This window comes from Doryrhamphus excisus, chromosome 15, assembly GCF_030265055.1.
Source record: "Doryrhamphus excisus isolate RoL2022-K1 chromosome 15, RoL_Dexc_1.0, whole genome shotgun sequence".
NCBI lineage: Eukaryota > Metazoa > Chordata > Actinopteri > Syngnathiformes > Syngnathidae > Doryrhamphus > Doryrhamphus excisus.
In genome coordinates, this window is record NC_080480.1 from 15,220,751 (window position 1) to 15,498,631 (window position 277,881).

The window sequence follows — 277,881 nt, forward strand, 5'->3', positions numbered from 1 at the left end:
ATTATATATTGATTATCTTACATACACAATAGGAAAAATATTAGCTGTCAATCATAATATAATACAAACGCAATGAAAATGGAAACTGTATGTGTGGGTATTTTATATAGAGCTATTGCATTAGAGAATGTATGTGCACGTAATATGAAAATAAGAAATGTAACATCATTGGTTGCAATAAAATATGAATAATGATATGACGCCAGTGTTGCATTTTATTCCATGTAAGACACACTATGTACAATATTACATTACACTGTCATACAGTCGTGTTTATAAGAAGTCCCAGTATCCTTTGCTGCACATCAAACAGGCAAAGGAGTGACGGTGACATACGACGGGGGCGCCAACGCAGCATAGTGACCTTTGACCCCCGGCTGGGCCCTCCTTCCCATGGTCAGGATGCCAGCCGAGCGGTCCGTGGACTCGTGGAGGAGCTGCTGCAGGCGACTTTGGAAGGTTGGCTCGTCCTGCGTGCGCTTGCCCAGAGTCAGGATGCCGGCTGAGGCGTCGCCTGACACAACCGTGGCGGTCCCGCCGGAGCGGCACAGAAACAGGTGGAGGCGACACGGGCGAGAGGGCTGCCTGCAGCACTCGCTGGACACGGTGTGGGCATCGCAGAGCGACGCCTGGGAGTGCAGCAAAAGCAGAAGAAGAACAAGGACCTTCTGTGGGGGGGGGGAAACAAAGGTAAGTACTAACTGAACTATACTTCATTGTTACTTTATGTCATGATGTGCTATATATAGCACTATATCAGTTACTATGGTAACCATTATGTCATTGTATGCTCATATCACCTCGTACATTATAAAACAAAAAAAAACAAAAAAAACCTTAAACTGTATTATAGAAAGCAGGAAGTGAACAAATGTAACAGTTACTGATTGTAAAAGTACCAAATGGAGGGGTAGGATTTAATAAGCTTTGCTTCTTCCTACTCCTTTTGGACATGTGGAACTGTGAACTGATTATGTGATGCATTCAATTGTAATCTGAAAACCAACCGCCAGGGTGGAAAAAAAAAACACTGGCATTTATTGGCAGCTTCATCTACCTCTGCATGCGCATTAAAATGTCCACAGTGGGTGTGGAAGTCATGCATGTTACACGCAGTAATACGCAGTATTAATGCTGTATCTAGTATTATTCTGTTGCTGCTGTCTTGTTGTAATATACTTATTTTTTTTAATAATAACCATATGGTCAAAAAGACCTGTGTTTTTTCATGCACTCCAAATCATTATTTAAGTTAAACAAGTATATAAGAAGTTTCACAAAAACAACCACTTCCACACGGAATGGGAGGACAACTTCATTATGTCATATCGGACATGCCGTGGCAGACACGGCATATTGTTGTATCTCATTAGTGGAACAGTACTAATGTATGCATGTATATCATTTATTAGCAACAGACACTTTGACAAGATATGATGTTGTGTAACTATACAATTTGTAAGTACAATACAGTATACTGCATACATTCTTAATGTGTAAAGAATGTGTTTTCATTCATTCATTCATTTTCTACTGCTTTTCCTCACGAGGGTCGCGGGGGTGCTGGAGCCTATCCCAGCTGTCTTCGGGCGTAAGGCGGGGTACACCCAGCCAATCACAGGGCACATATAGACAAACAACCACTCACACTCACATTCATACCTGGATGTGAGTACCATGGACCATGGACAATTTGGAGTCGCCAATTAACCTAGCATGTTTTTGGAATGTGGGAGGAAACCGGAGTACCCGGAGAAAACCCACGCATGCACGGGGAGAACATGCTAACTCCACACAGAGATGCCCAAGGGTGGGATTTAACCCTGGTCTCCTAGCTGTGAGGTCTGCGCGCTAACCCCTAGACCACCGTGCCGCCAGAATGTGTTTTATATATACATATACATGTTAGTATCTGTATAGATCAGGGGTTGGCAAACGTTTTGACTCGCGGGCCGCATTGATATGACAAAATTTACGGGGGGGGGGGGGGGGGGGGCAGACTATATATTTTACACGTAACAGTCCACCTGGTATTATTGTATCTGTGAAATTGTCATGCAATCTGCTATTATTATTTATTATTTTATATTTCTATTTAAATATTTTAAAAATAATAAAATATTATAATAATTACAATAAAATAAAAATAATAATTATTATATTATTATTATGTAAAATATGCAAATATAACAATAATATTATATATAATTAATATAATAATTAGCATTAATATAATAATTATAATAATCATAATAGTTCTAATAATAATTATAATAATCTAATAATCTAATAATAATAATAATAATAATAATAATAATAATAATAATTATTATTATTATTATTATTATTATTATTATTATTATTATTATTATTATTATTATTATTATTATTATTATTATTATGTGCTTGTGTCCCTTTTTTCAGGAGCACTTTGTAAACAACAGACCATGTCAAAAAACCATCAATAAAACCATCAAAAGGTTGGCTCAGGCCATGATGCCAGGTTGTATGTTGAGTTTAAATGAAATACTTTGGAAAGATTGGGCGGGCCGTATTCAAACACTTGGCGGGCCGGATGTGGCCCCCGGGCCGTAGTTTACCCACCCCTGGTATAGATGCATAAATAGATGCATAAATGCACATACTGTACAGAATAAATACACACACACACTTATACTGTATACGTGTGTATATACATACTGCGTACAAAAATACATTAAAAAAAACATTAGCATAAAAATGAAAACGCCATCTTACCTTGTTAGATGAGTGCAATTTGGGGGTGAACCACCTCATCTTCTGCGGTCTGCAAGAGGCACGCATCTGCGCTTTCATCCTCCGCAGGGAAACGAACGGGGGGCCTTTTATATCCCGTCTCAGCACATGCAATCGGGACGTCATTCGGGGCCCGTTCTAAGCGTGACACAGGAACTGTGTTCTTTTTTTTTTGCTCATCTCCCTGCCATTCATTTGCGGTCATCTCCACGACGAAAGCTTTTGTTCGCATCCAGGTATGTCTTTGTGGTGGCACGCCGGCGGCTTATTAAGACATAGCGTTGATGGGGGGTGTGGGGGGGTGGTTGTGATGGAGACGCGTTCATTAGCTAATGGTGACACAAATAATAAGCCGTGCCCTTTATCAGCTTGTAAAAGACGTTTGTTGAATAGCAAAGCTAATTAGGCTCTCTTGTTCATCATTGGGATAAATCCTAAATAGCTAGTGGAAACATTATGCAGCTTATTTATTTTGGAACAACTAAGGTGTTGCATTTGTAACGATAATTTTCGGACTCTCAATAAACATAAAAATATTAGGAACAACTCTCGCCATGATCCTATAGCCATTTGGGCAAGTGTATCTAACATTGTGGGCCATTACTGCAATAATACACAATAATTGTAATATATTTTGGAAAACAATTTTTTCTTCTGGGTTGCACGGTGGTCGAGTGGTTAGCGCGCAGACCTCACAGCTAGGAGACCTGAGTTCAATCCCATTCTTAGCCATCTCTGTGTGGAGTTTGCATGTTTTCTCCGGGTACTCCGGGTTTCCTCCCACGTTCCAAAAACATGCTAGGTTAATTAGCAACTCCAAATTGTCCATAGGTATGAATGTGAGTGTGAATGGTTGTTTGTCTATACGTGCTCTGTGATTGGCTGGCCACCAGTCCAGGGTGTACCCTGCCTCTCCGTCCGAAGACAGCTGGGATAGGCTCCAGCTCCCCCCGCAACCCTTGTGAGGATAAGCGGTAAAAAAATTAATGAATAAATGTTTATGTTGTGGTATAGACGCACGATGGACGAGTGATTAGCATGTTGGCCACACAGACTTGGGTTCGATTCTCTGAATTCGCATGTCCTCCTAGTGCATGCGTGGGTTTTCTCCGAGTACTCCGGTTTCCTCCCACATTCCAAAAACATGCTAGGTTAATTAGCGACTCCAAATTGTCCATAGGTGTGAATGTGAGTGTGAATGGTTGTTTGTCTATATGTGCCCTGTGATTGGCTGGCCACCAGTCCAGAGTGTACCCCGCCTCTCCAGCTCCCCCCGTGACCCTTGTGAGGATAAGCTTTAGAAAATGAATGACTGAAAGTCTAAAGGTGACTATAGGGGTGTTATTTCATGTCTAGAGGTCTCTAATAGTGTTAAAAGCCATATTTAGGAGGTTGTAAACACATTTTCGACGCTCTAACTAGTAAAATATTCCATTTATAAATAAGGAATCCTACATCGAATTGCACGGCGGACGAGTGGTTAGCGCGCAGGCCTCACAGCTAGGAGACCTGAGTTCAATTTCCCTTCATGCGTGGGTTTTCAACTTTTTGACAACTCCAAATTGTCCATAGGTATGAATGTGAGTGTGAATGGTTGTTTGTCTATATGTGCACTGTGATTGGCTGGCCACCAGTCCAGGGTGTACCCCGCCTCTCGACAGCTGGGATAGGCTCCAGCGGTTTGAAAATGAATGAAATGAATGAGTTTTATTTTTTCCCTATGTACTGTGTTAATGACTGCTAAAGAGACAGAGCAGTATTAGATGTCACACTTCTATTTCAAGTGGGTGGGGGGCTTATTTATTCAAGTGGACCGGGCGCGCTCAGAGTTTAATTACGGCGCGGCGTCTACTTGAGCGGAGGCCTCTAATTGAAGCATTTGCGGCATCATTGCCTGAAGAAGAAACAACATATCAACAAACATAAACGATGCATCGATCATAAGAATAATAAGACGACAAAAACAATGACACCACTTTTAATGGGTCGCTATGACAGAATCCACACTCATTTTGCAGTGACACGCCTCTTTCAAATTATTATCATTATTATTATTATTATTACCTTTGTGGACGCTGGCGTTGTGGCGCTAACCCGTAAATCCCTCCCGGTGTCCAAAACAATCACACATGTGGAATTAATAATTCAAAAATACTTTGAATATCCATACAACTAACAATAATTAGAATCATTCATGTGTACACCCGTACTTATGGTAATATATATATATCTATATATCTATATATCTATATATCTATATATATATATATCATCCCTTCTTACATTTGAAATGAGTTTACATCTAGATTCACGATACTCTGTGGTGACCCTTGACATTTAAAGGGTAGATTTCCAGTTGTGGATGATAGGGGAACATCGCCACCTGGTGGAGAACTCATGAAAAATGAGTTTATATCATTTTTCATGGTTGGGAAAAAAAATGTTAATGCAACAAAATAGGGAAATTGGGCTTAGTTCCTGGAGTGAGAGGCTGAAACCTCTCTGGGGGCGGGTGTGCCACTCCCGGAAACAATTATGTTTAAAAATGTTGTGAAGAAGAATGAGAAAAGAGAAAAAGCCCAAAAATGTGTAGAAATAAAAAAAAAAAAATGAAGGCGTGTCCGAAGGCATATCGTGATCCCAACAAAAAGCAGTCATGAGGTGCAGCCTGTACCCACAGAGGATAAAAAGTGGAGGTGCTTGGAAAAAAAAAAAAAAAGTGTCGCTCCAAGATGGAGAGACAAGGGAGAACTTTGGAGAGAGCTGAAGAAGACAACGAGGAACATGAAACTAAAGCGACGTCCACACAGGCACCGGTATTTGATTAAAAAAAAAAATGACGCGAGGCAGTGCATTTGGTAGCCATGGCAACAGGTGGCGCTGTGACGCCCAACCGTTGGGTTGCATTCGAGGAAAACACACACAAAAAAAAATAATCACACATTCTCCAATTAAAGTCTCTATTCATTTAAATGTGTGTTAGAAAAATTAAAATTAAAATAAATTTAATTAAAATAAAAAAAACTATATTAGGAAAGCAGGAAGTGAACAAATGTAACAGTTACTGATTATAAAAGTACCAAATTGAGGGGTAGGATTTAATAAGCTTTGCTTCTTCCTACTCCTTTTTGGACATGTGGAACTGGGAACTGATTATGTGATGCATTCAATTGTAATCTGAAAACCAACCGCCTTGGTCAAAAAAAAAAAAACACTGGCATTTACTGGCAGCTTTATCTACCTCTGCATGCGCATTAAAATGTCCGCAGTGGGTGTGGAAGTCATGCATGTTACAACGCAGTATTACGCAGTATTAATGCTAGTATCTAGTATTATTCTGTTGCTGCTGTCTTGTTGTAATATACTTATTTTTTTAATAATAACCATATGGTCAAGAAGACCTGTGTTTTTTCATGCACTCCAAATCATTATTTAAGTTAAACAACACATGTAAGAAGTGTCACAAAAACAACCACTTCCACACGGAATGGGAGGAGAACTTTACTATGTCATATCGGACATGCCATGGCTGACACGGCATATTGTTGTATCTCATCGGTGTAACAGTACTGATGTCTAGTGACCACAATACTACATATGTACTACTAATACTAGATTCCTAGAATTTCGCATTCATCAAATTTTAGATTCGCTATACGTTTTGATGCTGCACGGCAGGGGAGTGGTTAGCGCGTAGACCTCACAGCTAGAAGACCCGGGTTCAATCCCACCCTTGGCTATCTCTGTGTGGAGTTTGCATGTTCTCCCCGTGCATGCGTGTTTTTTTTTTCCGGGTATTCCGATTTCCTCCCACATTCCAAAAACATGCTAGGTTAATTAGCGACTCCAAATTGTCCATAGGTATGAATGTGAGTGTGAATGGTTGTTTGTCTATATGTGTCCTGTGAATGGCTGGCCACCAGTCCACGGTGTACCCCGCCGCTCGCCCCAAGAAGACAGCTGGGATAGGCTCCAGCACCCCCCCATGACCCTCGTGAGGATAAGCTTTAGAAAATGAATGAATGAAAGTCTAAAGGTGACTATAGGGGTGTTATTTCATGTCTAGAGGGCTCTAATAGTGTTAAAAGCCATATTTAGGAGGTAGTAAACACATTTTCGACGCTCTAACTAGTAAAATATCCGCACGGCGGTCGAGTGGTTAGCGAGCAGGCCTCACCCTCCAGGGTGTACCCCGCCTCTTGCCCCAAGAAGACAGCTGGGATAGGCTCCAGCACCCCCCCCGTGACCCTCGTGAGGATAAGTGGTAGAAAATGAATGAATGAATATACGTTTTTACCAAATGTTAGCTAATTACAAAAATTACAATTACAAAATTAAAAATCAATAATAATAAATAAAAAAAAAAAAATCAATTAATTACAAAAGTTTTTGTCATTTATTGATTATTTTTTCAATTTTTTTCTATTTTTTTTATACAGTATGTTATGTTTACAACTTGCCTTTAGTGATAATTAATGATGCCAAAATATGACATGGCCTGCACAGCCTTTTCATGTTTTATGGTAATAAAAAAATATATAAAAGAGAAACAAACGAGACTCGTCATTCCCTGTGGAAAAAAAAACACGCGTCTGAAAACACGCGTGTCTGTGTGGACATGGACTAAAATGCAAATGCATGACGACGGACAATCTGATCTCATCGTCTTTGTCAGCTCTCTCTCCCACGCTAACCTTTCAAACCTGCGTCTCGCTTCTCACGCGACGACCCTTCCTCGCCGTCGCCATCATCATCATCATCATCATCATCTCCTCAGCCTTTTCTTTACCGTCCTCGCTCGCCGCTTCCTCCATACTTTCTCCCTCGTCCGTTCCCTTGGCGTCTCTGTGGATACAGGCTGCGGGTCAGCAGGTTCCCGCGGCATCACTGCTGAACGCTTCCTTCTCCAAGATGGAGTCCATAGGTCTGGCCGCTCTATGGAACTGGGGTAGATCCGGTGGAGGATTATACGCTGGGGGTTTTGGAACACTTTGAAGCAGAGGGAGGGGTGTGAGCGGGGAATGAGGAGGTCCGATCTGGGATTGAGTCTGAGACTGGGGCATCAGTGAAGGGGTCTTGGCCTGAGGGTGATGCTGTTGTGTCTGGAGAGGGTGGAGCTGGTGGTGGTGATGGTGGTGGAGATGAAGAGGCTGCGGCTGAGGGGAGGAGGCTCCGTTCTTACTGAGGCCACAGGATTGAGCCGCGCAGTGGATCTGACGCAGGGTGTCTAGGGCCTCGCTCTTTGCGTGCTTCAACAGGTCCGCTTGGCCCTGCGATCAGACGGGAGAAAAAAAATCACACATTCTAAAATTAAAGTCTCTATTCAGTTAAATGTGTTTTATTGTGTTAAAAAAATTAATTAAAATAAATTTAATTAAAAAAAAAAATTAATAAAAAAAAAATGAACTAAACTATATTAGGAAAGCAGGAAGTGAACAAATGTAACAGTTATTGATTGTAAAAGTACCAGATGGAGGGGTAGGATTTTATAAGCTTTGCTTCTTCCTACTCCTTTTTGGAACATGTGGAACTGGGAACTGATTATGTGATGCATTCAATTGTAATCTGAAAACCAACCGCCAGGCTCGAAAAAAAAAACAGTGGCATTTATTGGCAGGTAAAACCTAAACTATATTAGGAAAGCAGGAAGTGAACAAATGTAACAGTTATTCATTGTAAAAGTACCAGATGGAGGGGTAGGATTTAATAAGTTTTGCTTCTTCCTACTCCTTTTGGACATGTGGAACTGTGAACTGATTATGTGATGCATTCAATTGTAATCTGACAATCTGGCATTTACTGGCAGCTTTATCTACCTCTGCATGCGCATTAAAATGTCCACAGTGGGTGTGGAAGTCATGCATGTTACAACGCAGTATTACGCAGTATTAATGCTAGTATCTAGTATTATTCTGTTGCTGCTGTCTTGTTGTAATATACTTATTATTTTTTTAAATAATAACCATATGGTCAACAAGACCTGTGTTTTTTCATGCACTCCAAATCATTAATTAAGTTAAACAAGTATGTAAGAAGTTTCACAAAAACAACCACTTCCACACGGAATGGGAGGAGAACTTCATTATGTCATATCGGACATGCCGTGGCTGACACGGCATATTGTTGTATGTCATCGGTGTAACAGTACTGATGTCTAGTGACCACAATACTACATAGTACCACTAATACTACAAAACAGCGGTCATTCGTTCATAATTTTTTTTTCGAAAACCCAGACGGCGTTGGAACCGCAATGTAGCGAGGGGACGATTGTATAGTATTTGAAGTCTAAGTAGATAGTAGATCTAAATAGTGATCATGGCGACAACAAGACAAGAATTCCTAGAATTCCGCGGAAATTAAATTTTAAATTCTGTTGCTGCTGTCTTGTTGTAATATACTTAGTGTATAAGTATTGTATACTTATTGTTTAAAATTCTCAGATTTTGATTTTTTTTAATTCTCAGCTACCGCTGGGATAGGCTCCAGCACCCCCTGCAACACATGTGAGGATAAGCGTTAAAAAATATGAATGAATAAATAATAATTCTCAGCTTTAAATAATGAAATGTATGAAAATGTAATTACAGTCAAAATACGCCAGAGGGCAGTATTACCCCATTAAATGAAATGACTTTGGCCCTTTTCCAGTTCATCCTCCATGTAGTGATAATGTTTCAATATTTCTGCTGACTGTTTACATAAAGTTATGCAGGCCTTCGCAGGTCAGCATTGACCCAGAGATACCCCCGAGTGGATCTTCGCTCCTGTCACATCAAGCCTTCCAAACTGCGAGTGTTTTACTTCACCGCCATGCTTCATCAGAGTGAACCGCGACAGGCCAGACGTGTTGAAGCTAACACGTCAAATATGTCATTGTGACCCCAAGCACGATGAGTAGAAAAAGGTTGCAGGTGGCCTTTCACATGAGTCTCTCCGACACGCGAGCATGAATAAGTCATGTTTTTGAAAAATGAAAAAAAAAAAAAAAAAAAAAACACAAATTATGTAAGTCGTGACTCACCGGGCATAAAATAAGACATGCAGGCTCGGCCTGAGCTGCCAGAGAGCCATCGAGACCCGCTTATTTGGGTGCCTGTGGTCATTCATGGTGTGGGGGGGGCAAAATCCTACCACTTTATCCTCATTAAATCCCTAATCCCCCTCCCCACTCCTTGTTTGCACAAATAAGACCTTCTCAGTAATGGAAGCTGGTCATTTGTCTTAAAGATGCTGCTGAAGAACCATTAATGGGCATTGTTCTTAAAAATAGACACAATTATTCTTAATTGCTTCGCTCTACTCCTTTTAGACTTGCTGCCGCACAGCTCGACAATTGATGTGGTAGCGCTACGTTTAAAAACAGGATAGTTTGTTTTGGACAAGGCCGCACTGGCAGTTTTTGGGTGAAAAAAATATATTTTCTAATAATAATTACAGACAAGCTGATGCTTTTCCGGGGATCAAATAAAGCAGAGTGGGAATGTTTTGGAATGCTTGTTACAGTAGGTTCCTACGTAGAATGATTGGTATAAACAAATACAGTCGTCCCTCACTATATTCATTCATTCATCCGAGCTGTCTGTGGGCGAGAGGTGAGGTACACCCTGGACTGGTGGCCAGCCAATCACAGGGCACATATAGACAAACAACCATTCACACTCACATTCATACCTATGGACAATTTGGAGTCGCTAATTAACCTAGCATGTTTTTGGAATGTGGGAAGAAACCGCAGTACCCGGGAAAAAAAGACCCACGCATGCATGGGGAGAACATGCAAACTCCACACAGAGATGGCCGAGGGTGGAATTGAACTCGGGTCTCTTAGCTGTGAAGCCTGTGTGCCAACCACTCGTACACCATACAGCCCCTAAAAGATTTTATTTCCTTTTATTTACAAATTTGGGTAATAAGAGTTTAAAAGTCAATATAGGGGTGTTATTTCATGTCTAGAGGGCTCTAATAATGATTAAATATTCATTCATTTTCTACCACTTATCCTCATGAGGGTCGCAGGGGGTGCTGGAGCCTATCCCAGCTGTCTTCGGGCGGCGAGAGGCGGGGTACACCCTGGACTGGTAGCCAGCCAATCACAAAGCACATATAGACAAACAACCATTCACACTCACATTCATACCTATGGACAATTTGGAGTCGCTAATTAACCTAGCATGTTTTTGGAATGTGGGAGAAAACCGGAATACCCGGAAAAAAAACCCATGCATGCACGGGGAGAACATGCTGTAAAACATTTGAAGCATTAATGAAATGCTTCTTTAATAGTGCAGCATTTCTTTACTTTATCCTATGGGGAATTATAACACTATTTATTTTTCAATATCAATTCAATGTAAAAATAAACTCCAAAGATACTGTGTATATTTTATTGAAAAAAAAGAAGCATCCATCTCTGTGGCATCCGGCCAAGGAGCTCCTCCACTCAAGACTAAATGATTTCAGGGTGATGTGCTGGAGATAAAAATATCCTGGCTGCTCTGTCGTCTTCACTTAGCCGAGCGCCCCCTCTGTGCAGCCGAGTGCCTGAACAGCATGTGGTGCTTTATCTCTTCATATATCAAGGGGCGGCATTCATAAAAGCAGTGGGGGCAACCTCTTGGTCACAGCCCCCGGGGGTGAGGAGACGGGGGGGGGCAAGGACACCACGCAAGAAGCATGGATAAGACGGCAGCGTCTACATACGTAACTAATACAACAGTTTATAAGCTTGTCATGGTGAGTTCAAAGACCAGGATTGTTTTGTTCGAGTCTCACCTTGAGAACCGTGATGTTCCACGCGTAGCTCTCCATGGCCTTCTGAAGCTTACGACCTTTCAGACCTTCTTTTGCGCCGATGCGATGGAGGTCCTCGTGGAAGTCCAGACCTGGATGTAAATACAGAGTAGGTAAAAAAAAAAACTCCTTAAAAACTCCAGTACTCACCTAAAATAAAGGGAGAGTGCTTTTGTCATATAAAGGATCTTTGAATAGTGTTTTAACAGTGGAGACAAAAAAAAAAAAAAAGAGTGCTTCTTTCGCAGAGGATCTTTGGCCAATGCTTTTGTCGTCGGTCCTTGAAAACAACAGAGCTCTCTTACTGTATAGATGATCTTTGATTCACATTTTTGCTATAGGTACTTTGTACCATGCATATAATTAGATATCATATAGAGCAGGAGGGGTCCTCAGGAGGGGAGGCCATGTGGGAGTGGGTAGAAAACTTTATTTAAATTTTTATTTTAAAAAAAAATTAAAATTTATTTTAAAATTATTATTGATTTATTTTTATTTAAAAAAATATTTTAAAATGTATTTTTAAATTATTATTGATTTATTTTTTATTTAAAAAAATATTTTAAAATGTATTTTTAAAATTATTATTGATTTATTTTTTATTTAAAAAATATTTTAAAATGTATTTAAAAATTATTATTGATTTATTTTTTATTTTAAAAAAATATTTTAAAATGTATTTTAAAATTATTATTGATTTATTTTTTATTTAAATTTAATTTATTTAAATTTAAAAAAAATTGTAAATAACGGCATCAAATTATATTCAGATAAAAAATTCCTGCAGTTTTTGCATGTTTATGTTGTTGTGTTTTGGTGAGCAGCGACCCTTCTCACTCGTCCTTGAACGCATCACAGTTATGTGTGTGTGCCAACTTTCTCCCACGCTGCAGAGATTTACTTATTCAGTATTTTTTACGTTATTTCACCTCATATTTGTACTCAAATGCTTATATTGTGTAGTAATACATAAAGGTAACGTTTGATGATGTTACCAAGTGCTAATGTGCATATTTGTTCTCAAGTTAATTCATATTGGGAAAAAAACTGCAACCGCAATAATTAACATATTGCGGTTTTATTTCTGTTCTTGTATTAGATTTCATTAGATTGTGTGGTTGGCACATGGAAGACGGCGTCCAATTCCATGCCGGAATATGATGACAGAGATTTTCCTGGCCAACAATGACCTTACAAAAGGCAGACAGAAACCGGGACATCTTTATCCCTCGGATTTCCGTGTTAATGGAATCGCTATCAAGTGGCTTCCAATCAGAGCGAGAAGGACGGAGCAGTGCGGAGGGGGTCTTGCCGCAGGGAAGAGTCGAAAAGGGTGGGGGGGGGGGTGTAAACTAATAAGTTAGGAAGGCAGCAGCTATTAGACTTAAAGCTCACACAATGAACACGGATTGGATTAATCTCCGAAGCACCCAATCCGACTTGATATAAATGTATCTTCACCCTCAAGGGGACGAATATTTTTGAAGCACACCGGAGACGAGATTCTGGCAAAATTTACACAATTCAATTTCCAGTAAGTGTACGATACAAATCAATGCGGATGACACACCGAGCCACAAATCAACCGCAACTGTGACCTTGGGGGGCAAGTCTCTGCAGGCGTGTTTAAAGTGGGAGATGCATGGCCGTTATCACAACCGAGTGTGTAATTGGTCCTTTAAAGCCATAAACATCATCTCATGTTGTGCAGCATCTGAGGTTTATGTCACAAAGATGCTTTTTTTCCCCTTCATTAAATCGGGCCTTTGAGCTAAGCTCGGCTGTGGGAGGGAGGTAAGACAGGCTTAAGCTTGCCGGGAGATAACAGCCTCAATAGCGAGCGTAACGGCGATATGTTGCTAAATTGTTGTGGATTTGTAGTAAAATGTACTACCTATGCTAAGAATATTAGTTTTCATAACAAAGGTTGGTTTAGCATGTATGTTTGCATGAAAGGTTTCATTTGTAATACAAATGTTGGCTGCACGGTGGTCGAGTGGTTAGCGCACAGACCTCACGGAGTTCTATCCCACCCTCGGCCATCTCTGTGTGGAATTTTGCATGTTCATGTGTGGATTTTCTCCCACATTCCAAAAAAAGTTAATTAGCGACTCCAAATTGTCCATAGGTATGAATGTGAGTGTGAATGGTTGTTTGTCTATATGTGCCCTGTGATTGGCTGGACTAGCGATCAGTCCAGGGTGTACCCCGCCTCTCGCCTGATTGTAGACAGCTGGGATAGGCTCCAGCACCCCCTGCCACCCTCGTGAGGATAAGCGATAGAAAATTAATGAATTAATGAATTAATGAATATTACTAGAGCCCTCTAGACATGAAATAACACCCCTATAGTCACCTTTACACCTTGCAATGTAACTTAATAGACACCTACTGACCCCTGTACACCCTGGACTGGTGGCCAGCCAATCACAGGGCACATATAGACAAACAACCATTCACACTCACATTCATACCTATGGACAATTTGGAGTCGCTAATTAACCTAGCATGTTTTAGGAATGTGGGAGGAAACCGGAGTACCCGGAGAAAACCCACGCATGCACGGGGAGAACATGCAAACTCCACACAGAGATGGCCGAGGGTGGAATTGAACTCGGGTCTCCGAACTGTGAGGCCTGCGTGCTAACCACTCGTCCGCCATGCAGCCTGAGAAGAAGCACATAAAAGCAAAAAAAAAAAAAATCATTAAAAATACCACTTCCACATGGAATGAGAGGAGATTTTTTTTATACCCTGGACTGGTGGCCAGCCAATCACAGGACACATATAGACAAACAACCATTCACACTCACATTCATACCTATGGACAATTTGGAGTCGCTAATTAAACTAGCATGTTTTTGGAATGTGGGAGGAAACCGGAGTACCCGGAGAAAACCCACGCATGCACGGGGAGAACATGCAAACTAAAAAAATATAGGGGTGTTATTTCATGTCTAGAGGGCTCTAATAATGCTTAAATATTCATTCATTTTCTACCAAGATTTTCACACAGAGATGGCCGGGGGTGGAATTGAACCCGGGTTTCCTAGCTGTGAGGTCTGCACGCTAACCACTCAAGCACCGTGCAGCCCCTAAAAGGTTTTATTTTCTTTTATTTACAAATTTGGGTAATACGAGTTTAAAAGTCAATATAGGGGTGTTATTTCATGTCTAGAGGGCTCTAATAATGCTTAAATATTCATTCATTTTCTACCGAGATTTTCACACAGAGATGGCCGAGGGTGGAATTGAACCCTGGTCTCTTAGCTGTGAGGTGTGCGCGCTAACCACCTGAAAGAAGTTTAGGATGGCGAATAACGCTTGGTAAAACTGCCCTTTGTGACATCACAGAGGGGTGTACTTCCTTATATGGTCGTGTCTGCAAGCCAGATAAGCACCCTTCCCTCCCCCCAAGCTCTGCTTCCGTGTGCATCCACAAGCACGGACATGCACACAAACCGGAGGTAGCATCTGGAGGAGCCCCCAGTGTGCACCCCAGCTGTCCATGTCCCATCCTGTTAAATGTGTGAGTGATGGCGAGGCTTCAATCGTGCCTTTGAGCTTGGGGGGGGGACAGAAAGGGGGGGGGTAGTTGGGTAAATCATCCAACACCTCTCCATTCTCATCAACACGTCCTCACTGGCCAAATTAAACGTAGCGGCAGAGACTGCGAGTGACCACGACACGCACACATGACAAGACAAAGCGTCCTCATGTAAGCACGGCTATGAAAGGATCATTCATCTTCATGCTAATTATTATTTTTAATAATGCATGTCCAACAGAATGAATACGCTCCTTGTTTAACCCTTGATTGTTATCTACTGCAGTGAAAGAAGGCTGTGTTAAAGCATGTCATGCTGGGGGAACACGGACTTATTCCATTTTACCCCCCCCCCCCCCCCTCCCGGCTACCGCCCATCGTTTGGGTGGCTTTGGGCGGATGCGGCAACGGGCACCTCATCGACTGCATTCGCTCAGCATATAATTAATTCTCCTTATTCAGACACTAATATGACATTGTAGCTTTGTGTAAATAGATTCAGGCATGTATTTTTATTGAGGAGGGAGGGGGGGCAGGTGCGCTTAGGCGGCTGTGAGTAGGCGCTAAGTAAAGTGCATTTATGTGTGACATGCAGCTGAGGCCCCCCGAGGGTCCGACACTCCGCCTTCTCTGTGCAACCAGATTACCTAACAATGTGTACGTTGTGTGAGAACACGGGAGAGGGATTTGAACACATTTTTGGACAATCAATTATACGTTAATTAATCAACTATGTAGATTTTATTGGTGCTATTATTAATGGTAATTTTTCCACGATGGGGTGTAGAATTAATGACATGATAACTTGGGTCAGCCTGGGGAACCTCACTCCAATTCATTCCTTCTATTAATGTTGTTTACAAAACATTTCTGTGTTCGTATTAAATGTCGTAGGAACCACTTCCTGTGTATCCCCTTTTATTTATTATATTGTGATATGAATTTTATGGTAAAAATGCCACATAAATTATGTTTTTCCATAATACCTTCTTTATTCCTGGAAGTTATTACCATTTTTTTGTACATGCCAACATGTAGAAAGGAGGCTCAGAGCTAATAGTTAGCTAAAGTGAAATGTTAACACTTTGTGATATTTATTTTTACTGGTAAAAATGCCACATAAATTATGTTTTTCCATAATACCTTCTTTATTCCTGGAACAAAGTTATTACCATTTTTTGTACATGCCAACGTATAGCAAGGAGGCTCAGAGCTAATATTTGAAGTGACAGCTAAAATGAAATGTTAACACTCAACACAGTCAAGAAACATTCATTAAAAAGCTAGAAAGTCAAAAGAGATGTGGAATTACCGACGTGCTAACTTAGCCAGCCTGGGGAACCTCACTCCATTTCATTTCTTTGGATTCATGTTGTTAACAAAACGTTTCTGTGCCAAACGCCACTGTGTTCATTAAGGATTAGTATTAAATGTCGTAGGAACCACTTCCTGTGTATCCCCTTTTATTTATTATATTGTATTGATATATTACCATTTTGTAGCAAGGAGGCTCAGAGCTAATGGTTGAAGTGACAGCTAAAGTGAAATGTTAACACTTCAGCTTGTCAACGCAGTCAAGAAACATTCATTAAAAAGCTAGAAAGTCAAAAGAGATGTGGAATTACTGACATGCTAACTTAGCCAGCCTGGGGAACCTCACTCCATTTCATTTTTTTCAATTCATGTTGTTTACAAAACTTTTCTGTGCCAAAGCATTAAGGATTAGCATTCGATTTCGTAGGAACCACTTCCTGTGTATCCCCTTTTATTTATTATATTGTATTTATATATTACCATTTTTTTGTACATGCCAGTCGTGTAGCAGGGAGGCTCAGAGCTAATGGTTGAAGTGACAGCTAAGGTGAAATGTTAACACTTCAGCTTGTCAACACAGTCAAGAAACATTCATTAAAAAGCTAGAAAGTCAAAAGACGTGTGGAATTACCGACATGCTAACTTAGCCAGCCTGGGGAACCTCACTCCATTCCATTTCTTTGGATTCATGTTGTTAACAAAACGTTTCTGTGCCAAATGCCACTGTGTTCATTAAGGATTAGTATTAAATTTCCTAGGAACCACTTCCTGTGTATCCCCTTTTATTTATTATATTGTATTGATATATTACCATTTTGTAGCAAGGAGGCTCAGAGCTAATGGTTGAAGTGACAGCTAAAGTGAAATGTTAACACTTCAGCTTGTCAACGCAGTCAAGAAACATTCATTAAAAAGCTAGAAAGTCATGTGGAATTACCGACATGCTAACTTAGCCAGCCTGGGGAACCTCACTCCATTTAATTTTTTTCGATTCATGTTGTTTCCAAAACTTTTCTGTGCCAAAGGATTAAGGATTAGCATTCGATTTCGTAGGAACCACTTGCTGTTTTACTTCCTCCACAGCCCGTTTAGGCAGTAACCTATCTTGGCCCTAATTACTAGCGTCCTCTGCTAGCCACTGCATTAAAAAGTAGCGCTTAAGCAACATAAACCAGATTGTAAGGACGTCCTCAAGACAAAGGCTGAGTGCCTTGTTAATGATAAAAAGGCCATCTTTGCCAAGAAGAGAAGCAGTTTGCCCACTTTGCCGCCATGCTCTAAAGCTGTGCTTAAACTACTCCACTCTGTGCCTCCTTTTGAAGACGGTAGCGGCGCCACACCGCGGGACCTTCCGCCCCTGGGGGGAACAGCTCTGTGATTGAAGCCCCAGTGTTCAGCCCACCTGGAAGCGTAATTGCACAGCTCCGACGTCTTGGCTAGTCGGGGGTGGGATTGAAGCATTTTGTGTGTGACACCGGGAGAGTGCAGCTCCACAGGAGGCTTAAATTGGTTTATCGGACGGAGGATTTTGGGTCGGAATTAGATGGAGAGACAGCTTTTTTTTTGTACATTCAGTAAGTGACGTAATTGTATCACTGCTGTCAATCAGCAACGCAGGAAAAATAACAAATGAATGAATTCAATTAAATTTGGGTAATCTTTCCATAGTAATTTTTCCAGGGTGGAAATTTCCTACAAAGGGTTATTATTAGAAGTATCAGCAGTCATAGTCAGTATTAGTAGTAGTAGTAGTACCCTTGGTATATCATTATTGGATATTATTATCATTCCTTTGGTCATTGTTTATTTGTCAGATTCTGCAAAAGCTGCAAAAAAGATTTTGGTGATGGTTGAAATAATGGTAAGCCTCGATTTTCCCGGGTGGAAATTTCCTACAAATGGGTTATTATTAGAAGTATCAGCAATCATAGTCAGTATTAGTAGTAGTAGTAGTACCCTCTGTATATCATTATTGGATATTATTATCATTCCTTTGGTCATTGTTTACTTGTCAGATTCTGCAAAAGCTGCAAAAAAGATTTTGGTGATGGTTGAAATAATGGTAAGCCTCGATTTTCCCGGGTGGAAATTTCCTACAAATGGGTTATTATTAGAAGTACCAGCAGTCATAGTTAGTATTTGTAGTAGTACCCCCGATTTTTCATTATTGGATATTATTATCATTCCCTTTGTCATTGTTTAGTGGTCAGATTCTGCAAAAGCTGCAAAAAAGATTTTGGTGATGGTTGAAATAATGGTAAGCCTCGATTTTCTCGGGTGGAAATTTCCTACAAAGGGTTATTATTAGAAGTATCAGCAGTCATAGTTAGTATTTTTTCATTATTGGTTATTATTATCATTCCCTTTGTCATTGTTTATTTGTCAGATTCTGCAAAAGCTGCAAAAAAGATTTTGGTGATGGTTGAAATAATGGTAAGTCTCGATTTTCCCGGGTGGAAATTTCCTACAAAGGGTTATTAGTAGAAGTATCAACAGTGATAGTTAGTATTTTTCATTATTTCATTATTTCATTATTTCATATTTTCATTCCCTTTGTCATTGTTTATTTGTCAGATTCTGCAAAAATGATTTTGGTGATGGTTGAAATAATGGTAAGTCTCGATTTTCTCGGGTGGAAATTTCCTACAAAGGGTTATTTTTAGAAGTATCAGCAGTGATAGTTAGTATTTTTTCATTATTGGTTATTATTATCATTCCCTTTGCCATTGTTTATTTGTCAGATTCTGCAAAAGCTGCAAAAAAGATTTTGGTGATGGTTGAAATAATGGTAAGTCTCGATTTTCCCGGGTGGAAATTTCCTAAAAGAGTTATTATTAGAAGTATGAGCAGTCATAGTTAGTCTTTTTTCATTATTGTTTATTATTATCATTCCCTTTGTCATTGTTTACTTGTCAGATTCTGCAAAAGCTGCAAAAAGGATTTTGGTGATGGTTGAAATAATGGTAATCCTCGAAGAACATATGCTCCCGCTCCAACTAAGAAGGTGCTGATCCACTTAACCATTGTTTGCTTTGGTGTAGCTTTGCACTCTTACTGAGTGCCCTTGCAGTTATAATGCTATAATCACATTTCCCAAGCTATATAAGATATAAGATATGATGGACTAATGGTTCATATCGACCCTGCTTCTTGTGTCTTTTTCGAGTTCTCCATTCGTCCTCCATATGTCGTACTCATGTCAGCTGTCAGGATGAGCTCAAAAAAAAAAATTAAAAACACTCTCCTGATGCTCATCTTTGCCATCCCCCCTCCCCCCCTCCTTCAAGCCCACATCTCTCCATCAGCACTATTCATTTCTCAGCTCTCCACATAGGTCCATGCTCTCTCTTTTCTCTCTGTGCCGCAGCCCTTTGTGATGTGTGTGTGATGTGTGTGTGTGTAATGTGTGTGTGCATTGTCTTCACATGCCCACTGACACGACCGACACTCAATGCTGACTCACACAACGTGCTGTTGACAACCGCGCCGTTGTCAAGGGGGTGGGAGTAGACATAGGTTGTATGGACAAAAGTACCGAGACATAACACCTACAGGAAGTGATAGCGGAGGAACATATGTATAAAGGAGCTTGCTTTGTGCGTTGGGATCAGAGACAGATTTCCAACATGTCTGAATTCCAAGATTCAGGAGCTTCTTGATTGCCTTCTAATTAGTGCTGGAATTCATAATAACATTCATTCATTCATTTTCTACCGCTTTTCCTCACGAGGGTGGCGGGGGTGCTGGAGCCTATCCCAGCTGTCTTCGGGCGAGAGGCGGGGTACACCCTGGACTGGTCGCCAGCCAATCACAGGGCACATATAGACAAACCACTCGACACCGTGCAGCCCCTAAAAGGTTTTATTTTCTTTTATTTACAAATTTGGGTAATACGAGTTTAAAAGTCAATATAGGGGTGTTATTTCATGTCTAGAGGGCTCTAATAATGCTTAAATATTCATTCATTTTCTACCGCTTATGCACACGAGGGTCGCCGGGGTGCTGGAGCCTATCCCAGCTGTCTTCGGGCGAGAGGCGGGGTACACACCTGGATTTGTCGCCAGCCAATCACAGGGCACATATAGACAAACAACCATTCACACTCACATTCATACCTATGGACAATTTGGAGTTGCTAATTAACCTAGCATGTTTTTTGGAATGTGGGAGGAAACCGGAGTACCCGGAGAAAAACTCCATGCAAACATGCAAACTCCACACAGAGATGGCCGAGGGTGGGAATTGAACCCTGGTCTCCTAGCTGTGAGGTCTGCACGCTAACCACTCGCCCACCGTGCCGCCTTCATAATAACATTTTCCAGTATAAATATTACTGTGACAAAAATAAACCAAAACCGAGGTACTACATACTAAACCATGATTATGGTGTACCATGACAACGCTAAATAAACCAACTAAAATATGTGTCCCAATACTTTTATACACATAATACACACTGGTCATTATCTTTCTCTTTCTTTTAACATGAACACACCAAAAATGGACTCTTTTATTGCGTCCTATTATGTCATTGTCATTTTATATTTCCGTCTTTAACCAATTGAAAGCACTCGAGCGCTGAGTGTACTTGTCCCTGGGACTTGAACACAGCATCTCGTCATTGTGCTGCTGTCTGCTTCACGGCTTCAAATATCATTAGAAAAGAAGAAGCCGGAAGCTGCTTGAATAATCCGAAGACATCTTGTGTAGTGTTTTTCATCCGTGCGGTTAAATAAATAAATAAAAAGTACATACATGTACTTCTCCTTTTAAGGCAATGTCACGTACCTGCACGCTGTGCTTGCACCAGCTTGGAGTAGACCACATCAGCGGACTCGATCAGTGTTCTGCTGGTTTGGATCATCTAGATAACACAGAGGATGGAACATTAAATGTTGACTCTTTAAAAGGGGACAACCTACCAAAACAATAGCTTTTACTTAGCGTGTACTTCAATAATTCATTCATTCATTCATTTTCTACCGCTTATCTTCACGAGGGTCGTCATGGGGGGTGCTGGAGCCTATCCCAGCTGTCTTCGGACAAGAGGCGGGACTTACACCCTGGACTGGTGGCCAGCCAATCACAGGGCACATATAGACAAACAACCATTCACACTCACATTCATACCTATGGACAATTTGGAGTCGCTAATTAACCTAGCATGTTTTTGGAATGTGGGAGGAAACCGGAGTACCCGGAGAAAACCCACGCATGCACGGACATTGTACTCAGGTCTCCTAGCTGTGAGGCCTGCGTGCTAACCACTCATTCGCCGTGCAGTGCGATGTAGGATTCCTTATTTATGAATGGAATATTTTACTAGTTAGAGCGTCGAAAATGTGTTTACAACCTCCGAAATATGGCTTTTAACACTATTAGAGACCTCTAGACATGAAATAACACCCCTATAGTGACCTTTAGACTTTCATTCTAATTCAATTTCGAACGCTTATCTTCACGAGTGTCACAGGGGGAGCTGGAGCCTATCCCAGCTGTCTTCGGGTTAGCCTAGCATGTTTTTGGAATGTGGGAGGAAACCGGAGTACCCGGAGAAAACCCACGCATGCACACGGGGAGAACGTGCAAACTCCACACCGAGATCACCGAGGGTGGGATTGAACTCGGGTCTCCGAACTGTGAGGCCGCGTGCTAACCACTTGTTCGCCATGCAGCCTGAGAAGAAGCTCATAAAAGCAAAAAAGAAAAAAATCATTAAAAATACCACTTCCACATGGAATGAGAGGAGAATTTTTTTTTTTTTTTTTACACCCTGGACTGGTGGCCATCCAGTCTCCTAGCTGTGAGGTCTCCGCGCTAACCACTAGACCACCGTGCAGCCTTTCTTAAAACTACAGAAACTACATCGTTATCAGGTACAAGTGTCCTCACTAGGAAACATTTGGACCATTCTCCTGACTGTGTGGCCAACATGCTAACCACTACTCCACCATGCAGACCCCAGGTAAAACCTCATATGTATAATACATAGTGTTCAATAAACATAACATACAGTATGTATTTTTCGATGGTGGCAGGAAGTTAAAGTGCCCTTAGAAAACCCGTCCAAGTACATCCAGGACTGTGACGCACCAGCGCTGCTAGTTGTACTCTCAGGGATCCTTCCCTGACATGCCCTCACAAAACAACTGTGTGGACTGGAGCGTGAGAGATGCTCTGACAGCGCCAAGCCGGAATAAAAAAAAATGAAAAAGTGAGAGCCGGGCACTGCGTCGATGTCAGCGGACCCCCACCGTGGGCGTTAGCGGCAGGAGTGCAATCGACCTGAGCCAGCATGCGGACGCAACAACAACCTGGCGAAAGCTCACTCGCAATTGAGGTGTGGTGCAGTACTTGGCTGCAACCACCAGAGGCGCTGTTAAGACATATTTGGTAATAAAAAATACAGATATTAATATATAACTATCATTAATAATTGAAATACTTAAAAAAAATATTTTACAGTATTTTTCAAGCATTAGAGCTTTCAATATCCAAGAATTACAATGAATGCCCTTTAAGAAGTTATTTTTATTATCACTGTTGTTGTTATTATTAGTCCCTCAAGGGACCATTTTGATATTTTAATTTTTACATTTTAATTAGATTAAAAGTTTTGCATGGCATTTCTGTTTTATAGGTGACAAAGCGTATTATCAGTAGCGGTATTAGTGTCCACATTTAAACTTTTCATGAATTGCACTTTTTTCCACTTTTGCTGTTATTTTTATTGCTTAATAGTATTTTTTTTCAAATTTAACTAAGTAAAAAAATTAAGTAAAATTTATTCATATAGATCCTTTCACAGACAGGAGGTCACAAAGTGCTTCACATGCTCAAAAAAATTAAAATTAAAATTAAAATTAAAATTAAAATTAAAATTAAAATTAAAATTAAAATTAAAATTAAAATTAAAATTAAAATTAAAATTAAAATTAAAATTAAAATTAAAATTAAAATTAAAATTAAAATTAAATACATAGAAATTGCAATTAAATAAATTAAAATTGAAATTAAATAACTTAAACTTAAACTTAAACTCAAACTTAAAATTAAAATAAATACACATTAAAATTAAAATGACACTGATTAAAATTAAAATTAAAATTAAAATTAAAATTAAAATTAAAATTAAAATTAAAATTAAAATTAAAATTAAAATTAAAATTAAAATTAAAATTAAAATTAAAATTAAAATTAAATGCAATAATTAGAAATTATTACTAATTAATTAATACTAGTATTTCTTATGAGTAATTTATTTTGAATAATAAATGCAGACAAACACATACATTAAAAAGAAGCTTTCACATTGAACACATTTGTATTAATGGTCAGCATGGCGCAGAGACCAACCAGGTCCAGCAGGAGGCGCTGCACCAAGACAGCTGTACTGCACACCAGTATACTGCCTGCAAATAAAGCTTAAATATAGCTCACCATGTCGTAGGCATTGAGAACCTTGCGAAGGAGCTCCGGCACAAGCCCTTGAGCCTCCATGGTGGGGTAGGTTTCACTCAGGTCCACCGTCACTTGCAGAGAGCGCTCGCTGTTCATCAGCCATGTTGACACGGTCAGGATGCACTGCTTCATGTTGGCTGCAGGCGTCAGACCGCAGAGCTCCTTGAAGGACACCATAGCATTCTGGAGTGGGGGGCAGAAGAAACAATGTATACTGAATGTCCTTGTGGTTAGGACGCAAATTGTCTTTATTAGAAGGGCAAAGCAATGGGCGGTGTCAAGAACGGCTCTCCGTGCATGATCATGACCTTGACGGAGACCGTTTAATGACAGGACACAAACAGGACGAGAGGAGCGGCGCTTGTTTGTCTAATGGCGACAGCAAAATGATCAGTTTGCCTTCAAGTCACGGCGCCTGCTCGCCGGCTTGGAGCCTTTCGCTGCGTCGTCATTCCCTCTTTAGACTTCCATGTTCTCACGTTATCTCCTATTATAGTTATTATTATTTTCATTATTCTCCATCGCATTTGCTTTACCCACTCAAATATTCAAATCCTATCTGTTTGTTCGCCTTGACAGCTTGCGAAATGTCAGGTTTTTTTTAATAGGATTGTTATTATAATGGCGTCTTAGGAAGGATCATTTGTATTCATCTTTCAGCGGGCCTGCGTGAAGGCTTTGCATCGGCCTTCTTGCATAATTGATAATGGATGGACCACACTAATGCAAAAATGTTCATCCCGTTCATACATTTGGACAAAAGTATTGGGACAACAGGACCTAAAGGATCAAATAATTAACTACATGTTTGGTCTTTATCGTTGGTTTCTGTGCTAACGAAGAACGTACACCTTTAATTATTTGGTTGGTATAAACTTTATTTACATTGTTCTATTAACAATGTAAGAACTCAAGACGTTCCGCTAATTTTTTGGCTTCATTTCGACATTTTACAGTCTGTGTGCATGCCAATCGGCCATCTTGGTTTAAATGACAAACAACAACATTCATACCTACGGACAATTTGGAGTCGCTAATTAACCTAGCATGTTTTTGGAATGTGGGAGGAAACCGGAATACCCGGAGAAAACCCACGCATGCACGGGGAGAACATGCAAACTCCACACAGAGATGGCCGAGGGTGAAATTGAACCCTGGTCTCCTAGCTATAAGGCCTGTGCACCAACCACTCAACCGCCGTACAGCCCTACTATTAATTATATATATATATAAATGGGGAAAAAAATCATTAATTATTTTTAAATATAATAATAATAATAATAATAATTATTATTATTAATTATAATAATAATAATAATAATAATAATAATAATAATTATTATTATTATATTATAATAATAATAATATTAATAATAATATTATTATTATTATTATATAATTACTTATTATTTATTTATTTATTTATTTATTATTTATAATTATTATTATAATTATTATTATAATAAAATACAAATGGGGAAAAATAATAAATAATAAATAATAAATAATAAATAATAAATAATAAATAATAAATAATAAATAATAAATAATAAATAATAAATATTGAAAATGCTGTATTATAAATAATCGCTGAACAAAATCAACATGTTTTCTTAACTGAAAAATATTTTTGTAAAAAAAAATTGTAAAAACTTTTTTGCGAAACTTGGAGCAAAAGTCAATGAATTACAGCCCAGAATCAAATAATCTTGACTGCGGTGTTATTTAATAACCACTCCACGCTCACAGCACTGTGGGAAGCGGCTGTCTCTCTCAGGGCTCGACCTACAGAAGAACCCGAACCCACCCCGGACCCATGGCGTCACCTTTGTGGATGCCCGGGGACAAACAACGGCATCGCTATGCTGAATGTAGAGTAAGGACGAAACAGGAAGTAGCTCTGTTGTGCGGTTATGTTTGTGCTATGTTTGTTTACGTCCCAAATTGGTCGTACGGCTCGCTTTATTTGCGTTCATTGTGCTCTGTGTATTTGTTGGGAGTTGCGCAATAAAAAAAAGCCACGGTAGTGTTGCGAAACCCAACAAGAGGCTTGTGTTTTTAATTACAACCAGCCCCCCCCCAACGCCCCCCCCCCTGCTCCCTACATTCCCCAATGGAAGCTTTGTGTCGCCACATACAACACTACTTCTTTTGTTTCTTGCATGAAGAGGAGTTGGTTGTCAGATGGGGGAACGCCGTTAGTTTTAAATCCTATAAGTTGCCATCTTTACACAGACTGGTACTTTCCTGGTACTGTTGGTTGAAATGGGAGTAATAGTCACATACTGAATAGTATTCATTGTATTATTAGTTTGGTATGTTACAGTAGGGTACTTTTTCCATGGAAAAAAAGGTTGAAAAAGACACGTCGTCTTACATTTGGGGTTTAGAAATATACATGAAAATCAACAGGTGCGAGCCAGAGCTTTTCTTCCTTTCACTCACACACAGCAATGACCTACAGAGGTGTCGCCACAACACAGTTAGAGTGAAGTGTCTCAGAAGTTTGGTATGTTAGCACTGATGCTAATTTTAAGATAATGGTGATTAATAAGTGAATATTGTTTTTATTGCAATCTACCTGTTCACCGATATTGAAATTCATTCATTTTCTACCCTTTATCCTCACAATGGTGGCCAGCCAATCACAGGGCACATATAGACAAACAACCATTCACGCTCACATTCATGCCTATGGACAATTTGGAGTCGCTAATTAACCTAGCATGTTTTGGAATGTGGGAGCAAACCGGAGTACCCGCAGAAAACCCACGCATGCACGGGGAGAACATGCAAACTCCACACAGAGATGGCAGAGGGTGGAATTGAACTCGTGTCTCCTAGCTATACGGCCTGTGCGCCAACCACTCATCCGCCGTGCAGCCCTACTATTAATTATATATAATTAATTGGAAAAAAAACATGAATTATTTTTAAATATAATACATAATAATAAAAAATAAAAACAAATAATATTAATAATATATAATTATAATATAATTAATAATATTAATAATATAATAATTAATAAGTTATTATAAATAATCGCTGAACAAAATCAACATGTTTTATTAACTGAAAAATATTTTTGTAAAAAAACAGAGTTTCTGGAGTTTCTAACGCTAACCACTCGACCGCCGTGCAGCCCGAAATTGAAGTGAAAAAATAAATTAAGATAATATAATATAATTAATATATTGAAAACGCTGTATTATAAATAATCGCTGAACAAAAGCAACATGTTTTATTAACTGAAAAATATTTTTGTAAAAAAAAAAAATTGTAAAACAGAGTTTCTAACGCTAACCACTCGACCGCCATGCAGCCTGATATTGAAATGAAAAAATAAATTAAGATTAATGCAATTTTTTTTCTTGCCGAATGGTCCTGTCCTTTACTTACTGTGTACCTTTTTATTATAGTATAGTATAGTATAGTATAGTATAGTACTTATGTTAGTTATTGTATTTTCTTAGCAAAGCCCATATGCTATGAGAGACAATATTCATGCTCACTTTCGGATTTGATCTTTGCTCCACTAATTTCACAGCAGCAACCACTCCAGAGTCACGGCGGTTTGCCATCTGGGTTGTTGGCACTCGGCCTTGTGGTCCAGTTTGGATCCAAGTACCAGGGTCTGCATGACCGGCCACTATAAAGCCTTCGCCAAGGTGTTTTTTTTTTTTTTTTTTTACATTTTCTAAAGGTGTTTCTTTTATTTACGGCCTTCAAGGTCTTTCCTCTCTTTCATTTATTTCTACTTTTATCTCCTTATTTCAAAAAGCCACATTTCCATTTCAATGGAAAAATGGAACGTTTGGTTTTGCAGCCGAGTTGTTTGATTGGGTGAAACAATCAAGCGTTGGCCGTTACTAGAAACGACAAAGATGCAATTCAAATGACACATTTTACCGCGATACAAAAGACCAAAGTTCGATTCCAACCTGCACCGACTTGTTTTTAATCAGACAAACCAAAAACATGGCGTCCCTCATCTTTAATTTGCTCTCACCTGATGGTCGTTTTTTTAAAGTAGTTCTCTAAATGCCTAGCAACGCAGACCTTTCCCCTCGGTGCTAATTGTCCCTCATTAATGATTACACTATTCATACACCCGACTAATTGCATACCATTGTCGCTTTATTGCAGCTCTCTTATACAACATTAATGGAGCACAATTAGCCGCCAGGCTCTATGCACACAACCGTTGAAGCCGAGTGAGTCCGGTCAGATCACTTCACTGGAGTCGGGACATTGCGGCGTGCTTACTTAGCGAGAAAGAGAAACATTGTCTGGCTTAATGTATCAATTAAAAATAATGGATGTATTTTTTTTCCAATTAGGACATCTTTGCTTCACAATAATGACGCTTGTGTGTCGCTTCCGAAATCATTTATTATTATGAGAGCCACATTCTAAAAATTGATGAATTGATGACAAAGAAGCAAAAGTGGCGAGTAAAGAGGGAACGTTGCGTCACCGACAAATTACTGAAGGTCGGCATTGTTGTATTTTCCTAGAGAGAAAACATGTTTGTTTATTTTTTTTCACTCTTTGAGAATCGCAATTACTGCAGTTTTTTTGTTAATCAAAATAATCAAAGTTACACTTACTGAACCGAAAATGAAGCATAACGTCCATTGTGACCCTTCGCCATCATTGATATTTATTTAACTGTGGCTGCACGGTGGACGAGTGGTTAGCGCGCAGACCTCACAGCTAAGGAGACCAGGGTTCAATTCCACCCTCGACCATCTCTGTGTGAAAATCTCGGTAGAAAAATGAATGAATATTTAAGCATGATTAGAGCCCTCTCGACATGAAATAACACCCCTATATTGACTTTTAAACTCGTATTACCCAAATTTGTAAATAAAACATTTTAGGGGCTGCACGGTGAATAAGTGGTTAGCGGGCAGGCCTCACAGCGAGGACACCAGGGTTCAATTCCACCCTCGGCCATCTCTGTGTGAAAATCTTAGTAGAAAATGAATGAATATTTAAGCATTATTAGAGCCCTCTAGACATGAAATAACACCCCTATATTGACTTTTAAACTCGTATTTCCCGTATTAAAGAAAATAAAACCTTTTAGGGGCTGCACGGTGTACGAGTGGTTAGCGTGCAAACCTCACAGCTAGGAGACCAGGGTTCAATTCCACCCTCGGCCATCTCTGTGTGAAAATCTCGGTAGAAAATGAATGAATATTTAAGCATGATTAGAGCCCTCTCGACATGAAATAACACCCCTATATTGACTTTTAAACTCGTATTACCCGTATTAAAAAAATAAAACCTTTTAGGGGCTGCACGGTGTTCGAGTGGTTAGCGCGCAGACCTCACAGCTAGGAGACCTGAGTTCAATTCCACCCTCGGCCATCTCTGTGTGGAGTTTGCATGTTCTCCCCGTGCATGCGTGGGTTTTTTTCCCCAGGTTCTCCGTTTTCCTCCCACATTCCAAAAACATGCTAGGTTAATTAGCGACTCCAAATTGTCCATAGGTATGAATGTGAGTGTGAATGGTTGTTTGTCTATATGTGCCCTGTGATTGGCTGGCCACCAGTCCAGGGTGTAAGTCCCGCCTCTCGCCCGAAGACAGCTGGGATAGGCTCCAGCTCCCCCCGTGACCATCGTGAGGATAAACGCTTGAAAATAAATGAATGAATAAGTCTAAATGTGACTATAGGGGTGTTATTTCATGTCTAGAGGGCTCTAATAGTATTAAAACCATATTTAGGAGGTCGTAAACACATTTTCGAGGCTCTAACTAGTAAAATATTACATTTATAAATAAGGAATCCTACGCCGGACGAGTGCACAGACCCCACAGCTAGGAGACCAGGGTTCGATTCCACCCTCGGCCATCTCTGTATGGGGTTTGCATGTTCTCTCCGTGAATGCGTGGGTTTTCTCCGGGTACTCCGGTTTCCTCCCACATTCCAAAAACATGCTAGGCTAATTAGCGACTCCAAATTGTCCATAGGTATGAATGTGAGTGTGAATGGTTGTTTGTCTATATGTGCCCTGTGATTGGCTGGCCACCAGTCCAGGGTGTAAGTCCCGCCTCTCGCCCGAAGACAGCTGGGATAGGCTCCAGCACCCCCCGTGACCATCGTGAAGATAAGCAGTTGAAAATAAATGAATTAATAAGTCTAAATGTGACTATAGGGGTGTTATTTCATGTCTAGAGGGCTCTAATAGTATTAAAACCATATTTAGGAGGTCGTAAACACATTTTCGAGGCTCTAACTAGTAAAATATTACATTTATAAATAAGGAATCCTACGCCGGACGAGTGCACAGACCCCACATCTAGGAGACCAGGGTTCGATTCCACCCTCGGCCATCTCTGTATGGAGTTTGCATGTTCTCCCCGTGCATGCGTGGGTTTTCTCCGGGTTCTCCCGTTTCCTCCCACATTCCAAAAACATTCCAAAAAGTAAAAGAATACTGTAATCCTTACCTGTACATTTTCTCTGAGGTCCGTGGCTTCTCTAAGCGGCTGAGTAGAAGCTCTGAAAAGTTCATCGACCACTTTGATCCCGGTGGTCTTGGTGTTGGTGTACTCCCGTGCTTTCCTCCCCTTCATGACGGATATCCCTCTCTTGTGGGCTTTCCCTCCACCTCGCCTGTTGGTGATGGCCACGTGGACAAACAGCGTGGTATTGGGTAGGAACTCGCCCGTCAGAGACTGTAATGGGACATGCCTGTAGCCGGGTTGCAGGCACTCAAACGGGATTGTGTACTGACCGATGAACTCATCCCCGATGTAGTCGTCATCCAGAACGACAAAACGCAAAACCGCCAATTCGGGTAAGTTAATCTGGAATTCAAAGCTCTCGTCAAATATTGGGTTGTCGCCGTTTTGGGACATGGTCTTGGTTCTTTGCTCGGCACAATCCGCAGGGATGCCGTGGATCTCCACGTATATGTACGGCTCCACTACGTCGCCTTTAGCCGCAGAGCCGCGGGGTTTGGGTAGGTTCTGCCCGCTTATCACCTTAATATGAAGAAGCTGAGCGGACACCCCTGGTAAGGAATCTCGAGCATTCGCGCTGAAGTACGACACCTCCTCTCTCATGATTTCTGGCCGCAAAACGTACCCGCAGTTCCCGTTTTGACGGAACCAACCCAAATTGAGATCCATCATGAGTCCGGGTGTTTGGTAGTTCATTGCCACAATCTGGCAACCGCACTTCCAGAAATCTTGAGGGTTCATATTACTGGCGTCGATCCTCATCGGGGTTGGGTAGACTCTGGAGAGAAATCGCTTATTGTAGCAGACAAACTCTTCCGGGAACTCGTTAGCAAACCTGTTAGCATCCACTTCGTTAAAGGAACAAATTTCCCAGTATTTTTGTTCCCTTTTTGAGGTCTCGAAATCTCGGAATTGGACCGACTTGCAAAGAGATACAAGGTCAGAGAGCTCCTTGCAGAGTCGGAGTCTTTTATAACTTAAGCCGTTAACATGGTCCCTGTCATCGACTCCCAGTCTTCTGGACATCTCTAAACCTTCTTCTTCTTCTGTTACGTCACCTTCGAGGTCAGTGCAGCTCAATTCCAGCCTTTTACCCTTAACGAGAATTTTACCCTTGAGTTTCTCAGGAGAGGGTAAATAATTTTCGTTCTTATTAGGGGAATCAATAAAAAGCTTATCTCCTAGGATCTTCTTCATGTGTTGAGCCATGACCTTCTGCTGAGGAACGGAGCAATGAGCCACCAAGCAAAGAATAAGCGGATACTCGGAGCTCTCAAACGCGTATTGATTGATGATATCGAGAACTTTAGAGAACACAAGTTGCGACGCCACCGAACTACCCACATAGACCACCGGTTCGTTATCGGGACCATCCCACACGATGACCTCGATGCTGCGACATCCCATTCTGAGAACACGGATATAACTGCTGATATCCGACGATCCCCAGAAGTGGTCTTCTAAAAGCGAGGCGTTATGCGAGGAGTTGATGTAGTAGTGCGATAAAGGTTGGGTCATATCCTGGCACACTCGTTTGTGCTGGGGGTCGAAGATGTGGCACTCGGAGGAGAGGAGGTAGTGCGTGAAGCCGTCGATGGAGAGGTAGATTTTATCCCTTCCCGCCGACGACGGTTCGTATTTTAGAACGATATCCCTGCACATGTTCTCCGTTACGCCTTCTACACCTTGTTCCACCTCCACAAAGAGCATCAGGTCTTTACAATCCAGGTACTCCTTGTTACTGGAGAACTGCATCATTAAGAAGAAAATTTCCGGACGTGTGCACAACTCGCAGTAAGCTTCCACGAAAGTATCCATGTTGATTGCTTCTCCGTATTCGTCTTTTTCTTTCTGGAGTTCCTTGAACTTCAGTTCGATCCTCGATTCTTTCATTCCAGGATTCAGACCTTTAATAATCTGAGTGGCTCTGAAAAGATCGATGTGTCCTTCTTTTTCCATGTCCGCTAGCTCAAACACGGAGCTAATCCAAGATGTTCGTAGACTGGGTTGGCTGGACTCCACGACGTCTACGGTGTGTCGGCCATAAGAGACTAAATATCTCAGACCCATCACCCAAGTGCTGACGACGTCAGGTGTACTGGCAACCAAATCCAGCGACTCGTAGTTGTCCCCGTAGATAATCGAGAAAGCGCATTCATCCGGGAATTGATCCGAGAGGCCATTACTGCGAAGAACCGGCGTTTTTTTCCCTAATCGGACTTCCTTAATGCTTTTTATCTCAAGTTTGGCTTTCTCGGAGTCCTTTTTGGAAGGTTCCCAGCGGAGCCAGTGCATGTCCGGATCCAGCAGGAAGTATCGGTTGTACATGCGAGAGTTGGAGCGCACTTTTTTCATCTCGCAGCCCTCCATCATGAAAGCCATGCAGGCCGCCGTGCTGTTGATCTTGCGGTCGCTCGGCATCGAACTGAAGGAGACCGTCTTTTTCCTCGCCTGTCTCTGCTTGGATCCGTCCTGCAAATAAACAAACAAACATGTCGTGTTATTTTTCAATACAGTGAAAGTACAAATACTGTAAACTGATATTAAATATTAAAAATATATAATTTAAAATAAGAAAAAAAACACACATCTGCAAACATTGAAAAATCAGCAGTAATTTTACAGGAAAAACGTAATTTTAATTATATATATATACACATAAATTTATAATTAATATGAAAAACATACTTTTTTAAAAGTCGTAATATAAGAAACAAACAAAACAAAATAAAGCTGTCTTTTTGGCAAAAAAAAAATTGTGCTGTCCCAAAGCATATTAAAAATATATAATTTAAAATAAGAAAAAAACACATCTGTAAACATTGAAAAATCAGCGGTAATTTTACAGGAAAAACACAATTTTAATTATATTTTTACATATATATATATATATATATATTAATTTATAATTAATATAAAAAACAGACTTTTTAAAAAGTCATAATATAAGAAACAAACAAAACAAAATAAAGTTGTATTTTTTTGCAAAAATTTTTTGTACTGGCCCACAGCATATTAAAAATATATAATTTAAAATAAGAAAAAAAACACACATCTGCAAACATTGAAAAATCAGCAGTAATTTTACAGAAAAACATAATTTTAATTATATTTATCTATATTATATATATATATATATATTATATAATAATTTATATTTAATATAAAAAACAGACTTTTTTAAAAGTCATAATATAAGAAACAAATAAAACAAAATAAAGTTGTATTTTTTTGCAAAATGTTTTTGTACTGGCCCAAAGCATATTAAAAAAATATAATTTAAAATAAGGAAAAAAACACATCTGCAAACATTGAAAAATCAGCAGTAATTTTACAGAAAAAAACACAATTTTAATTATATTTATTTATATAAATATAAATTTATAATTAATATAAAAAATGACTTTTTTAAAAGTCATAATATAAGAAACAAACAAAACAAAATAAAGTTGTCTTTTTGCAATTTTTTTTGTACTGGCCCACAGCATATTAAAAATATATAATTTAAAATAAGAAAAAAAAAACACACATCTGCAAACATTGAAAAATCAGCAGTAATTTTACGGGAAAAATATAATTTTAATTATATTATCTATATTATATATATATTATATATTAATTTATAATTAATATAAAAAACAGACATTTTTAAAAGTCGTAATATAAGAAACAAACAAAACAAAATAAAGTTGTCTTTTTTTGCAAAATTAGGTTGAGGAAAAAGTTAGAATATGGGAATAAATTCAAAATATTATGTGAATAGAATCATAATATTATTAGAAGGATGTTTACAAACATTTAAGCAAAAAGTGGAAATATTTGGAAAATATTGAAAACATAAATAAAACAACTAATATGGAAAAAAGAGCACCTCTAGCATTAAGTGTGTGTTAAAAAAGTAAAATACAAAACATACAGATATAAAAATAATATACATTATTGTATGTAGGTATGTCCAATGTGCTAAACACCAAAACCAAAATATGAGTTAAGAAAACCAGGACTGAAGGAAATAGATTGATGTGAACCCTTATCAATTTAAAACCAATACGCTACAAATGGGGCTCGTAAGACTAACGAGTACGATGTCCAATTACCATACGTGCCAACACAACCTCTTCCTGACATGTGATACCTGTACTGAACTGATGGATCACCCCCATAGAGCCATGTTCTACCATTGGCACAATGAAGCACCTCTGAAGTATCCATCTTCCACCTGACAGTCCAGGGGAGATGAGGTCCGGTATATCACCCTGATTAATGAGCAACGATTGGTGCAATGCAAAAAATAAAAAAATAAAAATGACATCATCATGGCTCTTTAATGTCGTCCTTGTCGTACGTCCTCTATCTTCCTGTTCCTGAATATTCAGAGATGAAGGGAGACGGATGATAGGGAGACGGATGTGTCCTGGTTGGGACATCCCAGGCGACAATTTAGCAGCATGTACTATGTCCATTGAGCTGGTGCAAATTTTTGATGAACTGCGGCGTGTCGCTTAGATTTATAGTTCAATTTTGTTGATCATGGCAGAATTATTGTATCATGATCACTTCCTGTCATTTTTATTTATCTATCAGATTGGATGAAAACAACCTGGAACTATTAACGCTACTGTAAGCCAAGTGGAAAATTGTAATATTTTTATATATTATATTTTTTTTTAGGAAAAGTGGTTAGCGTGCAGGCCACACAACTAGGAGACCCGGGTTCGATTCCACCCTCTGCTATCTCTGTGTGGAGTTTCTCCCCGTGCATGCATGGGTTTTCTCCGGGTACTCCGGTTTCCTCCCACATTCCAAAAACATGCTAGGTTAATTAGCGACTCCAAATTGTCCATAGGTATGAATGTGAGTGTGAATGGTTGTTTGTCTATATGTGCCCTGTGATTGGCTGGGAACCAGTCCAAGGTCGCCAATGGATGGATGGATGGATGGATGGATGGATGTTAAAAATGTTAACATGTTTATGTTTCATGCTTTACTGATAATGTAAATCAAGCACTGAGATTTCTCACTCTGTTTGGCGGTCCTTGAACGCACCGTAGTTGCTGTAAGACGCAAAACTGAGGTGCACAAATTCTAATAATTCCCTATAAAAATACTAATAATACTAATACTACTACTACTACTACTACTACTACTACTAATAATAATAATAATAATAATATATAATATATTTATAATAATATAACCATATTATTATTATTATTATTATTATTAGTAGTAGTAGTAGTAGTAGTAGTATATAATGTATAATAATAATATATAATAATATGGTTATATTATAATAAATATTATATTATATATTATTATTAGTAGTAATAGTAGTAGTATTAGTATTATTAGTAGTATTATTAGTATTATTATAGGGTATTAGAATTTGTGCACCTCAGTTTTGCGTTTTACAGCAACTATGGTGCGTTCAAGGACCACCAAACAGAGTGAGAAAATAATATGGTTATATTATTATAAATATTATATTATTATTATTACTATTATATAATAATAATAATAATACTCTCTGTGTGGAGTTTCTCCCCGTGCATGCGTGGGTTTTCTCGGTAGAAAATGAATGAATGAAAGTCTAAAGGTGACTATAGGGGTGTTATTTCATGTCTAGAGGGCTCTAATAGTGTTAAAAACCATATTTAGGAGGTCGTAAACACATTTTCGACGCTCTAAAAAGTAAAATTTTCCATTTATAAATAAGGAATCCTATGCCGGACGAGTGCACAGACCCCACAGCTAGGAGACCAGGGTTCGATTCCACCCTCGGCCACATTCCAAAAACATGCTAGGTTAATTAGCGACTCCAAATTGCCCATAGGTATGAATGTGAGTGTGAATGGTTGTTTGTCTATATGTGCCCTGTGATTGGCTGGCGACCAGCCCACTACAATGACCCACTTCCTTCACATCCCACCAAACCTCAGCGCAGCCCACCTCTTCTTGATGCCAGTATTGGCCCGTTGCCATTTGATACGCGTTGCCCGACATCTCCAGCAAGTAATCAGCCAGCTCCCAAATCTATTGTGTGCATCAACAACGAGGCGTCATCAAGGGAGCGTGGGTAATGTGGAGTAAAGACAGAGCAAGGCAGAGCGGGGACTCTCTTGATGACGTGCTTACCAACATCATGCGTGTGTGTGTGTGCACGCTATGTTTACCCACATGTGCGCAAGGATCATAAGATCAGTGTCCGCATACATGCACAACACGGACAGATGCCACAAACAAGTTTTACAGTGTTGTGATGGCCAACACATATCCGTCAAAGATCAACAAACATCTTTATTTGGTCTGGATCAAGATAAGCAGCTTTCGAAAAATAAACATTTTTCCAAATATGCTTAATTATATGCTGCACGGTGAACAAGTGGTTAGCGCACAGACCTCACAGCAAGGAGACCAGGGTTCAATTCCACCCTCGGGGTATCTCTGTGTGGAGTTTGCATGTTCTCCCCGTGCATGTGTGGGTTTCCTCCCACATTCCAAACACATGCTAGGCTAATTAGCGACTCCAAATTGTCCATAGGTATGAATGTGAGTGTGAATGGTTGTTTGTCTATATGTGCCCTGTGATTGGCTACCCCGCCTTTCGCCTGAAGACAGCTGGGATAGGCTCCAGCACCCCCCCCCCCACGGCCCTTGTGAGGATAAGCGGTAGAAAATGAATGAATTAATTAACATTACTAGAGCCCTCTAGACATGAAATAACACCCCTATAGTCACCTTTACACATTGCAATGTAACTTAATGAACACCTACTGACCCCTAGTGACCTGTGTGGAGTACTACATAGCACAACGTGTCTTCCATAGGTATGAATGTGAGTGTGAATGGTTGTTTGTCTATATGTGCCCTGTGATTGGCTGTCCACCAGTCCAGGGTGCAAGTCCCGCGTCTCGTCTGAAGACGGCTGGGATAGGCTCCAGCACGCCCCCCCACCCAGCCACGACCCTCGTGAGAATAAGCGGCAGAAAATGAATGAATGAATTAATATTACTAGAGCCCTCTAGACATGAAATAACACCCCTATAGTCATGTTTACACCTTGCAATGTAACTTAATGGACACCTAGTGACCTGTGTGGAATACTACATAGCACAACGTGTCTTCCATAGGTATGAATGTGAGTGTGAATGGTTGTTTGTCTATATGTGCCCTGTGATTGGCTGGCCACCGGTCCAGGGTGTAAGTCCCGCCTCTCGCCTGAAGATGGCTAGGATAGGCTCACAAGGGTTGTGAGGATAAGCGGTAGAAAATTAATGAATGAATGCTTAATTACTGTTGTGGTTTAATATGCTAATGCAGCACCTTGATAAAAACAAAGAAAAACATTTTTTTGTGTGTGTGTTGAAAAGCAGGCAATATGTTTTTAGTTACCTACAGTGAGCAAGTAAACAGTCTGGGATAAGCAGAAAAGTTTTGGGGGGAGTAGAGGCACCCCCCCCCCCCCCAGCCATGCTAGTCATGCTAGTTTCCTCTGTACGGGATCAACAGTGTACTATAACAATATAGTATCAAACAACAATAATGAGTGTGCTATAATTATTTTCGCCTGCATGTCTGTAAATTACGACCAACATAAATGCATTGTTTCATGCTAACATTACCATCAATGTGTTTTGATGCGATGTTAATATCGCCTGTCGTTTACAGTCACACAATCAAACACTTGTTTATCGAACCCACGGTCCCGGAGTCGGCGATGACTACAAAGAGTTCAAACTCTAATCGACTCTACTCCAAAAAAAAAACCATGAAGACAAAGACGTCTCTTTGAAAAGAGGAGTAAAGAGAAGGTGGCATGGATCTATGCTAACGTGGTTCATTTGCAATGGAGGGGGTGGGAGAAGAAAGGATGGGGAGAAATTGAGAAAGAGAGCAGCTTTAATGAGTTTAATAACGTGATTTGTTTAGATGTTTTAGACGTGCTGTGGAACCTCAACGTCAATAACGCTAATTTAATCACGCTGAGGAAAGAAATCCTGGTGTGGGGTGGGGGGGGGGGGGGTGGATGGCGAGAGAACACAAAGCTAATTCTACTGGATGCTAACTAAGCATCTTTATGCTGTATGGTGTAACCTTTTTATTTATTTTGGTTATTTTTGTTTAATATGGCGTTACATAGGCTGCACGGTGGGCGAGTGGTTAGCACGCAGACCTCACAGCTAGGAGACCAGAGTTCAATCCCACCGTCGGCTATCTCTGTGTGGAGTTTGCATGTTCTCCAGTTTCCTCCCAAATTCCAAAAACATGCTAGGTTAATTAGCGACTCCAAATTGTCCATAGGTATGAATGTGAGTGTGAATGGTTGTTTGTCTATATGTGCCCTGTGATTGGCTGGCCACCAGTCCAGGGTGTACCCCGCCTTACGCCCGAAGACAGCTGGGATAGGCTCCAGCACCCCCCGCGACCCTCGTGTGGATAAGCGGTAGAAAATGAATGAATATTTAAGCATGATTAGAGCCCTCTAGACATGAAATAACACCCCTATATTGACTTTTAAACTCGTATTGCCCAAATTTGTAAATAAAAGAAAATAAAACCTTTTAGGGGCTGCACGGTGTTCGAGTGGTTAGCGCGCAGACCTCACAGCTAGGAAACCAGGGTTCAATTCCACCCTCGGGCCATCTCTGTGTGGAGTTTGCATGTTCTCGGCGTGCATGCGTGGGTTTTCTCCGGGTACTCCGGTTTCCTCCCACATTCCAAAAAAAAACATGCTAGGTTAATTAGCGACTCCAAATTGTCCATAGGTATGAATGTGAGTGTGAATGGTTGTTTGTCTATATGTGCCCTGTGATTGGCTGGCCACCAGTCCAGGGTGTACCCCGCCTCTCGCCCGAAGACAGATGGGATAGACTCCAGCACCCCCCCCCCCCCCCCGCGACCCTCGTGAGGAAAAAGCGGTAAAAAATGAATGAATGAATGAATGAGTTTTCCTCTTTTTCCTTAGTTCCTGGTTCATGCCCTTATTTTGTATTCACTTCCTGTGTTGTTCTGTTCTGTTTTCTGTTGCTTTCCATTATCTCCCGCACCTGTTCCTCATTATCTGTCATGCCTATTTAGTTCAGGTGCATGCTCCTTTAGTTGTTGGGTCATTGTCGTTTTGATGTTGGACATGCTAGTGAGTGGTGCTGCTGTTTAGCATCTGCAATATAAATACATAAGTATTATAAATACATTTTTATTTTGCAATTGGGTCCATGCTAACTCGCAAACTAGAGAGCTAGCGACCTCAACGGTAGCCTTCAAGATATTTCCTTTAAACTTAAAAAAGCCAAAAAACTTACCACTTCCACACGGATAGGGAGGATAACTATTAACAGTTATTTAACCTTTAACATGAACATTAATCAAACGTAATAATTTTTTTTGGGTCACATTTATACTTTTTTTATTTACAACATATTGCGCAACTGCAGGGTCTTGAGACACATGCTAACTCGCAAAACTAGAGAGCTAGCGACCTAAACGGTAGCCTTCAAGATATTTCCTTTAAACTTAAATCGCCAAAAAACTTACCACTTCCACACGGATAGGGAGGATAACGATTAACAGTTATTTAACCTTTAACATGAACATGAATCAAACGTAATAATTTTTTCTGGGTCACATTTATACTTTTTTTTATTTACAACATATTGCGCAACTGCAGGGTCTTGAGACACATGCTAACTCGCAAAACAAGACAGCTAGCGACCTAAACGGTAGCCTTCAAGTTATATTCCTTTAAACTTAAATAGCCAAAAAACTTACCACTTCCACACGGATAGGGAGGATAACGATTAACAGTTATTTAACCTTTAACATGAACATTAATCAAACGTAATAATTTCTTTCTGGGTACATGATAACCATACAGCATCCATATCAAACTAAAATTAAACTTTCATATCAAGGCGGGGGCCTCAAATTAGTGTCCTGCGTGCCACATTTGGCCTGCGGGCCGCGTGTTCGAGACCCCTGCTGTAGAGAGATGAGTACGAGTATGACACTGTATGCAAAAAAAAAAAAAAAAGTCTGCCTTGTCACCATTTGTCAGCCTAATCTGCCGCGTGGGCGGACATTTTAAAATCTCCCAGCGACGCATTTGTGCAGTTCTTCCCAACATCTTAGTGCGCAAGCTAATGTGTGAACAGACTCTAGAGGTCTAGGCTGGACTGTAAAAAAAAAAAAAAAAAGTGTGACTACAGTGTGTGGACATGCCTCAACACCCACCCACTCCGTGCATAAAATGGATTTACACTTCCATCCCGGAGGTCATTCCACGCTAGGTCCCTGTGCCTCGAATGCATGAAGTTGCTGAAGCGGGCATGGCTATTAACTGGAAAAAAAAAAAACCTCCATACACAACGAGCAATCTCACTAATTACCAGTCCTGCGAGAGCTTTGGAGGTCAATGCAATTGAGTCGCTAAACGTCGTAGTCCGAGCTTAGCTACTTAGCAAAAGTCACGACATCCACTCGGAAGCGTTCACCTTCACTATTGCCGGTAACGATACTTTATTTAATCAAATAATGGGGGCATAAATCACACGGCGCTGATATTTGCGAGTGCATTTGAATGTAGCGCATGATCGGACAAGATCAGGTTCTGTCGCACGTCACTTCTTGTCCCTTGTCGGCGCTCCCGTATTTTTCCATGACCTTGCATCACCGGTGGGGCCAATTATTTCCTGCAGCACCTACACAAGGTGAGGGAGTGCACTTTCGCGGATTCGTTAAAGGTCAAAAAGGAGATGGACCCTCTTTTTCAAGGTCAAACGCTGTCCATTTCAGAATGCCCTGAAGGTTGACTTGCTGTCTTATCGTCCTTCTGTCTGTCTCTTTGTTGCAAGGAAGAACGTGTTTGTCCCTGAGTTGCCTCCCAATCCCTACCAACCCCCCCCCCCCCCCCCCGTGATGATTATTGTCTCGAAGCAGAGGATGTTGGAAGGTCGCTTATTTGCCTCCTCTCCGTACTTAATTAATGTCTCTCCTTGTCCCAAAACAGACAGTCTCCAGACCAGAAGTTTCCAAAGCTACGTGAGGAACAGTGAAGGAGATTGAAGCCTGTTTGTTTGCAATGAATTGTATGGAGTGAGGCGGCACGGTGGACGAGTGGTTAGCACGCAGACGTCACAACTAGGAGACCAGGGTTCAATTCCACCCTCGGCCATCTCTGTGTGGAGTTTGCATGTTCTCCTCCGTGCATGCGTGGGTTTTCTCCGGGTACTCCGGTTTCCTCCCACATTCCAAAAAAACATGCTAGGTTAATTAGCGACTCCAAATTGTCCATAGGTATGAATGTGAGTGTGAATGGTTGTTTGTCTATATGTGCCCTGTGATTGGCTGGCCACCAGTCCAAGGTCGCCGATGGATGGATGTTAAAATGTTAACATGTTTATGTCTTATGCTTTACTGATAATGTTTTTTCATCAAGCACTGAGATTTCTCACTTTGTTTGGTGGTCCTTGAACGCACCATAGTTGCTGTAAGACGCAAAACTGAGGTGCACAAATTATAATTCCCAATAATAATAATAATAATAATAACAATAATAATAATAATAATCATCATCATCAATAATATATAATATATATTATTATCTTATAATAATAATATAATATAATAATAATAATAACAATATATTATTAATCAATGATATAGAATATTATTATCTTATTATAATAATAATATTTATTATCATTATCATTATTATTATAATCATTAATATTATTATTATGATTATTACATAATTAATTCTCGTACTTTTCTCAATAACACTCAACAGGTTATTACTTAGGCCTATAAATATATATTTTTTAAATCGTGCAATAAATATTTTACAATAAAAATAATTAAAAAAATAATATTTGCAAAAATTAATAATATTTTTAATGACCTCTCATGGCCTTTACTTGCAGTACCACCATAGCCCACCAGGGGGCCGAGGCAAACACTTTGGGAATCACTGCCCTATAGTGTATAACTAATCTAATAATTACAAAAGTCACTTTTATTGAAAATGTTGATCCAAAATCAGCATAGAATGCCAATGGAGAGTGAGCCGAGTGTCAAAAATCAACATTTTTACGGGTGTATCAATTACTCGGGGATTTTCGCCAGAAACATAACCTCCTGTTCTGTACTTCGGAGAAGGAGCGATCCCTGGAATTTTTATCCCACTTCCCACAAGACACTGTATTTAAAAAAAAAAATCAATTTCATAATAAATAATGCATGACTCTTCAGGCATCTATAGACCTTTTTGCATTCCGTGAAAAAGCCATTTTGTCTTATTTTGATCAATTTTTCCGCAGCAATTCTCATATCCAAAGGCTAGCGTAATTTCTCGTTAAGCGTTAAAGTAAATAAGCTAGCATATATGATGAAGCCGGGTGGCTAAGTACCAACCCACTCACTACTGGAGGCTCACTTCCGCTCAATGTTTAATACTCCCTAGTGGCCTAACGGTGTTTTCTCCACTCAGTGCATTCATTATCAGAGTGTTTTCCTAATTCCCTCGTGTTTTTCCTCGGCACAGACACGGAATATTTGCCAGAGATGTTTGGGGCGCACGTTGTTTGCCCAAAGATGGCACATGAAAAGGAAAAGATAAGAGTTGACACATGGAGTCTTGTCCTCATATTTTTTTTTTTACCCCTTAATTTGCATATTCTTCATATTCTTTCACGCTATTGTTTGGTCTCCCACTCCATCTTTTAGGCATCAATCAAATCTTTTGAGATTTGGAGTTGCTCCCCCTCCCCAATCCTGGTGCTCATCATTTCTAAGCAGACAAGATTGATGCTTTTGTTCAACGAGGGTCAGATTTGGTTTGGTTGTGTTGCGTGTTTCTGCAACCTGAAGGGAAAGATGCACCGCTTCACTCCGGGATCCGCTAACAAGGCCTTGAACGCGGATTCTTGACATACTTGGTAGAGAGACACAATTAATTCACTTTTCCCACCTCAATGGGCTTCCATGGAGAACAGGTGAAAGGTTGGTTGGGAAATATGTAACGTGTACAGACCTACAACAGAATGGAGTGAGGTTCCCCCACACTTGAAGATGAATTTAGCTCCTCCTCTGCTGTGTTGAAATACTCATAATGTTTTTAGCTTGGCTGGAATTTGGTAATGGGAATGGTTTAATTTCATTTGAACATGCATCAGATTACAATTGAATGCATCACATAATCAGTTCACAGTTCCACGTGTTGAAAAGGAGTAGGAAGAAGCAAAGCTTACTAAATCCTACCACTCCATCTGGTTCTGATACAATCGGTAACTGTTAAATTTGTTTACTTCCTGCTTTCCTAATGAATTAAATTTAAAAATAAATTTAAAAAAATAAATAAAATAAATAGTAAAATAAAAAAATAATTAAATTAAAAATTAAAAATTAAAAATTAAAAATTAAAAATTAAAAATTAAAAATTAAAAATTAAAAATTAAAAATTAAAAATTAAAAATTAAAAATTAAAAATTAAAAATTAAAAATTAAAAATTAAAAATTAAAAATTTAAAAAGTTTTTAATTTTGGGCTGCATGGTGGACAAGTGGTTAGCGCACAGACCTCACAGCTAGGAGACCAGGGTTCAATTCTCAATTCTCCGGGTACTCCGGTTTCCTCCCACATTCCAAAAACATGCTAGGTTAATTGGTTAATTGGAGTGTGAATGGTTGTTTGTCTATATGTGCCCTGTGATTGGCTGGCCACCAGTCCAGGGTGTACCCCGCCTCTCGCCCGAAGACAGCTGGGATAGGCTCCAGTACCCCCCGCAACCTTTGTGAGGAAAAGCGGTAGAAAAATAATTTTAAATTTTAAATTTTAAATTTTAAATTTTAAATTTTAAATTTTAAATTTTAAATTTTAAATTTTAAATTTTAAATTTTAAATTTTAAATTTTAAATTTTAAATTTTAAATTTTAAATTTTAAATTTTTAAGCATTATTTTAGCTGTTTGTGATTTTAGAAATAAGGAATTAGTATTTTCTCTGTAGGCGGCATTATGAATTATCCTTACTGGCCTTTTTTGCAGTACATTTACAGTGAAGACTGAAGATTGCTTTTATAGTTATTATTACCCCATATTTTCCACACAATAAGTAAGATATGATAGAACCAGAGAGCTAATTTGAAGTGGTTTAGCCTAAGGCTCCATCGCCCCATAAAACAATCCACTGTGAATTCTTGTACTGACCACATACTGCGTTGCCGGGACATGTTTTGTCGCTACCGTTCACAGGAATTTGATGCTTGACGAACAACAAATGTCACCCTTCCTCCACCCGAGACGCAGACCTCAAATAAATGACAAGCTGCCATTAGATTACAGAAACGGAGTTAACTCCCAGATGTTATCCACGCGCTTCAAATGAAGTTAAATGATTCAGCGGCGTTTACACAAGCCCGAGCATGCGACAAATAGACGCCATCAATAGTTCAATCTATGCGGAGAGAGCTCAGTTGTTGCGTCGCTCAATGCGGCTTCGTGAGTATAACCTTGACTACAGTCTGCACTGCAGCGAGGAGAGAAGCATCCGCCGCCGCCTCCACGCACCTCCTCCGCCTGTACGGGATACTTCCTGGTACACATCCCTGTACTCCTACATGGTTCTTTGATAGCCATGCTTGTCCCTTGTGTCCATATAGGACTCAATATAGTACACAAGAGGTTTTGTACTAGAGGTTTTGTACCCAAAAAACACAACACAACGGGGTCCAGAGTGGAAAGATTGGAAAACAGCGTTCCCATGAAAGAAAACTGGCGCCGTCGTCCAGTACGTGAAGACTTGGCAGTTGAAAGCGAGCTATCTCCCAGTGGCTTCTGTCGTGTCCTTGGGCCAGACACGTCACCCACCTTGCCTTCCAGTGCCGCCCACACTGGAATATAAATGTCAATGAATGTTTGGTGGTTGTCGGGAGAAGTCGTTGCTGTGAATTGGCAGTCACATTTCCATTTCCGTCACTCAGATGTAAGATTACCGCTGGTGTGATTGTGGAGTGAATAAATAAATGGCGGGTCTCTGGGGCACTTTGGGTCTCTGGGGAAAAGGTGCTTAATGAATGTAATCCATTTTTCATTCTAATTCTAAGGGGGTATGCAGGAGCCTATCCCAGCTGACTTTGGGCGAGAGGCAGGGTGCACGTAGACCAGGGGTCTCAAACTCAATTTATCTGGGGGCCACTGGAGCTAGGGTCTGGGTGAGGCTGGGCCGCATCAGGTAAAAAAAAATATATAATAAAAAAAAAAAATATATATATATATATAGTATATTAAAAACAGAAAAAATAAAAATAAAAATATTAATTATATTAATAAATATATATAATATAATAGTCTTCAATGCTTCTGCTATACCCTCCACTTTTTCAATAAAACAGAAAAAATAAAAACAAATATAATGAAAATATTAATAATATTAAATATCAGTAAATATGAATTATTTTAAATATTAATAAATATTAGTTCTATTAAATATTAACAAATATTAGTTCTATTAAATATTAATAAATATATATAATATAATAGTCTTTTCAATGCTTCTGCTATACCCTCCACTTTTTCAATAAAACAGAAAAAATAAAAATACAAATATAATAAAAATATTAATAAATATTAATTATATTAAATATTAATAAATATTAACTATATTAAATATTAAATATTAATAAATATATATAATATAATAGTCTTCAATGCTTCTGCTATACCCTCCACTTTTTCAGTGCTTTGGTTCTTTGGAAAAGCTCTGATAAAACATTGAATTATTATAAATTATGATAAATTAATTTTTATTTATTATTGAATTATTAAATAAATGTTTAATGTTAATTTTTTATTTTTCGACACAAAATAAGATGGAAAAATAAATAAGCAAATCAAAAAAACAAATGAAACAAATTAACAAATTAAACTTTCATATCAAGGCGGGGGCCTCAAACTAGCGTCAAATGTTAAATTTAAAAAAAAATGTAAAAATTAAATTAAAAGTTTTAAATTTGAAATTTTTTTATTTTAATCTTAATTTTTTGTCATGTACCGAAGTACGAGGTGATATGACCATAATTTGTAATATAATAATAACATATAATAATTTTAAATTAATTCATTTTTTATCGCTTCTCCTCACGAGGGTCGCGGGGGTGCTGGAGCCTATCCCAGCTGTCTTCGGGCGAGAGGCGCGGTACACCCTGGACCGGTCGTAAATTAAAAATTTTAAAAAACAAACAAACATAAAAAATACCTTAAAACTATATTAGGAAAACAGGAAGTGAACAAATGTAACAGTTACTGATTGTAAAAGTACCAGATGGAGGGGTAGGATTTAATAAGCTTTGCTTCTTCCTACTCTTTTCGGACATGTGGAACTGTGAACTGATTATGTGATGCATTCAATTGTAATCTGATGCATGTTGAAATGAAATTAAACATGCCAGTTCTCCACTCCACTATTTCAGGATTTAATAAGCTTTGCTTCTTCCTACTCTTTTCGGACATGTGGAACTGTGAACTGATTATGTGATGCATTCAATTGTAATCTGATTCATGTTGAAATGAAATTAAAACCATTACCAATTAACCAAGGATAACAGGATCCTTGGATAACAAACAAACCGCAGGACTGTAAACCACTGCTCACCACCGAGATGATGGGTCGATTCCATGGTTGAGCTCTGATTTATGTCTTTTTTTTTATGTGTGACAAGCACACCTCCATCTTCTCTGTAAAGCCCACGGATAATACGATGGCACGGCTCCGTGTGGAGTGTATTCACTCTCCAAACGCCTACCACCATGAGTGTATTTTTAAACATCCAAAGAGGAGCCGCCATTCAAAGGCTGCAGAGAGGGGAAGGAGGCTAGAACTGGCAGGTGTTCAGTGGAGGCCGCTCACCTGTGGAGGTGCTCAGGACTGGAGTGTGGGTAGAGAAGCAGACCTGATCACGTTTTAGCTATTGTTTGCTCCGAGGTCCACCAATCCAACCAATGCACACATTCGGTGTATTTGATCAATGATGCTTTTTTTTTTTTTCCACGCCTCCGTCCGTGAAGCCCACTCAAGTCTATAAATACCCCGTGAGCCCGATCCTTGGACGAGAGCCTTCTGTCTCGTGAAGAGGCTGGCAAAACCTTCTAGTTCCAGTGGGACCAAGACCATCGACATTGATGAGTTCTGCTATACGTATGTACTTTAGGCCTTGTGGATTATAGTAATCATTATGTTATGATCTAATTGTAATGATAATAATAATAATAATACTCATCATTGTTGATGCAGTGCAATTTAAAAAAGTATAAATAAGCATGAATATATTCAAAAAAGTGGCCGCACGGTGGATGAGTGGTTAGCATGCAGGCCACACAGCTAGGAGACCGGAGTTCGATTCCACCCTCGGCCATGTCTGTATAGAGTTTGCATGTACTCCGGTTTCCTCCCACTTTCCAAAAACATGCTAGGTTAATTAGCGACTCCAAATTGTCCATAGGTATGAATGTGAGTGTGAATGGTTGTTTGTCTATATGTGCCCTGTGATTGGCTGGCCACCAGTCCAGGGTGTACCCCGCCTCTCCGCCCGAAGACAGCTGGGATAGGCTCCAGCACCCCCCGCGACCCTCGTGTGGATAAGCGGTAGAAAATGAATGAATATTTAAGCATTATTAGAGCCCTCTAGACATGAAATAACACCCCTATATTGACTTTTAAACTCGTATTACCCAAATTTGTAAATAAAAGAAAATAAAACCTTTTAGGGGCTGCACGGTGTTCGAGTGGTTAGCGCGCAGACCTCACAGCTAGGAAACCAGGGTTCAATTCCACCCTCGGGCCATCTCTGTGTGGAGTTTGCATGTTCTCGCCGTGCATGCGTGGGTTTTCTCCGGGTACTCCGGTTTCCTCCCACATTCCAAAAAAAAACATGCTAGGTTAATTAGCGACTCCAAATTGTCCATAGGTATGAATGTGAGTGTGAATGGTTGTTTGTCTATATGTGCCCTGTGATTGGCTGGCCACCAGTCCAGGGTGTACCCCGCTTCTCGCCAGAAGACAGCTGGGATAGGCTCCAGCACCCCCCGCAAACCTTGTGAGGAAAAAGCGGTAGAAAATGAATGAATGAATGTATATTATATTAGGGAATGACCGTAAATGTCACTATAGGGGTGTTACTTTATGTCAAGAGGGCTTTAATCATGTTAAAAAATTACATATTTATCTTTCCTTTGCTCTTATTACAAAAATATTTAATTAATAAATAAGGGATCTGGAACCAATTAACAATAACTGCATAAAAAATATGCAGAATCTAATATATCCACTGAGATCTGATAAGTAATTTTTTTGTAGCTTTGGAAAAAAATCATACTTTGCCCTTTCTTTTAAAAATAATGAAGCCAGAGGGTTCGATCACCTCGAAGTTAATTCATAATTTAATTGAAATAATGACAACCTGAGGCGATGATTGAATAGCAACACAAGGCTAGCAAATATAATATAGATAGAAATTCATAGTACAAAGAAATATGGCTGCTCTGACTTAAATAGTGGAGTGGAGAACTGGGTTGAATTACTGCTGAGGTGAGTTATTTCTTTTTTTTTTTTACCCCCCCCCCCCCCCCCCCCCCCCCCCCCCACACACACACACACTCCCAGGGGTGGACAGAAATGTAGGACATGAGAGGGAGTGCTTGTGGGTATTTGTGTAAATAAAAGGGGCCAAAGGACACAAGTGTAAAGTGCCTGAACGCGGTTCAAGGTGACTCGGACGCACGATGACGCATCTGCAGAGGGAGGTCGAACATAACGGCGTCACAAATAAAAGAAGAAGAACAGGAAGAACAATGCTATCCTATTTTTAGGCCTGGCCTCCGTTCTCTGCTCGGAAAAGAGTGGGGAGTCCCTCAGAGAGACGTGAAGAGCAGGAAAAATGAGATGTGGGGAAAGACACACTGACATCCATGCCATGACCCAGATAGTACATAAAAAAACCCGCCAAGGCCTAGGAAGGACCTTGTCGTACTGCTAAAGTAAACGTTGAAGGATTCTTCATAGGAGGCATGAAACCTGACGTAAAATGAATTCTTATGTAATACTGGGAGTCAAACATTTGCACTGAAGGCAATGGTAGACATCAGGGGTCTCAAACATGCGGCCCGTGGGCCAAATGTGGCCCGCAGGATACTAGTTTGAGGCCCCCGCCTTGATATGAAAGTTTAATGTCAAGTTTGATATGTATGCTGTATGGTTATCATGTACCCAGAAAAAAAAATATTACGTTTGATTAATGTTCATGTTAAAGGTTAAATAACTGTTAATAGTTATCCTCCCTATCCGTGTGGAAGTGGTAAGTTTTTTGGCTTTTTTTTTTTTTAGTTTAAAGGAAATAACTTGAAGGCTACCATTTTAGGTCGCTAGCTCTCTAGTTTAGCGAGTTAGCATGTGTCTCAAGACCCTGCAGTTGCGCAATATGTTGTAAATAAAAAAAGTATAAATGTGACTATAGTCGTGTTTTGTCATGTCTACAGGGCTCTAATAATGCTTTGTTCATTTTAATCTGAAAAAAATAATTTGTCTACCCACCAACTATATGTGGTTTCTTAAGTTTTTATTATTTGCTTTATTTTATTATTATTATTATTATTATATTTATTTATTACTGATTTTCTTTATTCTTGATTTGTTTATTTATTTTTCATGTTATTTTGTGCAGAAAAATAAAAATTAAGATATTTGAGAACAGTGGAATGTTTTATCAGAGCTTTTATTGTGGAAAATCGGAACCGTTTGAGCAAATAACCCGAATGGAATTGGAATATTTGGGTCCATGTATACAGATTACAATTGAATGCATCACATAATCAGTTCACAGTTCCACATGTCCAAAAAGGAGTAGGAAGAAGCAAAGCTTATTAAATGCTACCCCTCCATCTGGTACTTTTACAATCAGTAATTGCTACATTTGTTCACTTCCTGCTTTCCTAATATAGTTAACTTTGACAATCAGTAACTGTTACATTTGTTCACCTCCTGCTTTCCTAATATAGTTTACTTTGACAATCAGTAACTGTTACGTTTGATCACTTCCTGCTTTCCTAATATAGTTTACTTTTACAATCAGTAACTGTTACATTTGTTCACTTCCTGCTTTCCTAATATAGTTAACTTTGACAATCAGTAACTGTTACGTTTGTTCACTTCCTGCTTTCCTAATATATTTTACTTTTACAATCAGTAACTGTTTAATTTGTTCACTTCCTGCTTTCCATAATACAGTTTAAGGTTTTTTTTTCGTTTTTTTTTTTTGAATAATGTACCTCGTACTGAAGTACAAGGTGATATGACCATACATTTTTCTCACATTTTTAAAACCTCGATTCTTAATAACAGTGTCGGCTTTACAATCTACTTTTTAAGCGACTTGAAAATTGTATTGAATTTCTTCGGAAAAATCTTCGGAAGTCTTAAAATGGATTATTATCCGCATCCCTATTCAAAGCTCTTCTCGTTACAAAATAGTCGACGTCCTTGACAAGAGGATGCGGCAAAGTGCTTACTAATTGCCCAATTAAACTGCTCAAAAGTCACTGAGGGGGTGGGGGGAGGGGGGTACTTACACGCTGTTGTAGAAACCTCTTGAGGTTGATCAAGGGACATGGTTGTTATCCAATTTCTTCTTATCAAAGATTTGTCCGGAACATTTTGGCTCCGTTATCTGGGAATCGGATATCAACAAAAATTTATAGTCCTCAATTTATTTATCGGGTATTCCGACTATGGAAAAAATCTTACATAAAATCTTACATAAAACTACCTTCTTGACCATAGCAATGAGTCTCTCGGCGACCATGTTTGGGAAGAGATCCATACCCACTGTGGGCTTTGAGGACAAGCTAAGAATAACAATTTCCATAATTCTATTGTCCTGGCGACTTTGGAATTTACAAGGGGAAAATAAAAGCGGCATAATCTTAAAGGAGACCACACTGCAACGTGAAGAGAGTTAGCCTAGCGGGGCTAATTAGGGAGCCTTTCCTGTAAATATTCGTGTCACCTAGTGCGTGATCCGAGTTCCTGTGGTCAAGGCTGAACCGGACCATCTGGCGGATTGGGCTGACCTGCCTTGAGGGCCAATGCAACTGTGATGGGATTGTATTCATTTCAGCTCAGACCAACATATTCTGTTCATTTTCCCGGGAATATTCTAGTTTTTTTTTTTTTACTAATAATAATACCAAACAAAAGATTATAAAGCGCTGACTGTTTGGATTTGAAGTATTATAATATGCAATGAAAGATTATTATGATTAGTATTAAGCTCGAGTCCAGGAACCCATTAAGATCTCCTTGATAACAAACAAGGAAACACACTCTGGGAATATTCCATACCTTTCCTTAAGGCGTTCCTGCACTTTAGATTTCAGTGCTTTACAGATAGGCGGCACGGTGGTCGAGTGGTTAGCACGCAGACCTCACAGCTAGGAAACCACAGTTCAATTTACATGTTCTCCCCGTGCATGCGTGGGTTTTCTCCGGGTACTCCGGTTTCCTCCCACATTCCAAAAAACATGCTAGGTTAATTAGCGACTTCAAATTGTCCATAGGTATGAATGTGAGTGTGAATGGTTGTTTGTCTATATGTGCCCTGTGATTGGCTGGCGACCAGTACAGGGTGTACCCCGCCTCTCGCCCAAAAGACAGCTGGGATAGGCTCCAGCACCCCCGCAACCCTTGTGAGGAAAATGAATGAATGAAGTACAATGTGTATTTTTGTTCCCTCCCCTGTTGGGAAAACTGGGTCATTTGTGTGTTCGGTGGCCGATTATGTACTATAGCCTTTTGTTGTTGCCACCACTTTTAAAGTATCTTGCAAACAGTCCCAATATAAGATATTTGATAAGTTTGAATTGAGAAAAAATGCTTATCATTGAGGGGCTAATGGTGGAAAAACCAGTTGAGAACCAGTATTCAAAATGTTCTCTTTAATGTTTGCAGCATTTCTGGAAACTCTGCTTTTCAACTGTATTAAAGAGCAGCATTTCTTTTGCAATGTCATGAAGTACAATGTGTATTTTTGTTCCCTCCCCTGTTGGGAAAACTGGGTCAGGTGGTTGTATGTTTGGTAGCCGAGTTTGTTGTATAGCCTTTTGTTGTTACCACCACTTTTGAGGTGTGTTCCAAACAGTCCCAATATAAGATATTTGAGAAGTTTGAATTGAGAAAAATGCTTATCATTGAGGGGTAATGGTGGAAAAACCAGTTGAGAACCAGTATTCAAAATGTTCTCTTTAATGTTTGCAGCATTTCTGGAAACTCTGCTTTTCAACTGTGTTAAAGAGCAGCATTTCTTTTACAATGTCATGAAGTACAATGTGTATTTTTGTTCCCTCCCCTGTTGGAAAAACTGGGTCAGGTGGTTGTATGCTAGGTGGCCGAGTTTATAGTATAGCCTTTTGTTGTTGCCACCACTTTCAAAGTGTGTTGCAAAGAGTTCCAATATAAGATATTTGCGAAGTTTGAATTGAGAAAAATGCTTATCATTGAGGGGATAATGGTGGAAAAACCAGTTGAGAACCAGTATTAAAAATTTTCTCTTTAATGTTTGCAGCATTTCTGGAAACTCTGCTTTTCAGCTGTATTAAAGAGCAGCATTTATTTTGCAATGTCATGAAGTACAATGTGTATTTTTGTTCCCTGGGTCATTTGGTTGTATGTTAGGTGGCCGAGTTTGTTGTATAGCCTTTTGTTGTTGCCACCACTTTCGAAGTGTCTTGTAAACAGTCCCTATATAAGATATTTGAGAAGTTTGAATTGAGAAAAAATGCTTATCATTGAGGGGTAATGGTGGAAAAACCAGTTAAGAACCACTAATTTAGACCATACTTTCATGGTCTTCTGCAACGTATATTCCACAAATCATTTCAAGTTAGCGACAGCTCGTCTCAGCAATCTCACACAATTCCCAAGAGGGACTGCATTTGGCCTTCTTCCGAAGCTACTCCATCACCGGGCCATGTAAGTGGGAACCATGTTTGTTTAGGAGCGTCTCCAGAAGATTTATTATAGTGAGACATTTGGCTGGCTGATTCACTACAGTCATTAATGACAAATCCTAGACCCGATCCACTATGTAGGCTTAATGTGCAGCTTAATGTGCCGGAAGGGATACTGCATCAAAGCACTGATAAAACTTTTATAGTACTTTTACTTTTATGGTACTAATATCTGCTTTTAAAAAAAAATGCAATCATGATTGTCAGCATTGACTTCCCAAGTAACAAGTGGATGATCCGGATTCTTGACGCAGCTTGTTCACTGTCGGACTCAGATCATCGCGGGCGAGGAATCGATGTCTGAGATAAAGTAGCAACCACAACAAACCGGACCTCCTTCTAAAGGCGCTGATGTAGAGGACGGCTGCAAGTTACACAAATCATCGTGGCGGCGGCATCATGCCAGGGTTGTTAGGTTCAGTGTAAACAAGTCGGAAAATAAATAAAGAAATACAAATCAATGTTTCTGCGCTATTGCACAACCTCACTGTGGGAACACTGTGCCAGGAAGAAGCGGGGGGAAAAAAATCCATTCATGTATAAAAGTGACAGACGCCAAGGCCGGCTAGCTTATTCGGTAATGTGTCACAGCATCATGGTAGACGTTTTAGAAAAATAAACAAGCAAAGCCCGACAATAATGACCTAACTTTATATCCATCCATTTTTCTGTATGCAACCCTTGATGGAAAAAGTTTGGGCACCTATGGGTGTCAGGCAAAATGATTTGACACATTTGTAGGTTAAATAAAAGGCAAATAAAGTAAAGACACAAAAAAGTGTTTTAATTTAATTTAATTTAATTTAATTTAATTTAATTTAATTTAATTTAATTTAATTTAATTTAATTTAATTTAATTTAATTTAATTTAATTTCATTTCATTTCATTTTATTTCATTTTATTTCATTTTATTGTAAATTATTATTTAATTCATTCATTCATTTTCTACCGCTTTTCCTCACGAGGGTCACGGGGGTGCTGGAGCCTATCCCAGCTGTCTTTGGGTGAGAGGCGTACACCCTGGACTGGTCGCCAGCCAATCACAGGGCACAAATGTAAATTAATTTTAATTTCATTTAATTTTATTTAATTTCATTTAATTTTATTTACTTTTATTTACTTTTATTTACTTTTATTTACTTTTATTTAATTTTATTTAATTTTCATTCATTCATTTTCTACCGCTTTTCCTCACGAGGGTCGTGGGGGGTGCTGGAGCCTATCCCAGCTGTCTTTGGGTGAGAGGCGTACACCCTGGACTGGTCGCCAGCCAATCACAGGGCACAAATGTAAATTAATTTTAATTTTATTTAATTTTATTTAATTTTATTTAATTTTATTTAATTTTATTTAATTTTATTTAATTTTATTTAATTTTCATTCATTCATTTTCTACCGCTTTTCCTCACGAGGGTCGTGGGGGGTGCTGGAGCCTATCCCAGCTGTCTTTGGGTGAGAGGCGTACACCCTGGACTGGTCGCCAGCCAATCACAGGGCACAAATGTAAATTAATTTTAATTTTAATTTTAATTTTAATTTTAATTTTAATTTTAATTTTAATTTTAATTTTAATTTTAATTTTAATTTTAATTTTAATTTTAATTTTAATTTTAATTTTAATTTTAATTTTAATTAATTTTAATTTTAATTTTATTTTTATTTTTATTTTTATTTAATTTTATTTAATTTTATTTAATTTGAATTCATTCATTTTCTACGAGAAGTCAGTTTCCTGACTTTAAGTTTATATGCGACCACGCCTTGACGACACATTGCTAATAATCACACCGTGACCCTCGCCATGACCTAAAGTTGACACACAGCACCCACATAATGCAAATGCCTAGCCTAACTAATCTGATTAAAAGGAGATAAAAACACCAACCACCAGAAGCAGCAACATAATCCTTTAAGATAGTCATCAGTGTGCAAACACTGCAAACAAAGCACGACAGCACTTTGCACATGCAAGCAAAACTAATCACAAAACTCCCTTCAATTGATTTTAGTCTCCCAAGCAAACAGCTCCATCTTCATTTTTTTCTTTTTTTTTTTTTTTAAACCTAAATGCTACGATCAAACATGTCAATCAAAATGCACACCCAGATTACAAGCGGCTGTCATTTCCAGACAGGAAGCAAATTTTAATTCATCAGCGCTGACCTTTCTTCAAGTTTATTCATAAAGCTGGACGCCACTGATAACAGGACGAGATTATAAACATAAGACGCATGCAAATACACACACAAATATATATGTGTGTGTGTGTGTGTAAGTGTGTGTGTGTGTGTGTGTGTGTGTGTGTGTGTGTGTGTGTGTGTGTGAGACGGCAAAAGGCTCATTAAATGATAGCAGCAGAAACGGGGAGGGATTGCGAGGAGGTTCTGACAGGGTTTAAAAGGAGGTACGGCGGTCCTGCAACTATTAAGGCTTCATTATGTGAGAATGTTGTCACTACGGCGGCCATTCTGACGGCATCTTGATCTTGTATAGCGTTTTGGCTTGGGGGGGGGGGTCAGCACATGTCCTCTGCCAAAAAACTGGGGGCAGTGCGAAAGAGAAAATCGCACCATTGTTGACGCAGGTTACGTTTTTTTGTAGGTGGACCTAAAGCTCCCTTACTTTAATGTAAGGGTTGTTTCTACCAGCCTTCAAAATAAAAGCTCAGTATGCCAGCTGTGTAAACAAGAGTGTCATAAACAATATCTACATATGCAGTTGGAATTGCACCTTGCTTTATCACAAGCATAGTTAGACCAGTTGACGATTTTGTAGCAAATTTGAGTGTGTATTATATATAGAATATTATTATATTATTATATTATTAATATTATTATATATATTATATATTATTATATAAATATATGGGTTAAGGTTTGTAGATTTTCATACAAGAATCTGCTGAATTTAAATGTTATATTGTTTTATGTCATCATACATACATCCATATTTTTTTCAAGTTTTTCATTATACTTTTTTTCTAGTACATTTGGAACTATTGACTGTAGCAGGTCTTAGTATATAAGGACTAAACCTATGCAGCACTTTTTTAGATATTAAAAAAAATAATAATTAAAAATACCACTTCCACATGGAATGAGAGGAGAAATGTTTTTTTCGTTTTTTTTTTTTTTTTACACCCTGGACTGGTGGCCAGCCAATCACAGGGCACATATAGACAAACAACCATTCACACTCACATTTATACCGATGGACAATTTGGAGTCGCTAATTAACCTAGCATGTTTTTGCAATGTGGGAGGAAACCGGAATCCCCGGAGAAAACCCTGTCATGCACGGGGAGAACATGCAAACTCCACACAGAAATGCCCGAGGGTGGAATCGAACTCGGGTCTCCTAGCTGTGTGTCCTGTGCGCTAACCACTCTGGAGTCATGGAATGTTTTGCTAGTCGCCAATTAACCTAGCATGTTTTTGGAATGTGGGAGGAAACCGGAATCCCCGGAGAAAACCCTCTCATGTACGAGGAGAACATGCAAACTCCACACAGAGATGGCCGAGGGTGGAATTGAACCCCGGGTCTCCTAGCTGTGTGGCCTGCGTGCTAACCACTCGTGAGTCATGGCATGTTTTGCTAGTTTTGCTAGTCGCCAATTAACCTAGCATGTTTTTGGAATGTGGGAGAAAACCCTCTCATGCACGGGGAGAACATGCAAACTCCACACAGAGATGGCCAAGGGTGGAATTGAACCCCGGGTCTCCTAGCTGTGAGGTCTGCGTGCTAACCACTTGTCCACCGTGCAGCCCAATAGATTTACGGATCATGAATAATTTTCATCAAAGTTACGTTTTTGTATTAAAAGATAAAAATAGCTCCTTGGGTGTTATAAAAATAAACATGTCACATATTTGAACAAAACATGGATGAGTCTTCCTCACTTTGTGTCTTTGTTCTCTACGTACGCCGGGATATTTTTGTCTGCGTGTGCGTCTACTGTCTACTCTCACAATCTGAGATGTGTCACGTTGTGGAGCGAAAAAAAGAGGATGCGCAACCGCATCTCTCGGTTTTCAAAAAAAAAAAAGCAGAAGCCGAACAACGGGACGCGTTTGTTGAATATCCGTGCTGGCTAGTGCGAAGGATCTGATCGCTTTGTAGCGTCGAGGATGCAGCACGAGGATGAGACAATGTGGCAGCTGTACGGCGACCCCACAGCGTAAACGGTGACCCCCACACAGCGGCAAATGAGCTGAAAAACATGAGAACGAGGGGGGGGGGGGGGGGGGTCAGCACGGGTTTGCTGCGTGTGGGGGAGGGTGAACCTTTGCCTCATGCTGACTCGACTTTTTCAAAAACGGGAAGGGAAGTAGTATACTAACTTAGGAATTAGCTTATATTTGTGGTGAGGGTATCGATCTTTTGAAGACATCGATCGTGACTTTAAATAAACACCTGTACTTCTGTGGAAATGCTCCATCTTTTGCAACGTCCATCCCCCCCCCCCCCCCCCCCCCCCCACCACCACCACGTAACACCAAGTAATGGAGGACCAAAACTGCCAAAATAATAAATAAATAAATAAATAAAAGTGGAAATAAAAACAAAAATGAAAAAAAATCAAAAAATTAAATACAAAAAAATTAATATAAATGGAAATAAAAACAAAAAAAATATATATATATATATAAATATATAAAAGCAAAAATAAATACAAAAATAAAAAACAAGATTCAAAAATTTAAAATTAATACAAAAATAAATGTAGAAATAAATACAAAAATAAAAAAGACACACTTAGGACCGCCCCCTCATTTGAATAGTTTTTCCTTCTGCATTTCAAGCTGACATTGTCTGCTGCAAGAAATAAATACATATGAGAGCAGAGTGATTTTATTTATTTATTGATATGTAATTCTATTTATATATTTATTTTTGTATTTATTTCTACATTTATTTTTGTATTTATTTTTAATTTTTGAATCTTGTTTTTTTATTTTTGTATTTATTTTTGCTTTTATATTTTATATATTTATTTATTTATTTATTATTTTGGCAGTTTTGGTCCTCCATACCAAGTAACATGGGATGAGTCATTTGCAGTCACACAAGCGTCCTTGAAAGCACCTCTGCAGACACACACACACACACACACACATGGACACAAACTGCATGACTTCATGTATGAAGATCTGCTCACTCGGCACTTTAGCTCACGTGCACGCTCATCATCTCCAACACATTATTTCCCCGGAGTCTAATTTGTTTTTTTCTTAATTTCCCTCGACCATCCCGTGGTTATTAATTGCTTCACGTGCCAAAATGGAGCCCATCGTGGAAGCTCTATAATATACCTGATGTGACAATGTAGAAGTATATCATTCCTTTTACTTTTATTCTCTCTTGTCATCCAATAAGGTTCATGCCTGCGGGTGATTTATTCAATTACACTTCAATCCGGAGAATTAATTAAAGCTTGTGGATATGCATATTGGATATTATACACCCACCAGACACTTTATTAAGCACACACGTTTAATGGGATCCAATACAAATCCAAACAACCGTTGGATGTTGTTAAATTGAAATATGTAATTGCTGCAGACAATGTTCAAGGGAAGCTAGGAGACCCGGGTTCAATCTCTGTGTGGAGTTAGCATGGTCTGGTTTCCTCCGGTTTCCTCCCACATGTCTATATGTGCCCTGTGATTGGCTGGCAACCAGTCCAGGGTGTAAAAAAAAAATGAAAAAAAAATTCTCCTCTCATTCCATGTGGAAGTGGTATTTTTAATTTTTTTTTTTTTGCTTATATGTGCTTCTTCTCAGGCTGCATGGCGGACGAGTGGTTAGTACGCAGGCCTCACAGTTCGGAGACCCGAGTTCAATTCCACCCTTGGCCATCTCTGTGTGGAGTTAGCATGTTCTCCCCGTGCATGCATGGGTTTTCTCCTGGGACTCGGTTTCCTCCCACATGTCTATATGTGCCCTGTGATTGGCTGGCGACCAGTCCAGGGTGTAAAAAAATTAAAAAATTCTCCTCTCATTCCATGTGGAAGTGGTATTTTTTTTTTTACTTTTATGTGCTTCTTCTCAGGCTGCACGGTGGATGAGTGGTTAGCATACAGGCCTCACAGTTCGGAGACCCGAGTTCAATTCCACCCTCGGCCATCTCTGTGTGGAGTTTGCATGTTCTCCCCGTGCATGCGTGGGTTTTCTACTGGGACTCCGGTTTCCTCCCACATGTCTATATGTGCCCTGTGATTGGCTGGCGACCAGTCCAGGGTGTAAAAAAAAAAAACAGAAAAAAAAATTCTCCTCTCATTCCATGTGGAAGTGGTATTTTTAATGTTTTTTTTTTGCTTTTATGTGCTTCTTCTCAGGCTGCATGGTGGACGAGTGGTTAGCATGCAGGCCTCACAGTTCGGAGACCCGAGTTCAATTCCGAGTTCGACCCTCGTGAGGATAAGTGGTAGAAAATGAATGAATGAATGAATGAACGATTCATCTATTGCCTTATCTATTATGACTCTCTTTCTGAATGTTCTGAATTCCTGTTTAACACATGCTAACATTTGACGCCGTGTTGTCCTTTCTCTATTTTACTTCCAAGATACAATAAATTCTACACTGACATCGCAGCGTGTTATTTAACCACGTCCATTGTTGACATTGCGCTTCAAACATGATGATCTTGTTGAACCCTGGATTAAGACGATGTGCTAATAATGAGTATTCAGATTGTATTCAGAGGCACCTCATGCCGCGTGCCACTAAGCCCCCCCCTCGGGCTCTGCAGATGCGACTGTGTGTGTTTAAGTGTGTGGGAAACAGGTGTGCCGTTCGCCTGCATTCGCTTACATGGCTGCAGGCTGCAATGGGGATGCTTGTGTATGTTTGTTGATGTTGTGTACCCAATGGAACTAAGACTCCAATACCAGACAGACCCTCTGGAGGTGCGGCCTCAGCGACACCCGCCGCTTACACTACAGCCCCCGATGTTGGCATCGAGGCAACCCGCAGAGGGCGACACTTCAGAGCCCGCCCACTATATTCGAAAAGAAGAGAGCTAACATCAAGTGGAAAGTATAAAAAAAACTAGCAAAACATGCCATGACTCCCGAGTGGTTAGCGTGCATGCCACACAGCTAGAAGACCCGAGTTCGATTCCACCCACGGGCATTTCTGTGTGGAGTTTGCATGTTCTCCCCGTGCATGGGAGGGTTTTCTCCGGGTACTCCGGTTTCATCCCACATTCCAAAAACATGCTAGGTTAATTGGAGACTAGCAAAACATGCCATGACTCCAGAGTGGTTAGCGCGCAGGCCACACAGCTAGAAGACCCGAGTTCAATTCCACCCATGGGCATTTCTGTGTGGAGTTTGCATGTTCTCCCCGTGCATGACAGGGTTTTCTTCAGAGATTCCGGTTTCCTCCCACATTCCAAAAACATGCTAGGTTAAATGGCGACTAACAAAACTAGCAAAACATACCATGACTCCCGAGTCATTAGCGCGCAGGCCACACAGCTAGAAGACCCGAGTTCGATTCCACCTATGGGCATTTCTGTGTGGAGTTTGCATGTTCTCCCCGTGCATGCGTGGGTTTTCTCCGGGTACTCCGGTTTCCTCCCACATTCCAAAAAGATGCTAGGTTAATTGGCGACTAGCAAAACATTCCATGACTCCAGAGTGGTTAGCGCGCAGGCCACACAGCTAGAAGACCCGAGTTCAATTCCACCCTCGGCCATCTCTGTGTGGAGTTTGCATGTTCTCCCCGTGCATGGGAGGGTTTTCTCCGGGTACTCCGGTTTCATCCCACATTCCAAAAACATGCTAGGTTAATTGGCGACTAGCAAAACTAGCAAAACATGCCATGACTCCCGAGTTGACTATCGGCCTCTCGCCCGAAGACAGCTGGGATAGGCTCCAGCGGTAGAAAATGAATCAATGAATGATCAATATATTTTTATTTAAGTGTCTTTTTGACATGCATTATTTCCAGGCTTATGGGGGGCCAACTGTTGAGTTTGACACCCGTGCTATACATTTCCAACCCTAATGACTACGACGGCCAAACTCAATGGATTTAAAATTAAAGGCATCCATTCTGGTGCCAGCGATTCCACGGCGGTGCTTCTGCCGCCGAGGCAAAGCCTGATAAGTTTAATTGAGATTGCTAGGGTTTATTTTTAGTTGTTTATTTAGTGTTGCTTGACAGCCAACACCACTGGCCTCCATTCTTCCTCCTCACCCAACAGACGTTCGACTACATCGCCGTCTGACCTCGTCCACTAAAATTGAATTCTTGAAAAAATCTGACGTTTTCCCTCCCTTTTCGTCTGCTTGCTATTAAAAACCAAACAACTGATGGTACTAAAAATCACAGTCATCGTGTGTGCCGAGAGTAAGAGGCCACTTACACTGATTGACCTTCCCGGCCGCTGCTAATTGGAATCACACATCATGCCATGACAGTAACGAGGTGAACACCTGCTGGAGCTTGATTTGGCTTCATTTAAGAGGGGACAGGCAGAGGGAAAAATAGAGCAACCGAAAACAACAACAGAAGACAATAACACTGAATTTGTTTAACTTTGAATTGGTTTGATATATTCATTTCAGAGGGGACAGATGGAGAAAAAAGCAGTAAAAAAAGACAGCTGTCACCTGATTGGCTTCATTTAAGAGGGGGACAACACCGAACGGAAGTAAGAGAAGACCGCAACAACATGCCTCGTTGATCTTGGTTTAAGAGGGGACAGGCAGAGGGAAAATAGAGCAACCGAAAACAACAACAGAAGACAATAACACTGAATTCGTTTAACTTTGAATTGGTTTGATATATTCATTTCAGAGGGGACAGATGGAGAAAAAAGCAGTAAAAAAAAGACAGCCGTCACCTGCTTGGCTTCATTTAAGAGGGAGACAACACCTAACGGAAGTAACAGAAGACTGCAACAACATGCCTGATTGATCTTGGTTTAAGAGGGGACAGGCAGAGGGAAAAATAGAGCAACCCAAAACAACAACAGAAGACAATAACACTGAATTCGTTTAACTTTGAATTAATTTGATATATTCATTTCAGAGGGGACAGATGGAGAAAAAAAGCAATAAAAAAGACAGCCATCACCTGCTTGGTTTAATTTAAGAGGGAGACAACACCGAACGGAAGTAACAGAAGACCGCAACAACATGCCTGATTGATCTTGGTTTAAGAGGGGACAGAGGAAGCCAAAAATGTCATCCCAGCAATACTACACTGCACGTGTAAAAACCCTTCATTAGGCTTTTAACGTGTTCAGAATGATCCATATTTTATTTCGGTTCTGTACAGAACGTTACATTCCATCCCGAGTCAATACCACATGACCAAAGCACCTTCAATGTATTTCCACTCAAGGCCGCCATCAATAAGGGATGTAGCAGTCGACCCCGTATTGCGAGCTAATGACCGCACATACATGACAGCCATAACATACACGACAATCGTACAAGGCCCCCGGCAGGCAAACACACATTGGCGCCAGGGATCGCAACTCTTGTCGGCCCGAAAAATCAATACCACGTAGCGATGGGGGGGGGAGTGGACTGGAAGATGCTTTTGACTGATAGCTGGCTTGCCACTTCCTACATCACTTATGCAGTGTTGACTCGGGGAAATTGGATCCTCTCTCCTCTGCTCTCCTCGCTGGCTGGGAAGTGAGTTGGGATACATGATGGATGCTCAGAGAAGAGGGAGAACGAGGACAAACCCCAGCATATGTGAGCACTTTGGTGTGTGCTTGTCGTCGCAATTCACCTCAATAAAATTTCAATCGCTCTTAAAAAGGGAGCGGGTGTAGTTCTCCGTTCGTCCATTAATATTTGTTTCAACTCTTAGCTATATCGGCTTGTGGAATGACTGATTGGCTACCACGTCAACCTTCTTGATTGGTTGCATTTTTGCAGAAAATATCAACCATCGCCATCAATGAATATGACCATTATATTTTTTAACAGGATGCTAGAAGGCCTTTGCTGGCTGCAGCCATGTCCTGCACGCCATTTTGTTTAGTTCACTTAATCTTACTCTGATCTTATTCTTCCCTGAAGAAAGGTCAGCGCTGATGAACTACTCTTCCACTTTCCTGTGTATTGACTATCTTCTGTCTTCTGATTGGCTTAAATGGTCTTATTAAGTCATAGCATTCATTCATTTTCTACCGCTTATCCTCACGAGGGTCGTGGGAGGGGGGTGCTGGAGCCTATCCCAGCTGTCTTCGGGCCGAGAAGCGGGGTACACCCTGGACTGGTGGCCAGCCAATCACAGGGCACATATAGACAAACAACCATTCACACTCACATTCATACCTATGGACAATTTGGAATCGCCACTTAACCTAGCATGTTTTTGGAATGTGGGAGGAATGTGGGAGACAGTCGTCTCATACAATATCACGGTCAATTACATTACATTACCTTAACACTCCAGGAAGTCAGCCATGGCATGTTCAACATGAGAGAGCAAAAAAAAAAAAAAAGTTATCCTCCTATCCTGTGTGGAAGTGGTAAGTTTGGGATTTTTTTTGTAAGACTATATAATCAAATTTCTGCTGAGTGTAAACATAACTGCAATGTGATATATGAAAAAAAGTTATCCTCCTATCCTGTGTGGAAGTGGTACATTTGTTTTTTTTTGTAAGGCTGTATAATCAAATTTCTGCTGAGGGTAAACATAACTGCAATGTGATATATGAAAAAAAAGTTATCCTCCTATCCTGTGTGGAAGTGGTAAATTTTTTTTGTAAGACTGTGTAATCAAATTTCTGCTGAGTGTAAACATAACTGCAATGTGATATATGAAAAAACATTATCCTCCTATCCTGTGTGGAAGTGGTACATTTGTTTTTTTTGTAAGACTGTATAATCAAATTTCTGCTGAGGGTAAACATAACTGCAATGTAGTATAAGAATAAAAAAAGCTATCCTCCTATCCTGTGTGGAAGTGGTAAATTTGGGGTTGTTGTTTTTTTTGTAAGACTGTATAATAAAATTTCTGCTGAGTGTAAACATAACTGCAATGTGATATATGAAAAAAGTTATCCTCTTATCCTGTGTGGAAGTGGTATTTTTATTTTTTTTGTAAGACTGTATAATCAAATTTCTGCTGAGGGTAAACATAACTGCAATGTAGTATATGAAGATAAAAAAGCTATCCTCCTATCCTGTGTGGAAGTGGTAAATTTGGGGTTGTTTTTTTTAAGACTGTATAATCAAATTTCTGCTGAGTGTAAACATAACTGCAATGTGATATATGAAAAAAGTTATCCTCCTATCCTGTGTGGAAGTGGTAAAAAAATTTGTAAGACTGTATAATCAAATTTCTGCTGAGGGTAAACATAACTGCAATGTAGTATAAGAATAAAAAAAAGCTATCCTCCTATCCTGTGTGGAAGTGGTATTTTTATTTTTTTTGTAAGACTGTATAATCACATTTCTGCTGAGTGTAAACATAACTGCAATGTGGTATATGACCCCAAAAATCCCGATTTAGCTAAAGTCAACGGTTCGATGGCTGTGTGAAAAGTCCATTTTCTGCTGATTTTTCCTGGCAGCTAAATCAACGATGCTGTCTTTGCTGTACCGAGTCTTTGTAAAACAGCATAAAAACTTTAGCTTGAGGCAGCTAAATAAATAACCAATAAAAAACATAGGCTTATGGGTGGGAGGGAGGGGGGGGGGGGGCAAGTACTGTAGATCCCTTTGTTAGCTTCTTTTAATGACAGATGGAGAGCTTCTTGTCGAAAGACCATGACCTACAGAATACCGCTGCACACACACTCATACACAGATGGTATACTTTAAGATAAACAAAAAACTGATTTGCAGTCACAAGCTGAAGGCTGGTGGAGCACCAGCCTGGAACACATCACCCCCCCCCCCCCACTCCCCACCCCCGTCTTCCCTCCACTCCCTAATCCTCCGAAGCTCAAACAACATATCTAATATATTCTCAAGGCTGACTGAAGCCTTTCTGCACACCCATCTAGACACATGTATGGATGAACACACACACACACATTTTAGAAAACACGCAGTTCATCGCTATGCTGAGCACACAATGAAAGCATGCCAAAGGATGAAGGAAAAGTGTCAATGATGAATTCTGATCAGGCATCAGAAAAGACACAGCGGAGCATCGGCGGAATGTTTGAGTGACATGCCCACACACGTTACCTGCCGCACAAAGGTACCCTGAGGCGACACACACACACACACACAAAATGAGTGATGGATAAACTTTTTTACAACCGAGGTCGCAACATCTGTGCAATGTTTGGGATGGGCTGCATTCACTTATGCTGGGAGTTCTGCTGCTAAAAGGGGAGTCGGTGTGGGGGGGGGAGCTCATGCATGGAGGAGACGTTCTGCAGAAACCTCATGCAACCGTAGTATGAGGTCACTTCAGTTCCGGCTAGCGGCTACCAGCTTGCAAATGCATCAACTTTATGGGCTTCAACCACAACTAAATATAATTTAGGAATATCGTGACATTCATTCATTTTCTACTGCTTTTTCCTCATGAGGGTCGCGGGGGGTGCTGGAGCCTATCCTAGCTGAATACCCAGAGAAAACCCACGCATGCACGGAGAGAACATGCAAACTCCACACAGAGATGGCCGAGGGTGGAATTGAACCCGGGTTTCCTAGCTGTGAGGTCTGCGTGCTAACCACTTGAACACTGTGCAGCCCCTAAAAGGTTTTATTTTCTTTTATTTACAAATTTGGGTAATACGAGTTTAAAAGTCAATATAGGGGTGTTATTTCATGTCTAGAGGGCTCTAATAATGCTTAAATATTCATTCATTTTCTACCGCTTATCCACACGAGGGTCGCGGGGGTGCTGGAGCCTATCCCAGCTGTCTTCGGGCGAGAGGCGGGGTACACCCCGGACCGGTGGCCAGCCCATCACAGGGCACATATAGACAAACAACCATTCACACTCACATTCATACCTATGGATAATTTGGAGTCGCTAATTAACCTAGCATGTTTTTGGAATGTGGGAGGAAACCGGAGTACCCGGAGAAAACCCACGCATGCACGGGGAGAAAATGCAAACTCCACACAGAGATGGCCGAGGGTGGAATTGAACCCTGGTCTCCTAGCTGTGAGGTCTGCGCGCTAACCACTCGACCACCGTGCCGCCAATATTGTGACATAAAAAAAGAAAAAAAAAAAAAAAAGAAAGCACTGACTCAGTTACATGCCTTATAATGACATTTAAAGAAAATGTCCTGCAAAATGTCAGAGTATCTAAATCAGGGGTCTCAAACTCAATTTACCTGGGGGCCACCGGAACTAGGTTTCTGGGTGAAGCCGGGCCGCATCAGGTTTTCAAACACCAAAATATCTGATAAAACATACCACTGTTCTCAAATATTCATTCATTCATTCATTTTCTACCGCTTTTTCCTCATAATTTACTGTATTCCAAATAAATGCAGGATGGTTGTTAATAAATATTAATTTATAAATAGTTTTTATTTTATTATTATTTTATTTTTTTAAATCGATTTTTTTATTTTTATTTATTTATTTTAATTTTTATTTTAGAATTTATAAATACAATAAGAAATATTTTTAATGCACTACAATAATCTACAAAATCTCGTAGGGTTTGAATTATGTGTTCTATAGTCATAACAATAATAATAATAATAATACATTTTATTTAAAAGCGCCTTTCAGGACACCCAAGGTCGCTGTACAGAAGATAAGAACACCAATATAAAATACAAGATAAAAGACAACAAACAATAAATAAAAGCATACAAGAAATCGGGATAGGGGGGACCATGTGAAACTGTTAAAGGGAATAGGCAAGTTTGAACAGATGGGTTTTGAGTTGAGATTTGAAAATGGGAAGGGTGGCAGAGTTACGGAGGTCAGGTGGCAATGAGTTCCAGAGTTGGGGAGCAGAGCGGCTGAAAGCTCTGCTCCCCATAGTGCTAAGGCGTGCAGAGGGAACAGTGAGATGGATGGAGGAGGAAGATCTGAGGGAACGGGATGGCTTAAGAGTGTGGATGAGGTCAGAGAGGTAAGGGGGGGCAAGGTTATGGATGGACTTGAAGGTGTACAGGAGGATTTTGTAGGTGATTCTTTGTGTCACGGGGAGCCAGTGGAGTTGCTGCAGGATGGGGGTGATGTGGTGGAATGAGGGGGTCCTGGTGATGATCCGGGCAGCAGAGTTCTGAACCAGTTGAAGTTTATGGAGGGATTTGTGAGGGAGGCCGAAGAGGAGAGCGTTACAATAGTCAATGCGGGAAGTGACAAGGCTATGGACGAGGATGGCGGTGGTGTGGGGGGTGAGGGAGGGGCGTAGACGATTAATGGAGCGCAGATGAAAGTAAGCAGACCTGGTGACGTTATTGATGTGAGATTGAAAAGATAGAGTGCTGTCGAGGATGACACCCAGACTCTTGACCTGAGGGGAGGGGGAGACTAAGGAGCTGTCAATGGAGAGAGAAAAGGAGTCAACTTTAGATAGGGTGGATTTGGTGCCAATGAGTAGGAATTCAGTTTTATTGCTATTAAGTTTCAGAAAGTTGGAGGTGAACCATGATTTTATTTCAGAGAGACAGGAGGTGAGGGAGGGGGGTGGGAGTGTAGAGTTGGGTTTGGAAGAGAGGTAGAGCTGGGTGTCATCCGCGAAGCAGTGAAAATGAATGTTAAATTTACGGAAGATATGGCCAAGAACAAATATAATTGATAATACTACTTAATTCATTCATTCATTTTCTACCGCTTTTCCTCACGAGGGTCGCGGGGGTGCTGGAGCCTATCCCAGCTGTCTTCGGGCAAGAGGATACTACTTAATATAATATTTTATTTTGTAAAGATAAAATAGTAATCGAAAATAATAATCATCCATCCATTTTCTATTACCGCTTATCCTCACTAGGGTTGCGGGAATATGCTGGAGCCTATCCCAGCTGTCTTCTGCTTGAGAGGCGGTGTACACCCTGGACTGGTCGCCAGCCAATCACAGGGCACATATAGACAAACAACCATTCACACTTGTTCTCAAATATCTTAATTTTTATTTTTCTATACACAAAATAAGATAAAAAATAAATAAATTAACAAATTAAGAATAAAGACAATAAATCAATCAATCAGTAATAAATAAGTAAAATAATAATAAAACAGCAAATAAGAAAAATTAGCAAATAGAGAAATAATTTTTTTCTGATTCAAATGTACAGTATTAACAGTTATTTAACCTTTAACATGAACATTAATGAAACTAATAATTTTAACTAATAATTTTACCCAATTAGCAAGTTAGCATCATACTCGGTTCCATCTGGGAGCGGCGTCGTAACTTTAACAACATGTTTGATGAGATGCTTTATCTTGACGTGTATTTTCCGTTTTATTCCAAATCATTTCCTGCAATTTATTTGTACCCAGCGTCATAAGCCTTTAGCTTCATTGCTAATCCAAAAGCAAAACAAGGCGGGGTAACAGTATGGCAAAATCATGTTAATTGTATCCGGTGTACACACAGCTTTAATCTGTCATTTCAACATTAAACTTTGGTATCAAGGTGGGGGGCCTCAAATTAGCATCTCGAGGGCTGCATTTGGCCCGCGGGCCGCAAGTTTGAGACCCCTTTATTATTTAAATAAATGAGGTCAATCACTCGTGATATTTTTCACGAGCGTTGGATTGCTACGCATCAAAAGCGCTATCCGTCGTCGTCTTCGTCCATCTGCACCACACGGGGCAAAAAAAAAAAAAGACAAACGGCGCCATCTGTGAATTGCTGGCAAGGTTTATACACACATGTGACGCCTTGTACAATAAACAGACAGTAGCCGTGCAAGTAGTATAACTGCTAGTTTTTACACAACGCTCCAAAAGTTAAGAGCAGCACAGTCCAGTACCAGAGACTACTCGGAGTTCTACGTGTGGGAAAAAAAAAAACGATGCGGATTCAACGTCGGATAAAAAAGGAGCGCCGTTGCCTGCAAACGCTCATCCAATAGGAAGACTCTTTTAAAATGATCTCAGCTATTTAAGGGCACTCCAGGCATGAGGTTCTTTTCTTCACTCTCAAGCTTTTATATAATTTAGGACGACCCCTTGGGCAAACTAAAACAAAAACAATTAAATCAAATGAATGTTGTCGTTTCTTATTTTATTGATGGAGTCGCTGCTTTAGCCGTGGGTTCAAATAGAAGACAAAACTTGTCATATTTCTGTGCTCTTTCTGCAGTAATTACGTATAAAAGAATCAAACTCAGGTCTTCTAGCTGTGTGGCCTGCGCGCTAACCACTCGGGAGTCATGGCATGTTTTGCTAGTTGCCAATTAACCTAGCATGTTTTTGGAATGTGGGAGGAAACCGTAATCGCCGGAGAAAACCCTCTCATGCACGGGGAGAACATGCAAACTCCGCACAGAGATGCCCGAGGGTGGAATCGAACTCGGGTCTCCTAGCTGTGTGGCCTGCATGCTAACCACTCGGGAGTCATGACATGTTTTGCTAGTTTTGCTAGTCGCCTAGCATGTTTTTGGAATGTGGGAGGAAACCAGAGTCCCCGGAGAAAACCCTCTCATGCACGGGGAGAACATGCAAACTCCACACAGAGATGCCCGAGAGTGGAATCGAACTCGGGTCTCCTAGTTGTGTGGCCTGCCCGCTAACAACTCAGGAATCATGGCATGTTTTGCTAGTCGCCAATTAACCTAGCATGTTTTTGGAATGTGGGAGGAAACCGGAATCCCCGGAGAAAACCCTCTCATGCACGGGGAGAACATGAAAACTCCACACAGAGATGCCCGAGGGTGGAATCAAACTTGGGTCTCCTAGCTGTGTGGCCTGTGCGCTAACCACTCAGGAGTATTGGCATGTTTTGCTAGTCACCAATTAACCTAGCATGTTTTTGGAATGTGGGAGGAAACCGGAATCCCCGGAGAAAACCCTCTCATGCACGGGGAGAACATGCAAACTTCACACAGAGATGCCCGAGGGTGGAATCAAACTTGGGTCTCCTAGCTGTGTGGCCTGTGCGCTAACCACTCAGCAGTATTGGCATGTTTTGCTCGTCACCAATTAACCTAGCATGTTTTTGGAATGTGGGAGGAAACCGGAATCCCCGGAGAAAACCCTCCCATGCACGGGTAGAACATGCAAACTCCACACAGAGATGCCCGAGGGTGGAATCGAACTCGGGTCTCCTAGCTGTGTGGCCTGCATGCTAACCACTCGGGAGTCATGACATGTTTTGCGAGTTGCCTAGCATGTTTTTGGAATGTGGGAGGAAACCGGAGTCCCCGAAGAAAACCCTTTCATGCACAGGGAGAACATGCAAACACCAAACAAAGATGCCTGAGGGTGGAATCGAACTCGGGTCTCCTAGCTGTGAGGCCCGTGTGCTAACCACTTGCTCACCGTGCAGACCTACCACACACTAAATGTACTACTTCTAATGTTTTGACCTGCCTGGCTTCGTGCGTGACTTCCTTCCATGCCTTTTTGTCCTCCTACGGAAAAGGCTGCTGACATTCGCCACCGTCACTTCCTGCAGGCCTCCGTGACGTGACTGAAAGTGCAAGTGACCACACACATACACTGGCCGTCCATGTTCATCCATCACACTTTTAACCCCGCTTCTAATCGCTACTTCATGGGCTCTCTGTTCTCATCTCCATCACTGGTAAAGCTGCATTAGTCGGGACTGGAGCACGTGAGGACATGGAGACAATTGGGAAGACAGCCTTTTGTATTGTTTTATATATTATTCATTCATTCATTCATTTTCTACCGCTTTTCCTCACGAGGGTCGCGGGGGTGCTGGAGCCTATCCCAGCTGTCTTCAGGCGAGAGGCGGGGTACACACTGGACTGGTGGCCAGCCAATCACAGGGCACATATAGACAAACAACCATTCACACTCACATTCATACCTATGGACAATTTGGAGTCGCTAATTAGCCTAGCATGTTTTTGGAATGTGGGAAAACCCTCTCATACACGGGGAGAACATGCAAACTCCACACAGAGATGCTCGAGGGTGGAATCGAACTCGGGTCCTCTAGCTGTGAGACCCGCACGCTAACCACTCGGGAGTCATTGCATGTTTTGCTAGTTTTGCTAGTCACCAATTAACCTAGCATTTTTTGGAATGTGGGAGGAAACCGGAGTACCCGGAGAAAACCCACGCTCATGCAAACTCCACACAGACATGCTCGAGAGTGGAATCGAACTCGGGTCTCCTAGCTGTGCGGCCTGCGCGCTAACCACTCGGGAATCATGGCATGTTTTGCTAGTTTTGCTAGTCGCCAATTAAACTAGCATGTTTTTGGAATGTGGGAGGAAACCGGAATCCCCGGAGAAAACCCACGCATGCACGGGGAGAACATGCAAACTCCACACAGAAATGCCTGAGGGTGGAATCGAACTTGATGTGTGGCCTGTGCGCTAACCACTCATGAGTATTGGCATGTTTTGCTAGTCACCAATTAACCTAGCATGTTTTTGGAATGTGGGAGGAAACCGTTATCGCCGGAGAAAAACCTCCCATGCACGGGTAGAACATGCAAACTCCACACAGAAATGCCCGAGGGTGGAATCGAACTCGGGTCTCCTAGCTGTGTGGCCTGCATGCTAACCACTCGGGAGTCATGACATGTTTTGCTAGTTTTGCTCGTCGCCTAGCATGTTTTTGGAATGTGGGAGGAAACCGGAGAAAACCCTCTCATGCACAGGGAGAACATGCAAACACCAAACAAAGATGCCTGAAGGTGGAATCGAACTCGGGTCTCCTAGCTGTGAGGCCCGTATGCTAACCACTCGTCCACCGTGCAGACCTACCACAGACTAAATGAAGTATATTTTTATGAATTAGGGGACAAAAAAAATTAGATGTGTACACTTTGCAATCTAACATTAACAAAGACACGTGCAATGTTTTTAATTTGATCTTGCTGCAGCGGTTTGATGGTGGCAAGTTGTTTCATCGCCACTCATGCATCGTTGACTTTAACGTACAGTTCCATCCCCCCTGCAGTCTCTCTGCGCATTAAAAAACAAGAAGAAGAAAAGTGCCTGCTGAAAATAAGCACCGTATGTTCTGAAGGCAGTAAAAAAAAAACACAAGTCGGCACGAAGCCAGGTGGAGCGGCAGATTGTCATTTTCATCCATCATAGCCTTGTTGATCCTGTCCCTACAAACATCTGAGGAGATAAATCTGCACAGGAACGGGAATCATCCCTCATAAAAAATATTCCGGGACACTGACGGCAGATCCCAATCAAAGTTGTGTCCACCGTTATGGTTGTCGCACAACACGCATCACTCAAACCCGAGTTTGAATCCTATTGTGCGGGCCACAACTTGACACCTAAGTAATTAGCGTTGGTTATCCTCTCCGGGAATAAAAAGGAGGAGGATTACGGAGGCGGGGTTTGTAAATCCCATGACGTGAGCTAAGTTTAGCCACAAGGACACTAGCGTGTTGAGTCCTGACAATTAGCCACCAGAGGAAGGTCGAGTTAAGATGAGATGTCTTATCAAAGCACAGCCATTGAGTCTGATAAATAAACAGGATGTACTTCCATGTTCTTTCAAGGTTGACTCCGGAATCCTCTTCCGTGGTGGACGTTCGAGACCTTGCACTACTCCGCCTTCTGTTTGAGGATGCCCCACAGATGCTCGTTAGGGTCGAGGTCCGTCACCTTTAACCTCAGCTTCTTTAGCAAGAAAGCGGAGGTGTGTTCGATTGTTTATTATGCCAGACTATCGCAATATGTTACCCCGCCTGAAGACAGCTGGGATAGGCTCCAGCACCCCCGGCGACCCTCGTGTGGATAAGCGGTAGAAAATGAATGAATATTTAAGCATTATTAGAGCCCTCTAGACATGAAATAACACCCCTATATTGACTTTTAAACTCGTATTACCCAAATTTGTAAATAAAAGAAAATAAAACCTTTTAGGGGCTGCACGGTGTTTGAGTGGTTAGCGCGTAGACCTCACAGCTAGGAGACCAGGGTTCAATTCCACGCTCGGCCATCTCTGTGTGGAGTTTGCATGTTCTCCCCGTGCATGCGTGGGTACTCCGGTTTCCTCCCACATTCCAAAAAAAACATGCTAGGTTAATTAGCGACTCCAAATTGTCCATAGGTATGAATGTGAGTGTGAATGGTTGTTTGTCTATATGTGCCCTGTGATTGGCTGGCCACCAGTCCAGGGTGTACCCCGCCTCTCGCCTGAAGACAGCTGGGATAGGCCCCAGCACCCCCGGCGACCCTCGTGTGGATAAGCGGTAGAAAATGAATGAATATTTAAGCATTATTAGAGCCCTCTAGACATGAAATAACACCCCTATATTGACTTTTAAACTCGTATTACCCACATTTGTATATAAAAGAAAATAAAACATATTAGGGGCTGCACGGTGTTTGAGTGGTTAGCGCGCAGACCTCACAGCTAGGAGACCAGTGTTCAATTCCACCCTTGGCCATCTCTGTGTGGACTCTCTCGCCCGAAGACAGCTGGGATAGGCTCCAGCACCCCCTGAGACTCACGTGAGGAAAAAGCGGTCACCTCGTACTTTGGTACGTGACAAAAATAAAATTAAAAAATTTTAAAAAAATTAAAAAAACTTCAACTATTTTAGGAAAGCAGGAAGTGAACAAATGTAACAGTTACTGATTGTAAAAGTACCAGATGGAGGGGTAGGATTTAATTTTCTTCCTACTCCTTTTGGACATGTGGAACTGTGAACTGATTATGTGATGCATTCAATTGTAATTGGAAAAATGTAAAAAATTGTAAAAATTGACCCAATTTGGGCATTTTCACTTCGAGAGGTACTCACTTTTATTGTCGACGGTTCAAACATTAATGTGTTGAGTTATTTTGAGAAGGAGTGCAGTCTTCCGTAGTCCCCCCCCCCACCCGAAATAGAGGGTCTGACAAGAAAATCGTGCGTCCTTACGTATTTCTAAAAACAATCCATCAAGAATCCATATGTCCTTTTGACCCAATTCACTCCATCAGTGCCTTACTCAGCACCATAAGACCACTCTGCACATTTTCTTCTCCTAGCCATTAAATGAGGTCACGAGATGAGCAAGGATGGGAGATACAACCTCGGATGAGAAAGACGATAACCGTGAGATCTTTATTGATCGTATATTCCTAATGGACACAGACTCCGAATTGCATCACTCCTTCCATCTCACTTTGGATTACAGCTTTCAGCTGCGGGATCTCTGGCTTTAACCATAAGCCACAACGAAGGAAGGACGGAAGGAAGGAAGGAAGTGAGGAAGAAAATAAGGACATAAGCTGATGTTTTTTTGGAATGTTGTCATCACAAAATTAGTAGTTTGTTCACGCGCTAGACAGGCTAGCTGTCAGGCGCCTGCCTGCAGCCAGGCTGGAGTCGCTCTTGCAGCTGTCCACTGTTTGCATTACATAACCAAGGCTGCATCACAACCCACGCCGCAGACTCTCCACCGAGAAAGACAAAGTTGGACGGATGCTGGAGAAGAACAACCTTCAACTGTGTGCAATTTTTTTTTTTGTCGTATTTTGACAAAAGCCACCTGGACACTACAAAAGCCCAATTTCACAGTACTTCAATACAATTATAAGCGCTATTTGAAAACAATGACTATTGTTGCTGGTGCAGTGGCGGAGAACTGCATGAGAAATTTGGCACCAGATTAGAGAGAGAAGGATGCTTTGTTTACACTGCAGTGAAATCAAATCTGTTGGGAAGTTGTTGCTCTTTATTTGCAGTGTTATCACATAAAAAGTTGACAAAAAAAAAAAAAGTGGCAAAAACGGCGCCGACATAGTGTTTACCACATCCCCAGGAGGGCCGTCAATGAAGTAATGCCAAATTTGCATAATTTAGATTAATTTGCATATAACTGCAATGGACGCTGTCGGAGTGAAAAATAACGTTGCGGGAGACAAAAAAAGGCAAAACAAATACATTTAGAACGACTTCTGTCACTCAAGAGGATCTAGCTTACCCGCTAAACATACCAACAAAGTCAATATGTTGACAACACTGATCCCTCTTGCTGCATCTTCTTATTCTCTGCAGACCAGGTATGTGTGAGAGGTGTTATATGGGAAGGAAGTTGACAAAAAAAAAGTGGCAAAGACGGCGCCGACACAGTGTTTACCACATCCCCAGGAGGGCCGTCAATTAAGTAATGCCAAATTTGCATAATTTAGATTAATTTGCATATAACTGCAACAGATGCTGAGAAATAACGTTGTGGGAGACAAAAAGTGAGTACAAAAAAGGCAAAACAAATACATTTAGAACGACTTCTGTCACTCAAGAGTATCTAGCTTACCCGCTAAACATACCAACAAAGTCGCTATGTCGACAACACTGATCCCTCTTGCTGCATCTTCTTATTCTCTGCAGACCAGGTATGTATGAGAGGTGTTAAATGGGAAGGAAGTTGACAAAAAAAAAAGTGGCAAAGACGGCGCCGACACAGTGTTTACCACATCCCCAGGAGGGCCGTCAATGAAGTAATTTGCATAATTTAGATTAATTTGCATATAACTGCAATGGACGCTGAGAAATAACATTGCCGGAGACAAAAAAGTGAGTACAAAAAAAGCAAAACAAATACATTTAGAACAACTTCTGTCACTCAAGAGTATCTAGCTTACCCACTAAACATACCAACAAAGTCGCTATGTCGACAACACTGATCCCTCTTGCTGCATCTTCTTATTCTCTGCAGACCAGGTGCGTATGAGAGGTGTTAAACGGGACCGAAGTTGACCAAAAAAAAAAGTGGCAAAGACGACGCCGACACAGTGTTTACCACATCCCCAGGAGGGCCGTCAATGAAGTAATGCCAAATTTGCATAATTTAGATTAATTTGCATATAACTGCAATGGACGCTGTCGGAGTGAAAAATAACGTTGCGGGAGACAAAAAGTGAGTACAAAAAAGGCAAAACAAATACATTTAGAACAACTTCTGTCACTCTAGAGTATCTAGCTTACCCGCTAAACATACCAACAAAGTCAATATGTTGACAACACTGATCCCTCTTGCTGCATCTTCTTATTCTCTGCAGACCAAGTGCGTATGAGGTGTGTTAAACGGGACCTATTATGCTAATTATCAGCCCTTTTGTATTGAGTTGTTGACTCACGATTTTCTGCACAAAGTTTTCTAGATCTTCCAGAATCTGCACCTATTCAAGCTTTCCTTGGATTTCCAAAATGGTGTCATTCATTCATTCATTCATTCATTTTCTACCGCTTTTTTTTTTTTTTGGAGCCTATCCCAGCTGTCTTTGGCGCGAGAGGCGGGGTACACCCTGGACTGGTGGCCAGCCAATCAAAGGGCACATATAGACAAACAACCATTCACACTCACATTCATACCTATGGACAATTTGGAGCCAAAATGGTGTGTTTTAATTTACTGCACCCACGGCCCGCCTCCAGGGACGCCCACTGCGCTAGGATTGGTCCCAGTTTTACAGCTTATACCCGGGCATAACCATATAAGGAAAAACAGGCTCACTGTGACATCACAGTCAGTCTGTGTTAGAAAAAACTCTCTGAAACCTGACATCTGGCCACAATTAATAATTTATTTGATTTTAATCATCATAAAAAGATACAAATTAAGGATTGAAATAAATCATCTTGTAGATCCTTTAGCTCTGCATCAGAGCTTTGGATTTAATTGCGACCATATCACACTTTCAACATGAAGGTGAACTGATCCAGAGCGTGCTTTTAAAAGGAAGATCAAATGTTTTCACGGCAAATAGAAGACAGATGAAGCCTCGGGAATGGAAGCGTTTGAAGCGCAGCTACATTTGGATTCCGGTGAGTTAGCTGACGACATTGAAAGAGTGGCAGGAAAAGCAGTAGCAGAACATTGTTCATGCTGAGGTCTTTTGCCCAAACATGTTTGTTTGGAAGCAGAGAGCGTCGTCGCCACAGGAAGCCAATTATGGGGAAAAAATCAGAGTGTCAGGTGCTGCTCACGCTTGACATTCGGTAAAAAAATATTTAAAAACACTTGAGTGGGGTTCGCTAGTGTTCAGTGTGACATCATAACTGGCATTTTGGTGCGTTGGTGCAGTCAGTATTCACACTTGACCACTTGACCAAAACTACAGACCAAATATGACAAGTGAACGCCCCCTAAAAGCACATTATTGCATTTTTTGAGGTTGAGTTTCCACATTTGTGTACTTTTTGTGTGTTTTGGGAACCAAATATTACTCTTTTGAATTGCGATATCACAAGATTAAAACGTGACAGATTAATGTTAAACGTTAAAAAGCCATAGCATTTCAGTATGTGGAATCAAACTATGGGATGGATCGAGTAAGGACCTCAAACAATGCACAACAATGAGCCAATTCAAGAAACAATACAAGCAGTTGATGTTTGCTAAATTCAAGGATGAAGCAGTTATGAAGTGCTATATATATATATATATATATATATACATATATATCACTATATTGACGGTTACCATGGTACCCATTATGTCATTGTATGGTCATATCACCTTGTACTTCGGTATGTGACAAAAATAAATAAATAAAAATACAAAATACCCACCCTCGGCCATCTCTGTGCATCATTCCAAAAACATGCTAGGTTAATTGTCCATAAGTAAGAATATGAGTGTGAATGGTTGTTTGTCTATATGTGCCTGAAGACAGCTAGGATAGGCTCCAGCACCCCCCCCCCATCCCATCCTTGTGAGGATAAGCGGTAGAAAATGAATTAAATACAAAATAATTTTAAAAATATACTTAAATTATATTAGGAAAGCAGGAAGTGAACAAATGTAACAGTTACTGATTGTAAAAGTACCAGATGGAGGGGTAGGATTGAATAAATTTTGCTTCTTCCTACTCTTTTCGGACATGTGGAACTGTGAACTGATGATGTGATGCATTCAATTGTAATCTGATGTATGTTGAAATTAAATTAAACCGTTACTATTCAACATTTGCTTCATAGAAGAACGGCATGAACGGAGTGAGCCCTTTTGTCTGTGATACAGTCAAATGGTGTAGTATTTCCGATATACACTAAATAGTCTGATTTGAACATTTTAATGCTTGTTGGGATGGGGTCAGGCCTCCGAACAACGACAAATAATAAAGCTAGTAGTGTCCCATGACTTTTGCAAAGTACTGTTAGTATCTACTGATGAAGAAGCGCATAAAGCTTCATGATGCTGAACTTTCAAATGAGACTATTCAGTGTAAAATAAAATACTACTGTGCATTAAAAAAAAAACATTCTCCCTTAATGAGGTAAATCATTAAAGGCTTTACTTTAAGCTTCTGTCATTAATGATGCAATGGCCGCCATCAAGTTTGGTTCATGTCTACACATTTATTCACTCATTATCTCCAACTTGTAAGCAGAAGTGGAGTGAAGATCCACAGGGCGAGCCGTGGATGGCTGTGAATACACACACATTAATAAGCTCCTTGCTAGGTGTCACCTTGAGACCACCACCAACCTTCATGATGCCGCAAGGTGTGTTCGCTCCTCCCTGGCTCCTCTCCGAGGACGGATCCCGGCTGCCAGCGCCCACAGTCGGGCTGCCGTGTTCCCGGTAGCGCCCGTTGCTGTAAACTCCCTCGTAGCCCCGGGCAGCGCCGGCGGACACCTCCAGGTATGGACGCGTGCCGGCCGGAGGCAGAGCCGCCGTGTCCCCGCCGAGCCCCGCGGCCATAGCGGCGACGGCGGCGGTGGGCCGGTTCAAGTCCAAAAAATGTCCCGACGGATCCGAAGAAGCGTGGAGCCCCGCCATGGTTCGCAGCTCCGCGGTGTCACAGCATGTTGTTTTTCATCCGGAGAGGCTGTTCGGACTTGTTGGTTCCCCGGAACACGGAGCCGGTGTCCCCCCCTCCTGTCCTTCTCGCCTGCAAGCCCTCTATAGTCGGAAGAAGAGGTCCGGAGGTTCCGCACCGTCCTGTCCTCCCCACTTTGGTCTCCGCGTCCTGTTGTCCGTGCTGGTCTGGTTCCGAAGAGCTGGACGGGACTACTGATCCACTTCTGCTGGTTGGACTGTCTTCTCGTCTTCGGCGTGCATCCGCGGGACAAATTCAAGACTGGCGAGCCCGAGCGCGACGAGGACACTGTGGGGAGCGTGCGCGGTTCACGCTAGACTGCGTGCGCGCGCACTGTACCCATTTTACACGAGGGGGGCAAGCGTAAAGCGAACCAGCTACTGGATTTAAAGTAAAGGGGCGATACATAAAATATCGATACCGATTACTAATTAGTAGTAGTTTTCTTTTCTTTACTTTAAATTTCAAGTAAGAAGAATCGGTATCGCTAATTTGACTCGGTATCGAAACAACTCGCTCAAAAGCCCAGTCTGCCCCCCCCCTCAATTTTTCAGTTAAAGTGTTTATTTTGCTCGATTTTAGCTACCAACAGACTGTAAGTGCCAGTAATGGCGCCCCCTATAGGTTGCGGTCAATCTTGAGAAGACATGTTAGCATAAATGGTGATTGACTTACTTCCTTGTTGGTAAGTCCCGCCCACCATGATTTTCAACCAATGTATGTTCAGTATATGTAATGGCGCCCCCTATGGGTTTGCGGTCAATCTTGAGAAGACATGTTAGCTTAAATGGTGATTGACTTACTTCCTTGTTGGTAAGTCCCGCCCACCATGATTTTCAACCAATGTATGTTCAGTATATGTGTGGTTAATCTTGAGAAGACATGTTAGCATAAATGGTGATTGACTTACTTCCTTGTTGGTAAGTCCCGCCCACCATGATTTTCAACCAATGTATGTTCAGTATATGTAATGGCGCCCCCAATGGGTTGCGGTCAATCTTGAGAAGACATGTTAGCATAAATGCTGATTGACTTACTTCCTTGTTGGTAAGTCCCGCCCACCATGATTTTCAACCAATGTATGTTCAGTATATGTAATGACGCCCCCTATGGGTTGCTGTCAATCTTGAGAAGACATGTTAGCATAAATGGTGATTGACTTACTTCCTTGTTGGTAAGTCCCGCCCACCATGATTTTCAACCAATGTATGTTCAGTATATGTAATGACGCCCCCTATGGGTTGCTGTCAATCTTGAGAAGACATGTTAGCATAAATGCTGATTGACTTACTTCCTTGTTGGTAAGTCCCGCCCACCATGATTTTCAACCAATGTATGTTCAGTATATGTAATGACGCCCCCTATGGGTTGCTGTCAATCTTGAGAAGACATGTTAGCATAAATGCTGATTGACTTACTTCCTTGTTGGTAAGTCCCGCCCACCATGATTTTCAACCAATGTATGTTCAGTATATGTAATGGCGCCCCCTATGGGTTGTGGTCATGCTTCAGAAGACATGTTAGCATAAATGCTGATTGACTTACTTCCTTGTTGGTAAGTCCCGCCCACCATGATTTTCAACCAATGTATGTTCAGTATATGGTACTACAGGCAAAAAAGTAGAGGTGCATGTTTTGACTATTTAACGCCAGCACAAAGCAAGGTCAATAAAGCAAATGCTGCATTCAAGGCGGCTGGGTAAAAAATGGTTAAACTGTATTATCAACGGTAACCTTGGTTACTGCATTTGTTGTGTGATGTCATCGATAATCCCTGCATGATGGTGGTCATTCTGATAGCAAATATCAAGTAAACGCCCGTATGACTTATTCTTAAGAGTAATTACGTGTCAGAGGTCGCCGCTATCTGCCTGGAGGAGGGGTAGGGCGAGTGGGTGTGTTTGGAGGTGGGGTTAAAGGTCACTTTTAAAACGTTTCCCCAAGAGGCGAGACCTTCCTTGGCGATGCTAAGTGGCTCCATGTGTGAGAGAACAACACACCGTCCGCCCGCTCTCATGTTGCAGCGCTGGAGCCAACTAAAAGGAAAAGACACCAGAGGACGATGTGATGCAATGAGACAGAAAGACACAGGAGAGGTTCCTCGCCTGCCTTCCTTCCTTCCTTCCTTCCTTAAATCCTTCCTTCCTGGTCCGCCTTGCTCATCTATTATGTATTATCAGAAATTATTTAGCAAAAGTGCTGCTTTTAAAGCCTGACTCACTTTAATGTGGCAAAATATCCCTTGGATATAATAAGAATAGCATCTGGAAATGGTCCTAAACAAAATGGCCGACTCCCTTTACATTAGCGTTATCGCTATCGGCCTGAAAATATGTAAATATTCACCAGGGTAGACATGCTAGCAAAGTTTAGCGACTTCTCACGTATGTTAACCCCCCCTAAGAGAAATTTAGTTCGGGCTTTGTAGCCAAAAGTTAATATTTGTGTATATTTAACTGCCGAATTAATAATAACAGTAAAGATTTATGACTAGCCTAAGTTAGCGCTAACTTTGGTGAGTGTTCGAGAATGTTAAAGCCTGCAAAATGTAATTTATTTGGCAGAATACTCATGATATTAAAGAATTATAACTCACCGGGGGCGCTACGGACCCATGCTCTGGAGGGGGGGGCCACCAGGATGGGGGCAGGGGGTGGTGCAGGTCAGGATATGGGTGTCAGATGGGCGCCCTCTACAGGCCAGAAATGGATAACAAAGTTTTAATAGGTCAAAGTTCCCAAAGGACCCTAATAATAATAACAATAACAATAACAATAACAATAACAATAACAATAATAATAATAATAATAATAATAATAATAGTTAATGTTAATGTTTTCCGTGTCAAGATAGTTCATCTTGTCTGCCATCATAGCTTGGGGGCTCTCATGGCCCCTCCCCTTCCTGTTCCTGATGCTGGAGCCAGCCAGCATGGATGCTATTGATGACAGGCGCTTATTGATCACTTCCTCTAATCCCAGCTGGCAGCCAAGGCAGAGTGGTTAGAATTGGGGGGGGAGTGGGGGGAGGCAAAATAAAACATGCTAGTTGAAATGTTAAAACACCTAGATGGAGACAAGTAGGGGTCAAAGGGCGCAGAAACGGCATTGATGTCGTCTTAACACCGCCTACCTTAACAAATGTAATGGAGAAATCCAAAGATCCTCTACATAACAGGAGCGCTCTGCTGTTTTTAACCGCTTAGTACAAACTAACACAAGAAAACGCCAGTCGAAGATCCTTTATATGACAGGAGCACTGTTTTTAAAGACCTGCTGGAAAAAAAAAACACAACAAAAGCACTCTGCAGTTTTAAGAACCTGCCAAAGATCCTCACACTGCTGCTTTCGAAGACATACTTCAAAAATCAAAGATCCTCTATTTGATGTTTTGAAGCGCTTACTGCAGAGATGCTCTATCTGATGTTAGCCAAAGATCCTTTGTATGATGAGCACATTCTGAATTTATTTATTTATTTTTTTAAGAATTTATTTTTAAGGACGCACTTCAACAACGTTTGTCGGAGATCCTTTATCTGACAGGAGCACTCTGTTGTTTTCAAGCTTCAGGAACGTAAGTCAAAGATCCTCTATGTGTTTTGGAAGGCTCACCTGTTTTTAATCACCTACTGGGAAAAAAAATGCAAGTCAAAGATCCTATATATGACAGAAGCACTATTTTTTAAAGAAATACTTCAAAAATCTTAGTCAAAGATCCTCTATATGTCAGAGGCAGGAGTGCTGTGCTGATTTTAAGTACCTCCTGTCGTATTATGACAACACCAGCAACACAGAAAATGCGACGATAACCATAGTAAAGTAGGGGTAGCTCAGCAATGAAAGTGACATCATATAAACAACAGTGCTTCACTTCTTTTTACACTTCAAACATTTGGCCTGTAAAGCTAACAAAGGCTACAGTTTGACCCAGGAACAGATAAATAAATCCATTTATGGGAGAAATGCTTTGGAAACATGTCTCTGGCAGAGTGCAGGTGTACCTAATGTTGTGGCCAGTGTGTGTGTGCAGGAAGAGGAGCAAGTCCTCTGCAGTTTGGGGGTGTGTCTTCCTGAGGTATGCCACCCGCACTTCCTGTCTTTGCTCACGTGATCACCAAAGAAGCAAAAAAAAAAAGCAAGCAGGAAGTGAATGAATGTTTCATGACGCTTGTGTGTCGTTATACAACAAATTAGGCATTCTGTTTGTTGTCAAAGGAGGGAAAAAATGCTGATTTGGCAGATTTTTTAATGATTTTTTAACGTACGATACATTTAAAGAATGTACGAATCAATGCAGTTTAATGGAGGATTTGAGTTGTGCTATCGTGTTGTGTTGTGTTGTGTTGTGTTGTTTTGTTCTGTTGGATTACTCACAAACACACACAGCGAAACATTCAAGTTAACATGGCCTAAATGAAGAAAAGACACCAAAAAAGGACGTTTTTACATGGTAAGTAAAAGTTTTGACATGTTCGCTGCCCCTGAATGAATGTGAATCAATTTCTTGAGTTTCAACCCCAAAACAATCACTTCAATCATTTGCTGTTATACTGACACCAAGTGGTAAAAAACGGTAACGCATGCCAAGGCGTAAATACAACCCGGATCTCATTAGCTTTTATTTATATTATTTATATTATTTTTAAAAAATGACGATAGATACATAAATCAATAAATGAAGGAATTGATTTTATTATATAAATTAAAATTAAATTATATAAATTGATTTTATTATATAAATTAAAAAGGGAAACTACTAACTGTAGAATGGAATGATACATTACAGCACAGCATGACACGATGCATTTACGCCCCCTAGTGACTGTGGGCGGTATAGCATGTAATCTTCTGGTTATGCTATGATTTGAAAACAATCTGTAACATTTAAGCAATAATAATAATAATGATGATTAAATATAACCTACAGTAACAAAATTATAATTGTTTCATAAAAACAAATAAAAATGTCATTCAATTGTTTTAATCAGAGCTGGTCTCTGATAAGCATTGTTTAAATAATTAAAAACTGAACTCGATAGTGATAATAATAAAATAATTCAAGGCAGCAGTCAGTTGAGATAATTAATTTTTAACATCATTTAATAAAACATTTCAATCATTTTTTTTTATCTCCCTTTAATTGTTCGCCCACGCTGAGCTGTTCCTCTTTTGTCCACCAGAGGGCAAAAAAGTGCAGGTTTCTTTCCATTGACGGTTCAGCTCAGCTCAATTAAGTCAATATTTATATTTAATATAAAATATTTTTCTGCTCTAATTAGGTGCTTCTCCTTTATAGAAATATGAAATCCAATATTCAATAGTCGAAGCCATGTTGTGTCTTCTGTTTTGTGGGAGAATGCTGGTTAATAGTAATAATAACAATACAGTGTATTGAAACAAAATAAAAGGTTTAATAAGCTCAGTGTGTCATTGCAAGGTTGCACACAAGCCTTTCATTTCCGCATAACGTCCGCTACGAATGTCCACGAATGGCGTGACAAAGTCGAACGCCGCAATGCGTCCTCTCCACGGAGGCTCCAGTTGACATTTATAAAACTTTTATTTTTCTTCATTTTTCAATGCCAGTCATCTTCTTGCCTGCCAGAAGCATAATCAGACATGGAACAAGACACAAAAGACAACAACGACGACAAAGCTCAGATTGAACGTGGGGGTGTGGGGGGGTTGGGAAAAAGACATAAAGGGTGTCATTGAAATGTATTTTAATAAAACCGAATAGAGTCGAGTCGTTTTGATGGTAAGTAGGTATGCTAGCGTTAAAATGGGAAAAAAACCCAATAATCCAGCTTTCTACCACATCCCGTTTAGGCAGCACTGTTAGCGGTGGTAGCAGTGGGCAAAAATGTATCAATAAAACGAATAATTATTAACGCTAACAGCTTTTTGTCTGATTCTTGTTAATGGCAGCCCATTTAGGCAGGAAACGGCTAAGGTTAAATATAAACTACGCGCACTTTTGATTTCTGGAGGCAGCCCATTTAGGCAGAATAGTTTAGAGAGAATAATTATTGCATCTCTGGCTGGTTGCTGCCACTTTCAATTTCTACCCCCCCCCCCCCCCCATTTAGGCAGCAAAAAGATCACAGCCAGCTGTGAACACTTTTTTATGTGGGCAGCCCATTTCGGAATCAGAATGAACTAAGCTAATGGCTAATTTTGTTTTGGAATTTACCAAGTTTACTTTGTTGACAGCAGCCCGTCTAAGCAGCATAATTAAGTTAAGCCACCATGAACTGCACCATACATTTTTATGGCTGCCCAATGAGGAAGTAAACTACTTGGGTTAAAAATATGACTTTTCCGCCTGTCTCCAGAACTAGTCCCAGATCCGTTTAGGCGGGGAAAGTCATTTGGTGAAAATGACCTGCACCTCTGGCTATTTTTTTTTTACAGCACTTCATTTCGGAGTTGTAGAAAACAAAGTGCCACAACCTGGTTGATAACGCTTTTCATTCGGACAGCAGCCCGTCTAAGCAGCATAATTAAATTAAGCCACCATGAACTGCACCAGCTGCAAAGACCATATTTTTATGGCTGCCCAATGAGGAAGTAAACTACTTGGGTTAAAAACATGACTTTTCCGCCTGTCTCCAGAAGTAGTCGCAGGCCCGTTTAGGCGGGAAAAATCATTTGGTGAAAATGACCTGCACCTCTGGCTAATTTTTTACAGCACTTTATTTAGGAGTTGTAGAAAACAAAGTGCCCCAACCTAGTTGATAACGTTTTTCATTCGGACAGCAGCCCGTCTAAGCAGCATAATTAAATTAAGCCGCCATGAACTACACCAGCTGCAAAGGCCATACATTTTTATGGGTGCCCAATGAGGAAGTAAACTACTTGGGTTAAAAACATGACTTTTCCGCCTGTCTCCAAAAGTAGTCGCAGGCCCGTTTAGGCGGGAAAAGTCATTTGGTGAAAATGACCTCCACCTCTGGCTAATTTTTTTACAGTACTTCATTTCGGAGTTGTAGAAAACAAAGTGCCCCAACCTGGTTGATAACGCTTTCCATTCGGACCAGCAGCCCATCTAGGTGGCAAACTAGCTGGACCAAAATTAATGTTGCTTACAACTTTAGGTTCCCAAATTTCCATTTCCACAACTGAGCATTTATTCTTATTTGACCTGAAGAAAACACGCCTTATGCTAACTCAATACTGCAACCCGTTTAGGCAGCGATAAATAAAATTGGGACTGTCTGAATTCCACACCAACTCACTTAGGCAATAAACTGAATGGGTCTGAATGATGTGTGCCAACAGTCGGATGCTTATATTTTTGATTGACTCTTTGATTGACAGCCCGTTTAGTCGGAAAAAAAATATTTGGTCAAAATTGAAGGCCTGCGGAAAACAAACACATTCTACCTGTTTGGGCAGCAAACGCCAAAAGGAATCATACCCAACTGGCTCAAGTCAAAAGTGTTTACATTCAACGGTATCAAACTGAAGGAAATAAACGCATATTTTCTGCATACAACCTAAATATTCGAGGTTTTATTTCCTGAGGTGCGAGAGAAAAAGACGCGTTCCTGTTCATGCTATACAAAATGGCGTCTCCATGAGGTCTAAATGTGTCATAGCGGCGGATATTCCGACACAAAACGGCAGGCCTTGAACGTCAAGCAAAAGCAGCCTAAAACTAAAAAAAAAATGGCCGTAGTACCGAGTGCAGTAGTAAGAAGTGTAATAAGGCAAAGGTAAAAAGGGAGAGGAGGACCTGAGAGGATGAGCAGGCAGCGTCGTGTAGAAGCTTCTAGCATCGGTTCCAGGAGAAGAAGAACATCATCCCAGCCGGGCCAGTAACGGCTACTTCCAAGTCCTTTGTCCGAGAAGTCAATGCATGCACCGTGAAAAACACCATTTTTCTTTTTTTTCTAAAAACAATACTGTAATACTGTATGGGTTTTTGCATTGTACAAATACTTATGGACACGCACACATAAAACCAACAAAAGAGGAATTTGTCACGCATGCTCTCACACCGAAAACAACAAAACCGTTATTATTATTATTAACATTTCACATTTTAGCTATTCGGGTATGGATTCGGGGGGGGGGAAAGAGAAAAATGATAATGGATATTGAAAGCATGAAAGCAGGGTTCATTTGGTGGGTCAGGACTGCTGGCCCCCCCAGTGGCTCTCCACGGGCCGCCGCAGTAGCTCCTCCACGTGCCGCGCCACGTCCATGGTGTCGTCCAGGTCGAAGTCGCCGTCAGCATCCAGCATGGAGTCGCTCCTGCATGGAGGACACGCGCCCGTTAAGGCGGTAAACTAGCTAGGGCCGAAATGTACTGTTAGCTCTGTTTATACCTTAGCTCGCTAGCTAGAACTACTGTAGTTAGAACTGAAGTGTATTGCACTTTTAGCTAGCGGCTATTAATTTTTTTTACCGCAGCCCGTTAAGGCGGCAAACTAGCTAGGGCTGAAATGTGCTAGCTGTTAGCTCAGTTTCTACCCTAGCTCGTTAGCTAGAATTACTGTAGTTAGAACTGAAGTGTATTGCACTTTTAGCTAGCTGCTATTAATTTTTTTTTTACCGCAGCCCGTTAAGGCGGCAAACTAGCTAGGGCCGAAATGTACTGTTAGCTCTGTTTATACCTTAGCTCGCTAGCTAGAACTACTGTAGTTAGAACTGAAGTGTATTGCACTTTTAGCTAGCGGCTATTAATTTTTTTTACCGCAGCCCGTTAAGGCGGTAAACTAGCTAGGGCCGAAATGTACTGTTAGCTCTGTTTATACCTTAGCTCGCTAGCTAGAACTACTGTAGTTGTTGCACTTTTGAAGTGTATTGCACTTTTAGCTAGCGGCTATTAATTTTTTTACCGCAGCCTGTTAAGGCGGCAAACTAGCTAGGGCCGAAATGTACTAGCTGTTAGCTCGGTTTCTACCCTAGCTCGTTAGCTAGAATTACTGTAGTTACAACTGAAGTGTATTGCACTTTTTTTGCTAGCGGCTATTAATTTTTTTTACCGCAGCCCGTTAAGGCGGCAAAGTAGCTAAGGCCGAAATGTACTAGCTGTTAGCTCGGTTTCTACCCTAGCTCGCTAGCTAGGATTACTGTAGTTAAAACTGAAGTGTATTGCACTTTTAGCTAGCTGCTATTAATTTTTTTTTACCGCAGCCCGTTAAGGCGGCAAACTAGCTAGGGCCGAAATGTACTAGCTGTTAGCTCAGTTTCTACCCTAGCTCGCTAGCTAGAACTACTGTAGTTAGAACTGAAGTGTATTGCACTTTTAGCTAGCTGCTATTAATTTTTTTTTACCGCAGCCCGTTAAGGCGGTAAACTAGCTTGGGGCCGAAATGTACTAGCTGTTAGCTCGGTTTCTACCCTAGCTCGCTAGCTAGAACTACTGTAGTTAGAACTGAAGTGTATTGCACTTTTAGCTAGTTGCTATATGTATCCAGGGCTTGTTGGTCTAGGGGTATGATTCTCGCTTCGGGTGTGAGAGGTCCTGGGTTCAAATCGCGGATGAGCCCAAGCTTTACATTCTATACAAATTTCTGAGGGACGAATAAAGGCATATCTTATTCATTTTTTACCGCAGCCTGTTAAGGCGTCAAGACTTACATCGGAGGGTACATGCCGTAGGTGTGCGGGTGGCTGATAGCGGCGGGGGAGGCGCCGGGGTCCATGTAGGTTGGATTCCCGCTTGTTGGATCTGGATTGGATGTTGTAAACCTGTACACACACACACATAAAATAAAATAAAATAAAAGCCGGCTGCACGGCGGAAGAGTGGTTAGCGTGCAGACCTCAAGCTAGGAGACCAGGGTTCAATTCCACCCTCTGTGTGGAGTTTGCATGTTCTCCCCGTGCATGCGTGGGTTTTTTCCCGGGTACTCCGGTTTTCCTCCCACATTCCAAAAACATGCTAGGTTAATTAGCGACTCCAAATTGTCCATAGGTATGAATGTGAGTGTGAATGGTTGTTTGTCTATATGTGCCCTGTGATTGGCTGGCCACCAGTCCAGGGTGTGAAGACAGCTGGGATAGGCTCCAGCATCCCCTGCGACCCTCGCGAGGATAAGCAGTAGAAAATGAATGAATGAATGAGTTCTCCTCCTATTTTTTGTGGAAGTGGTAACTTTTTGGCTTCTTATTTTGTCTTTCCCCACCCTCGGCCATCTCTGTGTGGAGTTTGCATGTTCTCCCCGTGCATGCGTGGGTTTTCTCCGGGTACTCCGATTTCTTCCCACATTCCAAAAACATGCTAGGTTAATTGGCGACTCCAAATTGTCCATAGGTATGAATGTGAGTGTGAATGGTTGTTTGTCTATATGTGCCCTGTGATTGACCCTCGTGAGGGTAAGCGGTAGAAAATGAATAAATGAAAGTCTAAAGGTGACTATAGGGGTGTTATTTCATGTCTAGAGGGCTCTAATAATGTTAAAAGCCATGTTTGTCTATATGTACCTCTCGCCCGAGGACAGCTGGGATAGACTCCAGCACCCCCTCCCGCGACCCTCGTGATGAAAAGCGGTAGAAAATGAATGAATGAATAAAATCCCATGAGTCTCTTTGATCCGCAGCGGTGGTCTAAGCTAACACTCCGCAGCGTGATTTCCTCGTCTTGCCGCATCATTACGTCCGAGCGATCGCAGACGGGCGCCCGGGGGCCGACCTAACGAGGCTAACTCAGATGATGAGCGGAGGACACGATCGCTCAGGAGCCCCTCAGCGTGCTTAATTGGCCTCCTCCAACGGCTAACGGCTAACTAATTACTGATCTGTAATTCAGGATCCAATATGTGATAACGTTAACTGTAGAAGGTGAGAACTGTGCGGAAAGGGGGGCGGGTGGTTGGGGGGGGGGGGGTGATGTGGGCGGCACACTTACTCAGGAACCACTTGTTTGATTTGCGGCTTCACGTATCCGTCCACCGCTTTGGCTGCGAAGAGAAAAACAGAATCAGCTACGCTAACAAGAGTCGGGTACGGTGGCGCCGCTTCGACGTACACAGCGGGGGGGTGTAATATTTCGAGAAGACGTCATCCTTGGGACGGTCCGGGTAGAGGAACAACAAATGGTTGAGATCGCTGATGCGGTCGGCGAGACTGCGGATCGTGAAGTCTTTGGTTGTGTAGGGCATGAGGTTCCACACCATTCTCTCACCTTCGGGGAAGAACATCATACATTTTGACGTGGTGCATTTGAACGCAACATTTTTTTTTTTTTTACGGTCATACCTGCTTTGTTGGGATTTTCCGCCACCCACGCGATTGTGACGCCTCCGATTTCCGAGTCGCTAAAACGCAGGAGAAAGGTGCCGTTGGGCTTGGACATCAGCATGTCCTGAGCCTGCTGCTTGTTCACAAAGCCTAGTATGGCTCTGCGGGTGGGAGGGGGTGGGGTGGGGGGGGTGATAAATATAGACATGTCTTTAAACGCACCATGCATCATCAGGTTGCCATGGAGGTCCTCACCCGTCGTTCCAGTGCAGCTTCAGGTGCTTTTTTGTTAGTTCCATTACGCCGTCAAACCACTGCCAAAATGTGAAGTTCCTGCCGGGTAAGCTTTCCTGCAACATGAACAGCGAATTTAAAAAAAAATTATAAATAAAAAAAAAATATTTATACATATGTGTGTGTGTGATTTAAACACAAAAAAACTGCTGTTGTTGTAATCCAATGATGCGTAATTGCCCGTGCGGCGAACGCGGCGCGCCATTTCCCGCCGCCCCGGCGAGAAAATGAGCCTCCATCTTTTGAGGCTGTGGACAAACAGAGCCATTAAGATGAGCACCGTTCCGACCGATGAGCTCATCTCGACAGAATAGCGCCGAGGGGGATGCTGCAGACGACACTTCAATGTTCCATTCATTCATTCATTTTCTACCGCTTTTTCCTCACGAGGGTCGCGGGGGGTTGCTGGAGCCTATCCCAGCTGTCTTTGGGCAGAGAGGCGGGGTACACCCTGGACTGGTGGCCAGCCAATCACAGGGCACATATAGACAAACAACCATTCACACTCACATTCATACCTATGGACAATTTGGAGTCGCCAATTAACCTAGCATGTTTTTGGAATGTGGGAAGAAACCGGAGTACCCGGGGAAAAAACCCACGCATGCACAGGGAGAACATGCAAACTCCACACAGAGATGGCAAAGGGTGGGGAAAGATAAAATAAGAAGCCAAAAAGTTACCACTTCCACAAAAAATAGGAGGAGAACTCATTCATTCATTCATTTTCTACTGCTTATCCTCGCGAGGGTTGCAGGGGATGCTGGAGCCTATCCCAGCTGTCTTCACACCCTGGACTGGTGGCCAGCCAATCACAGGGCACATATAGACAAACAACCATTCACACTCACATTCATACCTATGGACAATTTGGAGTCGCTAATTAACCTAGCATGTTTTTTGAATGTGGGAGGAAACCGGAGTACCCGGAGAAAACCCACGCATGCACGGGGAGAACATGCAAACTCCACACAGAGATGGCCGAGGGTGGAATTGAACTTGGGTCTCTGAACTGTGAGGCCTGCGTGCTAACCACACATCCGCCATGCAGCCTGAGAAGAAGCACATAAAAGCAAAAAAAAAAAAAAATCATTAAAAATACCACTTCCACATGGAATGAGAGGAGAATTTTTTTTTTTTTTTTTACACCCTTGACTGGTGACCAGCCAATCACAGGGCACATATAGACAAACAACCATTCACACTCACATTCATACCTATGGACAATTTGGAGTCGCTAATTAACCTAGCATGGTTTTTTGGAATGTGGGAGGAAACCGGAGTACCCGGAGAAAACCCACGCATGCACGGGGAGAACATGCAAACTCCACACAGAGATGGCCGTGGGTGGAATCGAACCCTGGTCCTCCTAGCTGTGAGGTCTGCACGCTAACCACTCGACCGCCGTGCCGCCCACCACTTCAATGTTGTATGCCATTTTTTTCAATGTGCGGTAATTCACGTTTTTTTTTGTTTTGTTTTTTTCCTTCAGAAACGACGGACACGGATTCTTCTTTGTGGGAACTGACTCTGTTAAACTGCGACCAGGTCATCGTCATGTTTCGGTCTTCTTCCACACAGGTGCTGGAGCTGCTGAAGGCCTTCTGAGCGAGGAAAACCAGGTTCTCGTCGGAGAGGCCGCGGTTGCTCTGCACCTCCGCTTTGTACTTCATGTTAATAGCCTCGCACAGCTGAGGCCACAGCACCTTGTCCGGCACCAGGAATGGAACGCGGCCCTGCGAGAGGGGGAAAAAAAGAGACGGGACGATTAATGATCTTCTACCAAATAACAAATATCGCCTCCCGGGGTGACGAACACAGCTCATTAGCATTAAAGCTACAGACGTCCTGCGGTGCAAAAAAAAAACGGACAGTGTCCTGAGCTAAGGAGAATCTAATAAAAAGAAGCCGGGGGCTGAATTTATCGACCCTGCGTATGAAATGTTGCCGCCATGCTGTGCTAAGTCAGGCGTGTCAGCAGCGCTTCTGGGTAACGCTCACCCCCTGCTGGGTGTCATGGCGGCTGAACCACTCATAAGCTATATCTTTAGACCCGTGTCTAAAGTTGTTTTTAAGTATCTACAGCAAAAAGCACTAATCAAAGATCCTCTATTCTGTACGACAGAAACGCTGTGCTGTTTTTGAGAACCCATTGCAAAAACGCTAATCAAAGATAATTTATATGACAGGAACATTGTTGTTTTTAAGTACCTACTGTAAAAACATGAGTCAAAGATCCTCTATATGGTATGAGAGGAATTGCGCTGCTGTTTTTAAGGACCAACGGCAACATCATTATACTGTATGGTGTTTTTTTTTGCTCTGTTTTTGAGAGCCTACAGCAAAAATGCCAGTCAAAGATCATCTATGACAGGAACATTGCTATTTTTAATCCTTTTAATCCAGGAATCTTCTGTTGTTTTTGAGAACCTACTACAAAAATCCTACAGTCAAAGATCATCTATATGAAAGAACCAGTGCTGTTTTTAAGGCTCTACTACACAAAGATCATTTGTACTGTATAACAGGAATGTTGTGTTGTTTTTGATAACATAATGTAAAAACCCCAGTCAAAGATCCTCTATATGGTATGAGAGGAATTACTCTGCTGTTTTTACTGTATGGTGTTTTTTTACTGTACTGTCTCTATACTGTATGACAGAGTTGCTCTGTTTTTGAGAGCCGACAGCAAAAACGACAGTCAAAGATCATCTATGACAGGAACGTTGCTATTTTTAAATCCTGTATTCGGTCTGACAGGAATCTTCGGTTGTTTTTGAGAACCTACTGCCAAACATCATCGATATAGGGACCTAAATGCAAGTCAAAGATCATATATACGGGGACCTACTACAAAAATCCTGCAGTCAAAGATCATCTATATAAAAGAACCAGTGCTGTTTTTAAGGCTATACTCCACAAACACTAGTCAAAGATCATTAGGACTGTATAACAGGAATGTAAAACCATGTAAAATCAAAGATCCTCTATATAAGCGCTTCAGATGGTTTTAATGGTGGCGTGTGACTTAGTGACACGTGCGGTCGACTTACCGGCTCGGCAAAGGCGTTGTCCCACAACACGGTGGCCGTGGCGTTATTGTCTTGGCTACCGTGCACGATCACCACGACCGGCAGCGACAACGTCTGTTCAGACCAACATGATGAAGATGGTTACTAATGGAGGACATATCCATCACCGTGGTGCTCCTTGCCCGCCTGTGTCTACCTTCACTTGGAAGACCAGCTCATTGCCTCCGACGCTGAACTGCGACTCGAAGAGAATTGTGAACTTCTCCTCGGTGACCGATTCCGCTCCTCTTCTGTCCGACCGTTTGATTCCCTTCAAGGACTAGAAGTACCAAGGACAAGAAACGGTGCCTTGAGTCGACGTCGTCACACACAGGAAACCAAAGAGGGCGCCACTTACCATGTTCCTGAAGTGGGCGCTAAGCGTACCCGCCGTCTGGTGGTACTCCATCACGCAGTTGTTGTTGAGGATTTCTCCGCTTCTGTCGCTGGAGGGTAAAAAAGGATCGGCGTTAGATTCTGGTCTACGGCAGTAGGAACCCGATCCCAACGTACTTCCTGGTGTTCTCGTTCTTCAGCAGCGCCTTGGCCTGCTGCTCGCTGATGATGGTGGCCTTGACCTGCGGCGGGTTCATGTGCACGTTCAGCTTGCCGCCCACCAGGAGGCGCACGGTGGCGGCGAACTTGGTCTGGGTTTTTAGCACCTGTGGGGGCTGCTTCTCAATGATGAAGGTGCTGCCGGGGTTGAGAAGAAAGATGTTAACAGGGTTGTCCAAAGTGCGGCCCATGGGCCATTTGCGGCTTTTGACTTGTTTGTGATTGGCCCGCGACATATTCATTAATTAATTCATTTTCTACCGCTTATCCTCACAAGTCGCGGGGGGTGCTGGAGCCTATCCCAGCTGTCTTCGGGGCGAGAGGCGGGGTACACCCTGGACTGGTGGCCAGCCAATCACAGGGCACATATAGACAAACAACCATTCACACTCACATTCATACCTATGGACAATTTGGAGTCGCTAATTAACATGCAAACTCCACACATTGGGATTGAACTCGGGTCTCCTAGCTGCGAGGTATGCACGCTAACCACTCGACCACCGTGCAGCCCGCTTGCAACATGTAGTAAAAAAAAATTAAACGCAGCAAAAATGGTACAAATACAACAAAAGCTAACATGTTGACATTAATAATTACTAGCACAAAGCTTTTTGCATTAAATACAGGATATGCAAATATATATATATATATAATTTTTTTGCCTTTTTATAAAATAAAAAATACAAATAAAAATATCAAAGTGGTCCCCTGCATCCTTTGATTTTTCTGTATGCGGCGCTTGATGAAAAAAGTTTGGACACCCTGGTAAAAAAAAAAATATTAGCTTTATTATATCTTATCATATTAATTAATTAATCGTATTAATTTGCTATATTATTGTGGTTAATTGTTTCTACACCGTCCGTCATAAGTACATTTCCCTGAAGTAGTATTCCTTATTTATAATTCTAATATTTTAATAAAAAACCTGTTTAGAGGGCGGCACGGTGGGCTAGTGGTTAGCGCGCAGACCTCACAGCTAGGAGACCAGGGTTCAATTCCACCCTCGACCATCTCTGTGTGGAGTTTACATGTTCTCCCCGTGCATGTGTGGGTTTTCTCCGGGTACTCCGGTTTCCTCCCACATTCCAAAAACATGCTAGGTTAATTAGCGACTCCAAATTGTCCATAGGTATGAATGTGAGTGTGAATGGTTGTTTGTCTATATGTGCCCTGTGATTGGCTGGCCACCAGTCCAGGGTGTACAAAGACAGCTGGGATAGGCTCCAGCACCCCTGTGACCCTCGTGAGGAAAAAGCAGTAGAAAATGAATGAATGAATGAACATTATTAGAGCTCTCTGGACATGAAATAACACCCCTATATGTAGTCTTTACATGCGCATTACACAACATAGTGAACATAATAAAGCTGTACCTGGTGACCAAGGCTGAGATGATATCTGTAATGGTGCTGTTGAGTTCATTGAGTAGTTCTTCAATAGGACCGGGGATGGGGAGTTGTTGTCGTAGATGCTCCGCCCTCCGAATCTGCTGCCTGTTTTGCCAGATTGTTTCCGCCAGCTTCTCGCACCTAAATCCCAGAAAAGGAAGAGGACAATTGTGCTTTTAGGGTTTTTCTTATTAGGATCCTATAAAGTCCGGACTTAAACACAACGGCAGTCCATTACGAGCTTGACCTCAGTGATTCTGGCACCGAACTCACCAGGACTGCAGGATGTCCAGGCCCCCCTCTGGGGGGCCACCGTTGCCCGCCAGCTGTTGCCGCCTCTTCCACTGGATCAGCTCGTCGTCCAGGATGATGGTCTGCTGCTTCCTCAGCATCTGCAGTGTTTTCTGGTGCTTCTCTGCCAAGTCCTGGGACAAAGAATCAAGATTTTGCTCATTCGCACCCAAATCCCGCTGAGATGAAATCACCAAAGAAGAAGAAGAAGAAGAGGCCAATACCAGTCTGTACTTCTGTAGTGTGTTGGCCTCCCTGGTCAGCCATGCTTCCACTGTGGCTCTCTTGCTCAGGAGGGTGGGCTCTCGTAACTGTCGGTCAGCAGGGGGCAGTGTGGCCAGGCTGGACAGCTGGGCTGAACGTAAACATTCGTAATGGTAATGGTTGAATTTCATTTGAACATGCATCAGATTACAATTGAATGCATCACATAATCAGTTCACAGTTCCACATGTCCAAAAAGGAGTAGGAAGAAGCAAAGCTTATTAAATCCTACCCCTCCATCTGGTACTTTTACAATCAGTAACTGTTACATTTGTTCACTTCCTGCTTTCCATAATACAGTTTACTTTTACAATCAGTAACTGTTACATTTGTTCACTTCCTGCTTTCCTAATATATTTTACTTTTACAATCAGTAACTGTTACATTTGTTCACTTCCTGCTTTCCATAATACAGTTTACTTTTACAATCAGTAACTGTTACATTTGTTCACTTCCTGCTTTCCTAATATATTTTACTTTTACAATCAGTAATTGTTACATTTGTTCACTTCCTGCTTTCCTAATATAGTTTACTTTTACAATCAGTAACTGTTACATTTGTTCACTTCCTGCTTTCCATAATACAGTTTACTTTTACAAATCAGTAACTGTTACATTTGGTCACTTCCTGCTTTCCTAATATAGTTTATTATTTATTTATTATTTATTATTTATTATTTATTATTTATTATTTATTATTTATTATTTATTATTTATTATTTATTATTTATTATTTATTATTTATTATTTATTATTTATTATTTATTATTTATTATTTATTCATTTTCTACCGCTTTTTTGGAGCCTATCCCAGCTGTCTTCGGCCGAAAGGCAGGGTACACCCTGGACTGGTGGCCAGCCAATCACTGGGCACAACTCGGGTCTCCTGGCTGTGAGGCCTGCACGCTAACCACTCATACACCGTGCAGTGCAATGTAGGATTCCATATTTATAAATGGAATATTTTACTAGTTTAGAGCGTCAAAAAATGTGTTTACGACCTCCTGAATATGGCTTTTGACACTATTAGAGCCCTCCGGACATGAAATAACACCCCTATAGTCACCTTTAGACTTTCATTCATTCATTTTCTACCGCTTACCCTCACGAAGGGTCAAGTGACAAACAACCCTTCACACTCACATTCATACCTATGGACAATTTGGAGTCGCTAATTAACCTAGCATGTTTTTTTGGAATGTGGGAGGAAACCGGAGTACTCGGAGAAAACCCACGCATGCATGGGGAGAACATGCAAACTCTGCACGGAGATGGCCGAGGGTGGAATTGAACCCTGGTGTTCCTAGCTGTGAGGTCTACGTGCTAACCACTCAACCACCGTGTCGACCGAGGTCATTGATCGAGAACATGTAGAACATGTTCTACATGTACTACTCGTAAAACGACACCAAATAACTGTGATATGTTCCATTTCCTGTTCTATGGTTATCATCACATCTTTCCTCTTTGGTACCCTTTTGTGTTGGCGTCATATAAATACCGCTTGGATGCTGATGTCTTGCAGGATGAGGATTTTTGGCTAAAGTTTCAGTGATTGCCTCACCCTGGATGCGGAGGCTCTCCTGGTACTGGATGATGAAATACTCCTGGTTGTGCTGGAGCTTGCGCAGGTCGTTCTCCGTGTCCTGGGTCAGCAGACGGAGCTCCTCGAAGGCTTGGTTGATCTGCTGGTACTTCTGAGACATGCTGTCCATCAGGCCGCCGACCGGGGAGCTCGACTGCAAACAAAGAGGTTTTGAGAGGACGTCGAGGTGGGTGAAGAACTTAGCATACTCGTGCGGCGAGAAAGGCCAAAAGGTAGAATGAATCAGTATGTCGTCCGCTAATAAAAGAGCTGCATTGTGACGGGAAATCAATTTCACTGCAGGAGTTACCGAGATTGAGATGTTTCACGCGGTGCTGGCTCCTCGGTTTTAGAACTCAAGGCATGCAGATAATTATTCCACATCTGATTTCCCGTCCTTACAGTTGGATCATTATGGAATACTTGACATGAAATAACACCCTCATTTACGGGTCCAATTACATGACAAAAGGGACAATTTTAATTTAACATGGAATCGCTTTAAAGTAGTCAGCGTACAGCTTGTATAGCAAGATTATAGCGTCTCCAATCAAGCATGGTGTCATGTGTGTTGACTCATTTTCAGTGGACACAAGCCGGACATTAGAGTTTTTTCTCTTTCCGAATGACCTTTCCGAGAACAATGGTATACATGGAAAAGGAATATTCCAATGTGCAGTAAAAACGTAAACATCAACATCATGTGATACCGACTTCCCTGAGTTTTTTTTTCACTTGTTGGAATAATTCCATATTGCGAGTTTTCCGTTCATTCAGCCTTGAAATTTAGTTTGGATCAAAAACAAACTTTACGCACAGTGGTCAAGTGGTTAGCGCACAGACCTCACAGCTAGGAGACCCGAGTTCAATCCCACCCTTTGCATGTTCTCCCCGTGCATGCGTGGGTTTTCTCCGGGTACTCCGGTTTCCTCCCACATTCCAAAAACATGCTAGGTTAATTAGCGACTCCAAATTGTCCATAGGTATGAATGTGAGTGTGAATGGTTGTTTGTCTATATGTGCCCTGTGATTGGCTGGCAACCAGTCCAGGGGGTATCCCAGCCTCTCACCCGAAGACAGCTGGGATAGGTTCCAGCATCCTCTCGTGAGGATAAGCGGTAGAAAATGAATGAATGAATGAGTTCTCCTCCTATTTTTTGTGGAAGTGGTAACTTTTTGGCTTCTTATTTTGTCTTTCCCCACCCTCGGCCGTCTCTGTGTGGAGTTTGCATGTTCTCCCCGTGCATGTGTGGGTTTTCTCCGGGTACTCCGGTTTCCTCCGACATTCCAAAAACATGCTAGTTGCTAATTAGCGACTCCAATTGTCCATAGGTATGAATGTGAGTGTGAATGGTTGTTTGTCTATATGTGCCCTGTGATTGGCTGGCCACCAGTCCAGGGTGTATCCCAGCCTCTCGAGATAGGCTCCAGCACCCCTTGTGAGGATAAGCGGTAGAAAATGAATAAATGAATGAGTTCTCCTCCTATTTTTTGTGGAAGTGGTAACTTTTTGGCTTCTTATTTTGTCTGGTCACCAGTCCAGGGTGTGAAGACAGCTGGGATAGGCTCCAGCATCCCCTGCGACCCTTGTGAGGATAAGCGGTAGAAAATGAATGAATGAATGAGTTCTCCTCCTATTTTTTGTGGAAGTGGTAACTTTTTGGCTTCTTATTTCGTCTTTCCCCACCCTTGGCCATCTCTGTGTGGAGTTTGCATGTTCTCCCCGTGCATGCGTGGGTTTTCTTCGGGTACTCCGGTTTCCTCCCACATTCCAAAAACATGCTAGTTGCTAATTAGCGACTCCAAATTGTCCATAGGTATGAATGCGAGTGTGAATGGTTGTTTTTCTATATGTGCCCTGTGAATGGCTGGCCAATGAATGAATGAATGAATGAATGAAGATACCTCAATCGGATTGGGGAATATTATAATAAGCGTATACAAAGGTTCAATTCCTTCCGTTTGAGCAAATAAACCGAATGCAATTGGAATATTCATGTCCATGTATACATGGCTACCGACTACTCTGAAGTCCTTTGACAAGATCAAATCCAAACTTTTAAGATCCAGTTTATACGTAAGTGTGTCGTCGTCGTGGTGAAGGTGGAAAAAAGGTGTGCGTGCCGTGTTGACAGGACACACACATGCATCCTCCTCACATTGGTGGCCTCCCTGACGAGCCGCTGCTCCGTGTAGAGGATGTGTTTGATGCAGCGCACCAGCTCCAGAGGACACCGGTCATACGTGCTCTGAAAGACAAGGAGCACATGTGCCGTGTTAAGGCCTGTTAGCCTCCCGACGAGGCGAGCGACCGAGCGCCCGCCCGCCTGCCTGCCGCGCCCCCGGATTCGCCAATTTAGCCGCTCAATCAAGGCGCTACCCGAGTCTGATGCTGCGGACGGGGACACATGAAAGTCCATTAGAGGATGGGGGGCTAATATAATATACGGGGGCACTTCATTTATGGGCGTATTAGCATACTTTGATTTCCTTTAATACTGAACAGGATAAGGACAAGTGAGTGAGATCTTCCTGGTTGCGTCATGCTTCCCGAAAGCAGAAGAAGAGCGTTTCGGGACGGGAACAGAAGCGCCCCTTCGCCCAGTTTGGCCGCCTGGTTTCCAGGAGTAGAGCAGAAGACAAACAGAAGAATGGCTTTCAGTGCAGAGATCATAAATAGCAACGCTGGACTGGCCGGCGACCAAGGCCCTCAACTTGGACTGGTCTTCTTGTTTTTCCTTTTGCGGTGGATACAAACTGTTCTGAAACATTCGGTGCTCCTGTGTTCTATTTCTAAGAACCTCAACAAGCAACGGAGGGTGACAACCGGGGCATCCGGGGGGCGGAAACCGGCAAAGATTTACTCCATAAAATGTGTCTGTTTGATATGGAATTTCACAAATCTGGACAATACAGGACTCGGGACTCAGGACTCACCTTGAGCTGGCTGGCATAGTGTCCCAGTTTAATTTTCAGCAGGAAGCCGTCCTCGCCCACTTGGTGCTCCGCCTTGTTCTGCAGCTCCTGGATCAGACTGTCCAGCAAGCGTTTGGCCTTGAACTCCTCCTGTGGGTTCTCCAAGTCGATATTGTCCCTAGTGGGGGTGGACGTTCGCGATTAACTGGTTCCACATGTGATCAATCAAATATTTTCATAGTTAGATCACAGACAAACGTGTTTATCTAAATCTTCTAAATACATTTGTAACAATATTAGAGCCTCTTAGACATGAAATAACACCCCTATGGTCACTTTTGCATTTGTAATACCCTGTAAAATAGACATTCATTCATTCATTTTCTACCGCTTTTTCCTCACGAGGGTTGCGTGGGGGTGCTGGAGCCTATCCCAGCTGTCTTTGGGCGAGAGGTGGGGTACACCCTCATAGTTAAGAGCACAGAAAAACATGTTTATGACCTTTTAAATACATTTGTAACATTATTAGAGCCTCTTAGACATGAAATAACACCCCTATAGTCACATTTGCATTTGTAATACCCTATAAAATAGACATTCATTCATTCATTTTCTACCGCTTTTTCCTCACAAGGGTCGCGGGGGTGGGGTGGGATGCTGGAGCCTATCCCAGCTGTCTTTGGGCGAGAGGCGGGGTACACCCTGGACTGGTGGCCAGTCATAGTTAACGTGTTTATGACCTTCTAAATAGATTTGTGACATTATTAGAGCCTCTTAGACATGAAATAACACCCCTATAGTCACGTTTGTATTTGTAATACCCTGTAAAATAGACATTCATCCATTCATTTTCTACCGCTTTTTCCTCACGAGGGTCACGGGGGTGCTGGAGCCTATCCCAGCTGTCTTTGGGCGAGAGGCGGGGTACACCCTGAACTGGTGGCCAGTCATAGTTAACGTGTTTATGACCTTTTAAATACATTTGTGACATTATTAGAGCCTCTTAGATATGAAATAACACCCCTATAGTCACTTTTGTATTTGTAATACCCTATAAAATAGGGCGAGAGGTGGGTTACACCCTGGACTGGTGGCCAGCCAATCACAGGGCACATATAGACAAACAACCATTCACACTCACATTCATACCTATGGACAATTTGGAGTCGCTAATTAACCTAGCATGTTTTTTTTGGAATGTGGGAGGAAACCGGAGTACCCGGAGAACATGCAAACTCCACACAGAGATAGCCGAGGGTGGAATTGAACCCTGGTCTCTTAGCTAACCACTGGACCGCCGTGCCGTTTGAGATAATTGAAACCTGTGTCAAGGCTGTGTGTACTCATTACTGACACCTAGTGGCCAGTGTATAATAATAATACTGTATATACTGTGAATGCCTTATATTTGCATGTTAGTTCACTTGTCCATTTTTATGCTTGGAAATACTAAATTTAATTTTGCCGTATTGAACCACAGTATGATTTATTAATTTATATTTATTTTGACCCCCCCTCCTCACCCCTCCATACTATTCCATGCTTCTAGCTTTGTGGGAACAGTTAGCAAAGATGTTGGTCGGAGTTCTGACCTCAAACCCATCCGACACCATCGGGATGAACCAAATATTCCCACAATTTCCTTCATACGTTTGGATTCTTTCCTTACCAAAGCTGGCCCTCGATCCACTGGGAGAGATAATGTCTCACTTCGATGGGGAAATGCTGCCCGTACAGAGATTGCATCTGGTGGAGAGCATCTCCCTGGAGCTGCTGGGCCTGGATCCACACTGCCATGTTCAACACCCTGCCAAGAGAGAACAGAAGGGGGGGGGGGGGGGGGGGGGGGTCAGTCCGGGAGCCTGGATCATTGTGTCGGTTTAAAAAAAAAAACGATAAAAAATATACTCCAAGAATGTGAAACTAATGTGAGGCATCAGGAAGTGAAGATAATCCAATCAAGTGGATGTTTTTCCAAAGTTCCAGTCTTTTAGGGACTTGAACTCCGTCTTTGTTTTCATTGTGCAGATTGCGTGTTTCATACGCACGGCCGCCATACACGAGGAAGTACAATTCATAAGTTGAGGACATTCACTTTGTTGGTTTGACGCAAAAGTCGAGATCATATCAGCACATCAAATCATAAACTATTATGTAAAAATAATATGTTTCATTCATTGAACATAATGCGTGTTATTACGTCATATACAGCCACAAATGACACAATTCATAACATTCATAAAATTCATACAATTCATAAAAATGTAAATATGTGATGTTCCTCTTCCTGTCTGACACAAATAAAACCACAAAATATTATATATATATATATATATATATATATATATATATATATATATATATATATATATATATATATATACTCATATTATGAACTCTACATGACCTGAACTTTGCATAGGTTTCCTTATGCTCTATTTTTCACAATCACTCATTGTTTTGGTTTCAAACAGCTACCAAGCTAACTAGCATTTATGTGCATTCACTTCCATACACAACAAGTTGTTTCATCTGGTGGGTCGCTGCCCCACTTGGCCACAATGCACGCTAGACACCCACTGTAAAATTATAATACCGTATTTTCTGGACTTTATAAACGCTCCGGAATATAAGTCGCACAAAAGTCGCCAAAAATGCATAATTAAGAAGAAAAAAACATACATAAGTCGGAGGGTGTAAAAAAAAAAAAGTCTCCTCTCATTCCATGTGGAAGTGGTATTTTTAATGATTTTTTTTTTTGCTTTTATGTGCTTCTTCTCAGGCTGCATGGCGGACAAGTGGTTAGCACACAGGCCTCACAGTTTCGGAGACCCGAGTTCAATTTCACCCTCGGCCATCTCTGTGTGGAGTTTGCATGTTCTCCCTGTGCATGAGTGGGTTTTCTCCAGGTACTCCGGTTTCCTCCCACATTCCCAAAACATAATTAGCGACTCCAAATTGAATGAATGTGAGTTGTATGAATGTGAGTGTGAATGGTTGTTTGTCTATATGTGCCCTGTCATTGGCTGGCCACCAGTCCAGCAGTCCAGGGTGTAAAAAAAAAAAAAAAAAAAAAAAAATTCTCCTCTCATTCCATGTGGAAGTGGTATTTTTAATGATTTTTTTTTTTTTTTGCTTTATGTGCTTCTTCTCAGGCTGCATGGCGGACAAGTGGTTAGCACGCAGGCCTCACAGTTCGGAGACCTGAGTTCAATTCCACCCTTGGCCATCTCTGTGTGGAGTTTGCATGTTCTCCCCGTGCATGCGTGGGTTTTCTCCGGGGATTCCGGTTTCCTCCCACATTCCAAAAAAACATGCTAGGTTAATTAGCGACTCCAAATTGTCCATAGGTATGAATGTGAGTGTGAATGGTTGTTTGTCTATATGTGCCCTGTGATTGGCTGGCCACCAGTCCGGGGGATATCCCAGCCGCTCACCCGAAGACAGCTGGGATAGGTTCCAGCATCCCCTTGTGAGGATAAGCGGTAGAAAATGAATGAATGAATGAGTTCTCCTCCTATTTTTTGTGGAAGTGGTAACTTTTTGGCTTCTTATTTTGTCTTTTCCCACCCTCGGCCATCTCTGTGTGGAGTTTGCATGTTCTCCCCGTGCATGCGTGGGTTTTCTCCGGGTACTCCGGTTTCCTCCCACATTCCAAAAAAACATGCTAGGTTAATTAGCGACTCCAAATTGTCCATAGGTATGAATGTGAGTGTGAATGGTTGTTTGTCTATATGTGCCCTGTGATTGGCTGGCCACCAGTCCAGGGTGGCCCGAAGTCAGTTGGGATGGGAAAAACATGGCCGCCATGACAACCAACTGTCCGTATGTGGAATTTGTCTCGTGATTATAAGCCAAACCTGTCATCGTTCCTTTAAAAACAAATTTAAAAACTAAATTGAAAAGGTACCAATTGGAGAAAAAACTGCTAATGTTTCCACTTTCTCTCCAAACCGCAGCATTTTTTTTTTTGAAGTGGTTTGCATACTGTGGGGTGGCCGAGGGGAAGCGTTGCGTCGGGTCAATAATACAAAGTAGCTTTACCGTTAACACTCGCCCCCTTCTCAATAACTGGCACAGTCACCATCGGTGGAAGGTGAGAAATGAGTGAGTGGGGATGTTTGTGGTGTGTAGTTTGTGGTGACTGTGGTCACACACACACACACACACACACACCATCACAGTTACCATCACCATCTTGTCCAGCTTCCACCCAGGGGTAAAAAACGTGTACCCTCGACTGAAAATAACGATTTTCAAGAGCGTCTCATGACTTAGCCAGATGACACGAGGCGCCTGCGGCGTGGGACGTTCATTCAAAGAAAACCAAACCGTGGAAATATTTCCACTTACTGGATCTTGGCCGTGTCTGCGTGTGCATGTTTGCAGTAGGTCCTTAAAAACAACAGAGCGTCCCTGTCATATAAAGGATCTTTGACTCATGTCGGTGCAGCAGGTGCTCAACAACGGAAGAGCACTCCTGTCATACAAAGGATCTTTGACAGATATTTTTGCAGTAGGTTTTTAACAACAGCAGAGCACTCCTGTCATAGAAATGATCTTTGACAGGCATTTTTGCAGTAGGTTTTTAACAACAGCAGAGCACTCTTGTCATAGAAAGGATCTTTGACAGGCATTTTTGCAGTAAGTTTTTAACAACAGCACAGCACTCTTGTCATAGAAAGGATCTTTGACAGGCATTTTTGCAAAAATGCCTGTTTTTAACAACAGCAGAGCACTCTTGTCATACAAAGGATCTTTGACAGGTATTTTTGCAGTAGGTTTTTAACAACAGAAGAGCACTCTTGTCATAGAAAGGATCTTTGACAGGCATTTTTGTAGTAGGTTTTTAACAACAGCACAGCACTCCTGTCATACAAATGATCTTTGACAGGCATTTTTGCAGTAGGTTTTTAACAACAGCCGAGCACTCTTGTCATACAAAGGATCTTTGACGGGCATTTTTGCAGTAGGTTTTTAACAACAGCAGAGCACTCTTGTCACAGAAAGGATCTTTGACGGGCATTTTTGCAGTAGGTTTTTAACAACAGCAGAGCACTCCTGTCATACAAAGGATCTTTGACAGGAATTTTTGTAGTAGGTTTTTAACAACAGAAGAGCGCTCCTGTCATACAAAGGATCTTTGACAGGAATTTTTGCAGTAGGTTTTTAACAACAGCAGAGCACTCCTGTCATAGAAATGATCTTTGACAGGCATTTTTGCAGTAGGTTTTTAACAACAGCAGAGCACTCTTGTCATAGAAAGGATCTTTGACAGGCATTTTTGCAGTAAGTTTTTAACAACAGCACAGCACTCTTGTCATAGAAAGGATCTTTGTTTTTAACAACAGCAGAGCACTCTTGTCATATAAAAGATCTTTGACAGGCATTTTTGCAGTATGTTTTTAACTACAGAAGAGCTCTCCTGTCATACAAAGGATCTTTGACGGGCATTTTTGCAGTAGGTTTTTAACAACAGCAGAGCACTCTTGTCATAGAAAGGATCTTTGACAGGCATTTTTGCAGTAGGTTTTTAACAACAGCAGAGCACTCCTGTCATAGAAAGGATCTTTGGCAGGTATTTTTGCAGTAGGTTTTTAACAACAGCAGAGCACTCTTGTCATAGAAAGGATCTTTGACAGGCATTTTTGCAGTAAGTTTTTAACAACAGCACAGCACTCTTGTCATAGAAAGGATCTTTGACAGGCATTTTTGCAAAAATGCCTGTTTTTAACAACAGCAGAGCACTCCTGTCATACAAAGGATCTTTGACAGGCATTTTTGCAGTAGGTTTTTAACAACAGCACAGCACTCCTGTCATACAAATGATCTTTGACAAGCATTTTTGCAGTAGGTTTTTAACAACAGCAGAGCACTCCTGTCCTACAAAGGATCTTTGACAAGCATTTTTGCAGTAGGTTTTTAACAACAGCATAGCACTCCTGTCATAGAAAGGATCTTTGGCAGGTATTTTTGCAGTAGGTTTTTAACAACAGCAGAGCACTCCTGTCATAGAAAGGATCTTTGACAGGTATTTTTGCAGTAGGTTTTAACAACAGCAGAGCACTCTTGTCATAGAAAGGATCTTTGACAGGCATTTTTGCAGTAGGTTTTTAACTACAGCAGAGCACTCCTGTCATACAAAGGATCTTTGACAGGTATTTTTGCAGTAGGTTTTTAACAACAGCAGAGCACTCCTGTCATAGAAAGGATCTTTGACAGGTATTTTTGCAGTAGTTTTTTAACAACAGCAGAGCACTCCTGTCATCCAAAGGATCTTTGACTAGTGTTTTTGCAATAAGTTCTAAAAAAACAGCATAGCACTCCTGTCATATAGAAGATCTTTGAGAGGCATTTTTGCTGTGCTCAAAGCCAGCAGAACACTCCTGTCAAATAGAGGATCTTTGACTAGTGTTTCTGTAGTAGTTGTGCTCAAAGAGAGCAGAACACTCCTGTCATATAGAGGATCTTTGACTCGTGTTTGTGTAGTAGTTGTACTCAAACACCGCAGAACACTCCTGTCATATAGATGATCTTTGACTAGTGTTTGTGTAGTAGTCGTGCTCAAATAGAGCAGAACACTTCTGTCATATAGAGGATCTTTGACTAGTGTTTTTGTAGTAGTTGTGCTCAAAGACAGCAGAACACTCCTGTCATATAGAGGATCTTTGACTAGTGTTTGTGTACTAGTTGTGCTCAAAGACAGCAGAACACTCCTGTCATATAGAGGATCTTTGACTAGTGTTTGTGTAGTAGTCGTGCTCAAGGAGAGCAGAACACTCCTGTCATATAGAGGATCTTTGACTAGTGTTTGTGTAGTAGTCGTGCTCAAATAGAGCAGAACACTTCTGTCATATAGAGGATCTTTGACTAGTGTTTGTGTAGTAGTTGTGCTCAAATAGAGCAGAACACCCCTGTTATATAGATGATCTTTGACTAGTGTTTGTGTAGTAGTTATGCTCAAACACCGCAGAACACTCCTGTCATATAGAGGATCTTTGACTAGTGTTTGTGTGAGAGGGTCTTTTCTTATTGGATGGTCTAAAACTGGTCTAAAGATGGTTTCATGCAGATGCAGTTTCTACCGTGCACCGATTCAACAAAACAACATAGTTTTCGCGGAAGCCGAGTAAGTCTCCTCAAATGGTTATTAAAAATCTCGAGACCAATGTGGACAATAGAACACTTAAAAACTTCTTTTTACTCAAAACACACTCAAGACCAGAAAGACCAGCCTCCGATGAAACGATGGAAACCTTGCTTCCATTTCTGTTCTTTCTGCAGCAAGGCACCATTGTTGTATTTCAGGCTTTATGTAGCCTCAGGACAATGTCTCACCACTCAGCCTTCTCCCAGGCCATACTAATACGCCGTGTATTTCCTGCAAACACCATTAAATGCCTCGTTCACTTACATCAGGGACGTCCAAACCTTTTCACCGATGGCTTTATAGTGAAAAGTGAACGCATGCAAAGCCACTTTGATATAGTTTGTAAACCAAATAAGACCCTCAAAGTAAGACCCTTAAACAATGCACAACAATGAGCCAATTCAAGAAACAATACAATACAATGATGTTTGCTAAATACAAGGTCTTGAACCAGTCATGATGTGCTATATATATCACTATATTGACACTTACTATGGTACACATTATGTCATTGTATGGTCATATCACCTCGTACTTCGGTACGTGACAAAAAAAAAAACAAACAAAAAAAACTTAAACTATATTAGGAAAGCAGGAAGTGAACAAATGTAACAGTAACTGATTGTAAAAGTACCAGGTGGAGGGGTAGGATTGAATAAGCTTTGCTTCTTCCTACTCCTTTCGGACATGTGGAACCGTGAACTGATTATGTGATGCATTCAATGATGCATGTTCAAATGAAATACAACCATTACCATTACCATTAACATTACTAAAATCAAATAATAATCAAATTTACAGCTCCGGCGTCTGTAGCTGACTGACAAGTTGCTAATTTTAATTTAAGATGTGTAGCGAAGCCTGTTTTTTTTGTTTGTTTGTTTGTTTTTTTTTGCTTAGCTTTTAACACAACAATCCCCTGCACGGGTTTATGCATGTAGCTCATTTGGCTAGCTAGCGGCGGGTCAAAGACGTTTTTCCCTTCATGACGTCATGAAAAGCCGCAACTTCAAAAGCCGGCGCCTCTTCACTCAAAAGTGGAGCAAACAAGAAAGGGAGGAGATAAACCTTCACACGTACGGTGCTCATAAACAAACTTTTTCCATATGCTAACACATCAAAAGGACGCAGAGTGGCTTCTTTGATGTATTTTAACTTTTGAAAAAATATCAAACCAAATTAGATAGAGGATCTTTGAACTATAATTTCCCTATTTTGTTGAGTTGGGACTTGCATGTATAAATAAAGGACAGGAATAATGAATTAATGTATAAAATTATGACAAAAACATCCCAAAAAAGAAAATTCTTCAGCTTCAAGATCGTCTCAGATAAATGAATCGTGCAAATTACAGAGCAAAAAAAAAAAAAAAAACAGCATTCAAAGCAGTAGGCATCCTTTTAAAAACATGCACACCGTGCATTGTATTTTTAACATGACAACACGAGCCCCGAGTGCGCCTCGTCTCCCATTATCCTGCGACATTTACAGCGCAGAAGCGGCATGTCACAGATGCGTTTAAAGCCCAGCAGGAAGGCGTTTTAATTCCGCCGAGGGACTCGGGCGACGTGAACGTGGTGCGGTACGATGGTGGGGGTGACAAAAACAAAACAAAAAAAAAAAAAATCAACTCATGCACCCACTCCTTCCTCTCAGGGAAAACTGCCATTCATTAACGTAAGCACTTCCTGTGAGGAAACTTGAGGTGCCACCCACCATTCCGAGCGCTCTCTTTTGAGCCGACACGCAACAAAAAAAACCTGATCTTCATTGTAGCTTTTTTAAGGAGAGATTTTTGTTACCGTAGTTACCAAGGCATGGCACAACAATAAATAAATAATAATCGGCCCATTATTGATCGTTATCGTTACTCCCGATGGCTAGTCCGCCCATGGACACCCCTGCTTTAAGGCAACCTTCCCCACTATGAAGGAACGCAATGCAGAATGGTCTGTCCTGGCTGCTCAGCGCAATATGGCGACAATAAGTCAGCAATAGTAATTCATGTAGAGACAGAGGACTGAACACACACACAATACGCTTGTCTAAGATGGCGGCAGGGCTGCACGGTAGTCGAGTGGTTAGCGTGCAGACCTCACAGCTAGGAGACCAGGGTTCAATTCCACCCTCGGCCATCTCTGTGTGGAGTTTGCATGTTCTCCCCGTGCATGCGTGGGTTTTCTCCGGGTACTCTGGTTTCCTCCCACATTCCAAAAACATGCTAGGTTAATTAGCGACTCCAAATTGTCCATAGGTATGAATGTGAGTGTGAATGGTTGTTTGTCTATATGTGCCCTGTGATTGGCTGGTCACCAGTCAAGGGTGTAAAAAAAAAAAAAAAAAAAATCTCCTCTCATTCCATGTGGAAGTGGTATTTTTAATGATTTTTTTTTTTTGCTTTTATGTGCTTCTTCTCAGGCTGCATGGCGGACGAGTGGTTAGCACGCAGGCCTCACAGTTCAGAGACCCGAGTTCAATTCCACCCTCGGCCATCTCTGTGTGGAGTTTGCATGTTCTCCCCGTGCATGCGTGGGTTTTCTCCGGGTACTCCGGTTTCCTCCCACATTCCAAAAACATGCTAGGTTAATTAGCGACTCCAAATTGTCCATAGGTATGAATGTGAGTGTGAATGGTTGTTTGTCTATATGTGCCCTGTGATTGGCTGGCCACCAGTCTAGGGTGTACCCCGCCTCTCGCCCGAAGACAGCTGGGATAGGCTCCAGCACCCCCTCGCCACCCTCATGAGGATAAGCGGTAAAAAATGAATGAATATTTAAACATTATTAGAGCCCTCTAGACATGAAATAACACCCCTATATTGACTTTTAAACTCGTATTACCCAAATTTGTAAATAAAAGGAAATAAAACCTTTTAGGGGCTGCACGGTGTTCGAGTGGTTAGCACACGGGCTTCACAAATAGGAGACCTGAGTTCAATTCCACCCTCGGCCATCTCTGTGTAGAGTTCCAAAAACATGCTAGGTTAATTAGCGACTCCAAATTGTCCATAGGTATCAAAGTGAGTGTGAATGGTTGTTTGTCTATATGTGCCCTGTGATTGGCTGGCCACCAGTCCAGGGTGTACCCCAGCCTCTCGCCTGAAGACAGCTAGGATAGGCTCCGGCACCCCCCCACCACGACCCCTGTGAGGGTAAGCGGTAGAAAATGAATGAATGAAAGTCTAAAGGTGACTATAGGGGTGTTACTTCATGTCTAGAGGGCTCTAATAGTGTTAGTCATAAAAACAAATTTTTGACACTTTAACTAGTAAAATATTCCTACATCCTACATCGCACTATATGTGACCTGTGATTGGATGGCCACCAGTCCAGGGTATAAGTCCCGCCTCTCGCTTGAAGACAGCACCCCCACGACCCTCGTGAGGATAAACGGTAGAAAATGAATGAATGAATAAATCACGGCGGCACCCTGAAAGGAGCACCATTACGCCGATGCTAGCTAGCGGTCGCTAACTGGGGTCCTGAGGGCATCGGTGGGCTATTTTTTTCTTCTTTACACAATTCCGCTCTATTATTGGCGTAAGTACTGTATGTATCCTTGTGTGTCTGTCTCTATAGCAACACAACACAATATTCCACGTTGACCGCTTAGTTTAAGACATGTAGCAAAGCCTGTTTTTTTTTAGTGAGTGTGCTCTCCATCATCACATGACCCCCCCCCCCTTGTGAGCGTCTTTAAATGCAGGCTTTTACACGTGTCGTTGACCGGTCCATGTGGGTGGACACTTGCACACACACACACATGATTTACAGTGATGGGTGATTTCCTCATGCGGGCAGCGTGATGGGATGTGGGCCGCGGCGTTAGCAACGTGTCCCGCGGGCCGGGAATGGGCGCCACAAAGAAACCTCTTGTTGAACCTTATGTCTATCCGTCTCTTCCTTCCGAGCTGTCAAGAACATTGGCGGGTCATGTGGTTCCGTGCGGCAACAAGCATCCTCTGTGCTCCTGTGATGCTTTAATTGGGTCAACTGAGCTTCGACTGTTGTTGTTGTTTTGATCCTCACGTTGGAAGTCACGGTATTGGTTAATAACCCCCTCGGTCCCAGCGCAACTTTGACCTCGGTTGGTGCATCTGTCGTTGGCCCCGTTTAAGTTGGATTTAACGAGGTATTTGCTATATTTTATGTATTTATGTTCTAAATTGTCACACAAGCCTGAATAGGAATTTCACACCTCTTATCGGCTCATTAAAAACCAATTATATACTTTGAAGCAAAGAGCCCTTCTTTAATGTAAATTCAAGATGTACTACAATAAGTACTACACTGAATACGGTAATACCTCGTTTATCGCGGTTAACTGGATCGCATTCCTTATTTACAAATTGAATACTTTTGTAACAGTTTCAAAGAAAAACTGTTTATGACCGTCCTTATATTCATTAGAGCCCTCTTGACATAAACTAACACCCCTATAGTCACCTTTACACCCGCATTACCAAATATACTCAAGAAAATAAGTGATTTTAGACATAAATAAGACTTGTGTGTTGCTACAAATGTGTTCTGATTCCAGGAGAGCAGGAAGCGGGGCGGACAGGAAGTGACGTCGGGGGTTCAAAGTTGAGTTTTAACTTGTCGTGGGACAGTAGCCTGTGTTTTTATTAGGGATTATTGTTATTATTATTGAATAATAATGCACTGTATTCAACCATGAAATTCATTAGAGCCCTCTTGACATAAACTAACACCCCTATAGTCACCTTTACACCCGTATTACCAAATATACTCGAGAAAATAAGTGATTTTAGACATAAATAAGACTTGTGCTCACGTGTGTGTTGCTACAAATGTGTTCGGATTCCAGGAGAACAGGAAGCGGGGTGGACAGGAAGTGATGTCGGGGGTTCGAAGTTGAGTTTTAACTTGTCGTGGGACAGTAGCCTGTGTTTTTATTATTGTTATTTGGACTGTATTCAACCATGAAATTCATTAGAGCCCTCTTGACATAAACTAACACCCCTATAGTCACCTTTACACCCGTATTGCCAAATATTCTCAAGAAAATAAGTCATTTTAGACATAAATAAGACTTGTGCTCACGTGTGTGTTGCTACAAATGTGTTCTGATTCCAGGAGAGCAGGAAGCGGGGTGGACAGGAAGTGACGTCAGGGGTTCGAAGTTGAGTTTTAACTTGTCATGGGACAGTAGCCTGTGTTTTTATTATTGTTATTATTATTGAATAACAATGGACTGTATTCAACCATGAAATTCATTAGAGCCCTCTTGACATAAACTAACACCCCTATAGTCACCTTTACATCAGTCTACTCTTTCTTCCTCAAAATGTGTCAAAATATAGTTATTGCAACATAAAGCAGTACCAGTGGAAGAAACCCTGGTATCAGAGGATCAATATTTGGTATCGATCCGCCCACGTCTGGTATTAAACCTCTCTTATCCATCAGTGCCGCTGCCCGACTACTTCGGTGGTTGACTGATGAAGCAGCAGTTTAGTATGAGGCGGGATCAATCAGGGAGCCATAATGTATGGCAGGTGGCAGCTGCATTCGGAGGCGTGGACTACGGCTACGGAAAATAATGGCTCGTGTCATTGACCCCCCCCCCCCCCCCACCCTCCCCCAATGCTGCTTGAGCAAATGAAGGCACGGCTCAGCTGGGGAAAAAAAGCAAACACTAGCAAGAGAGTGAACCCTTGGACAACTACAGTATCGGGGGGGGGGGGGGGGGGTTACTCCCATCCGAATTCACAGGCGGGGGGGCAGACTATATAGTATTTTACACGTCCATTTTTACACGTATATTTTTACACACATTTTACACCTAAAAGTGTCAACAACAATCTGCTACATGTGCACTTTGACATCATTTATTTGATGTAAAGTGGGTTATAAATTACATTTATTATTATTATTATTATTACTACTATAGACTACTACTATAGAATGATAGAACGTGAAATTGAGTATACTTTAGAGCAGGGGTGGGCAGACTTTTTGACTTGCGGGCCGCGTGGATTTAACAAAATTAGACAAAAAAAACAAAAAATAAACTATATAGTATTTTACATGAAACAATCCATTTTTACACGTATATTTTTACACACATTTTACACGTAAAAGTGTCATGCAATCTGCTACATGTGCACTTTGAGATCATTTATTTGACGTAAAGTGGGCTACAAATTAAATGTATTGAATTTATTATTATTATATTTTTTATTATTATTATTATATTATTATTATTATGTTATATTATTATTATTGTTACTATAGACTACTACTATAGAACGATAGAACGTGAACTTGAGTATACTTTAGAGCAGGGGTGGGCAGACTTTTTGACTCGCGGGCCGCATGGATTTAACAAAATTAGACAAAAAAAAAGATGATATAGTATTATAGTCCATTTTTACACGTATATTTTTACACACATTTTACACATAAAAAATATTTTTATTTATTTATTTATTTATTTTTTTTAATTTTAATTTTAATTTTAATTTAAATTTAAATTTAAATTTAAATTTAAATTTTAATTTTAATTTTAATTTTAATTTTAATTTTAATTTTAATTTTAATTTTAATTTTAATTTTAATTTGCTTGTGTCCCATCCAAAGGTTGGCTCAAGCCATGATGCCAACTTGTATGCTGAGTTGAAATGAAATACTTTGTAAAGAACAGGCGGGCCGTATTCAAACACTTGGCGAGCCGGATGTGGCCCCCGGCCCGTAGTTTGCCCACCCCTGCTTTAGAGCAACCAATATACAGCTTTGTATGGCATTATACATTTACTACATGACTTAAAATGGCCATTATTGTTAAAATAGCTTATGTAAATTGTGTTCCAAATCGTCCATGGGCGTGAATGTGTCTATACGTCAGCCGTGATAGGCTCCAGCTTACCCGTGACCCTAATAAGGACACGCGCTACAGCAAAATGGATGAATTGTAAGGGGTGAACCCACCTTAGTAGTGAGTGAGATACCATAAGAGTGCAAAAAGCATCCCGTGTAGAACAGTCATTACGTTGCCCGCTTTCCCGTTTTTGTTGGCGGTGTGTAAATGGGACTCGGGAGTCATTTGGAAAATTGAGCATCGTGTACGGAAAAAAAAGGGCTGTTAATTCCTAATGGTTGGCCTAAAATTGTTGTAATGTGACTTCTGTTAAAAGCGGGAAACTGTTTTGGTTCTGCTTCAAATGCTTTTGCGTGTAATGGTAATGGTAATGGTAGTATTTCATTTGAACATGCATCATTGAATGCATCACATAATCAGTTCACAATTCCGCATGTCCAAAAGGAGTAGGAAGAAGCAAAGCTTATTAAATCCTACTCCTCCCATCTGGTACTTTTATAATCAGTAACTGTTACATTTGTTCACTTCCTACATTCCTAATATATTTTTTAAAAATCTTTAAAAATTTAATTTTAATTTTTAAAATATTTTTATTTTTTTAATTTTATTTTTTAGTTTTTTTTTAATTTAATTTTTAATTTTTTTTTTTTGTCATGTACCAAATCACTGACCAGTTTACCAAATGCACTGGTAAATTTTATAACATATTTAAAACATATTTTATATAGAAACCTGTGTCATTTTATATACAGGAAGTAAACAAACTATTATTAATTGCAGATTAATTATTGCTGATTAATTGCTGCATTGTGCAGGTGTAAACATGTGGTACATGATGTAGTGTACATGCAGTATTTGCTCGAGGTGAGTGCGGTATTCGTCGTTAGGGATAGAGCAAACAGAGCTGACCTCATTGTGCTCAACTGACCTGCTGCCCTTTCGTTACCCCCGCCCCCACCGCCAAAGCCCTCAGTTTGGCCAGCCAATGACCTGCTTTGTCCCCGCCCCCCTTTGCTCTCGCTCACATTTTTCCAACCATCTGGGCAGATGCCTCTGAGCAAGTCGGGCTATTTGAGGTGAGGCTGCAGACCTTAAAGTGAAAAATACTTGCAGAAAATAGACTGAATGCAGACATTGTATTTATACTGCAGAACAAAAATACACATAAAAAAAAAAAAAAACACACGCCATCTGTCGGCCCTTTGCTTTGAGAATGAGTGCAGCGTGAAGGTCACGTTATCTCAACCTACCCGGCACACAAATGGCGCAAGCGTGTGAACAAATGTTAATGTACGTGTACAGTATGTGTGCGCCCGTGCAGGCATGCCCCGGTCAAAGCGGAGGCTGACGTTATGTAACTTGACGCCGGTGTTAAAAGCGGCTGCAAGCTCAAGTGCGCCGGGGCGGCAGGAATGGAGAGGAGACGTGTCGGGACGGAGACGGGGGACGGCGAGAAAGAGACGTCACGGGAGTCCCCCTCTTTGTAAAAAAAAATAAAAATAAAAACAAAACACAACTTGAGGTGACCTTTGAGGTCATCTTGTAAAAATACTAACCTAATGGTGTCTTTTCAGCTGCCTGGTAGAGGCGGACCGGGTCCTAATTCATTCATTCATTTTCTACCGCTTATCCTCACAAGGGGTGCTGGAGCCTATCCCAGCTGTCTTCAGAGCCAATCACAGAATACGCAAACTCCACACAGAGATGGCCGAGGGTGGGGAAAGACAAAATAAGAAGCCAAAAAGTTACCACTTCCACAAAAAATAGGAGGAGAACTCATTCATTCATTCATTTTCTACCGCTTATCCTCACGAGGGGATGCTGGAACCTATCCCAGCTGTCTTCGGGTGAGCGGCTGGGATACCCCCTGACTGGTGGCCAGCCAATCACAGGGCACATATAGACAAACAACCATTCACACTCACATTCATACCTATGGACAATTTGGAGTCGCTAATTAACCTAGCATGTTTTTGGAATGTGGGAAGAAACCGGATGCACGCATGCACAGGGAGAACATGCAAACTCCACACAGAGATAGCCGAGGGTGGAATTGAACTCGTGTTTCCTATTTGTGAGGCCTGTGTGCTAAGCACAGACGTACACTGTGCAGCCCCTAAAATGTTTTATTTGCTTTTATTTACAAATTTTGGTAATTTTTGTAGTTTAAAAGTCAATATAGGGGTGTTATTTCATGTCTAGAGGGCTCTAATAATGCTTAGTCACACTCACATTCATACCTATGGACAATTTGGAGTCGCTAATTAACCTAGCATGTTTTTGGAATGTGGGAGGAAACCGGAGTACCCGGAGAAAACCCACAAGGTGTTCTTCACAAGGAGAACATGCAAACTCCACACAACTCGGGTCTCCTATTTGTGAGGCCTGTGTGCTAAGCACAGACGTACACCGTGCAGCCCCTAAAAGGTTTTATTTGCTTTTATTTACAAATTTTGGTATTTTTTGTAGTTTAAAAGTCAATATAGGGGTGCTATTTCATGTTTAAAGGGCTCTAATAAGGCTTAAATATTCATTCATTTTCTACCGCTACTCCACACAGAGATGGCCGAGGGTGGGATTGAACTCAGGTCTCCTAGCTGTGAGACTCTCGTACACTTGTCCACCGTGCAGTATACATCATTATTATAATAATAATAATAATCAATCATAATTGGCGACTCCAAATTGTCCATAGGTATGAATGTGAGTGTGAATGGTTGTTTGTCTATATGTGCCCTGTGATTGGCTGGCCACCAGTCCAGGGTGTACCCCACCTCTCGCCCGAAGACCGCTGGGATAGGCTCCAGCACCCCCGCGACCCTCGTGTGGATAAGCGGTAGAAAATGAATTAATATGTAAGCATTATTAGAGCCCTCTAGACATGAAATAACACCCCTATATTGACTTTTAAACTCGTATTAGCCAAATTTGTAAACAAAAGAAAATAAAACCTTTTAGGGGCTGCACAGTGTTCGAGTGGTTAGCACGCAGACCTCACAGCCAGGACACCAGGGTTCAATTCCACCCTCGGCCATCTCTGTGTGGAGTTTGCATGTTCTCCCCGTGCATGCGTGGGTTTTCTCCGGGTGCTCCGGTTTCCTCCCACATTCCAAAAACATGCTAGGTTAATTAGCGACTCCAAATTGTCCACGTCATCGTTCATCTCGCAAGTTCTTAATAACAGGTGCCACCTTCCACCATCAAAATGACTCACAATAAAAGTGTAAGTAATCCACAAAGTCAGAAAAATTCCAGAAATATTACAGAATAAAAGTGATAGGACAAGCAAAGTGTGAATACTCAGTGTGTGAGTGTAAGCCAGCGGGGGCCAGAGGAGGGAGGGTGCACCACGTCCAAGTCCAGCATGGTATGAATAGCCTAGTGTGAGTCTCTAAATTTAAAAATTTGGCTGTAAATACTTTTTTTTTTTACCCTTTTCCCGCATTTAATAAACTATCAGCTTCAATCCGTATGGTGCATTCAGTGGTCGTGGTACAAACAGAAAATGCCACTCCTCAATTACAAGTCAACAAAAGGCTTAACCTAAATATGGCAGACAAATACTGTAAGTTCAACGTAGGTCACGCGGACGCACCGATGGCAACACTGCAGGATTATTATTACCACAAACACAAGAGCCGTGACTGCGATTTGTAAATTCCAATAAAAATAAGCAAATAAACATCCTTTTAAATTAGCTTTGGGGCTAATAGTTAATAATAAATCTCAGAGGTCCCACTACAGTTTATTATATGAAGTGTTAGCATAGTCTAGGCTTGATACAGTGTGTGCCTCAAAGAAGTGCTATTGTGTACTTTACACACTTTTTACATATACAATGTAATTGCGCTTTTCCAACCTAGCATGTTTTTGGAATGTGGGAGTAAACCGGAGTACCCGGAAAAAAAACCCACGCAACCCCTAAAAGGTTTTATTTCATTTTATTTACAAATTTGGCTAATACGAGTTTAAAAGTCAATATAGGGGTGTTATTTCATGTCTAGAGGGCTCTAATAATGCTTAAATATTCATTCATTTTCTACCGCTTATCCTCACGAGGGTCGCGGGGGGTGCTGGAGCCTATCCCAGCTGTCTTTGGGCCAGAGGCGGGACTTACACCCTGGACTGGTGGCCAGCCAGCCAATCACAGGGCACATATAGACAAACAACCATTCACACTCACAATCATACCTATGGACAATTTGGAGTCGCTAATTAACCTAGCATGTTTTTTGGAATGTGGGAGGAAACCGGAACATGCAAACTCCACACAGTGATAGCCAAGGGTGGAATTGAACCCTGGTCTCCTATTTGTTAGGCCTGTGTGCTAAGCACTCGTATACCGTGCAGCCCCTAAAACGTTTTTCATTTGCTTTTATTTACAAATTTTGGTCATTTTGGTAGTTTAAAAGTCAATATAGGGGTGTTATTTCATGTCTAGAGGGCTCTAATGAATGAAATAATGAATAGGTGCAGATTCTGGAAGATCTAAAAAGTTTTCTGTGCGGGTTATTGTGCCGGCTAGAGGGTGGAATTGAACCCTGGTCTCCTAGCTGTGAGGTCTGCGCGCTAACCACTCGACGTCACAAGACGTCAACTTCCAAAGCGAATACTTGAGCGCCCCTTCTATTGGGGCTAACGCAGATAATGTGGTAATATTTAAAGCATCTAATGAGTGTCTAAAATGTTGTGATAAAACTGTAAAATCCGAGGCATCATCATGTGATTGGTTAAACAGAAAAATCAGTCTGACCCGATAGAGAGAAACCAATTTGCATAATTGTCCAATTATCTCTTGGGAACATTTGTTATTTTTGGTGTGATAATTAAATACAGACACAATTACCAACGGAGCGGTGCCGCAGTGGAGTTATTGTTTTGAAGCAACGTTAGGATTTTCCCAGCTTGGGAAATTGGGGCACCCAGTAGCGACGGCGTTCACTCGAATGTAACCAATCCCAAAGCCAGTAACGCACCGAACCGTGATTACCCTCGGCAGGCCCAAACCATGTTGAGTTGTGTGTTTTCAAAACAGAGCGAGTTTGATCCCAGCCACCCGGACCACCCTGCCAGGTCAGGACCTCCCCGCCTTGTTGTCTTCCCAAACAGCGTGTTAAATGTCATCTGACAAGTGAACAAACAGCATTTGAGGGCCCCCTTCGTGTCAAAGCGGGAACCCGAGGGGTCCGAGCAGGATGACAGACAAGAGTGGGACTGGAAACATATTGCAGTGGTGTGGCGGTGGGGAGCAAAACATGTAAGCCCCCTTACCCCACCCCTCCCGGCCCCTCGAGGGTGGTTGACATGACAGGAAATGAAACAAATGAAACAAGGTATTAAAGTATTTTGTAGGTGGATTTGTTATGACGGTTTATGAAAACAAATCAACATCACGCCGCACCCACATTAGCCAAAATCGCTAAATCGCTAAATATTCCAAAAAAGAACGATACCACGGTCTGTTACGTCATAACAAACGTGGAACAGGTACACCAGGAAAAACATCATCAGCTATTAGTGACCATCACCCCTACCTTTATTTTGGTATCTACCATGTCTATATAATAGCCCAAGGACACAATATTATGTGTGCCTTTAAAAAAATCATGAAAAATGTCCGGTACTGGGATTGAATGCGTTAACCGCAACGTCACACAACACAACGCCCCAGTTAGCGCCATCTGAAATTGACAGCGCCATTCGCCATAGCGCCATTAGCGTACGATATACCGACCGTTTTGTTGTGCTCTTCGTGTATTCTTTTTATCAAAAAAAACATCCTTGTTAGCATCGCTAACCAGAAGTTAGCTACTCATTCGTTCATTTTCTACCGCTTACACCCTGGACTGGTGGCCAGCCAATCACAGGGCACATATAGACAAACAACCATTCACACTCCAATTCACCAATTAACCTAGCATGTTTTCGGAATGGGCTGCACGGTGTACGAGTGGTTAGCGCGCAAACCTCACAGCTAGGAGACCAGGGTTCCATTCCACCCTCTGGCCCGCACAATAACCCGCACAGAAAACTTTTTAGATCTTCCAGAATCTGCACCTATTCATTATTTCATTCATTAGAGCCCTCTAGACATGAAATAACACCCCTATATTGACTTTTAAACTACCAAAATGACCAAAATCTATAAATAAAAGCAAATAAAACCTTTTAGGGGCTGCACGGTGTACGAGTGCTTAGCACACAGGCCTCACAAATAGGAGACCAGGGTTCAATTCCACCCTCTGGCCCACACAATAACCCGCACAGAAAACTTTTTAGATCTTTCAGAATCTGCACCTATTCATTATTTCATTCATTAGAGCCCTCTAGACATGAAATAACACCCCTATATTGACTTTTAAACTACCAAAATTACCCAAATTTATAAATAAAAGCAAATAAAACCTTTTAGGGGCTGCACAGTGTACGAGTGCTTAGCACACAGGCCTCACAAATAGGAGACCAGGGTTCAATTCCACCCTCTGGCCCGCACATTAACCCGCACAGAAAACTTTTTAGATCTTTCAGAATCTGCACCTATTCATTATTTCATTCATTAGAGCCCTCTAGACATGAAATAACACCCCTATATTGACTTTTAAACTACCAAAATTACCCAAATTTATAAATAAAAGCAAATAAAACCTTTTAGGGGCTGTACGGTGTACGAGTGCTTAGCACACAGGCCTCACAAATAGGAGACCAGGGTTCAATTCCACCCTCTGGCCCGCACAATAACCCGCACAGAAAACCTTTAGATCTTCCAGAATCTGCACCTATTCATTATTTCATTCATTAGAGCCCTCTAGACATGAAATAACACCCCTATATTGACTTTTAAACTACCAAAATGACCAAAATTTGTAAATAAAAGCAAATAAAACATTTTAGGGGCTGTACGGTGTACGAGTGCTTAGCACACAGGCCTCACAAATAGGAGACCAGGGTTCAATTCCACCCTCGGCCATCTCTGTGCGGAGTTTGCATGTTCTCCCCGTGCATGCGTGGGTTTTTTTTTTCCGGGTACTCCGGTTTCCTCCCACATTCCAAAAAACATGCTAGGTTAATTAGCGACTCCAAATTGTCCATAGGTATGAATGTGAGTGTGAATGGTTGTTTGTCTATATGTGCCCTGTGATTGGCTGGCCACCAGTCCAGGGTGTACCCAGTGGCCAGTGGAAGGAGGGGGGTTGATGCGAAGCAGTCAGAGACACAGAGGAAGCTTATGAAATAATTTTTCACATGACTTCAAAATGCTACTACGGACTATAGTACGCCATGTTCTGTATTATTATAACAATACGCTAATTTATAGCGCCATGTTATTGGTACAGCTGTTAGAAACTGAATATCTAAGTGACCCAGACCAGTCACTAACTTGAAGCTACTCGCCTGCACATACGTGATAAGAGTTTGGGGGTGTATGTGCAGGATGGGGGGGGGGGGGGGTGAGTTTACTACGGAGCCAATCACTTGGCATGTACGCAAAAAATCTAATTAGTTGGCTTTAACTCAGTTAAAAAAAAAAATCTAATTCAAAACGGTACCTAATTCTTTTAAATCATGTGCGTTAAACCCCCCCCCCCCCCCCCCCCATGTCATCACTGTTCAGTCACGCCGCCTCAATTTTGGTGACCTTTACACTATAATAATTAGTACTATTTAAAAATAATATTGTGGGAATAAAATCAAAATATTTTTTTTAAATATTTAGACAATTAAAAGGGCTGCACGGCGGTCACGTGGTTAGCGCACAAGCCACACAGCTAGGAAACCTGAGTTCGATTCCACCCTAGGCCATCGTGGGTTTTTATAAAAAATATTTTTCAGTTAATAACACATGTTGATTTTCTTCAGCGATTATTTATAATACAGCATTTTCAATATATTAATTATATTATAATTATATATTATTATTATTATTATTATTATGACAGATTTTTATAACCAAACACATTTATAAACAATAAAAAAATTTATGCTAGCAATATTGTGTTCTAAATAATTGTCCCTTGTCATGTATGTATATCCAAGTGTATGTATTAATGAGCATTAATGTCAAATTGTAATTGTTTTGCTTGAGAGGATGGGTAAAGTCTGATATAAAAAAAAATAAAAAATAAAAAATAAAAACAATAAAAAATAAAAATAAATAAAATTATATATTATTATTATATATTATTATTATATTATTATAATGTATAAAATTTTAAAATTATTCATGTTTTTTTCCATGTTTATATGTATATAATTAATAGTAGGGCTACACGGCGGACGAGTGGTCGGTGCACGGGCCTCATAAAATCTAATTCAAAGCTGTACCTAATTCTTTTGAATCATGTGCGTTAACCAACCACCCCCCGCCCCCCCCACCCCCCTCCCCCAGGGCTCATGTCATCACCGTTCAGTCACGCTGGCTCAATTTTGTTGACCTTTACACTATAGCTCTGAAGGCAGCAATGCCATGTGGTTGTGTGTACTGTTACAACATGGAGGAGTCTGACAGGATTAAATATATTATGTAAATAATAACTATGGGCTCGGTAGGTTTTGGGTAAAGTTTGAGAACAAAATGCAAAAAAAAAAAAAAAAAATGGGTGTCCTGATACAACTCAACCATACCAAAGAACGCTAATCAGAAACAGTGCAGTAGTCTATTTACTTCCTTAAGCATAGCTTTAACCACAATGTAGTGGAGTACCGTTTAAAATCCACTTAACTATTTTTAACTCATCTCTCAAAACACCATTAAAAAGTCATTTTTGCGTAATCATCGGTGACCTTCAATACACAAGCAACGTTTGTAAACAAGTGACCACGGGTTGCTGTGGAGCGAGCGTTGCCCTTTGATCCTGTGAGCTTGTCACGTGTCAAAGGTCAGATGGCTGCAATTTTCTAACCAGCGACCAGTGCTCGGTACACCCCCCCCCACACACACACACACGCTGGCTTAACACCCACCCCTGATACTCGGCATGCCAAAGCTTTCGCTAAAGGTCAACTCTACCTTTAACCCCAAAAGACTGAACCTGCAGATCGGACCCTGAGGTGACCACTTAAGGTGGTTTCATTGTTGGTTCAAAAACTGGGAACTAAAAAAAGTGGTGACTAGACTTGCACCGTTTCGTGCATCGGGTCAGGTTATGTTTCTGCTTATGCACGGATCAGCTGTCTGATAGATGATATTCAAAAATCTGCTCTCCGTTATTCGGCGATTGCTAAATGGTGGCGCATGAAGATGATATGAAGCAGTTATCAAGTTGCTGGGAAGACCTTGCAAAGCGTCTTCCTGAGAACCTAGGAAGCGTACGATTATCCGACATGAAGAAACAGAAACATCGGAGGAAGTGGCGTTCTTCTATGGTTTGATGTGATGAAGCTGGATGTTTTTTTTCCCCTTAATGGCGACATGTCATCCCTCAATATGATAAGTCCCAAATGACCGACACCATGTTTGTTTAAGTGAGATCAGACCATCTTAGCAAAGAAGCATAAAAAGCATAAAAAGCATAAAAAGCATAAAAAGCATAAAAAGCATAAAAAAATAAAAAATAAAAACAGTCCCATATTTGTATCTTCACCTGGAATCTGCAACTCCAACCACTTCTGCTTGATAAAATAAAAAATAAAAAATAAAAAATAAAAAATAAAAAATAAAAAATAAAAAATAAAAAATAAAAAATAAAAAATAAAAAATAAAAAATAAAAAATAAAAAATAAAAAATAAAAAATAAAAAATAAAAAATAAAAAATAAAAAATAAAAAATAAAAAATGCAAATTAAAAAGAAAGCAGGAAGTGAACAAATGTAACAGTTACTGATTGTAAAAGTACCAGATGGAGGGGTAGGATTTAATAAGCTTTGCTTCTTCCTACTCCTTTCGGACATGTGGAACTGTGAACTGATTATGTGATGCGTTCAATTGTAATCTGATGCATGTTCAAATGAATTGAATTTGCACATATACACCAAATTAAGGAAAAACTCTATTCTTAGATTCATTAGTATGTTATCATAATTCCTTATATTGGTCCAGAATTATCATGCACCACTTGTATTCATCTTTAAGTCCATATTTTATCGATATATGCTATAATTAGGCTTTGGTCCAGGTGAGGAATCAGACTTCAAATGTGGGTCTGAAGCTGGGAAGCTCTAGTGTGTTAAAATCTTTTTTTTTTCCCTCTTCAAATCTTCCATGAGACGAACCTGAAAAGAGCAACATGGAAGCCAGAGACGTACTTGACAGTATTAAAAAAAAACAGCTTTGCCACAAACAAGGACAACAAAAGCAATGAGTGTAGCGAGATGCGATGCACTGCTGCACAGTAGCGAGGGAGCGATTACCGTGGTGGCAGAGGGATAATCTGGATAAGCCCAACGCGGACACCGCGGTCCCCATCCCGCCCCACTGACCCTCCACTGCGTCACGCTGTTGAGATGACTTCCTGAATGGTCGCCGTGGATGTCTGCTCACACACGTGTGTCTGATTCCGTTTTAGAAAATCAATTTGGAGGAATAATAATATTGTGGGAATAAAGTCAAAAATAAAAGGGCTGCACAGTGGGCGAGTGGTTAGCGCACAGGCCACACAGCTAGGAGACCCGAGTTCGATTCCACCCTCGGCCATCTCTGTGTGGAGTTTGCATGTTGCAATAGAGTAGGATTTCTGCATGTTACAAAAATATTTTTCAGTTAATAACACATCTTGATTTTTTTCACAGATTATGTATAATACAGCATTTTCAATATATTAATTATATTATATTCTAATTATATATTATTATTATTATTATTATTATATATTATAATTATATTATTATAATGTATTAAATTTTAAAATAATTCATGATTTTCCCCCCCATTTATATATATATATATAATTAATAGTAGGGCTGCACGGCGGTTGAGTGGTTGGCGCACAGGCCTCATAGCTAGGAGACACAAGTTCAATTCCACCCTTGCACGGGGAGAATATGTTTTGTCTTAAATGGCTTATTGTCTCTTATTATGTCCACTATATTGTTTAATACAAGAGTAAATGTGAACTTTAGGGTTGCTATTTCATGTCTAGAGGTCTCTAATGTTAGAAACTGCCTTTAGAAGGTTGGGATTACACTATATAGTATGTAAATGAGGCTGCACGGCGAGCGAGTGGTTAGCACGCAGGCCTCCAGGTGCATGCGTGGGTTTTCTCCGGGTATTCCAGTTTCCTCCGGTTTGTCTATATTCCAGAAACTCCAGAAAGTTTTTTACAAAAATTTTACAAAAAATATTTTACAAAAAATATTCAGTTAATAAAACATGTTGATTTTGTTCAGCGATTATTTATAATACAGCACTTTCAATATATTAATTATATTACATTATTATTATTAATTATTGTTATTAATTATTATTATTATTATTATTATTATTATTATTATTATTATTATTATTATTATTATATTATAATGTCTTATATTTAAAAATAATTCATGTTTTTTTTCCCCATTATTTTTTTCAAACACTTTTTTTTTAACCGTTGGTCTTTCCAGGTGTGTGTGAGTGCCAGGAAAAAAAGCTCCGGCGGAGAAGTCGTTTGGCGCGACCTGTTTGTTGGCATGCATACATCACTAGACGCTGCATATAAGACAAACTTCGTTTTTTTTCGGAATAATTCTGCAACCCAGGCTGCACGGTGATCGAGTGGTTAGCGTACAGGCCTCACAGCTAGGAGACCCGGGTTCGATTCCACCCTCGGCCATCTCTGTGTGGGTTTTCTCCGGGTACTCCGGTTTCCTCCCACATTCCAAAAACATGCTAGGTTAATTAGCGACTCCAAATTGTCCATAGGTATGAATGTGAGTGTGAATGGTTGTTTGTCTATATGTGCCCTGTGATTTGGCTGGCCACCAGTCCAGCCCGAAGACAGCTGGGATAGGCTCCAGCACCCACCCCCCCACCCCCCGACCCTCGTGAGAATAAGCGGTAGAAAATGAATGAACCAAGTAGCTTGAAGAATGTCAAACATCTTCCATGAAGAATAATGGCCGACGCTCCACAACATGAGTCAGTGTGATGCAGCACGACGTGTGCACACAATAAGCATTGGAGACAAGCCTACCCCTTCTCTCTCTCTCTCTCTCTCTCTCTCTCTCTCTCGCTCTCAGCTTTTATTTACGATGTCATGTGATGGAGTCAACTGGCCCGCATGCCTGGGAGGGGCGGTAGCGGGCAGCCAGAGGAGCAACAGATGGGATCTAACCGTCTGTGATTCATCTTCAAAGTCGTATCGTAAGCAGAGCCGGAGACGTCATGCGTGGACGGGGCTACGGGGATCAATATCCAATAACGAATCACGACTTTTGCATGATATATTTACTCTCGTGCCTGTGCAAGAAGCCGACCCACCGACCCACTGCACCAACGCGTAGTAGAAGCGCATTGCTGTTTTTAAGCATCGACTACAAAACAAGAGACAAGACTCGTCAGTAATTTTGGGTCGCAGCTTTTCATTGAGGGGTTGACGGTAGGACCCGCAGTTGAGCTGTTGAGAACCACTTCCCTAAATGACAGGAAGTCTCTGCTGTTTTTAAGAACCTACAAAAAAAAAACAAAAAAAAAACAAAAAAAAAACGCCATTCGAAGATTTACATCCTGAAATCCTGACCTTACCAGACCCAACTTTGGGTGTTTGGGATGCAGTCAGTAGCTCTGTGTTGGCTTTAGGACTGGAATGAGTCAAGTGGTAAGTATGTTGGCGACACAGTCAGGAGATTGTGTTCGATTCCCACATTGCAAAAATATGCTAGGTTAATTTCATTCATTCATTCATTTTCTACCGCTTTTCCTCACGAGGGTCGCCGGGGTGCTGGAGCCTATCCCAGCTGTCTTCGGGCAGAGAGGTGGGGTACACCCTGGACTGGTGGCCAGCCAATCACAGGGCACGTATAGACAAACAACCATTCACACTCACATTCATACCTATGGACAATTTGGAGTCGCTAATTAACCTAGCATGTTTTTTTGGAATGTGGGAGGAAACCGGAGTACCCGGAGAAAACCCATGCATGCACAGGGAAAAAATGTAAAACTCCACACAGAGATGGCCGAAGGTGGAATTGAACCCTGGTCTCCTAGCTGTGAGGTCTGCGCGGTAACCACTCAAACAACGTGCAGCCCCTAAAAGGTTTTATTTTCTTTTATTTACAAATTTGGGTAATAGGAGTTTAAAAGTCAATATAGGGGTGTTATTTCATGTCTAGAGGGCTCTAATAATGCTTAAATATTCATTTTTCTACTGCTTATCCACACGAGGGTGCTGGAGCCTATCCCAGCTGTCTTCGGGCAGAGAGGCGGGGTACACCCTGGACTGGTGGCCAGCCAATCACAGGGCACATATAGACAAACAACCATTCACACTCACATTCATACCTATGGACAATTTGGAGTCGCTAATTAACCTAGCATGTTTTTTTGGAATGTGGGAGGAAACCGGAGCACCCGGAGAAAACCCATGCATGCACGGGAATTCCGGTGGAATTGAACCCTGGTCTCCTAGCTGTGAGGTCTGCGCGCTAACCACTAGCCCGCCGTGCCTGCTAGGTTAATTGACGACTCCAAATTGTCCATAGGTATGAATGTGAGTGTGAATGGTTGTTTGTCTATATGTGCCCTCAATGTGTCCCCCATTTTTTTTAATCATACATTCCTCCAAATAATCTTAGCCAGATGTCATCTTGACCTAAATCTGTTGAACAAACACATTAGCGATAAAACAAACAACTGTACTAACATGTTTACGTTTGAACTAACACGAATTTGCGGCTTCTGTCCATCTACTTTTATTCCCCCCCCTTGCTTTATAATGGATGTGTCTGTGTGAGTGGGTTATCCACCACGTTCCCAGTAAGCCCGTAATAGGCTTTAACGTTGCAGTGACAACAGCAGCAGCAGCTATAGCGCATCCTGCTCACCTTGGACGCAGCCAATGAGCCACATTTTTTTTTGTTTTTTTTTTTCCCAACCAAAAGCGGTTAACTAGCTGCTACAATGAACAACACATTCAAGATGTCACATGGTATCATTTCCTTTTAGGCCACTAATACCAGCAATCCGTGACGAATGAGTAGTGACTCTTGTGATCCAGAATCCTATCACACCATCCCGAGCCAATGCTGATATGAAGCCAATCGGATCATATAGGTCTGCATCTAAAATCTCCAATCTTTAGAGTTTCCTCTAAATTTGCTGTAGATGTGCTACCGTGAGGAAAATGGTAACAGTTTAATTTCATTTGAACATGCATCAGATTACAATTGAATGCATCACATAATCAGTTCACAGTTCCACATGTCCAAAAGGAGTAGGAAGAAGCAAAATTTATTAAATCCTACTTTTACAATCACTAACTGTTAGATTTGTTCACTTCCTGCTTTCCTTTTTATTTATTTATTTTTTTAAATAATGTACATTTAACATACTTTGGTACGAGGTGATATGACCATACAATGACATAATGCGTACCATTAAATTCTACCCCTCTGGTACTTTTACAATCACTGTTACATTTGTTCACTTCCTGCTTTCCTAAGATAGTTTAATTTTTTTATTTTTTTTTCGTAATTTTTAATTTTTAATTTTTAATTTTTAATTTTTAATTTTTAATTTTTAATTTTTAATTTTTAATTTTTAATTTTTAATTTTTAATTTTTAATTTTATTTTATCAAGCAGAAGTGGTTGGAGTTGCAGATTCCAGTCGAAGATACAAATATGGGACTGTTCTGTCAGCTGGACTATTCGCCAAACTGTTGCTGAAGTCCGATGCCTTTCCGACGTTACAATTTATCAGTGTCCTAAATGTGTTTATTTTGCGTAAGTAGTTGGTCGTGTGTGTAGCATTATAGCTAGAAACAGGAAGCAGGAACTATCAGTTTTTGCTGAAAAATAGAGTAGGATTAGGATTTCATGAACTCTGCTTCTTCCTTTCTTCCTTCTACCTTTTATTTTATTTTTGTCACGTACCGAAGTATGAGGTGAGAAAGCTACTTTACCAAAAGAGGCAAGCATCAAGCAGAAGTGGTTGGAGTTTCAGATTCCAGGTGAAGAGACAAGTGAATTGGACTATTCGCCAAACTGTTGCTGAAGTCCGATGCCATTCCGATGTTACAATTTATCAGTGTCCTAAATGTGTTTATTTTGTGTAAGTACTTGGTTGTCTGTATAGTATTATCGAGTACCTGCATGCATGCAAACCACCGATGTCAACAGTTGCTAACGGCCTTTTCCCACCACAATCGGTAGACCCGTAAAAAAAACTACCGATGTTGTGTCAAAATTGTCTGGACTCAATAAACGCCCTAAATGGCTAAATAAAGTAAAACACAAATATTAGGCATTCACAAGACACATTCAAAAACTGAATAATTAATATGTAGTCTTCTAAACTGGTCAACAGGCATCAGTCATGTTACTGACTTGGTCGCTGGAACAACAGACTTTTATTGCAGGTTTGTATGATCCTAAACCCCGCCTCCATCCACCGAGACAAAGAGACTGTACGACTCACTCCGTTCATGCCATTGTTCGACGGAACAAACGTGTCAAAGGTGCTGAAACCAATGCACAGAGTGAACCCCCTTCCCGTCCTGTTTGTTATAATGAGGCCGGCAAAATGATTAAGTTAATTTTCATTTATTTTGTGATTAATTAATTCATTTATTATCATTCCAGGCCTAATGTTTTCCTTTTTATTTTTAAATTTTCATATCAAATTTGAAGCTGGCAGCAATGGCGGCCATGAGACAGGAGAGGACACGGGACGCAAGCATGCCCGGGGATGCCAACAATCAGCGTCCTTATTCGACAGATGGATCGGTGCCCTGAGAGCTGGTGGTCACGTGACCGCTGGATTAGCGTTAGCGCAACTGAAAGCAGGGAGGAGGTTGGAAGTTGAAGGGTGGTGGGGAGGAGTGTGTGTGTGTGTGTGTGGGGGGGGGGGGGGGGGGGGTCATGTCACCACATGCTTCCTGATCACTTCCCTCACACGCATATTTGTCGTTTCCCTTTTTCGCCTCAACCATAAAACACCACAATTTGATCACACGCACGAATAAAAAAAAAATAATTGTCAACCGCCTTCCAGTTATCGAAGCCTCGATGGGTCTTACACCTTTGAGTCATCGCTCTGTTACATCAACAACAACACACACAAAAAAAAAAAAACCCCAAAGAGCTGACTTCCAGCTAACTGGTGATGTCAATGCTGAGAACAGGCCCTCCCCGACTACCCGGTAGTTAAAAAACACAAGACATAGGTCACTGTGAGGGCACTGCTACTGTTAGCCGGTAGCTTAGCATGGTATGCTTGGAAGGCTTGACTTTTAGCCACCTTAGCTAGCAGCAAATGCAGCATAAGTTGCCAGTAACTTCGCTAAGCGTCCACATTGATGAGAAAACATATGCAAGACTTTTAGCCACCTTAGCTAGTAGCAAATCCTGTATAAGTTGCCAGTAACTTCGCTAAAAGCGTCCACATTGACGAGAAAACATACGCAAGATTTGTAGCCACCTTAGCTAGTAGCAAATGCGGTATAAGTTGCCAGTAACTTCGCTAAGCGTCCATAGCAAATGCGGCATAAGTTGCCAGTAACTTCGCTAAGTGTCCAAACTGATGAGAAAACATATGCAAGACTTTTAGCCACCTTAGCTAGCAGCAAATGCGGCATAAGTTGCCAGTAACTTCGCTAAGTGTCCAAACTGATGAGAAAACATATGCAAGACTTTTAGCCACCTTAGCTAGTAGCAAATACGGTATAAGTTGCCAGTAACTTCGCTAAGCGTCCACACTGATGAGAAAACATATGCAAGACTTTTAGCCACCTTAGCTAGTAGCAAATGCGGTATAAGTTGCCAGTAACTTCGCTAAGCGTCCATAGCAAATGCGGCATAAGTTGCCAGTAACTTCGCTAAGTGTCCAAACTGATGAGAAAACATATGCAAGACTTTTAGCCACCTTAGCTAGCAGCAAATGCGGCATAAGTTGCCAGTAACTTCGCTAAGTGTCCAAACTGATGAGAAAACATATGCAAGACTTTTAGCCACCTTAGCTAGTAGCAAATGCGGCATAAGTTACCAGTAACTTCGCTAAGCGTCCACACTGATGAGAAAACATATGCAAGACTTTTAGCCACCTTAGCTAGTAGCAAATCCTGTATAAGTTGCCAGTAACTTCGCTAAGTGTCCACATTGATGAGAAAAAATATGCAAGACTTTTAGCCACCTTAGCTAGCAGCAAATCCTGCATAAGTTGCCAGTAACTTCGCTAAGCGTCTACATTGACGAGAAAACATACGCAAGACTTTTAGCCACCTTAGCTAGTAGCAAATGCGGCATAAGTTGCCAGTAACTTCGCTAAGCGTCCACATTGATGAGAAAAAATATGCAAGACTTTTAGCCACCTTAGCTAGCAGCAAATGCGGCATAAGTTGCCAGTAACTTCGCTAAGCATCCACACTGATGAGAAAAAATATGCAAGACTTTTAGCCACCTTAGCTAGCAGCAAATCCTGCATAAGTTGCCAGTAACTTCGCTAAGCGTCTACATTGACGAGAAAACATACGCAAGGCCTGTTTGGACGGCGTCACAAGACATATGTAGGTCCATGGTCTATAAACTACCACTTTCCCATGCACTCCACATCATTATTGGACTTAAACAAGAATATTTTCATGTAAAATAATTTGAACCACAAAGCCAGCAAGCTCAGCCAGGGAGCCGAAGCCCTTCCTGCCCTCCAACGCTCATTTCTCCATGTCGTTACTTAACTGTCGGCCATTTTATTGTTAATTATTCTCCTCTCTTTTCCAGCTCAAACAAATGGGAAGCAAATTATGAAACACGCTAACCTTTCGCCACAAAACGTATCGACTGACTGACTGACTGACAGACGGACGGTCCCATGCACTGGCCACTACATTAGGTACACCTGCACAGCAGTGAAAGGTAGCTGCTAGATTAGCAACACAGTCATGGTACATGCTAGAAAACAGGAAGCAGAAACTATCAGTAATTGCTGAAAAATAGAGTAGATTAGTATTTCATGAACTCTGCTTCTTCCTACTCCTTTTCAGACGTGTTGAACGTGATGTACTGCAATATAAATTATTTTATGTTTGAAATAAGCTAAATTTGCAAACATTAGCAACAATTATTGGCTGTAAACATTAGCAATAAATACAACTACAAACATAAACATTATATTACTAGTATGAACAAGTATTAAACCTTATCCGCAAACGCTAGAAACAAACATAACTACAAACATAACCATCATATTATTAATATTAGCTGTAAAACGTTAGCAACGTTAGCAACAAACATTAGCTGTAAACACAAGTGTGTTGACAGTAAAGGGCAGCAAACACATGCATGGAAGCGGAGGGGGGTGGTGTCTTCGACAGCCTGTTGATCCAGCTGAGCCTCCGAGGACAGCGGACACACCGACGCCGTGTCCCCCCCGGTTCGTTTCAACTTAAGTTTATAAATAACAATATAGGATAATTTCACCCAGTGACGGTTGACGTGTCATTGAACAACAACAACAACAACAACAACAACAGAAAAAAGCAAAACAAACGCACCATACGCGTGCCCGCGCATGAGCAGAAGCGACTCGTTACCTCCGTGGAGCGACTGCCGAGGCTGTCCTGGGCTCTGTGCGGCCCCAAGGTGCGTGGAGTTGGGCGAGCAGCGGCGCGGAGCTCTCGGTGGGTCCGTCAGTGTAGTTTGTTCACACTTTTCCTATGACTGCTCTCTCTCCGTGCTGGGGCGCGCTCGTTTACTCCCCCAGCCCCTCCCCTTCTCGCTCGCTTGTCTCGCTCTCTCTCGCTATCACCACCCACTTCCGGCCGTCACCGTAAGTAAAGCGAAAAACGTAATTTTTATACACTACAAAAACAATATAAAGTATAATTTAGCCCCTCAAATCACCTTTAAAACTGTTATAAGTGTAATAATGTACATAATCTGAATTTTGGACCAAATCTGGCCCATGTATGACATCACATCGACATGCAAGTTAGTTCAAAACTAATATTTACAGACTTTTATTTTTACAGCATATTATTAAATATGCGTGCTCTTGTGCAGGATCTTTGACTAGCAGTATAGCCTTCAAAACAGCACAGCACTCCTCTTATATATATGATCTTTCGCTAGTAGTATATCCGTAAAAAAAAAAAGCAAGTGCACCTTTGAATAGCGTATTTTACAGTAGGCACTTAAAGGCAACATAGGGTTCCTTTATAGAGGCAATTTTAAGCAATTGTGTGCATGAATACACAATAATATGTGCATAAGCAACCATGTAGATTAACTATGTATACAAGTACAAAGATTTAAAAAGTTGTTGAATAACAATTTAAAATGTAATCCCACCTTTAAACAAACATAATCTACGGATTGTCAATTAAGATGCAAGCCACTCAAGTTGAACAACAGCGACACCCTACGGTCTGAAAGTGAACTTCACTATTCGGTTTAGGTGAAAAGTTAATATTTATGTGATTATTTATTTATTTTTCTGTGTATTTTTTTAATGATATTGTTTCAGAAGTCTATTTCAATTAAATGTCATGCACCTTATGAAGACATTATGAATATAATTTGCAATACAGATCAGACAATGAAACACAAAATGAACACGTCTCTTCTGCTATTATTCAGAATGGATAGTCAAGCGTTTAATATTATAATAATAACACTGCAAGAAGAATCAAATGAAGAAGTAGAACAATGAGTGGGAATCCCAGCAGCAGCCGTAAAACATCATAACTGAAAGCACTTTAGCATTGCACGCTGCGACGTAAAAAGGGGCTTTTTTATTTGAAGTATACTGCTGAGAAATGAAGATGACGCAAAGGAATGACTCTGTGAAGAAGAAATGAAAATGAAATAGGAAGTTATGTGTCATGAAGAGTTATGCTAATGAAAAGCGTGTCCCATTTGAATGACTAAACTTGTTAAAGCGTTAAAAAGTATGCGTAAATAATGAAGGCGGACTAAATGTGAAGAAATAATAACTGGTGTATAATATTACCCTCATGGAAACAATACTGTATGCTTTTTAGTGTGCATAACATATACAAATTACAAATAATACATTTCGGGGTGAATTTGTTTTTATTGCCTAAAAATAATGAATAGTTACAGCATTTTTCTTTTGTACAGAAAACAATTTTCAAACATGGCAGTGCCTCTTCTACTCCCAAATAAATTCAATGTAAAAAAAAAAATCATTTTTTCAATGATTTTTCGAGTGAATTCAGGCCATACACATACTATGAATAGACAGGTTGTCACAGTAATTAGAACGCTACAGGTTCATTTTTGTACTAAAACAAGCACAAAACAGTGATATGAATAAAATATTTACATGTGTTTTATAGCGCTTCACTATACAAGTGTATTATTCTATTTGGCAAGGATTAAAAATGTGTAACACAAAAAAAAAGCAGTTCATAGCTTATAGGACAACAACCGAAGAAAAACACACACACACACACACATTCTGTCATAAAAAGCTGATGATTTTCCCAGGAAAAATAACAAGTACTGAATTTTATGTAGAAAGTGGCGACGATAACCACAGAGCTCCTGGTATTCATTAAAAAGTGGACATACATATGAGAATAATTAGACCTTGTGAAGGTGAAAGTCACATGTCAGAGTGTCAATCATCTTTCAAGTTCATCTCGAAGGACGTCCTCACATTGGAGACGCCACGTCCATGTCCAGAGTGAGGGATTCTGTCAACGTGATGACATCACACAGACAGGTGGAGACTGAATTCCAGCTCGTTTCAAAGCTACTACAGCAGGGGTCTCAAACATGCAACCTGCGGGCCAAATGTGGCCCGCAGGACACTACTTTGAGGCCCCCCGCCTTGATATGAAAGTTTAATGTCAAGTTTGATATGGATGCTGTATGGTATCATGTATCAAGAAAAAAATTATTACGTTTGATTAATGTTCATGTTAAAGGTTAAATAACTGTTAATAGTTATCCTCCCTATCCGTGTGGAAGTGGTAAGTTTTTGGATATTTAAGTTTAAAGGAAATAACTTGAAGGCTACCGTTTAGGTCGCTAGCTCTCTAGTTTGCAAGTTAGCATGTGTCTCAAAGACCCTGCAGTTGCGCAATATGTTGTAAATAGAAAGAGTATAAATGTGACTATAGTCGTGTTTTGTCATGTCTACAGGGCTCTAATAATGCTTTGTTAATTTTAATAGGAAAAAAAATAATTTGTCTACCCGTCAACTATATGTGGTTTCTTAAGTTTTTATTATTTGCCCTTTTATTATTATTATTATATTTATTTATTTATTACTGATTGTAAAAAAAACTGATCTTATTTTGTGTAGAAAAATAAAAAGTAAGATATTTGAGAACAGTGGAATGTTTTATCAGAGCTTTTCTTGTAGAAAATTGGAACCAAAGCTAAGTTTTTTAAATTTTTTTGTTTTTAATAAATGCGTAAAATTGAGTTTGAGACCCCTGTACTACAGTATTGTCTTTTTTAAAAAAAATACACTGGATTTTGAACCGTGTCTGTTGCTGAGCAACTCACCCAGATGTCCCGGATTAGCCTCGGCTTCGTTGGGCATCAGCGAGTCCAGAGTGCGCGGAGAGAGCGAGAGCGAGTAAAGGTCGCTGGTGTTCCCAGAGTTTGTTCTGCGGGGGAAAAAAAACAAAAAACAAACAATGACATCACCGGCTTCAATACGAGTTTTGACTGTGGACATGACAAAACATGCTGACACACACACATACATGGTTTGATGTTGTTAGGTGTTACGCTATGTTATTTCATAGCCAGCCAGCCTGCGGTTTTGTCACATGTACACACACACACACACACAGACATTGTGTATATCCTAAGCGCCGCTGATCAGTACATTTGTGGGACCTGAATGCAGCACAAGTACAAAAATATTAACATTTACACCAAATACTGCAAGGATAATTCATAATGCCTTATTTCTAAAATCACAAATACTTCAACTTGCTGATATAGTTCATCTTCAAACAGCTAAAATAATGCATAAGGCTAAAAATAACCAATTACCTAAAAATATCATCAAATACTTCTCTACAAGAGAGAAATATGATCTCAGGGAAGAAGTACATTTGAAACACTTATATGCTAGGACTATGTTAAAAAGCCATAGCATTTCAGTATGTGGAATCAAACTATGGAATGGATTGAGTAAGGAAATCAAACAATGCACAACGATGAGCCAATTCAAGAAACAATACAAGCAGTTGATGTTTGCTAAATACAAGGATGAAGAGTCTTGAACCAGTCATGATGTGCTATATATATCACTATATTGACAGTTACTATGGACAAAAAAATAAAATAAAATAAAATAAAATAAAATAAAATAAAATAAAATAAAATAAAATAAAATAAAATAAAATAAAATAAAATAAAATAAAATAAAATTAAATTAAATTAAATTAAATTAAAACAATTATATTAGGAAAGCAGGAAGTGAACAAATGTAACAGTTACTGATTGTCAAAGTACCAGATGGAGGGGTTAGGATTTAATAAGCTTTGCTTCTTCCTACTCCTTTTTGGACATGTGGAACTGTGAACTGATTATGTGATGCATTCAATTGTAATCTGAAATAAAAACCATTACCATTACAAATAGCAGTTTAGTCATTGTGCTGATTGGTGAACTGCTCCGACACACACTCCAACACAAGAAACACTAACACACAAATGACACACACACACACACACATACAAAGATCCCGTACATGCCCCCGCCCTCCCCTCCAAGCGCCTACCCTGGGAATCCGTTCCCAAGCAGCTCACTGTCCGGAAAGTCCATGAACACGGAGGGACACCTACGGAGACAGGTCAGGGATCTTTCTGAGCAAACCTCACAAAGCAGGACCAAAGCCGCGGACACGAGAGTACATGTGTTAGTTACTCTCTTCGATCCTTTTTGACCCTTTCAGGCCACCGTACACTGGAATCATCACTGGACAATCATACGGCGTTCATACGGCCCTCCATATATGTACTGTACATACACAGGTGATGTACATGTGCGTCCATTCACATACACACATAAGGTTAACATCTGTCTGTCCATTCACATACACCCACAATGTAAACAATCCATTAAGACACACACATGACTCGGGTATCTACTACCTGTCCTTTTTTCCCATAAACATATGTAACTCCATCTACACCCACACATATGATAAACATCCGGTCCATCCAGTCACATACATGTCAGTCCTTCCATTCCCCATTCTCATCTATTCATGACTGGTGGCCAGCCAATCACAGGGCACATATAGACAAACAACCATTCACACTCACATTCATACCTATGGACAATTTGGAGTCGCTAATTAGCCTAGCATGTTTTTTTGGAATGTGGGAGGAAACCGGAGTACCCGGAAAAAAAAACCACGCATGCACGGGGAGAACATGCAAACTCCACACAGAGACAGGCGTGGGTGGAATTGAACCCTGGTCTCCTAGCTGTGAGGTCTGCGCGCTAACTACTCGAACACCGTGCAAAAGGTGCTAAAAGGTTTTATTTTCTTTTATTTACAAATTTGGGTAATATGAGTTTAAAAGTCAATATAGGGGTGTTATTTCATGTCTAGAGGGCTCTAATAATGCTTAAATATTCATTCATTTTCTACCGCTTATCCACACGAGGATCGTGCTGGAGCCTATCCCAGCTGTCTTCGGGCGAGAGGCCGGGTACACGCTGGACTGGTGGCCAGCCAATCACAGGGCACATATAGACAAACAACCATTCACACTCACATTCATACCTAAGGACAATTTGGAGTCGCTAATTAGCCTAGCATGTTTTTGGAATGTGGGAGGAAACTGGAGTACCCGGAAAAAAAAACCCACACATGCACGGGGAGAACATGTAAAACTCCACACAGAGATGGGCGAGTGTGGAATTGAACCCTGGTCTCCTAGCTGTCTCCTACCGCTTATCCACACGAGGGTCGCGGGGGGTGCTGGAGCCTATCCCAGCTGTCTTCAGGCGAGAGGCGGGGTACACCCTGGACTGGTGGGCCAGCCAATCACAGGGCACATATAGACAAACAACCATTCACACTCACATTCATACCTATGGACAATTTGGAGTCGCCAATTAAAACCCACGTATGCACGGGGAGAACATGTAAAACTCCACACAGAGATGGCCGAGGGTGGAATTGAACCCTGGTCTCCTAGCTGTGACGTCTGCTAGCTAACCACTCGACCACGGCGGCGCCCCATTCTCATCTAATTAAAAAATAATAAAATCCCAAGCACTTCAGAATCATTTGCAGTAGCATCATCGACTCATAACGAGAAAGTTTTCTTCCCATTTTGGCCTCTTTCCTACGAACATCTGGCAACATTTGTGATATAAATACAACAAAAGGGAAGCAGAGATGCATAGAAAGGATGTTGTGTCTTTGCAGAATGTATGCAAATGCAGAAGAAGGTAAAAAAAGAGGAAAAATAAGTCATACTCACGGGGTAACGCAGATGAACTTTGTCTTCAAGTACGGTTGAATCGCTGTTGAAGACAAGACAGTGTTGTAGTACTTCACACGGAAATACACAATACTCGCATAGGAAGCCACTTACTGCTTGTGGAGTCTCCCGGCATCTCTGGTTCAGGAGCCGCCTCGGGTCTGCAGTACTTCCCGAAAGCTTCCTCCTTGGGGATTTCAGGGTAGAGATACACCAGGGGTGAAACCAGGATGTTGGTGGCGTCCATGATTTTGTAGCCCATGATGATGTCGGCGAATGACATGCTGTTGAGCTGCTGTTTGGTGTACGGCTCCACAGACTGGATTTGAGTTTTCCCTGAGTGGCGCAGAATAGGCGTTTGGAAACAATCTGGAAAAACGACATCGACTATGTCTACAGTTCGGAAGCTCACCGCTGATGTCTTTTTCCACCCACGTAAACGTGATGCCGCCCTCCTTGCTGCTCTCGCTGAAACGCAGAAGAAAGGTGCCTGGCGGTTTCGGGCTGAGAATGGCTCTCTCTCGCTCTTTGCTGATGAAGCCCATAATATACCTGATGGCCAAAAATATACATTTAAAAACATCTAGAGTGTTACACGTTCAATCCCCAATGGCTTACCCCTCGTTCCACAGCGCCAGGATATATTTCTTGACCAGATCAATAATGTTGTCCAGCCACACCCAGAATGAAAAGCCTTTGCCAGCCATGTTTTCCTGCAAAAACATAAAAAAAGTCATATTAGCCACACCCACTGGAGCAACAATATGGCGGATAAAGAAGTCGAGGTACCTTGCAGAACTTGGCCCAGGTGAACTGACAGCCGGAATAGTTGACAGACGGCCCTGAAATTCACATACAAATCATGTAAAAATCGGGCGTCTCCATTCACACATAAGGCAAACATCCGCTTCTCCATTTGTGTATACAATTTGTATCAGTCCATTCACATAATGTAAATATTCATTCATTCATTTTCTACCGAGTTTAAAAGTCAATATAGGGGTGTTATTTCATGTCTAGAGGGCTCTAATAATGAATATTCATTCATTTTCTACCGCTTATCCACACAAGGGTCGCAGGGGGTGCTGGAGCCTATCCCAGCTGTCTTTGGGCGAGAGGCAGGGTACACCCTGGACTGGTGGGCCAGCCAATCACAGGGCACATATAGACAAACAACCATTCACACTCACATTCATACCTATGGACAATTTGGAGTCGCTAATTAACCTAGCATGTTTTTTGGAATGTGAGAGGAAAACCGGAGTACCCGGAAAAAAAACCCACGCATGCACGAGGAGAACATGCAAACTCCACACAAAGATTACTGAGAATGGAATCGAACTTGGGTGAGGCCTGTGTGCTAACTACTCTTGCTAATGATGCGACCGTTACCGACATAAAACTAAAAAAACAACTCTTAAATGGCTTGTTTTATTTTATTATGTCTTCTCGAAAGGTGACTATAGGGGTGTTATTTGATGTTTATAAGTCTCTAATAATGTTTAAAAAAAATTGATTTAGAAGGTCATAAACGCATGCACGGGGAGAACATGCAAACTTCCACACAGAGATGGTCGTGGGTGGAATTGAACCCTCGTCTCCTAGCTGTGAGACATCTGCGCGCTAATGCATTTTTGGCCTTTTTTACATATAAAAAATGTGAGGAACATAAACAGAAGACAAAAAACTCACCTAGCAGTTTCTCAGCCAGTGTGGTAAGCTGTTCGATGGTCAGCCCCCTCTTGGTGGTGGACGAGAACTGCCAACTGAGCACTTCTGCCACCTGGTCCCACGTCCCCACGGGGGGCTTGGTGAAAAAGTTCACATTCTGAAAAAAAAAAAAAAAAAAAAAGGACAGCACAGCAGCATTTAGTTTTGCGTGTAAACAGCGTGTCAGTGAGAACTTCTCCACAGGAGGCACCGGTCTGACCTTAGGCTGATCGGTGAGCATGTTGTACCACAGGATGGAGGCCCAGGCGTTGGGCATCTGACAGATGTTGGAAATGACCACCACGGGCAGTGAATGCGTCTGAACACAAGAGGGGGGTTTGTGATGACTTCATATTGCACTTAAATTTCACATTTGTACAAACATTAATACTAATTCATATATTACATTTTCTGTGCCAAATACAGTATACATACATTATTTTTTTAAACTATTGATCACAATAAAATAATGGTTTAATGCAATGAGGGAGCAATATGAGCTATGTGTTGTGAAATAATTAAATTTTAAGTACGTTAAGGTAGCCATACTAGAGAATATACAAGCTATTTCCCCACTAAAAATTTTGTTTTGGGGCAAAAATGTAAACTAAAAACTACCAACCTGGTAAGATATCAGCTGTCACCTCTAATAATAACAAATAAATAAATACCCAAATGTGTCTGGGTAGAAGATGTGGACAGGAAGTGATGCTTCCCTTATTCATAGATGGAATATTTTCAGAATGACAGCATGGAAAAACCTGTTTTTAACATTATTAGAGCCCTCTCGACATGAAATAGCACCCCTATAGTCAGGTCTATTACTAAAAAATAAGGTGCAGACAGGAAGTGATGCTTCCCTTATTCATAGATGGAATATTTTCATAATGACAGCATGGAAAAAAAACAGTTTTTAACATTATTAGAGCCCTCTCGACATGATATAGCACCCCTATAGTCGGGGTCTAATAATAAAAAATAAGGTGCAGACAGGAAGTGATGCTTCCCTTATTCATAGATGGAATATTTTCATAATGACAGCATAGAAAAAAATGTTTTTAACATTATTAGAGCCCTCTCGACATGAAATGGCACCCCTATAGTCAGGTCTAATAATAAAAAATAAGGTGCAGACAGGAAGTGATGCTTCCCTTATTCATAGATGGAATATTTTCATAATGACAGCATGGAAAAAAATGTTTTTAACATTATTAGAGCCCTCTCAACATGAAATAGCACCCCTATAGTCAGGTCTAACAATAAAAAATAAGATGCGGACAGGAAGAGACGCTTCCCTTATTCATAGATGGAATATTTTCATAATGACAGCATGGAAAAAAAACAGTTTTTAACATTATTAGAGCCCTCTCGACATGAAATAGCACCCCTATAGTCGGGGTCTAATAATAAAAAATAAGGTGCAGACAGGAAGTGATGCTTCCCTTATTCATAGATGGAATATTTCCATAATGACAGCATGGAAAAACCTGTTTTTGACATTATTAAAGCTCTCTCGACATGAAATAGCACCCCTATGGTCACCTTTAATAATAAAAAAAATACCCAAATTAATACATAAATAAGACTTGTGCTTGCGTGTGCTTCTGTAAATGTGTCCTGGTGTTAGTGGCGCAGAGTGGAGGGGCCGACAGGAAGTGACGTTGGGGGATTCAGAGTTGAGTTTTAGCTTGACGTGGCTACAACAGCGGCCCCATGTTAGGGATTTATTGTACCAGTGAACGTGCAATAAAAGCCTGTTGCTGCAGCGATCAAGTCTGGTGCTTGTGTGTCATTGACACAAGAAATATACGTCAAAGAAATGTCCATCGCAGTGCAGAAGATGTTGTGCAAGTTAAGCTTGTTACAAGTTACTTCCAGTGTAGTTTTTAAGGAGGACTTCCTGAGGAACCCTTGAGGAACCTACCTCCAGGTCAATCTTCAAGCCCTGATGATAAACTTCTGTTTCAAAAGTGATGAGATGGAGCTCCTCGGTGACAATAAGAGATGCCTACAGAGAAAAAAAATTCCTAAGTATCAAGGCTGCAGGGTGTTGGCGAACGGGAGGCCTTCGATGCTTACGTCACTGTTGGTGCGTCCGCCGTTCCCGCACCGCTGCTCTCTCAGGGTCTGCATTGAACAGGAAGTGGGGGTTCCGTCGTGAGGAAGCGTTTGTCACAGAAAGCGAAGGAGTTTTGCTACAACTCACCAAGTGTTTAAACTCCGCCGACAGGCTGCCGTTGTTGGACTCCTCCATGTTCATGACTTTGGTGTTGGTGCCCAGGATGTTGAACTTTCGTGACCTAAACAGAAGCGAAAGTGAGACTTTTGATTTTGTGCGTTTAGAAGTAAAAAAAAAAAAGTTAAAAACAAGTTACAAAACCTTACCCTCTGATTGCTGCCACATCTCCAGACTCCCTGAAAGATAAAATTTATAGTAAAATGCAGTATTTTTTCATATAATACTAACTGAGATTGTACTATAATAAAACATGTAAATAAAAATGTAATAAAAAATGTACTATAATAAAAAAAGCCTTACTTGTCAATGCAAACTTTGATTTTCAGCTGGTAATTTAGTTCAGGGAATTTCACAAGTAGCCTGAAAGAAAATAAACAAGGATGTTCATTGTGTACTACACCATTATGCAAATGATATCAACTGCATGGCCCGCCCCTTTTAATAGGCTACACTCTTCTAGTGAAGATATTCATGTCATGTACTTGTACCATCCAAAAAACTCAACAAACTACAATATATTCAGCTTCGTGAGGATAAGCGGTAGAAAATGAATGAATATTTAAGCATTATTAGAGCCCTCTAGACATGAAATAACACCCCTATATTAACTCTTATTACCCAAATTTGTAAATAAAAGGAAATAAAACCTTTTAGGGGCTGTGTGGTGTTCGAGTGGTTAGCACGCAGACCTCACAGCTAGGAGACCAGGGTTCAATTCCACCCTCGGCCATCTCTGTGTGGAGTTTGCATGTTCTCCCCGTGCATGCGTGGGTTTTCTCCGGGTACTCCGGTTTCCTCCCACATTCCAAAAACATGCTAGTTGCTAATTAGCGACTCCAAATTGTCAATATAGGTATGAATGTGAGTGTGAATGGTTGTTTGTCTATATGTGCCCTGTGATTGGCTGGCCACCAGTCCAGGGTGTACACCGCCTCTCGCATGAAGACAGCTGGGATAGGCTCCAGCACCCCCCGCGACCCTCGTGTGGATAAGCGGTAGAAAATGAATGAATATTTAAGCATTATTAGAGCCCTCTAGACATGAAATAACACCCCTATATTGACTTTTAAACTCGTATTACCCAAATTTGTAAATAAAAGAAAATAAAACCTTTTAGCACCTTTTGCACAGTGTTCGAGTGGTTAGAACGCAGACCTCACAGCTAGGAGACCAGGGTTCAATTCCACCCTCGGCCATCTCTGTGTGGAGTTTGCATGTTCTCCCCGTGCATGTGTGGGTTTTCTCCGGGTACTCCGGTTTCCTCCCACATTCCAAAAACATGCTACTTGCTAATTAGCGACTCCAAATTGTCAATACAGGTATGAATGTGAGTGTGAATGGTTGTTTGTCTATATGTGCCCTGTGATTGGCTGGCCACCAGTCCAGGGTGTACCCCGCCCTCTCGCCTGAAGACAGCTGGGATAGGCTCAAGCACCCGCCCGCGACCCTCGTGTGGATAAGCGGTAGAAAATGAATGAATATTTAAGCATTATTAGAGCCCTCTAGACATGAAATAACACCCCTATATTGACTTTTAAACTCGTATTACCCAAATTTGTAAATAAAAGAAAATAAAATTTGTGTAATAGGAACAGAAAAGGGTCTTCCCTGAACTGTTCCCACAAACGTAGAAGCACAGAACGTCTTGCCAAGATGAAGAAAATAACAAGCGCATCCCCTAAGACCATGGAGCTCATTCCTTACCGGACTTTATTTGTGAACTGCACGCCTGTTTTGATAACCAGCGGTCTGTCCGGGTGCATGGGCATACACGGTTGTCTTTCCACCACAAATGCACTGTGGAGAACCACATGGACACAGTTAGGGCAGAATAATAATAATAATAAAAATAATAATAATAATAATAATGCAAGTAGATGCATTAATGATGAAATACCTCTTCATGAGGTTACGAAACAAGTCCACTATCTTCTCCTCCAAGGCAGGCCGGTGCTGGACAATGGGGTCCCCTTTGTAGGACACTTTCTGCTGGAGTTCCTCCAGCTTCTTGATCTGTTGACGGATCTGGAGTTGGGACTCGGCCAAGGACGTGATCCTGGTCAGGGAAACGATCAACAATACTTTGGTTTGATACCACCAAGTGATGCATTTTTGGTGCAAGCTTACCATGTCTCCAGGCGGTCTAGACAGATATTAGGCGGACCCCCGATGCAGGCAATTTGCTGCCGTCGCTTCCAGTCGGCCAGTTCTTCATCTGTCAGGTTCTTCTGTACGTAATCCATGGCGGTCAGTAAGCCTCCCATTTCTGTCACAATTTGCTACAAACACAAATATCCAATTAGCATATGTGGTATTTATTTATTTATTTTTAATTATTTTACACCAACCCTCCTGAGCTGGTCCAACGTGCTCAGCATCTGCTCCAGCTGAGCCATACGTTGCCTGGTGGCGGCCGCTTGGCTGTTGCCGTTCAGGTCTTGGGATAACTCTGAAAACACACACTTTAAGTGTGACTTTTATTCCGAATTAAAAGGAATAAATCGTTCCGACCTCCTTGGCTTTTCAGTGTCTTGTAGTTGAAATCAAAGTCGTCCTGCAGGTTCTCCAGCATCTTCATCTTCTGTTCCATGTCCTGTAGAGCGGTGGAAGGAACGTTATAGAGCAGGGGTTTCAAACTCAATTTACTTGGGGGCCACTGGAGCTCGGGTCTGGGTGAGACTCAGGTTTTCCAAAAAAAACAAAAAAACGCATTTATTAAAAATTAAAAAAATTAAAAAAAACTTTGCTTTGGTTCCAATTTTCTACAAGAAAAATTCTGATAAAACATTCCACTGTTCTCAAATATCTTACTTTTTATTTTTCTACACAAAATAAGATGAAAAAAAAAAATAAACAAATCAAGAATAAAGAAAATCAATCAATCAGTAATAAATAAATAAATATAATAAAAATAATAAAACGTCAAATAATAAAAACTTAAGAAACCACATATAGTTGGTGGGTAGACAAATTATTTTTTTTCAGATTAAAATTAACAAAGCATTATTAGAGCCCTGTAGACATGACAAAACACGACTATAGTCACATTTATACTCTTTTTATTTACAACATATTGCGCAACTGCAGGGTCTTGAGACACATGCTAACTCGCAAACTAGAGAGCTAGCCACCTTAAACGGTAGCCTTCAAGTTATTTCCTTTAAACTTAAATAGCCAAAAACTTACCACTTCCACACGGATAGGGAGGATAACTATTAACAGTTATTTAACCTTTAACATGAACATTAATCAAACGTAATAATTTTTTTCTGGGTACATGATACCATACAGCATGCATATCAAACTTGCGCGGGGCCTGCACTAACATTAAACTTTCATATCAAGGCGGGGGCCTCAAACTAGTGGCCTGCGTGCCACATTTGGCCCGCGGGCCGCATGTTTGAGACCCCTGTTATAGAGGGAAAAATCATCGAAAACATCATTACAGTGCACAAGAAGCTGAAATAAATGATATCTGGGTATGTTGTGTTAGCACAAAACAAACCTGCACTCGTTTCCTGATGTCTTGAAGGTTGTGCTCCAGAATCTGCTGCTTCTCTGTCACCACGGTACCTGTAGGGTGGGCGGCCTGTCCGTCCTGACATGATATTACACTACATCATAATATAATCCCGATCATTTCAAAACTATAATAACAGCATCGCTGTTGTTAAATCTGACCTGCGCGGCTGCGGTGGCGGTCTGCAGCAGGCGTTGCTCCTCCCACAAGCAGCGGGCGACGATGCGGGCGATCTCCATAGGCTTTTCCAAGTACTTGCTCTGCAGGTGCTGCTTGATGCGGCGCAGGTTGTGCTGGTATAGGACATTGTTCTCCTGCAGGAAGCGGCTGTACTGCTGGTCTATCTCACCCAGGAGGTTGTGGAACACCAGGGTGGCGTGCGACTCCTTGTTGGCAGCGTAAGCCCTTTCAGAATAAAAGAATAAAATGCACATATATGTCAAATTCTGCAATTTAACTAATGCTGATAATATTATTTGTGAACTATTATCCTGCCTTGCACCATGCCTACACTGTGCCAACCGGGTGCAGCCAGCGCACTTTGCAAATTACATGAGCGGCGCAGTGTGGCGCGGCGCAGTGTGGCGCGGCGCAGTGTGGCGCGGCGCAGTGTGGCGCGGCGCAGTGTGGCGCGGCGCAGTGTGGCGCGGCGCAGTCTGGCGCGGCGCAGTCTGGCGCGGCGCAGTCTGGCGCGGCGCAGTCTGGCGCAGTCTGGCGCAGTCTGGCGCGGCGCAGTCTGGCGCGGCGCAGTCTGGCGCGGCGCAGTCTGGCGCGGCGCAGTCTGGGGCGGCGCAGTCTGGCGCGGCGCAGTCTGGCGCGGCGCAGTCTGGCGCGGCGCAGCCTGGCGCAGCGCAAATTCTGCAATTTAACTAATGCTGATAATATTTTTTATGAACTATTATCATCCAGTAAAATATGTTATCATACCAAGCCTAGTCAAGACAAATGGATAGATAAGGAAGAGAAAAAGGAAGTTGGCACCGACTCTTCTATTGTTTTCCCTTTTACGATTAACATCATTAAGAACGTTCTTGCTTATCAGCAAGTCACGGTGATGCACATGCAGGAAGTGGGTCATAACAACGTAGATCGATGTTTGTAAAAGGAAACTGCGCGTGCATCAAAACGCGTGTCTCTCTCACCAGTCCTGGCTTTCGATCCAGGGTGCGAGGAACTGCCGCAGTTCCATAGGGAAGCTGTCACTGTATAGGTGGTAGAGCTGCTCCAGATACCTGGTCTCTAGCTGCTGCAACTGGTTCCACTGGGCCATCTTGACCTGCAACATAACAAAATATTGAGCTAAATATCTAATATTAATACAGGAAGCTTTCCGCAAACCAGTGCACCCACTTCCTGTACATTGAAGAACGGCTACGTTAACCTCCTCTGAACCTGCCCCCTGCTTTGTTAGCTAGTAAAGAAACGTGGATGCTTCCTCTTCCTCCGACGTGGTGTAGAGTTACAGAATGGCGTAGTTGCAACCTGAGAGTACTTATAGATGCTTTCATTGATTAACAATTAGCTGCACGGATAGAAAGCTAGCCGGCTCATGTTAACGAGCCTTAGCAACAGCATGGCGTAAAGTATGTCATCTTCTCATATGACCATCTTAAATGAACACCCATGATTTCAAACCCAGTATAAAATAAAAAGTAAGGGCTGTAATTTGTAGATCAGGCGCAGGCGAGGCGCACCTGCCTTGCGCCATGCTTACGCCGTGCCAACCGGGTGTAGCAGGCGTACTTTGCAAATTACAGCGCAGTCTGGCGCAGCGCAGTCTGGCGCAGCGCAGTCTGGCGCAGTCTGGCGCAGTCTGGCGCAGTCTGGCACAGTCTGGCACAGTCTGGCGCAGCGCAGTCTGGCACAGCGCAGTCTGGCACAGCGCAGTCTGGCACAGCGCAGTCTGGCGCAGCCTGGCGCAGCGCAGTGCACCCACGCCTCCATCCCTGAGAGGTGTGAGAGGGTTTAACACAGCCGAGTCTAATCTTAACCAATCAAATGAACTAAAGTTGTTATTTTACTGTACTATACTATTTTACTAAACTTTTTTCTTGATTTTTAAGTCATTGATCGTATTTCAAATATCACATGAATAAAGGTGTAATCACACAAAAATAAAGGCACTAGAATACATTTGTGACATGGTATTAAATTTCCTAAAATATAATCAGAGAATAATTTCAAAATATTCAGAGAATAAAAGGCAAAGGGTCCACTGTCTTAAAATAATAAATACATAATTTTTACAAGAAAACTTCTATTTTACAGGAATAAAGTCAGAATGTCCCATTTGTTTTTGGGGATGATGTAATCATTTATAAAAAAAAAACTATAATATTCTATAATAGCCAAATGACAGCAGGTTCATTCCCTTCCTTTCTGGGAAAGCACAACTTGATTCTCAAAAGCAAACACTTTGGTTGCGATTCCTCCTGCAAGTGATAATGTTCTCCAACAAAGGTGCAAGTTTCATTTTTGTGACATTCTTACATACATAAGCAGAAACTGAAACCAAAGACAGAACTGCATGTAAATGTTGATTAAAAAAACTGTATGATCAAGCCAGAACGCCTCCTTAAAATGAATAACACTGCCCAGTATATCTGAATAAGGCAGAATGTAAATCTTTCCGGCACACAGTAGCATCAATGTGAAAGCTTGGGACACATATCAGAACAATGCATGGATTTTTAAATCGTATAATCGCCCTCATAGCAAAGTCAATGTGTTGTGTTCGCCATGTTGGCTTGCATAATGAGGATGGAGATGGGCGTGGCCAATGCAGCAAACTAGCCATTGCCTTGAAAGACACTTTTATATAATATATTATTAAAGAAACAATATAATATATTGAGAAATCTAATCATTAACGTGATCGCTTTTGAAAACATTGTCAACTTTTTTTAATCTTCATTTAAACATTTTAAAAGGACATTTCGGAATTCGAAACTAAACAACAATTGCCAATGAAACTTAAGTTAAATCGAATATAACCCCTGCAGCTATATCTACGGGTTTAACGATGTTTTAGCGTTGTAAATAACATATATAACAATGTATAAAGAATTATTTAAAATAAAAATCGTCTGAATATTTAAATAATAAAGGCGAAGCAAAAGTCGTGACGGCCGCTTACCTAACTTGAGAATCTGACTCTATCAGAAAGTTCCTCAATAAAAGACTGCCACTACTCACTCGATAGAAAATGTTTACTGCGAAGGCAAAAAAATATAATTGTAAAGCGATAAATTAGACACAGAAAAGTGTCAAGAGCTATCCACCCACTTCTTCCAGCGCTCACGTCTGAAAGCCTGGTTGTATACATTGCAGCCATTCCAGCCACACAAACCCCATAAACCGTTTAATTGACAGGTCTATTGAGCCAATGGTTACTGGAATAAGATCTGTAAACCAATCAGACTGCCCTATGCAGGCAAAACAGGCGGGACTTTACCGCAGTAATGTTTGAGTGCGATGAGTTTTATTGCTGTCGCAACTGCGCTGTTCGGGGTTGAAAACCCTCCCTCCGGAAGTGCCCGGAGAGTTAAGATCTGCGGAGGGAGGACGCGAGGCTTCCGCGGAACAGCCAGGCTGGAAGTCATCTGAATTACTGGCAGTGGTGACGTCATTGTCAACGCCATTGCTGTGCATTTCTGACCTTCATTATTCAGCACAGGTGTAAGGAAATAAAAAAATATATTTTTCTTATTATATGTCGATATGCAACTCTAAATTATATGCATTTTGATGACACAGCAAATAATAAATATATATATACATATAAATAATAAATAATAATAAATATAGAATATCCCTATTTTAATCAACCAAAAAAACAATTAACAGACCAAAATATAAATTAAACAATAAGCTTTTATTTATATTCGGCAAAAAAAGCATAGAACGAACAAGAAAAAACATTTTTTATTATTCAAATTAATTTTTCCAATTTTACTTCTATTTAAACACAATATTTATAGCTTATAGCACACGCAATTGCTGTATAAACTCTGTTTTTTTTAATAACAGTATATGTTGTCATATTTTACAATTCAGAAAAAATATATTAATAATGCATAATGCAAAGCCACATGCCCCTTCATGCTTTCTGTGCTTGCTTTCTGGTATTTCTGCAAAATACAGTCATCATTACAGTCACACACACACACACACACACACACACACACATGCATACGCTTCTTCCCTCCAGGTTCTCGCTGTTCTGTTCTGTTCTCCACTCTGCTGGGTGCACTCTCCTTAATTGAATTCTGCAGCTCATTGATTATTATTGTTGGCCTTCCGAGCTACACAAGTTAGCCTGAGCTAGACTGCACCACATCAAGGTCTGCCTCTCTCTATTTTACACACAAACACAGTCTCCGGGCAAAGAAAACGGGAGCTGTGTGTACACTCAGAGTGTGTGTGTGTGTGTGTGTGTGTGTGTGTGTGTGTGTGTGGAAAAGCGGACGACAAAGATTGCAATTAAGAATAATTGCAATCCAATTATGGGCACGGTACATTTCTTAAATGCGAAATTCAATTCAAGTCCAGCTGTACTTATACTTAAATATAAAATGTTGACATGTCTACAATGTAAATGCACTTTATAGGAGGACAAACCTGCCTTTAGAATGACGATTCATATCTTCATATCTCGCATAGGGATGGGCATAAATCCTAAATAAATAATAGCGATATTTTTTGGGCCAAAATCAGCATAAAAATCGATATCAGATTTTTTAGATATGTCATGTTACGCATATTGATATGGGAAATTGAGAGATGGACAATATCGGTGTATCAGTTTTCGGCGAAAAAGCCAATATCGAACATCCCTAGTTATGAATTAATAAATACAGTAATAAATTATTGTTATTGTATTACTTCCTGTAACCAGCAGAGGCGCTGTGGGCTCTACTTCTTGCTGTGTGAAGCAGAAGAAGCACGGCAGGTATGGAAACCTGGAAGCAGGAGTTAAGAACAGACTCTCACATTGATGATTGTCAATCATAGAAATTGATAGAAAATGATTTTTGGCTTCAGCCCTTTATATTCCGGATGCCCTTCCTGACGAATACCTCGAACTACATTTCGGAAAATCCGACATGTACTTCCTAACGGGGAAACCTGAAGTTGTGAGATACAGAACCATGAGAGTTGGACAATATCGGCGTATCGGTTTTCGTCGAAAAAGCCAATATCGAACATCCCTAGTTATGACTTAATCAATACAGTAATAAAGTATTGTTATTGTACTACTTCCTGCAACCAGCAGAGGCGCTGTGGGCTCATGCTTATGTAAGCAGGAGTTAAGAACAGACTCTCCCATCCCGTTAAAAATAATATCTCCTTTAGATGAAATGATTGTCAATCATAGAAATTCAGTCCAATGTCCATCCCCGAAATTTTGTTTTGTTCGGCTTTTTCCTGGTTACGGATCTTTTTGATTCGCGTAGTACTTCAGTCGTTTATATTCCGGATGCCCTTCCTGATGAATATCTCAAACTACATTTCGGAAAAACCGACATGTACTTCCTAACAGGGAAACCTGAAGTTGTGAGATACAGAACCATGAGAGTTGGACAATATCGTTTTTTGTCAAAAAAGCCAATATCGAACATCCCTAGTTATGACTTAATAAATACAGTAATAAAGTATTGTTATTGTACTACTTCCGAAATTTTGTTTCTTTCGGCTTTTTCCTGATTACGGATCTTTTTGATCCGCGTAGTAATTCAGCCCTTTATATTCCGGATGCACTTCCTGACGAATACCTCAAACTACATTTCGGAAAAACTGACATGTACTTCCTAACGGGGAAACCTGAAGTTGTGAGATACAGAACCAGAAGTTTTGGTACACTTTCTCATCCAAAAGAATGGGAAAGTGTCCATAAACATTTGACCGGTACTATGTGCACACGCTTCCTTTGTTGCGTTTCTTCTTCGTTTTAAAACATTACATGGCGGTGACTGCGCGGTACACTTCCGAACTTTTCCCACAAAACAGGGTTCTCGACATCGCTGGCGAAATTTCGTACACTTTTCGCATTCTTCTTCTTTCTGACAACTTCCTGTTACCCTTATGCGCGTGTCATATAAACATGGCGGATATATATTTATCACTTATACATCACATCTTAACAGCAAAGAATATTTATACCTTTTTTTTTTCTCCAAATCAGCACTCCATTCATGCGGAGGTGTGCAGCTAGCGTATAACTACTTTTAGCGTAGCGTAGCTTAGCATAAGAATGAGTATGAAAAGCTTTTGGGATAGAAAATAATAGAACAGATGTGAAATATTTTGCATGAAGTCCATGTGATGACTGACGTGTCCTCGTTTATGGGATCTCCTAGTCACGCTGGGTCTTCTCTCGGTGGTCCGCCTCCACCATGACCAGCTGAGGGTCCTCCACAACGGGGCTGTCCACCCTCACAAGCTCCCCTTCCTCCACGTGGACGCCCAGCCCGTTCTCCTCGTTCTCCGCCTCGATTGCCGCAGCCATGTCGGTGCTCTCCGCCGCCGCCACCGCCTCTGCCTCGCCGTCTCGGATCTTCTTGACGTGGAAAGTGAACGGCGGCACGCGGTAGACGCTGGTCTTGGAGCGGGCGTAGACGGCGTGGTCGGGCGTGAGGGACTTCTTCACTTTCTCCTTGGAGCTCTTCATCTTGACACGGCGTTCCATGTTGGGGGTCATGCGGGAACCCAGCTTGCCTATCTTCTTCTCCAGGCTGTGCTTGGTCTTCTCCAGGTTGTCGCGGGTTCTCTGCTTGGTCTTCTCAAGGTTCTCGCGGGTTCTCTGCTTGGTCTTCTCCAGGTTCTCCTTGGTCTTCAGCTTGGTTTTCTCCATCTCCTCCTTGGTGAAGGCCTTCTTTATGCTGGCCACTTGCCGCTTGGTGGAGCGCTGAAGCCGCTTGGTTCGGGACTCCTCCACAATCTCCTCGATCTCCACTTCCTCGTCCGAGTTGAGGTTGGGCGCTTGGGCGTCGCCCTCGACACCCTCCTCGGGTATCTGCTGGAGAGCCTCCACTGTTCCGTCTTCGGCGACCGTCTCACCTGTCTTGGGTGTCTTTGGGGCCTTCACTTGGTCCTGAAAGACCAATAGAACAGAAATGAATTAGAGCATGAATTAGAGCCCTCTGGACATGAAATAACACCCCTATATTGACTTTTAAACTCGTATTACGCAAATTTGTAAATAAAAGAAAATAAAACCTTTTAGGGGCTGCACGATGTTCGAGTGCTTAGCACTCAGACCTCACAGCTAAGAGACCAGGGTTCAATTCCACCCTCGGCCATCTCTGTGTGGAGTTTGCATGTTCTCCCCGTGCATGCGTGGGTTTTCTCCGGGTACTCCGGTTTCCTCCCACATTCCAAAAACATGCTAGGTTAATTAGCGACTCCAAATTGTCCATAGGTATGAATGTGAGTGTGAATGGTTGTTTGTCTATATGTGCCCTGTGATTGGCTGGCCACCAGTCCAGGGTGTACCCCGCCTCTCTGCCAGAGAAGACAGCTGGGATAGGCTCCAGCACCCCACCTGCCACCATTGTGAGGATAATCGGTAGAAAATGAATGAATATTTAAGCATTATTAGAGCCCTCTAGACATTAAATAGCACCCCTATATTGACCTTTAAACTCTTATTACCCAAATTTGTAAATACAAGGAAATAGAAGGGGCTGCACGGTGTCGAGTGGTTATCACACAGGACTCACAGCTTGGAGACCCGAGTTCAATTCAGGTATTCTGGTTTCCTCCCACATTCCAAAAACATGCTAGGTTAATTAGCGACTCCAAATTGTCCATTAGGTATGAATGTGAGTGTGAATGGTTGTTTGTCTATATGTGCCCTGTGATTGGCTGGCCACCAGTCCAGGATGTACCCTCTCGCCCAAAGACAGCTGGGATAGGCTCCAGCACCGCCGCGACCCTCGTGAGGAAAAAGCGGTAATGAATGAATGAATGAATGAATTAAAGCGGCAGTGACATTTCCATTTTGACATTTAAAGTGATGCAAAAATTACATTTTCTAATTAATTTATTTTCATTATCAACAGTCAATGATTGGCCTTTGGCTAATGAATGAAATTAGAATTGTCACTACAGCTTTAACGCTACGAGCAACTTCAGACTGCCATCTAGTGGCCACACGGAAAAGGCCTCATTTAGTATTCAACGTCTTGAGGTTGATGTGGTTGCATTTATCAAAAGCCACATCAAGAAAATATCAGTAAAGCTAGGAGGCTTAGAGGAAACGACTGCACTTTTTTTTTGGCGTCCTCTTCGTCAGAATGAAACAACCGCATGCACGTTTCCTGTGTGAAGGTAAAGGTTTAACTTTCATTTTAAAAGCTAAATTAACACAGATGTATACGTATTTTTATTGAAGTAACTATCAAATCAAGATAATAGACTCAATAACAGACTGCAATAATGGAAAAATGATTAAAAAGGGACAAAAATGTAAGTTGCTTTTGCACCATACAGCCATTGAATGCATCAGTTTTTGTAACGTACATTCATTCATTCATTTTCTACCGCTTATCCTCACGAGGGTCGCTGGAGCCTATCCCAGATGTCTTCGGTCAAGAGGCGGGGTACACCCTGGACTGGTCGACAGCCCAATCCCAGGGCACATATAGACAAACAACCATTCACACTCACATTCATACCTATGGACAATTTGGAGTCGCTAATTAACCTAGCATGTTTTTGGAATGTGGGAGGAAACCAGAATACCCGGAGAAAACCCACGCATGCACGGGGAGAACATGTAAAACTCCACACAGAGATGACCGAGGGTGGAATTGAACCCTGGTCTCCTAGCTGTGAGGTCTGCGTGCTAACCACTCGAACACTGTGCAGTCCCTAAAAGGTTTTATTTTCTTTTATTTACAAATTTGGGTAATACGAGTTTAAAGGTCAATATAGGGGTGTTATTTTATGTCTAGAGGGCTCTAATAATGATTAAATATTCATTCATTTTCTACTGCTTATCCTCACAAGGGTCGCGGGGGTGCTGGAGCATATCCCAGCTGTCTTTGGGCAAGAGGCGGGGTACACCCTGGACTGGTGGCCAGCCAATCACAGGGCACATATAGACAAACAACCATTCACACTCACATTCATACCTATGGACAATTTGGAGTCGCTAATTAACCTAGCATGTTTTTGGAATGTGGGAGGAAACCGGAGTACCCGGAGAAAACCCACGCATGCACGGGGAGAACATGTAAAACTCCACACAGAGATGGGCGAGAGTGGAATTGAACCCTGGTCTCCTAGCTGTGAGGTCTGCGTGCTAACCACTCGACCACCATGCAGCCTGTAACGTAATTCACCTGTTGCGAAACATCAAGTTCATGGAATGCACATTGGACAGCCCGAGCGCAGACAAAAGCTATTTTTAATTCCAACTAAACTCTGTATGCTCTATAATAAAACATCAAATCCTAAATATCGGATTTGACAATGTCAAGACAGATTAAAAATGTAAGGGTGCGTTTCCAATATGTAAAAATGGACATTCACTCCCTTTCTGGCGCTGTGGTGAAGTGGAGTGATCCGGACGCTTCTATCTGCACGGGTTTATTCCGGGCTGGCCTTTCCCCTCTCTCTGGATTCCATCCTTCATTCCCTGGCTACCCGCCAAGCCGGTGTTGATCCCTACATGGACCGCCTCCCGCTCCACTGCATGCACGACGATGGGTAAACACAGGGCCGTGTCGCCATGCCGACCAGCTCCACACCTCGCCGGGTGCAGCTGGTGGAGTTTTTTTAGAAGGGCGTCCGGCTGACGCCATGACGACGCCGACACACAAAAAAATGGACGACTCTTTTTAGACACATACCGAGCAAAGTGATGATGTCATAAGGTGAAAGGTGATGGGAAGACATAGTGAGAGGTGGTGACAGCTCCTGGCCTCGGCTGAATGAACTACTGTGCTCCCTAACCTTTTAAAACCGATCCCCTCTTGGCCGGCGTGGAAAGCACTATTGGAGCCCTCTGGACATGAAATAACACCCCTATATTGACTTTTAAACTTGTATTACCCAAATTTGTAAATAAAAGAAACTAAAACCTTTTAGGGGCTGCACGGTGTTCGAGTGGTTAGCGCGCAGACCTCACAGCTAGGAGACCAGGGTTCAATTCCCCCCTCGGCCATCTCTGTGCGGAGTTTGCATGTTCTCCCCGTGCATGCGTCGGTTTTCTGCGGGTATTCCGGTTTCCTCCCACATTCCAAAAACATGCTAGGTTAATTAGCGACTCCAAATTGTCCATAGGTATGAATGTGAGTGTGAATGGTTGTTTGTCTATATGTGCCCTGTGATTGGCTGGCCACTAGTCCAGGGTGTACCCCTGCCTCTCTCGCCCGAAGACAGCTGGGATAGGCTCCAGCACCCCAGCGACCCTCGTGTGGATAAGTGGTTGAAAATGAATGAATATTTAAGCACTATTAGAGCCCTCTGGACATGAAATAACACCCCTATATTGACTTGTCTTCCACAAATTTGTAAATAAAAGAAAATAAAACCTTTTAGGGGCTGCACGGTGTTCGAGTGGTTAGCAGGCAGACCTCACAGCTAGGAGACCAGGGTTCAATTCCACCCTCGGCCATCTCTGTGTGGAGTTTGCATGTTCTCCCCGTGCATGCGTGGGTTTTCTCCGGGTATTCCGGTTCCCTCCCACATTCCAAAAACATGCTAGGTTAATTAGCGACTCCAAATTGTCCATAGGTATGAATGTGAGTGTGAATGGTTGTTTGTCTACATGTGCCCTGTGATTGGCTGGCCACCAGTCCAGGGTGTACCCCGCCTCTTGCCTGAAGACAGCTGGGATAGGCTCCAGCATGCCTGCGACCCTTGTGAGAATAAGCGATAGAAAATTAATGAATATTCAAGCATTATTAGAGCCCTCTAGACATGAAATAACACCCCTATATTGACTTTTAAACTCATATTACCCAAATTTGTAAATATAAGAAAATAAAACCTTTTAGGGGCTACCCCGCCTCTCGCCCGAAGACAGCCATGCATCAGCTTCCTGAAGTTGTACTGAAACCAAAGACAAAGTTCTCGTACTCCAACCGTTCACAATGTTTACGTAAAAGTCACGTAAAAATGAAACTGCATGTTAAATGAGACATACCGCCCGCATTGTTTAGGGCATAGGTTGCGGTGCGTTCGCGGTCTGCTCGTGACCCGGTCATGGAAATTATGCATGCTCATTTGTGGCATGCATAATTTCCAATTACGTACCACTGCATGTGATTCAAAAATTCAAAGTTTTCACAGAATTCTAAATATTCCAAGCTCCAAATTTCAATATTTCAGCATTCGCATTCTGAGTTCTTATTTCTAATAATTGGAGGACATGTTTTCAATATTTGTGTTCCAGGGAGAGTAGAAACTGAATGACGAGGGTGTGTTGCTGGAGTTTCCTGTGCAGTGAATCATACCTAAATGGAAATGTTGGTCTTGTGTGTGTTTGTGTGTGTGTGTGTGTGTTTGCACACAACAACAGCTGACTCAGTCGTTTTTATGAGGGAGTACATTTACAGAAATAAAGAAAAGAAAAAGTAAATTCTGAGAAAACAATATATCTACGGGCAATAAAAAAAAAAAAAAACATTAAAAAGTCCTGCTTGAAATATTAAATGTCATCAGAATGTTCTCGCTCTGGGTTTAATCGACTGTTGCCAGGGGCAACAGAGCAAACACTCCTCTCTGACTAAAGCTGCTGATGTCCGTCTTTCACCATCCCTCTTTCACCATCCCTCTTTCCAACCCACTGGACAATAGAAGCATCGCTTATCTGTTTTTTTTTTAAATGCTGACATTCAGCACCAGTCAATTAGATGTGTGTAAACATGTAAACATGACCATATGTATGTGTATCGCCATGACAACCGTAAGCTACTTGTTTGTTGTCGGAGCACACAGACGTACAGCAAAAATGTCTTTTTTGACGTCTCTGCCATTGGCTAACATACTAACAGGCTTTCAAACACCTTTGTTTTTTTACTGTTGGTCTTTCCAGGTGTGTGTGAGTGCCAGGAAAAAAAGCTCTGGAGAAGAAGTTGTTTGGCGCGACCTGTTTTTGTTGGCATGCATACATCACTAGACGCTGCATATAAGACAAACTTTGTTTTTTTCCGGAATAATTCTGCAACCCGGGCTGCACGGTGGACGAGTGGTTAGCGTACAGGCCTCACAGCTAGGAGACCCGAGTTCGATTCCACCCTCGGCCATCTCTGTGTGGGTTTTCTCCGGGTACTCCCACATTCCAAAAACATGCTAGGTTAATTAGCGACTCCAAATTGTCCATAGGTATGAATGTGAGTGTGAATGGTTGTTTGACTATATGTGCCCTGTGATTGGCTGGCCACCAGTCCAGGGTGTACCCCGCCTCTCTGCCCGAAGACAGCTGGGATAGGCTCCAGCACCCCCGCGACGCTCGTGAGGATAAGCGGTAGAAAATGAATGAATGAAAGTTGCCATGCACTAGTGGTTAGCGCACAGGCCTCGCAGCTAGGAGACCCGAGTTCGATTCCACCTTCGGCCATCTCTGTGTGGGTTTTCTCCGGGTACTCCGGTTTCCTCCCACATTCCAAAAACATGCTAGGTTAATTAGCGACTCCAAATTGTCCATAGGTATGAATGTGAGTGTGAATGGTTGTTTGTCTATATGTGCCCTGTGATTGGCCGGCCACCAGTCCAGGGTGTACCCCGCCTCTCGCCCAAAGACAGCTGGGATAGGCTCCAGCACCCTTGAGACCCCCCCAAGAAAATGAATGAATGAATTCTGTAGGACAGGTGGTGTACAAAGTGCGGCGCAGGGCTATTTGAGGCACCTCATTTTTAATGGACATGAGCCATATTCTACAAATTGGCCAAATTTCAGAATAACAGCATCTGACACCCTAGTGGCGGCGTCAATATTTTCTGGGTGTATTTTTGGGCGATTGTGGGTGCGAGCTTGGGAGCGCACCCGTTTATGATTTGTAATTAGGGTTCTATTTTGTCCAGCGGGTGCTTCTGTTAAGGGGGGGCGGTGTAGTAGTTTTCCTTGGACTGTGTTTGCATCTCCTGTTCCTACTTCCTGGTATTATCCATATTTTAAGGTGTGTTATTAATTAATAAAGATTTTATTGAACCAATCTTCCATCATATCCTTGAACCCCCCGCGGTAATGCTACAAGAAATGATTGGGAAACACGACAATGGGCGTTGTCTGGTATCGTAGACCAATACGTTTAGGAATACTGCTGCATTTAAATTCCTGATCACTCTCCACCAACATGTCTGGTGTTCCTTTTCGGGAAGTGGGACGACTGGGTCTTCATGGTGGCACGCAATGGGCGAGGGAGAGAGAGAGAGATCAGCTGTCGGATCCCGTCTGCTACTCGCAGCTGTGGGGCCTCGCTTTCACAATGAGTGATATCGCACGACGCAGGCCGCACGGAACGGCGGTAGGACGTCCTTAAAATAAGCAACCTCGATGCGTCTGGGTGATCAATCGTTGACGGTCAAACACGAGCTCCAAATAAAGCTGCACACAATTGAGTTGTGAGGCCATTCGAGATGGGGAGGGGGTTATGGAAATCCGTCAGGCATCGAACAGTGGCAGGATTATTCCGCAGAACCAACACACGGTCACTTTATGGTTCTTCCGGGGAGGGGGGTTCCGTGGTTCTTTGTGAATTTCAGGAGCGGGGGAAGCCCTTTTCTCGGAGGTGGAAAATGTAACCTCTGCACTCACGTCTCTCCGTGAGAACTGATGCTGTCATTCATGCTGACGGGAACGCAGACGGTGGAGTAAGAAGCAGCTACAACCCACCTCAGAGTTTCCACGGGTGGAAGACTCGGAAAAAATACCCACTCTTTTGGGACATTATGTAAGATTTAACATGTTTTTTTACAGTTATATGTCACCAAAAGGACACTTGTATGTGTCATATTGTTCACTTTGTTAGCATGACTAGTATGTAAAAATGTCTTTAAAATAGCAATGCTACTTGTTTACTAAGCAAGTCCGACAAATGTAAAATATTATGTAATAAATATTCATTCATTCATTCATTTTCTACCGCATATCCTCAAACAAACACAGTCCAAGGAAAACTACTACACCGCCCCCCCTTAACAGAAGCACCCGCTGGACAAAATAGAACCCTAATTACAAATCATAAACGGGTGCGCTCCCAAGTTCGCACCCGCAATCGCCCAAAAATACACCCAGAAAATATTGACGCCGCCACCAGGGTGTCTGATGCCGTTATTCTGAAATTTGGCCAATTTGTAGAACATGGCTCATGTCCATTAAAAATGAGGTGCCTCAAATGGCCCTGCGCCGCACTTTGTACACCACCTGTCCAACAGAATTCATTCATTCATTTTCTCGGGAGGGGGGGTCTCGGGGGTGCTGGAGCCTATCCCAGCTGTCTTCGGGCGAAAAGCGATATACACCCTGGATTGGTGGCCAGCCAATCACAGGGCACATATAGACAAACAACCATTCACACTCACATTCATACCTATGGACAATTTGGAGTCGCTAATGCTAATTAACCTAGCATGTTTTTGGAATGTGGGAGGAGAAAACCCACGCATGGAACGTGCAAACTCCACACAGAGATGGACAAGGGTGGAATCGAACTCGGGTCTCCCAGCTGTGAGGTCAGGACGCTAACCACTAGACCGCCATGCAGCCCAGGGGTGGGTGCAGAATGATTCCGGAAAACGGGTCGCGCCAAACGACTTCTACCCCGTACGCTAACCACTTGACCACCGTGCATCCCTACTATTTATTTATTTATTTATTTATTTATTCATTTATTTATTCATTTATTTATTCATTTATTTATTTATTCATTTATTTATTTATTATATATTTATTTTATTTATTATTATATTTTATTATTTATTTTTTTTAAATAGTACAAGTATATTGAAAATGTTGTATTATAAATAATTAGGAATAATAGTAATAGTAATTAATTATTATTATTACTATTATTAATAGTAATAATAACAAAATCAACATGTTTTATTAACTTTTTTTATTAAATAAATATTTTTATATTTTTATCAAATTAATTATTTATTTGTATTTTTTTAAAATTAAATTACCGTAAATTAACATAGTTTGGAAAACAACAATAAAGTCCCAATATAAAAAATATTTTTCATATTTTCCTTTTCAGGCCCTCGTGGTCTAGTCCATCATGTTTACACCTGCACTGTTCAACATGGCCGAAAAGGAGCAGATAGATGTCCAATTTGACCAAGATGTTACCAATTTTCCAATAAAATGAAAATGTCTACTAGTAACATTAATAGAGTTTGTAGACAGTTTACTTAGTATTTATATTGATGATACTTATGTACTAGCAAGTTTCTGAAGTGACCGGGCATGCTTGCTGACATGCAACAGTGAAATATGGCGCCTGTCGGCCATCTTTCCACTGCCTCTCAAGTCTAAAGTAAGGCACGCTGAATTTGAAGACAGTCGATATAGTGTGCGAGTGGTGTTGCAAATAAGACGGTATACAGGGCCTCCGTGGGGTTCTAGGTTAAAGGTTCCGAGTAGGAGTACGGCGGGACGGGGAGGGGTAAAAAATCTGAAACGAAGGGAGGGGAGCGGGGTAGATGCCAGCGAGATGAATCACAAAGCCAACTTAGCATCACTTGGCGGTTTTGTTTTTGAAGTCCCCCAGTTGTCGGGCTCTGAAGGGGGGCTTAGCGAAGTGCCGCATAACGACTGCACGGCGGTAACAAAGTGGAACTGATTGCTGCACGCCGTGGGCGGGGCTGACGGGTAAAATGTAGCGCCGGGCGAAACTAGTTGGCCGCGATCCCCCGAGAGGTCGATGAGTTTGGCACAAAAAACTGACAAGTGAGACGTGTCTCGAGAGTGGAGTGCGGAGGGCCGGGGTGGGGGGGGGGCGGGGGGGCATATCAGCTGCAACCAAACACACCCAGATTCCAGTCCGCACGCTCCGACACAAGACATCACGAACCCGATTAAAATCGATGCGTTGATACGCAGACATGAATAGGACGAGTCAAATAAAGCACAGGCATCCTCATAAAAGTAACTTCATCAGGCAGGATGTGCGATGTTGTCGGAAACGGGAACGCTTTCTTTCGCAGGAGCCAATCACGAGCTAGAACAAAACGGTGTCATCTTTAAAAAAAAAATAAAAAGGCTAAAATCATCACACAGCAACTTAACACTCAAAGTTAGGTAAGAAATATACAAGAAAATGACCTTTATGAGTTTCTAATAAAAAAAAGAAAACAATTTTAACTTCTTTCCATCATGCATTGCTTCCCATCTCACCAGAAGGTACGAGCTGCTACATCAAACCCTAACCATGTTGTTACGGCCATGTTCTAATCTCATGGCATCTCCTACTTCCTCATCTCCTACTAATCGTTTAAATACTGCGCCGCTCGCGAGTCAGTGAAAACAGGAGCTCTTTCGTTCCCAGGAGCCAATCACGAGCTAGAACAGAACAGTGTCATCTTAAAAAAAAAGGCTACAATCATCACACAGCAACTTAACACTCAAAGTTAGGTAAGAAATATACAAAACAAGGACCTTTTTGAGTTTGTAATAAAAATCTCATCAGAAGGAGGTCGGATTGTGCGGCTTCAACAGGAGATTACAGTAATTAATTGTTTTTAATTAATTATTTTAATTAATAAATAAATTTTTATTTTATTACAATTTATAAATTATGAATTTTAATTAAATAATTCTTAGTTCCTTAATAATAATCATAATACATTTTATTTGTATAGCGCTTACAGCGCAGTAATTAATTACTTTTAATTAATTAATTTATTAATTCCAATTACAATTTACAAATTATTAATTTTAAGTAAATAATTATTAGTTCCTTAATAATAATAATAATACATTTTATTTGTATAGCGCTTACAGCACAGTAATTAATTGCTTTTAATTAATTAATTTTATTAATTACATTTACAATTTACAAGTTATTAATTTTAATTAAATCATTATTAGTTCCTTAATAATAACTATAATAATAATAATAATAATACATTTTATTTGTATAACGCTTTTCAAAATACTCAAAGACGCTTTACAGTAAAGAAACGTGGAGTTGAGTAAAAACAGAGTAAAAGATGCATTAAAATACAACATTCATACATTAATTCAGAGCTAAGTAGCTTAGGGGCAATAAGGGGCAAGTAGCTTGCCCCTTATTGGTTTGGGGTATGACATATATGGGGGACATATATTTTACCACTGTTGCCAGCTAACACGACTGCGGGTGTAATTATAAAATCATCCTAAAGATACGTAGCTATTCTAGGTGCATAGAGACCGAGTTAAATTCGGATTAAAACATGACACCCGTAGTTAACGCTGCATTATCAAGCGTCCATATAACGTCCATCAGCGGTAAGCAAGGCTGAAAGCCGGGAAGTAACGACCGCACACACGCGGGTACCGCCCTTAAAAAGCACCTGCATATATTCCATTGACATTCAGTGTCGCCGCAACCTCCGCATGCCTAACCCTTATCTCATCCTTAACCCCATTCTGAGTCTAAACTGGTCCCGCTGTAGCACATTAACACACACAAAGGGGAAAGCGGTAAAAGTCCAGCAACCGAGTGTTGCAACCGCGCCAATATCTCGCCGGCCTATTGAATGAAAAACAATAAATAGAACACAGAGGGAGGGTACAGAATAGCCATGAGCAGCATGATAGGGGCTACCTCGTTGTACAGCTGCTCGGAAAACGTGATCCTGGTTCTAACAATGATAATGCTGTTAGTGTTGATTCATTAAAATGCTTTTAGTCGGGGTTGATCCATTCCTTAAATTACACAGCACAGATAAAGATTCAAGCTAACTTTGTCGGACTTGCATGGATACGAGTACATCTGTACAAACGGGAATTTTGTCAGATTTTGTGCAAAAGAATACAAAAAAATTATAAAATCTACCGTAAAGCATTGGAATGTTGGAATGAATAAAAAAAAGGATTATTTTAATCCTGAATAATAATAATAATAATAATAATAATAATAATAATAATAATAATAATAATAATAATAATAATAATTATTATTATTATTATTATTATATATATATATATTATTATTATATTATTATAAAATTAATTATAATAATAATAATAATTATTATTATTATAATTATTATTAATAATTATTATAATAAAATAATTAATAACAATAATAATTTTTATTATTATTATATTAATAATAATAATAATTATTATATTATTATTATTATTATTACATTGGATTTATTAAATTTTACTGTATGCAGACAACATCAGAAACACCTGCTCGGCGTAATTTATTAAGCCCAAATATCTTCGCTTGCATGTCTGCCGGATGCCAATAGTGTAATCCGCTCCTGCTGCAAAAATTCCGATGCAGGGAACGTGAAAACCTTTCGGCATACCAAAGCAGATCCTCTGACTAACTGACACGCATGAAAGCGAAAGCTCTCTTGACCTCTTATGCTCTAGATGCTTGCTAGAAAAAGACATATTTAAGACTTAGTTAGTGTTAATGTGAAAATATACAGTAGATTTGCATATTCACGCCTATTCATGGATTTCTTTTTTCTGCTTTAAATTGTAAACAATTCCTTTCTTTATGATAACTTCAAGGAAAAGTGTACTTTTTCTAGAATTTACAATCCTTATATAAGACTTGAACACACCTCTTTCTCTTTTCTGTGCATTATAAAGATATAAAAATAGATAAAAAGAGACAACACAATGTGACCTGCATATTAACATTATTAGGGCTCGAGCACTGACAGTGCGAAAGCCCTATTGTAATCGTAATGTTTATTATTATTATTATTATTATTATTATTATTCTCCCAAAATGATCGTGATTTTGAGGGCCTTAACATGCCTGAAAACTCGCCAAATTTGGCGAAATTTGAAAAATTTTATATTTTATGGGTTTCAAATATAATGTTCCAAAATTGACTCTCTGCGCCACCTTGAAATTGTAAAAAAAATTAGCCCCCGCCACCAGTTTCACCGATCGTCACGAAACTTAGTGGATACGTTTATCATCACAGGACGCACCAAAAAGTCTCAAGAACCCATATTGCAAAACCAACAGGAAGTCGGCCATTTTTGATGGCGTCGGCGATTTTCAGGCCAGAAGTTGGCGCCACAAGTACCTTCCGCACGGTCCGATTGTCGCAAATTTTTTAATGGAAGTTTTGGGCGTCGGACGGGACGTGACCGCATATCCGCCTATCACCGGTGTTGCCCCCTCCTGGTAGAAAATGGGTGTAGCGTTTATTTCGATGTTGCGTTGAGTAAAAATACCGTAATTATGACATGTTAGCATGAATGTGCCTGTTGCTACATGGCTACAGCATTAATAGAAACACCATAAAACCTTGTTGGAGGGCTTTGGAGGTGTTTTAATAGCGGGCTTTGGAGGCGGAATAGGTGCATGCCATTACGTGCATCTTTTTTTATCTGTTTTTATATCTTTAGAACACACATTTAAAAAAAAAAGTGTGTTCAGGACAAACAAGCGCTGTTGCTGCAAGCTAAACCTCCAGCAGCCGGACGTGAGAACATCTCCTGCTAAAAACAGAGCGGCGCGGGGGACGAGTGTCAAGTTCACAACGGTAGCGCCGTCGCTCAGCGGCTCGGCCGTCACCCTCTCTCGAACATTATCTCACAATGTGGCCTTTATTTTACGACTTTTGTTGTCCAAAATAATTTTGGCTGCTGACAGGTACAAATAGCCTCCTCTCTCAAATCATGAAGGGGGGGGGGGACCTTTAGCATGCTAACTACTGTACATCTACATCTTGTGCTGCAGGAGCGTGCCAACTATGCTCAGAGGCGGGGGGTGGGGCCAGCGTTTAGGAGCCGAATATTTTTATTTACACCTATCGTATTTATAGCTTTTGACTGCGTAATCATAATGGAGGTCCTGTGGAATGGGAGTGGCCGGAAGAAACCTTCACACGACACCGCGCAACATTCTAAAATGCTGTTTGCAGACATTGCTCGCTGTTTTCTGTTAACGCTAACGACTTCCATGTGACGCCGCTTCATTTTCGCGATGAAAATAATAAACTTCCCCAGGTCTGTGCCACCACGGGAAATTGGTGCATGGCAAGTTTTGCATGAAGCTACAATGTCTTTTTTACTACCACATGTCTGACTCATTGGTTAGCATGCTAACAAGTGCTGTTGCAGCATCATAGGGGCTACCTGATGCAGGCTGATATTGTTTTGCTGTGCGTATTATTACGCTAAATAATGTAGGCTCAGCCTCGCCCCCGTCAGCCAATCACAGGGCACATATAGACAAACATATAAACAAAACTCATATCTCCTAGCTGTGAGGTCTGCGCGCTAACCACACGACCACCGTGCAGCCCGGTTACAAAACATTCATTCAACTCCACACAGAGATGGCCGAGGGTGGAATTGAACTCTGGTCTCCTAGCTGTGAGGTCTGCGCGCTAACCACTCGAACACTGTGCAGCCCCTAAAAGCTTTTATTTTCTTTTATTTACAAATTTGGTTAACACGAGTTTAAAAGTCAATATAGGGGTGTTATTTCATGTCTAGAGGGCTCTAATAATGCTTAAATATTCATTCATTTTCTACCGCTTATCCACACGAGGGTCGCCTGGAGCCTATCCCAGTTCTCTTCGGGTGAGAGGCGGGGTACACCCTGGACTGGTGGCCAGCCAATCACAGGGCACATATAGACAAACAACCATTCACACTCACATTCATACCTATGGATAATTTGGAGTCGCTAATTAACCTAGCATGTTTTTGGAATGTGGGACTGGTCGCCAGCCAATCACAGGGCACATATAGACTAAACTCAGATCTCCTAGCTGTGAGGTCTGCGCGCTAACCACTCGAACACCGTGCAGCCCCTAAAAGCTTTTATTTTCTTTTATTTACAAATTTGGTTAATACGAGTTTAAAAGTCAATATAGGGGTGTTATATCATGTGTAGAGGGCTCTAATAATGCTTAAATATTCATTCATTTTCTACCGCTTATCCACACGAGGGTCGCCTGGAGCCTATCCCAGTTCTCTTCGGGTGAGAGGCGGGGTACACCCTGGACTGGTGGCCAGCCAATCACAGGGCACATATACACAAACAACCATTCACACTCACATTCATACCTATGGACAATTTGGAGTCGCTAATTAACCTAGCATGTTTTTGGAATGTGGGAGGAAACCATGCAAACATGCAAACTCCACACAGAGATGGCCGAGGGTGGAACTAACCACTCGACCACCGTGCAGTCCGGTTACAAAACAATGGTTTCCAATACTGTAAAATTGAGTTGAATATTAGTAAAAAATGTAATTATGATTATAAATTTACATTAATTCACGAAGGAGGCATCTGCTTGCTTAGTATTATGCAACTCCTCCCCCTCAAAAGACGCCATAGTCAGCATGACTGGATCCCTATGCAAATGAATCACTTGGGCTTTTTTTAAATGTGCCCCATGATTCTGCCTAACAACAAGTGACCATGCGGCATATTTTCACGATTCTTTTCCTACTTTATGGTGGATAAATGGAAATGAAACACGGTTGTCTTGTTGTGTTCTGTATCGCTGGTGTGGACGCCGGAGAATTAGCGCAAAGAGGCGGTGTTGTGCTCATCACCTGTCAATCACAAAGCTGGGATTGTAGCCACTTTTACACCACCTAAAAAAACTGAATTTATCCGCTGTTGCTGTGCTGTATAAAACCTAACCGAGTTCTAGGTACCGCTTTTTTCCACCTGTGCTTTTCATACAGAACACAACACAAGCACGGTATTGCTGCTTTTGCCATTGTGCAAAAATCGGAGAAGCAGCAATACTTGAAGACATGGACATCTATGATCTAGTACACCTGGAAGATGAGGACTTTGAAGTTGCGCCTCTTGAGCAGCTCGCCCTCGTTGCTCTCCAGCTTCTTGATCTGGCCCGCCTGCTTCTCCAGGTTGCTCCGCACCGTCTTGACGTTGACGCTGACTTTGCGGACCTTGTCCAGCATCTTGTTAACGGTGGTGGACGTCCCCAGGTGGCTCTTGGAGAGCTTGGTCAGCTCCCCCTGGATGGTGGACACCGACTTCTCCATGGCCTCCTGCCGAGCCTCCAGCCCGTTCTGAGTCAGCTGGATCTGGTCCACTACCCCGATGATCTTGTCGAGGAGGGATAGAACCATGACGCCGTTCACCTGGGCTTCGGTCTTCTCTCCAGAGCTGACAGCCAGCACCAGGTCCACTTCTTCGGCGACTTTACCGCCGTCCACAGCCGGCTCTGTGGCGGCGCCCACAAGTGCGACCTCGTCGTCATCGTCGTAGGGGACCTCTGTCACAGTACCGAGCTCTTTCTGGACCGATGTATCCGCCATGGCTGTCAGCTCCAAACAAACAGCTTGCACTCCCTCTGCAGATAAAAATAAACCCCTTTAAAAATGACAAACAGGAGCGTCTCGGATACCCTCTTGCTTCTCGAAACGTTGCTGGCCTTCTTCTCCCTCGTAGCCACTCACACTAAACCCTCTGTGCCACTGCTCCGGGATGCCAGCAAGCCAAGGGGAGTTGTTGGGCCTCTCAAAGCTCAGGCACTCAAATGCCTCCGCTCCATGTGAAACCACCCAGTCAGATTTTTTTTCCTGACGAACCCCTCCTGGCTCCACCTTGCTGCCGGGACTCCACCCCGTTCTGTACCCCACACCCCTGGCACATGGGCGGCGTATCAGCAAGTGACAAAACAGCGACATGATACACTGTTTGAGTGAAGGCAGAGGCGGGATAGAAAATGACATTAACTGAACCCGGGTGCATTAAAAAAATGAAAAAAAAATTAATTTAATTAATAATGTTGACATTTATACTTTTTCTTAATAGAAAACTGAATTAGCAATGTGTAATTCATTCTGCAGTTCTTAGCTACTACCACTAGATGGCGGTAAGCAAATCAGAAGCCCAGAAAACGACAATTGATACATTTAATCAACAAATATACATGCAAATATACATATATAATACACAGTATATATATGTGTGTGTGTATATATAATATACATATATACTAAATTGTCTTCAAACCAAATGTAACGGAAAAACACACTTAATAATTGTTTCTGTGTTGTTTGTTTTTCATGTGACACTCACCTTTCATTCAGATCCAGCAGAGGGTTAACAAATTCACAGCCAACCATGCTCAATTTGTTACCTTTTCCCATAATAAATAGCGTTAAACTGCAGTGTTGATGTTAGCATTTAGCATTACACTGTCTACAATAGTGTGGTATAGCCAGCTCATTCAAGCTAATGCAATGTTTACCGAAACTTACTACTGCCCCCATTTGGTTGGATGTTGTAACACTTTGAAACGGAAGGCATTGTGTGTTTCCGGTATGTCCTTTCAAAGTAAGTCATCTATTGGGCTCTGTTATTGCGACAACTGCTAATAAAAATTTTATATTTAGAGCATGTTTATCACGATTATAGTCGAACATAAAATGAGCGCACTCGCTCAATTCCACATGTCCAAAAAGAAGATTTTATCCGACACCTACCTTCTAATTGGTCGTCTGTTCAAATTCGAACCCATAGCGTTCGCAATTCAACCAAGAAAAGAGAGAAAGCCTAGCATATAATGAATAATTCAGTCCAAGATAGTGAAAGCTGTTTCTGTTAGTCAACAACGTTTATTTCTGTTTTGGGACGTTAAGCACGGGAGGAGTGAGGGAAGTGGTCACGTGATTGAAAATCCCACTTCCGCTTTGAGGGCTCTCGCTGACAAATGGACTCTTCACTCTTCTCTTCGCTGCCACTAAAAAGTAGACCATAACAAAACACGAAAACGACAGAAAGACAACCAGAAATCTCCATCTAATCGGTAAGTAAACCGATTTAAAAATAATATATACACTGGATTATTATTATAATATTTATATAAACACAGTCCATGATGCGAAAGTTAAATATTGATCAACAGGTGCGCGATGTTAGCTAACTTTAACTGTATATTTCCTATTATACTAGCAAAACAAAGCTAATTAGCTAATCTAGCGAGCACATCATATGTTAGCATATGTTATTAAGTTTATAATGTCGTCGTATACATCACGTTCCGGAAGTGGAAATGCTTTCTTATATGGCTGTAAGTTTGCATATATATAAACAGTACAGCTAGCTGGGGTTCTACCGGCGCCATTGTGAGCATTTTTATAACCATTATATAGTCGTGTATTAGCATATTAGCTGTGAATTATGTGTCTTTTCCTGCTTTCGACAGGTGAAGCTGTCAAAGAGCTAACCGGACAGGTGAAGGTGTTATAAAAATAACATTTAGACTGCATATAATAACAAAATAATGTTTTTATAGTGAAGTTGCATGCAGAAGTCAAGGGAGTTGTGAAGCTTAATGGTGCTACAGGTCACATGCTCCCCTCATAATCCACAGATAAGCCCTGTGTGGTCCTTTTTGTCTCCTCCTCCTACAAAGTGGTTATGGCACCTCTTTAGGCTAAGAAATGCATTGTTTATCCATGCCTGGCATCCCAGAAATGACCCAAATTAGTCTCTGCTGTCAAGCTATTGCTTTATTTGCATTGTGCTATTAGTCTATGCTAGCGTAACCGCATTCCTGCACCCATCATGGGATCAGCGTGAAGGCAACCGGATTTTCTTTCCTTTGGCCATCACATGTCAACCTCTCACGCTGGTGGCAAACTGCACACATAGCTGATACACAAGGGAGCTTCTCCATTCTAAATGTGATTTGTTGCAGGTGTCGGAGCAGGAGCCATCATGGGGGAACTCTTCAGAAGCGAGGAGATGACGCTGGCTCAGCTCTTCCTGCAGTCGGAAGCGGCCTACTGTTGCGTCAGTGAACTGGGAGAGATCGGGATGGTGCAGTTCCGTGATGTGAGTCTCCGATCCTCATGTCCATCATGTGCTCGTTCCTCACATGAACACCCATACCCCAGTGATTCCCCCGAGGGAAGCTTTGTGCTAGAGAGCTAAAATGGAGGTTCTCTCATCTGTGTGGTTTTGCTTTATTTTCTCGCAGTTAAACCCTGATGTCAACGTCTTCCAACGCAAGTTTGTCAACGAAGTGCGGCGATGTGAGGAAATGGATCGCAAACTGAGTACGTCGACAATGAGTTGCAGGATATGTCTTCCTAATTATCATTTTATTGTACTATGGTTTCAGGTTTTAACATTGATGTAAATAAAAAAAAATATATATATACACTGGATTAAAATCAAGATTTTATCGGAATTAATTTGTAATTTTATGAGAATAAAGATTTGAGAATTAATTTAATATAAAAGATTTTTTTTTTAGAAACAAAGCCACAATATTTTAACAGTCATAAAAAAATACACTGGATTAAAATCAAGATTTTATCGGAATTAATTAGTAATTTTATGAGAATAAAGATTTGAGAATTAATTTAATATAAAAGATTTTTTTTTTTAGAAACAAAGCCACAATATTTTAACAGTCATAATAAATGAATATAATTCATTATAAGTCAGTAATTTTAGGAGGCCAATACTACAATGAAAACCTGAAAATAAATAGGTAATTTTAGCATTTTTACAAGACTAAAGTAGGATAATACGAGAAAAAAGCAGTGAGAAAAAGTCATAATTTTACTGGAATTAAGGCATGATATTATTACAAGAAACAAAATAAAACTGCAGTTTATATAAATAAGTATACACAGAAAAAACATTTACAAAATGTATTAAATTTGCAACTACTTATATGTGTTACATTATTAAAGTGTAATATTATGTAAGTTGCCTATGCTTCTGATCATCAGGGTTTGTGGAGAAGGAGATCAAGAAGGCCAACATCCCAATAGTCGACACCGGCGAGAACCCAGAAGTCCCCTTCCCTAGAGACATGATCGACCTGGAGGTGCCTTGCTCACCGTAAAAACCCACCAGTTGTGCTGTCGCTTACTTCCTTGTCTCCTCCTCTCTTTCAGGCCACCTTTGAGAAGCTGGAAAACGAACTGAAGGAAATAAACACCAACCAGGAAGCCCTGAAGAAGAACTTCCTGGAGCTGACCGAGCTCAAGCACATTCTGCGGCGCACTCAGCAGTTTTTTGATGAGGTCAGCCTGACTGTACCGAAACAAGACGCTGTGGACAATGTAGCATTGTGTACTTTATTTCCCTCCCCACATCAGTGCAGCTCCGTTGCCTTCTAAGTTGTCTTTAGTGAGGTTTAATGAGTCGTTCTGCGACATGATGGAGGTTAATCATTCAACCAAACATCTAGGAGTTTAGCTATTAACGCTCTTTTTTTAACCATAAATTGACTCTCATGCAGATGGAGGACCCGACTCTACTGGAGGAGTCATCCACCCTGCTGGACCCCAACGAGGCCCATCGAGGAGCTCCATTGCGGCTTGGGTGAGTCTTTTTGGTATTTTGCAAAAAAAAAAAGTAAATGATTCAAGTGCTGATGAAAATGTGTCTCTGTTACAGATTTGTGGCGGGAGTCATCGGAAGGGAACGCATTCCCACGTTTGAGAGGATGCTGTGGAGAGTTTGCAGAGGGAACGTGTTCCTGAGGCAGGCTGACATCGAAGACCCCCTGGAGGACCCCCATTCGGTGAGCGTGCAGCTTTATAGTGGGAGCAATGAGTGTAAAGGTCTTCTTACTGGGTTAAATTTGTCTCCAGAGCGATCAGGTCCACAAGTCGGTCTTCATCATCTTCTTCCAGGGAGACCAGCTGAAGAATAGAGTGAAGAAGATCTGCGAGGGGTGAGGGAACAACGCTGAATTTGTATTTTGTGTTATTATTTTCTCATACTTCCTCCTTTGTGTCTTCAAGCTTCCGAGCAACCTTGTACCCGTGTCCCGAAACCCCCCAGGAGAGGAAAGAGATGCTGGCGGGGGTGAACGCTCGCATCGATGACCTGCAAATGGTAAATCATCTCAAAAAGGAACCCCATGAGAAAACGTTTGGCACCACTGTCCGGGTTTGGGCCTGCAGGTGCTGAACCAGACCGAGGACCACAGACAGAGGGTCCTGCAGGCGGCGGCCAAGGCGGTGCGCGTGTGGTTCATCAAGGTGAGGAAGATGAAGGCCATCTACCACACCCTCAACCTTTGCAACATCGACGTCACCCAGAAGTGTCTCATCGCCGAGGTGTGGTGCCCGGTCTCGGACCTGGACTCCATTCAGTTCGCTCTGCGCAGGGGCACGGTGAGACGCCGACTTCTCTTTGCGTTACAATTTTATTTACTTAGGCAATGTTTCCCACAGAACTGTAATCTATTTGCAGTAGATTACGTAATCATCTAATTTGCATAATTGGCCATGATGCATTGCTTTTTAAATCTATTGCATCCGCATGTACTTGATTACCAAATAAACACTTCCTGTTCTTCATTTTTATTGCGTAACCATTCTAACTAAAGTGAACAACACTGATCCCTCATGCTACATCTTCATATTCCTGGCAGAGCAAGTGCGTTTGAGGGACATATTAAGAAGCGGAGTTACTGTGCACACTCCCATTATAATGTGTGTACAAACAACGGCGAACTGGTAGCGCAAAATCTATTCTGTGGCAGTCTGAATTGAATTGTGGCGGGCCACCATGCATAAATGAACATATGGCAAACACAATAATGTAACCATTGTAAATACTTGAATTGATCCCTCATGCTACATCTTCATATTCTTTGGCAGAGCAAGTCCGTTCGAGGGACATATTAAGAAACGGAGTTACTGTGCACAGTCCCATTAAAATGTGTGTACGAACAAGGGCGAACTGGTAGCGCCAAATCTATTCTGTGGCAGTCTGAATTGAATTGTGGCGGGCCGCCATGCATAAATGAACATATGGCAAACACAATAATGTCACCATTGTAAATACTTGAATTGATCCCTCATGCTACATCTTCATATTCTTTGGCAGAGCAAGTCCGTTCGAGGAACAAATGAAGAAGCGGAGTTACTGTACACACTCCCATTATATTGTGTGTACGAACAAGGGCTAAATTGAATTGTGGCGGGCCACCATGCATAAATGAACATATGGCAAACACAATAATGTAACCATTGTAAATACTTGAATGAATGCTTCTATTAAATTCAGAATTTACAGTTCATGGTCTAATTTGCGGCATTAACAGCTGTGGCTGTAGGCAACGTCCTGGTGTGATTTTCATAAATATTACAAAGTCATGTATCGGGAGTGGTCACTCTGCATGCGCTTTAAAATAGACTATCGCATTACTCGGGTGTTAAGTCATGCGTGTTGCATTTACTGTACCGCCGTTTACAGTGAACTCATCACTGTTGTGCTTTCGTGTCCTAATCCTGCTCTGCGTGCCTCCAGGAGAAGAGTGGCTCCACCGTGCCTTCCATCCTGAACAGGATGCAGACCAAACAGACCCCGCCCACCTACAACAAGACAAACAAGTTCACCTCGGGCTTTCAAAACATTGTGGACGCCTACGGAATCGGCAGCTACCGTGAGATCAACCCAGGTATGAATTGTTCTCACTATTAATGTCGCATCCCGTCACCCATCGTGACGTGTCTCTTCTTCCACGCCGCCTCCCCGCCCTCCCCAGCGCCATACACCATCATCACTTTCCCCTTCCTCTTTGCCGTCATGTTCGGCGACCTGGGCCACGGCGTGCTCATGACCTGCGCCGCTCTCTATCTCGTGTTGAGGGAGAGCCGCCTGATCGCTCAGAAGAACGACAACGAGGTATCGGCACCTCATCACCCCGCTCCGTCTCATCGATCCCTCGCATTACGCAACACGCCCACTCCACTTGTATATTTAAAATAATCAAGTGTGTCATTGCAGATGTTCAGTATGGTGTTCGCCGGACGCTACATCATCCTACTCATGGGAATCTTCTCCATCTACACGGGCATCATCTACAACGACTGCTTCTCCAAGTCTTTAAACGTCTTTGGCTCGGGCTGGAGCGTCCGCCCTATGTTTGACGCCCGAGTGGGAGGCAACTGGACGTAAGTGCGGGTGTCGAACTTCTTTAAAAGATGACAAACAAATGATGTCTTATACCTTTTTGTGTTTAAGGATGGAGTTACTTGAAAGCACCTTGGTTTTGCAGTTGGACCCGGTGGTAGATGGTGTGTTCAGAGGACCCTACCCCATCGGCATTGACCCGGTACGCCATTTTGTGTGTCTGGAGCTACACCCCTGCTATAGGGACACTTATATAAAAAATAGGGTCAACCTGTGATTGTTAAGGCGGTGTATATGAAGCCTTGTATTCATAAATTCATAAAGCTCTAAATATTTACACTAAACACGGACTTCCCTTCTACGTCAGATCTGGAATATTGCGAAAAACAAGCTGACTTTCCTCAACTCCTTCAAAATGAAAATGTCCGTCATCCTGGGAGTCATCCACATGCTGTTTGGCGTCACCCTCAGCCTCTTCAACCATCTGTGAGAATTCCTCTCATCCCATACGTGCGATCTTTGTCGGATAGCAAACTGACTCTATGGGTCTCTTCAGGTACTTCAAGAAGCCCCTGAACATCTACTTGGGCTTCATTCCTGAGATTGTTTTCATGGCCAGCCTCTTCGGCTACCTGGTGCTGCTCGTTTTCTACAAGTGGCTGTCGTACGACGCCCGGACATCCCGAGACGCTCCGAGTCTTCTCATCGCCTTTATTAACATGTTCCTGTTCAACTACAGTGACCCTAGTGTCAAACCTCTTTATACCGGACAGGTGGGTTACAAATAATTAAGCCTTTTACATCCAGAAAGGAACTAATTATCGTTTTATTTGTTTCCGAATCTGCAGCAAGTCCTGCAGTCTCTCCTGGTAATCATCGCCTTGGCGTGCGTTCCTTGCATGTTAATCGTGAAAACTCTGGTGCTGCGGCGGCAGTACCTGTGGCGCAAGAACCTTGTAAGATGCACTCAGTTATAGTTAGACCTCCACCATTCCTTCAATTTTCCCCCAAACCTGACATGTTGTAATATCGACAGGGCACGCAAAACTTCGGCGGCATCCGGGTGGGCAACGGGCCCACCGAGGACGAGGCGGAAATCATCCAGCACGACCAGCTGTCGCAACACTCCGAAGAGGAACCCGAGGTGAGACGTTGCGTGTCGCTGTCCTGGTGTCGGACCGAGGGTTTTTAATCATTTATTTGGAAACGGAAACCTCATTCCACTGCAAAAAAAAACATCCATTATGTATGAAAGTTCTCATGTTACTCAACATTGTACACTTCTTACAGTGGAGCCTGTAAGGCTCAGAGGAAATAATGGGGATAGAAATAGTCAAACTAGTACTACAGTACACCTCGGATATATATCAGACTCGGATATATCGGAAATTCGCTCACAACGGACAGATAAAAAAGAACCAATTTTTCTGTAATGCATTTCCAATAAAAATTCATTGCATATATCGGATTTTTTATAATAGATTTCGCCTATTTCGGACAAAATCTCCAATCCCGTTCCAATGCATTTCCATTAAATTTCCCTCGCATATATCGGATGGCCGCATCGTGGCGCTCCGATTCGCCGAATCGTGACAGGCCGCTATACGACGTCATTTGCAGTGTTTGCAGCGTTGCCTGCGCGTCCAGGTACATTGGAAACATAGTCAAGGAAGTGCCTTTTTATAACGGATAAAATCCGATTTACGCATATACCGGATATAAATCCGATATATGCGTAAAACGGACATTTTCCGGTATACGCATATAACGGATTTCGCTTATATTGGACAAAACCAGTGGGAACAATTGGATCCGATATATCCAAGGTTTACTGTATAATAATAATAATAATAATATTTATAATATCATAATAATAATAGTAACAATAATAATAATATAATTTATAATAATAATAATAATAATAATAATAATAATAATAATAATAAATAATAATATAATATATATATAATATATATATATATATATAATAATAATAATAATTTTTACAAATTTCCCCACTGAGGGACGAATAAAGGAATATCTTAATCTTAAAAACTATTAACTCTATAGGCAATGTTTTAAGTCACTTTTAACATAAAAACAAATTAATCTACTAAGGCTAATACACACACACATTACATTTTTTTTCTTGGTGTTACTGGTACGATTCCCAATAAAAAACAACGAAACGCGTGCCTTCAAAGGGCGTATTTCCCCCCCAAAATTTGGGTTTGAACGTTCCACTTTAGAGGCTCCACTGTAGAAGACATCCATCTTGTGACTTTTTGTTGTTCTCCACTTTTTCAGTGTGTAACTCCCAACTTCCATGCTTTTCCCTTGTGTTGTGACGTCCATATATGTGTGTGTGTGTGTGTGTGTGTGTGTGTCCCATCTTGTGTGTGTGTGGTTGTGTGTTTGTCAATAATCAAGCGTTGCCTTCTGTCGTCTGCTTTCAAGGCCCATGAGGAGGAAGAGGTAGGACCTGAAACGCTAACACTTCTTAGTCGTAGCCGTGCATGTGTCGCTGTCGCGTTTGTATTGTCGCATCAGCAGTGTGTAGACGATTTTGTTGTGCGTGCATGTAAGTGTGTGTGTGTGTGTTTGGAGGATAATGCAGGGCAGCGCTTCCAGCTTTCGGGGTTCCGATCATTGCAGGTGATAACTTTAACGGCTGGTGTCTGATCTACAAACGGCATTACGGACCTCACAGGGGCGCCAGTAGTAGTAGTGGTAGTAGTACTGTAGTACTAGACTTTGACTCGGATACATGTCTCTTGTCTTTCAGTTTAACTTTGCAGACGTTGCAGTGCACCAGGCCATTCACACCATCGAGTACTGCCTGGGATGCATTTCCAACACGGCCTCCTATCTCAGGCTTTGGGCTCTCAGTTTGGCTCACGCACGTAAGTCCTACACACCTTTTTTTTTTTAAACCAGGGGTGTCCAAAGTGTGGCCCACTGTTTTTTGGGTTTTTTTTTTTTTGCCTTTTTTGGCACATGGTAGAAAAAAAAAATGTTGAAAAATACAGTAATGATGCCTAATATACACAAAAAAGGCTGAAATGTTGATAAAATATAAAATAAAATATATAATGGGCACTTTTTTAGACTTTTTAAAAACTTAAAAAAAAAACAAAAAAATTTTAGCCTTTAAGAAAATAATTTAAAAAAATGTGATAGTGAAAAAACATTAAAAAAATACATTATTTTAATATTCAAAATTCAGATGTAAACATAAAGGATCGCATTAGTTTATGTTAAGATAAAAACAGTATTTTTAAAGGGTGCAAGGAGCAAAAATGTCACTTTTTGTGTACAGTGCTGCCATTTTACACCAACGTAAAGAATATTCTATGGAAAATGTAACATATATTCATAACATAAACATAAAGGATAATCACATTAGTCGATAAGATAAACATGGTTGTTTTTTTTGTGTGTTTTTCAATGGGGCATTCCCATAAAAGTGTCGCTTTTTGTATGTCGCACTACAATGTTAGACTAATAATACCATGACAAATTTCACCTATATTTATAATATTAACATTAAGATCAAAAACAATATTTTCAGTGGGATATTTTTGTCCCCGAGTTGCAAATTTATGTCACTTTTTGTGTGTAGCGTTGCAAAATATAAGGGTCAGTTATGCTTTCATTCACCGAATTCATAAGAAAATTAATTCCATGTCCAGTGAGATACATCGTGGTCGTCTACCACGGAATGCCCGTAAAACAAACAAGCTCAACCTGTCGCGGTGTTTGTTTTGCTACACGTTCAGAGCTCTCCGAGGTTCTGTGGTCCATGGTGATGCACATCGGCCTCTCCACGCGCAGCCTGGCCGGCTTCTTCCTGCTGGCCATCGTTTTTTACTTCTTCGCCGTTCTCACCGTGGCTATTCTTCTCATCATGGAAGGCCTGTCCGCTTTCCTGCACGCGCTCAGGCTGCACTGGTAAGCTCAATTTCATCTGTCAGGTTTGTCTCCCACTTTGTTCTTTTAAGTACATTTTATGGCAACTTTTTCGATGTCACCCTTTGCGCTTTGTAGTTATTCCTAGCCGCTCTGCTGAAAGGTCAGCTCACTAATTAGCGTCGCCATTTTTAAAAATAGAGCAAGATCATTTTCCGCAGAGGAAGTGGGGCTTCACATTCCCATGATGTCTGTGTTGTAATCGTGAACTAGTACATGTAGACCCGGAATGGGGTACATGGGGGGTTATAGAGGGTAAAGGTAAAGCGACTTCATGTGGTTCTCTCTTTCTCGTATCTGCAGGGTGGAGTTTCAGAACAAGTTCTACTCAGGTCAGGGCTTCAAGTTCCTCCCTTTCACCTTTGAAAGCATCCTGGATGGAAAGTTTGAAGACTGAGATCACGTCTCCTGTGTGTCCACCTTGTGTTTGTTTTAAAGCTACATGATCAACATTCAAGTAGCATTGGTTGCCGTGTATGTGTTGTCTTTGTGAGTTTGAATATTATTTATGCAAACAGTTCCACACAGTGAATAATTAACATAAACATTCAGTCACCCTCATCAGTCATAAAGATCCAAAAAGGGAACATAACGTATGTACGTAGGTACGTAAAGAATTATGAATAAGAAGGAAAGGATCAGATCCATCTTCTATTCTGCTGGTTTTGTTTCTATGTCAGTATGACTGATCATCTTGGGCCAATAAAAGTGGGAAGAGCTGCTTTTGGACTTTTTCTTTGGTTTTATTTCTTCTGCTGTAATAGGATTTTCTTATTTAATTTAATGCTTCAAATGTCCATGTCAATAAAAATAGCATATAAAAAAATATATAACATAAATACAAAAATGCTAAGTACAATATAGAGTAACAAAATAATGCCTTTTTTTTTTATTTTGCTTAAAAAATATGAATAGGCAGCTAAATCTCAGTATAATCTTTACCAAATTTCAAAATAATTCCTACAACTTTGCTTAAAAAGTTAACTTTACTTAAAAAATCCCATTATTGAATCTTCAATAAATCTCACAATAATCTCCTGAATTATTCGAAATAATATAGAGAACTTCAATCTCTAAATATCAGTATAATTTCGGCCAAATTTCAAAATCATTCCTGCAACTTTGCTTAAAAATTATCTCACTAAATCAGGAGTTAATCCCGTGATTGAATCTTTAATAAATCTCACAATAATTTCCTGAATGATTCAAAATAATATAGAGAACTTCAATCTCAAAATCTCAGTATAATCTCTACCAAATTTCGAAGTCATTCTTACAACTTTGCTTAAATATTATCTCACTAAATCACGAGTTAATCCCGTGATTGAATCTTTAATAAATCTCAAAATAATCTCCTGAATGATTCAAAATAATATAGAGAACTTCAATCTCTAAATCTCAGTATAATCTCTATTAAATTTCTAAATCATTCTTGCAACTTTGCTTAAAAATTATCTCACTAAATCACAAGTTAATCCCGTGATTGAATCTTCAATAACCCGAATCTCTGAATTTAAAAAATGATGTATAAAATCTCAAAAGAATCTCCACTAAATTTCAAAATCATTCTTGCAATTTTGCTTAAAAATTATCTAATTAAATCAGGAGTTAATCCCGTGATTGAATCTTCAATAACCCTAATCTCTGAATTTAAAAATAATGTATATTATTTTTTTATTTTGCTTAAAAAATAAGAATATTAATCAATTAATACAATACACAGCGTTATTTAATTGCCATAACAGAGCTCTGGTCTTGCAATACATTAAAACGCCTTTGAGTGTCGCTGTTGTCCAACTACAATGCCTTCTAGTCGCTTGTGCGCGTGTGCAGCAAGTGGCAGCTTCAGTAGCTAAAGTTGTCACTGTGATTAATTAAAAAGTTATGTTGCTATAAAAAAAATAATACTGAAACTGGCTGAATGTTAATTTTTTTTCTTTTTACACATAATTCCCTCAGTGCAGCCTCCTTAAGCCAATTATTTGCTCTCCAGGTTCCAAACAGAAGGATCCACTTTGTCGCTCCTGGCAAAAACAGTTTCATAATGTGTTTTTTTTCTTGTATTTATTTGGCCTGTTGCAGTTTCTAAAAATGAACAACATTTAGGAGGTGAGAGTTGAATTTAAAAGGTCTTCTAAACAGTAGTTTGTCATCCTGCTGACACCTTGTGAGGCCAAGGCTGTTAAAGTCCATGATGAGGAACATCATGTCCTTTTAGGATTGGGGTGGTAGTGGGGGTCTTTGCTGTTAGCCTCCAGTAATAATAAAGCTCTTTATTTATATTACTACTCTTTTTTTTTTCTTGGAACTTTCATTTACTGTGATATTTCCCAGAGTGTTTTCACGCACATCATACGGGGAATATGACGCCATCTTGCATAAACGACCCCACAATGGCCGCCGTGTTTACACATCCCAAAGATGATTATTGTGCTGTGTTATCTCCGGCGAACACTGAAGTGCACTTTAGGTCAAAACGGCTGTAAGGAATGTTGGCTCTCAATCTAAAAAGGTTGGAGGATCTTGTCAATTGGGCAACAAAATCTCAAAATAAAAATCTCAAAATAAACATATTAATCTCAAACATTTCCAAATTTCAGTATAATATCAACCAAATGTCGAAATCCAGCTTCAAAATGATCTCACTAAACCAAAAATGAATCTTTTGAAAGATTCAAAACAATGTTCGATAACCCTAATCTCTGAATCTCAAACTAATCTCGATCAAATTGCAGAATAATCTCTACCAAAACTAAAAGTGAAAGTTTCAAAATAATCATGAAACATTCTCATGTCCAAATCTCGCTTCAAAAGAATCTCCACCAGGTCTCAAAATAATCTTGGCCAAATCTCAAAAAATCCCTAAAAGTTTCAAGAATGTCAGGATTAATCACAAACAAATTTCAAGTCTGAAAATTATCTAACTAAATCTCAAAATAATCTCCTGAATGATTCAAAATAATATATAGAGCTCCAATATCTAAATCTCAGTATAATCTCTACCAAATTTCAAAATATTTCTTCCAACTTTGTTTAAAAAATTAATCCCGTTAATCCCGTGATTGAATCTTCAATAAATCTCACAATAATTTCCTGAATGAACTTTAATCTCAAAATCTCAGTATAATCTCTACCAAATTTCGAAGTGATTCTTACAACTTTGCTTAAATATTATCTCACTAAATCACGAGTTAATCCCGTGATTGAATCTTCAATAAATCTCACAATAATTTCCTGAATGATTCAAAATAATATAGAGAACTCCAATTTCTAAATCTCAGTATAATCTCAGACCAAATTTCAAAAATAATTCCTGCAACTTTGCTTAAAAATGATCTCACTAAATCAGGAGTTAATCCTGTGATTGAATCTTCAATAACCCTAATCTCTGAATTTAAAAATAATGTATAAAATCTCAAAAGAATCTCCACCAAATTTCAAAATCATTCTTGCAATTTTGCTTAAAAATGATCTCATTAAATCAGGAGTTAATCCCGTGCTTGAATCTTCAATAACCCTGATCTTTGAATCTAAAAAATAATATATAAAATCTCAAAAGAATCTCCATGAAATCCACATAATTTTTCCTGAAATCTCTGAGAAATCTCTGTTAAATCTTCAAAATACCTCGGCCAAATATTAATATTGTATTTTCACAATATTAAAATGCGATATAAATGTCAGCTTTTTGTGAAATAATGTATAAAATCTCAAAAGAATCTCCACCAAATTTCAAAATCATTCTTGCAATTTTGCTTAAAAATTATCTCATTAAATCAGGAGTTAATCCCGTGCTTGAATCTTCAATAACCCTGATCTTTGAATCTAAAAAATAATATATAAAATCTCAAAAGAATCTCCATGAAATCCACATAATTTTTCCTGAAATCTCTGAGAAATCTCTGTTAAATCTTCAAAACATCTCCGCCAAATATTAATATTGTATTTTTACAATATTAAAATGCGATATAAATGTCAACATTTTGTGAGTTTAGATTTATTTCTATGCTTCATGTTTTTGTTACGGTTGATATATTGACCTTTCTCGTGCTGCATTTACTTTCACGTTTGACTGTTTTTCCATCAGCCTGTAAAACACAAGAAGCTGCAGCTTTATACCTTCCGACCTTCGGCCCCCAAGTTACCCCCCCTCCTTTTCCAGTTGTCGCTCCTAATCCGTAGCATATTTCTCAGAAGTGTTTCATCTTGCACCTTACATAATATGGACATTCCATCGCGCTTATGTTCCCAATTATTGCAGCCAAAATCAAAACCATTCACCGTGCACGCTTCGGAGGTTATGGAGAACTTCCTCTGACCTGAGCTCCCCCCCCCCGTCCGTATACGGTTATGCTCTGTGATCATATGGCTAATCAAGTCATCTTCTCTTCATCCCTTTGGAATGGGGCCCCGGTTGATGCTCTGACCTCGTTGCTTGCTAGCTTTCTGCTGCTACATTCCAGCGTTGACCTCCGGTTTTTGGTGCAAACATGACACCATACACACACACACACACAGCGGTCTTATAGTCCAAGTAAAGTACACGCGGTCACCAGAACCAATGTTGTAATAGTGTATGTAAAAGCGACATAAAGCTAACATCTTGTTGTGTTAATTCAAAAATAAAAGAACCACATCAAGAGGTTGCCTACAGCCACGTACATATAAATGTTTTGTGACCCGGCGCTAATTACAGACCCCAGCAGTTTATTTTTCACTACAAGAATCGTTAGTTAATTGCAGTATTTGCGGTATATGTGTTGTATTTTTTAGCCTTCTAACCTCAAGGTTAATGTAGCCCGAGAGACGGAATGCCTTTGGTTAGGCTCGGTTATTTATTCTGTCCCTGGAAACCAACAACAAAAGCATCCTCAACAAAGGATGAGCCGATGCTGCCGTTGCTGCCGTTGCTGCCGCGGACTGTTTTCCGTCTGCGGCGGCCATTTCCTCACTTGGCGTAGCAAACAAAAACACGCACAATAGGTGACACATTTAGCTGTGGGAGAACTTGTGAAGTTGTGTAAGGAGGCCAGCAGGGTCAGGGTGTTCTCAGAGTATTTACTGCGTACTGCAATAAGTATTTGGATGTACTTTAGAGCAGTATAGATTTACTATCCACTGAAAATGAGTCAATACACTGCCGTTAATGTTTAAATATATGGAAACACAAGTGATTAGCAAGATTATTGTGGTGGTTGAGCTGCACGAGTGCTGCCGGCACTGAGTGGGAGCTACGGTTCATTGAGTGGGAAACCTGATTTTCAAGAGTTTTTGGAACATAGGTGAGTAGAAAGATTATTGTGGTGCTGGAGCTGCACGAGTGCTGCCGGCACTGAAGGGGAGATACGGTTCAAGTGTCTTATTTTGGGATAATTGAAGAAAGAGTCATTGTTGTCTTTGGTTTCCCTGAAAACTTCTATTCTATTACATCAGTCAGTAGAAAGATTATTGTGGTGGTGGAGCTGCATGAGTGCTGCCGGCACTGAGTGGGAGCTACGGTTCATTGAGGGGGAACCTGATTTTCAAGAGTTTTTGAAACACAATTGAGTAGAAAGATTATTGTGGTGGTTAAGCTGCACGAGTGCTGCCGGCACTGAGTGGGAGCTACGGTTCATTGAGGGGAAACCTGATTTTCAAGAGTTTTTGGAACATAGGTGAGTAGAAATATTATTGTGGTGGTGGAGTTGCATGAGTGCTGCCGGCACTGAGGGGGAGCTACGGTTCAAGTGTCTTATTTTGGGGTCAATGAAGAAGGAGTCATTGTTGTATTTGGTTTCCCTGCAAACTTCTATTCTATTCTACTACATCAGTCAGTAGAAAGATTTTTGTGGTGCTGGAGCTGCACGAGTGCCGCCGGCACTGAGGGGGAGCTACGGTTCAAGTGTCTTATTTTGGGATAATTGAAGAAAGAGTCATTGTTGTCTTTGGTTTCCCTGCAAACTTTTATTCTATTCTATTACATCAGTCAGTAGAAAGATTATTGTGGTGCTGGAGCTGCACGAGTGCTGCCGGCACTGATGGGGAGCTACGGTTCAAGTGTCTTATTTTGGGATAATTGAAGAAAGAGTCATTGTTGTCTTTGGTTTCCCTGCAAACTTTTATTCTATTCTATTACATCAGTCAGTAGAAAGATTATTGTGGTGCTGGAGCTGCACGAGTGCCGCCGGCACTGAGGGGGAGCTACGGTTCATTGAGTGGGAACCTGATTTTCAAGAGTTTTTGAAACACAATTGAGTAGAAAGAATATTGTGGTGGTTGAGCTGCACGAGTGCTGCCGGCACAGAGGGGGAGCTACGGTTCAAGTGTCTTATTTTGGGATCATTGAAGAAAGAGTCATTGTTTTCTTTGGTTTCCCTGCAAACTTCTATTCTATTATATTACAACAGTCAGTAGAAAGATCATTGTGGTGCTGGAGCTGCACGAGTGCCGCCGGCACTGAGGGGGAGCTACGGTTCAAGTGTCTTATTTTGGGATCATTGAAGAAAGAGTCATTGTTGTCTTTGGTTTCCCTGCAAACTTCTATTCTATTCTATTACATCAGTCAGTAGAAAGATTATTGTGGTGCTGGAGCTGCACAAGTGCTGCCGGCACTGAGGGGGAGCTACGGTTCAAGTGTCTTATTTTGGGATCATTGAAGAACGAGTCATTGTTGTCTTTGGTTTCCCTCTATTACATCAGTCAGTAGAAAGATTATTGTGGCACTGGAGCTGCACGAGTGCTGCCGGCACTGAGGGGGAGATACGGTTCATTGAGGCAGAACCTGATTTTCTGAGTTTTTTGTTAAAAAAAAGGACCCTTGCGGCCTCATATATCCTTTCTATCCATGTTTTTTGTGTTGTGAGTTGAGATCCCCGGATAAACGCCAAGCCAATGTGACCCCGAAAATTCCTGAAAGGTCTGGAAAAGACATCACGCATGGTTTCCGTGTCCTTGTACAATGTTTTGAAGTCAGCCAGCCATATTTACTGTATGTACAGTATGTACAGTATGTATGTATGAATGAACTCTCTGCACTCTTCCAGTCGACATGCGACTCTCGGCAGGCTTTCCAAATTGGGAGGCTGCAAACAATGACCGGGGGGGTCGCAGGGGTCGTGACAAAGTATGTTATCTGCAGTTTTAGGTGAAGAGGCGCTTCCGTTGTGCATTCCACGCGTGTTAACAATTTTAACCTCGGCGTGTGCCCCAACGGGACCCCCGAACCGGCTTTTCCTTTGAAGCATTTTGTCCCGTTTATATGAAGTAAATGAAGGAAAGTGTCTCATTTTCGGATCAACTTGCATCAGGTTACAATTGAGTGCATCACATAATCATTTTTTTTTTGTGAAACTGGCGGGCCGGATTCAAACGCTTGGTGTGCCACATGTGGCCCCCGGGCCGTAGTTTGCACACCCTTTGTTTAGAAGCAATCTGTCATCACCCAGCACCTTTATTTAAATCAATATACTATGTGGTTTCCTCAGGATGTTGAATTATTTGAAATTTTAATCAAATTAATCAGCGATTAATCACCAAATATGTTGACGTTCCTACATATTGCCTATGCTTATATTATCTCAGTCCAGACAAAATAATATGGCTTTGTGTGGACATATCTTGGTTACTATGGTTACAGCTACTGTTCCAGGGAGTTCTTCTGAGTTGTTTGCATGCATCCTGCAGCGTTACCTCCCACCGGGAAAACAAACTTTGTGAGGATGGAGTATGGAGGTCACAGGAAGTGGGAACATTTCTGGCATTCCTCAGCCTCCAGCAAACCACCACAATGCTTCTTCTCTTATTTTGATGGCCTTTTTTAGCGGTTAGCCGGGCTACATATTATGGGATGATACTTTTTTAATGTGATTTTTTAAATTCTTAATCTTAAAAGTGTAATAGTCACAAATCCAGCCATCACGCTATTTTTGACAGACGGCTATTTTTGTTTTAATGCTCTTTTTATGACAGATTTTGAAGGGCCTTATTAAACAATTTAACAATTTTAATCCTGTAAAAGGTGCCTTCAGGGTTAAAGGAAAAAGCAAACTGGAGAAACAGTGTTTCTTCAATTTGGATTTTTGCATTTTAATTTTTTTAAGACCAGAAATCGTCGTAAATGTGCCGTATCTACTTTCCTGACAATTTTTAATTGTAAAAATATGTATAGTATTTTTATAAAAATATTTAATTTAGATGTGTATTTTTTTTGTAATCCCCCAAAATGTGCCTTGAAGTTTAAAGCAATGAGACAAACAAAAAAAAATCATACAAAATATATTTCTTCTTGTTACATTTTGTAACAAATAACAACATTTATTCATCTTTATACAAAACAAACAACAACAACAAAAAAAAAAAACGTCCAGAAGGACAAGTGCAAAACTGGCTGTCATCCACAAGCAGAAGACGACATCAGCAAAAACAAGTAAAAGTTAACAATGACAAAAAAACACTTCATTTTATCCATCGTAATACTAAACGCTGACTAACAATTGTATACCAATGAAGGCGAGCATCGTCGGCGTAAACAAATGTCAGCTTTGAGACGGTTATTTTAACAAAACGCGTGAAGCAGCATTCTCACTCTTGACTTTTTGGGGTAAAAATTCAAAAAAAAAAAAAAAAAAAATTGTGTTTAAAAAAAAAAAGAAAAAAAAAGTGTGACTTGTGCAAAAGCCAAAAAAAAAAAAAAGAAAAATATGTGAACACAGTGTGAATAATATATACAGTACGCTATGTGCGTTTTTTTGTCTTTATAACAAAATATTAATTTTTTTTCAAATTAAAAAAAAGTGCTACAGATTGGATTCAAAATGTGAGAATGCTGCCATTTTCATTCAACGCAGGCTTGCAGGATGTCCAAGAGGTTAAAGTTATACCAAAAAAAAAACATAAATAAACATATAAAAATTGCTGTTTTGTTTTTTTTAAACTTCCTTCACCAAAAGTTCATCACAGAATGTTGAGAATTCCGAGTCACCTGAAGAGAAACCTTATCTTTTCCATAAACAGGAAGTATGGAACATCTCAGCAGGAAGTAAAAAGAGTTCAGCGTCTCGACATCCTTCCTAGCAGATGAGCTCCTGCTGGATTTCGGGCCGCGTGGGGAAGGGCGGTTCGGCGAAGGAGAAGGCGCCGCATCCCGTTTTCAGCTCCCCCTGGCACGGGCACGTCAGGTAGGATCCGATCAAGTCCAGCTCCGGGGACGGCGCCGGGCTCTCGGGGTCCGACTCGGACTGGCTGGTCTCCGGCTCGTCTAAAGACATGTAGGAAGACCTCGGGTGGTGGAGCAGGTGGGGGTGGGGGTTCAGCCAGGGGTGCTTGAGGCATTCCTCAGCCGTGGCTCGCTTCCTGTGAAAACATCACAACGTCGCCGATGAGTGGAAATTCCATGAAAAACCCGAAGAGTGGAACAAAAAAAAATACTCGTCCTTCTTAGTCGATCAAAGATTATGCAACGCGGAGGAATCTTTGAGGTCCCAACACTAATCTGCTGCAATTTATCAATACTGACAGCACAAAAACATCCACTAATCCCATCTTGACACGGAAAAATCCCCCCTTCAAAATCACCTGGTTTCAGACAAGATGGCGTTTTGGGCGAGGAGAGACTTAATGAGGTGATGGACTTGAAACACAATCAAAAAAACAAAAAATATGAATCGCAAAAATTAGCTAGCTACTGCTAAAACTTGCGTAATATAACTAAGTTCTCATAAATTCATCAATAAGTCTCACGTGTGTGTTCAATTTAAGCTAAAAGCTAAACTCAAGAAAAATAAAGATAGTTAGCTAAAAACAGAGGGACTCTCTATCCCACAAAAGGTAAAGCTAGCTTCATTTCTTTTACAAAAACACACTTTGACATTTTTTTTTTTTACCCGTATGACTTCCTGTCAACTTTTTAGCCATTCAAACAAAAAAACAAAAACAGTAAAATGTAAAGAGTCGGACCGCAAAAATTAGCTAGCAAGTGTTAGCCACATCGAAGCTTGCTAAAACTTGCGTAATATGACTACACTCTCATAAATTCATCAATAAGTGTCACGTTTAAGTATAAATTCAAGAAAAATAAACATAGTATGATGTTAGTTAAAAACAGAAGGACTCTCTACCACACAAAGGTAAAGCTAGCACTAATGCTAACTTCATTTATTTTACAAAATCACATTTTAACATTTTTTTTTTTACCTTTATGACCTCCGGTCAACTTTTTAGCCATCCAAACAAAAACAAAAAATGTGAACAGTTAGACCGCAAAAATGAGGTACTGCTAGCTTGCTACTGTTAGCCACTAAAACCTGAAGTTGATCAATTCGATCACATTAGAGTTTAAGTATAAACCCAAGAAAAAAAGAAAGTGTGATGCTAGTCCAAAATAGGACTTTTTTCAAAAGAAATTGTTGTTAAGTGTTAAGCTAGCATGAATGCTAACTTCAACGCACTTTGTCATTATGTTTTATCATTATGTCATCCTCTTGTTGACCTTTTTTGGAACCAAAAACTCCAGAAAACCCATAACCCACAACAGGTTTCTACTAGATAGTATCACATGTTGTACAACCAAAACAATACAATACAATTGAATAAAGCAGAATATTATCTGCTCTCATAGGGACAAAAAATGGACACAAGTTATGGGCTCCCTCGTAAAGAACCTGACGTCGTAAAACGGGTGACATCCGCCATTGTAGGCGCCGTACTTGTGTCCTCACCTGGGGTTTTTCACCAGCAGGGACTTGATGAAGTCGACGGCCAGCGGTGAGATGTCCTCGAAAGTGTCGTGCGAGTACTCAACGCTGACTTGCGAGATGTTGAGAAACGTCTCCTGCTTGTCGTCGCCCAGGAAGGGCGACTCGCCGGTCAGCATGACGTAGGTTAGAACTCCGATGCTCCTAATCACCAGAGAGAACGACGTAACGGGTTTTGTCGGGTTTGAAGGTTTCAAAAACGTGATAAGAAGTACAATGAAGTACTCACCACATATCTGTTGCGGTACTAATTGGTTCGTAGTTCAGGATTTCGGGCGCTATTTGGCAAAAGAACCGAAATTAGCCAACAGAAAACCTAAAAACCATACAAGTCCTTCTTAAAAAGAGGACTTACCGACATACTCTGGGGTGCCCAGAATCTCCCGGACCTCAGAGATGCTGTCCATATGTCTGGACAGACCGAAGTCCACGATACGGATGTCACCCAAAGGCAGAGCGCTGGTCAGTAGGATGTTCTGCGGCTGCGGAGGATCAGACGGGCGTGAAAGGTTATGTAACCGCCGAGGGGGGATTTGGGACTTGAGATGAAAAGAATCCCTGGAGGATTTGGGAGTCTGCTTCGTCAGTCTGCATCTAACAGTGCCTCAGATCTTCCGCTAAGCCAATCAGGGCGGAGGTTTATCACATCCGATGACTTCCTGGACGCATTGTTCCGAGCGCACAATGACTTTGGGGTCGGTTTGGATAAAAGCCAGGTTTGCTTGGGAACCCGATCTCGACACCAAAGTCAGGACCCGTTTTAGGAAAGATTATCTCATGTGGAGGACTGGGTTCTTGAAGGAAAAACCACAATGATAAAAAGCTGTGTCACCTCAGACGGTGTCCCCTTAAGGGAACCAGGTTTTGACACCAAACCAGCTTACGTAACAGACTAAAAACACGCCACCGCCGCCGCCACCTCCAGGGAATAGTCTGCCCCATATTGTGACATAATCTCTCACAAAAAAAACCTTCCTCACCTTCAGGTCCAGATGCACCACATTGTTCCGATGCAGGAAGGCCACCCCTGATAGGATCTGCCTGGCCAGCCGGATTACGTCTTTCTCCGTGAAGGCCTCGTCGTTGTCAGCCACGCATTGGTCGAAGATTTCCCCACCGGCCGCACTGCGAGGACGGGAAAAGAAAAAGTATGTTCTATTAAAAAAGGTCCTATATAGTATATGTAAATATAGTATTTTCCACATTTAGCCTAGCTGTTTTAGCTACAATGCTAACATTAACATAACAAGGTGAATACACCCAGATTTGGTTTTAAGATGTGTAGCGAAGCCTGCTTTACATTACTGCACACATGCCTTCAGTTCGGCGAGTTTTGAAGATACGGGATTTTGCCAGATTGTTGCCATCGCACCTTGAACGACAAATACCGCTAACGTAGTAGAATTTGGAATATGGTAATATTTTAAGAATGTCTACGTGTAGCGAAGCCTGTTAGCTCAGCGCTAGCTACTTTTGCATGCTAGGTACCAGGCGACCTTTAATGTAAACAACAGGTTCCATTTTTCTTTATGAGTGTTGCATAACCAAGATTTGGTTCTTGGCTCCAGATTTGGTTTTAAGATGTGTAGCGAAGTTGTGAAGTAGTAGAATTTGGAATAAGGTAATATTTTAAAGAAATATACATGTCTAAAGCCTAGCATATCTACATGTAGCGAAGGCTGCTAGCTCAGGGCTAGCTACTTTAGCATACTAGGGGACGTTTAAATGTAAACAACAGGGTCAATTTTCTTTATGAGTGTTGCATAACCAAGATTTGGTTCTTTGGAATAAGGTAATATTTTAAGAAATATACACGTCTAAAGCCTAGCATATCTACGTATAGCGAAGGCTGCTAGCTCAGGGCTAGCTACTTTAGCATACTAGGCGACAGGTTCCATTTTCTTTATGAGTGTTGCATAACCAAGATTTGGTTCTTTGGAATAAGGGAATATTTTAAGAAATATACACGTCTATAGCCTAGCATATCTACGTGTAGCGAAGCCTGTTAGCTCAGGGCTAGCTACTTTAGCATACTAGGCGACCTTTAAATGTAAACAACAGGTTCCATTTTCTTTATGAGTGTTGCATAACCAAGATTTGGTTCTTTGGAATAACGTAATATTTAAAGAAATATACACGTCTAAAGCCTAGCATATCTACGTGTAGCGAAGGCTGCTAGCTCAGGGCTAGCTACTTTAGCATACTAGGCGACAGGTCCCATTTTCTTTATGAGTGTTGCATAACCAAGATTTGGTTCTTGGCTCCAGATTTGGTTTTAAGATGTGTAGCGAAGCCTGTTAGCTCAGGGCTAGCTACTTTAGCATACTAGGCGACCTTTAAATGTAAACAAAACAACAGGTTCTATAACCAAGATTTGGTTCTTTGGAATAACGTAATATTTTAAGAAATATACACGTCTAAAGCCTAGCATATCTACGTGTAGCGAAGGCTGCTAGCTCAGGGCTAGGTACTTTAGCATACTAGGCGACCTTTAAATGTAAACAACAGGTTCCATTTTCTTTATGAGTGTTGCATAACCAGGACTCTCCCATGTACTTTGGTGTGATGACGGTTCATATCTGCGCTAATGAGTTTTGTTATTGCACCGGGGGGGGGGGGGGGGGGGGGGTTAGGGCATTACACAACATCAGCACAGTAGCAATAACCACCCATACCTTGGGGCGTCATGAGAACGCATAAGAACGCCAACAATAAAGTTGAGTGACAAGGCAGGTTATAATCTGCTTGGTAACAAGATACTTCAAAAATGATTTTTTGCGGGCGTGATTCAAATTATTATTTATATAATAATAACTCCTCTTGCCCGGTCTTGCTGCACTTGTGCAACAGAGTCAAAGTAAAGTGAAGCGAGGACACGCTAGACTAAACCGGTGCCTCCAGCTTCATCGAAAAACTGGAAGCATGTGTGCAGGATTTTGACGTTTTTTTTTTTATTGCTGAAGACGTTACATAACCACGGTAGCCCCCCCACACTTTGACTTCACTACATTCAGCTGTGAAAATGTGTGTAGGATTTTTGAGGACACACACACACACACACATCTGATGAACCCGTGTTGCGGAAATCCCGAAAGTGGCTGATGAAACTGAAAAAAACGCCTTTGAGGATCAGTGCATTATCAGGGAGATTTGGACGACCGCCCACGTTAAAAATGAACTTTAACCAGTCAACAGGGAAGGTTCCTTTGTACCGACGAAGGCCAACCCCGCAAATTTCAAGGCTTCTGCAGGCAGACATCCTCCCCTGCAGTGGGGAGGATTAGACCCCCCTTGCAGAGGAGACCACATGGGCAAAGGGATGAGGTCAGATCAGCCCTTAATCTCCAAGTAAGGTGCTTTTAAAATGGGGAAAATGTACTTCTTTGGGAGTAGTCCGGTCCAAGTAAGGTTTTAGGACCGCCAATGGGGCCCCGGTGAGGTCGTAAGAACTGCCATGTTGTCCAAAGGTAAATAAACAGAAACAGGAAATGAAAAATCTTACAGCGGGCTAACCTTACTGGCTGAGACACAGGCTGTTTTTTTTTAATTACAAGGTAGAAATCGCATGATTAAAATGATTAAATTAAAAAAAATTTCAAATTCTACTTTTAGAAGTGTGCAGTGGGCCAATAAGAAAACAGCCCCCGGACCGCGACTTGGACACCCACAAAGGTAAATAAACAGAAACAAGAAATGAAAAATCTTACAGCGGGCTAACCTAACTGGCTGAGACATAGGCTGTTTTTTTTTTTAATTACAAGGTAGATATCGCATGATTAAAATTATTGAATTCTATTTTTTTTCAAATTCTACTTTTAGAATGTGTCGTGGGCCAATAAGAAAACAGCCCCCGGGCCTAGACTTGGACACCCACAAAAGGTAAATAAACAGAAACAGGAAATGAAAAATCTTACAGCGGGCTAACCTTACTGGCTGAGACACAGGCTGATTTTTTTTTGAAATTACAAGGTAGATATCGCATGATTAAAATTATTTTAAAAAAATTAATTAATAAAAAATATATAATAAAACAGCCCCCGGACCTCGATTTGGACACCCACAGAATAATAAATAAACAGAAACAGGAAATTAAGTAAATTGGTTAAGACACAATATTGCAAATTTCTGATTTTGTTTTTGTTTTGCTACGCTGCCGTTAGCATACTAGCGAGTAGTTTACGAAATTTTTTTTTTTTTACACGATAATGCCGCTTTAGAGGCGGAAAATTTTTAAAATTTCACAACGCTTCTCAAATGGCATGTTTTGGGACACATTTTCAACAGTGGATGAGTGAGGTTCCCCGGGCTGACAAAGTTAGCTGCTGTTGTTAAAATTGCAAAAACGCAAATATTTCTCTTTATCCTCCTACTTAGCTTATTTAGCACCACTTCACAGGATTTTTTTTTCCTTTCAGTGCGTAGTTGACATCAAAAGCTTTTGGCTAGTGGCTAGCTTAAAATCTGCCGCGCATGCAGATGGTGGTGGTGGGGGGGGGGCACGGGCTACCGGCTGCAGCTGCATGTTAAGCTGCTGAGAATTCAAGCGTCTGCTTCACTGACATGACTGAGGATGTGGTTGCGGCGATGAGAAATGTGTGCGCTTGGCGGCGGGAGCGCTACTTTTAGCGGCCTTGCTCACTTACCGCCCCGCACAGGAAATGGAGATAAAAAAAGGTTTGTGAGAGCGAGCCGTGTGACCCAGATGATTGAAACCGAACGCAAAGTGAAAGACCTTGTTCAGAGATAACCTTTTGTTATGCGTAAGGGCAGAAAACGTGGACTTTGTCTTGCTAGTCGGGCGTGCGGTGAGCAGTTCATTAGAACCGCTGGCATAGCGTAGCCACAAATATGCGACCGGTTAGCGCTTAGCTCCAAACCACACAGTTAAGGTCGTTTCCAAATTTGTTTAAATTTCCTGTAAAAGTTTTCACACCTATTCAAGACAAATTCCTCACACCGGGGCTTCCCGAACTTTGTGTTCCGACCCGTTTTGGGGTCCAGACTGAACCATTTTATTGATACTCACAATTTATTGTTGACTCATGTTTGGGCAATAAATTTGTCAGTTGTGTTTTCATGTCTTTATATGCGGTTTAGGTTGTTGGGGGGGGAGCAAATGTCTATTTTGGACCGACTTGTTTGCTGCTGCCTGGTGGAAAGTCAATGGAGTGAGGTTCCCAAAGCTAGCACAGTTAGCAAAGCAATAGGTTAAGTATGTTATGTTTGCAAATGTTTGCGTTTCTTGACTTTGCTAATTGGCTTGCATTTTTCCACTGTGAGAGACGTTTAGCTCTGAACCTCAGGTCATTGCATTGCAGTGAAGAACTTTGTTTTCATATCTTGATAATATTTTTTCAGTTAAGCAACTTATGTCGTGTTTTTCCAATGTGTGCGATGTTTAGCTCTGAACCTCAGGTCTTTTTGTGTTCCATTGTTCAACTTAATTTTATCACTCATCATTAAATTAAATTACAAAACTATGTGTACGTGCAACATCCTGGTGAATGGAGTGAAGTTCCCTAAGATGACAAAGTTAGCGCAATCGTCAGTTCAGTCACAAGATTTCCTTGATATGTTGACATGCAAATATTACTATTTAACCACTTAGCTCGTGTTTTTTTTTTTTTTACAATGTATGAAATGCTTATTGGCTCTGAACCGCAGACCTTAGAATTCCATTGATGTACGGTCACGAGATTGCTTTCATATCTTGATAATATTTTTTTTTTACTTCAGTTAGCAACGTATGTCGTGTTTTTCCAATGTGTGCGATGTTTAGCTCTGAACCTCAGGCCTTTTTGCGTTCCATTGTTTTAACTTAATTTTACCGCTCATCATTAAATTACAAAACTGTGTGTATGTGCAACATAAAGTCATGCTGGTGAATGGAGTGAAGTTCCCCGAGATGACAAAGTTAGCGCAATCAATCGTCGGTTCAGTTCAGTCAGAAATTAAAATATTGCTATTTAACCACTTAGCTTGTGTTTTTTTTTTTTTTACAATGTGTGAAATGCTTATTAGCTCTGAACCGCAGACCTTAGAATTCCATGGATGTACTTATTTCTAGTGGTTTCAATTCTTTGGTACGATTACTTTGATATCTTGATAATATTTTTTTTACTTCAGTTAGCAACTTATGTCGCGTTTTTCCAATGTGTGTGATGTTTAGCTCTGAACCGCAGACCTTAGAATTCCATTGATGTACTTATTTCTAGTGGCTTCAGTCAATTCTTTGGTACGGTCACAAGATTTCTTTCATGTCTTGACATGCTTATATTTCTCCATTTTATTTAAGAACTTAGCTTGTGTGCGATGTTTAGCTCTGAATAGTTTAGCTTCTGCATTCCATCATTTAACTTAATATCCGCTGATCTTGACTTCACAAGCATATTTCCCCTAACGCCAATACCTAATTAGGACGTTCTTCCACCGACCTCTGACATTTTCAGATAATCATTCGTGGAATGCCTTTGGCAATTAGAGACAAAGCCTGCGTAACCCACTTTTCCTGGCACGGCCCGAGCGGCGACACGTGATGGGGGAACATTTCAAGGCACGAGGTCTAATTTTCGAGCCTTTCATACTTTTCCAGCGTGTCGTCTTACCATTCCAAAACCAGGATGATCTCTGTGGCGGTTTCGTAGACCTCGTGCAACGCCACAACGTACGGGTTGGACTTGGCCAGCTCCAGCACGGCGATCTCGTTCAGGATGTCCACGCGGCAGTCCTGGCCCTTCCGACGTTTTCGCTGGAACTTGGCGGCGTACTGCTTACCCGTCGTTTTCTCTACGCACTTTTTCACGACAGCGAACTTTCCCCTGGGAAAGAAAAGCAGGGCGAGGAGTGAGAGAAATTTCGACAGCAGGACAAATATAAGTGTTAACATTAACACAATGGGCCATGTGAATGTTCTCAACTCCTGTTTACATACCAGTGTCACGTCACAAATGTAAAATTTTACCCAATTGACTCAAACGTCATCGTAAAATCCCAGATTCTCGTGTCTCATTTTCAGTATAGTATAACAGCAAAACAAACAAACGTCAATAAAAACATGACTTCCTTGACTGCCTAAATCAGGGGTATCAAACACGCGGCCCGTGGGCCACATTTGGAAAGTTTGATATGGATGCTGTATGGTATCATGTACCCAGAAAAAATGATTACGTTTGATTAATGTTCATGTTTAAGGTTAAATAACTGTTACTAGTTATCCTCCCTATCCGTGTGGAAGTGGTAAGTTTTTGGCTATTTAAGTTTAAAGGAAATAACTTGAAGGCTACCGTTTTGGTCGCTAGCTGTCTAGTTTGCGAGTTAGCATGTGTCTCGAGACCCTGCAGTTGCGCAATATGTTGTAAATAAAAAAAAAAGTAAATTGAGTGTGAGACCCCTGGCCTAAATGTTCTGACCGGTCGTTAGCTCGAGTCAAAGGGCATATGTGGGAGTGCCCCCCCCCCCCTTAACACAGCTGACAGCAACATGGACAAATGGACATGTGTTGACACCTCCATACAGAGGCCGTGACAATCAAACAAAAAACTAACCAGTTGGTACCAGAGACCACCCGCTTTGACCCCCGCTAAAGCATTCATGGATGCTAACATTTCGATTTAGCGGATAGAATCTGAATGAAATGTCAAAAAAAAGCTTGAAAACCCAGCATGGTTCCGCTTATTTTCCCAACATTCCCACACTGTGCCTTGGACCTAATCCTGTCTGGTTCTGTTTTTTGGGGGGGTTTGGGTCCAGAATTGGTAGTCTGTGAATGGTGACGGTACATTGTACAAAAAACCCTGTCAGAGCCTTTTCAAGTTAATTAGCCCCGTGGAGAAGCGCTGCATGTGGGCTGGGAACTACATGCATGCTGAAAGGACGTGATCAATGCGCACTGAAAGGAGCCATGAGGGGTCTTTTCAAAGGGGGGGTCAAAGGTTACCGCTAAACATGGCAGTTGTCCAAATGGCTGTTACAAAACATAACTTTACTTCCTTTCGTTTAAGCCCTGATGAGTCCAGCTATGATGATCAAATAGCTCCTATTACAATACAGCCATGACTTTAAATGGCGTAGTTAGTGGCGCCCCCTATTGGTTGTGCTCAAAATGCCTTTGAAGACAAGCTAGCATACATGTAATGTAGATATTGTCAAGGTTTTATCATCATTTTTTTGGTGTTTTTTTTTTGGTTTTCAACGTTTGTAGAACTGTGTGAGAAATTTCAAGCCAATCCAACTTATGGGGTTTAAAAACAGCACCACCATGACAAGCTAGCATACATGTAATATAGATATTGTCAAGGTTTTATCATTTCTTTTGTGGTGGTGGCCATTTTTTTTCAACTTTTTCAACTTTTGTAGAACTGTGTGAGAAATTTCAAGCCAATCCAACGTATAGGGTTTAAAAACAGCACCACAATAACAAGCTAGCATGCATGTAATATAGATATTGTCAACGTTTTATCATTTTTTTTGGTGGTGGCCATTTTTTTTTTCAACTTTTGTAGAACTGTGTGAGAAATTTCAAGCCAATCCAACTTATGAAGTTTAAAAACAGCACCACCATAACAAGCTAGCATGCATGTAATATAGATATTTTCAAGGTTTTAGCATTTTTTTTGTGGTGGTGGCCATTTTTTTCAACTTTTTCAACTTTTGTAGAACTGTGTGAGAAATTTCAAGCCAATCCAACTCATAGTGTTTAAAAACAGCACCACCATGACAAGCTAGCATACATGTAATATAGATATTGTCGAGGTTTTATCATCATTTTTTTTGGTGGTGGCCATTTTTTTCCAACTTTTCAACTTTTGTAGAACTGTGTGAGAAATTTCAAGCCAATCCAACTTATGGGGTTTAAAAACAGCACCACCATGACAAGCTAGCATACATGTAATGTAGTTATTGTCAAGGTTTTATCATCTTTTTTTTGGTGGTGGCCATTTTTGTCCAACTTTTTCAACTTTTGTAGAACTGTGTGAGAAATTTCAAGGCAATCAAACTTATGGGATTTAAAAACAGTGGTGTATTTATTTAAAAAAAAAATAGCACGTTATTTTTAAATTTTAACTAATTTAAAAATTTAAAAAATAGGTCAACTTGATGAAATAATTAGGCCGCTTTAATTTAAAATAATAAGACAAAGAGCTACTGGAATGGCGTTTAATTTCCGCCAACAAACTATAGCTCTAATATTCTCGACATCCCTGCTAACGTACAGTCTTGAATTTAATCCCATGGAATGTCGCTCCATACACACACACACACACACACACACACACACACTTAATGCGATTACAAGGCCCGATTTCAAGCTGATGTTACAAGGGACAAAAGACACAGGGAGGGTTTTAACGTCAAAAAAAGAGGAAGAGGGGAGGAACTTTACAAGCGCCCCCCCCCCATACAACACACTTCCTGGCTGCTGTCCCAGGACATCCCAGGATGTTTGGCTGCATGAGTGCTCCCTGTATTTAGCGTTTGCTTTGCATTTGCAGCATCTGCAAACAAAAATCCTGCATTTATAACAACACAAGTGACACTTTCTACCTTATATGGGTGTGCTGGTTAGAATACAGGAATCAATCAATTAATCAATTAATTAATCATCTAATGTTTCTGACAGCATCCATCAAAAATAAGCATTATTGTCTTCCTAAAATGGCTGATTGCAACACTATGCAACAATAATGTGAAAAGTGTAATTGTAAACAAATGACAGGTGACTTTTCTTCATCTGGAAGCATCCATATCATATTGTAGTTTGATTCCAAACAATCCCAGAATGTTCTTTTCCACAAGGAAGGTCAGGATCTGCAGCTAGCATGCGTTTCATTCACACGTGCAGAGTGCAAAATAACTTACATGATTAACACATTAGCTTACAAATCCCCATTGGGAAGCCCCCACAGGAATTGAAACGTGGTCAAATACAAGTGCCAAACTATTTTATAACTGCTTTTATAACACGCTGACAATATGTAATGTTTGGTTGCACTGTTCGGCTAAATGAGAGACTAAGAATGTTAGTGCAAAGTTCAACTATGATAATAATGTTTCTGACAGTGTCAAAAAGTAGGCGTTATAATCATACGCAAAAATGTCGTTTTTTTCAATGAGGTTTTGTATGGGATCTGTACAGGTGTTCATTGCGGCTCGGAATTGTTGCACTTCGAGCTCACGTTAGAGTTGTAACTTGATAAGTACAAACACAACAGTGTAATAATAATAATGATAAATATCAATAAAATAAAAACTAATTAACACTTACCGCCCCAGTTCTTTGCCCACCAGCTCATAATTAGCCGCAAAGGGGTCTGATCTTATCCTAGTCTGGATTTTCGCCACCATTCCGCTCTTGTTGTCCATGTTCTCTTAGTTTAATATTACTTTTTTTTAAACGAAATTAAGCTCTGTATGTTCTTTCACGCACAAAACAAAAATCAAGTACAGGCGAACATAGTACGTGGGAAAATACTCCGGGAGTAAGGTGTGTAAAACAGACTGTCGAGTAGTTAAATGTTTCCTGACTTCCTTCAACGCATTCCTACTCTTAAACTCCGCGTGTACACCCGCCTCTTTTGATGACGTCACTGCAAACAAGCCAATCGGAGAGTGTTGACAGGCGGGGGGGAAAAAGGGGCGCGACCGAAGTGAATGCAAACTATCCAGACTGGCTGTGATGTGTTCAGGGGTTTACGGGTTTGTAGGTAAAGGTAAGGTTTTACTGTACGGGTTCACTCGAGTTCAATTATCTATAAATACATAAACACTGTAGTCAAGTAGTAAATTTTATGTTGTTTGTGTCCTTTTTCGGGGGGTATTTGCATACAATGAAGCACATTTCACAATAAAAGCATTAATTTATTTGTCATTTGTGACACAAAACTGACATATTTGCACATCTTTGCTAGATTTCTTAGCCTTATTTACATCCATGAAAAAATCATTATTAAACTCTAATATTTAATCATAGTTATGTCAGTTTTGTGACTATTTATTAATCCATATTTACTACAGTATTGTTTTTTTTTATTGTTGTTCCCAAGCATGGTATGTTCACATCCATCTAAGGACACATGCGTTCTGCCAATCATCAACATGTTTTGTTTTTACACGACCTTGGCTTGGCCTCAACCGCTACAGGTGAACCTAAACCGGTGACGAATGTCCCCAGGTTAACGGGAGCATCTGTGGGAGCGTACCAGCGAGACAAAACGACCGCTTAGCTGTCATTTAAGAAGAATTCCAAGCATCCCCGACGACGGGTTCGGCGTGAGGCGTTGTCGGAGGAAAGTGATGACGATCCGGGTGGACTGGTTGTAACTGTCGACTAACTGTTTACCGGCAAATATCTGCTGTCTTAGCGGTCCGGGGCCACAAATTGATACCACTGTGATACATTTGGTGCAATTGAACATGCATCAGATTGCAATTGAATGCATCGCATGATCAGTTCACGGTTCCACATGGTCCGAAAGGAGTAGGAAGAAGCAAAGCTTATTAAATCCTAACCCCTCCATCTGGTACTTTTACAATCACTGTTACATTTACTGTTACATTTGTTCACTTCCTGCTTTCCATAATACAGTTTAAGGTTTTTTTTAAATTAAATAAAATTAAATAAAATTAAATAAAATTAAATAAAATTAAATAAAATTAAATAAAATTAAATAAAATTAAATTAAATTAAATTAAATTAAATTAAATTTTTTGTCACGTACCGAAGTACAAGGTGATATTTGTGATTTTAGAAATAATGAGTTAGTATGTTCTCTGTAGGCGCCATTATGAATTATCCTTACTGGCCTTTTTTTGCAGTACATTTAGCGAATGAAGATTGCTTTTGTAGTTATTAGCCCCATATTTCCACACAATAAGTAAGATATGGTAGAACCAGAGAGCAATAATAAAGAGTGTGGAGTGATTTGTTCAAAATTTGTTCTCAATCCTAAATCTGAAAATTATTATATTTGTAGGTTGCCTACAGCCACATTGATTAAAAGTTGAATCGAGGTTTATTTTCAGAATGAAGCTAAAACACTAGAGCCGTGTTGTCATTAGTATGTTCTCTGTAGGCGGCATTATGAATTATCCTTACTGGCCTTTTTTTGCAGTACATTTAGCGAGTGAAGATTGCTTTTGTAGTTATTAGCCCCATATTTCCACACAAATATAGAGCAATAAAGAGTGTGGAGCAGAAAATGATTATATTTGTAGGTTGCCTACAGCCACATTGATTAATATTTATGTTCAGAATGAAGCTAAAACACTAGAGCCGTGTTGTCATTATGAAAAAAGGACGACAAGATGGTGTGTGTTTGTGCGATGGATGGCTCAGGGCACATATCGAGGGTTGGGTCATGCGGCGGACGTAGCCGCTAACGTAGCACACAGCGCACGATTGTCCGCTTTTAGCATCGCAAAGCTAATTGCGTTGCAGTGATGTCAAAGAAGACCTGGCAGAAGCCTCGGCCGTCAGGGGTTAAAGGTCAATAAAGGAACGTCGGGAAAACAAGCGAATGAAAACACATACCAGGAGAATTAGTCTACCAGTTTGCGCGCTTGAATATGAGACGTTTGGTCGTGACCCGTTGCAGGACGTGGGCCCGTCCGTCCCAGCAAAGCGTCTCAAACATGTGGATGTGATCGGTGCTCAGTGGGGGGGGGTTTAATGAGGTGCACGAGGATGTGATAATGTTTCACGGAAGATATATAGCGCTGTTGTGAATGTGCCTTTTGTCCACAGTGCTAGCTGGTGTACCGCTATTGAAGTCCCGCACGGTGCATGACCACTGAATGTTCCCACTGAAAAAGTAAATACCATTATACTGTGCTAGCTTTGTAAATATAGTAGCTCAATACAAGGAACTCAAACATGGCACTTTGACCGCTCCATGGGAAGTTTAGCCAAGTTTAGCCAATAAATGTATCTATACACTACACCAGGGGTCTCAAACTCAATTTACCTGGGGGCCACTGGAGCTAGCCCCCCCCCCAAAAAAAAACGCATTTATTAAAAACAGAAAAATCTACAAACTTTTTCAGTGCTTTGGGTCCGATTTTCTACAAGAAAAGTTCCGATAAAACATTCCACTGTTCTCAAATATCTTAATTTTTATTTTTCGGCACAAAATAAGATGAAAAATAAATAAACAAATCAAGAATAAAGAAAATCAATCAGTAATAAATAAATATCATAATAATAATAAAACATCAAATAATAAAAACTTAAGAAACCACATATAGTTGGTGGGTAGACAAATTATTTTTTTCAGATTAAAATGAACAAAGCATTATTAGAGCCCTGTAGACATGACAAAACACGACTATAGTCACATTTATACTTTTTATTTGCAACATATTGCGCAACTGCAGGGTCTTGAGACACATGCTAACTCGCAAACTAGAGATCTAGCGACCTAAACGGTAGCCTTCAAGTTATTTCCTTTAAACTTAAATAGCCAAAAACTTACCACTTCCACACGGATAGGGAGGATAACTATTAACAGTTATTTAACCTTTAACATGAACATTAATCAAACGTAATAATTTTTTCTGGGTACATGATACCATACAGCATCCATATCAAACTTGACATTAAACTTTCATATCAAGGGCTGGGCCGCGTGTTTGAGACCCCTGCACTACAGTAAAGTCATAGCAAGACAGAAAAAGCACAGGAAGTGCGTGATTCGCCAGGCCCGACCCCGGTAGTACGTACGTACGTAGGTATAGATACCAGACGTTTGGCCACATCGTCATCTCTTGCTTTCTGGCAAGAGTGTGTGTGGCCTTAAAGGACCGCAGGAATTCAAAACGAGGTCTTGCACACTCACGCTTGCATGTGAGGACAGATAAGCGGTAAAAGGCGGGGGGGGGGGGGGGGGGGCGCATTAGCGCAAACATGTGCTAACGGGTTGCCTTCAGCGGTAATGAGAGTGACGTTAGTTGTAGAAATATGCAAATACAGGAGTTTGTAGGCACGTTTTAGTGTTTATTTTGGGTACTTATTCAGTTCTTTGAAAAAAACAAGAATTGGGTGCACAATTCTGACTTTATTGGGAATTTTTGTATTTTATGCAGGGTCATAATTCATAAAGGTTGAAATAAATAAATGTCATGTAAATCTTACAATAAATGGTGCTGAAGGCTTAACTTTACAGGGTTGCCTATTTTGTTATTTTTTAAATAAATGTAATAAATGTATTTATTGTTTATATTTATCTTATTTTTATTTATTAAATTTATAAAAGTTTTATAAATTTTTGACAGGGTCGCCTATTTTATTATTTTTTTTAAATAAATGTAATAAATGTATTTATTGTTTATATTTATCTTATTTTTATTTATTAAATTTGTAAAATTTTATAAATTTTTGACAGGGTCGCCTATTTTATTATTTTTTTTAGTAAATGTAATAAATGTATTGATCTTTTATATTTATCTTATTTTTATTTATTAAATTTGTAAAATTTTATAAATTTTTGACAGGGTCGCCTATTTTATTATTTTTTAAATAAATGTATTTATTGTTTATATTTATCTTATTTTTATTTATTAAATTTGTAAAATGTTATACATTTTTGACAGGGTCGCCTATTTTATTATTTTTTAAATAAATGTATTCATTTTTTATATTTATCTTATATTTATTAAATTTGTAAAATTTTTGACAGGGTTGCCTATTTTATTATTATTTTTAATAAATGTAATAATGTATTTATTTTTATATTTATCTTATTTTTATTTATTAAAATGGTAAAAATTTTATAATTTTTTTATGTTATTTTTTATTTTTTTCATTGTATTTATTATCATTATTTTTCTTTTTGTTGTTGAAGAATTTCAATGGGTAGTCGTTTCACCCTAAAACAGTGATTCTAAAATAGTGGGGCGGGTCCCAAGGCATGGAGTACCTTGTTAGTACAGACTTGCCAACATGTACACATTATATGTACTCAACATATAATTTGACTTTAGAATATGCTTCTGTTTTCTGCATTATGTTGGATTTTCCTGGTTTCAGTTTCAAGTTCGGTCCATCAACAAAAAAACGATTCACGATTCCAAACCATTCTTTCTTCACATCGCCAACTAGAGGCCTGGAATGCACACTGCAGTTATTTTCCAGATCCACGTGAGTCGTTACACGAAACCTTTCGGAAAGCCAAAAGGAAAAACTACCTCTTTTATCCCTCTCCTGTTAATTCAACGACCTCGTTCCGCTACGATATCAGGTGGCGTTGAACAATAACCTTTGGAATTCACTCAGATACAAGACGTCGTCCCGAAGCAGATGGAAAACAAATCTGAGATGGGAAGCAACGGCGCTCCCGTCCATCAGGACCTCGTCTGAGCTTAGACGCCTAACAAAACAACAACACTGTCGGTCATCCGAGGACGACTCCCGACGGGAATAAACACGTACGAGCAGGTAACATCGCTTCGGAGGAGGAGGAGGAGTCTGGATGCTCGCCACTGGGATGGAACAAGTGATGCCGTGCCGGCAAAGGAGAGAGGAAAGACGCAGGAAGTGGGGAAAAGAGATCCATAAGGAATGTCTGACTCAGGAAAGAAATGGAAAACACTGATTTCAACTGGCGGGGGACTCACAACTGAAGACGGTGCCGAAGACCTCATCAGACTTTATTTTATCTTCATGTCAACGTGTCGTTTTTATCGCGTATGAAATCCCACAGAACGCTGAGTCACACCGTGGTCGGCTGACGCTATGTTTTCCGCGGAAAAAAAAAACCCAAAACCCAAAGAAATGTATATGATATGCTTGTATATTTTACATAACCATTAAAGATTCCATCCTGGCACTTTGGAAAAAAACCTCAACTTGCACTGAATTCCATTTTTTTTCCAATATGGAGAAGACACTTGTCTTTAAAGAGCGAATCAAGATGCAAGTTGGGGTCCGAAATACCAACACGGACCACCAAGAAGTATCTCCTGTAAACAGCATGAGAATTAGACGGGAATATTTGGCTATTTTTTTTAGAAAGTGCCGAAAATTCGTCAGGAATCCGCAAGTGCGGAAAAAGCCATCTAAGTTTCACTTTTTCCTCTTTCCGAATGGAATCTTTTCGAATTACTTTTCCGAAAACAATAGTATGAGGCTGCACGGCGGTCGAGTGGTTAGCGCGCAGACCTCACAGCTATAGGAGACCCGAGTTCAATCCCACCCTCTGCCATCTCTGTGTAGAGTAGCGGTAGAAAATGAATGAATATTTTATTTATATTATTAGAGCCCTCTAGACATGAAGTAACACCCCTATATTGACTTTTAAACTCGTATTACCCAAATTTGTAAATAAAAGGAAATAAAACCTTTTAGTGGCTGCACGGTGTACGAGCGCTTAGCACACAGGCCTCACAAATTGGAGACCCGAGTTCAATTCCACTCTCGGAAATGTCTGTGTGGAGTAGCGAAAGAAAGCGGTACAAAATGAATGAATATGTAAGCATTATTAGAGCCCTCTAGACATGAAATAACACCCCTATATTGACTTTTAAACTCTTATTACCCAAATTTGTAAATAAAAGGAAATAAAACCTTTTAGTGGCTGCACGGTTTACGAGTGGTTAGCACACGGGCCTCACAAATAGGAGACTCGAGTTCAATTCCACCCTCGGCCATCTCTGTGTGGAGTTTGCATGTTCTCCCCATGCATGCGTGGTAATTTTTCCGGGTACTCCGGTTTCCTCCCACATTCCAAAAACATGCTAGGTTAATTAGCGACTCCAAATTGTCCATAGGTATGAATGTGAGTGTGAATGGTTGTTTGTCTATATGTGCCCTCTGATTGGCTGGCCACCAGTCCAGGGTGTAACCCAACTCTCGCCCAAAGAAAACTGGGATAGGCTCCAGCACCCCCACAACCCTTGTGCCTGTTGTGGGATCATTCAAACTTGCATGGCTAGGTTAATTAGCGAATGAATGAATATTTAAGCATTATTAGAGCCCTCTAGACATGAAATAACACCCCTATATTGACTTTTAAAATCATATTACCCAAATTTGTAAATAAAAAGAAATAAAACCTTTTAGGGGCTGCACGGTGTGTGAGTGGCTAGCACACAGGCTTCACAAATAGGAGACCCGAGTTCAATTCCACCCTTTGCCATCTCTGTGTGGAGTCCCCCATTCCAAAAACATGCTAGGTTAATTAGCGACTCCAAATTGTCCATAGGTATGAATGTGAGTGTGAATGGTTGTTTGTCTATATGTGCCCTGTGATTGGCTGGCCACCAGTCCAGGGTGTACCCCGCCTCTCCGCATGAAGACAGCTGGGATAGGCTCCAGCATTCCCCTTGCGACCCTTGTGAGGAAAAGCGCTAGAAAACGAATGAATATTTAAGCATTATTAGAGCCCTCTGGACATGAAATAACACCCCTATATTGACTTTTAAACTCTTATTAAATAAATAAAATTTGTAAATAAAAGGAAATGTGTTCTTGAAAAAGGTTAACTACGGCTCAACTGAATAATATTATGTGATACAGCGGTGCGTTCATGTTCCTTGTGAAAATCATCTTCTACCATGAGCGTCTCGTTGAAACTAGACGCCGTTTGAATATGGAAAACTGGCTAATGGACACACACTTGGAAAAATACAAGCGGGAAGTCATCCTCACGTGTTAATGCGTCACGGTACATTTTGCTAGGAACACATTCTGGACACGATGTGTTCAAATTTGCATTTTTTTTTTTTGTACACACAAACCAAAAGTGTCACATAAACATCCACCTGTGTTAAGAACTTAAAGGATGCATTCCCACGCAGCTATAAGATAAGCAGACAGACAAAGCACGCCTCCGGCTTGTGTAAAGGTTCAATATGTACACTCCACTTTTAAGTCATATTTGCACTTGAACATATCATCATAGAATGCGCTTGAAGGCAAAGGTCGAAGGACATTGTTTTTGACTTATAGTTCTGTTTTTAACTTCGCTTTACACGCATGTTTGCATTTTTCATCATGTCAGAGTTCATAGTGTTTGCTACTGTTGATATGTTTTCTTAGAAGGTTTTAAAATAAATTAAAATGTAAAAAAAAAAAGCATAAAAAACACACAGCAACAAGAGGCCAACAAGAGTGGAATGACGCAGGGAGCTAAATAAGCACACAGGTGGGGGGAAGCCATGACACAACAGGTGAGGAGCGTTAACAATCAAGCACACAATCACTCTGAAAACAGAGATGCTAACAGTACACCATGCACAATTTATTAAAAGAAATATGCAATGACTAAGAAAATATGACTATCACTGTTTTTTTTTTATATACTAATAAATGAATCATGCAGTTTTGTGGTTAAATTCTGCCAATTATTAGTAAAAAATGTTCACATTTGACATATTTTTGATCGAAATTGAGCATTTTCAACACATAAAAATGTCTAAATTAACTGCAATAACAATATAAAGGCATTCAGAAGACACATTCAAAGAGTGTATTATTATGATGTTTAAGTAGGAGTAGGATCCAAACTAAAAACAACACATCCAGCCATATCCATCTATTTTCGATGCTGCTTATCCTCACAAGGATTGTGTGTATGCTGGAGCCTATCCCAGCTATATCGGCCTGTCACGATTCGGCGAATCGGAGCGCCACGATGCGGCCATCCGATATATGCGAGGGAAATTTAATGGAAATGCATTGGAACGGGACTGGAGATTTTGTCCGAAATAGACGAAATCTGTTATAAAAAAATCTGATATTTGCAATTAATTTTTATTGGAAATGCATTACAGAAAAATTGGTTCTTTTTTATCTGTCCGTTGTGAGCGAATTTCCGATATATCCGAGTCCGATATATCCGAGGTTTACTGTTTATCAAAGAACATAATAAGCCAAATGTACTGTTGTCCTTCGTCACTATCACAGTTTTTTATATACTAATAAATGAATCATGCAGTTTTGTGGTTAAATTCTGCCAATTATTAGTCAAAAATGTGCACATTTGACATATTTTTGGTCGAAATTGAGCATTTTCAAGCATAAAAATGTCTAAATTAACTGCAATAACAATATAAAGGCATTCAGAAGACATTCAAAGACGTTGATGAAGTGTAGTGTTCTACACTGGTCACTAGGTGTCAGTAATGTTACTGTAATATTCAGTGAGACACACAACAGGCACGAGAGTCGTGGGGGTGCTGGAGCCTATCCCAGCTGTCTTCAGGCGAGAGTTGGGTTACACCCTGGACTGGTGGCCAGCCAATCACAGGGCACATATAGACAAACAACCATTCACACTCACATTCATACGTATGGACAATTTGGAGTCGCTAATTAACCTAGCATGTTTTTGGAATGTGGGAGGAAGCCAGAATACACGGAAAAAAAATCGACGCATGCACGGGGAGAAAATGCAAATTCAGAGAATCGAACCCAGGTCTGTGTGGCCAACATGCTAACCACTCGTTCATCGTACGTCTATACCACAACATAAACATTCATTCATTCATTCATTTTCTACGAGGGTCGCGGGGGGTGCTGGAGCCTATCCCAGCTGTCTTCGGGCAAGACTGGTGGCCAGCCAATCACAGGGCACATATAGACAAACAACCATTCACACTCACATTCATACCTATGGACAATTTGGAGTCGCTAATTAACCTAGCATGTTTTTGGTACCCATTCAAACTCGTCCAAAAAAACTCTAAATCAAGAATTGAATGGTGGTGTAAAAAAAAAAAAAAAAAAGCGCTTGTGTGCCGCAGCTTTCACACCCCTGCTTCAAGAACAAGAACAATACAGCAACTTTAAACATGACGGCAAGGCCAGCTGTCGCGTCGTGCCGCTCTAGCAACTCCACAAACAGCAGGTACATGTGTCCGTATGTCACCAGAAGGTCAAAGGTCAGCTCAGGATGACCACTGAAGCGCGGTGGTGTTGTTTGGTGTCGTTGAGGCGGGTATCAACACAGACAGATAAAATGCTATCCTTCAAAAGGTCAGCATAATATTAGGAACATTAGGATCTCCAACAGGTGGTTCTTCCCTTGAACCGCAGGAGGTCTTAATCTTTAGAACCACCTGCTGGAAAGAAAACCTGTCTGGGTCCACCATGGCACCCCTGGTTTCAATTTGCAGGGGTACCGAATAAGAGTAGCATCAATAGGAGTGCCTTTCTGCATTATTCATGAACTTTATTAACAATAACAAAAAAAAACAACAGAAGGACAGCTCCTTTGTGACCCCCACCAGTATGTGGACCCTTACCGGGGTTGGAGTCAAAGGTCAGGCAGTGGTGTGAATTCTCCTTTTTTGCTTTTACAGCCCATAATGGATATCTATAATCAATATCAAAAGAAACCAATCTGCAGACCCCCCCGCCCCCGCCATACCAACACCCGACTGCAATCAGCTCATTGGCAGCAGCTGTGCAGCAGAGACAACGTCTTAAAAGCTGCAGCATGGAGCCGCCATCTTGATTGTTGTGTTCAATTTCAGCAATGTATTTTCAATTCAACACTTCTTAGATATTAATAATAATACACTGCTTAGATATAAAATGCCTGTCTTATGTATACACGATCTGTGTTATACAGTAAACCTCGGATATATCGGATTCAATTGTTCCCACTGGTTTTGTCCGATATAAGCGAAATCCGTTATATGCGTATACCGGAAAATGTCCGTTTTACGCATATATCGGATTTATATCCGGTATATGCGTAAATCGGATTTTATCCGTTATAAAAAGGCACTTCCTTGACTATGTTTCCAATGTACCTGGACGCGCAGGCAACGCTGCAAACGCTGCAAATGACGTCGTATAGCGGCCTGTCACGATTCGGCGAATCGGAGCGCCACGATGCGGCCATCCGATATATGCGAGGGAAATTTAATGGAAATGCATTGGAACGGGACTGGAGATTTTGTCCGAAATTGGCGAAATCCGTTATAAAAAATCCGATATATGCAATGAATTTTTATTGGAAATGCATTACAGAAAAATCGGTTCTTTTTTATCTGTCCGTTGTGAGCGAATTTCCGATATATCCGAGTCCGATATATCCGAGGTTTACTGTATAAGGGTTTCCTGTATGATTCTCATCAATTGTTTTAATTAAAAATGGCCGAATTTGTACTTTTCCTGCTCAGACTTTCTCCAACCTGCGGCATCATTAACTTGGTTGGACAAAAATGATGTAAACAGTACCTGAAAGGGTATTATGTATAAATCTGGCGCCTCCCCAGCCATGAATCTCACTATTAGGCTGCATTTGTAAATAAGAATTTGTTCTTAAATTGCTTGCCTGGGTAAATAAAGGTATAATAATAATAATAATAATTATTATTATTATTATACACTGGATTGTTTGTATATGTGCCCTGTGATTGGCTAGCGACCAGTCCAGGGTGTACCCCGCCTCTCACCTGAAGACAGCTGGGATAGGCTCCAGCCCCCCCCCCCCTGACCCTCGTGAGGAAAAGTAAATGAATTATACACTGTAACTCTGCACACATAAACATTAGCATAGCGATGTGACACTGCTAACATCACAACCTCTCAAAAAAAAAAAACATCATTTTTTTTTTTTAACATGAAAAGTCCAAAAACTAAGTGCGAACCCCCCCCAAAAAATAAACTACATTTCCCACGGATGTTGTTTTAAGATGTGTAGCGAAGCCTGTTTCGGGCTAGTTAGCCAAAGTTAGCCAAACAACATCATTCCTCCCAGAGATGTTTGGACGCATGAGAAATTCCCGACAGGAATTTTTTTTTCCATCTTGTCTCAGCCCCAAAAACAACCCCCCCTAAAAGACCCCCCAGGGAGACAGCCATAGAGCTATGACTTATAACTCATGTCAGCAGCTATTGTGGCACCACAACCCATCTAATTACGTTAGTACTACGACCTTTCTTAATGTATTCCTTCAATACTTTTGTTTTTAAATGACATTTAAAAAGCACTTGAATTGTTAAAGGGCTAGTCTGGAGCTCATTGCTGAGGCTGAATGGGAACATAAAACACCCTGGCAGGGATTCACATGGACCTCTGGACGGTGTTGAATTCATTCATAGTTGTAGTATTTTATTTTTATCAATGGAGCCTCTTCAGCAAAGAGAATAATCCCTTCTTTGTGTGTCCATTGAGACGCTGAGGAGAGGCGACTGTCCAAAACGTGTTTGGATGATCGTCACTCAGCTCAATGAGACTCGTTCACGGGGAAGGGGGTCCGGCCAGGAAGCGGCCACAGACAGCTGTTTGACTTGTCTTGTCTCGTGAGCGTCGCGATGGAGACTGTCGGGGACGCCAAGAATGCAGCACCCATACGATGGATCTCTAGGAATCCCCCCCGACTGACGCAAAAGGCCGCTGTCACCTTCCTGCTAAACTTGAAGTGAAGCTGAGACAAAGCAAAAGTTGTCTTCTGGACGGAGGTTGACCCAAAAGGAAAAAATGCTGTTTTATATTTACATTTTTAACTATATTAAAGTATTAGTGCTGTCAATTTTGACGCGTTTTAAATAATGGCCCAAAGTTCCCAAATTTATATCCTTTTACATAAAATTTTATGTAATTATCGTTGTAGTTGCACATTGAATCGTTTCCCACAAAAGAAATTTCAGAGATTTATATCTGAGATTAAATGTGATTAATTCTGCATTAACTATTGGCAAAAAAAATGCGATTAATCACGATCAATTATTTTAAATGCTTGACAGTCCTAGTCAAACTATATCACTTTTTTGATTTCCCCTACTTATTATAGATAAAAACGTATATTTCCATCTGTGATTAAATGTGATTAATTGTGAGTTAACTATGGACCCCAGAAATGCAATTAATCACAATCAATTATTTTAAACGCTTGACAGTCCTAGTCAAACTATATCACTTTTTTGATTTACCCTACTTATTATAGATAAAAACGTATATTTCCATCTGCGATTAAATGTGATTAATTGTGAGTTAACTATGGAACAAAAAATGCAATTAATCACAATCAATTATTTTAAATGCTTGACAGTCCTAGTCAAACTATATCACTTTTTTGATTTCCCCTACTTATTATAGATAAAAACGTATATTTCCATCTGCGATTAAATGCGATTAATTGTGAGTTAACTATGGATAAAAAATGCGATTAATCACTATCAATTATTTTAAACGCTTGACACTCCTAGTCAAACTATATCACTTTTTTTTTATTTCCCATACTTATTATAGATAAAAACGTATTTCCATCTGCGATTAAATGTGATTAATTGTGAGTTAACTATGGACCAAAATGCAATTAATCACAATCAATTATTTTAAATGCTTGACAGTGCTAGTCAAACTATATCACTTTTTTATTTCCCCTACTTATTATAGATAAAAACATATTTCCATCTGCAATTAAATGCGATTAATTGTGAGTTAACTGTGGCTCAAAATGCGATTAATCACGATTAAATATTTTAATTCAGCCCTAATATGTATCTATAACAACGTCATTTAGCTATATTAGCAAATCCAGCTTTAGCAAACTGGCTTTTACAAATGTTTACATGTAACGATGTAAATACTAAAGGTACAAAAATTAGTGATATCGTCAAGCACGTACACAATTTAGTGCCCCAATGAAAAAAAAATTAAAACTTTATTGACATTTATGGACATTTTTCCATCACTTTCTATAACAACAAAAAAAGGCCATGACATGTCCTCATTTTCCAGGACATTTGGTCACCAGCATATGTGCATTTGAACAGCAACATCATGCTAGGTGAGCCTATTTGCTGAAAATAAAAAATCAAACTTACTGACTGACAATTTATTTTAAGATGTGTAGCGAAGCCTGCTTTAAATATTTTTCTTTTTTTTCTTTTTTTTAAACAAATCTTTTTCGGGAAGTGGTGGGTCCATGGGTCCACGAAATTTTTTCCTTCATGACCTTGTGACTTCAAACGTCAATTTCAAATGCGACCTATCCCAGCTGTCTTCGGGCGAAAGGCGGGGTACACCCTGGACTGGTCGCCAGCCAATCACAGGGCACATATAGACAAACAACCATTCACACTCACATTCATACCTATGGACAATTTGGAGTCCCTAATTAACCTAGCATGTTTTTGGAATGTGGGAGGAAACCGGAGTACCCGGAGAAAACCCACGCATGCACGGGGAGAACATGCAAACTCCACACAGAGATGGCCGAGGGTGGAAATTGAACCCTGGTCTCCTCGCTGTGAGGTCTGCGCGCTAACCACTAGACCGCCGTGCCGTGATTTCATTTTTAAAACATAATGAAAACATTCATTCATTGATTTTTTTACCGCTTATCCTCACGTGGGTTGCGGTGGGTGCTAGAACCTATCCCAGCTGTCTTCGGGCGAAGACCCTGGACTGGTTGCCGACCAATCACAGGGCCATAATGAAACAGAATGACATTATATGTACTTTTCGAAAAACAAAACAAAACACTGTTTTGTTTATTTTACTTTATTTGCCTTTTATTTAATGTGTCTGAATTGTATTACTGTAAGCCACTTTTTGCATCATAAGTATGGTGACCTCTGTAAGGTCATTATAACCAATCAGAGGCCAAGTCTTCCAGTCAGTAGCCATGTTGGTGTGGCCTGATATGCTATTATCTAACAGGCTTCCGTATGATGACTGATGACATCCCACGCGTCATTCTTTGGGAAAGTCTGTACGGTATGTTGCTTATAAATACTCATCGTCTCCCTTATAAACTTAAATGATAGCTCCAGTGCTTATGTAACTCTCTCCCGGGCGTGCTGTTGCATCAATACTCAGCCCTCATAACATTCCTATCACCTTTATACTATCCGTTCCCATGAGGACGCCTGAGAAAATGTCACGGTAACCTCTTCGGTACCGCGGTTCACAAACGTCCGCAGTGAAATGATATGTAAGAACGGATAAAAACAGACCGCGGTATCCCGGTCCGTTGGCGGTTTTATGAGGGAGTGATAAGAGCCAGATGGTCCTTGGGAACGTTTTGGGAAAAAGAGATTGTGTCAATGAAACAACTTACATAATCTAAAGACTACCGTAATCAAATTGAACGGCTAACTTGGACCGTCATCCCGCCAAGAAATGGCGACAAAAACAAGTCATTCCCAACAGCTTGACTCGTGTGAAAATCAGGAGGTGGCAGCCAGGCTATTTATGTGCCCGCCTCATTGTATCTTTTGTTTAACGACCGATGACAACAAAGTTGACGCTTGACTCCGGGGAAGAAGAAGAAGAACTAAACGGTGACAACCAGGAGAACGATGCCAGCAATGAAGACGGGTGACATTTCTGCGAGGGAGGAGATCTGGCTGAGCTCATAACGAGCATGACCGGCTGTCAGGAGGGCCGTGAGAGCGCTCGCGTCGCACAAAGGATGCTGAGGAAATATGATCTGAATGTGAAAAGGGCTCGTGTGAAGTGAAAGCCCAGGAATGAAACGACGGCAGCGTTGACATTGTTGTTGTTGTTGTTAACCTTCACTTCCATTTTACAAACCTCGCATAGATTGCATAAGACGTAATTCCTGAATGCGTTCCGTCTGGTCCATCCCTGCATACAGTATGAACCGCGGTTCACCGAATGAGAGTCGAGTGCGCTAGGCATCGTGTCGCGTCGACCAACATACGTTCAAACAGAAGCTCCACAAGCAATCCCTCAATATATAAACAAAATGGCGGTGTTTGTCTTTCTCCATCATTTGCTGTTATCTCCTAGCATCCAATTTTATTTTCCAGACCTGACTGTGATTGGACAATATCCAGGAAGTAGGATTCCTAGCAATACTTTTGTATTTAGAGCATAGAAAAACATTATTAGAGACTTATAAACATCAAATAACACCCCTATAGTCACCTTTCGAGAAGACATAATAAAATAAAACAAGCCATTTAAGAGTTGGTTTTTAGTTTTTTGTGTCGGTAACAGTCGCATTATTAGCCCAAGTGGTTATCACACAGGCCTCACAGCTAGGTGACCCGAGTTCGATTCCACCCTCAGTAATCTTTGTGTTGGAGTTTGCATGTTCTCCCCGTGCATGCGTGGGTTTTCTCCGGGTACTCCGGTTTCCTCCCACATTCCAAAAAACATGCTAGGTTAATTAGCGACTCCAAATTGTCCATAGGTATGAATGTGAGTGTGAATGGTTGTTTGTCTCTATGTGCCCTGTGATTGGCTGGCAACCAGTCCAGGGTGTACCCCGCCTCTCCGCCCAAAGACAGCTGGGATAGGTTCCAGCACCCCCCGCGACCCTCGTGAGGAAAAGCGGTAGAAAATGAATGAATATTTAAGCATTATTAGAGCCCTCTAGACATGAAATAACACCCCTATATTGACTTTTAAACTCATATTACCCAAATTTGTAAATAAAAGGAAATAAAAACCTTTTAGGGGCTGCACGGTGTGTGAGTGGCTAGCACACAGGCTTCACAAATAGGAGACGCAAGTTCAATTCCCCACTCGGCCATCTCTGTGTGGAGTCCCCCATTCCCATTCCCTCAGTCCAGGGTGTAACCCAACTCTCGCCCGAAGACAGCTGGGATAGGCTCCAGCACCCCCACCACGCTCGTGCCTGTTGTGTGTCTCACTGAATATTACAGTAACATTACTGACACCTAGTGACCAGTGTAGAACACTACACTTCATCAACATCTTTGAATGTGTCTTCTGAATGCCTTTATATTGTTATTGCAGTTAATTTAGACATTTTTATGCTTGAAAATGCTCAATTTCTACCAAAAATACGTAAAATGTGCACATTTTTTAATAATAATTGGCAGAATTTAACCACAAAACATCATGATTTATTTATTACTATATAAAAAACAGTGATATTGGCGAAGGTTAGCAGTACATTTTGGCTTATTATGTTCTTTGATATAGTATAAATCATTTGCTGTACACAACAGCCTCCAAACTTCTATTTCAAGCACATTGATATAATTGATCTAATCTGCATGAATCTACACCGCCAGCGTTTGAGAACAACAGGAAGTCACAAACGAAGACGCCAAGATTTTCAGCATAATACGCACGTGGCGCTGCTATTTTTTGCATTTGTGGTGAAACGTCCTGTTGTGTCTACATACCTCCAGGATGACTTTCCACTCAGGCAGTAAACACAGACGGTGTCCTGGCAACGGGTGGAGTCGTGCTGATTCCGAGGTCAGGCATGTGTGAAAAGAAGACATAGGATCAGTAGTAGACAAAAGCAAAATGATTCTTTAAAACAGAAAACGTTGTGCGAAAACTGGATGACTTCTCTTCATGGGAACTTATTTCCAAGTATTATAAAATACCCACGCCACCCGTCACCTCACCATTGTTTTTGTTTACCCGAGCCACGCAATCAAAACACAAAATCCTTCTCGGGGCGAAAAAAAAAAATGAAACCTGTATTCTGTATATTACTGTATACTGTATGCGTACCTCTCAAGGGACAATACCACAGGAAGTCAACTTGGATATACTTTAGAATAGCCATTGTATAGCTTGTATTGTATCGTGTTTTGCGTACAGCCAAGTATCATTGTGGTAGCATTATGATCCGGGGCTGCACGAGTGCTGCCAGCACTGGGAAGCTGTGCGGCCAATGGAAGGAAGGAAGGAAGGAAAGAACAAAGGAAGTAAGGAAAGAACAAAGGAAGGAAGGAAGGAAGGAAGGAAAGAAGGAAGGAAAGAACGAAGGAAGGAAGGAAGGAAGGAAGGAAGGAAAGAACGAAGGAAGGATAGAAAGATGGAAGGAAGGAAGGAAGGAAGGAAGGAAGAAAGGAAAGAATGAAGGAAGTAAGAATGGAAGGAAGGAAGGAAAGAATGAAGGAAGGAACGAAGGAAGGAAGAATGGAAGGAAGGAAGGAAGGAAGGAAAGAACGAAGGAAGGAAGGAAGGATGGGAAGGAAGGAAGGAAGGATCGAAGGAATGAAGGAAGGAAGGAAAGAAGGAAGGATGGAAGGAAGCAAAGAACGAAGGAAGGAAGGAAGGAAGGAAGGAAGGAAGGAAGGAAGGAAGGAAGGAAGGAAGGAAGGAAGGAAAGAATGAAGGAAGGATGGGAAGGAAGGAAGGAAGGATCGAAGGAATGAAGGAAGGAAGGAAAGAAGGAAGGAAGGATCGAAGGAATGAAGGAAGGAAGGAAAGAATGAAGGAAGGAACGAAGGAAGTAAGAATGGAAGGAAGGAAGGAAGGAAAGAACAAAGGAAGGAAGGAAGGAAGGAAAGAACAAAGGAAGGAAGGAAAGAAGGAAGGAAGGAAGGAAGGAAGGAAAGAACGAAGGAAAGAAGGAAGGAAGGAAGGATGGGAAGGAAGGAAGGATGGGAAGGAAGAAAGGAAGGAAAGATCGAAGGAAAGAAGGAAGGATGGAAGGAAGCAAAGAACGAAGGAAGGAAGGAAGGAAGGAAGGAAGGAAGGAAGGAAGGAAGGAAAGAATGAAGGAAGGAACGAAGGAAGTAAGAATGGAAGGAAGGAAGGAAGGAAGGAAAGAACAAAGGAAGGAAGGAAGGAAAGAAGGAAGGAAAGAAGGAAGGAAGGAAAGAAGGAAGGAAGGAAGGAAGGAAGGATGGGAAGGAAGGAAGGATGGGAAGGAAGGATCGAAGGAATGAAGGAAGGAAGGAAAGAAGGAAGGATAGAAGGAAGCAAAGAAGGAAGGAAGGAAGGAAGGAAGGAAGGAAGGAAGGAAGGAAGGAAGGAAGGAAGGGCACAAAGTGTTAACCATCAACAGTAGTGCTGTACAAGCTGCACACTGACTACTTTGAAGTATACTTTTTACAAAATCTACCATCAAGGGATGGTAGAATTACACCATATTTCATTTTGGCCCAACCAAAAAACAAACATGTGTCACAAATGGCCCCGAGGCCTCACGTTGGACACCACTGTTCTGAAGTATTGTCCGTACTGAAAGGAAGAGACCGTTTCTCATAACTCTACTCCGCTATTTCCTGGTACACAAACTGGTTCTATGGAATGCCCAATGCGGTCGGTCAAGGCAGCGGCCCAGTGGGTCCAAAGTGACATCAAGGCCACACCCCCTCGACCATCCATGAATACAAAAAGTGCATGAAAACGAATCAAATGATGATTTTAAACGCACACACAAAAAGCCATAAAAGAGATGCTGACTCTGCGTCAATGAACATGCTCATACTTTCCACACGTGCTCTCCCGTTTCACCCGCTGATGACTTTAGCAGCAAAGCCCAAAGCTCCCGATCCCAGTGAACCTTTCACTCTCTCATGAAACCTGCCAGTCAGTCCTTGAACATCTCAGTTCTCCTCCTGGTTCTCACGGGAGTCAACCTGAGTCTCTTAATGCTTTTTGCACGACTCGGGATGTTTTCTATTTTTACCATCAACATGAGCCTGACCCATGGCAGGTTTATTTTGGAAATTGGGGACCCCCAGTGGCTCATGCTGTACAAAAGGGAAGAATCTCCCATCATGCATGCGGAAAGGAAGAATCTTTGGGGGTTGAAATAATGATAGACTGCAGGTTTTGCTGGATTTTCAATGTGTTCTACTGTAAGAAGGTCAGACAATATACACAAACAAATGAAGGCTTACTATTCAATACAATGCTACCAAAGCACAACATTTTACTCTATTTCTAGCATACTGTCACTTAAATGTAGCCTCACCTGCAATGATTCAAGTGTAATAAGAAGTTCCGCCCTGTCCTGTCTCCTGGACCTCTTTTCAGTGGGTCTTGGATCTCTTCCTGTGGGGGAAAAAAAAATCACACAAAAATAATCCTGGGTTTGACAGAACATAGTCAGTCATAATAACGCTTACAGAACAACATACATCGTATTTTATCATATCTATATTCGGCATCCAACCCTCAAGTCATGCTGGGTAATCTCACACACCAAACAGTCAAACTGTGAGCGAGTGAGACCTCTTACACTTTGTCAGCTCAAAATAAGATTTGTTTATTTTGGGGCTGTCAATCGATTAAAATATTCGATCGTGATTAATTTAATTTGGACCATAGTTAACTCACAATTAATCGCATTTAATTGCAGATGGAAATACGTTTTTATCTATAATAAGTTGGGGAAATCTGTGTATATCTCTGTATTATTTTAAAAAATACAGTCAACAAGCATATTTTTGTATGACTAATTTTCTTTATTATTAGCATATTAGCTCTAAAACTCGCCCACAAACGTTCAGCAAATCCAAAATGTGAGCGAGTTTCTTTATTTTGGGGCTGTCGATCGATTAAAATATTTGATCTCGATTAATTTCATTTTGGCCATAGTTAACTCACAATTAATCGCATTTAATCGCAAATGGAAATACGTTTTTATCTATAATAAGTTGGGGAAATCTCTGTATATCTCTGTATTATTACAAAAAATACAGTCAACAAGCATATTTTTGTATGACTATTTTTCTTTATTATTAGCATATTAGCTCTAAAACTCGCCCACAAACGTTCAGCAAATCCAAAATGTGAGCGAGTTTGTTTATTTTGGGGCTGTCAATTGATTAAAATATTTGATCTTGATTAATATCATTTTGGCCATAGTTAACTCACAATTAATCTCATTTAATCGCAAATGGAAATACGTTTTTATCTATCATAAGTGGGGAAATTCTGTAAATCTCTATTATTTTAAAAAATACAGTATATTTTACAGCATATACAGCATATTTTTGTATTACTATTTTTTTATTATTAGCATATTAGCTCTAAAACTTGCCCACAAACGTTAAGCAAATCCAAAATGTGAGTGAGTGAGACCTCTCACATTGACACAAACATGTCAGCTCAAAATAAGATTTGTTTATGTATGTTACTGGTTTTAAATTGAAAATATTTTTGAATAAAAAAGCCTATTTAGATTTGCCTCAATGCAGCTTTCCTTATATGAAAATAACTAAAACACAGGGTAATAGTCATACATTTTCATGTTTCATGATACTCCAGGGCTTTGGTTTCTACATCAGACCCAAAGACAAGTCTCACATTGCTCATCCGAACCAGTCATGATGACTATTTCTCTTGTCAGACTCAGCACATCTTCATCTACCCATCAGTCTCACGTGGGACGTCCTGTCTTCTTCCAGCATGGAAGACAAGCCTCACATTGTGCCAGTTCATGTGTCTCTGCGCTGGAAATAGAACTTCTTCTCCAATGTGACCTGAAGTCATGCACGGAGGAGGGGGGGGCACATGGCTCGACACTGGGGAGACGTTACTTGATAATCCTCAAGCACCGGGTCAGACTCCATCATTCCTCTCTTCAACCGTGGAATGCTACTGCTGGCACAACTTGCTGTCTTACATTCCTGAAGAACTCAGCACCTTTCCATAGGAAGTCAAGAAGACCTCAAAAGTTCAAGGGTGACGTTCAGGAGGTGTTTATGGACTTTTTCCAGACGTCTTAGTGCACTGTAGGAAATTGTATACTCCAGGTGATAGACTGAGCCATTATTAAATGAGGAGTTGAAAGTTTCACTACTAGAATTTGTTTTTTCACTTAATGTTAAAGCCAGTGTTTGTTTTTCTGTAAAAAAAGATGATGAATATGTGAAATAAAAAACAAATACAAAGGTAAACAAACTTCAATGAGCTAACAACTCAATTAACAACCATTATCAGGTGAAACTACTGCACATAGGTATGGAATGTATGTGTATTGTTTATTGTTTTTTTTTAAACACCACTTCCTGTTCGACCGTGAGAGCGAAACGACACATGAAATATGGTTTTCTTTTCACTTGGATATTTTTTCACATGCTTTAATGTGTTCACATTAATAATTGCATTTTTTTTTTTGCTGTTTTAATCCTGTATAGCACATTTTTGCAATTATTGATACCTTCAGATGAGCATAGTTTTATTTATATGTGGAATAATTTACGCTAAATTAATAACGATAACACAAAAATAATGTAAACATAAAATTTTAATGTATTTATACAATATATTTATTTATTTAGAATGAATTTTAACATTGGACTGAGTCAGGCAAAACTGTAAATATTTTATAAACAGATGATATTAACATATTTGCTTCAATTTGTATCATAAATCAATATTTTAAATTATTATTTAATTAATATTAATTAAAATTAATATTTTAAAAACCACATCATCTTGGTCTATCCTGATGTTTTCTATGGAGGCCTCATGTTAAGAAAGTTTGCTTTTTGTGGAAGGTTTCATGACGTTTTGCTGCCCCCTATTGTTACTTTTTGGTTAGCGCACCTCTCAAAACCATCTTTGCTGCTCCAAGTGGAGTTTCTTTCAAGTATTCAATGGAGTAAATAAGGTCCTGACCTTCCCAGATGTCTCTAAATCCAAGAAAAAAAAAAAAACAACCAATAGCGGCAAGGACATGAGAAAAAACGGGAGGACTGCAGGTGTCCGATGATAGGAAGATGTTTGGAGAAGAAATGGCCTTGTGAGGCGAGACATGGGGAAAAGAGTGACTGAGAAGCGTCTTCTCCTTCACACGGCGTCATCACCATGGACAAGAAGGTGGTGTTGATCACCGGCTGCTCGTCTGGCATCGGGCTCAGCCTGGCGGTCCGTTTGGCCTCCCACCCGGATCAGATGTTCAAAGGTCAGCAAACGAACGAGTAAAAAAAAAAAAAAAAAATGCTATCAATGCATCGTCTTTGTGTTTAGTGTACGCCACCATGAGGAACCTGGCCAAGAAGGAACGTCTTCTGGAGTGCGTCAAAGGTCTGCACAAGGACACCCTGGAGGTTCTTCAGATGGACGTCACAGACCACCAGTCCATCCTGGATGCCCGGGACAAGGTGGTGGAGAAACGAGTGGACATTCTGGGTGGGTTCTCCCATCAGGATAGCATTGAGAAACAAATGTGATGATAACCATAGAAGAAGAAATGGATCTAAATGTCATATAGGAACGCAATAGACACGTATCTGTCAGTGTCCTGGTTACTCAGTACAATATGGCTAAGTTGATAATAGCCTCTTTTGCACAGAATTCCCGAAAAATCTCTCTGTGCCTTTCATACAGAACCAAATTGACTTATTCCTCCTATTCTGTATTGGTGCAGTTCATACAGAAAATGGTGGAAAATGGAGGGTAAAAAGGGCAAATTATGATTTTATGAATTTATTTCTACTTTCATGAAAAATAAGGCTCCATTTTAGGGCTTCTTGGTTGTAACTGTGACACGTCTGCCATTTTGTTTAGTGTGCAACGCCGGTGTCGGTTTAATGGGTCCGCTGGAGGTCCAATCGTTGGACTCCATGAAGCAGATTCTGGAAGTCAACCTTCTGGGAACGATACAGACCATAAAGGCCTTCCTACCCGGCATGAAGGCTCAACGTGGGGGTCGTATCCTGGTCACGGGAAGCACCGGCGGTCTTCACGGTGAGAGCGGCTCTATCTTATCACCGATGGTTCGAAGTTTACCAAACATGTGTCCAGGTCTTCCTTTTAATGAGGTGTACTGTGCTAGCAAGTTCGCCGTGGAGGGGGCGTGCGAGAGCTTGGCTATTCTCCTGCAACGCTTCAACATCCAGTCAGTGTCCAAAAAACATCTCACCAAATATGAAATTGATTGATTGATAAATTCCCACCCTTTAGTGTTAGTCTTATCGTATGTGGCCCCGTCAACACTGACTTCCTGGTCAACCTGAAGAAGGCGGAGCTTGGGGATGAGTGCCTGCAACATGTCGACGCCCACACGCTTAGCCTGTATGAGAAATACCTGCAGCATTGTAGCCACGTCTTCCAAAACGCTGCACAGGACACCGAGGACATCGTAAAGGTATCGGGCGGTTTTGTTTATCAACACTAACAACATAGATTATGTTTTATAATATAATGTTTCCCTCATTAAAATGGCCAACATCATCATGAATCATATATTAAAAGTAGGGATGTCGATACTGATAACTATGGGCTGATATCAGTATGAAAATGTGATATCGGACAATATCGGACATCCATAAAAAATAAAAAAATTAAAAAAAAATCATTCACGGGCCGCATTTGTCCTAATATTTCTAATATTTGTACAAATTATCTGAATTTCACAGTTAAAAATTGCAAAAATAAATAAGAAATTGCATATTTGTGCTCCTCTCAGGTGTTTTTGGACGCCATACAGTCACCCAAACCCGCCTTCAGATACTTCACCTGCGGGGCAGTGCCCCCTCTGATCGAAATGAAGGTCACGCAGCTGGACGGCCTTGAGTACATCAACACCATGAGCAACCTCATGTTTACGTTTGCAGAAAAATAACATACATTTGTTGTATATTGTACTGCAATGTATAATTATCAATCATTTAACTCTTAACAACACTGTTTTTCATTTTTGTGGGAAAAAATACAGCAATTAAATCTATATTCATGTTTTCTTCTGGTTTTTTTCCGTCTTTAATGAACCTGATGAGTTATTATGTAATAATTTAATATTACGCCATAATGTGACACACCTATTGGTCCATTCATTCATTACTAACACTCATACAAAAATGTCAAACTTACCAACTCGTGCTGTGATTGGTCCAGAACCAGTGACGTCATCATCTTGGCTAGGAGTGAGAAAGAGAGAGAGAGACTCCGGCTAGCTACTGGAACAAATCTACCGACTGCTGTTGGACAAACTACTTTTTAAAAAAGACCGGCGGAAGTTTGATTTTTGAAAGTAAATCGAAGTAGTTATGTCCAGTAAATCGACGCCGCGGCTCGCCAGGTCTATTTTAGATGGTTTTCAAGTCCATCCGACCAAGTTTGTTCGTGGGAACCTAAAACAAGGAAATGCAAGGTGAGTCTCGCGCGACGTTCATGATAAAAAGAACATCGTTTTAGATTAACATCAGCAGATTCCATCATTTATTGTTTCTTTTTTTAAAGTATTTTTTTGTTCTAATTACTAATCCATTAGTGTGTGGAATATTAAATGTTTTTTTTCTTCATAAAAGTCTTAAGAAAAAATGATTTTTGCGTGAGGTTAGCTTGAGGTATAACTTCAAACAATACTGTCATAGTGTACCATACTCTACTATATTGTCATACAGTCATGCAATACTGATTTAACATAATATAAATCTGTTGATGATGCTACAGTTATCGTATAATATAGATACCAGACCATTCTAGGCAATATTATACAGAATTAAACCCAAAAGTACTATACTGTACCTTACCATACTGTACTATATCACATTATAGCATATTGTAACATGACATTGACTATCATACTACACTATCTCATACTTGACTATATATTTTTATACCACATTGTACTGCTGTGTACTATATTATACCGTGTCACGACATACTATACTATATAAAGTTGTATCATAACATGCTATGCTCTGTACTGAAGCATACCAAAACATACTCTACTATACTATTCCATACCCGACTATACACTATATCACCCCTGCAGACATGTTGGTCCTGGTGGGGTACTGGGGACCTTGAGAAAGCCCAGTTTATCCCAGTGTGCCCCCTCCTACATCAAGACCCCCCACCGAAGCTTCATCAACTTGGCCGCTCCCATCAGCAGTCGTAGAACTGAGTACGCAGAGAGCCGCACCATTGGGTGAGTACTTTTGAGCGGATGAGCGGAATAGACCGGAAAAAAAAGAGTATTCTATTATTTCAGGTTCACGCCCGAGCAGATGTACGGCGTGGTGGCCAGCGTGGAGCAGTACCAGCACTTTGTACCCTGGTGCAAGAAATCCCGTGTCGTCAAGGGGCGCACGGGTGGCGACCTCCACGCCGAGCTGGAAATCGGTTTCCCGCCCTTGGTGGAGCGCTATACGTCTGAAGTCACCGTTATTCCGAACCACCAAGTCAGAGTACGTCTTTAATCCCAGGAATACATAACACTATCACACTAATAAGTTGTTTTTAACTTTATTGCCACTTTGTGTCGCTCCATCAGGCTTTGTGTACTGACGGGTCCCTGTTCAGCCATCTTGAAACAGTGTGGAGGTTCGCACCTGGACCCAAAAACATACCCGAGTCCTGCAAAGTGGACTTTTATGTAAGTTCATTCAGTGAGTGAGTGCCATTTAAAAGGACATGTTGTTAAAGTTAGCAATGATTAGCTAGCTGAAAATAGCTTCTGTGATAAGAGTTAGTCCTCAGCGAGGATTAGCATCCAGGAAGTGGAGCGTTTTAACGAAGGGGGAGCGTCTTAAGTGGGATTAAGGGGTAAAGAAAGACGACATCGCGGGTTAGATAACACAACTTTTCATTTCCGTAGGTGTCGTTTGAGTTCAAGTCGCTGCTCCACTCTCGCCTGGCAAGTGTTTTTTTCGACGAGGTGGTCAAGCAGATGGTGTGCGCTTTTGAGTCCCGGGCGGCGGCGCTCTACGGGGGTCAGAAGGAGCGCCCTTGAGGAAGGGTTTGTGGTGACACCCCCCTTGTTGCTCTGCTCTTTTTGCACTCAGTTTCACTTTGGCTAATTTTGTATTTATTTGTAGTCTCTAGCTAATTTATTTCACAAATGTCTTCTATACTTTTTACTTAGTAGTTTTTTCAATTAAAATCTTCAAATTTTCTCATGTACTCTTAAGATATTTTTCCAACATACAATATATTAAAAGCACACCGTAATGTTTACACAGTATTTTATACAAGCAAAATTTTAACATGGATTTCGGACGGTGAGCGATGCCGAGCAGAAGGTTTCTCCGTGCTGGTTAGCGGCTTTGCAGGTATAAACGTTGGCGTCTTGAGGTCCGACTTTGGTCAGGATCAACGTGCAGCGGCCGTCTTCCTCGTACTCGATTTGGACGGCAGGCGACTCTTCCACAGGCTCCCCCCCGCACAGCCATACCACATCCGGGTCAGGATATCCTAAATAGATTGCAGAAAGGAATAATCAGATAATAATTTAAAAACCTTCAAGGAACCCAACACTAAGTTTTTGTAAACATCATAGTTGAAACCTAGCGTATGAGATTGCAGGGGTCGCTGTGTTTAATATTTTGGGGGCTCCGGAACGGACTAATTAGATTTACATTATTATTTATGGGAAAACTTGCCTTGGTTAGAGTCCGTTTTGGTTACCCAACCCAACATGCTGGTTTTGGAAACTAAAAGCAAAAGTTTTTGTAAACATCACAGTTGAAACCTAGCGTATGAGATTGCACGGGTCGCTGTGTTCAATATTTTTGCGGCTCCGGAACGGACTAATTAGATTTACATTATTATCTATGGGAAAACTTGCCTTGGTTAGAGTCCGTTTTGGTTATAGTCGGACTTCTGGAATGTTAACCACAGCACCACTGTAGACAATTTGCTCCTTATAGAACCTCATATATATTTTTGTAAACATTGAACATATACTGTATGTGATCAGGAACCCAACATGCTGGTTTTAGAAACTAAAAGCAAAAGTGTCATCACTGAAAAAGGTGTAAGTTTTTGTAAACATCACAGTTGAAACCTAGCATATGAGATTGCACGGGTCGCTGTGTTCAATATTTTGGCGGCTTCGGAACGGACTAATTAGATTTACATTATTATCTATGCGAAAACTTGCCTTGGTTAGAGTCCGTTTTGGTTATAGTCGGACTTCTGGAATGTTAACCAAAGCACCACTGTAGACAATTTGCTCCTTATAGAACCTCATATATATTTTTGTAAACATTGAAGTCTAGGCCTACCTGTGAGGTGACAGGATAGGTGGGCACTGGATCCTACAGAGACCGTCTGGTCTTGTAGGGTCTTGGTGAATTTGGGTGGTCCCTGCATCTTGCGCTCCAAAGAGATAAGTGCGTCTTCTGTCTCTGGTGTCAACGGGGAGTCTGACCCAGGAAGGAAGGAGGTCAAATACCAGGAAGGCACAATAGAAACAAAGAATGCGTCACCTTCGGAGGGGCTGGTGGGCGACGCTGAGCCCTCCCCTTTGCTCAGCAACGTCATTCTCTTCAACGCCAGCATGGCCTTGCCTGCTTTCTATAAGGACGCAGTTGATGAAAGCCACCTGAAAAACATCTCAGATGTTCCTCACCTTCCATTTCTGCCTGGCAAGGAACCTTTTCATCTTCTCCTTGGGAAGACTCTTGGTGGAGGCGGGGTCTTCTGAGTCAAAGGCCGCCATCCACGGGTGAGTCAGGGCGTCTTCGCATGCCATCCGTCGTCTAGGAAACGCACCCATCCATTAGGTGGAGGATTAGTGGAGGTGTATCTAGAGGAGAGCTCACCTGGGGTCTTCCTCCAGCAGCGAGCTGATGAAATCTTTGGCCTCATCGGTGATCTCCTCAAAGCTCTCCTCGTCAAACTCCCACTGAGCTGCTGTGACCAATGCCAGGGTGTCGGCGTCGCTGCTTCCCTGGAAGGGCGACTCACCACTTAATCTAAAAAAACACGCACACACACAATTATTATATGAATATTGTGAGATTTTGTAGGATTTTGTGCAAAACACACACACAAATTTTAGATACTACTACTACAGTATTATTATGTATGTATTGTTAGCCGAGGTCAGTAAGATTTTGTGTAAAAAACATTCACAAAAAACATAAATGTTGGATATTACAGGTATTATATGACTATTATGAGATTTAGTAGGATTTTGTACCAAAAAAAAAACTGAAATGTTGGTTACTACAGGTATTATCACAAGAGTATTGAGATTTTGTAGGATTTTTGTACAAAAAAACCCCCGAAATGTTGGTTACTACAGGTATTATCATAAGAGTATTATGAGATTTTTTAGGATTTTGTACCAAAAAAACTCTGATATGTTGATTACTACATGTATTATCATAAGAGTATTATGAGATTTTGTAGGTTTTTGTACAAAAAAATCCTGAAATGTTGATTACTACAAGTATTATTATCAGAATATTATGAGATTTTGTAGGATTTTGTAAGAAAAAAACTGAAATGTTGGATACTACAGGCATTATCATATGAGTATTATGAGATTTTGTAGGATTTTTTTTACAAAAAAACTCTGAAATGTTGGTTACTACAGGTATTATCATAAGAGTATTATGAGATTTTGTAGGATTTTGTACCAAAAAACCCTGAAATGTTGGTTACTACAGGTATTATCATAAGAGTATTATGAGATTTTTTAGGATTTTGTACAAAAAAACCCTGAAATGTTGGTTACTACAGGTATTATCATAAGAGTATTATGAGATTTTGTAGGATTTTGTACAAAAAAAACCCTGAAATGTTGGTTACTACAGGTATTATCATAAGATTATTATGAGATTTTTGTAGGATTTTGTACAGAAACATGCAAAAAAAACTGAAATGCGGTTACGACAGGTATCAGATGAGTATTATGAGATTTCATTGACAACCACGTGTATTAGTATAGTATGAATATTATGAGATTTAGTAGGATTTTTGTACAAAGAAACATAAATATTAGATTCTACTACTATATTGTGTATATTCATGAATTTCTCTTGGAGATAAATAGAGTATAGTTTATGGTTCAATGTTGACCTTTCCCTTGAACAAAGAGGACTCACAGGATGTAGCAGATGACCCCGATGCTCCACATATCTGTGGCCAAGCACACGGGCTCGTAGTTGATCACCTCCGGGGCGACAAACTCTGGAGTCCCCTGCATCACCCTCAGAGGGCTCCTGTTATCTGTCAGTCAAATTATGATGAGTGGCGGAGCTATGAGGACATTCCAGGATTCCAGCATTCCATGTACCGAGTTGGGTGGCCAATCCGAAGTCTATAATCTTGATGGCGGTGCCGGTGGTGTCCACGCAGACAATGTTCTCAGGTTTGAGATCCAGGTGGACGATGCTCTGCCGGTGCATGAAGGAGACGCCCTGCAGGATCTGCTGCATGTAACGCACGCTGGCGGGCTCCGTGTGCTCGAAGCTGTCGTCCACGATGCGCTCAAAGAGTTCGCCGCCTGCGATGCTGCACACACACACACACACACACAGCAAGACACACCTCGTATTTCATAGTTTTTATCGTTAAGGTGATAGGCCATTTTTTTAAATGCTTGTAAATTCCGACTTCCACAACTTTGTATCCAATGGCCTTTTATTGTTATTGTAAGATTCCGACTTATAGCATCTTTCAGTGTTTTTGTGTAAATAAAATGTGTTAATAAATTTTTTAAAAAATAAATAAAATTTCAAATTCTGTTTGAAATTTTTTTTTAATGTTTTTGCATAGGAAAAATAGCAAAATATGAAGATACCAGCATATGCTTTTCAATATGTATTAAATATATTAGTATATGTTTAAATACATTAAAATTTACATGTAAATTTAATTCAAAATTAAAAATAAAAATGTATAAATGAATAAAAAATGAATACTGAATGAATAAAATGAATAAAAAAATAATGTAATGTAAAAAAAAGATTTTTTTTTTCAATTGGGAAGCTAACAATATTTTGGATAAAACTCAAGAAAAATACAACACATTTAATTTTTTTTAAATGTATGTAATTTAATACAATTTAAAATATATTAGTATATGTTTAAATAAATGTAAATGTACATTTAATTCAAAATTGAATAAAAAAATAAACATAATGTAAAAAAATATTTTATTTTTTCAATTGGGAAACTTACAATATTTTGGGATAAAACTAAAGAAAAACACAACTAATTAAAATAAAAAAAAATGTATGACTCTGTGATTCAATGGATGGTGACAACATTTATTTAATATATTCATTTATTTTTTTTAAATTAAGTTTAAAACAAAATTTTACAAAATTAAAGAAAGAAATTGTAGAATTTTTTTTTAATTGGGAGATTTAAAACAGAATTATGGCGTAAAAATAGAGAAAAAAAGCAAATTTAAAAAACATTGGACAGTGACCATTTATGCAATCAATCTCTTAATAATAAACTGTCATACATTTCAACAAATACTGTAAATATGTATATATTTTCTTCCTTCCTGGAACATATATCTATTTGGAATGATTTGCAAATGATAGGTCCAGAAACATACTACAGCTAATGAATTGATCAGGGGCTAAAAACCGTAAACACTCACAACTCCATGACCATAACCATCTCCGGCTTGTGGTCATAGGCGGCCAGGCAGCAGACCAGTTTGGGATGATGGAGCTTATTCATCAGCTCGATCTCGTTACGGGCGGCCTCCCTCTCCTTGGTGCGCCGACCTTTGTAGAACTTCCCGGCGCACACGCGGCCGCTCTCTTTGTGCCTCAGCTTGAACACCAGACCAAACTTCCCCCTGATGAACACACCAAGACCCTCAAGACCTCCTCTTTTGTGTTTGATGGGCTTCATGCGTTTAGGTGCGTCTCAATACTTTTGACCACATGGTGTATCGTCATGGTTGCATATTTATGGAGGAGAACCGTGCCTGCACACGTTTATCTTAATCCCATCTTCCCGGGAATGTCCCAGTGATCCTGCAGACATAGTCCATACTCACATGCCCAGTTTCTCCTGCACGTCATAGTGGTCTGTGACTTTGTGTGCACCGTCTATGATGACCTCTGAGACCTGGGGGGCCTCCTCCTCCTCCTCCTCCTCTCGTGGTGCGGAACCAGAATCTGCACAAATGAAGTAACCTCATGATTGTTTTTCGCTGTACTTAGGTTATTTAAGTATCTTTTTGGAGTACTTTATTGTCATGTCATTTGAAATATTTAGCAACGTTTTTACAAATAGCAATAGCAATATTTATTTTTTTTTCCCCCTCTATAATGGGATTACATTAGCTTCTGTACGGCGATTCAGTTATTTAAGTAATATCTTTTAAAATATTAAACAAAAATAAAATAAATTTAATTTGACACAATTAAATTTGATTGATTTTGTGTGATGTTAAATACAGTAATTTTAATTTAATTTAATTTAATTTAATTTAATTTAATTTAATTTAATTTAATTTAATTTAATTTAATTTAATTTAATTTAATTTAATTTAATTTAATTTAATTTAATTTAATTTAATTTAATTTAATTTAATTTCTACCGCTTTTTCCTCATGAGGGTCGCAGGGGTGCTGGAGCCTATCCCAGCTGTCTTCGGGCGAGAGGCGGGGTACACCCTGGACTGGTCGCCAGCCAATCACAGTAATTTAATTTAATTTAATGTATTCATTCATTCATTTTCTACCGCTTTTTCCTCATGAGGGTCGCGGGGGTGCTGGAGCCTATCCCAGCTGTCTTCCGGCGAGAGGCGGGGGTACACCCTGGACTGGTCGCCAGCCAATGACAGTAATTTATTCATTCATTGATTCGTTCATTTTCTACCGCTTTTTCCTCATAAGGGTCGCGGGGGTGCTGGAGCCTATCCCAGCTGTCTTCGGGTGAGAGGCGGGGTACACCCTGGACTGGTGCCAGCCAATCACAGTAATTTAATTTAATTTATTCATTCATTCATTTTCTACCGTTTTTTCCTCATGAGGGTCGCGGGGTGCTGGAGCCTATCCCAGCTGTCTTCGGGCGAGAGGCGGGGTACACCCTGGACTGGTCGCCAGCCAATCACAGTAATTTAATTTAATTTAATTTAATTTAATTTAATTTAATTTAATTTAATTTAATTTAATTTAATTTAATTTAATTTAATTTAATTTAATTTAATTTAATTTAATTTAATTTAATTCAACCTGCCCATCTTAAGTAAAACGTATTCAAAATAATTACAATTAAATACAACTAGTGTACATTACATACATGTACATGTATTAAATAAAATGACACAAAACTTGCCTAACGTAAGACAAATGTCTCACCCTTGACCTCCATGGCGACCACAGGTGACGGCGGTCCCGGTTCACTGACCCCCACCGTGTTGTAGGCCCTCACCCTGAAGCAGTACTCCTCCCCGGGCTGCAGGCCTGCACACACTCTGTAGGAAGTACTCTTACACTGAGATGTCAGCTCGGTCCAGTTCCGTCCCTTCTTGACCTCCACTACGTAGCCCAGGACGGCGCTGCCCCCGTCGTAGGAGGGGCCCGACCAGGACAGTACCAGGCTTCTGGAGGACAGCAGGGTCACCAGTGGGCAAGAGGCGGGGGGCTGTGGTGTGTCTGATGAAAGGAACAGTACACTTTATGTTGTATGCTGTTTATGTGTATATGTGTGTGTGTGTGTGTGTGCATGCTTACCTATAACGGAGAGTGTGAGTGTGTGTTGGGCCGAGCTCTTACGGTCCTTCACTACCACGGTGTAGCGGCCCGTGTGATAGACTCCAGCCTCAGCCAGAACCAACGTGCTACTGTCATCCGAATTCTCTGTCCACACTTCAGGACCGGCTACTATCTGCAGGAATTAGACAAAATGAAAAATATGTTTCTTTTTTAATTAAATATATTATATAAATGATTAGAAAATTTAATAAAAATCATTAAATGCATCTATAAATATGTATAAATATTTTTTATATTTTAAATATTTTTTTTCAGATGGTCACCTGCTCTTTGTTTCGAATCCAACAAGACACCACAGGCGGACTGCAGGTGAACCGACACGTGACGCGTGCAGGATATCCCGCCTTCACTTCCACGTGCTGCGGAGGCTTCTCGAAGTGCAACACCGGACCTGCCGATGCGGGAAAAAAAAGTTAAAAAAAAAAACAAAAAAAAAACACACAACAGCAGGAGAAGTACGAGTCTCGAAAAAAAAGCAAGCCAGAAAAACTGTGGCAGGAAGCTGGCGTGTCAGATAAAAACAAAACAATAAGGGAGTGCTGGGGTGGTGGGGGGTGAAGTGGGGGGGTCATCGCCTCGTGGCAATTGTGTCAAGTTGATACACAAACAATAAGAACACACATGCACAACCAGTTCTTTTCGGTGACGCTTGTCCTCCGGCGATGCCAAAATATCACTCAAATATCCAAATATACTAACATGTAATAATATAATAATATCTAAATACATTTTTAAACAAATATGAGTAGAAATTATGTGTTTTTTCCTGTAGTTTGTTGAGGTTCCCAGCAAAAACGGAAGAATTGCCAGGTATGATATTATACCCTTAATTCTAGGAAGCGTCCCAAAAGAGACTTTTTATTCGTGTTGCACATGAAAGCATCTTTACAGTATAAAAATAAGAAGTAAAAAAGTAAAAAAAAAATGAGTTTCTTACCAGTTCCAGAGTTGGCTCTCTTCTTCGGGACGACCTCTGCAAAGAAAAGAGCGCAGGTTTGTTTATAAATAAAGAGCGTGAGGGAGGAGGTGCGCTATATTGTAATGTCCACTTCCTTATATGGTATTTATCAGTCTAACTTCCTGAAGGATGTCATGGATGTGATGCGTTTCCTTTTTTTCATTCCCAAATATAACATGGATGTCCGGACAAGAGACTACTAGAAGACGAAATACCAAAAAAAAAAAAACCTCGAGGAGAAGAGACTGTGATGGTCGGGGAAGTGGAAGTGGTCTCGATGGAATTCTGCAAGGTTTCTGCAGGAGCGTGAGGCGGATTCCCGTTTCCCATCATGCTCTTGGTTGTCTGCTCGCCGTGAATAGTTTCAAAGTCTAGACAAATCCGGAAAAAAATGACATAAAATCTATGATCAAGATGATAAGATAAGACTTTAATAAAGGTGAAAAATGGCTTCTAGTCTTGAACTGCTGCACAAAATTTAAATACATTTAAATTTAAATGTAAATTTTATTCAAAATTGAATAAAAAAATAATTTATTGTAAAAAAAAAAATATATATTTTTTTCAATTGGGAAACTAACAATATTTTGGGATAAAACTAAAGAAAAACAAATGTAATTTTTAAAAATGTATGTAATTTAATAAAAATTTATTTAAAATGGACTCTGTGATTCAGTGGATGGTGACAACATTTATTTAATATATTAATTTATTTTTTTTTAAATTAAGTTTAAAACAAAATTTTACAAAAGTAAAGAAAGAAATTGTAATTGGGAGAATTAAAACAGAATTATGGCGTAAAAATAGAGAAATTTTAAAACATACATTTGAATAAATTCGGAAAAAAATGACATAACATCTATGATCAAGGTGATAAGATAAGACTTTAATAAAGGTGAAAAATGGCTTCTAGTCTTGAACTGCTGCACAAAAATGGATGAAACTTGGTCAAAACGTGCATCCCTACTTTGTTACCCGTGCTATTACTCTTCTTACACATACCCCACATGGTGACCCCCTTATTGAACCCCATAAGTTGACTCCAAAGTTCTATAAAACATGCAGTAACTTTAGGGTCTTTCCCCATATTGTTGACATAGCTGTTCATTTATAGACGCTCCCTAACCTCTGACAAAGACGGCAGCACAGCAGGAAGTCTTCCCCGCCGCGTTTTCCACCAAACAGGTATAAGCACCGGCATCCTCCGGCAAGCACTCCCGCACGGCGAAGCTCACCTCGCCGCCATTCAGGGTCGGAATCCCGAAAAGAGCCGCCTCACCTGCCAGTGGTCGAGCAAACGAGGTCACATTAAAGGTCAATCAATGACGTCAACGTTTTATTTGTTAGCATTGAGTATCATTACGTTGTAGCATATTTATTTATACGGCTAATGATTTGTTTTAAACAATCCTCACCATTGTGTAACCAGGTCACGTTGTCAGGTCGACTCCCAGAGAGGACGCCGCGCAACTTGATGTCCTCGCCTTCGTCCACGCAGCAGTCCTGCAGAGGCTCCACAAAGACGGGCTGGTCCGTGGGCTTGTGGGATGGAAGGAGACCTGCAAAATCATCTCATTTAATTTCATTTAATTTCATTTAATTTCATTTAATTTCATTTAAATTCATTTAATTTCATTTAATTTCATTTAATTTCATTTAATTTCATTTAATTTAGCAGGGACACAAACTTGCCTAACTAACTGCCCAAGTTAAATTTATATAAAATTACAATTAAATACAACTTATTTAAATGCAATGACTTTTAATTAAATTTCATTTAATTCATGAATTAATTTAGACAATTAAAACAATTCAGGAATTGAATATAATTGTATTTATAGCAAAACAATAATTTAATTTAATTTAATTTAATTTAATTTAATTTAATTTAATTTAATTTAATTTAATTTAATTTAATTTAATTTAATTTTATTTTATTTTATTTTATTTTATTTTATTTTATTTTATTTTATTTTATTTTATTTTATTTTATTTTATTTTATTTTATTTTATTTTATTTTATTTTATTTTATTTTATTTTATTTTATTTTATTTTATTTTATTTTATTTTATTTTATTTTATTTTATTTTATTTTATTTTATTTAGCAGGGACACAAACTTGCCTAACTTAAGTAAAATGTAAATAAACTTACAATTAAATACAACTTAATTAAATACAATGACTTTTAATTAAATGTCATTTATTCATAAATCAATTTAGACAATTAATACAAGTCAGAAATTGAATACAATTTTATTTATAGCAAACATTTAATTTAATTTAATTTAATTTAATTTCGCAGGGATACAAACATGCCTAACTTAAGTTATATATAATATATAAGTAATACAATTAATACAATTCAGGAATTGAATACAATTTTATTTATAGCAAAACAAAAATGTAATTTAATTTAATTTAATTTAATTTAGCAGGGACACAAAATTGCCTAACTTAAGTTAAATTAATATAAAATTACAACAAAATTACATCAAAATAACAATAACTTAATTAAATGCAATGACTTTTAATTACATTTCAATTTAGACAAACAATTCTATTTTTTTGAATATAATTTTATTTATAACAAAATAAAAGCAGCAAAGCAACACTCCTCCATGAGGTCTCACTATTTGGCAAGGGGCGTACCCAACAAATGATGTCATGTCCCTGCTATGGTCACACACACACACGATGAAACAACATGTTACTGTTGACCTTTTAACCAAATACATGAAAGCCTCTGCTAACTCCAAACCTTCACGCATCGTTGACATCTTTTGCTTTCAAAACTTTTCCTGTGAAAGATATTGAGCAAGACCGCAAAAGCATTTGACTCAACTTGTTGATGATTTAAATGCACACACACACACACACACATAAAAATCAAGTGTAAAGCCAATGCAGGCTTAATGTTTATAATATTTATGTAACAGTGTCAATCAAAAATGAGCATTATTATTATGAATATTTGCATTGCATCTGTGCTTGTGTATCAATGAATGTGCATGTAAACAGACTAGTAATATAAGTGTTATTTTTTATTATATAATGATATAAAATGATTAGAATATTGATTCTTTTTCCACTTGTTGCTAGGCAGAATTGCAAAAAAAGCAGAGAAATTAATCCCAAAATAGCACTTAATGTATCATTAAGCAGATTTATGAACATTTATGCTCTGTATTCGCTATAAAACAGCTGAGATCCATGCAACATGACCACTGAGGTATGAAATGGAGCCCTCACGCCCCCCCCCAATGGGGACCTCTTTTTTTTTTTTTTTCTGCTTACCCACCAACTATATGTGGTTTCTTAAGTTTTTATTATTTATATATATTATTATTATTATTATTATTTATTACTGATTTTTACCAAAAAAAACAGAAAAATATACAAACTTTTTTAGTGCTTTGGTTCCGATTTTCTACAATAAAAGCGCTGGTAAAAAATTCCACTCAAATATCTTTATTTTTGATTTGTTTATTTTTCATCTTATTTTGTGCAGAAAAATAAAAATTAAGATATTTGAGTGGAATTTTTTATCAGCGCTTTTATTGTGGAAAATCGGAACCAAAGCACTAAAAAAGTTTGTATATTTTTCTGGTTTTTTTTGTTATTTTTGATTTTTTTTTTAAAACCCAGCAGCACCCTCACCTGAGTCCAAAGTCCCCTGGTCTTTGCTTCCAGGCCCGTTCCCAGTATGAGGAGCCTTGAGGTGTATCCTGAAGGTGGACACGTAGCGGCGCTGACCTCCTGCCTCCACGCTCATGTCTGCTTGCTGTCGCTGCGCCTCGACTTTTCAAGTTTTTTTTAGAAACTCATTTCCACACCCCGATTCACACATGCAACAGCAGACGAGAACACTTCCTGTCTTTCTTCTTGCTGTGAAAAAGCACGACTGCTCTTCACACTCCTGTGCCTGCCTGCCTGCCAACATACTCACCCCCCCTTCTTTATGATCCGGGCCTGTCTCCACCTCCCTTCCCGGTGCCACAACCCTGCCTGCGGCTACCTTTCCTTATCTCCTGTCATAGACCTCCAGCATATAAACAAGAGGTGGAGACTTATCTAAAGCCGGCCAGCCAAAGGTCTCATTGTGCTGCTGCACCATCCATCTATTTGCTCCTCGTTTGCAGAGGCTCACTTATCAAACACTGAACCTGGACTGTGGATCGGGGGGGGGGGGGGGGGGTCATTCCCCCACCTGTGGACAGTAAACACCGTGTGCATGCAACAGTATCGTAAATCGCATAGCGGGAACATCTGCTTTGGATGCATCCACCTGCTTGTTCTCCCGTGGTGGACATCTGCTCCACTGCAGTTGTCAAAATGTCACAGGAAGTGGACAACCGCTGTAGAGAATGGGTGAGATCACATTGTTGGGGGGGGTGGGGGTCGATACTACACATTTTGGGAGGGCGGTATCGTCGAAACCGATTCTTTTTACTTGGACATTTTTCAAGCTCGTTAAACCTTTAATTATTTGTTGATCATAATTATAGTCAGAATAAAATATTTGTTTACAATATATACATTTTTATTGTTGCTGTTAATTGGTTCCAGTAGGAACCAGTAAGATTCCTTATTCATAAATTCAATATTTTCATAATTACAGCATTTAAAACCTGTTTACCACCTTCTAAGTACAAATAGAGCCCTCTCGACATGAAATAGCACCCCTATAGTCACCTCTAATAATAAATATATAAAGTGCGGACAGGAAGTGACGCTTCCCTTATTCATAGATGGAATATTTTCATAATGACAGCATGGAAAAACCTATTATTAACATTATTAGAGCCCTCTTGACATGAAATAGCACCCCTATAGTCATTTTTAATAATAAAAAAATAAGGTGCAAACAGGAAGTGACGCTTCCCTTATTCATAGATGGAATATTTTCATAATGACACCATGGAAAAACCTGTTTTAACATTATTAGAGCCCTCTCGACATGAAATAGCACCCCTATAGTCAGCTCTAATAATAAAAAATAAGGTGCGGACAGGAAGTGACGCTTCCCTTATTCATAGATGGAATATTTTCATAATGACAGCATGGAAAAACCTGTTTTAACATTATTAGAGCCCTCTCGACATGAAATAGCACCCCTATAGTCACCTCTAATAATAAATAAATAAGGTGCGGACAGGAAGTGACGCTTCCCTTATTCATAGATGGAATATTTTCATAATGACAGCATGGAAAAACCTGTTTTTAACATTATTAGAGCCCTCTCGACATGAAATAGCACCCCTATAGTCAGCTCTAATAATAAAAACTAGAAAAAATACCCAATTTAATACATAAATAAGACTTCTACTTGTGTGTGCTTCTGTAAATGTGTCCCGGCGTTAGGGGCAAGTAGGTTTCTTTGAGTTTCTGTGTGGTCCTAATCCCGGCATCAAACATTGACCACCATCATGCAAACACAAAGGCATCATTGTCACCCGATAGGGAAGAATGTGAACATATTTAAATGAGAAGTCACTGTGCAAAAGGGAACAAGATGACTTCTAATTATCTTATTTCTTATCAGAAGATTGAGGAAGTTGTTGAAGCTGCAAAGTCATGAAGCAGTAATAATACTTTTGGTCTGTGTTTTATTTTTATTATCATTTTATGACATATGGAATGTTTTACTCTGGAATTGCAACGTTATATCCAGCTGTAGATGAACAAGAGGGAACAACAGTGTCCTCTAGCGGCCATGTGGTTGCACTACAACGGTCTTACAGGACGTGGCACCTGCAAATGTACCTTTTAAAAATGGTGGCCTTTCAACCACCAACAAATGCTCGTGTCGTCTTCTCCATCATCATGCCTGCACTCAACTCTCAGCGGCAAGGTGCCGTGAAAACGCTTGACCTTTGACCTCACCCCACAGCAGCTACCAGGACTAAATTCGGTGGTGCGTTTGTTGCCCCGGCATGACTTTAAAACATAAAGGCACATGAGTCAAGTTAATGCAAATGAACGGCGAGAACAACTGTAACCCGGATGGAAAATAAAATTATATAAATAATAATAATATAAATATTAATTTAAGATGGAAAAGAAAGTTATATAAATAATAATATAAATATTAATTTAAGATGGAAAAGAAAGTTATATAAATAAGATAAATATTAATTAAATTTACCGTGCGTGCAATGTTTCCGGGTGCAACGTCATTAAGTCACGTGATGGTGTCTCGCCAAGTCACGTGATGGTGCGCGACCAATCAGTGCCGTATATATAATCCGGAAGTGACTACACACCGGAAGCGGTGAGGGACGTATGGGAAGAGTTGCTGCAGGTATTTAAAAGTTGTTGTTGTTGTTGTTGTTGTTGTTGTTGTTGTTGTTGTTGTTGAAGTTTACAAATGGAGAAAGTCCAAACATTATACATACGTGTTGAGCTGAAAAGGAGCAGTGTTCGATTACAACTATGGAATTGGTGAGTGATTGGAGTTTTCCCACATTTCATATTTTATGCTGTGTATATATATATATTGAATGTATTTTCCATATTTTATTTATATTTTTATTTACATTTATATTGTTTTTCCATATATTTAGAAATGTATTTTCTGATTGTTTTATTTATTTTAGTTTTGTAGTTTGATTTACTTTAATCCTATATTTTCATATTTTGTTTTATGTATTTAAATGTTTAATATATGCATTTTATTTTTTAAAAATATTACTGTCACATTGTTGGTATTTGGTATTTATTAATTTTATTATTTAATTTTGAAATGTATATTTATTTCATTTTATAAATATGCCAGCCATAGTTTTGTATATTGTGTGCTTTTGAAATTAATGTATCTAAATCCATATATTTTGAAATACATATATTTATTGACATATTACTGTCATATTTTCTAATGTATTTATTAATTTTTTTACTTTTTTATAAATATTACATAATCATATTTTACCATTTTAAGTGAGTCTTGCAGCTCAGTTTTTTGTTTAATGTTGTAGTAAACACATTCTACCAGCAGAGGGTGCTATTCGCTATGAGAATATAAGCATTGGCTGTCCTCCTCCAGGCTTGTGAATAAACATAGAAGCAATTCTTTTTTAGCAGTCATCGCTTGCTCTGCCAATTTCTTCAACATTGCCTACTTTGGAAGAAAAAAAACACCTCGTATTTAGTTGGAAACATGTGTTTATATGGACAAAAGTATTGGGACACACCTCTAAATCCATTAATGAATCAATGAAGATCAGGACGAGACCCTATACTTTGTTAATTCCTCATTTTAGTAAGACTTTCTGGACGTTTGCATGTGGGAACAGTTTTGGGAAGACCCTTACGTCTCTGTAGTCGAACGTCGGTGACCCTTGACCTTGTGAATGGACAAAAATTTCCACAGACACACTCCATAAACTTCTTATGAGGTCTTCCTGGAAGCTATAGCCGCAAAGTGGGCGGGACAACACTATATTTTCATTACTTCCGCCGCTTCCTGTAAGTGGAATGTGACCCAATACTTTTGTCCATGTCGTGTACAGTAAATTGATGTGGTGTCACCCAAACACGAAATTAGTCCAAGTAATTATTATGTTACAATATCCACCACTCTGTATTGAATATAAAAACGGAAATAAGCTGTTATATCTACAAAGTGGGCGGGACTATCACATATTTTCTTGACACCTGATTGGAGGAAAAAGTGTCCATGTTGGAAATTACTCTAAAAACATCACAAGAGGCAAGTTTGTTAATAAACATTGGTTGATTTTACTCTGTATTGTATATAAAAATACGAGAACGCTGTAATAGCTAGTGGGCGGAGTCAACAACATATTTCCGTAACTTTATTGAGGTGCTGTAAATCGACAACACCCGCCATGTTTATATATATAATTTGGAATCCTTGCTCTGTATTGACTATAAAATATAAATAAAAGAGCTGGTGGGGCACTGCCCCTTAATTAGCACATGACTCTCATATGCTACAATAGCGTAGCGTTGCGTTTCTCATTACGGCTTATTGAAGTCTGTTAAGGAAAAGTTGGTGTGCGCAGGCCTCGTGTTCGACTCCCACCTTTGCTGCGAAACCGCCCTCGAACACCACCCCCCCCCCCCCCCCCTCCCCGGCACCCGGCCCCCTCTCTCCGCTGCTGCTGTGTTGTCAGGCCCACATGGAAGTGATTACGGCGTGCAGAGTGAAATTACAGAGATCCTACAGAGCTGGAGCCCTCCTCTAACCACTCACTCATTCATCTTGGATGTACACCCATGAACACGAGCACAGCAGCAGAAGAAAAACACACACACACACACATATACACACACACACACACACACACCTCGCCTGAAGCTGTTCATTCCCTCTTGGCTGTGTCGGGACAAGGCTACAGTGTGCCTCCCTCCCCGCTGCCCTCTCTCCTGGACGGGGCCGGGGCTGTAAATTCCTCAGACAGGGCTGTTTTGAGGGCCTCCATTTAAACGGGTGGGAGGTTTTGGAGGTGGGGTGGAGTGGTGGGGGGTTTCGCCAGAGAGGAGCCTACTCAATAAGTCATCATCAAAGCGGCGGGCCCCGCCGACGCTCATGGGAGAGAGAAATTACAGTGGCACGCCGGATTAGAGCGTTTAGGTGGGGTTTACCTGCACATCAAGGTGTCTCCGAGGCGGTCGTGTGTCAGCCAATGGGACGCTGTCTTACTGGGGCCTGTATACGCTCATAGTGTAAAATACAAAATATAGTCACAACTGTAGTTTGTGCTTGTAATTTGCACTTGAGTCCAAGTGGGGTGTTCAATGTGTGGCAGCATGGAAAACCTGTTTTTAACATTAGAGCCCTCTTGACATAAAATAGCACCCCTATAGTCAGCTCTAATAATAAAAAAATAAGGTGCGGACAGGGAGTGATGCTTCCCTTATTCATAGATGGAATATTTTCATAATGACAGCATGGAAAACCTGTTTTTAACATTATTAGAGCCCTGTCGACATGAAATAGCACCCCTATAGTCAGCTCTAATAATAAAAAAATAAGGTGCGGACAGGATGTGACGCTTCCCTTATTCGTAGATGGAATATTTTCATGATGACAGCATGGAAAAATCTGTTTTTAACATTATTAGAGCCCTCTCGACATGAAATAGCACCCCTATAGTCAGCTCTAATAATAAAAAATAAGGTGCGGACAGGAAGTGACGCATCCCTTATTCATAGATGGAATATTTTCATAATGACAGCATAGAAAAACCTGTTTTTAACATTATTAGAGCCCTCTTGACATGAAATAGCACCCCTATAGTCAGCTCTAATAATAAAAAAATAAGGTGCGAACAGGAAGTGATGCTTCCCTTATTCATACATGGAATATTTTCATGATGACAGCATAGAAAAACCTATTTTTAACATTATTAGAGCCCTCTCGACATGAAATAGCACCCCTATAGTCAGCTCTAATCATAGAAAATAAGGTGTGGACAGGAAGTGATGCTTCCCTTATTCTTAGATGGAATATTTTCATGATGACAGCATGCAAAAACCTGTTTTTAACATTATTAGAGCCCTCTCGACATGAAATAGCACCCCTATAGTCAGCTCTAATAATAAAAAATAAGGTGCGGACAGGGAGTGACGCTTCCCTTATTTATAGATGGAATATTTTCATAATGACAGCACGGAAAACCTGTTTTTAACATTATTAGAGCCCTCTCGACATGAAATAGCACCCCTATAGTCAGAAGCACAGCTTATTTCTTCAAAAATTAAAGTGATAATTCTAAACAGTGATATTTGGTTGAAATTTTTTTTGTGCAAAAGCGAGCCGGACGCCATCTTTGATTTTTGTCCATCCACTCCTTTTTTCCTTATCCGAACGTGCATTCCTGCTGATTATGTTGATATTCCATCTAAAGGTGCTTGCGTGTGAGACTTTTCCAACATCTGGAAACGGAATCAGATGCTTTTCCGTTGACTCATCCAGGTTCCTGTCTGGCAGCGTCTCTCATCACTGATGATGGCGTTGATGATGATGATGATGATGATGGCGTTGATGATGATGATGCAGACAGGGATCATTCGCCCTCACTTTTTGTGTCACCACCTACTCCATTCGGGCGTGTCAGTCGTCTCCTTTGTCGCTTGTGTTCTCTCGTTTTTTTTGACTGCTGTTCTCGCTCCGGGGCAAGAAGGGACAAGTCGAATGTGTAGGGAAAAATGCTCCCTACTTGCAGTCCTGATTGGGATGTGAATGCAACAAGTAAGGGATCATGAAGGTAGCATTGATTGGCGTGGATGCATTGCTTGTTTTTATGCGGGTTTGTGAAGAAGGTGGTTTGGAGACAATTGGATCGGGATGGGGGTGTGGTGGGGTGGGGGGGGGGGGGTAGGAAAAACTGGAAAGGAACCCAGACATGCCTGCTTCTCATCAAAAACTGGCCCTCACCCAAGAAGAAGTCAACCTCTGCACCGTGTGGATTAGTTGCAGTCGTACATTACGATAACCATAGAGGAGCCGCTGAGATTTTCCAGAACACATCTATCTGTCCTGAGCGCCCTTGAAACCTCTAAAGGAAGTCCAAGATGTTCTTTCTCCCCCCCACCCCCCCATCCCTAAATCCCCTCTCGTCTCAACGCGTTCCGAGGCCGCCGCTGTGATGATTTGGGCTGAGCTCAGCAACCCTGGCGTAACGCTCTTTTTTTTTTGGCTTGGACGCCAAGCGTAGCCGCGAGAACGATTCGCGATTTAGTCCTCTTTATCCCGAAGAACTCGATCTCTCTGCAGTGCTCAAAAAATGTCTGGTCTACCTAAATTCCATGTGATCAGGGTGTCCGGATTCACTTCAGTATGATAGGAATGTCAAAGTTTTTCCACTGATCTGAAGTCAGCTCAATGAACAAAAACATATAGATATATATATAGACAAACAACCATTCACACTCGCATTCATACCTATAGACAATTTGGAGTCGCTAATTAACCTAGCATGTTTTTGGAATGTGGGAGGAAACCGGAATACCCGGAGAAAACCCACGCATGCACGGGGAGAACATGCAAACTCTACACAGAGATGGCCGACAGTGGAATTGAACTTGTGTCTCCCATTTGTGAAGCCTGTGTGCTAACCACTCGTACACCGTGCAGCCCTTTTTACTTCCTTTAATTTACAAATTTGGGTATTAATAGTTTAAAAGTAAATATAGGGGTGTTATTTCATGTCTAGAGGGCTCTAATAATGCTTAAATATTCATTCATTTTCTACCGCTTATCCTCACGAGGGTGGTGGAAGGGTGCTGGAGCCTATCCCAGCAGTCTTCTCTGGCAGAGAGGCGGGGGTACACCCTGGACTGGTGGCCAGCCAATCACAGGGCACATATAGACAAACAACCATTCACACTCACATTCATACCTATGGACAATTTGGAGTCGCTAATTAAACTAGCATGTTTTTGGAATGTGGGAGAAATGCTCCAGTTCCAAAATCCACACTGAGAGGGAATTGAACTCGGGTCTCCTAGCTGTGAGGCCTGCGTGGTAACCACTTGTCCACCGTGCAGCACTTCAGGAGCATGTTTTGACTGAAATTTGTCGATTTTTTGACATGATATTGTGGCTATTATTATAATTAGTAGCAGTACTTGGAGTATTATTATTAATACACCAATGAAATATTTTCTGTATAATATACAGTAGGCCAATAATAAACGACTTTAAGGTATTTTGCTTTTAAAAAGACCAAAGTATTGCCTTTCTGGTTGCGCTTGCACTGCTACCGAGTTGCTGTTATTAATAGTTTGACCCCCTTGTGTTGCTAAATAGCTTTTACAGTCTCTGTGACACCGTCCATCAAAGGCTAGCATTGTTAGCGTTGTAACGGCCGAACCGTTGCTAACTGTCGCTCTTGCATGGGATCATATTAGGTCCTAATTAAGCATGGGATTGAGTTTAAAAATAGCAACATGTGGCTGCTTGTTGCATGCTAGTGTGAAAGGACAAATGAAAGTAAACAAAAGAAAAAAAAAAAACGGTACGACGCCGTAACTTGTTGCTTCCTCCTCCTGTGTGTGTGTTATCATTTGCTATTGAAGCTTTAAAGACGGTGGCGAGCGTGTGTACACTCTGTGGTATCGGGTTGCACATTTACCATTCCAATGCCTGCATGTACGCACGCACGCACACACACCAACGCTCCCAATCAAGCCCATTATTATCCCAGGCATGCTCCGGGCTCCCAAAATATCTGTCAGACAGCTGTCGGCACCTCTCGGCTTAGCAGCCGGAGGGGGCTCTTGAAGTCGTCCCCCTTCTTCTTCTTCTTCTTCTCCATGCCTGATAACATGCGGTCTTCTCTTTTTTTAAAAATCCGTGTGGAACTGCTTCCTTTCTATAACGGCTTCCGCTGAGCGGCCTGCTGGCAATAAAATAGCAGACAAATGGTGTGCATGAGGCGTGAAAATGAGCCACCGGGAACAGCAAAGTCGGGGGGGTGGAAGGCCGGGGTGAACCCGTTCTCCAATTACTATTAAAGCTAGGGCGTGACCCATATGTTCATGTGATTATGAAACAATATGGCCGAACATGCGTTGATCCTCCAGTAAATCGTATTCGCCATCATTGCGTTCTTCAATAGGAACCAATACAAGACTTCATTAAGAAAAGAGAGGTTTTAATTTCACCAGCTTTTAATTACTGACGTTATTGTTTTCCGGGGAATACACTTGCCCCCCATTATTCTGAGAAGCGTGTTTAATATTTCGGTTAACTTTTTTGACAAGCAAAAAGAACGAAAATATGATTTTTTTAAAAATTGCCCACCAGAGGGCGCCACTTTTGCCCATTTAAAGCATACAGCACCTTCTTACTGTTTACAATTCATTCATTCATTCATTAATTTAACTTTCACACCCCGCCTCTCACCCGAAGACAGCTGGGATAGGCTCCAGCACACCCCACCATAACACTTGTGAGGATAAGCAGTAAAAAATGAATGAATGAATGCCTGTTGTGGGATCATTCAAACCTACATGGCGTAATGTAATGTCTCACTGAACATTACAGTAACATTACTGACACCTAGTGACCAGTGTAGAACACTACACTCTTCTGAATGCCTTTATATTGTTATTGTAGTTAATTTTGACATTTTTATGCTTGAAAATGCTCAATTTTGACCAAAAATATGCGAAATTTGCACATTTTGAGTAATAATTGGCAGAATTTAACCACAAAACAGCATGATTCATTTATTAGTATATAAGAAAAATGTAGAAATTGTGTGGAAAATTGAATAATTCATTCATTTTCTACCGCTTTTTCCTCACGAGGGTCGCGGGGGTGCTGGAGCCTATCCCAGCTGTCTTCGGGCGAGAGGCGGGGGTACACCCTGGACTGGTCGCCAGCCAATCACAGGGCACATGTAGACAAACAACCATTCACACTCACATTCATACCTATGGACAATTTGGAGTCGCTAATTAACCTAGCATGTATTTTTTTGGAATGTGGAGGAAACCGGAATACCCGGAGAAAACCCACGCATGCACGGACATTGTACTAGGGTCTCCTAGCTGTGAGGCCTGCAAGCTAACCACTCATACACCGTGCAGTTAGAGTGTCAAAAATATGTTATGACCTCCGAAATATGACTTTTAACACGATTAGAGCCCTCTAGACATGAAATAACACCCCTATAGTTACCTTTAGACTTTCATTCATTCATTTTTTACCGCTTACCTTCACAAGGGTCGTAGGGGGGGGTGCTGGAGCCTATCCCAGCTGTCTTCGGGCGAGAGGCGGGGGTACACCCTGGACTGGTCGCCAGCCAATCACAGGGCACATGTAGACAAACAACCATTCACACTCACATTCATACCTATGGACAATTTGGAGTCGCTAATTAACCTAGCATGTATTTTTTTGGAATGTGGGAGGAAACCGGAATACCCGGAGAAAACCCACACATGCACGGACATTGTACTCGGGTCTCCTAGCTGTGAGGCCTGCAAGCTAACCACTCATACACCGTGCAGTTAGAGTGTCAAAAATATGTTATGACCTCCGAAATATGACTTTTAACACGATTAGAGCCCTCTAGACATGAAATAACACCCCTATAGTTACCTTTAGACTTTCATTCATTCATTTTTTACCGCTTACCCTCACAAGGGTCGTGGGGGGGTGCTGGAGCCTATCCCAGCTGTCTTCGGGCGAGAGGCGGGGGTACACCCTGGACTGGTGGCCAGCCAATCACAGGGCACATATAGACAAACAACCATTCACACTCACATTCATACCTATGGACAATTTGGAGTCGCTAATTAACCTAGCATGTTTTTTTTTGGAATGTGGGAGGAAACCGGAATACCCGGAGAAAACCCACGCATGCACGGACATTGTACTCAGGTCTCCTAGCTGTGAGGCCTGCAAGCTAACCACTCATACACCGTGCAGTTAGAGTGTCAAAAATATGTTTTACGACCTCCTAAATATGACTTTTAACACGATTAGAGCCCTCTAGACATGAAATAACACCCCTATAGTTACCTTTAGACTTTCATTCATTCATTTTTTACCGCTTACCTTCACAAGGGTCGTGGGGGGCGGGTGCTGAAACCTATCTTAGCGGTCTTCAGAACATGCAAACTCCACACAGAGATGGCCGAGGGTTGGAATCGAACTCTGGTCTCTTAGCTGTGAGGTCTGCGCGCTAACCACTAGACCACTGTGCCGCCCCTCATTTTTTTTTTATGGAATATATATTTCTATGCTATCATGTATGCTATGCTATCATTGTTGTACGCCAGGAAACAAGTACTACTCCAACAAGGGCGTGTTCCCTTTTTGTACACCCACCGAAACGCAGGTTTTTTTCCACCCATGCGCCTCAAACAATCCCCCCCTCTCGGCGCCCTTCTCACCATTCGAGTCTCTGCTTGGGTGCAAAGCCAAACAAGCCAGCCATTAAGTTGAGTTAAGCGCAGGAAGTGTGAGAGAGAGAGGGGGGGGGGCTTCAGGCGTCACTGTTTACAAGGAGCTAGTCAGGTTTCAGCAGGACTTTGAAGTAAGCGGCGCACTGGAGACCGTCTGTCAGAGTCGGGGCCCGGGTCTAGCGCCGCTCCACTGACTCACCCACATTCCCCCCATTCATGTGAGCGCAGAGAGGGAGGAAAAGGAGGCCGGGAGAGGGGGGGGGAGTCGGTGGGAGTGGGTAAACGCTATAATAGAGAGGCACAGGTTGATTTATGTCTCAAAACCCCCCCTTCCCCTTCTACTTGGTTCCATCTCTTGTTCCGAGCTTTCATCAGTTCTAAGCGTCGTTGTTGTTGGAACCCATCTGCAGGCCAAGCCCAGATAGGAGATAAGGACACAAGAAAGACGCTCTTGTCCGTGCAGGTCATGGGAGAGCGTATTGGAATACCTCCGCCATTATGAGCTCCTCCCAGTGAACCTAATATGATTACACACAATGGTACACCGCTATTCCCCCCCGTTTTTTCCCTTGCCTCCGAGGCGAGAGGATCAGCTTCCCAACAACACCCAAACGCACACCCTTCATGACATCACCGCAGAGATGGTTCCATTTCAGTGGAGCAACGCGGCGGCGGTGGCGGCGGCTTGGGGGATTCCAACTTGTAACGCTGAAACCACCTTGTTTTTTTTTTTTTTTTTTTCGCTCTTCCCTCCAACAAACAGGCAGGAGGGAACGCTTTCACGCCTATCCGATGGCGCAGGCGTTCCTCGCCTAGATGATCCCTGTGTTGTTTTAACCGCGGCCTCACGAACAAAAGGGGCTGTTTTTTTTTCTTTTCTTTCTTTTTTTTGTTTTTTTTTTTTGCACTTGGTGGTGTTATATGTGAGGCGACCCACCATTTGGAGAGGTCACGTTCTCACAACCGCCTTCACACGCTTTACTCGCGGCGTTCTGTCTGAAATAAATTACAACTTACAAAAAAGAAAATGTCCACAAAATTGCACAATTTGGAGTTTTTCTGTGAAAATATGAAGCGTGTGATGATAACCATAGAACCGGATGCAAAACTTTACTGGCTTTCAAAGATAAATACACCCCAAAATTGCAGAATTTAAGGCTCGACCAAAATTGTCTGTGAAAATATGAACATTTAAAAAGTGTGGCGGTAACCATAGAACTGGAAATAAAATTAAAATTTAATTAAAAAAAATTAAATAACAAAAGTCCAAAAAAACTGCACAATTTGGAGCTCGATCTAAGTTTTCTGGAGAAATATGTCTCATCTAAACTTTTTTTTTTAATTATAAAAAATGCGATGATAACCATAGAACTGTAAACAAACCATTACTGGCCCCGCAAAAATTGCAGAATTTAGGGCTCGACCAAAGTTATCTGTAAAAATATGTACAAGTTGAACTTTTTTTTTTAATTGAAAAAGTGTGCCGGTAACCATAGAAGCGGAAATAAAAGTTTAAAATAACAAAAGTAAAAAAAAAACAGCACAATTTGGAGCTCAATCTAGATTTTCTGTAGAAATATGTAGCAGCTAAACTTTTTTTCTTTAAATTTTAAAAAGTGTGATGATAACCATAGAACTGTAAACAAACCTTTACTGGCCTTCAAAGACAAATACTCCCAAAATTGCAGAATTTAAGGCTTGACCAAAATTGTCTGTAAAAATATGTACAGATTGAACTTTTTTTTTTTTATTGAAAAAGTGTGGCGGTAACCATAGAACTGGAAGTAAAATTAAAATTTAATTAAATTTTTTTTTTTAAATAACAAAAGTCCAAAAAAACTGCACAATTTGGAGCTTGATCTAAGTTTTCTGTAGAAATATGTCCCAGCTAAACTTTTTTTTTTAATTATAAAAAGTGTGATGATAACCATAGAACCGGAAACAACCGTTTACTGTCCTTTACGACTACAAAAATTGCAAAATTTAGGCCAAAATTGTCTTTAAAACTTGAACTTTTGTTGACATTGTAAAAGTGTGGCGGTAACCATAGAACCGGAAATCAAAATTTACTGAGCTAAAATGACAAAAGTCCAAAAAAACTACACAATTTGGAGCTCGATCTAAGTTTTTTGTAAAGATATGTCATAACATTTTTTTAAATTATAAAAAGTGTGGTGATAACCATAGAACCAGAAATAAAACTTTACCGGGCTTCAAAGACAAATATCATCCAAAATTGCATAATTTTGAGCGCAATTGAAAATTAATGTAAAAATTTGTCTGTTTAACTTTTTCTATTTTGGAAATTGAAAAAGTGTGATGATAACCATAGAACTGTAAACAAACCTTTACTGGCCCCCACAAAAATTGCAGAATTTAGGGCTCGACCAAAATTGTCTTTAAAAATATGTACAGGTTGAACTTTTGTTGAAATTGAAAAAGTGTGGCGGTAACCATAGAACCGGAAATAAAAGTTTACTGACCTAAAATGACAAAAGTCCCAAAAAAAAACTCGATCAAAGTTTTCTGTAGAAATATGTCCCTGCTAAACTTTTTTTTTTTAATTATAAAAAGTGTGATGATAACCATAGAACCAGAAATAAAACTTTACTGGGCTTCAAAGACAAATATAATCCAAAATTGCATACTTTGGAGCGCGATTGAAAACTAAAAAACTAAAACAAAAAATTTGTCTGTTTAACTTTTTCTATTTTGGAAATTGAAAAAATGTGATGATAACCATAGACCCCGTTGCTGGATATTTAAAAACAATACACATATTTTATACATGTATTTGCCCAATTTTACATCAATCGCATATAGCTAAAAGAATAGCTAATAACTAGCATGGAAACCATTACTTATTTGTATTAATACAAAATGTGAGTACTTCATTGAAACATTGAAACGTATTTGTGAGTAAATGTAAGCGTGACTTGATTTCAGTTTTATGATACTGCGTCTAATGCAATATTTTTGCACACTTGTATGACAGTTGAGAAGTTTTAAATATTACTTGAATAAAATATTAATAAGCAACTATCCCAGGGGCCTTTTTGTCTTACTCGTGAACAATTTCAACACAGTAGTACCTTGAAAAGCCATCACTGTATTGCCATTTTCAGTTATATACTATGAGTACTTTTATTATTATTATTATTATTATTAAATCATGTGTACACTTAAACGACATTTAAGAAGGTTAGAATGTTCATTATTGAGAATAGAGGGCAAGTGTGATGATAACCATAGAACGGTAAACAAACCCTTACTGTGACATAGCGACCCCAATAATTATCCAAATGACAGATTAATTAGTTTATATGGGAAATTCGGTACGGATTGAAATTCCAGGACAAAAGGTGTTCAGGTACTAGTTAAGTGGATTTAATCATAGGAAAAACATATGGAGGAACATTCGGGATTCGAACCATGCAGTTTCAGCAGTAGGTCCATCATCTCTGCACATATTTTGACACAATTTTTTTTGTAGGAAATTGCACGATAATCCACAAATATAGCTAACATTCTGCACCGAAAACGTTATATTTATCCATTATTGAAATGTATGATTTTTTTTTCATAATATTCCTTAACAGAATTCAAGTTTTACTGCAGTACTTTGTACAAAATCGCAGTAAAATGAAGTGGAAACTTTGGTAATATCATACAACTGACATTATGACTGCAACAGCATGTCAAACATTCATAAGCGATTGTGTTCCGAAATACCGAGGTCATTGAATCACTCGTAACCGGATTACCTACAACACCAGATAGGACAGCCGTTGTCCTATCTGGTGCTATACTGGCTAGTCTTTGAGCAAAAACCTGCTTAATGGTCCGAACAACACAGATCATTAGACACAACATTGGACTAGGGCTGTCCTATCTAGTCTCTGAGCATGAACTGATGCTAGGATGAGGAGCTACTAGTCCTAGCATGTGACACAGCATCAGACCTGAGCCATCCTATCTAGTCTTTTGAGTATGAACTGACCAAGCCTCTCATCTGAGCAGGCTCCTCTCTAGTCCTGTCCTATCTAGTCTTTGAGCATGAACTGATGCAGCCTGCTCGGATGAAAATCTTCATCAGTTCATGCTCAAAGACTAGATAGGACAGCTTTAGTCCGATTTGGTTAGGACTAGTAACGGCTCTCAACTGAGCAGGCTCCTATCTAGTCCTGTCCTATCTAGTCTTTGAGCATGAACTGATGCAGCCTGCTTGGATGAAAATCTTCACCAGTTCATGCTCAAAGACTAGATAGGACAGCTTTAATCTGATGTGGTTAGGGCTAGTAACAGCTCTCATCTGAGCAGGCTCCTATCTAGTCCTGTCCTATCTAGTCTTTGAGCATGAACTGATGCAGCCCGCTCGGATGAAAATCTTCATCAGTTTATGCTCAAAGACTAGATAGGACAGCTTTAATCCGATATGGTTAGGACTAGTAACGGCTCTCATTTGAGCAGGCTCCTGTCTAGTCCTGTCCTATCTAGTCTTTGAGCATCAACTGATGAAGCCCGCTCGGATGAAAATCTTCATCAATTCATGCTCAAAGACTAGATAGGACAGCTTTAGTCTGATGTTGTGTTGTATGCTACATGTGGTTAGGACTAGTAACGGCTCTCATCTGTCCTTTCTAGTCTTTGAGCATCAACTGATGCATCAGTTGATGCTCAAAGACTAGATAGGACAGCTTTAATCCGATATGGTTAGGACTAGTAACAGCTCTCATCTGAGCCTGCTCCTCTCTAGTCCTGTCCTATCTAGTCTTTGTGCATGAACTGATGCAGCCCTCTTGGATGAAAATCATCAGTTTATGCTCAAAGACTAGATAGGACAGCTTTCGTCTGATGTTGTGCATGCTACATGTGGTTAGGACTAGTAACGGCTCTCATGTGAGCCGGCTCCTATCTAGTCCTGTCCTATCTAGATGCATCAGTTGATGCTCAAAGACTAGATAGGACAGCTTTAATCCGATGTGGTTAGGACTAGTAACGGCTCTCATATGAGCAGGCTCCTATCTAGTCCTGTCCTATCTAGTCTTTGAGCATCAACTGATGCAGCCTGCTCGGATGAAAATCTCCATCAGTTCATGCTAAAATACTAGATAGGACAGCTTTAGTCTGATGTTGTGTTGTATGCTACATGTGGTTAGCATTAGTAACGGCTCCCATCTGAACAGGTTTCATCAGTTCTTGCTCAAAGACAAGACAGGATCGGTCTAGATCGGACTAAAGCTGTCCTATCCAGTCTTTTAGGCAAACCAAATTTTAAAATTGTCAATTGCAATGAAGTTAATGGCATTCTACCTTCTTTAAAATAGAAATTATGTTTTTATATTTTGGGGGAAAACAAGCAAAAATGAGGTCAAGTGTATAAATGCATGACATGTAGCGAGCATTAAGCATTAAGACCCATATTTCCTATACAATCATATGTTAGTGAACTACACACGACTATTTAGTAGCTTCATGATAAAGTGACTACACGTCTTATTATTATTATTATTTTTTAATACAACCTGTAATCCTAACATTTTATGGATCTGCTTTCCATATCATGACTAATATTGTGAGGAATAAAACGTAACAAAAGAGACCTGTTTGGGTTTCGGGGCAGTGCAAAAGTAAAGTAGATACAGTCGAGAGTTAAGGAGGTTACTTTTAAATACAAATATATAGAATTTTGTCATGTTTTTACAAATATTATTTACAGTTGGATTTAATTACAAGTGAAATGCAAATGGAGGAAGAGGAGAAGGTAGAATTTCAGCACACACGGAGACTTCGGATTTGTGTTTTTTTTTTTTTTTGTTTCAGTCAGACCAGACCGTCCCGCTCGGGCGCCGTTAATCCAGCTCGCCGTTTGGTCGAACCCAAACGCTTTGCGATGCCGAAGAACATCCACTTCCGCCGTTAAAATCGCAAACGAGTGCGGCAAAACGCACGTTATCGGCGTTATCGTTTTATGCCTTCATCCTACACGGTGGTCTCGCCGTGTTTTCCGTTTGTCAGTCTGGTGTAGAACTTGTGCCAGGAGTGTAGAGTCTTCCCGGACCAGATCCAGAACCCGGATGTGATGCCCACAATAAGCGTCATGAGGTACTTGATCATGTAGACGGTGAAATCCGGCGTCATTCGCGGTCCCGTGTGCGACGGGCACGGGATGGCGAGGCTACGGCAGCTGTGCCCGACCCAGCTGCGTTCCCAATGCGGGCGGAAGGCCTGCTCGTAGAAGAAGCAAGCGATAACGATAGTGGCGGGAACGGTGTAGAGAACGCTGAAGACGCCGATGCGCACCATGAGGCGCTCCAGTTTCTCCGTTTTGGTGCCGTCGTGTTTCATGATGGTGCGGATGCGGAACAGCGACACGAATCCGGCGAGTAGAAACGAGGTTCCGATGAAGAGGTAGATAAAAAGCGGCGCCAGTACGAAACCCCGAAGGGGGTCCAAGTTGCTGAGGCTGACGAAGCAAACGCCGCTAAGAACGTCGCCCTCGATTTGCCCGATGGCCAGGATGCTGATGGTCTTCACCGCCGGAACCGCCCAAGCCGCTAGGTGGAAGTACTGCGAGTTGGCCTCGATGGCCTCGTGACCCCACTTCATACCTGCCGCCAGGAACCAGGTGAGGGACAAGATGACCCACCAGATGGAGCTAGCCATGCTGAAGAAGTACAACATCATGAAGAGGATGGTGCAACCTTCCTTTTTGGTGCCTTGCACGATGGTTTTGTAGCCGTCTGGGTTGAAGCTCTCGTTACACACCACTTTATCGCCCAGGAAGAACCCGGCGATGTAAGCGATGGACACCATAGTGTAGCAGCCGGACAAGAAGATAATGGGCCTCTCGGGGTATCTGAAACGCTGCATGTCCACCAAGTAAGTAGTCACGGTGAATAACGTGGAAGCGCAGCAAAGCACGGACCAGACTAGAATCCAAATTCTGGAGAAATTGATCTCCTTCTCGGTGAAGAACATGTACCCGCCGCCTTTGGAGGGCTCGCAAGGAGCCGCGCAGTCCTTCTCCTCCAGGAACATGTAATTCAAATAAGGGGGCACCTTGAGAACATTCGGGCACCGGAATCGCCCGTCTTGACCGAACGGCTCCTGGGTACCCGGAACAGATAAAGGTGGAACAGTGGCGGCGGAAGAGTCGTTCTGTCCAACGCAGATCTGACCGTCTCCGAGTACTGGGAAGTTCTCGCAACGTAAACGGTCCGGCCACTGGAATCCGAACTTGTTCATGAGCGCCTCGCAGCCCTGTTTGGCTCTCTCACAGATGGATCTGCACGGCGGGATGGCCTTCTCCAGAACGGTACACACGGGCGCATACATGGAACACAGGAAGAACTTTAACTCCGGGGAGCACTGGACCTTCACTAGAGGGTAGAACTGGTGCACCTCCAGTCCTGCGTCCTCCTGGTTGTAGTGGCCTACTAAATTGGGCATGATGGTTTGGTTATACGCGATGTCCGTGCACAGAGGAATGGAGATGGGTTGACAAAATCCATGTTCTGGGATGACAATTCCATTGTCTCCTTGATACTGAGCTGAAATCAGCACAGGCAGCAGAAGAACAGCCCAGGTCCAGCTGAGAAACATCTCGACTTTAGTCATATAATTCACTTGCATTCATCAAAAAAAGTCTTTAAAGACAAAAAAAAACATCCAAAAGCTGCAAAGTGTAATAGTTTACACTCGAGCGTCGTCCTCTTTGTGTTCACTCTTCGCTTCGAACTTTTTTCTTCTTCAAAACTCCTATGCTTGTGCCCCTGCTGTCATGTCGCTTCGATGAGAAACTAAACATCCGGTAAGTGTCTTCAAAATAAAAGCGTGTCATCCGCTAACACATGCAGAAACATTATCTCTTTCTGATAAAAAACACCTTTACAGTTATTATTGTCATGAAATAAATAAAATGTAGGCATTGTACTCACTCTGACAACCACAAATAGATAGTTAAATTGACTTCGGTGATAATTTATTTTTATTTTTAAGAAACTATTATGACAAAGTGGTATACTAGTCTAACTTGACGCAACAGCTGGATGGCGTGGCCCAACCAGAAGTACGAGTTTGTCCGTGGATAAATGAGGAGGGGAAGGTCCCCACCTAGTGTTCATGTGATTTTAGGGTCCACATCACTCAGAAGACCACCAGGCAGGAGACTAAAAGAGACTTAAAAGACTTAAAAGAGACTAAAAAGTCTAGGAGACTTAAGCTCAACCATAGAAAGATAGGAAAGATCATTAAAATCTTAATCAAGCTCAAATAAAACTGGTCTCAAAATCTATTCAAATAAAAGTACTTTTCCCAGTGGGGGTACAAAGGTGATGCAAAGTTTAAGTGCACTTTAATTCCTAGTAATGATATAATAATATAATACTATTATAATACAATAGGAAAATGATGCATTATTTTATTATTATTATTATTATTGAGTGTAATAATAATATAATTCATCATTTTCCTGCAGAATTTGCCACCAGGTGGTTGGTTATCCCTCATTCACAGATGTTTTCAGGTGCAATTAATCCCCTGTTACTTGCATTTTTAATTAAAAATGTAAACTAGCACAGACAGGAGCAAAAAGTACATATTCACATTTGAAAAAGTACTTCCAAGTACTTCCAGTACTTCATTAACAGTCAGCAATGTAGTATTTTCAGTCAAATTATATAGCTTTTCAAGTAAATTATGATTTTAAAATTAAATTAAACCCATATTTGCCAATCAAAACAAATAATAGACACATTTTAAGTATATTTTGTTGTACATTTATTATAAGTGTTTGTATTTTATAGTTTGGGCTTTAGTATGTTAAAAAAACGCAACTCACTTACAGTAATGTCAGTAAAAAAATGAGAAAACACAATAATTTTAAAGCAATTACAATATTAGAATAGCATTAACTGTTTGTTAACGATAGTATTCTATTAAAATGGTCCAGAATGTGCACAACAAACCAAAAACACACACACACACGTTTGTATAAATACATAAGTATATTTTGTTATACATTTAATACAAATATAATCAGTCTTTGTTTATATCAAATGTACTGAACAACTGCAAACACGCCCCACACTTAGTGACTGTATGCAAATAAAACCTAAGAATGCGGAAGTAACAATGTGACGCACTCAACCAGTTTCCCCGGTATGTCAATCATTATGCGATTATTAGTATGTGCATCACAGAGATTATTTCTAATTACTTAATGTTTTACCGCATATATTGTCATGATTTATTAAAAGATTGGCAATCAATAATGTTTACATCGCTGCATAACGGGGCGTGGCCAGCAGATGTTGCTACGCTATGGAGACACCACCTTGACGTTAATTGGGCAACAGATGTGACCAATGAGCATTCAGTAAAAAAAAAAACATACCCCAAAGGGGCGGGACTTCTTGCGCATTGGCGATAGTACATTTTAGGACTTCTCAGTAAGTTGATCTAACGTTAACGGTCCAGGTAGGTTCATACAGGATTTATTTTTGGAATTGTTAAGATCATAATTTTGTTCAGAATCGCTGTAAAACTTCCCTTAATGTGATCCGATAATTGTAACCAAGCTTCGCCATCTTGTTGATGACGTCTAAATTAGCTATCCGCTATTAAGTCAGCCAATATGGCCGCCATCGGTTTTTACGTATTAGCATCTAGCAGAAAAAAAGAATGTCTCCCCCCCCCCAAAAAAAACAGCTATTATACTGATCGTGTGAGCATATAGATTTCTAAAAATTTTGATCGTTTGGTGTTGTAATAACAGAGTCAGGTTCGAAGGAAGAGGACCAGAATGGCATCTTACACTAGCAATGTCCACCATCAGGTAAAGTCATATATTGTATAACAAACATACAGTTAAGTACAGTAAATTAACTCATTTATGTCATATAACTCTCACTTGTATTGATCTGGAAAGGACATGTATATAATTTTGGCTTAAATTCTAATGTGAATGCAATAACAAATTATTGATTATTATTTTAGTGATTTGCCTCAAACTGTGGAGATCAAGGTTTGAATCTGTAGGTACTTTACGCTCCTGGAAACCACATAAACATCACGCAGTGACGTTCCAATGGAGACAAGAACTCAGATGAGGCAGATGTGCCAACTACTACGTGATTGAGGGTTGCCATTTTTATTTTTTTTTCCCGTTACAGGCAAGTGTCAATGGAGACGACGCTAATATTGATGCTTTCACTTCGGGTGTCGGTCTGCACGATGCACGACACATGACGCCGTTCACACTATGGTCTCGCAGCGGTCACAGTGATTCCTACGAACTCAAGGATTGTATTGTGAACAGCATTAAGAGAATGTATAGAATATTTACTTTAAGTGTAGTATTTATTCTTATAAAATGATATATCTTTCTTCCTCCTCAAGGGAAAACCTTGACAGAAGTGAATCTGAAGAGGAGACTGATCTTCAGGGATTAGTGTCCAATATTTTGGATGAAGGTGACGCCCAAGGCCGGTATGTTGTGCAGTATTTCGAGTACATGTTCCTCAGTATCTGATAAGATAAGATATGCCTTTATTTGTCCATCAATGGGGAAATTTGCATTGCACAGCAGCAAGAGTACAGAATACACAATATAGAAAAATAAACAATATAAACAACCCAAGTATTAACAAAATCAACAGTTTTACCCAGAGTTATATACAAATACAGTATGCAGATAATATGAAACGATATGAGATATATGACAAGTCTATACACTATTCTTGCTAGTGAGTTAATATGAGGCATTATAGAAATACTATAATATATTGCATTTAGAGCAGGGGCCTCAAACTAGTGTCCTGCGGGCCACATTTGGCCCGCGGGCCACGTGTTGATATGGATGCTGTATGATATCATGTACCCAGAAAAAAATTATTACGTTTGATTCATGTTCATGTTAAAGGTTAAATAACTGTTAATAGTTATCCTCCCTATCCGTGTGGAAGTGGTAAGTTTTTGGCTTTTTAAGTTTAAAGGAAATAACTTGAAAGGCTACCGTTTAGGTCGCTAGCTCTCTAGTTTAGCGAGTTAGCATGTGTCTCAAGACCCTGCAGTTGCGCAATATGTTGTAAATAAAAAGAGTATAAATGTGACTATAGTCGTGTTTTGTCATGTCTACAGGGCTCTAATAATGCTTTGTTCATTTTAATCTGAAAAAAATAATTTGTCTACCCACCAACTATATGTGGTTTCTTAAGTTTTTATTATTATTATATATTTATTTATTACTGATTGATTGATTTTCTTTATTCTTGATTTGTTTATTTATTTTTCATCTTATTTTGTGTAGAAAAATAAAAAGTAAGATATTTGAGAACAGTGGAATGTTTTATCAGAGCTTTTCTTGTAGAAAATTGGAACCAAAGCAAAGTTTTTAATTTTTTTTTGTTTTTAAAAAATGCGTTTTTTTTTTTTTTTGGAAAACCTGATGCGGCCCAGTCTCATCCAGACCCTAGCTCCAGTGGCCCCCAAGTAAATTGAGTTTGAGACCCCTGATTTAGAGCCTTAATATTGCACGTGGAGGTTGATCAGATATTGCACAGAAAATGAAGTCTGGAGTAACTATACTGAATATAAACAAAGTATTGCACAGATGTACATAGCGAAATTTAATGGAAATGCATTGGAACGGGACTGGAGATTTTGTCCGAAATAGGCGAAATCCGTTATAAAAAATCCGATATATGCAATGAATTTTTATTGGAAATGCATTACAGAAAAATTGGTTCTTTTTTATCTGTCCGTTGTGAGCGAATTTCCGATATATCCGAGTCCGATATATCCGAGGTTTACTGTATCAGCAAATAAAGCGAGATGTTGCTTTGGTATCGGAATAGTGGGAATCAACAGATATGCAAATTCAGTTGTTACATGTTGTTTAAGACAGAAAAACAATATAGGAAAAAATAGTGACATGGCTTTTACTTTGAATTAGAAATAAAACTTTAAATTCATAGTGTTTTTTTCTGTTTAATGATAGTCAAAATATAAAAAAAATTAATGAAGTTTGTATTTTTTTTTCAGAAACCTTCCTACTGGAAGCTCTCTATGGTGTCCAGAACCTTCGATAGAAGACTTTTCAACATATTTTCAATCAGAGAATACACAGGACAATACTACATTTTTTTCTAACTCTATTCCCAGTAATGCTTTCCTTCAAGGACAAATGGAGTCGCCGAGCAAAAATGTCCATTTCCCTCAACAGCCCATTGGCGGTTCTTCTCATCGGCAGTGGCATGTCGGTGTTCCTAATGGAGACAGAAACGGCCTCTGTACCCGTCCCCGGAGGCTACCGCCAGGTCTTCCCATTGTCAAAACAGGAAACCACATCCTGTCACGGACGCCGAGCGGCGAGTATGACCTGTCAGCTGATTTGCAGCAAGCAAATCATCGCCCCGTTAACGACTTCCCTCAAATCAGCCATGTCTTTCAGCAACAAAACGACATGTGTAGCTCTTTATTTCATCTTCACCGTGAAGGCCACCGCAATGGAAGAAGTGCAACGCCCATGACTAATATCGAGCAGCACCTCCCAGAAGACATTAACCAATCTGTGTTTGGTTTCAAGTCACCCTTGGCTTATGAGTCTAACGGAGGACATTTTAGAGCTTTTCCAAACATGCAAGTAAATACACAACATTCCGAAGAATGCATGGATGAACAATGGAAAATCCCGATTCGGGCAATGCCACCAGTGCACACCCAAAAACAGCTGGATGGATTATTGTGGAGCAGAAAAGATAAAGCGGGAAAACCAATAGTTAAGCATCATGGCATTCAAGGATTGTCAGGGTTTGGCAATGAAAATGAATATTTTCTGCAAAAAAAAAACAACTCTCCGCCTTTAAAGCAACCAAACCAGTACCAGAATATAATAAACAGACACCAGTTTTCAAATCACTGCACCCAGCAGTACAATATGAAGCCACAGGAAAAGAACAGAATGCCTGGCTTATTTGGAGAAAGACCCCAAACCCCAAATTACAAGTCATCACACTTCCTGCTCAACATGCAGAGAGCAGCAACAGAAGACCGTATGGGGGCTATGCAGCCATCGATACCTCTCACGTGTACCGCCGGGTCTCATGCACACCGCAATTTAAGATACACTCCTCCAAAGGGAAGCGTTCCTCCTGGTACTTCTCCTATGGTGTCCAACCACCAGGCTGCGGCATTGTACGCTCAACTCGATGACTCCAAATATGGAGAGAGTTATGGCATAGGCTCAGCTTCGGAAGCTCCGTTGGAAAATAACGAAGGGGTACTCATGATGCAGCTTTACCTCCACCTGGATGAGTGCTATGAGGAGTGGAGGTACTTGGAGGAGGAGTGGAAGAAGGTAGGTTTGTGTTAAGGACTTAAATCGACTGAAACTTGGATTAATTACCCATTTTTAATTAATTTATGATGAGCGATATTGTCCAGGACAATAGTTTTTGTTTTCAAGGAAAGTGAATTTGGGTAATAAGAGTTTAAAAGTCAATATAGGGGTGTTACTTCATGTCAAGAGGGCTCTAATGATTAAATATTCATTCATTTTTACCGCTTATCCTCACGAGGGTCGCGGAAGGGTGCTGGAGCCTATCCCAGCTGTCTTCTGGCAGAGAGGCGGGGTACACTCTGGACTGGTCGCCAGCCAATCACAGGGCACATATAGACAAACAACCATTCACACTCACATTCATACCTATGGACAATTTGGAGTCGCTAATTAACCTAGCATGTTTTTTGGAATGTGGGAGGAAACCGGAATACCCGGAGAAAAACCCACACATACATGGGGAGAACATGCAAACTCCACACAGAGATGGCCGAGGGCGGAATTGAACTCGGGTCTCCTATTTGTGAAGCCTGTGTGTTAACCACTCGTACATCGTGCAGCCCCTAAAAGGTTTTATTTCCTTTTATTTACAAATTTGGGTAATAAAAGTTTAAAAGTCAATATAGGGGTGTTATTTCATGTCCAGCCAATCACAGGGCACATATAGACAAACAACCATTCACACTCACATTCATACCTATGGACAATTTGGAGTCGCTAATTAACCTAGCATGTTTTTGGAATGTGGGAGTACCCGGAGAAAACCCACACATGCACGGGGAAAACATGCAAACTCCACACAGAGATGGCGGAGAGTGGAATTGAACCCTAGTCTCCTAGCTGTGAGGTGTGCGCGCTAACCACTCGACCACCGCGCCGCCCCAAGGAGAACATGTTTTGTCTTAAATGGCTTATTGTCTCTTATTATGTTCACTATATTGGTTAATACAAGACTAAATGTAAACTTTAGGGTTGCTATTTCATGTCTAGAGGACTCTAATGCTAGAAACTGCCTTTACACTATACAGTATGTAAATGAGGCTGCATGGCGGATGAGTGGGAGCGCGCAGGCCTCTCCGAGAAAACCCATGCATGCACGGGGAGAACATGCAAACTCCACACAGAGATGGCGGAGTGTGGAATTGAACCCTGGTCTCCTGGTTGTGAGGTGTGCGCGCTAACCACTCGACCACCGTGCCACCCTGTAATATGAACAATGTACATTGTAAACAGTAATTTGTACAAATAATTTAAATAATTTAGAATAAATAATAATCAGTCGATACTTACCGATGATCGATCGGCGTATCCCTAGTTTGTGTTCATGTGAGTCCTGGTCTACGTATGTGAGGCAGCTATGTGGAGTATTGCTGCAACACGTATGATACAAGGTCATCTGTTATATAGTCGATTTGGGACACTGACACAGCAGGACGGGAGACGTGAGTGTCAGTTGTTAAAGATCACACCTTTGTTCCCAAATTTTCCGTGAAAATAAGGCGGAAAAACACTTTCCGGTGTGGCATTGAATTGACGTGAACATTCTAATAGACTACACATTTACCTGTCACATTCCGATTGGTCATTTCAGACAGAAGTCACTCTCGCCAAAACATTTCCAGGGGAATGGATGCCACCTCTGACTTCCACAAGTCCCACCGTCTCGCCGGCGAAGCCGTCGGGAGTTGAGGATCTCATCTTGAACCAGAAGAAGGAGCAATGGAGGGTGAGTCGTCGGGATTCGATGTTTTCTAACGGGACAAAAGACGTATCTTTGTGTCACATGGCAGGTGGAGTGCCTTTTGTATAAAATGGAGGGTGTTTGCAACATACCGCTTCATGCCGGCGTCTGCGTGGCATTGACCAATCATCACTCGACCTTATCACGCATCTCTGAGCTTGTGGGCGTGTCCCAGCATCATCACCGGGATAGAGGTACTTTTAGATATTTGCATGTGATTCAAGTGTAAGAAGAAGTAAACGTGGCGCTGAGGTTACGTTTTGCCATTCCGCCATTTTGTTTCCCCAGATACCGTATTGTTGGTCATGGGCCTGAAAGAGCTCGCGGCAGCCACCAGGAAACTCCGTACGGCTCTGTGGTGCGCTCTTCAGATGTGCCTGCCCGAACCCGTCAAGACACCGGACCGCCATGATGTAAACAGGGAAGAGACACACACACACAACCGCCCCTCTTCTCCCTACGGGGGTTACTCTTTTAGGATCTAGTAAAAAAAATCCTAAAAAGAACCCATTGCTGTCAACCTGGTGATTGGATTTCCTCTATTTTATTTAAACATCACTATTTATGTTCGTTATTATTTATTGACCTGTTAAACTCGCCACTATTTGAATCATAATCAAACGAATACATTCAATTTTTTTCCTGAATTATTCGGAACGGTTTCGAAAAAAAAGGGGTAGCTATCTGATAGATATCTGGACTATGTTTTTAATTCATAAATCAGTTTATTTTCCACCGGGAGCACAATTCATTAATACTGCGTCATACTACAATACTATCAGTGAAGTGTAAAACGGGAATGTTAAGGTCAACATTTGGGGGATTAAATATAAAAAGAAAAATATCTGAGACTTTAGTTTTGTTCGGGAAATAATGCACAATTTAGTGTAGTTTTATCACTAAAAGTAAACATTTGAATCCAGTTTTATTCGCGATTAGTTTGTCAGTTTGACATTAAAAATGGCAGCTCAGTTGTTTAGCTGCTGGATTGTCAGTATTGCGGTTGTTCCGGTCGTTGGTTATTTAATGTGATGTTATAATGTTGGTGTTTTTTCTCCACTGTACATGTTTGTACATGTAAACGTTTAAAATTAAAAGCATTGAAATTGATCCATTTTTTTTTTTTTAACTTCGAAACATTTTTTGTTTGTTCATGATCTCAGTCAATGAAATTGCGGCAAATTTTATTTATTTTTTTTTTTTACTTCGAAAAATGTTTCGTTTGTTCATGATCTCAGTCAATGAAATTGCGGCAAATTTTATTTTTTTACTTTGAAAAATGTTTCGTTTGTTCATGATCTCAGTCAATGAAATTGCGGCAAATTTTTTTTTTTTTTTTTACTTCGAAAAATGTTTCGTTTGTTCATGATCTCAGTCAATGAAATTGCGGCAAATTTTATCATTTTTTTTTACTTCGAAAAATGTTTTGTTTGTTCATGATCTCAGTCAATGGAATTGCGGCAAATTTTATTTTATTTTTTTACTTCTAAAAATGTTTCGTTTGTTCATGATCTCAGTCAATGAAATTGCGGCAAATTTTATTATTTTTTTTTACTTCGAAAAATGTTTCGTTTGTTCATGATCTCAGTCAATGAAATTGCGGCAATTTTTTTTTTTTTACTTCGAAAAATGTTTCGTTTGTTCATGATCTCAGTCAATGAAATTGCGGCAAATTTTATTATTTTTTTTTTACTTCGAAAAATGTTTCGTTTGTTCATGATCTCAGTCAATGAAATTGCGGCAAATTTTATTATTTTTTTTTACTTCGAAAAATGTTTCGTTTGTTCATGATCTCAGTCAATGAAATTGCGGCAAATTTTATTATTTTTTTTAACTTCGAAAAATGGTTTAGTTTATTAATGATCTCAGTCAATGAAATTGCGGCAAATTTTATTTTTTTTTTACTTCGAAAAATGTTTCGTTTGTTCATGATCTCAGTCAATGAAATTGCGGCAATTTCTTTTTTTTTTACTTCGAAAAATGTTTAGTTCGTTCATGATCTCAGTCAATGAAATTGCGGCCAATTTTTTATTTATTTTTTTACTTCGAAAAATGTTTCGTTTGTTCATGATCTCAGTCAATGAAATTGCGGCAAATTTATTATTTTTTTTTTTATTTCGAAAAATGTTTCGTTTGTTCATAATCTCAGTCAATGAAATTGCGGCAAATTTATTATTTTTTTTTTTACTTCGAAAAATGTTTCGTTTGTTCATGATCTCAGTCAATGAAATTGCGGCAAATTTTATTTTTATTTTTTTTACTTCGAAAAATGTTTTGTTTGTTCATGATCTCAGTCAATGAAATTGCGGCAAATTTTATTATTTTTTTTACTTCGAAAAATGTTTCGTTTGTTCATGATCTCAGTCAATGAAATTGCGGCAAATTTTATTTTTATTTTTTACTTCGAAAAATGTTTCGTTTGTTCATGATCTCAGTCAATGAAATTGCGGCAATTTTTTTTTTTTTACTTCGAAAAATGTTTCGTTTGTTCATGATCTGAGTCAATGAAATTGCGGCAAATTTTATTTTATTTTTTTACTTCGAAAAATGTTTCGTTTGTTCATGATCTCAGTCAATGAAATTGCGGCAAATTTTATTATTTTTTTTTACTTCGAAAAATGTTTTGTTTGTTCATGATCTCGGTCAATGAAATTGCGGCAAATTTTTTTTTTTACTTCGAAAAATGTTTCGTTTGTTCATGATTTCAGTCAATGAAATTGCGGCAATTTCTTTTTTTTTTACTTCGAAAAATGTTTCGTTTGTTCATGATCTCAGTCAATGAAATTGCGGCAAATTTTATTTTAATTTTTTTACTTCGAAAAATGTTTTGTTTGTTCATGATCTCAGTCAATGAAATTGCGGCAAATTTTATTTTAATTTTTTTACTTCGAAAAATGTTTTGTTTGTTCATGATCTCAGTCAATGAAATTGCGGCAAATTTTATTTTATTTTTTTACTTCGAAAAATGTTTCGTTTGTTCATGATCTCAGTCAATGAAATTGCGGCAAATTTTATTTTATTTTTTTACTTCGAAAAATGTTTTGTTTGTTCATGATCTCAGTCAATGAAATTGCAGCAAATTTTATTTATTTTTTTACTCTGAAAAATGTTTCGTTTGTTCATGATCTCAGTCAATGAAATTGCGGCAAATTTTATTATTTTTTTTTACTTCGAAAAATGTTTCGTTTGTTCATGATCTCAGTCAATGAATTTGCGGCAAATTTTATTTTATTTTTTTTACTTCGAAAAATGTTTCGTTTGTTCATGATCTCAGTCAATGAAATTGCGGCAATTTTTTTTTTTTTACTTCGAAAAATGTTTTGTTTGTTCATGATCTCGGTCAATGAAATTGCGGCAAATTTTATTTATTTTTTTTACTTCGAAAAATGTTTCGTTTGTTCATGATCTCAGTCAAAAACCAATTGAGTTGAAAGATAGCACATAATTCCAGTTGTGACAATACAAATATGCAAATATGTCCGATTAGCTAAAAAAAAATGGCTGAATTTCTGGCTTTTTCTAAATTTCAGTGCTCATCTCAGCATTCAGCAACACACACAGGACTGCAACGTCCTAATTTTTTTTTTCCCACACACGTACAAATGTCCTTTTCCCCTGTTTTTATCTTCTGCGTTCACCCTTCTGTGTCCGCTTCTTCTCCTTCTCCTTCCTGTCCTGTTTGGCCAGCTTGTCCTTTTCCCTCTGCATCTTGTCCATCTCTTTCTTCTTCTGAGCATCTTCACGGGCTTGATCCCGCTTCTGCTTTTGCCTGTTCAGAACCTCCTCCACGTTGGTGTTCTTGAACATGGCTGACAAGTTTGGCGTCAAGGAGCAAGAGCTCACAGAGAGAAATGTCCCGTCACTTTTTGGACCATAGAAAACCATAGAAAGGATACACTTGTCTTTTCCGACGTTGCCATCTGGAGACTCCTCCTCTTCTCCTTCAGTGTTTACAGTTAAGGAACAAAACAGTTATCATAATACAGTAATCATTATTTACATGATGAGGATATTCTTCTTCGTCGGTAACGTTGGCATACTGCGCCAAGAGTGCCTCTTTCCTCTTTTTGGACTCCTCCGTCACTTCTTTTTGTCTGACCACAATCTGAGCTTGTTTCTCGATCATGCTGGCAATGGCCTGGACCTCAACTGGTAAAAAAAAACAGAGCTCAAATGCATTTTATTTACATTCTTTAGAACTTTGCTCCATAACATATGAGTGGCTAACTAATAAAAACTAATAAATCAACTCAAATTAAATAATACAATAGCTATAAAATAATATTACCGTCTCCGGCGTCCCTTTTGTTTGCAGAGTGGCTGCAGTACTCCGCCCACTGCTTAATAATTTGTTTGCAGACATCTTCAAGCGTGTCCTCATCCTGTACACAACATGGACTCGCATGTCAGGTGCTCAGTGACAATATAGTGCAATAAAACCATAAAACGTGCAATAAAAACAAGACAGTTTATTCTACAGTGGTTGTAATTTGCAGTGACAGCCATAATAATACATATATTTGTTAAATTTGCTGTGCTTTGTGACGCATGTGAACGTAGACATATCCGGTTTGGTGTTTTGGACTACAAAACTATTCCGTGTATCTGCTGTGTTCCGTAAATTCTAACAGACGGTAATCAGTTGGCTAGGTGCGACATGAGGGCATCGTTACTCGCCAGAAATGCGGATAAAATCCCTTGAAGCGCGTCTTTTTTCTCCTCGTCGCTCTCCTCCTCTTGCAGCACTCCTAAAATGTACGCTCCGTACACTTCGCGGTCCACTTCTAGCGAATCCAGACGCTCATTTAGCCAACTTTCAAACTCCCCGGTGTCTTCCATGGGCGCAGCCATCTTGGCATTTCGGGGGGTCCTTAACCGGCACGCAGCTGTCCTGTATTTTGCCTGTACGTAAATCGAAATCGATATAAAAATGTGGTTGCAGTGTCTAACCTAGCATATTTTAGTAACGACGACGACTATTAACAGCCAGGTAACGTCATCTTTATATCATGTATTGTAATACACGTAAGAAAAAGATTTTCTTTGATTGTATTTTAAAAGCAGGCAGTGTATTTGGAAATGCCCAGTGAAATACAATGTACAGACAAAAATATACATGGCACTGACAAATGCTACATGATGTTCCTTTTATGGGATAAAATAGAGTAGTCAAGCGTGAATGAATCTCCGGCATATATTCCACAGAAAGTTTACTGATAAAATTTGCTGTTTACTTAATTTGAAAACAGTTACAGGCTTCTTAATTAAGTTGCAAGTGCTCAGCTTTTGCAGTCTTACTGGACTCCTGCCATAAGTCCGCACAGCGTTTTCACTAAAAATGGATGTTTTGATTGCAGCGCAAAAAAAACTACTTGTGCATTAACTTTCAGGCTTTGAGCAGCTTTAAGACTTGCCAAAGCCTGTCTCATTAAAATGTTGATTCGTTTAAAATAAGCAACTTCATTCCAGTTAGTGAGCTTTCTGGCAGATAAATATTGTTTTTTTTGGCACAAGAGAATCATCATTTGCAGAAAAAGTACCATATTTGATCATCAACTTGTACTATTTTATAATGACTGAACGCTTAAGGTTACTTTTAGCATTAAAATTCCTGTGTAGCTATAACACAAGATGTGCATTGGCATGATATTACTAGTCTTTGCCACTAGGGGGTGCCAAAGCACATATAAATACGCTCACCCTTCAAAGTCATGCTTGGCAATGCTGTTGCCTTTCCAGTTGGGTGACAGCAGTGGAGCTTCCTCATGTATTCGCCACAGATTGCTTCATGCGTGCGCATCACATCCAGTGTGTTTTAGTGTAATTGTAAGCAGCACTGCAGGGGCAGGGAAAACGGCCCGCCAGCTGTTTGTTCGCCCCCCCCCACCCCTTTTTCATTTGACACTGGGACAACACCTCGCAGCTGTTTGAATATATTAAATAATGATTCCATTTGAATGATTCTGCTCCCAGAGAGAGATTTGTGCAAGACTGGGCGGGGAAGCGGATATTAGTTATACCCCTAGTTACACCCCCACCCCCCACCCCCCCGGTCCCACAGCTCCCACATAATGGCTTCACACTTCACTGACATTGCAGTAATGAAGTGTGAAGCTTCTGTTGGAGGCCGCGGTTGGAGGCTGCAGGGGCGAAAGGCGCCACCTTCACTTCCTCGTGCACTCGCTCAAATGTTTTATACGGGCAAGGCAGGCGTTCAAACTCGGGTCTTAAAGTGATGTGGAATGCGACTTCCTGTGTTGGGATTTGGCTGCGATGTCTTTTGCTAGAAATAGCGCACTCGCACGAGGCAAGTTGGTCGCGTGCTTCGGGTCTACCTCGCAACCTAAAGTTCTGAGAACTCGGATATGGACTCAAATGCAGCACGGTTCGAGTCTGCTGGCATGGTTGCATGTAACGGCGTTGAGGCATAAGTCTGCATTTTGCTTCGGTTAGCATCCATAACGCTTATTGACCTTTTAATTTACCTTCCTTTTTATGGTGAGTGAACAATGGCAATTAAAGAGAAACAGCAAGTGTGATTGGAGCTGGTAGGAATAGAATTGTATTGCAAATGTTGACAAACACGCATGACACACAAATGCATCGTGTGGGCAAATAAACAAATATCTATTTACAATACCCATGCCAAAAAAAAAACACCCATATATTGCCACCACAAGGCATGCTGGGTAGCTAAGCCTCAAAACAATCCAATATTTAATTACATACAGCTTTTTCACTTCTGATACAATATTAAAAAAATATAAAAAAATACATTACAATAATACATAATACATTTTATTTGTATAGCGCTTTACAGTGAAGAAAAATAGAGTTGAGTAAAAAATGCATTAAAAAAACAACATCCGTACATTCATTCAGAGCTAAAAACAAGGCTAAAAGCGTGGCACAGCAGTCAGGTATAAAAAGTTAGACATTAAAAACTATGAAAAATAAAACTATGAAAAACAAAAAAAAATATGGAAGCCCGTTTCTGACATTGGAAAAAAAAATATCCCAATAGTAAGTTGAAATAATGAGATAAAAAAGTCGAAAGTTTGAGATAAAAAGTCAAAATTCTGAGATGGAAAGTCTAAATAACGAAATAAAACATCAAAATAATGAGATAAAATGTCAAAATTTTGAGATAAGAAACCCGCGGCACATGCACAATTGGTATCTCATAATTTTGACTTTCTTATCTCAAATTTTGACTTTCTATCTCGTAATTTCGGCTTTCTATCGCGTAATTTTGACTTTCTTATCTCAAATTTTGACTTTCTATCTCGTAATTTCGGCTTTCTATCTCGTAATTTCGGCTTTCTATCTCGTAATTTTGACTTTCTATCTCGTAATTTTGACTTTTTATGTCATAATTTTGGCTTTCTATCTCGTAATTTTGACTTTTTATCTCGTAATTTTGGCTTTCTATCTCGTAATTTTGGCTTTCTATCTCGTAATTTTGACTTTTTATCTCGTAATTTTGGCTTTCTATCTCGTAATTTTGGCTTTCTATCTCGTAATTTCGGCTTTCTATCTCAAAATTTCGACTTTTTATCTTGTACTTTCGGCTTTTTAACTCATAATTTACCATTGGGATATTTTTTTTCCCCCAGTGGCGGAAACGGGTTTCCATACAAAAATTTTTTTTCGAGTGACTTTTTTTGTTCAATAAAGAACAAAACGTACATGCTCAGTTGGTATCTTATAATTTTGACTTTATCTCTAAATTTTCTCTCAAAAGTTTGACTTTTTATCTCAAAATTTTGACTTTAATCTCAAAATTTTGACTTTTATCTCAAAATTTTGACATTCTATCTCGTAATTTTGACATTCTATCTCCTAATTTAATTGATATAATTTACCATTGGGATAATTTTTTTTTCCAGTGGCGGAAACCGGTTTCCATACAAAAATGATTTTTTTTTTTGAGTGACTTTTTTGTTCAATAAAAATATTTAAAAATCGAGCTATAATTATAATACAATAATTACAATAAAATATAAATATAATACCATGAAACGGTCACATTTTTACCCAAGGTTATCAATAGCGGCCTAATATTAGCACATGCTGTTGTGATCATGCCGGCTCTTTAACTCATTTCGAAATAATCAACACAGTCAATGAAATGAAATTGCATTGATACAACAGAAAGGAAGTGATGGGCCGTCCTTTTTATTTTTTTACTTATTTCTCTTCATATTGTGACAAATGGCGGCATCCCCGTCCTGGTGTGAATACACCCTTATAGTACAAGTTAGTCGTCAAGTCTAAATTCAGAGTTGCTACTGCTCTGTGTCAAAATAACGGCCCGGTCCAGAGAGTGGCAAAGAGGTGAAGAGGGACGCCTCCATTCAGGCAATAGACTGCAATAGTCATATTTAAAGCACGGGGGACTCGGGGGGGGGGGGGGGGGGGGTCAGCGCTTAATGCCACTGCTGCTCTTAGTAACGCGTAGCTTTAGGACGCCTGTCCTATTTATATTGAGGAGCTGTGGATTGATGCGAAATGACGAGGGCTGCGAGGCTGCAGAGTGGGTGGGCATCCACATGCTCCACTCCACAGGCGAGCCTCCGCCTCTGTGTGGACGCAAATACACACCGACACACACACACACTTGTCTTCCTGTCCCAATGCCACCAGCCTTGGAAAAAAAAAAAAAAAAAAAAAAAGCCCTACAGTCTCAATGTGCAATGTCCTCTCTCTGTCAACATATCCTCTGTGCCAGCGCTAATGTGACAGAATATAACCACAGCCCGGAACAAGCAGTCTGCACCGTGGAGTGAGCAAAAAAAAAAAACACGTCTTCTTTGCCTCCGAAGTTGAAACTACTGATTTATTCCCGTGAATAAACCCGTTTTCACCTTTTTAAAACAGGGGTCTCAAACATGCGGCCCGTGGGCCAAATGTGGCACGCAGGACACTACTTTGAGGCCCCCGCCTTGTTAGTGCAGGCCCGCACAAGTTTGATATGGATGCTGTATGGCTATCATGTACCCGGGAAAAAAATTATTACTTTTGATTAATGTTCATGTTAAATAACTGTTAATAGTTATCCTCCCTATCCGTGTGGAAGTGGTAAGTTTTTTGGCTATTTAAGTTTTAAAGGAAATAACTTGAAAGGCTACCCAGAGTTATATACAAATACAGTATGCAGATAATATGAAACGAGATGCGATATACGACCAATCTATACACTACAAATTCTTGCTAGTGAGTTAATATGAGGCATTATAGAAATACTTCACATAGAACATAATATACTGCATTGAGAGCAGGGGCCTCAAACTAGTGTCCTGCGGACCACATTTGGCCCGCGGGCCGCATGTTGATATGGATGCTGTATGGTATCATGTACCCAGAAAAAAAATTATTACGTTTGATTAATGTTCATGTTAAAGGTTAAATAACTGTTAATAGTTATCCTCCCTATCCGTGTGGAAGTGGTAAGTTTTTGGCTTTTTTAAGTTTAAAGGAAATAACTTGAAGGCTACCGTTTAGGTCGCTAGCTCTCTAGTTTGCGAGTTAGCATGTGTCTCAAGACCCTGCAGTTGCGCAATATGTTATATATGTTAAGTATAAATATGACTAGAGTCGTGTTTTGTCATGTCTACAGGGCTCTAATTATGATTTGATAATTTTAATGTGAAAAAAATATTTTGTCTACCCAGCAACTATATGTGGTTTCTTAAGTTTTTATTATTTGCCCTTTTATTATTATTATTATTATTATTATTACTATTATTATTATTAATATATTTATTTATTTTATATTTATTTATTTTATATTTATTTATTTTATATTTATTTATTTTATATATTTTATTTGTATTATATTTATTTATATATTTTTTATTTATTATATTTATTTATTACTGATTGATTTATTACTGATTTGTTTATTTATTTTTCATCTTATTTTGTGTAGAAAAATAAAAATTATAAATAATTATATATATATATAAATAATTATAAATATATATTATTTATAATTATTTATAATAATTATAAATAATATATAAATAATTAAAAATTATAAATACAAATATTTGAGAACAGTGGAATGTTTTATCAGAGCTTTTATTGTAGAAAATCGGAACCAAAGCACTGAAAAAGTTTGTATATTTTTCTGTTTTTAATAAATGCGTATTAATAATTTTTTTTTTTTTTGGAAAACCTGATGCGGCCCTGAGCCTTGCCCAAACCCTAGCTCCAGTGGCCCCCCAGGTAAATTGATTTTGAGACCCCTGTTTTAGAACATCTCACTTTCCCGCAACGTTCAATATTAGTGTCAGTGAAGTAATCACAGCAAATGCACCATCAACTTGATGTTTCTCTCAATCCACTTTTATAGCCCTCTTCATCTAGCTAAACATGCACTTCATTTTAATTGTGTTTTAGTCATGTCAGCAATGATGTAGCGTGATAATTATATTAACTTTTATTACTCCACTATACGCTCCGTGCACCAGCGATCTCGGACCTTTTTTTTTTCCCCGAGCCTCGTATTTATTACTTGGACATTTGTCAGCCAGCCCAATTATGGATGATGAATGTTTTCATCTGCGTCGGCTTCAATAATTATTGAACGTTCTTAATGACGCCGCTTGAAAAAGTCCCCCGAGGGATAGGTGGGGACGTCTTTGTTGGAGTTTGGATACTTTAGGTGAATCTTTATTAATGGATAAACAGTAGATATATGCATGGGTTCATTAGGGATGGGAATATAACAGCGCATTAATTCATTTATCTGATAATCATGTTTAGATTGGAGAAAAAAAAAACCCTCACAATTATAATCGCCACTCAGAAAAAAAAAACATGGAGTGCACATCATGGCTGCAACCAGCAGAGGCGCTGTTGTCCAGTTTCATGTCTGGAAAAAAAGACAAGCTGCAGCTACAACATAAGACGTCAATTATGGGGAGTTCAAGTACATTCTCAGAACATTCAAGCGAACACGTAATTGATCATTAATTTTACGTATGTACCGAAAGATTGTGTTTATAATAAGTATTTTTTTGTGCAGTATTTATAAATCTGAATTTTTTGTACTTTTGTACTTGTTTGCAACCTTATAAATATAAAAAAAAATATTCTCTGAATTCCCATGTTCTCCCCGTGCAATAGAAATATCGACCCTCATGAGGGTAAGCGGTAAAAAATGAATGAATATATAAATTATTAATTAATTATTAAATTATTTATTAGAGCCCTCTCGACATGAAATAGCACCCCTATATTGACTTTCAAACTCTTATTACCCAAATAAAAAAAAGGAAATAAAACCTTTTAGGGGCTGCGCGGTGTACGAGTGGTTAGCACACAGGCTTCACAAATAGGAGACCCGAGTTCAATTCCACCCTCGGCCATCTCTGTGTGGAGTTTACATGTTCTCCCCGTGCATGCGTGGGTTTTCTCCGGGTACTCCGGTTTCCTCCCACATTCTGAAAACATGCTAGGCTAATTAGCGACTCCAAATTGTCCATAGGTATGAATGTGAGTGTGAATGGTTGTTTGTCTATATCTGCCCTGTGATTGGCTGGCCACCAGTCCAGGGTGTACTTCAGACTAGACCTCTAGTCTGAAGTCAGCTGGGATAGTCTCCAGCACCCCCACCACCCTCGTGAGGATAAGCGGTAAAAAATGAATGAATATTTAAACATTATTAGAGCCCTCTTGACATGAAGTAACACCCCTATATTGACTTTTAAACTCTTATTAGCCAAATTTGTAAATAAAAGGAAATAAAAATAAGACACAGGCGATGTACCCCGCCTCTCGCCCGAAGACAGCTGGGATAGGCTCCGCCCCCCACCAGCCACCCTCGTGAGGATAAGCGGTAAAAAATAAATGAATATTTAAACATTATTAGAGCCCTCTAGACATGAAATAACACCCCTATATTGACTTTTTGTAAATTTGTAAATAAAAGGAAATAAAAATAAGACACAGGCGATGTACCCCTATCTCTAATACCCCTATTAGAGACCTCCAGACATGAAATAACACCCCTATAGTCACCTTTACCCTCATATTACCCAATATAATCGAATAGAATAAGTAATTTGCTACATAAAAAACAGCCTGTTTATGATTATTATTTGTTGTTATTGTCATTGCAATTGTTACTAATGCGTTTCCTTTTTTTCTTTTCCATCCCCTCCTGCTCCGGTTTCTCCAAATTTCCATAACACTACACTACAGGCTTTTTTTTTTTTACTGACAATTAGTGAGCATTGTCGAATACTACTTAGCATCCATGGTATCAGGTGCCAGCAAGTCATACAGTGGTTTGTATCGATTTGGGTGCAGATGGCGTCTTCATCTGTAGTCCAAGTGTGTTCCCCCCCCCGGCGATGGTGGCCCCTGACCGGGCTTCATCAGCACCATTACGCCGACGTGGCGTCCTTGTGGGAATCATCTGGTTATGTCTAATGAGGCCTCTTATTATTAGCGCTTATGCATCGGTCAGGTCGAGTGCGGACCTCCCACGTGGTGGTCCTCTTGAGCACCTTCGCTCGAGCTTCGCCAATTTAGATGATGAATATGGAACGCTGACTCGGAGAAGTCTATCGAGATGGCGACTGGCGCTCTCTAACCGAAATGTAGGGATCTTCAATTTGGCTTTTTTTCGTTCATTGCACTCTGTAAAAGTTCAACACCCCCTTTTTCCTCCCAGGTCGGTGAACTTCCACGACCTTCTGCCTGTGAGGAGAAACTCCGACCCGAGAGCATGCCAGACCTCGCCACCTCTGAGCGGGAACAGAGAGGGGGGGCGACGAGGCGCTGAGTGAGGGCTGAGCGGATGCGTGTGGACAGCCGAGTGAAGGAGGGTAAATATTTAGCCGCGCCACCACGTTGGGGGAGGGGAGGGGAGGGGGGGGGGGTACAAAGATTCCTCTTAGCCCCGGAATCCGTGTCGCTCCCTGTCCCGCTTCCCTGTCTCTCGCTCTCTGTATTCAGGGTCACGGATCTCATTTCTGGGATAATATTTCAAGGTAGCCACAGATGGCGAATTAAATTGAAGACCTTCCTCGGTACGGGGCAGAAAAGATGGCTTCCGAAGAGATGATATGAAAAGGAAATTGATAGTGTAGCTTTCAGTCTACTGAGGGTCCTTTTTTTTAAGGTTGCATTAAAACACTTTGGTTCGCCGATGAACTGCGTAAAAGCCAATCAGGATGTTTACGCTCATCGTTTGGACAATTGGGTGATTGGGGGGGAATCTGCCCTTGCTAAGTGGACCTTTGGCCCCTTTCCGACTGGATTCGGAATAGTTTTTATTCTA

The 277,881-nt window shown here is 40.6% G+C and overlaps 12 protein-coding genes and 1 long non-coding RNA gene across 21 annotated transcripts; 5 read left to right on the plus strand and 8 right to left on the minus strand.

The window, feature by feature from the left end:
* Positions 1-305: 305 nt before the first annotated feature.
* Positions 306-3,123, minus strand: hcrt (hypocretin (orexin) neuropeptide precursor). Its single transcript, XM_058049738.1, has 2 exons — positions 2,758-3,123; positions 306-668 (listed from the first exon to the last, which is right to left on the minus strand). The coding sequence occupies exons 1-2, from the start codon at positions 2,899-2,901 to the stop codon at positions 306-308; spliced, it is 507 nt and encodes a 168-aa protein (XP_057905721.1). The 5' UTR covers positions 2,902-3,123.
* A 2,358-nt stretch (positions 3,124-5,481) lies between these two features.
* On the minus strand, positions 5,482-133,493 carry LOC131103447 (inactive phospholipase C-like protein 2). The gene is made up of 27 exons (XM_058049739.1): positions 133,480-133,493; positions 102,492-102,629; positions 100,844-101,000; positions 100,066-100,155; positions 97,886-98,060; positions 96,282-96,412; positions 96,040-96,191; positions 95,752-95,907; positions 94,331-94,510; positions 94,176-94,263; positions 93,975-94,097; positions 93,800-93,892; positions 92,276-92,482; positions 90,708-90,802; positions 90,471-90,613; positions 90,241-90,396; positions 90,121-90,172; positions 88,851-88,961; positions 87,402-87,518; positions 81,873-81,952; positions 79,333-79,548; positions 78,927-79,246; positions 30,354-32,840; positions 23,870-24,073; positions 21,218-21,293; positions 11,551-11,660; positions 5,482-8,045 (listed from the first exon to the last, which is right to left on the minus strand). The coding sequence occupies exons 2-27, from the start codon at positions 102,617-102,619 to the stop codon at positions 7,641-7,643; spliced, it is 6,252 nt and encodes a 2,083-aa protein (XP_057905722.1). The 5' UTR covers positions 102,620-102,629; positions 133,480-133,493; the 3' UTR covers positions 5,482-7,640.
* Positions 133,494-134,961: 1,468 nt separating this feature from the next.
* On the minus strand, positions 134,962-150,169 carry stat3 (signal transducer and activator of transcription 3 (acute-phase response factor)). 3 transcript variants are annotated; one of them, XM_058049730.1, is made up of 24 exons: positions 149,983-150,169; positions 147,989-148,122; positions 147,008-147,251; positions 146,832-146,924; positions 145,838-145,919; positions 145,675-145,775; positions 145,454-145,605; positions 145,224-145,382; positions 145,031-145,123; positions 143,627-143,686; positions 143,473-143,502; positions 143,294-143,387; positions 143,167-143,214; positions 143,012-143,095; positions 141,308-141,406; positions 141,070-141,205; positions 140,167-140,219; positions 139,996-140,090; positions 139,790-139,929; positions 139,492-139,713; positions 139,378-139,420; positions 137,658-137,717; positions 136,427-136,530; positions 134,962-135,606 (listed from the first exon to the last, which is right to left on the minus strand). In XM_058049730.1, exons 2-24 carry the CDS (start codon positions 148,114-148,116, stop codon positions 135,566-135,568), a joined length of 2,361 nt encoding a protein of 786 aa, XP_057905713.1. In that variant the 5' UTR covers positions 148,117-148,122; positions 149,983-150,169; the 3' UTR covers positions 134,962-135,565. The 3 variants fall into 3 exon arrangements, with proteins under 3 accessions (XP_057905713.1, XP_057905715.1, XP_057905714.1); XM_058049732.1 differs by having other exon boundaries at positions 150,042-150,057; XM_058049731.1 differs by lacking the exon at positions 137,658-137,717.
* A 586-nt stretch (positions 150,170-150,755) lies between these two features.
* Positions 150,756-170,604, minus strand: cavin1a (caveolae associated protein 1a). Of its 3 annotated transcripts, none has more exons than XM_058049398.1 (3): positions 170,470-170,604; positions 168,793-169,331; positions 150,756-153,939 (listed from the first exon to the last, which is right to left on the minus strand). In XM_058049398.1, the coding sequence occupies exons 2-3, from the start codon at positions 169,294-169,296 to the stop codon at positions 153,202-153,204; spliced, it is 1,242 nt and encodes a 413-aa protein (XP_057905381.1). In that variant the 5' UTR covers positions 169,297-169,331; positions 170,470-170,604; the 3' UTR covers positions 150,756-153,201. The 3 variants fall into 3 exon arrangements, with proteins under 3 accessions (XP_057905381.1, XP_057905380.1, XP_057905382.1); XM_058049397.1 differs by lacking the exon at positions 170,470-170,604 and adding an exon at positions 170,063-170,450; XM_058049399.1 differs by lacking the exon at positions 170,470-170,604 and adding an exon at positions 169,438-169,577.
* Positions 170,388-180,567, plus strand: atp6v0a1a (ATPase H+ transporting V0 subunit a1a). Of its 3 annotated transcripts, none has more exons than XM_058049393.1 (22): positions 170,388-170,792; positions 171,687-171,823; positions 171,969-172,047; positions 172,732-172,829; positions 172,900-173,028; positions 173,247-173,329; positions 173,405-173,531; positions 173,602-173,684; positions 173,755-173,848; positions 173,917-174,129; positions 175,271-175,421; positions 175,509-175,648; positions 175,751-175,917; positions 175,988-176,078; positions 176,244-176,362; positions 176,433-176,649; positions 176,725-176,832; positions 176,913-177,020; positions 178,307-178,351; positions 178,662-178,779; positions 179,656-179,827; positions 180,149-180,567. In XM_058049393.1, the coding sequence occupies exons 2-22, from the start codon at positions 171,707-171,709 to the stop codon at positions 180,240-180,242; spliced, it is 2,553 nt and encodes an 850-aa protein (XP_057905376.1). In that variant the 5' UTR covers positions 170,388-170,792; positions 171,687-171,706; the 3' UTR covers positions 180,243-180,567. The 3 variants fall into 3 exon arrangements, with proteins under 3 accessions (XP_057905376.1, XP_057905377.1, XP_057905379.1); XM_058049394.1 differs by having other exon boundaries at positions 170,389-170,792; positions 178,334-178,351; XM_058049396.1 differs by lacking the exon at positions 178,307-178,351 and having other exon boundaries at positions 170,391-170,792.
* Positions 180,568-188,462: 7,895 nt separating this feature from the next.
* Positions 188,463-201,122, minus strand: stk17al (serine/threonine kinase 17a like). Its single transcript, XM_058048901.1, has 7 exons — positions 200,840-201,122; positions 197,181-197,393; positions 191,556-191,700; positions 190,931-191,057; positions 190,805-190,853; positions 190,540-190,719; positions 188,463-189,175 (listed from the first exon to the last, which is right to left on the minus strand). Exons 1-7 carry the CDS (start codon positions 200,935-200,937, stop codon positions 188,893-188,895), a joined length of 1,095 nt encoding a protein of 364 aa, XP_057904884.1. The 5' UTR covers positions 200,938-201,122; the 3' UTR covers positions 188,463-188,892.
* LOC131103048 (uncharacterized) lies at positions 189,756-197,651 on the plus strand. Its single transcript, XR_009119543.1, has 3 exons — positions 189,756-191,723; positions 194,188-194,247; positions 194,395-197,651. It is a non-coding gene; the product is annotated as an uncharacterized LOC131103048 (long non-coding RNA).
* A 21,915-nt stretch (positions 201,123-223,037) lies between the features above and the next one.
* hsd17b1 (hydroxysteroid (17-beta) dehydrogenase 1) lies at positions 223,038-224,881 on the plus strand. Its single transcript, XM_058048902.1, has 6 exons — positions 223,038-223,134; positions 223,200-223,361; positions 223,740-223,919; positions 223,977-224,070; positions 224,136-224,319; positions 224,641-224,881. The coding sequence occupies exons 1-6, from the start codon at positions 223,038-223,040 to the stop codon at positions 224,794-224,796; spliced, it is 873 nt and encodes a 290-aa protein (XP_057904885.1). The 3' UTR covers positions 224,797-224,881.
* A 203-nt stretch (positions 224,882-225,084) lies between these two features.
* si:ch73-141c7.1 (coenzyme Q-binding protein COQ10 homolog, mitochondrial) lies at positions 225,085-230,580 on the plus strand. Its single transcript, XM_058048903.1, has 5 exons — positions 225,085-225,324; positions 225,952-226,107; positions 226,171-226,366; positions 226,453-226,554; positions 226,777-230,580. The coding sequence occupies exons 1-5, from the start codon at positions 225,221-225,223 to the stop codon at positions 226,909-226,911; spliced, it is 693 nt and encodes a 230-aa protein (XP_057904886.1). The 5' UTR covers positions 225,085-225,220; the 3' UTR covers positions 226,912-230,580.
* Positions 227,129-238,636, minus strand: mylk5 (myosin, light chain kinase 5). 2 transcript variants are annotated; one of them, XM_058048899.1, is made up of 17 exons: positions 238,276-238,636; positions 236,032-236,175; positions 235,743-235,895; positions 234,847-234,987; positions 234,596-234,631; positions 233,922-234,049; positions 233,617-233,770; positions 233,242-233,538; positions 231,934-232,054; positions 231,526-231,729; positions 230,206-230,423; positions 230,015-230,138; positions 228,725-228,877; positions 228,532-228,661; positions 228,389-228,476; positions 228,185-228,325; positions 227,129-227,372 (listed from the first exon to the last, which is right to left on the minus strand). In XM_058048899.1, exons 1-17 carry the CDS (start codon positions 238,388-238,390, stop codon positions 227,161-227,163), a joined length of 2,559 nt encoding a protein of 852 aa, XP_057904882.1. In that variant the 5' UTR covers positions 238,391-238,636; the 3' UTR covers positions 227,129-227,160. The 2 variants fall into 2 exon arrangements, with proteins under 2 accessions (XP_057904882.1, XP_057904883.1); XM_058048900.1 differs by lacking the exon at positions 238,276-238,636 and having other exon boundaries at positions 235,743-235,898; positions 236,031-236,161.
* Positions 238,637-252,769: 14,133 nt separating this feature from the next.
* fzd2 (frizzled class receptor 2) lies at positions 252,770-257,260 on the minus strand. Its single transcript, XM_058050157.1, has one exon. It carries the CDS (start codon positions 257,137-257,139, stop codon positions 255,487-255,489), a length of 1,653 nt encoding a protein of 550 aa, XP_057906140.1. The 5' UTR covers positions 257,140-257,260; the 3' UTR covers positions 252,770-255,486.
* Positions 257,261-258,913: 1,653 nt separating this feature from the next.
* Positions 258,914-265,755, plus strand: moto (minamoto). Of its 2 annotated transcripts, none has more exons than XM_058049448.1 (8): positions 258,914-258,984; positions 259,283-259,342; positions 259,680-259,837; positions 259,906-259,995; positions 261,550-262,864; positions 264,438-264,572; positions 264,637-264,781; positions 264,876-265,755. In XM_058049448.1, exons 2-8 carry the CDS (start codon positions 259,310-259,312, stop codon positions 265,070-265,072), a joined length of 2,073 nt encoding a protein of 690 aa, XP_057905431.1. In that variant the 5' UTR covers positions 258,914-258,984; positions 259,283-259,309; the 3' UTR covers positions 265,073-265,755. The 2 variants fall into 2 exon arrangements, with proteins under 2 accessions (XP_057905431.1, XP_057905433.1); XM_058049450.1 differs by having other exon boundaries at positions 258,926-258,956.
* A 2,190-nt stretch (positions 265,756-267,945) lies between these two features.
* ccdc43 (coiled-coil domain containing 43) lies at positions 267,946-269,480 on the minus strand. The gene is made up of 5 exons (XM_058049067.1): positions 269,265-269,480; positions 268,876-268,969; positions 268,601-268,736; positions 268,484-268,533; positions 267,946-268,396 (listed from the first exon to the last, which is right to left on the minus strand). Exons 1-5 carry the CDS (start codon positions 269,436-269,438, stop codon positions 268,209-268,211), a joined length of 642 nt encoding a protein of 213 aa, XP_057905050.1. The 5' UTR covers positions 269,439-269,480; the 3' UTR covers positions 267,946-268,208.
* Between the last annotated feature and the right edge of the window lie 8,401 nt (positions 269,481-277,881).

What these genes read in the sequence shown, in the direction of transcription:
- hcrt (XM_058049738.1), bottom strand. Translation starts at nt 2,901, where the DNA reads ATGACGTCCCGATTGCATGTGCTGAGACGGGATATAAAAGGCCCCCCG. An exon ending in AATTGCACTCATCTAACAAG is followed by an intron (nt 669 to 2,757) that starts GTAAGATGGCGT and finishes CCCCCCCCACAG; the next exon opens with AAGGTCCTTGTTCTTCTTCT.
- LOC131103447 (XM_058049739.1), bottom strand. Translation starts at nt 102,619, where the DNA reads ATGGCAGTGTGGATCCAGGCCCAGCAGCTCCAGGGAGATGCTCTCCAC. An exon ending in ATCTCAGCCTTGGTCACCAG is followed by an intron (nt 94,511 to 95,751) that starts GTACAGCTTTAT and finishes CAACCCCGGCAG; the next exon opens with CACCTTCATCATTGAGAAGC. An exon ending in ACCTCAGAGAAAATGTACAG is followed by an intron (nt 24,074 to 30,353) that starts GTAAGGATTACA and finishes CCCCCACTCCAG; the next exon opens with AATGCTATGGTGTCCTTCAA.
- stat3 (XM_058049730.1), bottom strand. Translation starts at nt 148,116, where the DNA reads ATGGCCCAGTGGAACCAGTTGCAGCAGCTAGAGACCAGGTATCTGGAG. An exon ending in TTTCGTAACCTCATGAAGAG is followed by an intron (nt 145,124 to 145,223) that starts GTATTTCATCAT and finishes GGTTCTCCACAG; the next exon opens with TGCATTTGTGGTGGAAAGAC. An exon ending in CTGGCGCTGTGGAACGAGGG is followed by an intron (nt 139,930 to 139,995) that starts GTAAGCCATTGG and finishes TTTGGCCATCAG; the next exon opens with GTATATTATGGGCTTCATCA.
- cavin1a (XM_058049397.1), bottom strand. An exon ending in TCAAAGTCCTCATCTTCCAG is followed by an intron (nt 153,940 to 168,792) that starts GTGTACTAGATC and finishes TTGGTCTTTCAG; the next exon opens with GACCAAGTGAAGGCCCCAAA.
- atp6v0a1a (XM_058049393.1), top strand. Translation starts at nt 171,707, where the DNA reads ATGGGGGAACTCTTCAGAAGCGAGGAGATGACGCTGGCTCAGCTCTTC. An exon ending in CGAGTGGGAGGCAACTGGAC is followed by an intron (nt 175,918 to 175,987) that starts GTAAGTGCGGGT and finishes TTTGTGTTTAAG; the next exon opens with GATGGAGTTACTTGAAAGCA. An exon ending in TCTCAGTTTGGCTCACGCAC is followed by an intron (nt 178,780 to 179,655) that starts GTAAGTCCTACA and finishes CTACACGTTCAG; the next exon opens with AGCTCTCCGAGGTTCTGTGG.
- stk17al (XM_058048901.1), bottom strand. Translation starts at nt 200,937, where the DNA reads ATGGACAACAAGAGCGGAATGGTGGCGAAAATCCAGACTAGGATAAGA. An exon ending in GTGGGCAAAGAACTGGGGCG is followed by an intron (nt 197,394 to 200,839) that starts GTAAGTGTTAAT and finishes TTTCTTTCCCAG; the next exon opens with GGGAAAGTTCGCTGTCGTGA. An exon ending in CTGCTGGTGAAAAACCCCAG is followed by an intron (nt 189,176 to 190,539) that starts GTGAGGACACAA and finishes ATGTTTTCACAG; the next exon opens with GAAGCGAGCCACGGCTGAGG.
- hsd17b1 (XM_058048902.1), top strand. Translation starts at nt 223,038, where the DNA reads ATGGACAAGAAGGTGGTGTTGATCACCGGCTGCTCGTCTGGCATCGGG. An exon ending in GAAACGAGTGGACATTCTGG is followed by an intron (nt 223,362 to 223,739) that starts GTGGGTTCTCCC and finishes CATTTTGTTTAG; the next exon opens with TGTGCAACGCCGGTGTCGGT. An exon ending in ACACCGAGGACATCGTAAAG is followed by an intron (nt 224,320 to 224,640) that starts GTATCGGGCGGT and finishes TGCTCCTCTCAG; the next exon opens with GTGTTTTTGGACGCCATACA.
- si:ch73-141c7.1 (XM_058048903.1), top strand. Translation starts at nt 225,221, where the DNA reads ATGTCCAGTAAATCGACGCCGCGGCTCGCCAGGTCTATTTTAGATGGT. An exon ending in CTAAAACAAGGAAATGCAAG is followed by an intron (nt 225,325 to 225,951) that starts GTGAGTCTCGCG and finishes TCACCCCTGCAG; the next exon opens with ACATGTTGGTCCTGGTGGGG. An exon ending in CCTGCAAAGTGGACTTTTAT is followed by an intron (nt 226,555 to 226,776) that starts GTAAGTTCATTC and finishes TCATTTCCGTAG; the next exon opens with GTGTCGTTTGAGTTCAAGTC.
- mylk5 (XM_058048899.1), bottom strand. Translation starts at nt 238,390, where the DNA reads ATGAGCGTGGAGGCAGGAGGTCAGCGCCGCTACGTGTCCACCTTCAGG. An exon ending in TGCTGCCGTCTTTGTCAGAG is followed by an intron (nt 234,988 to 235,742) that starts GTTAGGGAGCGT and finishes GGATTTGTCTAG; the next exon opens with ACTTTGAAACTATTCACGGC. An exon ending in CACAGTCTCTTCTCCTCGAG is followed by an intron (nt 234,632 to 234,846) that starts GTTTTTTTTTTT and finishes TTTTCTTTGCAG; the next exon opens with AGGTCGTCCCGAAGAAGAGA.
- fzd2 (XM_058050157.1), bottom strand. Translation starts at nt 257,139, where the DNA reads ATGCAAGTGAATTATATGACTAAAGTCGAGATGTTTCTCAGCTGGACC.
- moto (XM_058049448.1), top strand. Translation starts at nt 259,310, where the DNA reads ATGGCATCTTACACTAGCAATGTCCACCATCAG. An exon ending in GAAGGTGACGCCCAAGGCCG is followed by an intron (nt 259,996 to 261,549) that starts GTATGTTGTGCA and finishes TTTTTTTTTCAG; the next exon opens with AAACCTTCCTACTGGAAGCT. An exon ending in TGGAGGAGGAGTGGAAGAAG is followed by an intron (nt 262,865 to 264,437) that starts GTAGGTTTGTGT and finishes TGGTCATTTCAG; the next exon opens with ACAGAAGTCACTCTCGCCAA.
- ccdc43 (XM_058049067.1), bottom strand. Translation starts at nt 269,438, where the DNA reads ATGGCTGCGCCCATGGAAGACACCGGGGAGTTTGAAAGTTGGCTAAAT. An exon ending in GGATTTTATCCGCATTTCTG is followed by an intron (nt 268,970 to 269,264) that starts GCGAGTAACGAT and finishes TGTTGTGTACAG; the next exon opens with GATGAGGACACGCTTGAAGA. An exon ending in CAAAAGGGACGCCGGAGACG is followed by an intron (nt 268,737 to 268,875) that starts GTAATATTATTT and finishes TTTTTTTACCAG; the next exon opens with TTGAGGTCCAGGCCATTGCC.